At 39.4% G+C, this 275,971-nt stretch overlaps 6 protein-coding genes across 14 annotated transcripts; 2 read left to right on the forward strand and 4 right to left on the reverse strand.

Moving 5' to 3' along the window:
* Positions 1-702: 702 nt before the first annotated feature.
* On the reverse strand, positions 703-16,167 carry lsr (lipolysis stimulated lipoprotein receptor). 2 transcript variants are annotated; one of them, XM_080895446.1, is made up of 11 exons: positions 15,945-16,167; positions 14,465-14,794; positions 9,929-10,048; positions 9,580-9,636; positions 8,464-8,610; positions 7,178-7,366; positions 6,910-6,963; positions 5,731-5,847; positions 3,496-3,793; positions 1,551-2,001; positions 703-1,350 (listed from the first exon to the last, which is right to left on the reverse strand). In XM_080895446.1, the coding sequence occupies exons 1-11, from the start codon at positions 15,982-15,984 to the stop codon at positions 1,315-1,317; spliced, it is 1,839 nt and encodes a 612-aa protein (XP_080751572.1). In that variant the 5' UTR covers positions 15,985-16,167; the 3' UTR covers positions 703-1,314. The 2 variants fall into 2 exon arrangements, with proteins under 2 accessions (XP_080751572.1, XP_080751573.1); XM_080895447.1 differs by lacking the exon at positions 9,580-9,636 and having other exon boundaries at positions 15,945-16,165.
* A 28-nt stretch (positions 16,168-16,195) lies between these two features.
* On the reverse strand, positions 16,196-23,686 carry LOC308405050 (uncharacterized protein; the record flags this gene model as incomplete). Of its 5 annotated transcripts, XM_080895451.1 has the most annotated exons (6): positions 16,196-17,422; positions 17,998-18,036; positions 21,021-21,074; positions 22,287-22,544; positions 23,133-23,195; positions 23,548-23,686. In XM_080895451.1, 6 exons carry the CDS (start codon positions 23,684-23,686, stop codon positions 17,388-17,390), a joined length of 588 nt encoding a protein of 195 aa, XP_080751577.1. In that variant the 3' UTR covers positions 16,196-17,387. The 5 variants fall into 5 exon arrangements, 1 of the variants encoding a protein (XP_080751577.1); XR_013973260.1 differs by lacking the exons at positions 22,287-22,544; positions 23,133-23,195; positions 23,548-23,686 and adding an exon at positions 21,177-21,373 and having other exon boundaries at positions 16,196-18,036; XR_013973261.1 differs by lacking the exons at positions 21,021-21,074; positions 22,287-22,544; positions 23,133-23,195; positions 23,548-23,686 and adding an exon at positions 20,536-20,566 and having other exon boundaries at positions 16,196-18,036.
* Positions 23,578-44,653, forward strand: LOC308405049 (uncharacterized protein). Of its 3 annotated transcripts, XM_080895449.1 has the most exons (7): positions 23,582-23,715; positions 35,849-36,021; positions 36,850-36,985; positions 38,400-38,555; positions 41,963-42,101; positions 42,426-42,533; positions 43,132-44,653. In XM_080895449.1, exons 4-7 carry the CDS (start codon positions 38,410-38,412, stop codon positions 44,077-44,079), a joined length of 1,341 nt encoding a protein of 446 aa, XP_080751575.1. In that variant the 5' UTR covers positions 23,582-23,715; positions 35,849-36,021; positions 36,850-36,985; positions 38,400-38,409; the 3' UTR covers positions 44,080-44,653. The 3 variants fall into 3 exon arrangements, with proteins under 3 accessions (XP_080751576.1, XP_080751574.1, XP_080751575.1); XM_080895450.1 differs by lacking the exon at positions 35,849-36,021 and having other exon boundaries at positions 23,578-23,715; positions 38,390-38,555; XM_080895448.1 differs by lacking the exon at positions 35,849-36,021 and having other exon boundaries at positions 23,578-23,715.
* A 46,663-nt stretch (positions 44,654-91,316) lies between these two features.
* Positions 91,317-234,298, forward strand: LOC308405199 (neural-cadherin). Its single transcript, XM_080895663.1, has 34 exons — positions 91,317-92,844; positions 147,954-148,142; positions 152,954-153,179; positions 155,967-156,171; positions 160,321-160,432; positions 161,155-161,404; positions 161,856-161,998; positions 167,434-167,606; positions 167,690-167,858; positions 168,422-168,592; positions 169,955-170,127; positions 172,451-172,618; positions 180,193-180,442; positions 181,535-181,662; positions 181,746-181,932; positions 182,086-182,229; positions 196,926-197,209; positions 200,677-201,306; positions 201,399-202,395; positions 204,702-204,795; positions 208,401-208,585; positions 209,071-209,309; positions 214,954-215,231; positions 216,061-216,275; positions 218,369-218,496; positions 218,654-218,757; positions 219,041-219,152; positions 222,011-222,191; positions 222,625-222,791; positions 223,089-223,344; positions 223,763-223,943; positions 224,150-224,400; positions 226,125-226,282; positions 228,185-234,298. The coding sequence occupies exons 1-34, from the start codon at positions 91,881-91,883 to the stop codon at positions 228,854-228,856; spliced, it is 8,784 nt and encodes a 2,927-aa protein (XP_080751789.1). The 5' UTR covers positions 91,317-91,880; the 3' UTR covers positions 228,857-234,298.
* A 7,211-nt stretch (positions 234,299-241,509) lies between these two features.
* ccne2 (cyclin E2) lies at positions 241,510-248,750 on the reverse strand. 2 transcript variants are annotated; one of them, XM_080895734.1, is made up of 12 exons: positions 248,700-248,750; positions 247,163-247,202; positions 246,475-246,541; positions 246,312-246,365; positions 245,421-245,563; positions 244,980-245,115; positions 244,746-244,892; positions 244,542-244,637; positions 244,308-244,442; positions 244,052-244,163; positions 243,755-243,912; positions 241,510-242,029 (listed from the first exon to the last, which is right to left on the reverse strand). In XM_080895734.1, the coding sequence occupies exons 2-12, from the start codon at positions 247,174-247,176 to the stop codon at positions 241,916-241,918; spliced, it is 1,176 nt and encodes a 391-aa protein (XP_080751860.1). In that variant the 5' UTR covers positions 247,177-247,202; positions 248,700-248,750; the 3' UTR covers positions 241,510-241,915. The 2 variants fall into 2 exon arrangements, with proteins under 2 accessions (XP_080751860.1, XP_080751859.1); XM_080895733.1 differs by lacking the exon at positions 248,700-248,750 and adding an exon at positions 247,916-248,678.
* A 3,083-nt stretch (positions 248,751-251,833) lies between these two features.
* On the reverse strand, positions 251,834-263,114 carry tp53inp1 (tumor protein p53 inducible nuclear protein 1). Its single transcript, XM_080896701.1, has 4 exons — positions 262,871-263,114; positions 260,031-260,421; positions 256,020-256,554; positions 251,834-255,662 (listed from the first exon to the last, which is right to left on the reverse strand). The coding sequence occupies exons 2-4, from the start codon at positions 260,161-260,163 to the stop codon at positions 255,440-255,442; spliced, it is 891 nt and encodes a 296-aa protein (XP_080752827.1). The 5' UTR covers positions 260,164-260,421; positions 262,871-263,114; the 3' UTR covers positions 251,834-255,439.
* Between the last annotated feature and the right edge of the window lie 12,857 nt (positions 263,115-275,971).

Consider the following 275,971-nt stretch of genomic DNA (forward strand, 5'->3'; position numbering starts at 1 on the left):
CCCCAGCTTGCGTCACTTTAAGAGCGGACCACTGAAACTTGACACTTGTCTTATGTTAAACCTATAGTATGCCCCTACAAGTCAGACATTCTTACTTATATTTAGCAACCGTCAGAGGAGCCACTGGCAACTGAAATAATACCATATCTGAAAGATGACGCAACACCTCTGAAATAAATCCTATCTTTATTAAGTCTACATTTCAATTATGTTGAGACAGTCAAGGAGGCAGTGACTAAAGTCTGGATTATTATTCAACACTGTGATTTGTGATGTTTGAATAGGTCCCTCACACACACACTGGTATGATCTTAAATCATGTTTCTATATCTTTTTTCTTTAAAAAAAGAAAATGATGGTTTCGTTTACACTGTACCTTTGCTTCTGTTTGTAGCAATATATCGTAACAAAAACAATGACCAAGAAGATAGTTTTTAACATTTCTTCTTTTAAGAGGGAGAAACCAAAATACTTATCCAGTACTAAATTCACAATGGTACAAATAAATAATAATCTCAATATGATCATCTCTTACTGAACAACAAGCAAGGTTGATCAAAGTCTTAACATTTCTAAATCTAATAGGAATTAATAATTGTTGGACAGAGAAAATGCTGCATTAAAACAGCATCACTGCTTCAGCATACCATAAAACATAAGATGGTGGCATCTAGTGGTGAAACACTTTTAGCTCAAACAATGTGGCCTGGCAAGAAGATCTTTATTTTAAAATTAGATTTCAACACATCAAAATGAATATTTGCAGTAAGATGTTTTTCCGGATGCCTATGTACAACATACTGAAGGTTAAAATTGCAATTTAGCGTTAGAAAGTCTCTGGAGTATTTTGTTCCACGAGGAATCTAAAACGAGTGAACACAATAATACGACAAATAACAAAAAAGCTAGACAAATTCCTTTAAATGCACACAGATTCATATAAAAAAGTCACTTTACTTTTCACAAATGCAAAAACAACAGACATCCATAAAACTGCATTAATACCTGCATCAGCTAAATGAAACTATATAAAACTTCTGAATATGTTTAATTGTTGAGATGAGATATTTTTAACTATCTAAAAATAAAATTATGTACACTGTAAGGCACTTGTGGCAGCCAAAATATTGTGTACATGAAAAGGCAAACCTCGTCCATTTTAGAAAAGCATACAATCACATTTAGGAGTAATTATGACATTTTGAAATCAACATAACAAATTAGCAGTGCAATAAATATTTACAGTCGCTCTCTTGTTTTTTTAAAGATCAATGCTGCATCCTTGTTGTACTTTGTTCTCTTTAAGTTTTTATTTCACACAACCAGGCTCTCCCGACTCACAGCTCCATTCTGCAAAACAAGAAAACTCATTAACTCACCCAATAAACTAAAACAGACTCTCTTGATAAAAAACAAGCAATGTGTCATTGGCCCTGAAGATGTATTAATAGAGTAATTTCAGTAATGACTTTTGCCTTTTCATAAGAAGTAAAAACATAGATTATCATCAAACCAATACACTTACAGCAATCTCAACTTCTGTGACTCACCTTGCGGAGGTTGCTTTTCTTTTCATCTTCACTGTAAGGCGGTGGTGGTGGAGGCGGGTAGTCATTGTGCCGGCCAGGGTTTCCAGAGGGTGGGTTCACAGGTAGTGGAGGTGGCCCACGTGCCCCCCTCCCCCGATCTGAGCGGTCGCTCTCGCTGTCCAATCGCTCCTGGCTCCGCGCCCTCTGCTGCTCACCCATCCTCTTCCTCTCCATGGCTTCTCGTAGAAAACTGTCATCGTAATCCTCACGCCCGCCCCTTGCACCACCACCATACCGGCGATCCCTCTCCAGATCCATTATATCGTCACGACTGTGGCTGCGCCGTCCTGGGAGATCCCCGTAGGCTCCAACCTCTCCTCTCCGGCGATCGGGGGAGTAGTCACGACGTCTGCGGTCATCATAGTCACGATCATAGCCATTCCGGGCGCTGCTGCTCCACCCATCATCAGAGCTAAAGAAACACAAAACAGCACATTGAATTTGCTGAACTGTTTTCAGCTACTGTCGTGTTCCGAGTCTCACTTTAAAGTTCAGGTGATGTTTACAACCAAACATTGCATCTGTAATTGGTAACAGGTTAACTACTCATGATACTGTGACTCCACATGGGATGGAGGTTATGGTTCCCAAATGTCCGTATGTCTTATCAACATTACATATAAATATCTTCTTTGCTCAAAAAAAGAAAAAAAAACTAAAGGAAAACTTTAGATCTGTATACAGAACTGGGTATACATACTAGACTGGATCATGTGCTAGGAGTGAAACGATACCAACCACATCGCTTGATGGAAATGACGATTATCAACCTACAGAGATAATGTCCTCCATGCCTTCTCCAGACCCCTCCACATCTCTCATATATGAAAAGAATTTAGGTGTTTATTTAAATATCAGCTTCCATATGAAATATATACATTACATCTTAAAGAACAAAGGAGCATGAAGGTACAAGGGTGCAGACCACAGAGCTGTCGGAATGCTACTACACAATCCCAGCAGAAGAGGTTACATGAAGAAGATGTGGGAATTATGGAATCTTCTATACCTGACATCTAGACTAACTGTGAAACAACTAGTAGTTCAGTGTAACATCTGGAAGAGGCAACTGATATCACAACTAGAGATCAATGAGGTACAACACATATGCTATGGACGGGGGTGGGGGGGAAGGACATCAAGTTTGAGATTGGGTACCAAGGTCCAACAACAATTAGTGCGATGAAGGTGTTGAGTGTTGAGAACACGACAAAGAAATAAATTTTGAGCTTATGACTAACAGTGATGTCTGAAATCTCTGTGAAACTTTACTAAATGACTTGCTGCACATATCTTCAAACATCAAGCCGATGACGAAAGGTAAATGGTGTGATATGCTAATATGGATCCTTTCTTTAGTGAGCTTGTGTGGAAAGTACATGCATCACTGAAGATGTAAACCACAAAAAAAAAAAAAAAACTAGGGCAAATTTATCAGCTGCACTTTGTCATCAGGCTAAATTAGTTTACAATTCCCTTCACTCTGATGAAACACATTTGGAAATTACCTTGAGCCAAGGCTTAACTAGGCAGACATAGTTGATTGTTTGAACAAAAATGACACAAGACCTGCTAGAATTTCTGTGCCACGATATCTAATTTATTCTTATATATTTAAGTTTGATAAAGTGATAACATTGTGATACTGAAAGGTTGCGGTTGAACTGACACTATGTGTGGGTGACTGAACATTTCAGTTAAACAATTTGCACATGTCTCTCTTTACTTTGAAATGGTAAATAAATGATCCTGTAATGAGAGATATATGTACATGGTTCATCTTTACACTAAGACAATTACTGTGAAACTTCAATGATGCTGCACATGGTACAGATTATGCTGAAAAAAAACTGCTAAATGATGTGATGATGGCAACAAGGAGGTTACTCGAGAAACTAACACTCACCCTCTTCCTCCTCTGGAGTCTGGGCGGCGTTGTGGTGGGTAGTCGTCTCTGGGGTATCGCCGTCCAATATCGTCAAGATTGTCCATCGAACGGGAACGTACGTGGTTCTCCATGTAACCTCTTTGCTGCGGGTAATCATCACGGCGGCGGCCTTGCTGGGAAACGCTGCTGATGGTGCTCATAGCTTCATCATGGTCATACACTGTGGGGAGATGCGGGGGCTGGGAACGACCTCCACGGTTTCGAGGCTCAGATCCACTACTGTCGTGCAAGGAACTGACTTCAGTCATGTTGTCCACTAAGACAGGAAAATTGAAAAAGAAATGCAGGTCAGACGAAATAAAATTAAGTTTAGTAGAAGGATCAGAAAAGTAACAACATGAAAGCTCTGCAGCTATCAATGCGCCACAATCAGTAACAGTTGTTGTAATTTATGTACCGTAATTGTCGGGCTATAAGCCGCTACTTTTTGCACAAGCTTTGAACCCTGCGGCTTTTAGTCAGGTGCGGCTTTTCTATGGATTGTCCATGATTTTTGTGATATCGTAAGAGGATTTGTTTTGTTTGTTCCGCTGTTGTACGACACTACAACGTAGTGCCGTACGAAGTAGCGCGAAAAACAAACTTCAAAGTACCGCTACGCATTCAGTGGGAGGCGTGGATGATGAGCGGCGATAAACTTGCAAAAAGCAAGTTATGCCCAACTCCACCAGTGGATTCTGACAGCGTGGAAAAGTGTGAAAACATCCACGATCACCAACGGATTTCGAAGGGCTTGACTGCTGCATGATGGAGAGGAGGACACCGCCACGGCCCTTCTGAGGGTGTTCGACTCTGACACTGACAACGAGGATTTCTTTGGTTTTGAAAGTGACAACGAAGGAAAGAAGCTGAGAGTGGATGGAGTGGATGACGAAGCCACCCTGAGCCTGTTCGTATCCGACACTGGAGAAGAGGACTTTGGTGGTTTTAGTGCGCAGGAAGAAGAGAAAGATGGTGGTGAATGACTGACTTTTCTTCTTGTTAAAGCTGTGTCACTGCACCTGAGCCTAAAAGGTAGTCTGAATCTATTTTTCTGGTGTCCTGTAGGTTATTGTTATGTACTACATTTTAACTCTTTTTATGAAGCACAGTACATGTTTTGTACTTGTAATTACCGCTACTTTTTTATATACCTAAAAAGTTATGCAAATATGTACCCATAACTTCTTTTTCAAAATATTAATAAAAGTGTCTCCAAACAGCCATCTCTTTCCTGACAATTCGCTTTGTGCATATTCTCTTACATATGATAAGTCAACATTGAAACACCTGTGGCTTTTAGTCAGGTGCGGCTAATGTATGTACAAAATGGGATTTTCCCCTGATTTTAGCTTGTGCGGCTAATATTCAGGTGCGCTTTGTAGTCCGGGAAATACGGTAATTTTATTTTGTATTACTAAATGCAGTCAGTTTTCACGTACATGACTGCAGAATGTTAAAATTTGTTCCTGTGACATATTGTTTTCTGGGTAACATTTACCAGCTACAAACCACAAGTGCGGAAAGTGGTAATGACAAATGAAACAGGAAACACATGACATCACGTACTGGTTTTTCCCCATCACAACCACAATTCCAGAGTAAGACAAGCAGTCTCTCTCTGTCTGTTCTAACAAAGCTCGCTCTCTCTCTCTCTCTCTCTCTCTCTCTCTCTCTCTCTCTCTCTCTCTCTCTCTCTCTCTCTCTCTCTCTCTCTCTCTCTCTCTCTCTCTCTCTCTCTCTCTCTCTGGCAGACAGAAAATGGTCTTCTTAAATTATATATTATATATATTATCAGTCCATTAAAACTATTAGATAGACAGTTATATCAGTTTAGAGCAGAACTATTAGTATTATAATTAATTAAACAAAACAAAGAATATTTACCATTTGGCTTAATTGTGTCAGACTCATGTCAGACAGAAAATCTTGGAGTTAATTTAGCATTTACATTTATCCGACTTTCAGTTGGCTTCAACGATCATAATCTACTGTATTATTTAACCAAATTGTGAGGACGAAAACCAAAGTTAAGATTTTTATCTGCAGTTATTTTTATTTTTATGATTCATGTATTAATATATATTATCCCTGTTTAATAAAGAAAACCAAAACCAAACCAAAATTCAACCAATCAATGTATATAGGACTTCCAGCCACAGAATCTAATATAGTCTGCCACACAGGAATAATAGGAAGCAATCAGTTACTCACCGCGCTGATAGTTGCCAGGCCTGGATGGATCCATATTGGCAAGCTCCCTCTCCATATAGTAAATGGCACGCGTTGCGTTCCCGTCAGGGTCCACCTGGATTCGAAAACCACTGCGAGCTGAAGTGAGGAGAATAAGTTCAAATATAGTGAATGATTTCAGCTTCTTTCAATATTTGCATACTCTTATCAAAACCATCAAAAAATGCTTTCATATTTGTGACAAGTTGAAATCCCTTTATTGCACAGGCTTGTCATACTTTTTTTTTTTTTACTTTCATATGCGCTGCTTTGTTTATGAGAAGCTGTAAATTATTGACATTTGATTAAGAGTATAATCAACAATGATGTTTTGTTTACAAAACCTTTTTACCAAAAGTGATATTTTTTTCTGGGTGAAGAACCGCCAAAGTCAGCATGATGCTATTAGAGGAACTAAGAGAACTATAAAATCTTTATAATTTTGTCAGTTTTGCAACAGAGTAAATATAAGCTTTGACAGCACAATTCTGCTCTCAGCGCATGGAAAACAAAATTATTTGCATTAGATACAATTCACTGCTAATCTATATTTTACATATAACTTTATGTATAAAGACAGACATGCAACAGTGAGACCTGAACGAAGTAGATGAAGCACACTGCCCTAGCAACATGCTAAGCTAATATGCATCAAAAGGTGTTCTACAGACTTAAAGTGGTGTTAAGATATTTGAGCTCTTCCAAAAGTAGATGCATAAAATCCTAAAATATAATAAAATGTTTAATAAATGTATACAACAAAATCAAATTATCAATTTTACATTTAAAAGAGAACTTCAAACACAAATATCCACGGATATAAAAAAATGTGAACAGACTAAGCAGCTGTGTCACACAAATACAGTTTTTTTTTAAATGCACACATAATGTGAACATAACCACATCAAAGTAAGATGAGAGTAAGAATGCAAAGAATCAGTTTTAGGTGAGGTGAGGTTTTAAATGTATCTTCTCACTTTAAATTTGGTTTATATTCATAATTTACCACATATAGTGAGGGAATTCCTCAAATCTGAGAGATAATACTGAAAAAAAAATTACCCCACCCACATAAACAAAAAAAAAAAACATTCACACCGCAGTGTACTGTTTGGGTGTGGGTGGGTTAATTCCTCCCCCCAACACACACACTCTACTCACTGTTGTCCCCTCGGTCTTGCTCACGTAGCAAAGGTACCTGGGAGCCGTGTCCCACTACATAGAGAACAAAAACAAAGCAAATTTGAACAAGCACTCCACAAAGCTAATCTCTGCACAAAGTAAAAACCTCTGCGTTGTTATTATGAAACTCATATTCAACAGTTAACTGAATTTTCCTACTCATGGCTGCAGAAGTACAACACATTATGAAAACTGCAACAGACAGTAATCATTGTGAACTTTCAGGTTTGTAATTTGTATCACCTACCTGAGCTGGCACCATCATATTCATGACCGTAACCACTCTGAGGCAGCTGGGCTCCAACCCCATTAGGTACAGGAAGTAGAGGCATACCAGGCTGCATGTATGGTGGCTGACCATACATACTCTGAGCATAGAGGGTGGAAGCATATTGATCCCCCATACCTTTCTTTACTGCTTTTCCTGCCTCATACACTGCAAGACAATGGAAGAGAGTTGGTTTTAAGCATGTTGGTGAAAGATGACATCAACTGCTGGAGACTGTAAAATTATTAGTTTAAAATTTGTGATTTTTCTGTTGAGAGTTAAAACAGAACAGATAATAGTTTACTGTCTTTCCATTAAATAAATAGAGGTATTCTGTTAACCCTTTTAGGAAATATCCCAACTTCCCATTGAGTCAGTGTACTTTAAAAACCATGCCCACTGGAGGGGAAAACAGTCTGGCTTACAAACATGCAAATGAGGGCTGAAACAGTAATGCATTACCTTAAACTTGTTTTTTAAAAAAATCTAAAAGAAAATGACTTTTCCAGTTGAGTATTTCAGTACCTGAAGTCCAGCTTTTAAAATATGTTAACAAGATGATGCTGTTGGCTGAGCATTACACGCACTCTACTAAAAGAGAAGTTGTCAAAATGTTTCCTCTGTTTGATTTATTAGTATAGGCTCCCACCACAAAATAAGCTCACAGTCATTTTCTTTTCTCTCTTTTTAAATTTTTTTTTTCTTTTGCTAACAGGCAAAATTGACTAGGAGGCACCCCCAAAACCTTTCCCCTCCAGTTTGTTCAGGGTTGTCTCGATAGGAAACCAAACTAAAGTTAACCGTTTCCTGGCTTGAGGATCATATTTACATTTTAAACATAGTTATGGAAATTTAATTAATAAAGCCTCTGGGGGTCAGGCTTCCTGCAATAAATTTAAAGCTGAATGCTCATCCACTTCCCACCATCTAACTGTGTGTAATGTGTGTGAAACAGACATAGTGAAACCAAGTGACATAAAATCACTGTTACTAAAACAATGTGACCAATACATCAATGAAAAAAATTCAACCCTCCCCTCCTCAAAAAAAAAAAAAAAGACCCACACACAAATTTGTGCAAGCTGGCGTAAAAGAACTCTCCCTATAGTGAATTGTACGCTGTACTATTAAAGTTATGATCTCAAAACGCACTGATACTCAATGGAACAGACGCATTTGAGTCTAAAATGGGATTAAACAGTAATAATAAATGTGGTTAAAGAAAGTTATGCACAATTTTATTGGCTTTTCCGTTTGATACTTACATGCTCGTGGACAGCAGCAGCGATCTGGGCAGCAGGGGCAACTGACATAACAGCAGCAGGTGTGTGGACAACACTGACACCAGCAAATCCCAATCAAGAGGACCAGCAGAAAGAAGCCAAGGACCACCAAAACAACCAGGAGCCAGTCTGCAAAAGACCAACAATTAAATGCATTTGTTTAAAGATTTAAGATTTGACATTTCTTCTTCAATTGCTGACATAGTCCAGGAGAAAAAAAACACATGAAATTCATATGAACCTGAACTACAGCTACAGTGGTCCACATTTCCTTTATTTGTGTATTACATCAACAACAGAAAACACCTATACTGTATATGTAAATGCATCTTAACAATAATAGTCATAACAGACGAGACAGTTCCACAAGATAAGACTTACATGCCATTTTTGTCATTTACATAAACAACACATGTTGGCAACCATGGTGACTTTTAAAAGGTTTAAACCGGTAAAGCCGGTTCACAAGTCTATGCATGCAGCTCATAAAAAAAACAACAGAGAAAGAAGACACTGTATATTGAAATGAATCAACTAAAATGCAAACTGTGTTAGCAGTGTGAAAAACATAGGGCTGTGTACACAGAAAAGGGAATGAGGGCTGAATGTACTTTGGTAACAGGCTCCCTGTACTCACACTGAAAGTTAGATATACAAACATGTGAATTGAGTCACACTAAAGAAAGAAAGAAACAAAGACAGATAACAGCATAATGGGATATTAAGGATGCCAGTAAACAGCAAGTAAAGCAGAGCAGTGCATAAACCTATATTTCTACCCAGAACATGATGCCTGACCCTTAAATATAGCAGCCTGGTTTCAAATTGAGTCACAGTTTCTTCCTATATGTAAAGGCACTTCTGGAGTGTGACCTTAAAAGGAATTTATCATGTGTCAGATAATTTTTTCTAGCAAAATGAGTCAAGAGTGGTTATGTTTTTAAAAAAGCACACAAGCCAATTGTACTCTTGCAAGGAATTACTCATTACTCCAACCTCATTGTTACGCTCCTGTTCTTTAAGGTTAAACCTGATAGTTCATACGCCTCTACTGTGGGACTGAAACTTGACTGAGCTATATCAAGAGGCTTGTACTACCTTCCATAACCAGTAAGTCAATGCCAGGCAGGAGGTCAGTAGAATTTGACTTTCTCTCTGTGAAAGAAAGATAAAGCCACAATTATTTTTATGTGGTCTGCTTTTGTTACCTGCAACCTGTGACTCTAAAAACCCTTTAAGAACTCAACCTGTGATAAATACCCTCCTATCCTTTCAGCCACTTGAAAAATATGTCACGCCAATGGTTTTGTGCATTTGTTCTCAAATATTCTAATGTGTAAGCACAATATTGTGGATGGGGGGAAAGAAATTGAAAGCAAAACGAAGAAGTGTCTGCATAGAGTATACCTGTACCTGAATGCAGTGGCTATAAATGGAATTAACTTACCCAGTACAAGGAGCTCTGTGTAGTCTTCACTATTTCCTGTAACATCTTGAGAAGAGATGACAGAACAGAAGTAGACACCACTGTCTCCCCATGCAGTCTGTGCGATATTCAGGTCTGCATCTATGGGTAACAATTAATATTAGTACATTTTTTTGTCATTGTTTTTCGATAGTTGTTATTCAAAAACTGTGGGTCTACCAGATGACCCTCAAATACATGAACTATACACTACCAAATTCAAGCTGCCCCTCAAGAGGTATGTGGTTTAATTGACTCAGTCAAATCAATTAAAACATTAGAATTTTTTTTTTTACTTTTTTCAAACCACTGAATATTTTTTAAGACTCCATTGCTCATTTTGAAGGCCCCAGCAAGTCAGGTATCCAGCTATGACTAAGCACTCAACTGGTCGTTGAACAGGACACGTGCAGGGCAGCTGGGTTGGTTCTGCTCGTGGGTTCTTTCTTTTAAAAGGAAGTTTTTCACTTGTTATCAGGTAGTTGCCCAAAGAGGATTGTCTGTTTCTTAGGGTTTTCTTCTGAATAGTGTGGGGTCTTTATCTTGGAGTTAACAGTACCTTGAGTTGCCTTGTGATTTATTGCAATATAAATAAACCTGAACTGAAATGAATTTATATCCATCACCTTACTGTGATTTTTTTCTAGAATTATATCTACTCAGTGCCCATCATACTTCAGCACATTCTAACGTACAGCAAATAAACAGTACAGCTACAGACTATTGTTATTAGCAATTCATTACCCTGAGATCTATCAAAAAAAAGAGCAGCAACCTAGCAGCACTGTTCAACTTATAAGAAAATGAGTGAGCCCATCAAAAATACCCATGTTTCAAATCAGTTTGAAAACAAACAAACAAACAATTGGATTGAAATATGCCATCCCTTTTGTATTGAAAATAAGAGTGAAATAGATCTTTGACAAAGTCACCGATTCTGTTCATAATTTTTATGGACAGAATTTCTAGGCAAAGCCAAGTGGTGCAAGGCTTTCAGTTGGGTGGTCTCAGGATCTCATCTCTGCTTTTTGCGGATGATGTGGGTTTGTTGGCCTCCAGCTCGCCTTGGAATGGTTCACAGCGTCAGCATCTCCAAATCTGAGGCCATGGTCCTCAGCCAGAAAATTGGTGGAGTACCCACTCCGGGTCAGGGACGAGTTTCTGCCCCAAGTGGATGAGTTTAAGTATCTCGGGGTCTTGTTCACAAGTAACGAAAGAAGGGAGTGGGAGCTCGACAAACAGATTGGTGCGGCAGCTGCAGTGATGCGGACACTGTACCAGTCTGTTGTGGTGAAGAGAGAGCTGAGTGTAAAAGTGAAGCTCTCAATTTACCGGTCGATCTATGTCCCTACCCTCACCTATGGTCACGAGCTGTGGGTAGTGACCGGAAGAACAAAATCGCGGCAGAAATGGGCTTCCTCCAAAGGGTGACTGGCCTCTCTCTTAGAGATAGGGTGAGATGTTCAGCCATCCGGGAGAGGCTCAGGGTAGAGACGCTCCTCCTCCATTGAAAGGAGCCAGTTGAGGTGGTTCGGGCATCTGACAAGGATGCCTCCTGGGTGAGGTGTTCCAGGCATGTCCCACCGGGAGGAGACCCAGGACATGCTGGAAAGATTATATCTCTCTGCTGGCCTCGGATTGCCTGGGTGTTGCCCTGGAAAAAATGGAGGAGGTGGCTGGGGAGAGGGAGGTCTGGGCTTCTCTGCTTGGGCTGCTGCCCCCACGACCCGGCCCCGGATAAGCGGAAGAAAATGGATGGATGGATGGATGGTCAGACAGATCTTTGAATAGTAAGACTTAAGACTACAGAACAGTAAGATTCTTTACATTAGTATTCTTTCTTTTCTCATACAAATTCAGTACATCTGAACAGAACATATAATAGAAAAAAGTGATATATAGCTCTCATGTAATGTGAAACTAGGGCTGTTCGATATAACGATATACAGTATATCGGATGACGATATAAAAACATCTGTGTTTCATTTTACGCTATCATTTGTTTCATGGTGTTGCAAAATAAACGTTTATGTTTCATCGTTGTGATGGTCATTGTAGTGGCTATATTGATTTCTTAAAGTTCTCTCTTTCTCTTATATTTAATTTAAACACACTACGGATGGACACGCGCCTGTTTTTATGCTTTGTCATTATCAACAACGATGGTAAAACCATTGCGTGTCCGCTTGTTTATTTTCCACATAAACCTTTCGCAATAAAGCTCAAGATCCTGTTGAGACTTTTCAAAATAAACTGAATCACATGAAAGAGTAGAGCTGGGCGATATGAGATTTTTTCATATCACGATATGTTTTTTTCATTTCAGGCGATAACGATATCTATCACGATATAAGCCAAATAACTATATTTGTAAGATTTAAATGTGCCGTTGCTCACAAGTAAAATGTGAAATAATCAGCAGCTTGTTTTTATTTAAATATTTATTTCCCATAATAAGTTCAACAGGGTAGATGTACTTAAGGAACATGAGACTTTTTCAGATAAATAAAGGCAAATATTGCAAACTACACAAAAGGCAGCCGCTAAAGCGTTTAAGTTTCAAAATAGAACAAACGAAACAGACTACTAAATTGTCAATTCCACTTAGAAACAAAATATTAATTCTAAAAATAAATCTTAGTTTGTTTTACAGAAGAACAGACAAAACTGACTAACTTTTGTCAATATCAAATAAACTGAGAACTAAAAGGAAATTCTCAATCTCTCCTTGTTGTATAGCTTAGCTTTTCAAACTGTTTTAACAGTTACTTTAGTCTGACAAAAGCCGAATGACGAATTAGCGCTTCCAGTCAGAGACTGAGGCTACGTCCACATGTACACGGGTATTTTTGAAAACGGAGATTTTCCGTTTTCGTTTTAAAAAATAATCCCGTCCACACATAAAGGCAGAAATGAAGGAAAACGCTGCTATGAACATGCCAAAGCAGCAGGTGGCGCTAGATTCCTAACCGTGCAGAAATGTTGGCCAATCAGAAGTCTAGAAGCCTCGGTGGGAAAAAGTAAACAAAGCTGGGGCATAGAAGCAGAACAGAGTCGTATGTGTGGACGGACAGTAACTGTGTGTATATGTAAGCATTTAAACACTGCAGAGAGTAGAATTAACAGTATTGTAGAAATTCATTTCACCGAAACAATAACGTGGCGCACAGTGTGACGCATGCACCAGTTTATTGTATTTCCAGACTTGCTTTCGGCACAATTTACAGTGCACGCTACTCTGTTTTTTGTCAGACTTGAAATAGCCGAAATACCTTCACCCTACGGAACTTCTTTGGCTCTTCCGTTCGACAATCTCTCCGGCATTGGAACCATCGTCTGTTTTCTCTTCGGTCACGCTCGGTTGATTTTTCTAGTCGGCACACTCATTTCCTCCATTACGCGCTGGCTCCATTATCCGCTGGCTGCTTCCCAAACAAACACACGTGCGGCTTGGCACTTGTGCTGTACGTAACAAGTCACGCGACGTGACGCTGCGGCTGTGATTGGTTCGGCTCTGCGCTACTTAATTTGGATTGGCTGACCTTTTTTTTTTTTTTAAAGAGGACAAGAGCGGCGAGGTCTATCGCGATAGCTTAATTTCTCTATCGAGTAAAAGTTATATCGCGATACATATCGTTATCGTTCTATCGCCCAGCTCTATGAAAGAGTATGCAGAGTATTTACGGATGAGAAGGAAAAAAGAGCCGCCAGGTGCTAAAAAATAAACCTTAGACTCAAACGTTAGAACAGGCTTTTCCCCGCAGCACGCCGTGTAATAAATACTCACAAAGAAAACAGCGGCCGTTACAACTTATGTCTAAAAATATATCGTTTCATGCATCGGTTCAAACACTTGACTCCAGGTACACGACGCCCAGCTGGAAACACTTCACGAGTCGAGCTGCCCGCGATTCACAGAATTTACAGAAAATGTAAATTTTTTTGTGCTTTGTATCGTTATGACGTTATGACTTTATGATAGATGTCTTATATTGGGATATGAGATTTTGGTCATATCGCACAGTCCTATGTGAAACTACTGCAGAGACAGGCAATTTATTTTCTCAAGTGGCTAAATGAGAACCTGGTACTGTTGTGAAGGGTCCCCACCATTAAACTGAACTCAATTCTGCTCAGTATTAATTCAATCTTTTTAAATGTTATTGGTATGGCCTTCCACAACAGACCCAATTTCTCTTGTGGCCCCTTAGGAAAATTAAATGTACACCCTCGCAGTGTTTATGCATTTTCCAGATTAATTACAACAGAAGAAGGAATTACTGACAGACATCTTGATTCATGCTCAAGCATCCGGGTAAGGAAATCCCAAAATGTTGAGCTGTTCATCTGCATGTAGCGTTTTAAGTGGAAGAAATATTTCATCACTCATCCAAGTTTTCAAAATGCTATGTCCAGATGAACAGCATCAACATTTTGGTACTGCTTACAGACTAACATGTCGTGCCAAGGCTGTTACATATCTTAATAGGATTTCAGTGTATTAATTAACCAACTTACTGCCGGTTATGCTGATCTTGCGCTCCTGGTACTCAGGGCCAAGGGTAACTGCAGTGCCTTGCTTGGAGGCCACTATTCGCACTGTCCTCTGGTTGTCTGCACACTCAATGGTGGGGTTATAGTTGGGGTTGTTTTGAGACAGAATGTTGTCTGCACTGCTGGGATTGAGTGCAGCCTGAACCGGGTCCCGACAGTAAGACTTATACTTCCACGTTACAATAGGGAGCTGAGTGGCCGTTGTCTGATACTGACAGGTAAGGGTGACAGGCTGGAAGAGAATGACGACATACCTCTTGGTAGGACATTGAACTGATACACCCATAGTGGATTCTAGAAAGAAAACAAAAATATAAGTTAACAATGAAGATTGACACAAATTATGTATTGTTACTGTGATTATCATGATCATGTTTCTGACATTTAAAAAGAGGCATCCTACATCCTCTAGGCGTGGCACGAGCCAAACACCATTTCTTCACTTCTAGTATCACCGAGAGTACATGTAATGAGTCACCTCATCTGTAATGAGTCTGGCTGCATGAGCTCCAACCACTATAGCTTTAGATTATGATGGCTACGTTCTGATAACACAGAACTACAATTAAAGGAAGTTTTGAAGTCTATGTCATGTCTTTACAGTTAGTTAAAAAAAACTTTTTTATCCAAGTATGTGATACTTGAAGATGTTGACTAGTTAGTGATAGTGACATTATAATTCAACAGGTTTACTATATACAGCCCTAAGTAAGGCCCGGATGCAGCCCTCAACAAACCTTAAATCACCACACATGAGTTATAGTGGACGTTTTTGTTTATAAGAATGCAACATCATACAAAAACTACTCGGCTCCCTCCGCTTTCGTCTGCATTTCTACTGCACTTAATTATGAGTTATATTATTTTATCCAAAGGCTATGCGTTGGATACCAATTCGGCTTCCTCTCAATCAACTTCAGTTCCCCAATATTTAAAGTTTACAAATAAAACCAACACCAACCCACAAGGCTTCAAAAAGGTGTATTTAGCAAAACAAAACCCAACAAAAAAACCCTTTTCTACCCGCATTTTTTTCAACTAAAAGTTTGTTTTTTGTAAATATGTCGAATAATAACAATATCAGTAATAATAATAATAACAAAAGAATTACTTTGAAAATAGGATTCATAAATTGTTTTATTCATATTAATCTATTTTTTATTTTATTTTTGTTTGTCTGCGAGTGCATTATATTAAAAACTACCGAGAAGAAAGAGCCATTTTAATTTTATGTCCCAACAGGTTGTTTTAAAATCCTTGTTGTCAATTTTTTAAAAAACGTTTTCCCCCAAAACACAATCGTTAAAAGACCTCAAGCCATCAGTACAAGAAAAATGCCCACAAAAAGTTATAATTTTGGAAAAGCTAGAGTATTTAGAAAGGCGGTTTGTATGTCAAAGTTTCCCCGGCCCCCACCCTGTTTGACAAATACAGGCCAACTTACCTGTCGCCATTAAAGCGGCGAAGATTATCGTCCAGAACATGTTTAATCTTGCTTCCTCGCGGTCTCGGTAGACTTAAGTATTTTTAATTCGTAAATATACAAACAAAAACGTATTCAGGTACATGTAATTTTCCTCAGACAGATAGTAACACCTCCATTTTGCGTCTTTGTGTGTTGTAGACTTGGGAGGACCCGAACGCCCCGCAGGTGTATGCCGAGACAGGTTGCGAAAAACGGGGACGTGTGTAAGTCGTTGTTTTACAGGTGGTTGCTGATTTTTTCGGTTGACGGCGCATTAATTTCACTACAGAAACCTAGTCGTGAGAAATGGCCAAGTTTTTATTTTAAAAAAAGGCGTTTTCTTCACGTCTTTGCCCATTTTGTGTTCGCTAAAGTGACATTTTAACCAGGAAGTACGCTACGTGTTTTACCCACCGTCTAGATGGTACAGTCTAGAAACTGATAAACGACAAGAAAGCGCTGTTTGTTAATTTTAAACCCAGGTTGTGGGAGAGAGAGAGCGTGACCTATTTCGTGGGGGCGGGCGCTTTTTATGTGATTTAGAACATTAAAATAAGCTTAATAGTATGAAAAGAAAAACAAACAAAAGTCTAGTTTCTACACTACCATTGTACAGAACTTTAACTTTACTGCTTGGGAATAGACCTATAAATGTCAGAAGTGACTGCTTACAAGTGACTTCATTTTGAAGGCTCAACTCTTATCTTGACTTCATTGTTCTCTGTTTTTCCACACTTCACTTTCACAGTCCAGGTTTTGCTTGTGGATCAGAGAGCTTCTATACATAAAATAAGACTAAAGTCTTATCAGACCGTGGGAATCTTAAAATTTGATTTACCAGGTTTAACTGAAAGAGACCATAAATTAAAGATGTTTGTCTTTATAGCGTTCTGACAAAAAATAACATTTCATATAACTGTCCATTAAAAGATTTTTAAGCAAAAATATAGGTATGGGAACAAAATACACTACATCTGCCACAGTGAAATGGCTGCACTGATCCTGCAAGCCCTAGCAGCTGAGGGATTTCCCATGATGTACACTCTTCTGATTATTAACTGAGCACATTATATTCTGTTCCAGTGTCTGTTATGAAAAAGAACATGAACCATATGCAGCTTGATATGCAGATGTGTTTATAATTAAGGCCAGATATGTAGATGCGTTTCAAACATAATTATTTGCTGTCAAGTAAAGCTGAAGTCTGATAAGCCAAATAAGCATGAAGGTGATTTACAGAAAAATAACCAGTTATTATGGAAATTGTTTTTCTAAAAAAAGGCGACTTCTTTGGGCTTAAGCATATGCAATAAAACACATCCTATTTGGCCATTATGCTGTGCCAATACAGTTAAAAACATTTTAAGACAGAAAGTAAGTATCTATGAGTAAAAAAAAAAAATGATGTTTCAGCGTGATGTTTCATGCTGAGGGATAAATGTTGAAGATCCAAAGTCCTGTTTGAAAAAAGAGAGAAGTGTGTTAAGTGAAATTGCATTTAGCCAAAGAAAAAAAAAAGAACCACAAAACAGTCTGCTTGTAGCCCCTTTCCATTTTTTCAATATTTGAACTAAAAATATTCTCCAATTCAAGATTTACTGGGACTGAGAATTATTTTTTTTTTTCAAATATATCACAAAGCTTTTCTTACAGCACTAAAAGGAAAGAATAAAATCATCTATTTTAAGATTGGGGAACTGTATTAAAATGTATAATGGATTAAATGGTGTGAAATATTTTTTGGGGGGTTGGTCTATAGCTTTAGTCATTCATGAACTTATTCAAGGGACCTGATATAAGGAAGTTGTGTTTCTAAGATGAAAGTTTTGTTAAAATAAAATCACGCTTACTCAGAAGATCACAGTGGTCCAATCGCAATCAGAAAGAGAACTATGAAATAAAAGAAGAAAAAAAAACCCTACAGACTGCTGTTGTTCAGTCAAGGTCAGCAAAACCTGGCTCTTGGCAATTTAACTTCATTGTTAAGTGACTATTGTATATGTCATAGGTTAGTATCATAATTTATACAAACCAGCCATTAAAATCAATCCAGTAGGTCCACGGCCAGGATCTGAAAAGACAAATTAAGGTTGAATCAAGAATTTAAGTGTCTTATCTTTTTTTCTTTTCTTTTTTTTAAATGTACCTTCATCTTTAATGTATTAATACATTTACATCAATACAGAAATTTACTATTACACATATGTACAGTACTCAAGTAATTTATTGGATCATCACCCAGTGCAAGGTTTATGCTGCAGCTGCAGTAAATTAACAGTATTGATTATTATTAAATAAATTACATAAATATATTTAATGCTAAAATATAATTATTGTTGTTATCCATTATGTCAAAGAAGTATAACAGGAATGACTATTTGGCCATCGGGTCCCCAGCTGTTCATGTCTGCATTGGAGTGTAAAGTAGGTTTTTTACCCAGTGCACCTCACTGTGCAACAAATATGTCGTCACATCTGCTGGCATGCACCTCTTGATTTTTGTAACCTGACATGAGCTGCTATCATGTTTGCTTTTAACACCAGTTTAATGATATACGCCATACTCCCCAAAGTATCCACTCACCGATCCAAATCATTGAATTCAGGTGTTCCAATCACTTCTGTGGGCACCAGTATAAAAAAGCCACCTAGTCATGCAGACTGAATGACAGGATCCCACCTGTGCAACAAGTCCAGCCATGAAATTTCCTTGCTACTAAATATTACGCAGTCATCTAGTGGTGGTATTATAACAAAGTGGAAGTGAAGGCAGATGAGTGAAAACTTTTGGTGATATAGTCTATCAGTACAAAAGTTTAGAGATTCACAAATTATACAGAGGGAGAGCTTACGACAGTTTGAAAACGTGAGACTCTGTGGGTTGAAAAATACCCTGCAATGTCTTTGCCTATGGTTTTGACTCTTTATATATCAGCTCTGTGTGTTAAGTGACCAATGCAGAGAGTATACTGGCACCTTTTTCTTGGTTTATGCTGTCTCCAGAAAGGCTGATCTATTCAAGCTGGTGCAGCATCTAATTCTGTATAATCTAGGAATTAAGTTTCTGTATTGATATATAATTGAAATTGAAAAATGACACAATAATAGATTCACGTTATCTGCCAAGTTGCAGCAAGGTTAGAAAACTGAGAGGTGAAGGACCAGCAGAAAGGACACCAAAGCGTGACTCAGGTCAGCAGATATAACTTCACTTTGAGAGTGTGAGCCCTTTATACCCAGAGCGCAGGATTGCTACAAACTGTTTCACCATATAAACATGAAACATATCGTCATATAACTAAGCCTCTGTCATAATTAAGATACTCTTAGTTTGCCAAGTGTATAAAAGCGCGCATTGGTGTATTTCTTTTTCTTCCCCAGCTGTAATATATTGTTACATTCATAAGCTCACCCACTAAAGCAGTTTAATTATTAGTTGTATTTTGACAAACATTTAACTTCGGCTTTTATTACAGATTCAACAGATAGAGGTCGCTCGTTTGTGCTCAATGTGTGCACATTTCCGGGGGAAACTCCGTTCGGACAATTTCTGCTGTTTATTCAAAATACCAGTTTTGCTAGAAATAAGTGGGACTCGGCTACAACATGGGTTAACCGCGACTGCGCTCACAGACTTAAGCTTTCCAGTTCGTCAGTGACGCGTTCCTTTCTGATCATCTGCCCTCTGTTTCTGAATAAAAAGTCACTCCTAGAAGCATCGAACACAACTACAAACTACTCCAAACTTTGGAAATCACGGCAGCGTAAATATTTCCCCCTTGAAAGGGAAAATCCTATAAGTACGTGCTTCTTGGACTACTCGAACGCCCCCTTTCAAAAGAAAACTTCGCTGTTCCTTTACTTCCGGTTATGACTTCTTCTACCAATCGTGTTGATGTGGAGGTTTTGTCTAGCGACATCTATCATTCTATTAAAGAAATACTGCAACGAGCGCACTCGCTGTGCACTCGCTGTGCCAAAAAGGGATTTCTGATATTTGCCCAAATGATTGCCGGTATTTAAATAGTTGTATGCATGTATGTATGGCTTATGTAGCGATTAACAAATGGTGGCAGGACAGATTACAAGTTTTACAGCCTCACTATTATTGGGGTAGGGTTAGGGTTAGGGCTGTGCAGTGCTGCCCTCTTACATTCACTGTCTGGATCGGTAGCGCTGCTGCTCTCCGACTTGATGGGACGTGGGGCCCGGGCTCTCAGGGAGGAACAGCGGGGATGTCAGACGGTGGGTTTATGTGGTTGGCTCAAAGTTCGAGGATCCAAGCGGTGGGATAATGGCAACCCAATAAAAAAATCTGTTAATCGCGCTGACAGGCTTGTAAACGCGCGCACCGGGTGGCCACTTCCTGAAATGCGAGTGAGTGCGCGCCTTTTCTTTTTGAAGTTTGCGATTATGGGATTGGTGCGATCTCGGGGTACTTAACGTGGGCTTAATTCTTCTCTCGCCCTCTCTCTCACTTTTAAATATATTTGTATAACAAAAATATTAATCATCACAAAAAGGCGGATCGCCAAAAAACGGCGTTACATTTTTCAGTAGCAAAACTGACCTTTAAGAACTGCGCAGTTGTGAATTTGTCGGATGTTGTTGACTCGCAAATCTACGATTTGAGACCAGGAGGAGACAAACCCAGTCTCAGTGAACTACGACAGCACGGAAAAATCGGAGGGTTGCGTCACCAAGAATTTTAAATCTGCAGTTCAATAATCAAATATGAGGATCCATCGGCTTTGGCAGACCCACTGGGGATAAATACATTATGTGAAATGATATTAATACGCAATATAATGTGCTAAATCATACAAAATTATAAGGCTTTACCACTAGGAATGAGCCCACATCCGCTAATACTGATTTAACATGCCGTTATCTACTTTAACTCCTACTCTAACATCCCAACCTGTAGTGGATACCGCCCCTAGTTTCAGTTCCATCACAATATTGTAATGTTGTCAGTTGTTGTGCTATCCAGCTCCAGCTCATAAAGGGTTATCTAAAACTTTTTTTTTCTCTATGTGAAAATAAAGTACATACTGTAATGGGAAGTCCCTCTGCTGGGCATCGGGTCAGAAGTCTTATACTGCATGCCTAAAGAGGAAGAAATACATTTAAGTAGCATAATTCTGTATGAATAACTAATTACATTTAAATAATTCATATATTGTGATTAGAAATAGAACGACTCGTTACTGTGAATTCATGATGGCACAGATGGCACATATATGCCTTTTAACCAGTTTGATACACAGCACAGTAGAAATTCAATAGCAATAAAATCTACAGCCTCCAAAATAATATTTCGCATGTACAGAGTTTATCCAGACTGCTTTAGACTGTACCGATTTAAACAGGTGCATTTAATGTAAGTCTGTGCCATATCATATTGACCATAATGCCCTCCCCCCCAATATTGTCCTCCCACAAAGAGACAAGTCCGGGCATGTCTGAGAGATGAGTTAGAGCTGGGCGTCCGACTTCGAAGATGAGTTACACAGAAAAGGGACAGTAGACAGCAGAGCACAGTTCCCAGCAAAGTATGCAAGAAAATAGGAGGAGGAACTTGCAGCTGGTGATGTGCGACCCAACTAAACAAAGAGTATTCACCAGTTGCGGTACTTCTGATAATAGAGGCAAATGGTGGATTTAAACAACCAATTAAAATGTTCTATCTAAGATGCAACACCCCAGGTAGAAAATATTTTTTCATCTTTATTATGTGCCTATATTGGTTCAGACTCCTGCAGAGTCACATGGTTATTTAGTTTATTCTGAATTTAGTGTTATTTTATACTTAAAAATTCCAGGGAAACAACACCCACACTCCTCATTTTAAAAGAAGGTTCGAACATTCATTTTCTTACATTTATAAATGCTGCTGTCTTCAAGCTAGATGCATAATATATATTTTTCTATATCGACAGAAATACTGTTATCATAGTTTTTTCTTGAAATATGTGGTATCCTTTTGAGGCTTTTTCGCCCAACCCTTATTTAATACTGCTTGCTGAGTTTAAACCAGCGGAACATGCAGCACCCTAACGACAGTGACAACAGTGAATAGCGCTATTGTGTTGATCGTCGTCTCCCATTCTGATTTTTTTTAAACCTTATCTACAGAGTTGTCTTAACAGTTCACAGTGAATTTATAATGTTTTTATATTGTATTAGATGTATGTTATTTAAATATTTTTAAACATGCACATTCTATTTAAATTTTATTTTGAAACTTGACGTCCAGGTATATTTTAACCAGCATTTCAACAAAGCCAGCGCAGAATGGCACCTTAATGGCCTACATACATGTTTTATGGATGTCTTGAATGAGTGATTCCTTTGCTTCTGGTTGGATTTCATTAGTGTCGTTTGAGCAGGTAATGAAGACAAAATCGGACTGGCATACTGTGCAGGTTTTAGGAGTCTTAGGCACAGGCGGTGGTATTTGAGAGCATTCTGAGAAAGCTTTCTCTCCATAGTTCAGGATATGGTCATTTTCGTCATATATTGTGTTGAGGCTGGAGCACTTGTCCTGATCCTTGCAGACCCAACAGTTTAGCCCATCTGCATTTAGAGAAATGGAAAATATAAATATAAACATGATTTCAGGTGTAAATGCATGCAAGTTAAAATTACATATTCTGATGGGACCTAGAATAATTCTTAGTATTGCATTTTATAACATTGTTGTAAGTCACCCCGCATTACACACCCTAAAAAGTAAGGCATACCCACAATGTAAAATGGAAAAATATTTGTTTTTCTGGTAATTACCATACAATTACAGTGTACCTAAAAATAAATTATAGTGTAATTAAATTACTTTCACAGTAACTTGAAAATATAATGTATATTCACTTTCTGGTACAATAAAATTGCAAATAAAGGGGCTCATTTAAAGTCAGATTTAATTACAGGGCAATTACGTCCTCAGTTGGGGTGTTGTATTACAAAGTGTTACCAATTTTTGAATAAAAACTTACTACAGCTTAGCTTACTCATGTTTTTAACACAGTAGATGTGCTGCAGGCTAAGTATATAAATAAACTGTCTGATCAAAAATATAAAAATATAAGTAATAGTTAAAAAAACTGCACATGTATATAAACTAGATATAAATAAATCTTTAAATACATATGAAGTACAACATACCATTAGATCCATTACAGGCAGGAAAGTTTATGATTAGAACTGCCACCACACAGAGATTGTAAACTGGAAAGAAAAAGTACGGGGCAGACTTACTCATGGAAAAAGTCACTATGAATTACTCCACGTGAGAATTTAAATAAAATTATACTCTTATTTAGGTACAGCAGTTATACTGATTGCATCATATAAGACTTTCCAGTATTTTGTCTAATCATGCATGTAAATGTAACATTAAAGAAACATGCCTCAGCAGAACTGCAATAAAATACAACAACAACTTTAACTATGTCCTCAGTGTTAAACATGCTAGATTTTTTGGCATTTAATATATCAATCTTTATGATTTAAAATGTAATATTTGCAATAAATGTATGCATGGCAGTTTTTAACAGATGCATATTGGAAATTTAATTACCTTTCCATTTTTTCCCAACAGCTCTTTTCTTGTAGCGGTTTTGGGCCGTCACTTCTTCCACTGGTGCAGCGCTTCCTGGGTTTTCTTTGGCGTCTGTGTTGGCATCCATGATGTTACCCTTATTTCCTACATCTTCCATGAGTGCCTCTGTAATGGCTGATGTTCCGGGTAAAGGCTTGAATACTTCCTCTCCCTTGCTATTATCGTCACGATCTGTGTATGTCTGGCAATTGAAGTTATTTTGCGGCCCACTTTGCATCCCAGCCAAACTGGACTTGATTAAGAATCCCTCTGTCATAGGTCTTGACTCAGGCGGGTATGGGTGTGGCTTGCTTTGTGCCATCATGGGGAACTGCTTCATGTGAAGAATGGGCCTCACACAACTCCCTGTGTCAGTTACAGGCAGGGCAATTTCTTCATACTTGTAACAGAACTTGTGCACCATGTCAGAAGAAAGACCTGCATCACTGTAATATAGAGGGGAAAAAATATTGTTTTTTGCTCCCATTTTTACAAGAAGTGTAAAAAACATATTTTATTAAAGAACTGTAAAAACCATGACAAAAGCATACCCGCTCTCCTGAGTGTGTAGATTATCACCATCTTTAAGTGAAAACATAACACAGTTAGTCTACTGAAAATCATTTTCATTTGCAAAACAGTTCATTTTACAGTCCTTAGATGTTTAACTACCAAAATACAAGCATATTTTTGTTTTTCCTTTTTAAGGAAATTCTTTTAATGAGTCAGCATAATGTGCAGCACTTAGGTAATATGGTAAAATAGGAACACTGCACATTGTTTTCCTGGGTTGCCATTGCAGTACATTAGCAGCACATGTTGTTCGTACTTTGTAATTTCTTACAAAATAACTTCAGCTGCAAAAAGTTAACAAAACAAATTTCGGTGCCGTAAAAATGAATAAAAGTTGTGATCTGAGTAAAAGTTGCGATTCCATTTCATTCCAAGCGAGGGCCTGGAATGAAATGCTACTACAGCCATTTTGCTGGTCTAGAATGAATGAAGAGCCTCAAAAATGAGCACACTAAGAGGAAAAACAACTGCCTTGCCGCCATTTTAAAAATATTGAATAATGCCGTGTCAATAAACAAACTAACCTCGTGGTTGAAAGTGGGGCAAATAATCCGACGGATAGACCATTTTCTCACGATGAGCAATAGTTCCACAGATAACCCCGTACTGGTTTTGTCCTCAAAGTGAGAGCAGGAGGAAATGAAAGAGCATATGACAGCTGGTGTACGTCATAATAAATATATTTTTTGTCACTAGATGGTGGTATTCTACTGAGGTTGATTGCATAGTGAACCTTTACTGAACCATGTAATAATAATAATGATATTATTTACCGCTTTGAAAAACGTAGTTAAAAAGTGCTTTACAGAACACAAAAGAAAATATAACTGTAAAGAAATATATATATTATATTTTTAATAAGTCTGTAATTCTCCGAAGTCCATTAAAATGGATAGGACATAGTGTAAGTAACAGCAATGGCACAGCATGTCCCAAAGCCACAACACAATGTTACAACTAATTAAACAAAACCTTAAAGGACGTCTGGTCTTCGCTTTTTTAATGCAACCAAGCGGCCATCCTTGGAATTCTTTACACTGCAGCCGTCAGCATGTGGACTATGGGCTCATTGTTAGAGAACTGCTGTATACGAGTAGATAGCCCATCTCCTTGTTTCGCAATGGCTTTTAGTTTTGTTTGTCTTTTTTTTTTTTTTTTTTTTTTGGGGGGGGGGGGGGGGGGGTTGCCAGATTTCTCTGCCAGTCAGTTTGTATTTAGACGATGGCTTAAAGAAATCCTAAGCAACAGCATTTGATTCAGTCATATACCTGCTTCTAATTGTGAAGCCTGAGCAAGCAGACATTTGGTTTAGTTTAGTATTCTATATCTCACGCGTTTTAATGGATTTCCTCATTGTTAGCTATTTTATTGTATTCTGTAAAGCCCTTTGTACTTAATTCTCAAAATTATTTTCTTCTTCTTCTTCTCTTTTTCTTCCCACCCCACCCTGATCTAATTTTAGTCATTGCTTTCAGTTTTGGTTAGTTTCATTTTTCTTCTTGTTTCTGTGAAGGAATTCCTGCTAGGTATCGTAAACCAAAAGCAAAAGTGGTGGCAGATAAATTGAAAATATCTATATTAGTGTTGGTACATAACAACAGTGCCAAGACACAATGTGCTAGTGCTGGTATAGACTTACATTAAAATAGATGAGTAAATAACAGCATGAGAGACCAGTTTATAATTTGATAATGCAACCAAAAACAATGCTGTTTTTTTTTCGTTTTTTTTTTTTTCTTATTCATAAGGAGTCGCTACAGGAACTCAGTCTGCATGTACAAGATGTCCTTACTGATGCAGCCGTCTCCCTTTTCCCCTGGTATGAAGCAGGGGATTTTTTAAATGTTAGGTACTTGTGTTAATCATTACACTATGGGGCCACTAGTTTAAAGCTGTACAATTTACCCAAACAAAAACCAATGAACTAAAAAGTTTCATTTCTTGTTTGTCGCCTTCCTTTTTGCTCACTTTTTCCTCTGTATCACAAATTATAAATTCAACCAAAAGGTAAAGTGCCAGGAAACATCATGCAAAAAGTGTTCCCTTGAGATTTATTTGAGATCACTTTGAAACAGAACAAAGGAAATACTGACAAGAAATGCTGTAAACCTTCTAGTGTGGTACCTAAAACTACAGCCAATGCTACAACCAGGATTTTAAATGTATAGAGGTGAAATAGAAATCCATATACACTTAAATAATTATTCAGTGAAAATGTTGCACTGCTGCAGTGGCTAACACTTTGAATTTGCAAGCCAACTGAGGCCTTTGGGTATGGTTTGCTGTGGCTCTCTCAGGGTACTGTAGCTTCCTCCTACAGTTCAAAGAAATTCATAACAGATTAGCTGGTAATGCTAAAATGCCAATTGTTGTGAGTGTGACTAGTTGCCTGTCTCTGTGTTAGCCCAATGATAGATTGAGGGTAATGCATATGGATCTGTCCTGGACGTGTGTCTCTTCTCTTCCAATTACCCTGAATTGGACAAGTGGTTAACCCGAGTAAGTTTCAAATTATATAACAATCTTTTATTCAGTTAATATTGTTTTTCTCCTTCACAAAGGCAATGAATTAAAATCTGCTGGGGAAAGTCCAACTAGTTCTTACACATTTTTTGTTAGTCTGAAAACAATTACGGTATGAATCGACTGTAGTATAGAAATCGTGCTTTATAAACAACAAATTGTTTTGGGGGGTTTTGTGATACACCTTGCTAAAACCCAAAGTTTCAGCAACCCACCACATATTTATGATTTTTAGTAGTAGCAGCAAGGAAATCCTCAGTGCATTATATACAGTCATTCCAGTATAATCAGTGTGTTTTACTTTTATAATGACAGCACACACTACAGTAGAGAGCTTGTACATAATTTGCTTGTACACAATTTTGTATCGGTGTGATGTATGAATATATACTAGAGGGATTTCTGCTACCACATATTTATGATTTGACTCAATGGGAGTTGTATACCTGGTAGGTCACCACATTAGTTAGAAAACCACAACATTTTCATAGATTTACATTTGAAAGAAATAAGCTAAATAAGTCTCAAGTTGACTCCATGAATGTGAAATGAAGAAAAATAATAAGTGAACTGCAACCATGTTTTGAATCTCCTACAACAATTTTACAAAACTCTCTAAGCTGCAACTTATTGAAATATGACATCAAGAGAACAGTAGGATGAAGTTTGAAGCCACAAACGTTGAAATCTTTACAATAGACTGCTTCTACATACAGTCATATATACAGTATATACATGTCCATATGTACAGTGGGGCAAAAAAGTATTTAGTCAGCCACCGATTGTGCAAGTTCCCCCACTTAAAATGATGACAGAGGTCAGTAATTTGCACCAGAGGTACACTTCAACTGTGAGAGACAGAATGTGAAAAAAAAATCCATGAATCCACATGGTAGGATTTGTAAAGAATTTATTCGTAAATCAGGGTGGAAAATAAGTATTTGGTCAATAACAAAAATACAACTCAATACTTTGTAACATAACCTTTGTTGGCAATAACAGAGGTCAAACGTTTACTATAGGTCTTTACCAGGTTTGCACACACAGTAGCTGGTATTTTGGCCCATTCCTCCATGCAGATCTTCTCGAGAGCAGTGATGTTTTGGGGCTGTCGCCGAGCAACACGGACTTTCAACTCCCGCCACAGATTTTCTATGGGGTTGAGGTCTGGAGACTGGCTAGGCCACTCCAGGACTTTCAAATGCTTCTTACGGAGCCACTCCTTTGTTGCCCGGGCGGTGTGTTTTGGATCATTGTCATGTTGGAAGACCCAGCCTCGTTTCATCTTCAAAGTTCTCACTGATGGAAGGAGGTTTTGGCTCAAAATCTCACGATACATGGCCCCATTCATTCTGTCCTTAACACGGATCAGTCGTCCTGTCCCCCTGGCAGAAAAACAGCCCCATAGCATGATGTTTCCACCCCCATGCTTCACAGTAGGTATGGTGTTCTTGGGATGCAACTCAGTATTCTTCTTCCTCCAAACACGACGAGTTGAGTTTATACCAAAAAGTTCTACTTTGGTTTCATCTGACCACATGACATTCTCCCAATCCTCTGCTGTATCATCCATGTGCTCTCTGGCAAACTTCAGACGGGCCTGGACATGCACTGGCTTCAGCAGCGGAACACGTCTGGCACTGCGGGATTTGATTCCCTGCCGTTGTAGTGTGTTACTGATGGTGACCTTTGTTACTTTGGTCCCAGCTCTCTGCAGGTCATTCACCAGGTCCCCCCGTGTGGTTCTGGGATCTTTGCTCACCGTTCTCATGATCATTTTGACCCCACGGGATGAGATCTTGCGTGGAGCCCCAGATCGAGGGAGATTATCAGTGGTCTTGTATGTCTTCCATTTTCTGATGATTGCTCCCACAGTTGATTTTTTCACATCAAGCTGCTTGCCTATTGTAGATTCACTCTTCCCAGTCTGGTGCAGGTCTACAATACTTTTCCTGGTGTCCTTCGAAAGCTCTTTGGTCTTGGCCATGGCGGAGTTTGGAGTCTGACTGTTTGAGGCTGTGGACAGGTGTCTTTTATACAGATGATGAGTTCAAACAGGTGCCATTCATACAGGTAACGAGTGGGGGACAGAAAAGCTTTTTACAGACGACGTTACAGGTCTGTGAGAGCCAGAGATTTTCCTTGTTTGAGGTGACCAAATACTTATTTTCCACCCTGATTTACAAATAAATTCTTTATAAATCCTACCATGTGAATTCATGGATTTTTTTTTCACATTCTGTCTCTCACAGTTGAAGTGTACCTCTGGTGCAAATTACTGACCTCTGTCATCATTTTAAGTGGGGGAACTTGCACAATCGGTGGCTGACTAAATACTTTTTTGCCCCACTGTATACATGTATACATGCATATGGTAACCATAGCATTCAATTATAGAATCATTTTTACAAAGAAATGTTTCAAATGAATGAGAAATTGGTTGTAATAGAATTGAATATATGGAGAACAAATTAAATGGCTTTATTATTACTGTTACACAGGCCAACTAGATACAAGATCAAGAACAGAGCCTTTAAAATTCAGAGTAAGTGTGAACACAACACGAGTTTTCTTATGTTGTTATGTTTTTTCTGGAATTTGTATTTAGAGCTTGTTTCTGTGCTGCCATGATTAGTGTCTCTGTGCTGTTTTTCAGTCCAGCTTTGTCCAGGCACTGGTAGGATTTCTGGATGTCAGCCATTTCCTCTATCCGCCAGTGGTACTTACCGTGCAGGGGCCTGTCCTTCCATGATGGCTCCTCCAGTTGCTACTCTACTTTACTGGGTTTCTGTTGCCTGAGGTATTCACTGAGTACGTGGATGAGAAAACTCTTCATTGTCTCATCCTGGACAGTGGTTCTGAAACTCACCAGTACCAGGCATTATTCCTTACACTTAGCGTACTCAGTCTCAGGGTGCTGGACTGGGGTGATACCTTCCGTGCTTAGTCAGGAGCGCCTTTGTCTTGATGTTACTGGCTTCCATCTCCTTCTTTAGGCAGCTTATTATCCCAGCAGGGTACCTGATCACAGGCAGGCCGTAGCTGTTGATAGCCCAGATCTTGTTCCTAATATTCACCTGACTCCTTAGGACTTGCCTGACCCTCTGCAGGTACTTGGGGGTTGCAGCTTTCTTAGTGGCCTCTTCATGGTTCCTATTCACCTGGGTTCAGGCCTATGCAGAACAGCAGCGGGGAAAGCTCATCTCCTTGGTAGATCCCGCACTTGATGGTGTCTTGTGCAATAGGCTTGAAGTTGGCCTCCAGTGTTGTTTGCCACATCCCCATCAAATTCTTGATGAAGGCTCTCAGGGTCCTGTTGATCTTGTATTGTTCTAGGCATTCCACGACTCAAATGTGGGTCGTTGAGTTATAGGCCTTCTCAATCTGGGCAGTGCACAGGTTGGTCAGTCTGGTCTTGCAGTCTTGGGTGACTGTTCTGTCTACCAGGAACTGGTGTTTTGCTCCTCTGGTATTCCTGCCAACTCCTTTCTGTGCCCCACTCGTGCATTGAGTCATGTGCCTATTCATCTTAGCGCTGTGATGCCTGATAGGGGCTTCCATGTGGTACTGGGGCAGGTTATAGGCCGGTAGTTGGATGGAACCAGTCCCTTCTGGGGGTTCTTGGGGATCAGGACTGAGCAGTTAGCCATTCTGGGTGTGTTTCATCCATTAGCAGCCTGCTCATTTGTGCTACCAGATGCTCATGGAGTGCAGTCAGTTTCCTCAGCCAGTAAACGTTAATTATGTTGAGGCTTGTGGTGTCCAACTTGTCCATAATGGAGAACCTTTTTTGCCACTGTGATGGTTGCTTGACCCTGTTCAGGGAGGTCTGTCTGATCTGCTCTTAGATTCACTAGCCACTGTTATGTGTTGCAGCCTTCTCCCATATGCTCTTCCAGTATTGCGCCATCTCCAGACACAAAAGTTTGGACACACCTTCTTATTTAATGTTTTTCTTAATTTTTAATACTTTCTACTAGAGATGGCATGATAACAATACCACTTTTTTATGTCCGATACCGATACCAATATCATACATTTGGATGTCTGCCAATACCGATATGAATCAGATATAGTGTATTTTATAATCAATAAAACTGTCTTTTTTAATATCTTGCTGCATTTTGTAAAAGTTCTGTCATGGCAAATGGGATGAGCCGTGAGGAGAAAATAAATGAGGCAGGCACTTGCTGAGATATGAAGGTGGTTTATTGTAAAATAAAGCACGTATTCTTTTTTTTTTTCTGACTTGTATTTTCCTCCGTTTTCTATCTCTTACTCAATCATGTGGATTGAGAGAGTTTTTGTTCTTCTGGTGGCCGTGGAACTGTTACTTTTATCATGGAACGGGACCGCGGCACATCTCCTACACGCACGGACTGTTTACTCCAGAGATCAGCTGATCGCCCTGATGCCGGCCGGCTCGCTGGCCAGGCCCGCAGAAGTGCCCGCAGAAGTACCAGCTGAAATTTGGAGGAAAACACATCGGGGATGCAGAGGTCAAGGACAGAAGAGAAGAAAAAAGGTGACGGTGAGACAGCGGAGGCTCGAAGCGAGGAGGAGGTTTAAACCGTGTCTGCCGTCTATCGTGATGGGAAATGTGCGATCGTTGGCAAGTAAAATCGACGAGCTCTCAGCACTGGTACGGAGTCAGAGGGAATACCGAGAGTGTAGCCTGATGTGTTTCACCGAATCATGGCTGCACCAGGTCATTCCCGATGAGAATGCTTCCGTGGAAGGCTTCCACACTGTTCGGGCGGACAGGGACAGCATCGCTAGCGGTAAGCGTAAAGGAGGTGGGCTTGCTGTTTTAGTTAACAACCGGTGGTGTAACCCTGCCAACATAACAATCAAAGAAAGGATTTGTTGCCCGGACACTGAACTGTGTGCTGTTGGACTCAGGCCGTATTATTTACCCAGGGAATTCTCTCACGTCATCTTGGTGGCTGTTTATGTTCCCCCCTCTGCTAACCCCACAGCTGCATGTGACACTATCCACTCTGCCATAGCTCGGCTACAGACTCAGCACCCGAGTGCCTTTATTGTGATCTCGGGTGACTTCAACCATGTATCACTGGACAATACACTACCAACATTCAAACAATATGTGGACTGTCCCACCAGGGGAGAGAAAACTTTAGACTTACTGTATGCTAACGTCAAGGATGCATACAGCTCCTCCTCCCTCCCCCCACTTGGTAGGTCAGATCATAACCTGATTCACCTCACCCCCCGCTATGTGCCAATTGTGAGGAGGGAACCTGTGACCACCAGGACTGTTAGGAGGTGGTCAGAGGAGGCAATAGCGGAACTACAGGGCTGTTTCGAGGTGACCGACTGGGAAACACTCTGTGAGCCTCACGCCGAGGACATCAATGGGCTTACTGAGTGTATCACAGACTACATAACTTTCTGCACCGACTCCATTGTTCCAGCTCAGACTGTTCATTGTTACCCAAATAACAAGCCGTGGGTGACTAAGGACATCAAAGCCCTCCTCAACAACAAGAAGAGGGCTTTCAGAGGGGGCAACAAAGAGGAGGTGAGGAAGGTCCAGGTGTTACTAAAGGACAAGATCAGAGAGGCTAAGGACAATTACAGGAGGAAGCTGGAGTGGAAACTCCAGCAGAACAGCATGAGAGAGGTGTGGAGGGGCATGAAGACCATCACTGGATTCAGGCCAACCAACAGCAGGGGAGCTGAGGGAGGTGAGAATAGAGCCGACGAGTTGAATCTGTTTTTCAATAGATTCGACACCACAGTGTCTGCTCCCACCCCCACAACCTCACCTGCAGTCAGCCTGGAATCCAGAGCCACACCACTGTGCCAGCCTCTCTCTTCACATGTTGCCTCCTGTGAGATTCCTGACACCCCTCCCCCACCCATCACCTTCACTCAATACCAGGTTGAGATGCAAATGAGGAGACTTCACTCAGGCAAGTCTGCTGGACCAGACGGAGTGAGTCCCCTTGTCCTCAAGGCCTGTGCCCCCCAGCTGTGTGGAGTCTTTCATAAACTGTTTATGCTGAGTCTGAGTCTGCAGAGGGTCCCGGTGATGTGGAAGACATCATGCCTCGTCCCTGTACCAAAGACGCCTCGTCCCAGTGGCCCCCAGGATTACAGGCCCGTGGCACTGACCTCCCACATCATGAAGACCCTGGAAAGGCTCATCCTGGACCAGCTGCGACCCATAGTAAGACCACATCTGGATCCCCTTCAGTTCGCTTATCAGCCTCGTCTCGGAACAGAGGACGCCATCATCTACCTGCTCAATCGTGTCTACACCCATCTGGACCAGCCGGCGAGCACTGTGAGGGTCATGTTTTTTGACTTTTCCAGTGCTTTCAACACCATCAGGCCGACCCTCCTGGGTGATAAGTTAGCAGCGATGCAGGTGGATGCTTCTCTGGTGTCCTGGATTGTTGATTACCTGACAGGAAGACCACAATATGTACGTCTCCCACAGTGTGTGTCTGACAAGGTGATTAGCAACACAGGGGCACCACAGGGGACTGTCCTCTCCCCCTTCCTCTTCACCCTCTACACCACAGACTTCAGCCACTGCACAGAGACCTGCCATCTTCAGAAGTTTTCTGATGACTCTGCGGTGGTTGGATGCATCAGCAGGGATGATGAGACAGAGTACCGGGCTGTGGTCGACTCCTTTGTCACGTGGTGTGAGCAGAATCATCTGCAGCTCAACGTGGCAAAGACCAAGGAACTGATCGTGGACTTCAGGAAGACCAGGAAACACTTGACCCCTGTTTCAATCCAGGGGGTCAGTGTTGACATTGTGGAGGACTATAAATACCTTGGAGTACACATTGACAATAAACTGGACTGGGCTAAAAACACCACAGCACTTTACAGGAAGGGCCAGAGTCGTCTCTATTTTTTGAGGCGACTGAGGTCCTTCAACATCTGCCAGAAAATGCTGAGGATTTTCTATGAGTCTGTTGTGGCCAGTGCGATCCTCTATGCTGTTGCATGCTGGGGGAGCAGGCTGAGGGTCGCAGATGCCAACAGACTTAATAAACTGATCCGTAAGGCCAGCAATGTTGTGGGGATGGAGCTGGACTCCCTCAAGGTGGTGTCGGAGAGGCGGATGCTGTCCAAGATAAAGACAATGTTGGATAACACCTCCCACCCACTCCATGACATGTTGGTCAGTCACAGGAGCTCGTTCAGTGAGAGACTGAGATTACCGAAAAGCACCACTGAACGACACAGGAAATCATTCCTGCCTGTGGCCATCTCCCTGTACAACGCATCCACTTAACACACTGTTTGCTGCTACAACTACACATGTTTCTTTTCCAAATATTTATTTATAAGTGACTTATGTATGTATGTATGTATGTATATATATGTATATATTGTACTATTCTTAGTTAGCGTATTGTCTGTCTTGTCTTAATGTTGGTTTAAAATGGAGCACTGTAACAAAAAATAATTTCCCCCAGGGATCAATAAAGTATTCTGATTCTGATTCTGATTCTGAAGGTGAAAAATGGCAAAATGGAACTAAAGATAATCTAAGCTGGGAAAAACTAAACTACTAAACAGCAAATATGAACACAAACATGAAGGAGGGTGAGCAGAGGCATATCAAGGTGGATGGCAGGGAAAACACACGGAGAATACACAGTTAAATCACAGATAGACCAGCGACTAGTACACAAGTAGAAACAACTTAAATACACACAGGAGAACACAGGGAGATTACACACAGGTGGGGAACACAGAAGGAAGTAACTGACAAGACGAGACAGGAGAAGCAAAACTGAATACACTCACATGACACACAGAACTTCACTGTAAAACAGGAAACAAGAAACAGAAAAAATGACGCTGACTTGACGCTGAACTAAACCGTTAAACAGAATAAACTGAAACATAGAAAATAATATTCAAAACAGGATAACAAAAGAATCAGAACATAAATCATAATACAGAAGAATACCAAAACATAAGAAACTGAAAATGCTGGGTCAAAATGAACCACAACCCTGACAAGTTCATACTCAAATTTTAAAAAACAAAACACTACTGCTATTCTGGTATACCTGTATGCTAAAAATACACTGCACACAAAATATTTCATAGTTCAGCAATACTGATCAATCTAATAAACCTTTTTCCCAAAGGAAAAAATACGTTAAATACCAGCTTACCTCTGGCGTCCAGGGCATAATTGGCCGCTTTTGACGACTTTTGATTTTACCTCTATGTTTCACCTTCAAAAACTGTTTATGTTGCTTTATTTGGTATCATTATTTTCAGCACAACCTCTAAGATCTGAAATGTGAGTTATTTTTTCGTTTTGACATACTATATTTACACAATTAAAATGTAAATTTAGACAAAAAATTAAAATCCAAGTAGAAAACAAGTTATATTTTTTACAGTAAAAACCACAAACATGTTTAACGAAGCATTTTCATAACTTATAATGCAAATAGAAATTGTACATTTCTAAAAAGTTATGCACACGTTTTACAAACAACAAAGTTATATGGAACTATTTACCTAAAAATGCAGCCAAGGCCTCAGGCGTTTTTTATATAACCATTTAAATCTATTTACAGAACAATCAGGTGTTCTGCATCAAATAAGAAGGCACAAAAATTACTTGTGCCACTCCAAAAAAAATGTTTCTGTCCACTATAAGACAGAGGAGAACACCACTGGCCTAAACCCTGCAGGTCTGTCAACAGGAGCTGTATCAGTCCAGTTTTACATGTGGAGACAGCATTTACACTGGAATTTGCCTTTAGTGGCTTTTTTTGGAGCAAATGTGACATCCATCAGTGTAACTGACACACAAAACAAAACAATGACTACACCACACACTAACTATAGCCTCGCTAAATGTCACTAATGTCTCACAAAAACTCGCTTTCACTCTTTCTTTCTTTCTTTCTTTCTTTTGCTCGCCCGCTTTCTCTCGTGGCATCTGCTGCAGTCGTTTTGCTGCTTGTTTCCTCTTTGTGGTGCAAAGTGGGCGATAAACAAACAAGAGAGACGGACTTGTGACAGAAAAGCCGATCATTGATCATTTTCATGACTGAAGTAGCAGCAGGAGAGAGAGAGGCAGTCGCTCCATATATCGGTTGTTAAGCTTAACATGGAAATGCTTTACAAACATTCAGAGATGAACTTACACACTTGCTTTACTTCTCAGGGATAGCTATCTCGGAGATGAAATGCCGGTTTGGAAGCACGTAGCGAGGCTCCAAGTGCTCAACCAGACCGCTGACAGGCCTCGCACGCCACAGCCGCTCTATCACGTGACGCATACTGCTCCGACGTGCTACGGTTATGAGCTGAGTTACGCCATGTCACAAGTTTTGTGAGGTGCTTTCCTGATATTTAATTAATCAGATTACATGTTTTATTTCTCTCCAATATCCGATCCAGTAATTTAGGTCATTATCGGACCGATACCGATACGTAAAATCTGATCGGTCCATCCCTACTTTCTACATTGTAGATGCATACTAAAGATATCAAATACATGAAGCAAGGTATATGGAATTATAGAAAAGATATCCATCCATCCACCCATGCATACATTTTCTTGTGCTTATCCTTGTTATGATTGGGGGGGGGGGGGAGCAAAGGGTGGCTATTTTGAAGAATAAAACATGTTTTGAATAATTTCACACTTTTTTGTTTACTAGATAATTCCATATGTGTTCATTCATAGTTTTGTTAAAAACCTAATAATAGTTCAAAACCTGCTAACACTAGCAGCACGCTAGTGTTAGCAGGTTTTGAACTATTATTAGGTTTGTGCTCACATTGGCTCAGCTTGTATTCAGCAGTTTCAGTCTAAAGCACAAGACAGCTAAGGCTGATGGTAATTTAAGTATTTTGGTAGGTAATTGTACCAGTTAATAATTTGCATAAGGACATATCTGCATATTTCATCATCCCTTCTTTTTCATTTTAGCATTTTTAGATGTACACATGTATATGTATACATATAACCACTAGCACTGCTGTTATATTTATTATGGATGTTGCTGCTATTTTGTTTTCCACACGGTCATCCAAATGTTAAAACTCTGGTCTCTGGCTCTGTCTTCTCTCCCACTGTGACAGCACGTGTCCTGTTTATCAAACATTATCTCATACCTGCATTTGTATTTACGCTGTGCTTCTTTCTTCACTTGTAATTAGTGTGCTACAGGATAGGACTGGCTTTGCTTGGGGCCATGAATCAGATTCAGGAAGGTGTGGAACAGGTTTAAAGAGCGCTAACAATGTCAACTCGTGTTCAGACCTGACAGAGCTGCGTTCCCTCAACAGCATAAAGGTAGGAAGAGAATCTTTTGTGGTTTAGAGATTCAAGAACAAAAAGGATCAAAGATTATATATATTTTAGCTTTGAGTGGTTTTAAATTTAAGTACAATTAAGTAATTGAAAAGTGTGTTTACTGAGGAGCTTCTCGTGTATGTTTGTAAAACCTTGAGTTTGTCTTAAGTGAAAATGATTTGCTATACTGTGATCAACTTTAGTCATTCAGATACTGTGACTGCAAATGTTCTTGATAATAAGGACTATTTTGAAAGTTAAAAACTGCCTTCTTCAATCTCTTCTCTTGTGAACTGACCAGTCTGTCAACATTTCCTTCCTGTTTTGACTACACAGCTCTCTGGCTCTTTGAAAACCTGTTGTATAATCCTGACATCAAGTCACTCTGCTGTCAGAATATTTGAAATGATAAGTGTGGTTGTAGATCAGGGTCCTGGTGTCTTTATTTATACAACAGCTTCAGTTACAGCTGAGTTACTGAGAACAGCCTGCCTGAACTTTACTATTCAGGTGCTCACTGCCCAAACTGTATTTCTAATTAAATAAATTAATTATAATTTGAGGGAAACAAAATGGTAGTTCAGTGAGATTATCAGTCTGTGGAACATTTTCATTCTTCTTAAGAATTTTCCGGTAAGGAATCTACGGTATTACTCAAGAGTGGTAACGCCCTTCCAGGGAATATTTTTTTTAACTGAAGTTTATGTCTGACAGTCTGCTGACACCAATGAATGTTAGGTTGAAAGGTGAGTGAGAGCAGTTTTTCAGTCTCAGTTTGTTTGTGATTACGTTCGATATCTCAGTGAGATCTGAAAAAGGTAAACACATTTTATTTGCTGTAAGTTAAAATGGCAATACGCTAAACATAAATATAGTCAGTGCTGTTTAAATCACCTGAGTTTATTTGCTTTTTACTTTTACTTTTATTTATCAAGCAATATCTCTAGATAGTTACTGCTATGTTAGCTACTAATATTTTATATTTAATCTTGATCATTAAGGATACTCACAATGTGGTTTAAGAAGCATATTAGTCATATTTAATAATAATAAGTCATATTTTATAGTCCGTAAAATAACCTTGCTGTCCTGAATTGCTTTACTGAATTGTTGTTTTATCAATGTCTAAAGTGGAAAGTACCAAAAGTCACAGCAGCTAGTACCAGAAACAGAACAGAGTGATTTCAAGATCATCAAAAGCACTGAAAGTACAGGGTATTACTCACAATCGTTCTCCACCAAACATAAATATTTACTGGCTTGTATTACAATTACTCACGCTTATATCATATAACTAAACATTGTAGTTGTCACCAAACCTGAATATACTACAGAATATACTCCTTGTTATCAATTCTATCATTCTTTGTTTTGTGAGTAAAATGACCCTCCCCTCACTCTAAGGCTCTCACAGCATCTCCTAGATGGCGTACTCCACCAGCACCCTTGCAGAGGGCTGTTTTGGGAAAGTGTACAAGGAGAAGTACAATGATACCTGGGCTGCTATTAAGAAAGTTCCTCAGCATCTCATCAGCTGGAAGGATCTGGAGAGAGAGAGTGAAGTGTACAAGTAAGCATATTAAGCATGGTTAATATTTTCAAAGACAAAAACAGCAATATGACATTATTACAAAACATAGTTGTATAAAATATATGGCAGACGGTGTAATTGCTGACAGACATTTAATACTTTTTTGCTTGCTTTTAACTAAATGTAACTGTTTATATGCTTTTTATTGCTAAACAGAGAAAACTATCATTCTGCATGTTTTTTATAGGCAAAAAGCATGTTCTTTATGCATTAACAGTCACATCACTGATAATTGATTTAAAGCTGGTTACATGGGTCCCCAGTAAGTATTTATTTCATACCTTCTATTTACTACATATTAGCATTGTCATTTCTGGGCTATAACCAAAGAGCATCATGGTGTAAACCATAATATTAAAAAATGTGAATTGCACAAACACCTACTGGCCAAGACTTGTCGGCCTTCTACACTCAGAACTGCCTTAAACTCTCTCCACAAAGTGCTTGAAACATTGCTCAGAGATTTTTGTTGATATTGGCATCATAGCTTCACACATGTGCTGCAGATCTGTACTTGTATGATCAAAATCTCCTTTTGCACCACAACCTTGAGGTGCTTTGAGAAAAAAACTGAGTTCTGGTCATTCTTTAGATCATTATAAAGGTATCTATCTATCTATCTATCTATCTATCTATCTATCTATTAGGGGTGCAACGATACACAAAATTCACGGTTTGGTTCGATACTTTGGTGTCACGGTTCGATATTTTTTCGATACAAAAAAATGTTCATGCATTTTTAATTTGTCATTTATTAAAATTATAAATATATATTTTAACTCAAAAGTACAGTTTTTAAATTTAACCCTAACCCTTGTGCGTGTTTTTTATTTTGACAGCGAATGCGCACCTGCGGACCACTTACCAGCCCTGGTTATTTAGCTCGTCATATTGCAGCCACAGAAATTCTTTTGTCCATGAAACCATAAAGCTGCACTTTCTTTTTGCCTTATAGTCTGATTTGTCATAACTTCTCCGTTTTGTGGTAAGCTTTTCTTTGGCTGTCACTTCTTCACCCTGACCTGTCTTATTTGGCTCAGCAGAACTAAAATATATATACTGCTGCTTTTACACACGCACTCACATAAGCTCAGCGATTCTCTGCGCGATCAACCTCTCACATGTTTAAGCTGCGGGAGATTTCACTTGTCATGTTTGCATAGTAAGCTAACAATTAATAAGATGATGTCAGAGGAATTGGTGCACAAATTATCATCACTCACAGATCAGTGCTGTCGCTCTCTATACACAGTTCGCGCGATTGCAAAGTGAAAGCAAAAAAACAAGCGCAAATTCAAACGCGATTTCAATATGTCACATATTGACAGTTTCTCACCGATGCCAATGACATAATTACCCAGCTACATTTCTGAAAGAATGCAAAAGCATTGACATATATTATTCCTTCCTACAATAGCCCGACAGGCAGGGCAGAGATAGATTTTGGTAGCCCGACTGAAAAAATCGCTAGCCCCGGGACGTCGGGCTAGCGATATTGCGAGCCCTGTATCTGATTGAGGAATCACTCATCTTTGGAAAAGAGAGTTTATTACAGAGAAATGTCTCTTTCCAAAATAAAAGCTATACTATCCGCTTCTTCTGGGCTATATTCTCAGCAGCATATTAAACATATAAGGAGAATCATGTGCTAACAGCTGTCTAAATGACTCGGCTACAGTTAGTAGCATGGTTGCTTGTTTTTTTTCTGCTTCCACTTGTCTTTGCACTAGGATGATGTCGGCGTAAATGTGCAGTCATATTCGTTGTGTTCCCACTAGTGCTTTCAGGTTAATCTCGTTGAAATTACCTTAAAGCCACAACACGGCAAATCTCCGTTAACGAGCTACCACCGATCGCCCCGTGCATGGGGCTAGACGGCCAACACGTTAACGAGCTAACTGCGCTAACACACTAGCTCCCACCCATGTAATTGAGCATTGCATGGCACATCCAACATACTGTTTTACTTTAGTCCATGACTCGCTTACCTTCAGGGTCATACGTCACATGAAAACCAAAATAATTCCAAACGCCAGATCTGAATGAGGGTGGGGGAGGTCCATGTTGCAAGGAGAGCTTAACTTCTGTCTCGCTAGCTTGCCCTGCGCTCTTCCTTCTGACGATGCTGTCTGTGTTGAGCGCTCAGTGAATCTGCGTTCGACTACTCCGCCTAGGCTGCACTGTCGAGCCTAGGCGGAGCAGTCGAACGCAGATTCACTGAGCGCTCAACACAGACAGCATCGTCAGAAGGAAAGTTGATAAAATAAATTACAAATTTTGTATTGTTCGATACATATGCGTACCGAACCAAAAGCACTGTATCGAACGGTTCAATATCAATACGAATATCGTTGCACCCCTATCTATCTATCTATCTATCTATCTATCTATCTATCTATCTATCTATCTATCTATCTATCTACCTACCTACCTACCTACCTACCTACCTACCTACCTACCTACCTACCTACCTACCTACCTACCTACCTACCTAGGCAGTATTATGAGGTTTGTTCTTGTTACTGTAAAAGGGAGTTTTCCCTTCCCACTCTTGCCAGGTACTTATTCAAAGCAAGCTCATGGTTTGAATTTCTGTTGCCTACCTGCCAGCTTGAACCATTTTCCTTAGGCCTCTGATATCAACAAGGCATTTAAAGAAGGGGTAGATCAGCAGTTTCTGAAACACTGCCATCAACCAACCACCCCATTTTCAAATGTACTTTAATCAACTTTCTTCTCTATTCTGATGCTCTGTTTTATCTTCATCAGGTGGTCTTGACTATGTGTTAATTAACTGCTAAAAAATTAAAGTAATACTATTTAATAAGAGTACAGCATAAAGTCAATTAAACGTCTGGGGTATTGATATGGCCAGTTAAGTAGCAGAGGTTGTTGTTAATCAGTTTCAGCTGCTGTAGTATTAATGACATTAACAACAGCTTTACTAGAGGAGCAACAATGAGATAACACCCAAATCAGGAGTGTTTTTACAGGTGGAAGACACTGACATCTTTTTCCTCTTTAGCATTATTGACCAATTTTTCTTTCACAAGTTTTGCATTTAGCTAGGGTCAGTGTCACTACTGGTAGCATGAGCACTGCCAGAGTCCTACAAAATGATCTTCAGCAGGCCACTGATGTGAATGTCTCTGATTAATCAATCTGATCAATACAACTAGAAAAAGACTTCATGAGAGTGGCCTGAAGGCCTGACTCATCTAGTGGCCTCTGAATCAAAACCTGAATGTTTGCACATAATTCCCTCACCTGATGCTAGATGATCCAGGTGGTTTTGAATGTTTTAGAAAAAGAAAACGCCCAGTTTATTTTGTTTTGATTTTGTCAAAATCTTCTTTTCTCCATGACTTGTTACCATTGATCTGCAGCAAGTCAAAACATCCCAACATAGTGAGGCTTCTGGGCAAAATAATTCTTAAAGATGGAAAATGGATCATTCCACTAGAGTTTGTCTTCGGAGAGGACTTGGAGACCACCATCTTCAAGGCGTCAAAGTCTAAAATATCGGTGAGGTTACTAGAAAAAAGACAAAAGAAATGAAAGTTGAAATTAAGAAAAATTGTTTGCATGGTTTGCAGGTCACCACTGCCCTTTGACTCACTCCTTTGCTTTGCTGTGTGTTTTGTGTAGGGTATAAACCAAGAACAATTGCTGTTGTAATATTACCTATTATCTTCTGTTGTGTAACATTTTATGTATTTTAGCATGCAATTGCCTAATTTATTTCACACTTTAATAAGTAGTTTAAAGATTTCCAACTCAGGTAAGCATGAAAGTCAATGTGACCCTGGTCGTCCTAAAATTGGTCTCATATTTATTTTTACCACACAGATGACTCCAGCTAATAAAGGCACAATCATTGTCGGCATGTGTGAAGGGCTGCTTCATCTACACTCCAGAGACATTGTCCATCAAGATCTCAAGCCTGAAAACATTATGGTGAGTGGAAATTTAGATTTCTTTATCACAATGTTTCTTTTTAACATGCAGATTTGAGCATATGTCGACTCTGAATAAGTCTTATCCCTCTGGTAGGTAAAGAAGTTTTTGTCATTTGTTTGTTTTTTTCTTTTTTATTTGCAATGTCAAAGTCAACTTACGCAAGCTTTGGTTGTCTCAGAGATTAAGTAATGTAGGGCAAAGCACATGCGTCTGTCACAGTGAAACTACGAATGGTTCGTTACGCATATACTTGTCTCAAAACTTTAAAGACATACGTGTGGCTGGTATCATAAAACTGATCATGGCAAAAAAACACCATCCCATATTCTTTGTCGCTTTTCAAAATCACAAGATTACAAAATGCTTTAACAACAAAACAAGCATCTGAAAAGACAGTCAGCTAAAGATCAACAGAACCAGATAAAAATAATAAAAAAAATCAATAAATAGAAAAGCTAGTAATTCTGTGCAGACTCTTCAGAGAAACTATCTCTGAGCAGAAGCTGGTTGCACATTATCCACCGTATAAAGCTGTATGAGGTGTATTTTTTTTTAGTCAATATTTAATGTTTGCTGAACAATGTTTGTTCTTTAGGTGGAGCATAACACGAACAGAGCAGTAATTATTGATCTGGGACTGGCCAAGTTCTTCAGACGTGGTCTAAACTCTGCAATGGACATGGGGAACGAGGCTTACTCGGCTCCTGAGGTGCTGCAGAGGGGTAGCCAGAGAGATCAGCGTTCAGACGTCTGGGCCATGGGAAAAATCATAGCTGAGCTCTGTGCCCGGATTCGTCTGTACACACCCAGCGTCTGTCCTGACAAAATCAAGGATGTTTTAAAGGACCAACCATACTGCCCTGCTGTGTGTAGGATGGTGGACCAGAATCCATCTCTGAGGGCCTCTATGGGCGGGGTCATTAGTGATATTCGAAGAGCTGCAGGAATGGGCATTGTCACCAACACACCCATTCAAAAAGATCATCTTAAACCACCTACACCTCACTTTAATGCCAGAAACCAGTCCCCATCACCTCCGAACAGAGATGCACATCTGCCAATCAGGGACCCATCACCAATCAATCGAGCTGCATCTCCGCTAATCAGGGACTTATTGCCGATAAACCGAGGTGTTTCTCCACTTAACAGGGATCCATCACCGTTAAACAAGTTTGACATACATCAGTCACCTATGAATAAGCCTACAGGGCGGATATTTGAACGTTCTCCTAGACCAGAGATAAAACCTTTGCCTCGGACTGGAGTGCACCTTCCTCCTTCCCCACAGAGGCAAGAGGACAAGAACAAAAATCACGATCTGGTGCCGAAAGGTGGATCAGAACTCGCACAGGACCTCAGGAAAATGAAGTTGTTACACGAAGCTGCCAAGGATCTTCCCTGCAACCTGCCAACGACAGGGAGGGTGGTGGTGCGGCGTTTTGAGGAGAAAAACGGGGAAATGGGTTCATGGGAGCAGACCGAGGTGGTGACTCGTGATGGAAAGATAGTCAAGTTTGATGATGTCAAGTTTAACAGCAAATGAGAGTATCTGGGAGAGTTACAAAATAGTTGTATGTTCACTCAGCTTAAAGAGTAGACTGAGTTTAGGTGCAGTAGACATTGCATGGTATGTAACAGGATATAAATTTTTTTTAAGGAATTGATTAGTTTTGAGTTATTTCCAAATTAAAACTTTCCATTAGCGTATGCTTAGTTCCAAATTTATTTTTAAAAATATCAATTTCAAGTGCAAACCTAGATGTTGTGGATTTTGGTATGCATTATGCTCACTGTAAGCTCTGTGAGTGAGACTTGTAATGAGATTATCTCCAATTGAAAAACTGATAGTTATATATATATTTTCTGTTGGCTAAAATGTGCAATGGTGATTACATATGAAATGTGTTTTGATAGTTTTGGTTAAATAAATGACTGTGAGAAATTAAGGGCAGGGAATGTGGGTGTGGTATACAGAATGGGTCTGTGGTGTATTGTCTGCTTAATATGTCTGCTGTTTTTTTAACTAGTGATCTAATCTTTAAGCTGTACTGTGCATCAGAGTCTCCTGTGTCTGATAGTCGTTTTTTTTTAATGACTGTAAAGTAAGACAAATAAATCCAGCAATCTTTATCTTTGAGTTGCTGGAACCAACAAGTGATTTGTTGCTGGGTTGATTTGATGCTATTGTGTGGCAGAAGTTCTTGCTACACTGCTCTTTACACTTCAAAGTGAACAAAGGTGATGTGTTAGTCCACACCCCATTTACAAGAACAAGAAGAACCTGTTTTATTTTTTTTGTAATTACTCTTGCAGTAATAAAGTACATCTTCCAATCTCATGTAGTTGTACACATCAGCATTAAAGTTGCTTTTATTGTTTATATGTGCTCTTAGCAGTCTGTGTGGATTTTTTTTCACGGCCTGAAGGGGAAAGCTCTGAGTTGAGACTGATTTACTGTCACTGGTGGGACCATTTCACATTTGGCTTCCTCCTTGAAACCGTGGCACTGTTTAGATGACCACCTGTAAAGGATCAGTGATTTGAGGTTTCTACATGAATATAAACTTAGGTCAACAACTGCCATTTGGTTTCAGTTGTTTCTACATCTGTTAACACTGCAGTCCATCTTAGCCACATGGATCAAGGAAGTGGGTTGTGTGGTTTCCTTGTAAAGCTGAGCAACTGACAACTTTTATTTATGTAGAATGTCATGTGAATTAGCAATGCTTCGTAAAGAATTACACAAGTGGTATTAAGTCCTGGTTCTGTAAGTCGTGTGTTTTTAAATATGGCATTAAATATATATTTGTATTGTTGCCTCTTAGCTCCATTTGAGATAATGATGTGGTGCAAGATGTGGGTGAGTTAAACAAAGTTAGGTTTGGTATTATTATCACATTTATTATAATTTTAAGATTTTCTGTTATCTCACTTCAAATGTAATTTTTTTCACAAGCACACCACAGACTGGATTAGTATGGACATGCACTCTGTATCGGTGACTGCTTTTGGCAGCCACATGAGGTTATAGTATGCCCTCTTTTGGATATTTGGATAAGTGCATTTGTCTGTTTTAGTAGTAACCGATGACAGTGAGAGACAGTTTATGATTTTTGACTATAAGGTGATTGTGTCTTACTATTTTCAATTAAAATAATCATTGCATGTCTTAAAGTACATAATACTGCCTATAAAATATTTTCAGATAGAAATGTGATGCAAATACAATCCACTCTAGAGACACGATGTTCGCCTTGTAATCGGAAGGTTGACGGTTCGAGCCCCGGCTTGGACAGTCTCGGTCGTTGTGTCCTTGGGCAAGACACTTCACCTGCTGGTGGTGGTCAGAGGGCCCGGTGGCGCCAGTGTCCGGCAGCCTCGCCTCTTCAGAATATTCTTCTAAAATTATTTTGGGTTACCAGAAACAGGCTTTTGGTAGTTTATGGCACTTTGTATTTAAATTTGACCATTTACATTACGCACTGTCAACACAATATTGTCTGTATTTTGTCCATGAGGATAGATCACAAATCCCCTCACAGTGCTTTTCTTTTAACACAACAGTGAGTCTAATGGCCTCTGCAGAAACCAGATCTCAATCAAATAGAGCATCTTTGAGATGTGATAGAATGGGACACGCAACAAATTTCCACTGTTATATGCTATCATGTCAATATAGATCAAAATCTCTACAAAAGGTTTCCAGCACATTGTTGAATCTATGGCATGAAAAATTAAGGCGGTTCTGAAGGTAAAAGGGGATCCAATACAGGTACTAGCAAGGTGTACCTAATAAAGTGGCCCATTCAATTTAGTTCAGTTTTATTTATTTAATGCCAAATCACAACAATAGTCAACTTAAAGCCCCAACAATCCCTCTATGAGCACGCAGTTGGATACAGCGGGAAAGAAAAACTCTTTGTTTTGTTATGTTTTGTGTCTTTTCAGCCAAGAGAGCTGAAGTAAAACAGCAGCAACAGCTAAACTAGGTGTAGCTAAGAAAGCTAATCATTCTTGTCTGCTTCTTGTCTGAAGCTCTTTCAAGCTAGGACACTTTCCCCACAAAGAATAAAATGGTGCAATGCTAGAAATGGTTTAGAAATACAGGAGAAACTTGTTAGTGGTAAATTAAGCCATAATAGAATAGAATAGAATAGAATAGAATAGAATAACCTTTTAAGGTAGCTGGACTGAGGTGAAATTTTAGCCTCTGCCTATTATCACATGGTTATTTCAATTATGTCACGCCTTTAGATGCTTGAGTTATACAAGTTCCATAAATGTGATGTTGCAATTTAAAATAATTGATACATTTACATTGATTTGATTCATTCGTCAGCCTGAAGTTGTTTACATGTTTAAATGTCTACAGTACTAAACATCAGCATTCAGGAAAGGTGTGATGCGTGCTTATTTACACTTCACAGTCTCTTTCCTTTGTAAAACCCCAGGATCAACTGTACCGCCACTATATTGAAGTCGTGTTCAGGTGATTTTATCCCGTCTTTTATCGTGTTTCTCAAGACTTCCATCCCCCGGCTGGATTTTTTCACGCTGCATGACAAGCAGTGAGCTCTTTAATAAAACAGCAGATTCATTTCTTTTAAAGCAAAAGCTTGCTTGTCCATCGTGTTGCATCATCTTCAAAAGCAGCGTTCAACAAGGCCGCTCCACTCACTCAGTCAGCTGTGTAACCATTGCCGGGTCGGCTGTGTGATAGGGCTGATGGGTAACGAGGGGGAGAATCATAGGTCTTGGTGTGACAGATAAATACCTTTATGCTTGGGTTCATGCATTTTGAAAATTTTCCCCTGGGTAATTCGCACACACATCCACATCCAAACTTCCCACATGGACATAGTAACAAAGCCAATTACCTAACTTCACATGCACACATTGTTAAAAATAGCCTTTAGCACGCAGACACACATATATACAAATCCAGTACCCAAGACAGAGTTTCCTTGTTTTCAGGTTTTAATAGTTCTTACAAAGAAAGAAGCATAAAAAATTTATTACAATTTTTCATTTGGATGGCATGGTAGCAAGTTCCCATTCTTCCACAGCTCAACACAGTTCACAGTGAACACACTCCTCTGGTGCCACTGACATCAGATAACAAGAAAGTGCAGAGAAAATGGAGAGAAAAGATGGTTTATCAGCTGAAGTTGCTCCAAGTTGCTAAATTCATCAAAAAAATAACATATAACCACACTTGCTTGCAAGTATATCAAGAACTGGATTTGGATGCTGAATTATATTTCATCTGAAGAAAGTTTTGGTCAATATTATCATTTGACATTAAGAAGCATTATTTAAATGAGTACAACATAGAAAGTACTCATTGATACACTGAACATATGCATCCAGTTTGTTGTGTTATACAACACCTGAAAAAGAGCTGTTTCAGATGACACTGGACAAGCAAACGTCATGTAGCTAGCATACAAAATATATTATTACATCTTTTTGATTGGGGCGACCGTGGCTCAGGGGGTTGGGAAGCGCATCTGTAACCGGAAGGTCGGCGGTCGATCCCCGGGCTCTCTGTCCTGGTCGTTGTGTCCTTGGGCAAGACACTTTACCCTACCGCCTACTGGTGTTGGCCAGAGGGGCCGATGGCGCGATATGGCAGCCTCGCTTCTGTCAGTCTGCCCCAGGGCAGCTGTGGCTACAACCGTAGCTTGCCTCCACCAGTGTGTGAATGAATAGTGGCATTGTAAAGCGCTTTGGGTGCCTTGAAAAGCGCTATATAAATCCAATCCATTATTATTCAGCAGTTTTACATCATTTGAAATTATTATTATTCTTTTTTTTCTTTGTAACTTTGACCTTTGCTTCTATAGAGACAAAATCTACATAAATCTTGCCCCTAGAGGGAAACAATCAAATGCTCTACACTGACTTTGTGCTGTTAATGCCTTTTTGTTATCTCTCAGTGCTAGCTAAACGCTGCAGTGTGGTGAAATGCAAAATTATTATAGCTTACTAAGCTGAACTACAAAATAAACTAGATCTTTAGTTTAGTGTCAGTAAACCATAATTACTTTAATTTACTAAAATAAAAATAAAAACTAGAGTCTTGGAATAATATAATTAACTTATAATGATGCCTGCCTGTCTCCAGTAGTACTGTGTGAAGTGCCTCAGGTAGAGGATGTGAAGACATGCACTGTTGGTATTGATACTGTTACAAATGAGTATCTAAATTGCTGCATAAATTAGCATCTGAGTATCGATCTTTTTATTTCTTTTTTGTTTTGGGTTCTTTTTTGTACAACCCTACTCCAATCTGCACCCACACATTATCTATGTGAACATGATGTTGCTCTGTTTCATAGCTCTTTAAGACCTGCACAGTTGCTCTAAATGCAAAACTAGATGGGAGCTGTGGAATACAGAAAATACTGAGAAGGAGCAAGACCCAGTACCATCTTCATTTAACCAACAGAAGACAACAGCAACAACAGATTTTTTTAAGCAAGCAAAAAGAAACACAAGAGTCAATTCGCAGGGTTGCATGAGCCATCAGCTGATAACATGGGTCATGGTGTGAGTAGATGTTGAATCGCCTTGGAAGGAATTTCAAAACTGCCCACGTACAGTATAGTCCCGAATTTGCCATTTTAAGATCTGTTCCAAAGCAATTCACTCATACTTGACCTATGTGACCTTAATGATTCACATGATGACAGGCTGGATCAGTGACTCTCTGCACTACCTCCAAGGTGACAGTCCCAAAAGGCATTAAATAGCTGTGATTTCCCACCAGTAGTCTTTCAGATGATAGGTGAAACTGTCATTAAAGACCCTAAAGAAAAAAAAAGAAGGCCAGCAGCGTTTAACATAAACACTGAAGAATGCTCAGTTACAACTAATCACAAGCTAACATTCAATTGAACCTTTTATGATGAATGTATCAAGCATTCTGCAGTGTGTGGCCAAATCTCAGCTAAGATTTGGTACCTCAAAGGCAAACCAGCTTCAGCAGTACAGCTGGCATACGAGGTGACTAAGGTTTGGGTCAGTCAGTTGTGTGTCAGCCTGTAATATCAAGTCTCACAGAGTGGTGATGGATCAAGGAGTGTGATTGGTGCAAAACCAAGCTTTCATCTACTGCAGAGAGCTATAAGCAGCTGATGAAGACCATCTGTCCATCCACCCATCCATCTTCTGCCTATCCCACTTATGTGAATGGTGGGCTACACCTTGGACAGGCTGCCAATCTATCATAGGGCCATCACAGAGAGAGACTACAAAGAGACAGACCTACAACTAAATTAATATTTAATATCATTTTAATTATTTTTTGTAAGGAAGAGAACTTGGAGAGAACCCACGGAGACACAAGGAGATCATGCAAACTCCAGACAGAAATGCTCGGTTGATGAAATGTGGATGGGCTTACCTGCACATGACTGTGCAGCTGCAATGCCCAGGGCTATTTTAAGAAATGACCATATTGTATAACTCAACCAGGCTCATGTTTGCCTTTAAACTTATGAGAGAGTCAAATAAAATAATTGAAAGAATAGGTAAAAAATACAAGCTATGCACAGCTTGCACACACACACACACACACACGCACACACACACACACACACACACACACACACACACACGTACACACACACACACAAACAGATATATGCATACACGCAGGATGAGGTTCACAGCTGATTTGACATGTTTGTTTGATTTGGCTGCGTCTGCTTGAAAGTGTCACATCGGCGTCCATCTAACATGCACTCGCATCCACGCACAGTTAAGCGATCATGTGTGTAGTTCACTTACCTGATGTGACAAACATGTGTAAGTTAGGGATGCATGAGTCGTGTGTGTGTGTGTGTGTGTGTCACTGTGAGCCGCTCGCCAGCCGTCTGTCTCTTCTCATCGCACAGATACGGCGTTTCTGCTCATAGATTCTTTTCTGTCTGTTTCTAACATCTGACTTAAGGTGACACTTGTGTGGATGAGCTGAGTGGGTGTGCTTGTGTGTAACTACTCTTCATGTTTTGTGTGGAAGTGTGTCTATGTAGGTTTTTTCATAACTGAATGTTTGTAAGGGTGCACTGTTAGTCAGCAGTGTTGGTCAAGTTACTTGAAAAAGTAATCAGTAACTAATTACTGATTACTTCCCCCAAAAAGTAATCCCGTTACTTTACTGATTACTTATTTTCAAAAGTAATTAGTTACTTAGTTACTTTTTAAAAACACATTTACAACCTGAATAGGTAATAAAGCAATAAATCTTTCAGCCCAATTCTACTTTTCTACATAATCCATCATACAAAATGTAATCAAATGGAAAAGTCTCTTTTTAAAACTTGTTTTATTAGTTTTAATCTTTTAACTTTATGCATCAAGCAAAAATTAAATTATATGCAACATTCTCTGACTGGAAGAAATTTGTTTAACATTTCAACCTATTTTCTGCACATTCCAGCACATAAAATAAAACAAGTTTTTGTGTTTACACTCAGTCTTTCAAATAAATGCAAGTGAAACACAGCAGAAAATAAATAAAATCAAAGATTCAGCGGTCCTGTTGCTCTATTTTCACCTGTATAGCAGGAGTGGGGTAGGCGGAGGTTTACCCTGGTGCAGGTGTGTCGCAGCGGTCAGTGGAAGAATCCGCGAGTTTGTCTGTGAATTTCCCTTTCCCTGGCAGCGCACTCTGTGCTTGCTCAGAAGTTTAGTTTTTTTTTTCGCTGTATAGAGAAGTTTTCTTCCCACGCAGTGAGCAGCGGACGCTAATGTTTTTGTCACTTTTTACAGAATCAAACTCAAAATAAGGTCAGTACTTCCACGCGTACTTAAACGCTGCACGCTCATACTCTCTCCTGCACTCGATATATTATCCATTGTTGATCTGCACACAGCTGTTGCCACGAACGTTGCACTCGCTTACGTCATTGTCATGAGACACTCGCAAAAAAATCACGGCTTTAGTAACGCAGTAACGCAGCGTGCTTACGGGAAAGTAACAGTAATCTAATGACTTTTTTTGCAATAGTAATCCCTTACTTTACTCTTTCCTTGAAAAACGTAATTGGATTACAGTAACGCGTTACTGCCCATCTCTGTTAGTCAGCCCATGTTTTACTAGAATTGACTTGTGATTTTAACACTAACCAGGTCATAGGGAATCCTAATTTTTCAGTTGCTTTTTGGATACAACTTAAATAGCATTATATGATAGTAAAATATCACATTTAGATTCGTTCTACTGGATTATCTGTCAGATATAACAAGTTCAATCGGTATGAGTCTAATGGCATCATGAGACATATTCATTACCATAGACTCATCATAACAACCTCTGCTATCAGATAAAAGAGAATGGCATGAAAGTCTTCACTCAGAAACAGCATAAACAAGATTTAATATTCATGTAAACAAATAAAATGACAGCCTTCCTTAATCACTTTTGCATATTTCTGGAAACATTTCTGAAGTTCTCACCGCTGTCGATGCGCTTCTCAAAACAGCTTATGCGTAGAAAAAGACTAAAGTTAATCTGCAAAGGCGTGTAATATTTCCCAACACATCAAATTTCTGTGTCAAAATTAAGTTTTAGTGTAAATGAGCAGTAATTGCTATCCAAATCAGATGTTCTTTGACACTAAGGTGGTCAAAATGTTTAGATATTCTAAATGACTAAATGAAAATGGACAGTGAATACTATTAGAGTACTTTTGGGCCTAAAACCGAATAGCCTTCAGATGGTGATTTTAAAAGCACCAGTTTTTATATTTTTCTGTGTAAAACAAAAAGAGGAACATGTATGAGAAAAAAAAATCTGCGATGCTCAGACACAAAGGAAAGAACATATTTTGAAAATTCAGATGACTGTTTTGCATGGAGTAGCTTACCTAATCACATAATTACAATATGTTCTGGTTAGTAGAACTATCAAACTCAAAATATACCATATGTTTGGATTGCAAAGACATTAACAAATAATAATTACATTCAGTGTTAAAGCATCTTGTCTTCATGAAAAAAGAGATGTTATATACCAAGAACATATTTTTCTCTCATGGTGAAAGCAATTCACTGGAGACTGACTAAAATAAAATAAAATATAAAATAAAACAACATTTTTTTTGTTATATATCAGTTTATTCCCATATTCCCGCTTTTACTGCACAACATGTCGCCTTTTTCTAGTACAAGTCGAGCCATCTATCGCCACTTCTCACTTTTTGTCTCTAGGGGGAGCTGTAGTACCTAATGTCAGTCTGCATCCTCCTATGGTTCCTCCTTCTGCATCCTAGGATAACAATAAAACTAAATCACGGTGAAACAAAAGCAGTACACAGACCCACACACACATTATCACTGAAGCTGATGTCAACACACTGCGTAAAAATCCAACTGTTTGTAACCTGAATGAAGCCATAAGTTGCTAAAAAAAATCCTAACACAAACATTTGCACACTAATCTTTGTGAGGACTCTCACTGGGGTAATGCATTATCTAAATTAAACAAAATATTGTTATATTTTAACCCCCAACTCTAACCCAAAACCTGCTTTTAAGCTGAGCACTAAAACTAAGTATCAACCTTCAAACGGCCCTTTGAAGGAGTGAAAACTTGCCAAATGTCGAAATGTCTTCACTCCCAAGGTCTAAACTCGGATTGGTACACACACACACACACACGATTGACACCAGCAGCCTGTTTGTGATTATAGCAGCTGAAGGTCAGTATGGCTCCTGTTACCAAGGTGACAGGAGATGACTGACGGGTGTGAGCTCAGACTGATCAGAGGTCAGTTGTGTGATTGATTCTCCTGGTCACATTTGGCACACACACACTCCTACTGACTTAAATTTGTGTTATCTGCATATGACATTGAAAATAATGTTAAGAAAGAGCTGGTCAAGGATCAGATCATGTGGTCTGTTTCGTGTCAGCTTCAGACATTCAAACAGTTAATGACGATCGAAAAAATCACATAAGCAAAACCAAATTACACAACATTGAACTGCTGCAGTTAGCAATCGGCCAGACGAGCTGAGAACTCCTGGGCAGGAGGTTTAACACTTCACTAGCTTAAATTTAAAACACCTGGATGATTTTTTTTTAAAAATGCCGATAAAGACTGCACATCTGTTTAGAGGGAGCGCTGAGGCTTTGAATCTTTAAGGCAACAAACTGGAGCTTTAAATCATAGACAGAAGAGAGAGAGAAGAGAGTAGAAGGAAGGAGAGGAAGCTCATCTCTCTGACTTAGGTATTTTTCTAAAAGAGTCTCTGTGGTGTGTCCAGCCATGCATATCAGAGTGTGTGTGTTTGGTCTTTCTGGTTCTCAGTCGACAGCTCCTGTGATCATTAAATTCAGTTCACTTCACTTCACTTCGTTCAGACATGAATTCTCTTTACCCATTTATTCTGTTCAGGGTCACAGGAAGTGGAAGCCTATCCTACAATGGGTGGTATTCCAGGTTTCCAGCTTATCAAAAGGCTACATTCACATCTCTCCTGCAGGCTCTTAAAGATGTCCTTTCATTGAGGAGACTGGGAGTCGAGTGCTGATATTTACTTCTGTGCAACTTAACCAGCTGCACCTGAATTTATTTATTTATTTTGGTTATGTGTAGCTGGTGGAGATTTATTAGTGTCATTTTTTGTTTGTTTGTTGCAAAGTGTTGCTAAGAAATTATAATTTTTTCTTCTTTTTTTCTACCAAAGAGTCTGTTGGGTAAACTATAAGAGTAATCTGCTTCAGTACTTCACACTGTCTTTGCTTTGGCCAAAAATGCCTTGTTTATACCAAAGGTCAAGGAAGCCAACAGTACCTCAAATAAGTTCTTGCTACAATCACTATAATTGGAAAATCATCTCTGAATGCAGAATACATGAAACCTTGATGTAGATCAGCTACAATGGCTACAGTTCACAGGGGCTCACCATAATCAGAAAATAGATGTTTGGAAAAATGTCTCCTGGTCTGATGAGTTTCGTAGGGTCAGGTATTTGGAATAAACTACATGAAAGCTTGAATTCATGCTGCCTTGTATCAACAGTTCTGGATGCCTCTGATTGGGTGTGGGGGATATTTTCTTGGGATACTTTGTCTCCTTTATTATCCTCTGAGCATTGTTAACATGCCACAGTCTCTCTTCACTCTTCATGATGACAGTGTACCATATTCTGATGACTGCTTCCTGCATAAAGCTCAGATAATCTCAAACTTGTTTCTTGAACATAAAAATGAGTTCACTGTACTCAAATGGTCTCCACAGTCACCAGATCTCAATTCATTAGAGAACCTCTGAGAAACACAAGATTCGTATCATAGATGTTCAGCTGACAAATCTGCAGCAACTATGCAATACTATCATGTCAGCATGGATCTCAGAGGAATGTTTCCAGCACCTTGTTAAGTTTATGACACAAAGACAGTTCTGAAGGTCCAGCTCAGTTCTAGCAATGTACATCTCACTGGTGATGGCAATTCTATATATGTTACCATAATTTAACATAATTTTCAATATCAATAAAGGCCAGTCATGAAAGTGTCCCTTGGGGAAATTTGCATACAGCATCTGCATTTCATAAGGATTAAGCACATGTAGGACAGGGCCCAAATATTTGCTGTACTGCTGCCATTGGCTGACCTTTAATAAGACAAGGTTCAGGAACACAGAAAATGGCCTCCTCTGGTCCTTCTCTGCTCTCATTCACATTTAGGTGGAAGAAAAATGAACAAATTTGACCTTGTTCCGTGGCTTGCAGAAGATCTCACAATTATAGAGCCACTGGCATACTGAAGAACAGACTTGATACATGATTACTATAACACCGGTTGGCATGCAAACGAATTATAGTGGTAAAAGCACGCAGCCCTGAGGGAATCGTGTGGAAGATGAGAGCTTAGTGGACACGGTTATATTAACCTAGACCCTCTGGGATCTGTTGGTTAAGAAGTCATTGAAACCAACAGACTGTGCTAAAATCCATATTAAAATGAGATAAGAGCCTGTGTGCTGGGACACGTGGCTGAATACAATTAAAATATGAAGAAAAGTGGATTAAAACTGACACTATGGTACTATGAAACAGAAATTAGTTTGTCAGTTAAATCTGAGAGCTTACCGAAGATTTCAGAGAAACGAGGTTTGTTATTTAAGTTAAATCAAGTAAAGTAAGATTAAATAACTGAAACTTTCTATTTCTTTTCTTTTCACTGGCAGCAAGTATGAAGTGGGTCATTGTTATTTTCGTAAAAGCTCTTTGTATTATATAACTTCAGAAAAGACACGGGGACCCAATTTCCCCATAGGGATCATTAAAGTTTTATCAAATCCTGAGTCATTGTAGAAGCAGTAAAGGAGAGGATAGAGATAAAAATACAATAAATGGAAAACAATTAAGATTTTAGCAGCATGCAATGCCATTTTTACTCAGAAGTTGAAGTTTCAAAATTTTAATGGAAAAAACTATTTTAAGCACCTCTTGATCCAGAAATAAAAGTTTGTTTCTTGGACAACGTTGCAGATAAGTGACAGTTGGAGCTCCTTGGGTATTCGGATGATTGAGATGATACTTTTTGGATTTCCTTTATCATTCCCAGAGGGGACAGTAATTATTAAGCAAAGGAGACCAAACTGTGAGTGGTTTTGACCTGAGATATTACAAAGTAAGTGAAGATCATCCTCGGTGGACTTGCAGATATCTAAACAAAATTCATAATAAATTTTTAGTCTTACAGATAAGGGCAGTACGGTTGCCTCACAGCACGAAGGTCCTGGGTTTAAATCCACCATCAACTGTTTTAGCCTGCATCGGGCCTTTCTGTGTGGGGTTTGCATGTTTTCCCCTTGTCTGCATTGGTTCTTTCCAGGTACTCCTCTGGGTACTCTGGCCTTCTCCCACCATCCAAAGACATGCATGGGGTTGGGTTAATTGGAGATTCTAAATTAGCTGTAGGTGTGAAAGAGAGTGTGAATGTCTCTGTGTTGGAGTAACAACCTGTCCATGGTGTTCCCTGCCTTTCACCCTCTGCAAGCTGGAACAGCCCCCACTGTCCCACCAACCCTGATTTGGATAATCGGAAGAAAAATTGAAAATGGATTCATGGATAGTTTTACAGATATTTGAGTCTGTACACATTAAGTGGCAAAATGCCATTGGTATAATAGAATAGTAAAAGGTATAAGCCAGTATAGATTCAACAGAATTGTAACCAACGCTTTTTCCTTTTGGAGCATTTTCTTTGGCGACATCATTAAACCCTTAAAACAAATGCAGAGTTGGCCCAAGGAGGTTGTATGTTTTTGAAAATTAGATCAAATACTGTTTTTGATTAGCAAGAACATCACCACACAAAGGTTATCCACAGAGTGTGCAGCATTAGAAGCAATTTTTCGTCTTGTTTTTTCCAAAAATGTGTTTATTGATTTTTTAGATGTTTTAAAGAGAAGTACACAAAATAATAACACGTATAATAGGCATGCATACACACACACACACATTCGCGTATGGCTATGCTGTATTTTGCTTGTCCGTTTTTGGTGAACTTTGCTCAATTATCTTCAGTGGGGAAAATCCCTAATATACATAGTTTGGGATATCGATTCAACTTAACACTTGTAATATGTGAAAATACAAAGAAAATTATTTCCAAAAACTTTGAATTTCTGAACATTCCCGTAAGCAATCCATCAGTGTGCCTTTGGCCTTACATTTAACACATATGTCTACGATATTAAAATCAAATTTGCTTAGCAATGTTTGAGTGACATATGTTCATTTACAGCCATTTATAGTTGGGCATTGGGCAGATTGTGTTTGGACTTTCAATCAGGCTCGCTGTCATTCCTCTACGGATATTCTACATTTTAAATCTTGACACCATGCAAGTCTTTTGTTTTCTGAGGATGTTTGAGAGCCATCTCTGACGTTAATATAAAAGCGGGATATTAAGCCCTTCTTCAAGTAGTGGTTTATTAGTTTACTGAGTAATTCAGCCTTTAAATTGGGATCCCAATATTGGGATAACAAAAATTGGAAGTTGCTGTGTCATGTCATGTGTCATGGCATGATTAATGTTGCTAGATTTTTCAATGATTTAAAAAATAAGGAGTATGTTTAAATGGTCACTGTTAAAAATTTAAATCAGCTAAAATGCTAAATAAATAACACATTTGTACCACATCTGCGGTAACTGCTACAGCTTTTGGTTACCGCTGGGTGTAATGGTCGCGCTGCATCTCAAAAGTCCTGAATTCGCAGTCGATTCATCAGTTTTAAGGTCTATTCTGTCCTCACTGTACTGCCAAGTGCTGTTAAACCACACAAGCATCAGCCTTGAAGGTTATAAGCAATATCTTGTCTGATTCTGGGCGCACCAATATTTGTTTTCAGGAGAAATCTAAGAGTTTAAGGCAGTCCTCATACCTACAGTTCATTTGCCCTGGTCTGAATCAGTAGATGTGCTGTAGCTTTTTCCTATGGTTTCACAAGACCACGTCCTCCAAAGAGTCTCAGAGGAGTTATTTTGGTCCACACCTGAGTACGATTATCATGTTCACATCTGCACAAACAAACTGCACCAAGGGGGCAAAGGACCATAATTCAGACGTACATGGAAGCCAGATTTATTTCACTGCTGAATAAACCCAGTCTGCTGACACGTGTGTAAGTATGTGAGTGTACGTATGCGTGTGTGTGTGTGCGTATGCTGTGAGGAAGGTGGTTGAGGACGACGATGCTGTAAATCCACATTAGCTGCTGCTGCTTTAGCTTCACAGCCTGTTTCCCTTTTCCTGAGATTAGACAATGCAGGAGATGTGTGTGTGTGTGTGTGTGTGTGTGTGTGTGTGTGTGTGTGTGTGTGTGTGTGTGTGTGTGTGTGTGTGTGTGTGGCATGATACCTGACTGTGAGTAAAAAAAAACAGTTTTAAGCTTCCTACATGTGTGTGTGTGTGTGCATATGTGATAATAATAATAATCCTTGTGTTTGTGTGCATGTGTGTGTACAGTATACATGTGTTGTGAATTTATGCATGTGTGTGTGCACTCCCGTGTGTGTATGTATTAGCAAGATATTTGCAGCCCTCTTACAGGCATTTTTTGAGGAGAAAAATCCCTGGTATCATATTACCCCTCCGTGTGTGAATATCCGCACATTTACATTTTCATACACAGTTTGTGATGAAGGCACTTTATCGTGTGTATGTTTGCAGTTGATAAACATATCCCACGTCTTCCTCAGTGGGAATCTGAGCTGGAAAATCCCAGTCCTCTGACACAGAAATCCAGTTTTTATAATGACGAGAGGCAGCAGACACACCGCCGACTAGAATAATCAGATCAAGACAAAGAGGAGGAGGACGGTGAATTGAAACACGTTGGAGGTCTGATTGCACTAATATTAATAAAATACATTTTGCTCATTGATACTGCAGTGGAGGAGTTTTTAGTATTATTAATTCTGGCTTTGTAGGTCTGATTTCAAGCCTATCAGAAAGACAGCAATTATACAACCATTACTTGAATTGTGGTTGGAAAAAGCAAAAACAATCCAGAAACATCATTTTTTTCTGAACCCAGGTAGTTATTCGAAAGTGTCTGACAATCCCATGGTGGCATCCAGAAGTTATTACTTTGTAGAAAAGAAAATCTCTCAAATCCAGCCATTTTAATGTGAGTTTTTAGTGACTGGAATCATTGTTGTTGGATGTTTTGCGTTAAAGCCTCAGGGTTGGATTACATGGAGCCTAGGGAGCTCCGGCTTGATAGAAAGGAAGAATATAAGGCACGATGGCAATGCAATGAGCTTGACATTGAACTAAACTTAAGTCCATAACTTTTCTGGTGCAGTAAACAGCCTCTCTATAAACTCAGGTTGCTCTATTGTTTCATAAACGTATCATTGCAGGATGCAGGTTTGACAGCATTTTTCTAAAGCTGAATTCCATTTAAAGGCATTTATGAAATTTTTCAATATTTCCAATGTGACAAAGCAACAATTAGTGCCAGCTAAATGAGAAGCTGTTAACATTACCTGCAAGTTATCAAAATTGGGCTGTGCTAATAAAAATAACAACGGGAGGTAAAATAATAAGCATTTCATTTGGGTTTGATCTTAATGAATCTGAGTATTTTGCCAGCTGGAAGCCCATTTCATTGTAGTCTCCATGTTCCACAAAATTCACAGCATCCAAAGTCTTTTTTTTTTTAAGAAGCCGTGGCAACTACAGTGAGTAGTAAAGGTGTAGTTGACATATTGAGATTGGTTTTTTATACAAAGGTTAAAGAACACGTTTGATATTTAATTTAATACAATTTTATTTATATAGCTGAAAACCCTTTATAGGTAAAACCCTGCAATATTACAGAGAAATATCATAAGGCCCCCTATGAGCAAACACTTAGACTTGTATATGTTTGCATACATTTATATTAAACCACCAAGCAGCTTATTTAAGTTCAGCTCTATAATTGGTTGGTCAACTAACTTAAAACTGGCAGCTCTTTGGATGAAGAACTGAGACTTTCTACAAATTTCCACAAATCAGTTGATCAATTGATGGAGAAAATGATCTTTTATCTCTTCTTTATTTTTTAGATTTGATTGAAGCACAGACTTTCAGCTTTCAAAGAGGTTTAACTGTTTAAAGTGTCCCTATAGGGAACTTGGATAATTGTAGGAAAATATAAATTTATAGGTTTCTGTCTAGGTCCAGTATTTAGTCTCCTTTTACCTCTGGTCAGCACGTATTATTAAAACAAATATTTGGCTGTTGCACTTTCCACTCCATTTAGTTTCTGTGTCTGTCTCCTGTTTAGTGCAGAGTAGGTAAAGTGCAGTTAAGGCCAGAATCTGCAGAGTGATAATCCTCAATGAGTTAAAAAATCAACACTTTTCACATAAGTAGTCGTGATCCTCTGTTAAACTAGAATAACTGATTTTAAACAAATTAATTGTCAAAAACTCTTTGTAAACATTTGCAACGCCTCCAATTTGATTCTAATTGAACGAGCTGCTGTTGCAGCATTGAAGCAGATGTTTGGTATGTTATTATGGCCCATATGGAGGATTGGTTGACAAACTCCTGTGGAGAGAGGCAGGGTGGAGGGTGGATGGTGGGGAGAGGCAGAGCTTGTAGAATAAAAAGCGCGGCGACGGTTTCTGACAGAGATCTGACAGCTGCTGCAGGTTCACATCAACCATCTGCAAAACCACAGTTCTGCCGAGTCTGCACACCTCCCGTCACATCAAGTCAGCTTTTTACCCACAGATCCCAAAAGTTCAGGACAGGTCTGTGTGTGTGTCTGTATGTGTGTGTATGGAAACTAGAGAGAGCTTGTGTATGCACATTTGCAAAGTGATGGTACATGAGCAGCAGTATGTGTGCGAGTGCACACCAGAGAGTTAAAGACAGATTGAGAGCTTGTGTGTGTGCTTGAGATTTTACTTTATTCAGTGTGTGTGTGTGTATGTGTGTGCATGCGAGAGATTGAGCAAGAAGTCAAGCATTTGTGTGCGTATGTGTAAGGTATTACATTGCTTCTGCGTGCGCCTGTGTGAGCTGTCGTCCAGGATTTACCCTCAGTGAGAGTTAATCTGAGTGTCGGCAGGATTCTCTAAAGGTTAGACAGAGAGGAGTGTGTTGGAACCAGTGCAGCTGACCTCGTTTTCAAAACACACACCTCCTTCAATCTAATACTGAGTGTGATGGTGTGGTTGATGTTCAGGTAAGTCTGTATGCCAAAAAAAGAGAAATCAATGCATTTGTTGATGTTACTCTGTGAAATGTGAATTGGGCTTATCTTAGGATAACAAAAATAAAAAATACGATAAAATTAGGTAAAATTACAAGATCTGGTTGAGTAAGTCATTTTTAAATTGTTATTTAGTATCATACTGTTATTATGGATATGTAATTAACTGTATAAATTCACAGAGATATCAAGGCAGTGAGATGGTGCAGGATAACTTGAGCCTTTTTTTATGAGGGGTTTGCAAGTTGTGCTGTGTGGGTTCTCTCCAGGTGCCCAGGCTTACTTCCACAGTCCACAGAGATGCATGTTGAACTAGATGATTCTGAGTTGGCTGTAGGTATAAATACAAAATACAGTACCCTGTCCCCCTGCCCATGGATACACTCTAGCCCATTTGTGGATGTAGAAAAGAATGTAAAAACAACCAGAAGCAGTGATTTTGGATTGCTGTGGTAAAGAGGTAAAGTGGGCCGTCCATCAGCTTGAAGGTTGCTGTATAACTGTGTGTGGCTTATAGTAAAAAAGCCCTTTGAGTGCTCTGAATAGAGCAGTGTATAAGTACCAGTCCATCTACCATTCCCTACAAGAACAGGAAAAATTACCTAAAGCCTCCAGCATAGATCTAATGGCAGTTTAAGACTCTGATTTGTTGTTCAAATAAGGCTCCAAATAAGTGATTTCTTACCAGATCAAACATTACATTTGGAATAAGTCTGAAGTTAATGCCATCAGATTAAAGTCAAGGCTGCAGCAGCTCTGTGTGAGCTAAATAGAGAGTTAATGGTGCATCTGGTTTTCCTTATTAAGACCAGTAATTGAATCTCTTCATTTTTCATTTTTCTTATGCACAACAATTAAAATTATTTTTGAAAAACATTAAGTCAAAGCCTTGTCATTCCCTGCTGGTGTGATGGTAGAGTACAGGTTACAAAACAGCCTTTGTGCTTGAAAAATGTGGAGCCTTGTTTGCTAGTGAATCAGCTATTGGTACTGAGGCTAGGCAGCAGTTCACTAACACTACCTTCTTCACTAACACTACCTAGTTCACTAAAAGTGCAGAGGAGCACAAGAGCGGGGGGGGGGGGGGGGGGGGGGGGGGTTATGGAGCCAGTGAAATTCTGTGATCACCTCTTAGCATTACAGGTGCTTTAATACAGACAAAATAAACTAAATGTATCAGAGGAGGGCAGCTTGGTTGACACTCTACATTTGCTAGTTAATTGGCTTAAAGTACTAATCCCGTGAGTTATGGTTATGAAACCTAATTTATGAATCCTCTCTAATAAGTAAAAAAACAAACCCACTGAATTAAGAAATGATGCGGCTTTAATGACTTAGTTTAACTTTAGCGTTTAGTTTAACAAATAGCCTGAAACCCTTTGTCAGCTTAACAATTACTGAGTGACGACCTTCAGGTGAGGATTCATCTGGAACCGGAAAAACAGCTCTGTTTGAACCTGAGCAGGTCGGCACCCTTCATGCGTCCGTTGCTTTGAAGGGAAGCCAAATGGCTCTGCTCCACAGCACTGATCTCATCCACTCTCCAAACTCTGAATATTAAAACACATAATGCATGCAGTTTCCCCACTCTTGCATTTTTCCCCGTAATTCTTTGTCGTGCACCGGTGCTTAACATGCTGATTTAGATGTGGGGTGTCAGCCAACCTGCCCTCCGGCAGTTTTACCCTCTGCGACCCACTTTATGGAGGCTCCCGCTTCCCCTCTGTCAGACTGATCCCGAGCCGACCACGGAGCAGTCAGGTGGCTTCATGTGCTGAACTGCCAAGCTGAGCCCCCAAATTATTCTCCTCCAAAGTGCTTTTCTGCTCCATTAAAAGAGAAGCACAGAGTCTTAACTTGGAGAATGTCAACTTAAAATTAAAAAACCTGAACTATGAAGGCTATGGTGTTGCCTCGCTTAGTCAATAAATAGTTCATGAGTTATAACACAAGTGTTTACAAGAAGTAAGGAGGTTTTCACTGCTGAGCACAGCAGTCAGCAATCAATACCAATCAGCAGCAGTACAGTTAGGCAAGTTCAGTAAGTTTAATGTACTTTCATAAGAAGTAGTTGTCACACTTTGTTACACGCCCAGCTTTCTAAAGGAAGTGCCTCGAGATTATTGTGTTTTCTTACTTAAAATTCCAGTTTTGTAACAATGATGATTATTTTTTGCCTTGCTTTATTAGCAATAAACAAGTAGCACTGTGAACAATAATGAAGTATACCGAGATTTTAAAGGTACCAGGAAGATAGCACTCCAGTGTCATCGCTACATAGCCCAGAATATAATTTTACTGCTGATATGTTAGACTAGGCAGCCACATAAAAATATATTAAAAATCAAATCAGTATGCAGAAATGTATGATGACTGAATCTGAAGTGACGAAACGGGGTGCGACATCTGCGATGGATTCATCTGTACAAATGAAAGTGAGTGTGTATTTTTATGCGTGTGTGTTTTTCCGAGTGCGTGTGTGTGAAAGTCATGTTGGTATCCAGAGATTTCAGGGTTTTTTGGCTGAATTATAGAGGACGGGAGTTGATGGGACCCCTTGGTGTCAGCGTCACCCAGTCTGTCTTCTGCATTCAGCTCTGCTGCAGAGATGAAAGTCTGAGCTTTGATAAAACAGACTGGCTGAGTGTCAGAGCGAGCACACACACACACACACACACACACACACACACACACACACACACACACACACACACACACACACACACACAGACATTTAAATACTATGCTTCTTAGGATATACCATTTTCATTTAACTCACACTTTCCCATTCTGTAAATTTGTCGTGTGCGTGTTTTTGTTATGATTCTAGTAAATGCTCATTATTGACTTGTCTGGCTTCAGGTGTTGTGCCTACATTTTCACTGTTTGCTTCTTAGATTATAAATGTTTCCTACTCCAAATCCCTTTAGTAAAAGAGATCTCAAACTTCCCTCCAGTATGTCAAACTCTGCCTTCATTTTAATTTAATATATTGTCTGAATGCGTCTTGAATCATTGTGATGTTATTGTGCTGACAATATCTGTCCATAGAAGTAAACACACATATAAATGCCTGCGGGTTAGCTCCCACTGCAGTAGGAGTTTCAAGGATAACATTTTGCCATGATGAACCATGTACAGACACACACGTACACACAGACACAAGTACACACACTTTAAGAGTGAAAACAATACAAAGATCACTGTCATGGCTGGTAATGAGACTACCTGATTAAATAAAGTTCGTAATAAATTAAAGGAGGAGCAGCAAGGTAGCTGAAAATCAGGAGGTAATTTCAGCTGTCATCTTTTATGGGGAGAGAGTGAAAAATTACTCACATAAACACTCTGGACTGAATTAAAATCACTGACCAGGGCAGGTAATTTTAAAATCGCCCCACCGCTGTTAGGAAATAAATCCTACTCTAATGGAGCTTAACATGTGAGAATAGACAGCCCAGGAAGCTGTGTATATTGTATCTCTTTGGGTATCTTCCCCTGATTTTAAAAGTGGAGCATGCCTTTCCCTTCACAACAAGCCTCTGCGCGTCCTCCTTCACTGCATCCATAAACTTTCTATGTGGCATTTCTCTTTTCCTCCTACCTGTGAGCTCCATTGTTTCCCTTTTCTGAACATGTCCAAACATCTCAGCTCAACCTGAGCTGTCACCCTGATGTCCTCATTTCTGTCCATCCTGGTCATTCCCAATGAAAATCTTAACATTTTCAACTCTGCCACCTCCAGCTCTGTAGCCTGTCTTTTTCTTTGTGCCATCCCCAAACCATACATCATAGCAGATCTCACTAGCTTGTTGTAAATCTTCCATTTGACTTGCTCATATTCTTCTGGCACTCATCTCCACCCATTCCACAGTGCCTTCACCCTGTCTCGCCCCCTAATGCACTATTCCCATCCACTGATTTGCATGCTTATGCATGCATATTTAAACTCATCTACCTTCACTACCTCTAATTCTTGCATTTTCACCTTTCCACCTGCTTCCTTCTCACTCACACACACACGTTCTGTCTTGCTACTGGATTTAATTTCTCCACCTATCGATTCCTTCCTCTCTCCAGAGCATACCTCCACCTCTCCAGGGTTTCTTTCACCTCTTCTCTGCTCTCACTACTGTCCACAATGTCATCTGCAAACATCAGATGCCACAGAGACTCCTGTCTGACCTGATCTGTCCACCTCTTCATCACCATTGCAAACAAGAAGGGGCTCAGAGAAGTCCTCTTATGTAATCTCACTGTCATCTTAAACCCATTTGTAACTCCGCACTTCTCACCATGCTCACATGTTTTGCGCCACTCTCATATTCTTCTCTGCCACTCCTGACTTCCTCATGCAAAACCACAGTTCTTCTCTTGGCACCCTATCATATCCTTTCTCTAGTTACACAAAGACACGGTGCAACTCTGTACTTCTCCATCAACACTCTCAAAGCAAACATCGCATCTATGGCTGCTCACAATCAGTGAGCAGCCATACTGCTGCTCACTGATTGTGACCTCTCTCTCTTAAACTAGTCTTAGCAACTCTTTGCCAAAGCTCATAAGCTTTATTGATCTATAGTTGCTAGAGGTCTAACACTGTGATAAAAGACAGCTGTACAACAAAAAATCCAACAACAGCAGTGTGATGGACAAATGAAGTCCAAGAAAAAGGTAAAGACACACTGAAATCGCCATTGCAATCCAATTGTGTACTGGTAAAAGATATGTGTCCAATAGAAGTGAGTAATGAAGGCTTTGGGGAAATGGTCATCCACAGTCATTGTTCCAAAGTGCCAAAACCTGCATGTATGCAAAGTGTCGAGGGATCTCACAATTAGGAGTTTTATTCACATCCATCATGCAGCTGCACTGAATGACTGAATGAATGAAGACTTTACTTTGCTTCTTGGAGACCCACTAAGATGCAGTATATACAAAAACCTTATTTTTCATCATTTATAAAGATTTATTTATAGTATACTACCACAGCATAAAATTGAAAGCAGTGCCCTATTGATTTCATTTTGTGTAAAATTTTGGTAGAATTTCATTTTATTTATATTTTTCTCAGCAATGCACTGAATTTAGACAATGAAGGAGGACCAATTTTATTTTGATGCAATTTGAACTTTTATTGGACCATTGCAAGACCTTGACTCTTTTCTTCAACCATTCACTTACAGATTTGCAGCTGTGTTTGGGATCATTGTCATATTGTACGACTAAATTTGGGACAAGTTTTAGCTGTCAGACAGATGGACTCAGATTTGACTCAGTACTTTGGTATTCAGAGGATGTCCATGTTGGCTCAGGTGCCAAAGTCCTGTGGTTGCAAAACAAGTCCAAATCATTATCCCTCCACCAAAGTGCTTGGCAGGTGGCATTGGAAGTTTGTGCTGATATGCTGTGGCTGGTTTTGTGTATGTGTTTGACACATTATGCCCAAACACTCTACTTTTGTCTTGTCTGTCCAAGGGACATTGTCCTAGAAGTCTTGGTTTATTCAACTTCTCCAAACAAGAAAACATTATTCAGTCATTATGTAATTGGACTGTCATGAACTTTAGCATTTAACATGCTATTTAAAACCTTTAAAGCCTTGGGTTTTCTGAGTTTCTCTGAGCACTGCATGGCCTAACCTTGGAATGAATTTGCTGGGACATCCACTCATGGGAAGATTGTACCACTATGTTAATATACATCTCAGCGCTCCAGACTGGCAATCTGCCAAAACTTGTGATTTTCTAGAGGTGGTCACATGTGCTGATAATCAATTACCCTCTTAATTCCTATGGAAACGCCAAGCGTTTACTTAGTTTTTCATTGAACGCCACACAGTATTTAGAAAACTTTCTTTTTCACGTGACTGTAGTTCTGACCTGTTGTGACCTTCAATGAAAAATGAGTGTAACCTATATGAAGATGAGGCAAACATGTTAAATTGCTGTCAGATTAATGGAAAGGGGTGCAAGTCTCAAAGGGTGTTTTGGATAATGTGTCAATGATAATGTATTTAAGTTTGTGTATGCTTTCAGAGCAGCCTGTGTGTGTTTGTGAGACCTGCAGGGTGTAACATAGATGAAATGTTTCAGGCAAATGTTTGAGGCAGCAAGCCTGAAACATTTGCAAGTGTATTTGTGTACTCTGTGCCAACAGTGATGTACGCGTGGGCGGTTTTTAGCCCCTGTGGCCCGGATAAACGCTTGCAGTCCAGTGCATCACCGTGACAACAGGTATTAGGGTATAATTTAAGCATGAAGCTTAATGGAGCTTGAGTAACTAGGCCCAGAGCTGGTGTCCTGCCTGTCTCTCCCATCATGTCAGCTAGGTCGGTGTACTACGTGGCTCCATCACCCACAAACACCCACAGCATCGTCTTAATGTGAAAGAAACGCCCCTGCTCTTCCACCTGGCTGCCTCAGAACAATAGGGCACATTTAACTCATGCACATTATGAAAATAACACCAGAGAGGGCAATTTTTAATGCGATTATGGTTGTATGATGGTGATGAAGCAGTAAAGTCGTTATAATCTCAGACAAGGACATCCGTGTGGGTTTATGCTTTCATATAAAAAAGACACCAGCTGAAAAAACAATCTGCAAAGTGCTACTTTTTTTTAATTCTCTAAATGCATGCTTTTATTAAAAACACTGGAAAACCTTAAAGCTGTAAGCTAAAACTGATTTTTCAAACAGTGCAAAGAAAAAAAAGCATGAACAAAAACAGAGACAGCTTTTTTTTAGCAGTTAAGGATTCATATAAACTTCACAGAACCACGATTTTTGGGTGGTTTTGAAGAAAAAAAGCCAGAAGTAATAATTTTTGGCCAAAGGGTGGAAGACTAAATTATCAGCAGAGCTACCAGTCTTAGATAGCGTGGTACAGTCATAGCTTGTATAGGCATTTTGTGCAGATACAGAGTTGTAAAAAAAAATTCACAATATTTCAAAAAATCATCATAGACATTTTACTGTTAGACAAAGATAACCCGAGTAAATGCAAAATGTAGTTTTTAAATGATCCACCCATCAATTGTCTTATGCTTATCCAATTCAGGGTCGCGTGGGGGTTGGATCCTATCTCAGCTACTACTGTGCGAGAGGCAGGACAGGTCGCCGATCTTCACAGGACTAACATGGCCTATTTTTTATGGTACTTTTTTTTTTTTAATTATTGTCCATAAAAATCACTTTAGCACTGAAGTATTTCTACAAAAAATTAAGTTCTGCAAATACAGAGTACCTCTGAGAAACATGTTAGTTTCATATAATATTCTCCTCAGCTTTCTTTTTCTATCTGGAGTGATTTTCTGCCAGAGAGCATTTAAAAAAAATCTGAATTCACCCATTTGAAAAGTGTCTCAGTTGTCCATCGTGTTGCATCATCTTCAAAGCTGAGTTTAACAAGGCCGTGTCTTGTTCAACATATTACGGCGTATTAACACATGCGGTGCATTCACTGGTATAAGCTGCGGAGACGGTGAAGGAAGATCAGATGGTGTGATTTTATATTTATAGGCGAATGAGTGTGAATTATTTCTTCTGTTTGATGTGAGAGCTGTGGATGCTGAACAGGAAGTGGACTGTTAAAACATTTAGTTCTCGAGATTAAACACTTTACTTTCTGTCTGCTTGGTGCATCTATTTTCAGGATACAGAGGAGAGAAGCGGGAAGGAAGGGACGGAGGAATGAGACAATGAGACAAAAGGAAAGGTGCAGTAATAGGAAGCCTGATAAAAAGCAGCAAGGAATGAAAAAGCTTCAGAAGGAAAAGAGAAGATAAAGGAGGAGAAGAGAAAAAGAAAAGGATGAAGGAGAGATCAAAGACAGGCCAGATGGATTGGGAAGGTTAGATTACAAAAGAGGTGATGACTGGAAGAAGGAGGTGAAAGGGAAAAGCTGGGAGGGGAGAGAAAAAAAAGGCATGGAAATTGAAAGATGGGGAGAGGAGGGTGAGAGGGGAAGAGAGGGAAGAAGGAGGGAGGAGGTGAAGGATTAACAGCCTGTCAGTTGCTCAGCTCTCACATATGTTGGTGATTCACTTTCATACAAAGCACACACTGAAGGGCAGCAGGAAACAGACTGACAGGCTTAAACTCCGTGTGTGTGTGTTTATTTGTGGGTGTAGTGGGGGTGGAGGTTTGGGACAGACAATAGACGGAGTTTATGGCTTCACTATATGACCGTTGGAAAAAGTGACAGAGGGATTAAGAGGCTGATGGCTTTGCCCCCAAAACATTGAGACACACACTGTCTGTTGGTTTTTCACACATATGCCCAGATATTCAGATGTCAGCTTGTTTTTTTCCCCCCTATTTCCCCTTATTTTTCTTACTTTTGATGATGATCTTGATAATTAATTAGCAAATATTTGCGTGTGTTTTTAAGTAATTTAAGCCATTCAGTAATTTTTCCTAATGACGTGGCTAATTGTTACAAAATTGCCTCAAAAAACTGAATTCATAAATACAGTACATTCATTGTTTGTTTGTGGATATTTCTTCAGAATCAAAATCCTTCATTAATCCCTAAGGAGATGATGTAATTATGTTCTTATTATGTTATGTAATTACTGTTTGTTTTCAGGTTAAAACTCATGCTAATGCCACTAGCTAGCGACATGGTTAATGCTAACAGTATTCATACTGTAGCCCACAAACATTTCAAAATCCTAAGAATGCCCTTTTAAATCTAATGACACATTTCAGTGGAAAAGTACACTCAAATAAAAATACTAAGCTGGTTAACAGGCTGGATGGTGTTGTTATTTGGTCATAGAGTTTAAATAATACCAGATGGCTGTCTGTTTTGATCGGCGTCAACTCTTTCTCCTGTCCTCTGTCGCTCTCCCTCCAATCTTCTTTGCTTCATCTAATAAAGTAGTCCTTTTTCTTTTGGATGGCTGTGTTTCCACAAAGGTTCATATATCTGCCATCCTGGCTAATCAAAGCTATCCGCTGATATCTCCACTTCCAGATATGTTTGCACAAATCCTCATGTACTTCCTCTTTGCAAAAAAAGCAAATCTGAAGATTTAATTTAAATGCTAATGGTGTAATTTTTCTGTGGCTATCACAAACAAACACAGTAGACTTCATAGTAAAAAGAAATGCTATGTTTTTGCTAATGCTATGCTCTTTAACCCTTTAGAGCCGATCGGAGCGGGAACGCTCTGTTTTGCGTAACTATTTTTAAATCCCAGTAGCACTGCAACCACGTAAGCTAGCGCAAAATTTTTTTTTGCATATGAAACCGGAGGAGTTGTACTTACATCTTATGCCAACAGCTTGTCCTAGGTCACGGTTTCCTTCCACATAAAGCTTTGCAAAAACTGCATAAAAAGCGCTTGCAGGAACAAAAACATAATATTCCAGAAACACACTTTACCGATCCGATCAGCTGTTCATAACACTTCCTACGTTGGAATAGACGTCAGCGCGAACTTTTTCAGCTATTACCTGCCCGAAACCGGAAGTGATGTCATTTTCGCGGAAATGTAGTCTTTTTTGCGATCAGGGCCTCAGGGCCTATACTGCTCTTTTTAAAAGTTATCTTTGACTTTATGACTTTCTGTGTCGTTTCTGGGATGCTTAGGACTCATATTGCACTGCTGGAAATAGTTTATTTTGATGCATATGCTGCTTTTTTGCAAATTTGCATTATAATATTTATTTTCGTTTTTCCTGCAGTGTATAAAAATTGGTGTATTTCAAAAATAAAACTATGAAGACACTCAAAATAAATTTCCTGTGGTGGGAAACTATTTTGTGCAACTTTTTTGTATTTACAGTTTTGAGGGATAAGCCTCTTAAATTTCTCTAACTACAAATATATGTTAAAAAATCAAAAACGATTTTCAATTTTTTTGTAGTTTATTGCACTTTTTTGCAATTTATGTAATTACTATGCACTTAATGAATACATATTATTAAAATCTGGGCTATAATGGTTGTATTGATGTATAGCAACTTGAAATGCTCCCAAAAATGGCTCCACAGCATGTAAAAATACAATATAAGCTCTGGCGGACTTGGTTCTATTGTAGGTCTTAAAGGGTTAAAGTTTGTTTCTTTTGTGGCACATGGGTACTGAGAAGCACTGCTTTTTAACATTGTCTGTTTCCACTATATAGACAAAAATCTCTTAAAGAGAACCTTGTTAATGGGTTATATATCCAACAGGATCATGTATATCTGAAGTAGCCTATAACTTGTGTCCTGCCACTGCTAGACCACCATTGTAAAAATTGTTACTTCTAGATATCTTCTGAACATGTCATTTGAAAATATAACTGAGAAAGCCATAGGTAGGTATGCAACACATTACCTACTCACTCCACAAGAACTCTACGGTAGTCCAATGCTAAATTCTGACAGCAATAAAATGGTGGGAAGTGACAAAACTGCTCTTTGCACAAGTCACATTAAAAGCTAGAGAGGACAGCTACACAGGCACACATATGTAAAGTCTCTTATAACATAAGCATACACCATTAATTTCACACTATAGATGTGTGACGCTATGAAAAAGTGAAACCAACAGCTCTCCATTTAATCCCTTTATGTTATGTGATTGAAGTTCCTATTTTAACAGCCTTGGGTTGGGAACATCAAACACATTTATTGCTAAACTCACAACAACCAATTTCCACTAAACTCAAAAGCATAATTGTGTGATCACTCTTATTGTCCACAGGCACACGAGGTGCTTTTAAATTCAGCCCCCTAATACCCACCCACCTCTCTGTAATGGCAAAACTAAACACTCCAAACACAGCAGCCATAAAGCAGGAACATTAATCCTTCTCCGGTTTGTTGGGAGTTATTGACGGAAAAGCGCTCACGTTTGATTGTTCAGGCTTTTAACGTGAATGTCTGAGGTTCTTTCGGACATAACAGGCTATCATTTTTATTACAAGGGATAATAAAAACCCTCCGCAGCTGCACTGTTCAGTGACAGAGTGGAAACATAATAAGCTACAAGAGAGTGGAAAGAGTGAAGCTGCAATTTCTGTATTTTTCTTTTTCATTCAGCCATTTAACCCATTGAGGATTTAATGATCCCCGAGTCCCAGAAAGGTGTTAAAACCTCCACTTTGTATCCCTAAAGTCACTGCTGTAATAGCCACATTCCTTTTCCACACTGCATCATGTTTTTTGCAGATTTTATTTGTTTGACCACAGTAATTTGTGAAAGTGTTGTAAAGAAGACTTAAGGGCACACAAAGCCAACATTTGTAACTTAAGATTGAAGGTAACTCTATCCAGATCTGTATGTGAGTGTTAGTGTGGGAGCTATGTGCTTTTTTTAAGCCGGCCATACAAAAGTCGATGTTTAAGTGTAAGCTGAGGAAAGCCAAGACAAACAGCAGAGTGTCACAGATGGATTATCTCCTGGGTGGGCCCACATTTATTAGTTGTGCGGCGTTCATGCTGTCCTGCATTTAAAGCTTCACTAATCAATATCTTTTCACATTAACAGTGGATCAAATAACTCTGCACTGATGGGCAAAAAATAAGGGATGGAATTTAGGTTACCAGCAAATCTTCAAATGTATTACAATGTACAGTACTTTGAAACAATCAGCACAAATTCATCAGTGTGTTTTTATGAAAGAATGAGAATAAAAAAGCACAACTAAAATGTAACTAGTTGCTGGTAATAAAATGCGCTTGATTAATTGATCATCGGCACGTGTGAGCACCTCTATTAAAGCAGAGGTTTGGGCACTTTGCTGGTTTTGATCATTCATTTGTGTCATCTCAGACTCTATCCGATTGTTCAGTCTGACGTCACTAGCCGTGTCTGGGTCTAAACTCCGCTGCAGGTCCATATATCAAACGATCACTATGGCATTACTGAGAGTTGAAAAACTGTCTGAAGTCTTTCATCTTTAATAAAATGATCAGCGTTCTGCTCTACCAGGTGTAACAACTGAGTTTAACATCCAGGCATCCATGAAAACGGAATTTATGACATTTAACGGAGTTAGAAGTTAGCAGGGAGTTAGCTCGCTAGCTTCTATCTAAATACAATATCCGGTTGTTCAGTGATGACGCGACGAATCCTACTTCCGGGTCTAAAGTAGTCTGCGTTTAATATGGCTTTTGTGTTGTTAACATGTTTAATGTTATGTATTTTCTTCTATTTGATCTCAAAAAGCTCCTAAAACAGTCAGCGACCACTGTTGACCTCCCTCGGCTTTTATTACCGCTAATCATTTATTTAAGCTCAGTTTTTAAAACCTTACGATGTAACTACAGCCCAGCCCATGCAGCAGTATATGAATGACTAACCTCGTATTGTGGATGGATTATCTCAGTTGTTCTCCTGGCTGAAGTTTGGTCCTTTTACAGCATCCTGCCATGCGATTACATTTGTTCCTGACCACCGAGAACACTCACATTAACTTTTATCGAGTGGAAAAAAAGTTAGCTTGTTTATATTATGCTAACATAGCTGTGTCGCTAGCGGTCACGTAGCACATCATTATATACCAGCTAGCCCAACTTCAGTAACCCTACAAACGTCACTGCTGTTTAGTTTTCTGTCTTCATTTATGCTGGAAGTGATAGCAGAGCTGTACGTTTTAATTTGTTTCCAAAACCCCGCAGTCAGGACATGCTATATTGTATTTAGATAGAAGCTAGCGAGCTAACTCCCTGCTAACTTCTAACTCCGTTAAATGTCATAAATTCCGTTTTCATGGATGCCTGGATGTTAAACTCAATTGTTACACCTGGTAGAGGAGAAGGCTGATCATTTTATTAAAGATGAAATGGGCTGGGCTGTAGTTACATCCTAAGGTTTCAAAAACTGAGCTTAAATAAATGATTAGCGGTAATAAAAGCTGAGGGAGGTCAACAGTGATCACTGACTGTTTTAGGAGCTTTTTGAGATTAAATAGAAGAAAATACATAACATTAAACATGTTAACAACACAAAAGCCATATTAAACGCAGACTACTTTAGGCCCGGAAGTAGGATTCGTCGCGTCATCACTGAACAACCGGATAGGCCTCAGTTTCCAGGTTAAATGCTGAAGTTCATGACAGATCAATTAGAAAAATGCTGAATATGTACGGCTTGTTTGGAAGGGTTGTCATTAAGTTTCAACGTTTCTCTTACAATGTCTTTTGGCTAAACTAAACTAAAGTAAAGATGGGTGGACATAATGTATTGTACTACATTTGGCCCCAGCCAAACACAGCATATCAGCACAAGTATCTCATACCAAATGTCAAGCAAAGTGTTGGATGGGTGAGGATTTTTGCTTGTTCTACAGCCATGGGACCTAGGCACCTTGCAGTCTTTGAGTCGACCATGAACTCCTCTGTGTACCAAAATATTCTAGTGTTAAATGTTAGGACATCTGTCTGACAGCTCAAGATTTGCCAAAATTCGTTATTGCAAGAGGGCAATGTTACAATGTCCCAGTCGAGAAAGCTGTGTATATATAAAGGCCTGCAAAACTCAAATAACTGCAGCAACTTCGTAAAGAATGAGCCGAAATTCCTCTACGATGATGAGAGAGACTGATAAAAATTATTATTTCAAGTTATTGCTGCTGTATGTCTCTGCTATACGTGGATCTATACTGAATCACGGCATTAGTTTAGTTCTTTTCCAAATAAATGACATTGTGTAATGTGTCAGCTGTTATGCTTAGTCTGAGCTTGTATTTAAATAGTTTTAGAACCTTTGTAAGGACCAGATGACTTTTATGGTCCTGATACCAAAAACCTTATAATTGAAGGAGAGTGTGCTTGCTTTTTCACATGACTGTATATAAAAGGCAGGCTCATGTTGACACCTTCATCTTAGCAACCCTGGATCTTGTCTAGCCTATGCAATTATAAGGATGTATACCTCCTCTGTGGCTTAGCAAGCTAATACAATCTAGTCACCATAAAGTTTTTTTTCACAGCTTATATGGAGAGGAAGAATGATTGGAGTGAGTGAGTACTGTATCAACATAGACTCAATAAATATCAGTTCTGAAGGCGATTAGATGAGGAGGCAGAAAGACAGAAAGAAAAAGTTGGTTTTGCATCTGCTCATGCGGAGTTTTAATAGTTTGACTTCCTTCTCAGAGGTCACAGACTTCTGCATCTGAGCTGATCAAGGGCAGATGGTGAAGAATTGATGGTCTTAGTAGTGACACTATACGTCGACAACAGAAATGTTTTATAGCTCAGCAGTCCTCAAGGATGAAAATATTTCATGCCAGGACTGTAGGACTACTGTGGCTAATGGCCGAGGTCTGCAGCTGTCCTTACATCAAGAAGAACAGGAATACACGTCAATACAGAGCATTTAACGTCCATAAATACATTTGTTGATATCATATAAAGCGCCTTGAGGCAACTGTTGTTGTGATTTGGCACTATATAAATAAAATTGAATTGAATTGAATTATGGAGGTCCAGGTAGTGTCTAAAAATAAGATATCTAACATGGCCTGAGCTTATGAATGACAGCTTGTGAACAGTATTTGTTCTATGAATTGGTAAACCCCTTTTTCATTTGGTCATTTCAGTTGTTCCATTAGTGCATGCTCTGCTTATTCTGTCCACACTGATGGTCACTATTTCCCCAACATTTAAGGTCCTGAAACACACAATAGAATTTTTTTAACTGTATTGATCTGTTTAAAAATGTAACGTAAAGAATAGTTAATGGCTCATTTGGTGAAAAGTACAAGAAACAAGTTCATTTGACTTGCAGCTTTGTTCGTTTCTGAATTCTTCACAATTTTGCTTGCTCCTTGTAATTCTTTTTACAAGAAACTCTGTGTAATTAGTTGAAAGCAGCTCTAGTGTATGAATACAAAGTAGGAGAAGACAGATGGAGCTAAACTAGTTTCCGTGGCTAAAGGTTAGAAAGAGAAACCTGGAGAAATTAGCTTTTCTCCTGACAGCAGTGACATGCCCCTTTCCCTCATTTCCTTACCAGTTCTGCTGCTTGCGCTCCATCAAGTTGTCACGCTCGGCCCTCATCTCTTGGCCTCGGCCCCCTTGGCCCTCCACTGAACCGAGCGGCAGGCTCATTACAGTGGCAGGGCCTCAGAGGATGGAGAGTTGATGTTTAGCAGCTGAATCACCTCCCACCGCCTGCCGTTGGTTTCAGTCTGTCGAGGCGGAGAACATCATTCATCAAGAGCCGTCAGGCCGTCAGTCACAGCGGCCGCCGGGAGCAGGAGGCCACGGTCATTAAGCTTCCTGCGGGCTCTGCAGCTCCACATGGTGCTGAGCGCTGCTGAAAACTGGGTCTGAGGGTAAAAAGCTGATTATTGAGAGAAATCTGACAAATAGCAGAGCGGAACTGTACAAGCATAAATATACAGAGTTTACCATCAAAACACTCCACATTGTACTGATTCATTCTCACCGGGTGTTCTTTCTGAGGTAAGTATTCACAGCTTTTACCTAAATACAATGTCGCACTGCAAAAAATAATTGCTTATCACTAAAAATACACATATCGAATAAAAGACCTGTATTTAAAGTTTCACTTGTATAACACATTTCAAGATAAAAAAAACTTAAAAGCGGTCACCTCCTGTACAGATGTTGTTGTTACTCATGCGTAAGCATAGACAAGGTTATTTTTGCAGATTTTAACAGCTCTGTTAAGGAGGATCTATTATTTTCCTGATTAACTGATGTTTTTGTAAAACACGAGAAATTTGTGTTACAATTATAAAGACACCTTGACAACATTTGTTACAAGCCAAAAAAATAAGGAAAAATAATAATTCCTTGCGTTTCAAATGCTGGAACCATCAAATACAGGATACAATTCACTTTAATAGAGCACAGCATGTTACATTATCAGAGGAAATGCATTTCTGATTTTCCCCTGGATATAGTGCAAACTTTAAGCCTGCAGCTCTCCAAGCTTAAAGACGGTGCAGCAGTGTGGCCAAAATCATGCTTTTTCCTACCATGACGGACACATACTCTTCTGGCTAGAGTACCTTCTTCTGTGGTGTTTTGGCTTTCACAGTGAATAAGAATAACCTGACGCGTGATTTTGTAAGAAATGTTTAAAAAAAGATTGTGCGAGAATATATCAGGAGCTGATTGATTGGCTGGTGTGAGACTTTTAAAAACAGCCATCGGTCTGATATTTCAGCCTGGCCTCATGTTGACAGCAGCGGGATGGCCTGCAGAGGAGAGAGAGATGACTCAGGGTAGGAACACTGACTGGAAAAGACCTTAATATAGAATCTACTGACTCTGTCACTTTTCTCCCATAAAAAGAAGAGAGGGCCTGCAGCTCTGTTTTTCTGCACGCTTCACTGTTTATTGGAGGGGCACTTCCCGCTCTTCAGATGTTACAGATGCTCAGGGTTTAGGCTGATGTCGAAGTCATAGTGCTGACAGTGCACAGCAATCAGATACAGTGTGTAACAAACTATTGAATACAAACAAGTGTGGCACTGTGGAGTGTGACTTTGAAAAGTTGTTTTTGATTCCTTTACCAAATTTTCTTTCTTGTGTTTCTGGTAGAGAGACTGATGAGCCAATGAAATAATCCCAACTAACTAATGCTGTGTAATGTTGGGTAACATTTGGTACTCAAACCCACATGAATGTGGGCTGCTTCTGAAAATGTGCTAAGGCAGAACTGTCTCCACACTGTCACTGTGTCAGTGGAAACCAGGTATCTGACTTCTTGTTGTCTTAATCCAACTTTTGACATTTCTTTCTCTTTCTGGTCTCTTCCACTGCACATGGCCTGAAGGTGCCACAGATGACAGGATTTATGTAACCCTAAAAACGGTGGAAATTTGTTTCCTTCAGCTTTTACCATTAATAAAAAATTCTGAAAGAAAGATTAACAATGAACTAAGTGCATATCTGCTTTACCAGAGAAGAGAGGTGAGGATATCTTTTCACTTTTAAATCATGGAATCATCTCAATAACTATTAAAGAATTTTCCTATTTTGTGAGTGCATCCACAAGTGCAGCTGCTTATCCATAGGAATGCACTGTGGGTCGATTGTACCACAGTGACTATCAGGCATTGTTTGAATCCAGTCTTCTGACACTCTCAACATTGTTTCAAATTTAAGTTGTTGTAAAAACTTTTTAGTGACAGAGTAAATTATTTTTACATTTTTGCATTTCCATTTCGCCCGTCTCAACAAATCACCAAAGTTATTTTTGAATGCAAAACTATCTCACATCCTATACCCGTCTTTCTGTTGGTGTGCAGTACAAACACCAGTTGATTGACAGCACTTTCAAAAACACCATTATTAACACAGGGTGGGAAGAAATAGCTTCAAAGAATCCTCTATTTGTGTGTGTGTGTGTGTGTGTGTGTGTGTGTGTGTGTGTGTGTGTGTGTGTGTGTGTGTGTGTGTGTGTGTGCGTGCGCGCGCGTGCGTGCGTGCGTGTGTGTGTGTGTGTGTGCTGTCTCTGTTCCAACACTGAAGAGTTAAATGGCCATCAACATCAAGTGTTTTACTCTGCCAGTTTTCTCTTTTTTTACTCATTCATCAGCCATAATTATTACTGTTGCTGGTCATAATTGTGTGTGTGTGCGCACATGTGCACATCTGTGTGTGTGTGTGTGTGTGTGTGTGTGTGTGTGTGTGTGTGTGTGTGTGTGAGCAAGAAAGAGAGTAGAAATTACATAGTTTGTGACTGTCACAAACTCGTCACTCACCTGCTGCAGTGAGATTCAGCCTTGTACTTACAGGGAAATACCACTCAATTGAAAATGTCACTTGGAGCCTGTAATTCATCTGCTACACACACACGGTCACACACACACACGTGTTCCTCACTTGTCCATCAGGTTGATGGTTCTCAGATTGCTGCCTGACATTTTGGACAGATGGAGGGTGGAGGATAACTGTCACTCACCTTCCTCCTAGTCGTCTTCCTCTTCTTAATTTAAACCATGTGTGCTGACTGAGAGGATGAGGATAACGGTTCACTGGCGCCTGATCTGGCACTAACCTAACTTTACCACTGCTCTCATATCTCCAAGTGTGGCAGATTTTAAAAGTAATTTAACAAAAACCAAGATTTTTAAAACTTTATGCTTTTATGATTATAACCTAGACACACTATGATAACTAAAGTATAGCTAGTGCTTCCTGTTGTTTTGAGCAATACTGTAAGTGCACTTAGTAACTTGTTACAATACCACTACATGTTATATAATGGTGGGTGGCTCTGGGTTCCTTAATTCCAGGTAAATGCTGAAGGACCCTGATCCTATCGTCAAGTCTCACATGCACTGCACTTATTTAACCTCTCTCCACTCACCTACAATATTGTTATGCTCTGCAAGCCACTTGGCAACCAATGTCACATCTGTGGTTACTGATGCCGACTCTGTTCTGTACAAGGTGTTTTTCCAGTCTTCTACACAGCAAAATCTCCAGTGTTAAATTAACACTGGAGAGTGTCTATATGGGTCCACACCTCTGAGTGTTAAATACAACACTGTTGAGTGTTAAATTAACACTTTTGACAGTGTTATATGTTTAAAAGTAACCTAGTCAGTTTTGAAGATTAACAATGGCTAACACTGAGCAGTGCTGATTTTCTAACACTGGAATATTTCTAACATTTTGAGTTATTTTCCAAACATATAACACTGTCAAAAGTGTTAATTTAACACTCAACGGTGTTGTATTTAACACTCAGAGGTGTGGACCCATATAGACACTCTCCAGTGTTAATTTAACACTGGAGATTTTGCTGTGTATTGTTCAGTTTCCATGACCCAGGGAAATTGTAGCCTCATTCTCATATTATCAGCTGTGACATCCAGTATGGTCTTTTACTGCTGCAGGAAGGCTGTTTCAAGGTTCAGTTGTGCTTTCAGGGTATCTTTGAATAAATAAATTCCAGTAGGTCAGTAGTTCCTGAAATACTCAGACCAGCTCATCAGCACCAGCAACCATGCCACCTATAAAGTCACTGAAATCACCTTTCTTCCCCCTGCTGTTTGAACTTCAGCAGGTTGCCTTGACCATGTCTGGATGCTCAAATATATGGAGCTGTTGTCATGTGACTGGCAGATTCGATATTTATGTTAATGAACAGAAAAAAGAAAACAAAGAAATCTGGATGGATATCTAGATATTTATGTAGGTCACAGGAAGCGATAGCTGTGGTATTCATATCACTGTACATGTGTTGAACCCCACTAACTCCAACAAAGCTGCTGGTGGTCTCCTCCGTCCATCTGTGTGATTGGCATTCTCTGCCATTTGGCTGAAATCAAGTGCACATTTGTTCATATCTGTGTGAATATCATAAGCTCTATTCCCAGAGAATATTACCTCTGAGACTCCTCTCTAAAAACTTCCTTGGTCCTATGATGAGCCTAGCACAAAACTTCATGAAAGAAACTTTACAAATAAACAATGACCTTTCATGAGATAATAGGGAAGAGTGTTGGTGCTACTGATGATCATGTCTGACTGTGTGGTTGGGCGATTTCAATACAGGGAATGAGGCAAAGCAAACTTATTAAATATAATCTTATGTCTGTTATCTGTTTTTTCTGGTGATAAAAAAAAGTCATAAAAGTCAAAACTGAATTCAATTTAATTCAAGTTTGTGATGCAGTTCAGTTCAATTTTATTTATCTATCCATTTATTTATTTATTTATTTATTTTGTTAGTCAAACAGTTGCTTCAAAGCATGTTATATTGTGAGGTAAAGATCCTACAATAATACAAAGAAAACAGAGAAAATCCCAACAATCAGATGATCTCTTATAAGCAAACCGAACAGCAACAGAACAACACCATGTCCAGGGAAATACTTGACTAGTCCACTGGTTAGAAGAACTGATCCGTCCTGTCTGACACCCGGGCTGACAGTTTGTCAGGCATCAGTCAGCACCAGTTGTGCACTTCATGAAGATCCTCTGTCGATTTAGGCTCCCTTTATCATACCGAAGGCATGTCTCAGTGTATAAATAAATGCAAGGTACATAACCATAATGTTTTTCCCTCCAAAGTGTGGAGCAAACAAAATGTTCTCACTGTCAGTATCACTGTCATACACTTGGTCTGTTCCCCTCAAGAACTGAAAGCTTGTAGGAGCTTGCATGAGGGTTACAAAGCATCTGGTAAAGCAATAAATGATCGTCAGCTATAGTTAACTGGTTGTTAATTTGCTATCATGTAAATTATTAGAACCTTCTTTTAACAATTCACATAAGATAAGATAAGATAACCTTTATTAGTCCCACACGTGGGAAATTTGTTTTGTCACAGCAGGAAGTGGACAGTGCAAAAGTTATGAGGCAAAAATTAGAATACAATAAGAATAAATACAGTACACAACTGTACAGAATAGAATAAAATAAAATACTATATACAGTAGAATAAAATAAAATAAATATACAATAAGATAAAAATAGAATACAAATACTATATACAACTGAGTAAAAATACAACGATGACAGAAAGGATTATTGCACTTAGTATTATTGCATATGTATGGATGTGTGTGCTTGATCAGTTAAAGTCTTTATTATGGAGTCTGACAGCAGTGGGGAGGAAAGACCTGCGAAATCTCTCCGTCCCACACCGTGGGTGCCGCAGTCTCCCACTGAAGGAGCTGCTCAGTGCTGTCACAGTCTGCTGCATGGGGTGGGAGATGTTTTCCATCAGGGATGACAGCTTAGCCGCCGTTCTCCTGTCACTCACCACCTCCACTGGGTCCAGAGGGCATCCTAGAACAGAGCTGGTTTAGCATTACCGCATCAGTTTGATTTGATGTGTCTATCAAACCATATTAGGTTCTGGAGTTTGATTTTAGAGACCTTCACTTTTCTACCTTTGCCCTATTCAGTCTGGGGATTTAAACCATCACCTTTCCGACCCACTCCTCCTCCGCCTTCCTCTTACTCTGTACTTGACAGCTGTCTGAAGCTAAATCACCGCAGTCAAGGCCTACAGTGAAGCAGTGTGACGGAGAAGACGGTGTCGAATGTCCTGTCAAAACCACTCAGTCCACTCTTTCATCACAGCTCACTCGCTTTTTTCCTCTCTCCTCGGCAGGAGAGAACAAGGAAGAGTCTCGATAACGTGATTCTGAACTTTTTACAGGTTAAGAGGAAACTTGTTGAAATGAAATCTCTTATTAATTCTAGATCTTTATTTTAACCTTTTGTCTTTACCTTGTTGTGAAAATGATTTCAGATAATCCGATCACTTCTGTCTGAATAAACTTGTAGGCAATCATGTTTACATTGCATCTATCTGTCAGCTAATGACACACTGCAAGCTCACCACCGTGCTATTAAGCCTCTTTATCTTGCATCCAATTATACATGCGATCAGATTTTTCTTTGCACCACTGCACATTTACATATCCATTCACTCACACTCCACTGACTAATAACTTTCGGCTTAATTAAACCCGTTTGCATGTGGTGAAATCCCATCATGCAGCATAATGAAATGAGCCCAGTGTGATCGCAGGTTGTCAAGGTGTGTGTAGTACAACGGGTATATTTAGCAAAGCTGCCGCTGGGTAAAAACATATATCATCAGTGAATGTAACTGAGCCAAGGCCTGTTATGGCATATTATGGTAATTAACCAGAATAAAAGACACCTTGGTTTATTAAACCTTTTCCAACTTGCTTCCATAGATGACAATGTCATATTTGAGCCATAATCTGGGAAACTTTAACAACTGAAATACTGAAACTAAGTTAACGTGGGTAGAACATGGGCAGGTCCCTAACAATGGGAAGTTTTTGCAAATTTTGGAAAACCAAACCTTTTTAGAAAATCTGAGAAAACTTTTGTACTTTACTCCAGATATTTATATAACTTAAACCTAGAGAGGGCATTACATTTATATTTAGGGACTTATTATAATAAATGCATACATGTGCGGGCACTTACAGAAAATGAGGCGGTGCTCTAAAATAAGGTCAATTGTACTGAAGAGGCGTCAGAACCTTTACACAAATTAACTTGAATTCAATTCAGTTATGTTTATGTAGTACCTATTCACAACAACAGTCACCTCAGGATGATTTATATTGCTATGTAAAGACCCTGTAATAGAAGGAAAGCTCAAACAATCAAAAGATCCATAATAAACAAGCACTTGGCAACAGTGGGAAGGAAAGACTCCCTTTTAACAGGAAGAATTCTTTTCTGTGTTGTTGATGCAATTAGCAGTAAAATGTCCCAAACAATAGTTAATCAGCAGTTTATTTAAATAGTCTCCTCCCTGTATTTGGGCCTTGAGAAAGGAACTCCCAGAAATATTAATGCAACAAGGTCAGTCACAAAAGGCTATGAGTTCCCACCTCTTACACACATTCTTGTTACTCTAAAGTATAGTAAGGTAAAGTATTAACCCCAATGTACACCTACTCCTGTCACAGACTAAACATTGTTTGAAAAACTGGATTTAACAATCTCTGTATTAAGTGTAGCACTGAAGTAAGAGAGTATGATGTCACTGGGTTGATTGGGTGGTTGGTTGCTGCTTATTAGAGAGAAGAATTAGAGAAGGAACTAATCACTCAATGGAAAACAACAAACTAAAACCAAAGTAGATCAGCATATAGATGAAGAATGTGTGAATGAGAACATGTCCCTATTGTTTTTGCATAGGTCCACATGATGTGATCAGCACTATTTAGATTAACAGTTACCCCCAGTTAAATAAACAAGATGATAGGTTGCTACATTGGCATTATGTCACAACCATAACTAAGTTTCCTATTGTGGCATGATCAGAAATCCTAATACTCATTAATATCTCTCTGGGGGAAAAAAACAAAAACAAACTTACCTTACATTCGCCTCCTGCTCCTCGTGTGCTGTAGTTTTCCACAATTATAATATAAAGTAATCCACCCACTAAGATAATAATATGAAATGGAAAGTAACATATAAAGACACCACACAAAAGCACAAATGGTGATAATGGTATTGGCAACTTATGTAGGTTATGTTGTAGTGTCGACAAAGATTCACCACGGACATCTGAATCACAGTTCCAGTCCATGAAAAAGGAATGCAGCTGGACTCCTGTCTTTGAGAAGACGGCATAAGTATTAATACAAACATGCTGTCAAAGGTGCTCTCCACATGTAGAACAGGAAATCAGTGGATTTAACTCCTTCCCCCACCATTATGTGCTGTCTGTGCTTTTGTCACACAACCTACTGTATTTTACACAGCTTCTGACACTGCCCTCCTGCTGGTATACTGAAATTGCACCTCAAGAGTTTTCAACTGTGCACAAAACCCAGCTCCAGGATATTTAAATTTTTCTTTTGAAAATCTCGACCATTATTGTGTGTAGATATGCGTAACAGGAACAGAGAGCTGAGGATTAGCATAAAAGGGGAAAGGCCACTTTGGATGCTTTTGTATTTGGCATTTTTTTCTATTTTCACAGGTCAGGTGTAAATGATTGTGCCTCTCAGAAAGCAGCAGCAGACTGACATGACTTACATGTCTATTTAAAGTTAATCTGAACAGAGTGACACTCTGCCATCTTCTGTGAAGTAACCTGAGTCAAAATATAAGTCACAAACAAGTGAATGGTAACTTCTTTAAAACAAAGTCAGTAATATTACACTGTCTTTCATTAAAAGTACTATAAAAATACTTATATGTGTCTGATCTCAGGTTTATGCCTTATTAGTCAAATAGCAACTATGGATATGAATCGTAAAGTGACTTGTTTAGATTACATAATTTCATTCAACATTTCAAACATGGGACAGTTAGATTGGAGGTTAGATTGTTGGCAACAGTTAGGTGTACCTGCAGCTGATGGTCTCCACATGTACTTGGCACGGTGAACTCATTGCCACTTCCAAAATACCCAACTCACAGAAAATCATCTAGTAAGTGTGGGTAGGTTTAAGCAGGGAAAATCTTTAAGCAAATGATCCAGAGAAGCACAACGTGGTTCTCCATTGAGACTACATTAACAGACCTGAGCCTGTCTACCGGCAGAGACCCTGTTCTGCCAGATGGAGGCAGTGTCCAAAGTATGAGGAACAAGCAGCCTGTATGCTACTCTTGACTGTGCTGTTGCTGGGCCATCAGCCAGCCGTGGAGAAGAGCGCAGTTATAACATAAAAGGACCTGAAATGAAACTGACTGTTAAAAGCAATAAAAGGTATCTGCTACAGCCACTGTCTGTGCTTTTCATGCTGTTCTGATCTTTGATGTTTTTTCATGCCTCTACTGTTGCTGGTGAAGAAGCATGTCACGCCCTTCCCCCTTCCAGCCCACTTGTTAACCAAATAGCATTCAACCTTTGCACAGATTTGGGTTTTGGAGTGCTGCATAGAGTATGTTTGCATAGGTTGAAAACCCCTGTCTCTAGGCTTTCCATAGGCAAATGCATACACAAATGGACATAACCGCTGTACAATAAAACAAGCGTTACTGGGGGAGCTCCATCCAATAACCCAGGGGTCGGCAACCTGCGGCTCTGGAGCCGCATGCGGCTCTTTAGTCCTTATAGTGCGGCTCTGCGTGGTTTGGGAAAATAAATTAGAAGTATTTAGCTGAAGTGTTTTTTATTTATGTTAGTTCTTTTTTAACTTGTAGTTCTAAATTGGAAGATTATTGTGATATTGAAATATAAAAATGAAATTATATTCTATTATTTTTTCATCGTTCAAAATAAGCGTCACACTCACGGATGCCGGTATACCCGCCGAAACGCCGTGCATTTATCGAGACTTTCAACCTCAGGTAGGCCAGTTATGGATCTTCGGATCCACATTATGTCAGCAGCTATTCTCCACCATGAACTATGTTAAAAACAAACACCGCTCACGCCTCACAGATGACTGCTTACAGACCTGCGTAAAGATGAAAGTGACTTCATACAGCCCCGATTTGCAGACGCTGTGCGCAGAGGTTCAGGAGCAGAAGTCCCATTGTAAACATATCACAGCAGACCCGACGATGTTTCCATGAACATGCTTTTCAACATCTCTTTATTGACCACTTTTCACATACAGTTGCTGTTCGCATACAGCCGGCTGTAGCTTTTCAGCTCACAGACCGACTCATACCAACACAACAGCACAGATAGCACAGACGTTAAGGCGGCGAGGCGTGATTGCGGGTGCTGCTCAGGTGCGTCCGCCTCCCCTGCAGTGGCGCGTCAGACCACGCCCCGCCACACACATTAACCAGGTAAAATACATATTTAGGCAGAACTTTGCAAATATCTATTTTTCTGTTTTTAGCAGCATAGTGCTTTTTTTCCAATTACTTTTTTAAAAGCCAGGCCAAGGCTCCAAAAGCCCAAAGGCGATATAAGGGTGGCGGCTCACAACAGTTTTTGTTTGCTACATGGATCATTTTAGTTCAGCTGGGTGTCTTTCCTTTTATTATATTTCTTTAAGAGTTCAAAATGTGTTAATTACATAAATAAAATTTAATTTTCTCTGTAGCTCTTCATGGATTTCATAAGAAACACACCTTAGTTGTTCACACAAAGCATAAAAGTAAAAAACAATATATACAGTGATATCTTCATTTTAGATGTCAAAAAGAATTTGCGGCTCCCAGTGTTTTCTTTTGCATGGAAACCGGGTCCAAATGGCTCTTTGGGTGTTAAAGGTTGCAGACCTCTGCACTAACCAAAGTTTAGCATAGTTTTGCAGCCATTGAGAAAATAACTCATTAGTTATGTAGTCAAGTTTTTTTTTTTCAAAATAAATTACAAAACTCTTAATTTTATATAAAATCTGCTAAAAATGTGCTGTTTCGTGTCTTTTTTTAAGCCTTATTTTAACAGTGGGAGGCGTGTCTGTGTCTTGAATCCAAACTGGGAGCTAAGATAAGATGGGGCCTGATTATTCATGACTTTGTATATGAAGAGAAGGATTTTAAATTCAAGAATTTAAATTCTAGAATTAGCAGGGGGCCAAGAAGCTATGTTCTCTTTTTGTAGTTCTTATTAGACCGCTCTCTGCAGCATTTTAAATCAACTAAAGGCATTTCTGGTAGTTTTTATGCCAACCTGATAATAATGAATTACAGTAGCTCAAGTAATAGATGTAGTAATAAATGGATGGACTTTCAGCATCACTCTGAGATAGGATTTTTCTAATTTTGACAATATCATGCAGATGAAAGAATGTGTGCTGTTAAAGGACATATGCTAGTCAAAACTGACTCCAAGATTACTCGCAGGGTTACTGGAGGCCAAGATGATGCCTTCAAGAGTAAAAGTAAGTCAATGTCATTTGTAAAACGTGAATACTTTTTTGGACAGTGGGATATTTTTTTTCTGAGAGATTTGAAGTTTAGACAGTAGGGATATTACTGAAAACTGAAGCGTGTGTACAAATTGAAGAACTTTGTAAAATATGTGCAAATGATATTAAGATAATATAATAATCTTTACATTTTTGAGATTTAGGACATCTTGTTTTCGAGGAGATGTTTGAAGAAAACTTCAACTTGTTTGAAGGTTTTAAAATAAAGTTTGTGGTTTGTCCTTTGTCCATGATGGTTGAGATCATTAGCCGTCACACCTCTTCTGCTTTACTGCAACAGAAGTCTCTTCAAAAAGCAAGCCAGCACTGCTTGTCATTCTCTAAAGCTGGGCTGGTTTGGAAGACTGAAATATTTTAGGGGGATTTGGCACCAACCTCCTTCAATCCAATCAACTATGACTAATGTTAACACAGGTGTAAGAAGGATTTACCTGCTCAGCCACGTTCCATCCGTCATTTAGAAACTCAACATGTTGCTGTGATATTTTATCCACCAACTGAAGACACAGCACGGGAACATCAACAGTGGAGCTGCATGCCTATTTCCAAGCTTTTAGCCTCTCTGTTTGAGCCACTCATACAATTTTTTTTGTTGTTGTTCTCTGTGAGCATTATATCTGATTTGTGCAGTGAAGTTTTGACTTTTTTTTTGTAACTCAAATTAGGTTCCTCTTTTTGGTTGTTTCCTGATAGAGGGCTTGAAGAAGCATGACCGATTGACTTGAATGTGCAGCCATCGTGTCGCCTTAGTGCATGCGAGTCTGCACAGGCAAATCAGCACGAATAAACTGAGACCTGAAGCAGTGGCTCACTGCTACATGAGCTTCAGAGAACTTAAGCTAAATTGCAAACACAAGAATGTCAAGCTGATCACAAATTCTGCTTGTGATTGCTTAAAAAAGGGGAAAAAAATGCTGCTTTGTTTCAGGCTGGAATACATGCAGACTGAACTGACCGTACGCTTCAGTCTGCACTCTGATATATGAGACCAGATGTCTTAATGTGCCCTTGTTTTCCGCAGGAAAATACTACACTACATTCAGATTTTTAAACTTCCACAGTGCTCAGTCTTCTCCTTCTGTTGTTACCACAGACAGGTTTCAACTACCATCCATTCATTCATGAAGGTCCCGCGAAGATGCCATTTTCTAGACTTCAAGGACTAATAAGAAATAGTTTTCAGTGGAGATTTCAAGAGGAATTAAAATTCAAGAAAAAAATGGGACTTTACCCAAGAAAGTACTATTTTAACATATGAAAATGAAGTAAGCCACAATACACATTATTGTGGTTCTGTTCAAAGTTAGTTCTTTAGTAATGCCAATGGTATTTTCTTTGAGATTCTCGTACCAGAACAGAACCACAGACTTCTGGTTTCACTTCAATTTCAGTTGTCACAACGCAGGACAACTTCATACCGCACCGAACTCTGTTCTTGAACACAGATGGGAGCATTTTTTTGGGTTTTTTGGGCTCACATATTAAATTGATTTCCTTCATTCTGCATGTCATTTCACTTCACATCATTTCACTTGCTTCCTCTCGCCCTCCAGTCTGTGATCAAAGGCTTGAGAAAGTTTTCATTTTGCTTTTATGAATGATAATAAAATGAACACAAGCACACAAGTTCTCATTTTTGCAAACTTCAGAGGGATTTCCTGCATGAGGCAAACACGCACGTGGCTGATTTAATCTCTAACAGAGGGGAAAATGTGTGTGAAGAACTAGATTGTTTGTCACTTGAAATCTTTGAACCACTAATAAATTACACTGCTACGGGCCGCTGCCATTACTGCAGACAGGAAACAGCAAACGACATGCAGACTAAGGGTTTTCAAGCCAGTTATTGGCACAGTTTGATCTGATAAACAGGACACACAGGAAATGAACGGGGGGGGGGGGGGGAGTAAATTGTCAAAACAGAGTTTTGTTATGTGAATGTTAAAGATCCGCGAACGATAGTTGATTTTCATGTGTGACGGTGTGTTATATCATGTTGGATAAAATATGACTGTACACAGTAAAGATTGTACAGCAGCAAGTTTACATTTAGACCTTTTTTTGGAAGCTTACCAACTTACAAGTCTTCTGATTGTGATAGGACTTGTTGAGTTTAATCAAACTGAAGACAGTAAATGTAACAAAGATCTTTGTTTGTTGCATTTGGTTAAGAGTCAACACTTTAAAATGCTGCAACTTGAAAAATAATTTCAATATTGTGTAAGAATATTATGTTAGGCACTGTAATACATGTTCAGTGGAACATCTGTAGTGCATGTATTCCAAAGAGACACGCTGACTAACCTGCAGTTTATATAATGGAATTTTTAGCTAATGTTAGTGTTTGCTCATTTCCAAACCTCTTGACTGGAAATACCAAACCAGGAGACCAACAGGCTTATTTTCTTGTTTTGTAATACGGACATGATAAATGAGTCCATACCATTTTTACCAAAATATTAATACATTACTAGTTATAGTATGGCTTTGGTTGACTTGTAGGAATCACGAGAAAACAGTATAGTAATATTAGTAGTTTCAGTAAATGCCTCAAAATCTCATTTTGACGTTCAGGTGACAGCGCTCTCTAGTGGATGTGAACATTATGAGATTGATTGTTTATTTTCTTAACCAATTGTCAGGGCAAGGGGTTGGAGCCTATTCCAGCTAACACTGGAGTGCAGTGTAAGGTTGTTATAATCCTGAATTACCTGTTAACTTAAAACCTATGTCTTTGGACTTTCATAGGAAAAACATGCATACTCCACACAGAAAACTCAAGCTAGCAAGCCTGTTTGAGCCAGGAATCCTGTTGCTGTGTGGCAACAGTGTTAACCACTGCACTGCCAAGCAGTTTGGCAATGACATTAACAAATTACTACATTTAGTGACACTACAGCAACGTCACAATAGGAGGGATGTTGGGGTTAATGAATGGCTGTTAACACAGGAATTTACTCTTCCTTTTCAAATTGATAATCACTTGTGGTTTTTAGCTATGACCTTTTTATAACCTTACCACATGCTATTACTGTAAAGATGACTGTAATGGTTGCATGAAATTAAAGTTCTCATTTCAAGCCAAACCATAATCTTTCCTAATCACATTCAACTTGTTGTTAGTTGTTGCTTTTTTCTGCTTAACACAAATCCAAACCAATAGAATTACCATATGAATCAAAGGATTAATTATGTTTCAACAGTGATTATTGACAGTTTAAACCAGAGGCTTATGTATCTCATGCTGCAGTATGTTCATAAAGGTCACAACAGATTGGAGGATTTCTTTTGTCTTATAGTGGGAATAAAATTATGTTCTGATAACGATGTGGGGTTACTCCTCAGTTATTGTGCAACTTGATGTAGCAAATGGTTAAGTTAACTTGAGATCTTTTTAATACTTTTTGACGTGTTTCATTTATGAGAAACAAAGCAAACCAACAAATAAAAGTTATTTTAGTTCATTTGGAGAAAAGACTATCCCTTTTTTATAATGGCCTGCTGAACCTGCATCAGCGTGTGTTGTGTAAATCTGGTAGAGATTATCGGGGTCCTCAGTTTTGATTGAAAATCGTCTCAAATTTGCCATGGCCGTGATGAGAAAGGTTTAACGTTACCCACAAACCCCACCTCCCTGTTGGTCCCTTTCTCTCTGCTCTCTTTCCCCATCCGCTGACTCAGCCTGTCAGTGGGTGGGTCTTTCATCCTGTCACTCAGTGCTGCTCCTGCTTCGTGATTAGTTTCTCTCTTCCACGCTGGTAGGCGGTGCCATCAGATCCACATGGAGGCAGTTGGGTATCTCTGTGCCCGTTAGTCTATTCCATCCTCCAGTGGCGACGCTCCAGACACGCTGGACCAACTTGGAAATACTGCAGCTGGACTAAGAAAAATATGCTCTGAAGACTTGCTTATTTTAATAATACTTTTATTGCTTAATCCATATTTTTTCAATAGCAGTGGGGAAGAAGACCTATCTTATTTGCGCGTAAAAGTCTCTTGTCATTTCATTCTTAATTAACTGGAGAGGAGAGCGCTGAACGATAGTGTTACTGATGTTTTCCTTGCATTTTAGATGGACTTTGAGCTCTTCTTAGCAATCACATTTACCTGTGACAATTTAACTGATTTACAAGTTAAACTGGCATAATTTATGGGAATATTTAGATTATTGGATTTTTTTTCCTTGGGGAACTTTGCGCTTTCCTGGAGATAACTATTCTTTTTTATGCGTAAAATCTTTTTGTTTGGGTCATTTTAAGAAACAGAGACCCGTTAGCGAACACTTTGCTATCTTGTGCAAGTGAAACGGGTTTGATGGAAACATGACCAAAGCCGTAACTGGGCCGGTTATCCTGCACACCCTATGCCTGCTCCCGGTCCTGCTGCTTCACGTCTCACCGGTGTGTCTGTCTGCGCAGCACGGACATCCAGCGCGCTACTTCGGCCAGATAGCGGAGAACTCTCCAGCTGGGACGCCAGTGGAAGGGGTGGTAATTTCTGTCACAGCTGCAAACTGCCCCGGTGCGAACCTCACTGCCAGTTTGAAGGGAGATTACGCGTCAGATTTCAGACTTGTTCACTACCGCGGGCATCGGGTCCATCGAGCGCAATTATGTTTGGTCTCCGCAAAAGCACTGGACCGGGAGTTTATAGCTATGTACGAACTGATGGTGGAGCTGCCAACTCGGTGTATGAGGAGACGAGCCATCGTCCAGATTGAGGTGTCCGACAAGAACGACAACATCCCTCTGTTTACCAGCGGGAACAAGACGATTGAAGTAGATGAATTAACGCCGCCCGGAACCGAGCTGGCTCGCTTTGACGCAAAGGACGGTGACGCGGAGAGCAATGGACATGTCACTTTTTACGCATCACCGGACTTGTACCTGCTCCACGTGGATCCACAAAACGGACAAGTGAGCCTAGCAGGATCTCTCGCTGGATTCAGCCAGGTGACTTTGCGCATTTACGTGAAGGACGGAGGAGATTTAGCACTGATAGGTGAGCCGGTGTTCTTGCGCATCAACGTCCGCCGGTCCAACAGAGCGCGACGGATGCCGCGGGCTCTGTCCGAGGAGCTGACCTACACAGTTACCGTTCCGGACCACGTCAGAGTTGGCGACCTAGTGTTCACAGTTCCTGACCAGAGGTTCGATCAACGGTGGTTTGAAGTGATATCCGAAGCCGACTCACCAGTCCAGATCGAGCGGGATTCGGGGCGTTTGTACCTGGCGCGCAGTCTGCGAGAGCCCGCCGAGGTGGTTGTGAAGATTCAGAGCCTCCGAGGTAAGAAAATTCTGGTTTTCTTTTCGTGCGTAAAAGCGCAAAGAAAGCCAGACTTACCTGAAGATTGTCATGCTGGCTTAGGAGGCTGGTGTCTACCTTTGGATGTTGAAGTAGACGTGGTACTCAAAGTGTATTTTATTGAGTCTTAGCCACATATCTCTTTTTTAAAATTTAAAAGTAGGGCCAGGAGTCAGCAAGGTAAAACCAAAGTTAGTAATCGTAATGTGGAGGAACATTACCTTTTCAGTACCTTTTCTAACAGTTTCAGCAATAATTTCTCCCTAAAATTATTGCTGAATCTTCCTTTCAGAATTGAGTGGTGCTCATTCATTTAGAGAAGTTTGCGCGCGTGCTTTTGTATGTTTTGGCTTTTTTCCATCTGAGTTTAAATCGACCTCAACGGTCACTTTCCACTCTTTCATTCATTCCTTACAACACTCCACACGGCACTGCCAAGTGTGTGTTTCTTGTGTGTGCGTGTGAAAGTCTGTGCGAGTAAAATACACAGAGTGAGATTACTGTTGCCAGTAATTTGTTAAAGGACAAACAGAACTGAGAGCGAGGTGAGGCAGAGTATATACAAGTCAACACACTTCACACAGAGATTTTACTTTTAAAATACAGTTACCACACACACACACACACACACACACACACACACACACACACACACACACACACACACACACACACACACACACACATACATCCACGTGTTGATAGTTCTCCAAAAGGAAAAAAACTGGACTGCAGCTTATTATTTAAATGGCAAACAGCACTTGTACAGAATTTGTTTTGCTTACCAGCCTTTTTAACAGCACCTTTATTAGTTAGGATTCACAAGGGTTACACAGTCTGAACATAAAATATTCATATATCCATGATTTCCAAAAGACTAATCCAATCTGCCATTTCTGTGGTGAAGGTTGGATTGTGATATGTAGCAATAACGACCTGGTTAAAGGACGGCTTTTCAAACCATATTCACATGGTCGTATGTGTGCCACTCTTTCATCATACATTGCCATGGTTAAAAAAAGATTTAGATATAAGCTTAGAGGCAAAAACTTGTTTAAAATAAGCTATGCCTTGCATGGTTTTGTCTCTTTTCCTGCAATTACAGGTGAGCTTACAAGCTTATTTCGGTTGTAGCACTCTTTAGGTCAAATCTGCCTCTAGGTTTTACACAATTATGTGTTTTCACGCCCAAGTGCACTGTGTTAAAATTTACGTAAAACAAATTTTGTCTTTATAAGTATTGCCATAGTTTGAGTAATAACTCAGGAAATTACAGAAAGATCAAAGACCTATTTAAAGGAGTTTAACAAACTACAAAAAAGAAAGACATTTATTCTACTTTACCATCAGCGATGAATATCAGCATTTAAAAAGAACATGTTTTCTACCTAAAGACCAGTTCTTACTTAGGAGTCTTCAAAAATCTGAAGCAAGCAAAGTCAAAACTTGGACAAATGAAAGCTGTATAGCCTAAGAAATTCTACTTAGGCTTTAGGTGAAATATGGATGTATTAACCCTTAACAAAACTCACCCAATCCCAGCAATCTGTCAGTCACAATCTCCCCACCCCCAAAGAGGCAAAATTCTCACATCTGGTGCTACACTCACTTAAAACCAAGAAATATTTAAAAATAGTATTAAATCTGCTGGTTAACATATTATGAGTCTGAAATGTGTTAGTGTCTTGCAGCTCTGATGTGTTTGACAGGATGAAATGACATCCAGATGCCAATGTGCTCATCCTACTTTGCAAAGTCAATGTTTAATCAAAAGACTAAACTCTTCACATCTGGATGGTGGTGGTTGTTCTGGCAATTCGGTGTCCTGGTCAGATCTGGTTAATCAGTTGATACAAACTGCATCTCCGATGTTTATTTGTAGAAATTAGTTGTGTTTGCTCACCTGGAGATCTCCCAGGTCTGAACACACAAGTCAAAACAGATCCAGAACCTCAGACAGGAAGCAGTGTTTGTGTTAAAGCAGACTGCCGAGCTCAGATTGGCTCTGGTTTGTGACTGCAGAGAAAGAGTGTGTGATTTGGTCGACACGGCATTGAGCGTGTTATAAACTGGCCGGCTGATTGAGGCGAACTGTCTTTCATCGGCTGTGGTTGCGATTTTGATCTGTGGGAATAAGGTCTGGGCAACAGCAGCGGTCTGGTGGAGGCAGTGCATTCGTCTTTGATTGGTCAGCTGGCTAAGCAGATGCTGTTTGTGTTTAAATAGTTTGCAGTTGGAAGTTCCTGACTAATGCTGGTCAAACAGGGAACATAAGTTTAACCTCTGGATCTGCAGATGAGTCAGTTCAGTTCAGTTCAGTTCATTTTTATTTCAAACATTTCAAACATGTGCCTTCACAATCATTACAAAATATCATTCCATTATTTGTTTGAAAAGGAGTAGGCTGAAGTATTTACTTATTTGTCCCTACCCCCTCAAGTTTTACCTCTCATTCATTTAATTTTTTTTTGTCTTAAATTAAACAAACAACATATGAAACATATGAAACATATGAAGTAAAACAAAACATAACATACATAAATCAAAACAAGAAATTAGCAAGCCCCACCACAGTATAGTTTCTTTCATATGAAAAATACAGAATGTGTATATTTGCAGATACACAAGTTATGGAAAAACAACAAACCAAAACAAAACAAAAAAACAACCAAAAAAGAACCGCAACACCATTACCAGCAACATTACCATCCTGGGTTAACCCCGTTTTCTTCATTCTTATACTTATTTAAAATTAGGTTTTTATATTTTACTTTAAACTGTTTTATGTTTTGACTGTCTTTTATTTCTTCTGTTAGACTGTTCCATAATTTAACTCCTGCAATTGAGATTGACATAGTTCTTAAAGTTGTTCTAGCACTTTGTATTTTTAAATTCCATTTCCCTCTTAAGTTATACCCACCTTCTCTTTCTATGAACAATTTACAGATTTCTTTGGGAAGCAATTTATTTCTGACTTTATACATTATTTGCGCTGTTTTAAGCTTCACCAAGTCTTGGAATTTAATAGCTTGCATTTTGACAAAGAGTGCATTTGTATGGTCCCTGTACCCTACATTATTTATTAATCTAATGGCCCTTTTCTGTATTATAGTTATTGTTTGTGTGTTACTTTTGTATGTGTTTCCCCAGACCTCTACACAGTAGCTCATATATGGCAGTAGTAAAGCACAGTATAAAATGTGCAGTGCTTTCTGATCCAACATATGCTTTGCTTTTCCCAGGACGGCAATGCCCCGTGCCAATTTCCCCCGAACATAAGTAATGTGTGGCTTCCAACAGAGCTTGTGGTCAATGATCACCCCAAGAAATTTTATTTCATTTACTCTTTCTAAATATACATTGTCAACACATATTTCTACTTCGATGTTTTTCTTTTGGTTTCCAAACAACATAAACTTGGTTTTATCGAGATTCAATGATAATTTATTTATATCAAACCACTTCTTTAATATCGTTAATTCCTGTGTGATCATTTCCAAAACCTGTGGCAACTCCACACCTGAACACAGTATATTTGTGTCATCTGCAAATATTACAAACTTTAAAATCTCCGATACTCTGCAGATATCATTTAAGTACATAATAAACATTTTTGGACCCAGTACTGAACCTTGAGGTACTCCACAAGCTATATCCATCAAATTAGATTTATATTCATTTATTTGTACATATTGTTGCCTATTCCCTACATAGCTTTTTAACCATTCCAAAACCACTTCTTTTTCCCTGAAATCATCAAGTTTACATCTAAATTATTCATTAAAAAAAAAAAAATCTAACAATGATTCATCAATCAATAGTATTTTTTTAGTTGAATGGATCAGTTACTTTTAGTCAGGCAGGATTTCTGACTAAAATGTGTAACAAGGACCTGAAAAATTAGCTTGCTTTAGTTCAGAAACTCAGAGAAAATCAAGTTCTGAATTTGCAGATTGTAAAAAAAAAAAAAGACATAAGATGTGAATCACAATTCTTGCAGTCCGACGTTCTCCTCACTGCCTGTATATAATAAATTACAGACAGATGTCAAGGTGTATGTTCCCCCCCACCACCACCACCACCACCACCACCACATGCACACGCACAAACACAGACACGGACTGGTCTCTCTTACTCCTTGGCAGGATGTCCATCACTGCAGATAGCAGTGACTCTACTGACTCTGCTTTATCCTTGACTGTTTATAAATCTAAACACATGATAACAGCTGTCTTTGTTTCCTTACATGTGTCGTGGCCATGACTTTAGTAACTGAACAAATTTCCTCTACGTAGGCAAAAAAGAGAGCAACGGAGTAAATAATTTTGTGGTGAGGTAAAAGCTGGTAAATCTAGCAATTTTTAGCCAACAGTCTTTTATGTAACACATCTTTAGGTCTAAACAACAGAACAGATCCAATGCCTATGACTTCCACTTGTGACACTTGTACATAAATAATGTCTTCAATGTGAGCATTTGCAGATTTAAAGATAAGACAAAAGCAATACTGATGATTTTTAAATATTTATTGTTTTCGGTGATTGTTTAGTTAAGGTTTAAGCACAGGTTAGGTTTGGGCCTCGAAAACAATCTGTTCTTCTGTTTATTTTCTGAACTCCACTGAAAAGACCACAAGAACCTAGCCATAAAAATCAGTCATTCTAACCCCCTCCATAGCCAGTATACCCAATATTGTCATGTTTTGGTGAAGTTGTTTTGAGTTTTTGTAGATTATTGCTATCAGGAATTGACTAGGACACAAAAATATCCCAGATGTTTGATCAAAGGTTGTTTTAGTAGAGGAAAATACAAGCTCTACAGGTCTATGTCATGTTATGTCAGCTGGATTCAGCTGGCATGTTTTCAAAGAATTTTGTATCACTCTGTAGCATTCTACACTTTTATTGAAAATCCTGCCTTTGAGGTCTTTTTTACACTTTCACTTTCATATCAATGCTTTACACGACACATACTGCAAGGTCTTATGTTTAAACTTAATAAAGATAAAGGTATGTCAGTAAAACTACTTGTCATTATTAAGAGAAAGAGCCCATATAGATGCTGTGAGGCAACTTGACAGGTTAAACCACAATAAATAGCGATAGCATGCACGTGGTGTGTGTAGTGTGTAGTTGTCTGCCTCTTATAACTCCAGTGATTTTCCTGCAGCTTGAAATCTTATGTGATCTTGTCAATTTCATGAGTCCAGCAACTAACCACTCTTACTAGATTGTATCATGTCATCTCAACAAGAACAAATTAAGTTGTTGAATTTCATACAAATCCTACATGATTTGGTTACGTTCAAGATAGAAACATGACATTCTTGTGTTCAAATTACAAGGTAGACTTTTAATGTAACAACCACCCAATTTACTTTTTTTGGTATACCGAAAAAAGTAGAGGCGGCTGCTCGACTTGACTGAGATGGATGCCTTCCCGTGCAGTGTCGCAAGATTTAACATTGCTATATTATTGACTTACTTCACTAGAACATGATATGAACAATTTAATCTACCCATGCATATCATGTAGTTTCTACACTAAATAGTTACACTTAACTTTAAAGCATGAGGCAATTGTGTTAAATACACGCAAGATGCTTACATAAATCCAAGAGATGGCCAATCCCTTTTTTTCAGTGTAGCGGCAACAATAACAGTCGCCTCAAGGTGACCCAACAATAATACAACCCTACAATCAAACAAGCCTATATGAGCAAGCAGTTGGCAGTGGTGGAAAGGAAAAACTCCCTTTTAACAAGAAGGAATTTTCAATAGAACCAGACTCAGGCTCAATTTTCCTTTTTAAATTTTCCAAGCAGCATTCTTTAAGAATACCCCACTTATTGGAATTTATTATTGGTTATTCAATAAGAATACTGGGGGCTGAATCCAGACGTCATAAAATGTTGTCAAATCTTGGAAAAACAAGCATACTTAAGCACGAAACAGTGAACATGTGAAGTAATCAAATGTGAACGCAGCAAGAAAACCAACTGAAATTAGTGACTATGACTCAGACAAACTTCCCAGAGTGCATAGCCTCTATTTTTTAACTGTCTCATTAACTGTAATAAATGTGTTTATTTGCATATTTAAATGAGAAAATCTCTCCTGTTGGCTGCAATTAATGCAGCTGCCTTCACACCGACGGGCCTGTTCCCTCATTAAGCTGCAGCTCTACTGTTGTTAACTGTTATTAAATGTTTTAGCCAAAGTGTGTTTGTGTCACACACACATACACACATACACACATACACAGATACACATTGTTTCTCAAACATGGTCCTGGTCTGTCAGGATTTTCTACAGATTTTCTGTGCTTGGCAGCCCTGAGGTAACAAACGTACACACACTCATACACACCTATACACACACAACTCACACACACACACACTCATTTTTTCCCCCTTCTGTTTATTCTATTGTCTTTATTTCTGGATTTAGCCTGAGGCCGGAAGCAACCTGCCACAGCGCCACATGTTTGTGTGAATGTGTGTTTTGTAAGACGCCAAACACTATGGGACTGTGTGTCCTCGAGGCTGCTTAGCATCAGAGTGATTGTGTGTTTGTCAGTGCCACATACATTGATCACAGTAGTCTCGATATCTGTGTGTATTTGTTGGTATTTTAGTGTGTGTGTGTGTGTGTGTGTGTGTGTGTGTGTGTGTGTGTGTGTGTGTGTGTGTGTGTGTGTGTGTGTGTGTCTGTGTCTAAAGTGCTGGAGGATAAATTACTGTGACCACATGCTGAAGCTCCCCAGAATGACCTTTTTAAAAGGCAACAAAGCAGCAACACACATAAATAATGGACTGGATTCACCATATTGAACATTTTTACAGTTTGTAATTGCACAAATACTGAAGCTTTATGCATTCAGATATTTGAATATAGATTATTGATTCCAAAATCCATCCGTTTTTAGCTCAAACGTGTTATATTCAGTTTTACTTTTGGGATGAATTTTGCCAATATAACAATGATGCTAATGTAAGTTTTAGTACGTGCAATTGTTTTCAGAATGCTTGAAGCTAAAATGGTTCCTTAATTCTTAGCATTCATTAGCTTCAGTCCGGTCAGCATTCTAGCTGTATGAAAACAAGAATATAACCTACTTTTAAGGCTATAAATCATCATCATAATATATCATGGCTGTAATAAAACTTGGAATCTCAGTGGATAACTACATGGACCAGAGACAGTTTTTTCTTTTCCGTTCCTCTTTGTCTGTCCCCATTCCACTTTTCCATCACTCTTCCTCCCCATTGTTTCTGTTTCTCTGTGTTGTCCTAATAGCTTATTGACAGCCAATCAGCTGTACCCTTGGGCAAGACTGCTCACCAATCACCAAGTAGGACAAGGTCATTTAATCTTGACTGGACCAATAAATACACACCCAGTGCAGCAATGTGGAATAAATGCATATACAGTATGGAACTTTATTTATTTATTTTATTACATAAAGTTCTTCAAACTGTTTTGTTGTTTCAGAGACATTTTGATGGTTGTAATTTAGAGCAAATTCTGTCAATATACATTTTAGAAAGTTCTGTGCTAACCTGGGGGTCAGTAAAGTAAACCCAGTGCAGAAGTACCTTAAAGTGCAATACCACTGAAGGCTGCTAGTGTATGATTTCAAAGCGTCACTGGCTCCAAAAGCGTCGACTTCGCTTACAGCACACCGAATCAATATTTTCCACACGTCATTATGATGTCATTAGCTAAAATGAATGCTTCCTACCAGTGTCCTGGTGCCCTCAGGAAAATAATTCTGTCAATAAGTAGATATTCGGCTTCAATGTACCATCCAGCAACATGTCAGAGGGTTCGTTTGACTGAGAATTCAACTCAAAAACTCTGAGATTGCCAGCCTGCTGCTTGACAACCAAGACGGCTGTGTTTTTACAAATTAGTTTTCACTGTCAGCTTCTCTCAGAACTGAACAAAATGGATCAACTAGCAAACATTTGGAAGCTTTTTTTCATTGTATGTGACACTGAACTGAATATAAATAATAATTACATATTTTCCTTATAAAGCATTCAGATTCTGATTCTCAGTATCTTTCAAACTAAGTAAGACAACTTATCAGTAGGGATATGGAGCATTTCATAATGTAGTGCAGTCCCACTACATATGTAAACCACCCCAGGAAATCCTCACATACACATTTGTCATACCTCTATTGCCCAGACTAGATTTGCTGTTAGATTTAGTGCATATCCACTGTATCAAAGCACAGTACATACTAATGTATGTTCTCTGTCCAATAAACACTCACACACACACACACATACACCAATAGAGCCAAGTTTCAGATCTTGAGAAACTTTCATCTGGGTTAATTAATAACATAGTTCAGAGGACAGACACACATACACACACACAAGCTGCAGGCTTGATCACCACTTTGCTCCACTCAGGGTACCACAGGAGACGTGTATGTGTGCATATGACATTCTGAGGACCACACACACACACACACAGACACACACACTCATGCTATCCCTCTCTTTTTTGCTGTTATCTACTCAACTCTCCTTTGCCATTCTACAGCTCTTTCTTTGACCTTTAACATTTCTGCTGCTGACCCATCATGCATAACCTCATTTGAAAACCTTTTGGAAACAGTTGGGTTCAGAGTTAAAGAGAATGTATGTAGCAGGAAAAAGGTGACCTCCTTTGCCCATCCAGCAATGTACTAAGTGTATGACACAGTAATTTTTCATCAAAAAAAGGATGCAAATGCATATAAAGCAGGGTCTGGGATGAAAACCGGAGAAAACAGTTTCCTACCCCACCCCAAAATATGTCTTGCATAACTGGTACTTCATATTTTGTGTTTTCTGTCCAGTACATAAAACAACCTACCAGCGGGGCCCAAAAGATGAATCCTTCTGTCAACATGAGTGTAAGATTTGTAGTTCAAAGTATGGCATCTTGACAAAACTAAAATATTTGGAGAAATATTTACCCCTGAGAAAATTCTTAAGCATTAGTTCTTCGGAAATTAAAGCTCTTGTACCTCAGTTTGAATAAATAGGGCTGGTAGGGAAGCTTGATGTTTGTAAGTGCTGGTCGACAGATGTTTTTTCTAAGAAAATAAGACCATAACACTCAGTAATAACGACAAGACTTGTTCAGATGAAGCTTCGGCGTGTGAGCAGGGATTATATAACAGAAGTGAACAGAGACGTCTTTTCTCCCCGGTTTAGTCGAGCTGCTCTTCTCGCCGTCCTGCACCGACACACAGTGATAATACAAACTGACTTCCTCCTCCCCTCTGTCTCCATCTCTTGCCCTGCTGAGGGATGGAGGGATGAATGAAGGGATAGAGAGGAGTAATCTGCAGTCAGACTCACACTTCCCCTTCAGTAACTGAACGGCAGTGTTTACTTCGGAAAACATCAAAAAACAACACCCTGTCTGTGAACCTACACACACACAAACTAAAACACACATGCAAACAACTGGACAGTGACCTCAGCTGTGTGTATATGTTGGTAGCATGTATATGTTGCACATCTGTCTTCTCCATGTTAGCTTACTCTCCCAATGCAAACTCAGGCACACACACATACGCACACCCTCGGGGTTGTTACACATCATTGTTTGTTCATGTGTGTGCGCTGACGTGTCCCTGCTAATTGCCTCTCATCACTTTCGGCTGATGCTGTTCTCTTACAGCTCAGGAGGGAAACAGACGGGGGGATTGATAATGAGATGGATGGCGCTGCTAGTGTGGCTGAAAATTCATAGGGTATAAATTAACAGAATCCGACAGCTACCGAGCAAGTTGCTAATCAGCCTGAATCCTGACGTATCTGTTTCAACTTAAGACCATGTTACCTGATGAATGACCTATCATGCAAAATCAATTAGAAAGTGAAACTATGCAATGACTATTAAGAACAGAAGTCACTGTGTGTTGGTAGATGGATCTGTGGCATCTGTGTATGCTTTGAGTTAAAGGTACACTCAGCGAGTTTTTTGTTTGTTTGTTAATTTAATAGAAAAAAAAAATGTGTTCATAAATGTACACTGTTTAGTGTGTAATTACATCTTTCAACAAACTGATACTTCCTCATAAGCTTAGAATTAACGTCTTAAAAATACACAGGAACGAGTGATGGTCTGTGGAAGCTGCCATCTTGACTACAAGTGGCTACAGTGCTATTTAGCCTAATTGCATTTAATGCATGTGGCTAGAGATTGGTCACATATTTAGAATGCCAAAGGTAATGGGACAGATAACTTTTCATTTGTGTGCAGTGTCTGCATTTTCAGACTTAAGATATTTTCATAGTTCATATGTATGTTTTATTATCTGAGAAAGAGTCCCCTTTACCAATTAAGTAAAAACATGAAGAAAAGAGACTATGTGACTGGCATCTGAAAAAAATGTCATCCTTTTCCTCCTCACAATAAGCCTGAAGTCCAGGCTCTAAATGACAACAACAACAGGTGGTTATAAACTTGATGATGTTGGCTCCCATTAAGGCTGCACCAGTTTTTCTTTTAATAGAACTTACCTATCATCAACCATATGTCAAAGAAGCATTGTTTCCTCCTCTATCTGCATAAGTAAACTGAAAGCGATATCTACAAAGTAGCAGGATGAGAGAAGTCACTCAGCATGGAAGTGGTGAGAGAAACTTTTTAGAGTGATGAACTGTAGACTTCAATGATGTGTCAGTTTTATCCAGCAGCAGTTTATGACCTTCACTGATCCCCGCAGCATGAAGAATCACGTTTAAAACCTTAGCGTCTCCAGAGTCCTGGTCTGTCCATCAATCTTCAGCATGACACTCCTCCTCCTCGCTTTGTCCTCCTCATCTTCGTCTCCCTCGGGTTCTTATTCCTCTCACCCCTCATGGTTGACCCCAGGGGAGATGGTTTCTCTGTCCGCTTTTTGGCTCACTCTTCCTCCGCTTCAAGTCAAGGTCGCTGTGCTGATTAAAAAGTATACTCTCCACTCAGCGCCTTATCAGGACTGAACTCGTCTCTTTAGGGGATCGGGGCAGAAGACAGAAAGGAAATGGTAAGGCCTGTTCTCACCACTACTACTGTCATTTCTCTGGGCAACAGAATTTTTTTTACACATTGCATGGAGCTCTTGGATCTGAAATGTACTCTTTATATAGTATAGTATTATCTACTGTAGATACATATACCGGTATGCCTAGCTATCTTTCAAGAGGAATGTTTGTTGCTCTCTCTGTAGCCATTGTAATTACTCACAGAGAAAATTACTTTGTCAGTAAGATAGAGTTATTTTGTAAGTGAGGCATATGGAATTTGTCCATGTTAGTAATTTTAAATATGTGAACATAAAATCAAGAAATTATGCCCTCAAATGTAAAGACCACACTCTTTAGAGGATAAAAAAAAAACTGCCATGGAAAAAGATCTTTTTCAAACAACCAAACAAATAGTTCCTCTGGAGGAGCAGCAGCAGCAGCAGCAGTTCAACTAGTGTGCTTTAGGAAGAAGAAGGGCTTTCATTATGGCTTCATCTGCACACACGAACACACACACGCACACACATCTTGCTTACTTGCTGCTTATCACCTCTCGCTAAGCCACGGGAGTGAAGATATTGGGGACATTCAACATTTTCAGGAGGCAGTTTCGTTTCCAGCAGTAAAAGCAGGATTTTTCCGCAGGTCTAAGCAAGAATTGCAGTGAACTTCCTGTCATCCCCACCCTCCCTTCACCCTTTACATCTACTGTTTGAGAAGCTTCTCCCCTCATTATTGTACTGTTAATAAAAATGTGTAGCAAATACGGTCATGGATTTACACACGCAGGAGGTATTATTACATCTGTAGTTTAGACATTTAGCTCACACTTTGCACCTGGAGGTAAAACAAGTGGCAGCATCCAACTAAACCTCTCTGTCCAAGCAATATGGGTTTGTGACTTTACAGAATATATTTTTACCAAAACATTTTTGTGACACAGATTTAAGTCTTGATTGGATTTTCTTTTGTTTTGTTTTGTTTTTACCAAACTTTGGAGTTGTAGTTAACTTCTCCACTAAAAAACACTTCATGAACAGGATTGTACTTTTGAATTTCTATCAGTAGAATCAGGTTGTGTAACATATAGAGAATAGTATAAAGACTATAGTAAACAATATAGTAAAAACAATAATAAATAAATAGCCAAACGTCAAGTTTGGTTGCGTTTACTTTTAATCTTGTTATCTCAAGCGGTGATTCAGAATACGATGCAGTTCAGCAGTTCCAGTGTCTGAATTTTCACTGATGGTGAAGAAGACAAAGAAACTACTATTTTTCTTAAAATAAGGCAGATTGGCAGAAAGTAACTAATAAGCTGGTCTGTTTATAAATAAGAGCGCAAATGTTTAATCCCCATTACTTTTACAGTGAAAATGATACACCATCATTAAGCTCAGATGGACCTTTAAACATCATGGGGAGCCGCAATAACATTTTGGCCTTCATAGTGCTCACAGCAGAAGGTGTTTTCCACAATGTTCATATCATATATCCTCTGATGTACCAGTCTGACCAGTCCATCTGCCACACACACACACACACGCACACATTCAATGCCAGCTGTCACACAGCAGTCCCATGGCACCTGACCCACATGGCCACATATTTATACACACACATAAACATGCTGCAAATTAACGTAAAAGAAATCACTTGCACTGACACATCCATCAAGTTTGTGTGGTGATAAAGTCAAGGCGTCCATGCCTCATGTCCATTAAGTTTGTACAAAAGACTTCTAAATTTCACTAATATGTTATTATTAATGAAATTCTTCACTGATAATAAGACTATTAAGAATTTCACTAATGGGTTAGTAAACAATTCCTCCAGTTGCTGCATCATCACCCCAACAAAATTGCAAATAGCAGTTCAGTTTTCTATGAGCTGTGTCCGAGACAGAGTTGATACATCAACTTGTATTTTTTGAGTGTTAAGTGGGAAGCCAAATATACAAAATATATTTAGGAAAAAAGATTAAATTGAAGATTAAATTGATCTGCACCAGGAATCTTCATCATAGCAACATTGTTAAAAAAAAATCCCAATACTAAACTGTCCCACTTTAACCCTTCCCTCCTTCCTATGTCCACAGTCTAAACATCAAAGTGGTCCTCACAGAGTTACAAGTAGAAGGCACACGCATACATGTGTGACCTACTGGCCTGACAAATGAAGCTCCACTAATTAAAAACACTCTCAAAGTTAGATGTAGCATGGCAATCAACCTGAGCAGCACGCACACAAACATACACTACAGGAACAATAGAGGGCTAAACTTTATACGGTTGTCACATGCCGCTTCAGGGATGACAACATGAGTCTAGATGTCCATCGCCTCACACACATACATACCCACACACACACACAGACACACATACCTTTTCAGTGCAGGGTTAGTAATCCAATATGAAGCAGGTTAGGGTTTGAAACACCTCGGCCTCAAATCAGCTCTGACAGGACGGCCGCCACTCGCTCCCTCACACCCCGAGGGGTCCGCCACAGTGTGTGTGTGAGTGTGTCAACGTGTCAACCAGTCCGGCCACCACGGCCTGGTAACACCTAGCTGAGCCGTGTTTGTGTTTTATCTTTTCATGCACGTTTTCTGTGCTCAGTGACCCTGTTCTTGTGACTCTGTTAGATCTTATTGTGTTTTATGTGTGCTTATTTCTATTTATGTGTGTGCATATATATGAATTTTATTTATTGATTTTTTTTGATAATGTGCTATGTTTTGAACAGTAGCTATTTGGCTGAAATATCATCATCATCATTATTATTATTATTATTATTATTATTATTATTATTATTATTATTATTATTATTATTCAGTTGTTGCTTATCATTAGTACTAAAATACTATTTGGGTAAGGAATTCTGAATAATAACTAAATTTTCTTAAATTTTATCAAATGTAACTGAAAGTTGAAGGGATGCATTTGGTAGATGCTGCAGAAGAATATTAAATAGCAAAGTGCATGCATTTATAGCTATTTGTTTCCATGGCGTGAACTTTTGAATAACATTTATATCTGTTGCCATGTTGACACTTCCGTCAACATCTTAATTAGTGGTAACATATATTAACACTTTTTTGAGGACAGGCTTCTTGAATTATCTGTTTTCTACAATTAACTGTACAGAAAGCCATCGTTCGTTATTTCATTTTATTTCAGTTATTTATAGGGATTGAATCACTTTTTAAGCCAGCTAGTGGCCATATAAGGAACTGCCACTTCTGTCACCTCAGCATTAGCTTTGTTTGTAAAACCCTTATCTTGTCTTTTGCCAATATCTTATACTAACCCTTATAAATGTGCAATCATTTCTTCTGATGTTAATGGATATATTCATTTTAGCTTTTAAATTCCACAGAAAGTCTTGATATTATACTGGACTTGATAATGCTGCAACTTAATTTTGATATATAAAAAGCAGATGGCACGGTGGTTAGCACTGTTGCCGCACAGCAAGAAGGTTCAATTCCACCATTCCACCGGGGTCTTTCTGTGTGGAGTTTGCATGTTGGCCTGGGTTCCCTCTTGGTACTCCTGCTTCTTCCCACCATCCAAAGATATGCTGTGGTGATAGGTTAAATGATTGATCTAGTACATGTGAATGTGATGGCGAGTGGTTGTCTGTCTCTGTGTGTTACACTGGCGACCTGTCCAGGCTGTACCCCGCCTATCACCCTATGTCAGCTGGGATAGGCTCCAGTGCCCCCCGTGACCCTGAAAAGGTTAAGCAGAAGTGGATGGATAAAAAGCAGAGGTTTCAAAACTCTAGTATTAATAATAGAAACGTCATTGGACTTAATTACCCCTTATTGATCAACACAGTTTACCGCATTGCTGTTCTAATTTCCCTCAAAACTTTATGTAAAACACAAGCAGGTTAAAAATAACACACTTTAATTGCATTTATAAAGTAATTAACTTCAAGTTCATTTTCTTCTGCATAGGTATAATTGATGTGTGCGTACTTTCAGTTTACACATAAATATAGGCACCCAAAGAGATAATAAAATATATTAAGAGACAGGGAGGACATTTCCGAAACAGAAATGTAGAAACACAACATTCATGCATGCGCTCACATTCCGATGCACACTCCCCGCTGAACACTGGTGTGCTGAAGGTGTGAGGACATTTCTATCTACACGCCTGCTGACTTATTGATGCCACTTGTCAAATATAAATGCATCACTGTGATCCAGCAGAGCCATAGAGAGACAGAGAAGAAGAAACATTTTACAAAACAGAAGAAGAGAGGATGTTTCTCTGTTAGTTTTCCCCTCCGGAGCTTGTTGGTTTTTCTGTCTGATGTTTAGGGAGTTGGAGGATGAAGATGAGGAGGAGGAGGAAGAGGAGGAGGTGGATTTCAAAGTGGCTTCCAGGCTGGAGAGTGTTTTACTGAAGATATGCAGCGGCCATTTTGTTGTCTTCTTTGCTGAGTTTTTTAGCCCTTCGGGGCAGCGATGGTGAACCAGTTCGTCACACACACGCTCTGGTTGTAGAGTGTGGTGTAAAACAGGAAGAGTTTGTTTCATGAGTGTTGTTCAAATTTTAAACTATGCATATTTTTATGCTTTAATATTGATTAGCAAGCACAGAGTGAGCTGGTATGATTTGTTTTGAGAAATCTGAAATGTAACGTGTCGCATATGTATGTAGAGTTTTTGATTGATTTGATAGTATGCAAATGAAATTGTACAGAAAAAAACAGAGAATCATGTGATTTGACATTTAGATTTCAGTCATGGCTGTCTTGTGTCAGCTTGCAGAGTTAAAACGAAACCAAATAAACTAAAAGATATCTTTTTCTGGATTTTTAAATGACATGGAATTTCCATTTTCCGTCACTGCAGTAAGAGTAACTTTGGTTTATAGTTAAATAAGCTTAAACATTGCAGCCTTTTGGTATGAGACCTTTAAAATACCCATGAGCCCTGGGGTCATGTTAAGAAGTCAGTCTGAGGTGTAAATCAGCGCTGTAGCAAATTCAGTGTGCCTCATTTTCAAAGCAAATACAAGTGCAGTGGTTTCATTTCATTATTAGTGGTAAATAAATAAATAAAAAAATAAATTTAAACCTGAGTAATTGGATACTTCAAGATGAAATAGAACCTCGTGGTCTGTTTGGCTCCATTCAGTTAATTTGTATGTGCCCAAGCTTGACTCTTAATTAAAGAAGCAGATATTTTCAAACACCTTGCTGTATTTAGCCATTAAAGTTTTATGTCAATCAAAGAGCTGCCAGTCAATTACATTATATCAGCAAGGAATGAACAGGATTTGCATAATGACAATTTACTGATCCCATGGTTTGACCTGAAAAGACACATTGATCAGTTATTCAGCAGAAAAGGATGCAGCTGTTCTCGTTACAGGGCAGGCAAAGAGATGGGCAGATACACAGAGAGATGCATATTATATGTAATCATAGCATCTGGTCATTAATCGGATGGTTAGTTTCTTATTGATTACTCCTATATTATTAGAGTTTACCTGTACCTCCGAAAGCAGGAGAGAACACAGAGCTGGTTAAAAACAGAGCTGTATGTGGCTGAGTGACTGAATGAGGTAAGCTCTTGAAGCCAAACTGTCCAAACATCATTCATTTTGCTAAATAGTCCAGACAAATACTTGGAAACTGTTCTTCTTGGCAGATTACGCAGTAACTCAGTGAATGATGACAAAAAGTAATTTAGCCTTTTTCAGAAGTTAATAAAATGATTCATTTTCTGATTTGATTTGTCAAACAGAAAGAAAAACCTTAAACAAGAGCTTCAAAATTGGTATTTTTAGATTGGTTTTTTTAATGCGTGTAGGTGACTTGTTCCTGTACACTTTGTTGGCAAACTTGCTCCCTCAAATTGCCCCCTGAGGGATAAATAAGTCATTCTGAATTGAATTTCACTGAATTTAATGTGTAGCTGGCCTCACACAGCTGAGTGTTCATGGAGTGGAGGTGTAGTTTGTTCTGCATGAGCAGGCTGCAGGTGTGTTGATGAGTTTTAGGAGCTAAAACAAACAGCCAGCGGCTCTGTCATCACTGCGATGCTGGAAACCCTGAACTTGCTTCACTTTGTTTAATGAGACGTGAAGAAACTTAGGTCTCTGCATTAAAGTGTGTTTCTTCGTGTGTCTGTGTGTCGGTGGGGGGCTGGGGGTTTGGGGGAAAGGGGGGTCTTATATTTTAACAGAAACAGTTCTGATGAAAGATGCCATGGTGGGGTCCTGTAGCTGAAACACCATCTCATCAGCCGCTGTTTATTATTCTGTAAGAAGCTTCATTAAACTTAACCCACGTGGTAATAGTTTTAAAAACAGAAAAAAAGAAAATGGAAACAAACAAGGTTAATAATAATGGAATAGCAAGGGATGTAAACATGCATTATGAAGTAGAAGGAATACAAAATTAATAGATAAAACGAAAAGAAGATGTAGGGTTTTTTTTACAATCACCTCTCTTTTGTTGTTCTGCTAAAAGTGCATAAAGCAGGTGAGTGAATTCCTGCGTGTCAGCTGCAATAAACGTCTCACTCTAGCAGCACCAGGGTGACGCAGCTCTGTCAACGCACCCGCTGGAGACTCCATTTCCCACAAAACACTGCTCAAAAGTGACTTCTCAGATAACATAGTAAGTGTCAGGAGTTTAAGATGTGATGACAGAGTAAGGGATATGATGGATTGGAGCATTTCATTGAGCTGACAGCAGCCATGTGGACATGTAAGAACAGGTCTATGTAGTGAAGGAGGCCCAATGACAAAGGCTGTCCTAAAATGACAGCTCTATTTAAGAATGAACATGTGCTTATACCTTATTATCAGTTTCTCTACAGGGAAGTTTTTGGCTTATTAAAGTTTGTTGTGTTTCTCTTTTGGAAACACAAAATAAAATGCTACAATTTACAGACAAGTAACAATTTTCCCTAGTGGCCATTTGTGTTACTGCAACACAATTTACACAGATTAGCCATACATGCGCAACGTCTGCAAAGTGAATCCAGCTTCTTTAACTTGAAAGTTTTCCTCCTTTTCCTCACCTAAAACATATGTTCATAATGGGATCATGATCATATATAACATATATGAAAAAGCCATTTTGTGAGTGCAAGTACATGGTAAAACTCACAAAGATGAATAGCACGATGAAAATGAAAAATAGGAAAAAATTTCAGTAATGATAAAAAAAAAAGAGATAAAATTATATAAGGAAAAATAAAAATTGAAAAGTGATAAAAAAAAATGTAACAATAGAAACAACAGTTGAAGTAAAAGAGCAGTAAGATAGCATTCACACTGGAATTGACAAAACCATGACACAAATAATGAAACTGAGCTTTTGAAAGTCATACCAAGATTTAGAGCTAAAAGGTGCAATCTGTGCTATCCATATTGGACATCTGTCCCTACCCTCTGATACCCAAATCCATCCTTTTATTACAATAGTAATTTTATGCTATTCTAAAAGACTGGTTATATTTAGAGAGAAAAATAATTTCCGTCTAGATATTTAATTCCAGATAAATATAAAGGGTCATATACAGAGTGTGAATTTGTGACTTTGTTCGTGAAACTGACAACTGGAACATCTGCAATCCACAGTTAAGTGGAGAAGAACACATTTAAACTTCCACTAACAGCAGAGATGTTTGGAGTTAGACGTCTGTTAAAGGACCTTTATATTTTATTAAGAAGTGTACATTTAGAGTTTAGTCTTCTTTGGAGCACCAAATGGTGACTGTATTCAAAATATGTCCACCTTAACTCTTTTTTCTTCTTCTTGTAAACATATCGAAATCCCACCAAGAGGATAACAGTGAACATTTGTCTCATCTAATGGAAAAAATGTGGTGTCCTGGTTTAAATACTTCACATGAATCACTCAAACAAGCACACACACACAAACAGACGCACACCTGACTCAGCGTGGTGTCTCACTGAGCCCAAAACAACCTTCACCAAGTAAAGCTGAACATACAGCCTGGAGCCAGACCTCCTTCACCTCCAATACCTCCTACAGGGCATTTCTTCTTCTTCAAAAACCTCTCCTCCAACCACTCTTTCTTCTCCCTCTTTTACTCTTCTCCCCATATCCATGATATGCTTATTCTTCTCTTCCTTTTCACCTCTTTTGCTCTCCTCACTGTCCTGATTTATCTCTCTTCATCTCCGGACCTTTTCTGCTCTCTCCCCTTTTCTCCCTTTCAGCTTTCCTTATACCCTCAATTGTTTTTTCCATCTTTCTTCTCATCTTTATTGCCCATCCCTTTATGCTAGTCATCTTCACTTTTTTGTTCTACATCCTGCCAGTCATTCTTTTTTCCCTCAGGCCTTCCTGTCTCCAAACTCTCCTTTCCTTTGTTCATATTATTCATCAGTTTATTTCTTACACCCTTTCTTATACCTCCTATACAGTTCTTTAATGCCTTTCACCCTTCCTATCTTTTATTGTCTTTTTCTTATCTTCTCTTTTGCTTCCTTTTCTATTCAACTTATTCTTTGATCTCTTTAGCTTCGTCTTGATCTTCTTCATTCCATTCTTAACTTCTCAACAACAAACAAAGTTTGTTTCAGTTCCACTACCTAACATTGGATTTAAAATTTTAAGGTCTTGCTTTTTGTCCTCAAAAGAAAATAGGGTCCCTGCAGTGTGACTGTGTACACAGATTTATGTCCACACAAAACAGTAATACAAGTACTCTCACACACACACTCTAGATTTCTGGAGGTCGCAGTAGCAGTGGCCTGAGGTCATACCTCAAAGAAGTGCAAGGTGGCTTTGATCAAGCAGTGTTTGTAAAGATGGGGATCATTTTCCTTCCTCACTGTTCTTTTTTTAATTATTTTTCCATCCTCCCGCCATTCTTTCATTCTTTTGTCCTCATCTCTCTGGAGAAGCTTGCTTTAAATATTTGATCATTTATTATTCAATATGTTTACTGCTTCTTTCTGTAACTGCTGTCTCTGCCTTCTTTTTAATTTTAAGTGATTCCCTTTTTCTTATTCTTTCTCATCTGCATCTCCCTTCCTCTTCTTTCTTCTCTGCCCTCATTCTCTTTCTGTCTTTCTCCTGCCGTCGAATGCCTGGGGTGCATGTATCCTCAGACGTGTGAGGGCCAAAAGCCGGGTTGTGTGAGGCTACTGTGTATGTGTGTGTGTGTGTGTGTGTGCATGCCAGCTGGCCGTGTGTTCAGAGCTGGTGGAATGTTCTGGAGGGCTTCACAGCCTGCGACTGGGAGAGATAAGGCACCACACACACACACACACACACACACACACACACACACACACACACACACACACACACACACACACACACACACGTTTATACTCCTTTATGAGGTCCTTAGCCCCTAAACCTAACCTTACCCGCCAAAACTAAATGATAATTGTCTTTTCACTAACCCTACCTAAATATAAAAACTTTTTTTAACCATAAGGAAAAGATGGCTGTGGCAAGGTTAGCAAAGTGTGACATCACACAGTGGTTTATGTTAAAGCTAATTTGAAGTCAGCAGCTTATGGCTGGCACCATATTTTCTATTTGAAATCAGTCTTCCAAATAAGGAGTGTGGGGTGTTTCATGCATGAAACGTGCCTTGTTTGCTTGCGTTGCCCATAGTCAACACAAGCTTACTGGAAACACTGACTGGTGTACATTAGCTATTGTTTTTGCACAATTACAAATATTAAACCCTCTAAAATTAAGTAGCATGTTCCTTTGAAAATCTTGATAGTGAACCTCTTAACCACAAGCATAGTGGTTTGTCCTTAATCACATTTTTAAGGAGAAGCCAACATTTAACAATCCGTTATGACCAATTCTGTCTTGAGAGAAGGTGAAAGTTTTACTCAGAACAAGTAAACAAAGCTGAACTGAAGCCAGCATTTACCAGCTGTTGGCTGCATTGCAGCAGAAGTCCCTTCCATGCTGGCTTAAGCTTAAGACTCAATATCCTCTGATTGATTTCAACCATCAAATAGCCATAGGAGGGTCACTCCTATAATGAAGATGGGTGAAAATGCCCTCACTTTGTGAAAAAAAAAGACCACCTCAAATGAGTCCTCAGAAAGACCGGAGCAAAGATACACAAACATATGCAAACATCAAACAGATTATGCTGCCAGAGACAGTTCCAAGTGTGCAGCTGATCTCTTTGTGGCACATTTTTTCCTACATCATCATCAGTTCAGTAAATGCACTGAAAAAAAGCAACTCTTTTCTAAACTATTGTGGCGACAACAGAACAAAGGAGGAGTGAGGCAAAAAATGTGCGACATTATAAGCATAAACATTAAACACAAGTTCAGAGTTACATTTTATAACTGAGTCAGCCACTTTGTTCTGTTAGACTAAATTTATTTTGTCATCTTTGGCATGAGGCACAGTGCTGCCATTAAAACAAGTCAAACTCATCTTCAGCAGCCAATCCATCTAATAATACAATACTGTTAATTTGCTTATGGAGCAAAAGTGCTGGCTGAATTGTTGGGAAAAAGCCTGCATAATAGTATGAGAAGAATAAAGTGCACTGATGGTTACAATAACTGAATGGTAATGGCTGCTTTCCTAATGGTAAAATGTCCCAGAGGATGAACACTGATGATTTTTGACCATGTTTCCTCTAGCTGAGAAATGTTGAAATCCGGTGGGTGGCAGGTCATGAGATATTTTCAAATTATTATTTTGTCCTCAATATGACCTTCAATCACCTCCACCCCCAGGAACAAATGTCAGTTTCTTACACAAGGTATCTTACAATGTTATTGGCAGATCGCCACGAAATTCATTAAGCATGTTCATGTTTCCACATTTGCCAGTGATTTTAATGCCCCCGTGACCTTTACATCACTCTACCCTTAAGTCACAATTTTCATTTGCACAAGGAATATGAACATAATAGCATTAAGATGCACTGAGTATACACATTACACATCATATGTTTCCTGCTCTGTCTGTACATTTTAATGGAGTAGCCTGAATGTTTGATGACACGTGGACTGTTTGTTTTCCTGGTTTAAAGCGTCTTTTAGAATTCATTTGAAAGCTGCTAGAAAAATGAAGTTGTTTTAATAATGTATATATAATCATTTACTTGGCTTTTTTTTAGATGAACAGAAATGAAGAATAATATGTATATGGATAAATATACATTATATACTAAATTCTGTGACTTCTTAACCTACTGTAATTATTTTAAAAAAATCAGAACACTCTTTCTTTAATGTGTGTGTTAAATGTGTCACAGTAGCAGCACAGCGACACTCTGCTAACACCCAATTTGTCTCTATAAAGCTCAAAGATCAGAAGAAACAGGGCAGAAATGTAAAAAGAAAACATGAAATAAATGCAGATTTGGCACTAATCATTAGAACAGGAAGCGTCGCTACACTAACGACTTCCTGCTTCACTAATTGGAAAATAAACGAGCAAAGAACAGATTCTGTTAGTCCAGCATGAAAAGATACCGTTACATCTTTTTCTTTCTTCCTTCTTGCCTCCTTCTTTGATCCATCCATCTACACCTTTTCTGTATTCCTCCTTCTTTTTTCCATCTTCCTTTCCGTCGTTCCCTCTCAGCCATTCAACTTTCTTTACCTTCATCATGTTCCATTGCTCTTTTATTCCCTCAGTCAACATTTTAGCTGTCAATTCTTTTCTCTTTCAATTCCACTTTATCAATTCATCATGTTTCATCCTTTCATCTCCATCTCCTCCCATATTTTGTTATAGTTATTTACCCTCTATCCTTCATGCATCTACTCATGATCCTTTCATACATCCTCAATATCAATCAGCACGTGTTTCTTTCTGTCCAGCCTTAATTTAATTTATGCTTCATCCATCCCTTCAATCCTCCCTGCTTTCTCTTTTGCTTCCAATCTTTTTCATGCTTTTTTCATCTTTCTCCATCCTTCTTCCTTTCCTTTATCCTTATATCAAAATGTATTTCTCCATTTTTCTTTCATTCCCATTCATTCACTTTTATCCATTCACAAGTTCTCTATCCTTCAGTCATCTTGTTCTAATATCTCGCTTTCGTTTCTCCACCTTTCTCTGTCCTTCCATCCCAGATGGTTTCACATCCCTCATTCACACTTTTACTTTTCTCTCATCCATCTTTGCACTCCCCGCTCTATATTTTCACTTCACTCTCCATCGTCTCTCCTCCACTCTCCTCCTCCATGCTAACAGGATTAGTTCTGCGTCTTAACTATGCTGAGAAAATAATTAGTCCTTTCTCTGATAATATTTCCACACCTCATTAGCAAGGCTATAAGTCCTTCTTCTGTTTTCCTACTCTGTCTGTCTCTCTCTCACACTCGCTCTCTGTCTCCTGTCTCCATCCTAGAAGGACAAAGGAGAGAACTGATGAGACCAGTGTGAAAGTGAAGCTTTCTGTTTATCTGGCCTTGAATGTTAGCACACTTTTTACAAGTTGAGCAACAAGTTGAAACATTTCAGTGTCACTTTTGTTAGAAGCCTTCACATACATGCAGACCAGTGGTATATCTGTCATCTTAGGAAAACTGAATAACTTATAGGAAGTGCAGCTGGCTGTCTGTACCACAAATCAGAAGAAAAAAACAGATTTACAGTGGTTTTGCTACTGTACTCAGTCTCAGACTCCACTGTCATATATTTGTGAGAACAACATATTGTAATCATCTTGGAAAGCCTCATTGGAAAGACAGTAAAAGTTTTACTTTTACTGTCTTTACTCTCTGTCATACTTTTTCAGGTCCCTGATGATTAGAAAAAATAGAAACCTATCCTGCTGTCACACCAGAAAGGATTAACCTACTCTGTTCTTGCGGTTTAACCTAAAGAAATCAAACAGGCATCACTTGAATCTTGTGTTATTTGCAGGGGAATTAAAGAACTAGGGGAATTCAAATCATTGTGACAGTCAATGCAATAAAACTTTTGAAGCTTCAAGATACATTCTGACGATACCAAGAACAGATTCTCCAAGTGTTAAAACTGAGAACCCATTTTTAGCCTCCACTCTCAAACTACTCTTAATACAAGAAACATGGCACATACATATATATATATATATATATGTATGTGCCATGTTATATATATATATATTATTTTGATATATGGATATATATATATATTCTGTATATTCTGCCACACCTATTTTATACAACTTTTTTGAAACCTTTTTGATGTTATAATAGCTGAGACAATTGTATTAGAGAAGAACACCAAAGCAAACCTGTAAACTCTGATGCTATTTTAGATCATAGTTAATTGCATTGTGTTTCCTGTAAGTTTTAAACAAACAATTAAAAGTCACTTGCATGTTAGAAATGTAATGAAAGAGGCTGCCTGATTGTGTGCTGCTGTCAGCTTGTGAACTTAGAATAAAAAAAAGAAAAAACCCATTGTGAAACATTGCTCAGTGTGACAAGATAAGTGGCATTAAAATCAGAAACAATAAAATCTTGTTAAAAGAAATCTTTGGATGTTACATTTACATTTAACTCACCTTCAGCCTTAGACAGTTATATCACCAGTCTCACTACTCAATGGATCAAACTGCTCATGTGAACACAGAGCTGTTACACACAAAAAAATTCTTTCTCATCAGTGTGGGCTGAAGACACTGCATCATTTCATGTGCAAATTAAGCTCTCTCTAATTACAGAGCCCTCAATGAGATTCAGAGCTGAAAAAAAGAAGAAAAAAAAAACAACAGAGTGAGACCCTGCTGGAGTTTTTCAGTTTTATTTTCCAGACAGAAATATGCTGCAAGCTGAGAACAGATGAACAGAAGATGTGTTAGTCTGCAGCACACCTGCAATATGTATACATTTGTCTTTCTGTTTGTCCTTTATGTATTTATACTTGCATTTTTTTCTTGTGCGTGCATGCATTTCTGGAGCGTGTAAGAGAGCTTGCATACGCACACAGGATCATGCCCTCTTCTGAACTCTCCCATAATTGCTGTCAATCAAACCCTCCAAACACACAAACAAACACAAAGGCTCCACTCGCGCTTGCCTCTGAGGACCCAAAACACCCGAACACAGCGGAGCACACCCACAGATCAGGCAGAGGCACGACACCTCAGCCCTGAGTGAGACAAAAGCCGTGACACTGTGAGTGAGAGGTGCCAGTCTAAGCTGCTGAATAGACCGATTGTGCCGCTCTTTAGCCCTCGTTGTCGGCTTAATTAGCCCCTTCAGCTGTGAGGTCGAGATCTCTTTCAGCAGCACAGGGCCCCTCAGAACTGCCACAGCATTTAAAGGGCAAAGACAAAGCAGGAGAGAGGTGGAGGGGTTCATGTTTACTGCACACAGACATGATGGGTTTATGTCAATGGGATGTGAGGTTGGAAGGAAACTGTGGATAATGTGAATGAAAATGTGAGTGTTGTGAAGAGTCTGAGCCTACTAGTTGATTTGATTTTTGATTCTTTTGATATTTTAAACTAAAAATTTAAAGAAGATCTTCAAACTCTTGTATTTTATAAGCTGGAACCAGAAAATGTTTGAGCTTTTGTATCATAGTTTATTTAAAATATCAGATACATTACATATATATAAGTGCGCGCATCTTGCCGTGGTCCTTTTTTAAAGCTTGTTTGTGTTAACAGCAGAGATACAAGAATCCTCCTCATTTAATTATTCTAATCTGATACTTTTATAATCAGATGAGCCTTGAAAGTCAAACCAGATGCCTGGTTTGTTAATCTGGTAGGAGGCTGGTGAGGAGCCCTGTGGAGCCCCAAGAGACCACATTCAATCTCAGTTTATATGCAAGGTTTCAGAGGTCTGATATTATCACACAGCAGATGGACGTGAACGTGAGTCCTCTGTCGCGAGTGTAACAGGCTGGTGGTGTTAAATCTGTTAGCTGATTCCAGCAGATAAATAAGAGCAAACATGCTGTCTGTGTTCATATACCCGGGATTATGTGTGCAGGATTATTTCTGGTTCGACGGTTGTTAAAGTGGTCAGCAGCTGTGAGCTGGCAGGAGAGCTACACAAATAATACTCATCTCTAATATCTGCTTCTTTTATTAATACAGCATTGCTCCTGCTCACTCTCTCGAGGAAATGTTCTCATAGTGGACAATAATAGATGGAGGAGGGGGCAATAGGCTCTTTAGTTTCTGTGTATTCTAATATTATGCTGGTATACACTGGTGAAATAATCAAAATTTAATGTGTTAATATGAGATAATGTGAGCTTTCGGGGTGTTTATTTTAGGGTGACACTTCTTTCTCTTGAAGAAACTTAGAAAAACTTTTACTTACCTTATTTTCAAGCCAGAATCAATTCATGAAATCAGATCAGCTTCTTAACTGGGAGAGTACCAGCATTTCATGAGTCTGTTTTTCTTTCTTACATCTTTAGTCTTCCATATTCAGGCCTAAAAGAGTTGCTTTATATCAGTTTAACCTGCAGTAGTTACTGAACTCTTCTATGATGTGTTTTTCTGCTACCAATGAAATAATTATATAATGAATGATTACTGCAGAAATGAACCAAACAGGGAAGAATTAAGGCTGTCACAGATAACGAGGTTAACTAACTCCTAGAAAAAGGAATTATTCATATTGCACATTTAATCTCACGTTGATTATTCAGGAACATCTTAATCTTGCTTTTGCTTGTCCGTGTTCCTATTTTTGCAAATAAGGTTTCAAGGATGTCGATCTTGGAGAAACTTCCCAAGTATTTAAAAGCTTTTGTGTTCTTAAAAAGGACACAATCAGATAATTGTGTATTTGGTATAATATAGTGGCATAAGTAGAAAAAAATTGGACCCCTTTTTCCTATTGTTCCCATTCGCCAATCTGCTGGCACATAACATTTAAGCATAAAGTGCTTCTGCGTGACATATTAGATCATGGCAACAGTGAGGCTGTCACTCCTAGCTCATGTACATGGCTGGGTAAGAGTCATTGTTCAGCATACAGGGTTACGATTGTGAAGCACTGTATGTTGTGAAGAAGCAGTTCGAGTGCTCAAACCTAACCAAGCATCTAGTAGAATTTGCAGAATTTGACACACTGGCATGATAACATGTTGCCATTTTTCGTTGATACAGTTTCATCTCCTTATTATTGCAATCCTTGACTTGTAGGCTGAAGCACTCAGATCCAAAGTGTGTCAGTGTGACAGTTGTTCTTGTTGGCCACCCCTCTCTCTCACCCTCTTTCTACTTCCATCATTATTTCCACACAACAGTCCTGTCTTTTAACCCTGCCTGTCAATCACATCTAATGGGGGCGGGGACTCAGAGGTGGCAAACAACTGGAGTAACAGAGCAGGAGGGGCCCTGAGGTCCCATGGGTGATGACTAAAAGCAGACAGGGCTTGTTCTGATGCAGAGGTGTGTGTGTGCATGTATCTTTATTGACACGAAAGAGGGCATGAACACTATGTTTGTCATGCCCTCAGTGCCCTCTGTCCGCTTCATTGTCTCTCTTCTAACCGTCTCTTCAATGCACAGAAAATACAGTTTGTTTGTTTTTTACAGTAATAGCTGAATTTTTTTGGCAGATGGTCTTTTTGGAATTAATGTTATTTAAATATATATATATAACTTGTATATAAAAGAAGTATATACATTACACAATAAGGAGAATCATAAAAGACCCTTTCCAAATAAAAATAACTCAAAATTACTAAGTTCAGTACTGTTTTCAATGTTGAAAAAACATCTGCTTGATGTGGTATTTGTATGTGATTTATTATTTTTGACCTATGTAATTTTGCATTATTTTAACCTGTAATATGAAAATCGGGCCCTCTACCTAATGGTCCCCTTGTAATTTCTTGTGCATGATGCTGTTTGGGTTCTGGCCTTTCACTGTTTGATTGACACGTAGTGGGTGGGACTTAAACTGTCCTTTGACCTTAGAAGAGCTCAGTGTGTGTCACGCTGAATTAGTGGCAGCTGTCAAAGCAGGAGTTTGATGCAAATTCGTCCTCTTTCTCTCTGATAGCTATTTTTCCTCAAACTAATTTAAAATGTATATTGTGTTCCTGTCGTTTCAGTTTAAACTAAAAGCTAAAAGCCTAAGAAAAGTGGTTTTTAAGAATTAATCAGGCTGGGATTTTCTTAGTGAATTCTGGTGATGCAGTATCATAAAACACATTAGGTGATTTTTAGATGAGCAAAACAGGACTGAAATCTTTTCATAGTGGTAGCATTTACCTAATTGAGTTGACATTTGATATGAACCTACTTTTGTAGACAGTGAGCCTCTCTGCGATGCCTGTAGAGTTATATTTTAGCTGGTACGATTGGTTTGGGGTATTCCTGTTCTTAAAGAATTTTTACTGCAGGTCAAACATCAACTATCTCTTTATTTAATGGTAAAAATAGGAATGTGTTTTTGTCATACTGACTCAAATAGGTAGAAATTTTACTGAAGAACTTATAGACTTGATGTTGTACAATTTTTTTAAAAGCTGAATTACTGCAGGACATAGTTGTATGAATCTGTTTTTTCATGGTTTACATGAAGAAAAAATATTTAGGACTTAATTGTCTGCCTCGGGTTGCCTGTTCACTTTCTGCATGTGATTTAACAAAGCGTCACATGTATGTTCACATTTTAATTGCGTTTCCTTGACAACCCTGTGTTCAGGCTTGTCTCGCTTTATTCTGATCCCCTTTTGGGTGCTAACACACACACACACACACACACACACACACACACACACACACACACACACACACACACACTTCCCTGGCAGTTTAATTAAATCCATTAAAAGCCTTGTAGGCGCTGAGTGGCTCGGATCAATCCTCACCTGAATGGCTGCTGACTAATTGTTCAGTTAACGGGGGGTTAACGGACAGATCAAAGGCTCCAGTGGCATAATTAGCAGAGGGGTGAGAGAAACAGGGAGAGCAAATTAATGAGAAACAAAGGATGCTGGGAATTTTCTTGCCAGAAAGTTAAATTAAAAGAAAGACAGATTGGAGGATTTTTTTCTGAACCACCTTTCTATGGAGTGAAATTACATTTCCTTTTATTGTTACCTGTTCCCTCTTTTTCTGACCCAAAGAGAAAAAATATCAACGTTTTTATTTTTTTTCATTTTCTCCCATTTGATGTCATGGGAAAAAAACATGGATATTTTATAGCATTTATGAGGGGAGGAGAAGGGACCTTTTACCTTTAACCAATCCTTTATTGGTTCAACTAATATTTAACACCAAGAGAATTAAGAAGAAAGTTTAATATATATACAGTTGCTGCAACCACCCAATCAGAAAAAAAAAAAAAAAAGCCATTCTCTAAAATTAAGAACTAATATTTCTTCAGCTACATTACAAAAGAAACCATTGAATCTCCAAGTCAAAACATCACATCAAAGACCATTTTATAATACACAAATTCTTTTTAAGTCACACAACCACCAGACCTCTGGACATCATCTAAGCCTTTACTGATACTGTCCCTTCATTTGATTCCTGCTAGTGAGTCAGTTGAGATGAGTGAGGCTCATCTTAGCCTGTATACGAAAACTATATGCACTGTGCTCCACAAACACTTTTTAGAAACAGTCTTCCAAAAATACCCCTGAATCAGTGAGCCATTGCTGAAACAAAGAAATAAAATGGAGATTAATCTGAGACAGCTAAGCCAGAGGTCTTGCAATCTCTCCTTATCCTTACAGAAAACACAATGGCTTCCTGCCCTGCCCTGTCCCATATGTGCCACATGTCTGTTCCTAGCTAGAGTGCTATGCGCCAGTCTATCAGAGATCTGGACTGTGTTTCTCTATGAGAGTTTAATATAGGGATCTCCAGCTGCCCCTAGAAGATGACCCCAGAGCCAACACACCAAACAGCCTCGACTCCTGGACACCACACAGTAAAGCTTTGTTGGAGCCTTTCACTGCTACCACATACAGAGTCTTCTTCGATATTTCGGAGAATTCACACAGGTGTTCAAAAAGATAACAGTAAGCCTTCTTCCACATCCTGCTCTACCTGTAGAGCACAAATAGACAATTATGGAAAGTCAAGTTTCAAAAATGATTGACCACCTGCAGATTAAGTCCCCAGCAACACCCCAAAGAGGCTAAGAAGAGCTCTCATGACCTCTTCTAGCAATTTCTCTACAAGTCGCAAAGATCTCATCCCAGTTTCCCGACCCAGCCTGGCAGTAGTTTTGCACTGCTCTGCCAATGTCAGATCTGCCAGGTTTGTTAACCCAGCAATTATGAGGATTGTCTGAACAGTAGCAGAGCCAAGCACCCTGCTCTGTTCAATGAGGGTTGTGGAAAAGACAACTGGGAACATTTCCTCATTTCCTCTTTGCATTTAAAACAGTTCTCTGAGTATGAAGTATGGATGCAGTTGCCATTTTTTAATTTTCATGCATTTTTATAAATACTTTAGAGTTGGCCTGTAGGAGCAGAACTTATTTGCATTGCAGGGTTATAGTTAACAGGCAAGGGTACAGATGTAATTGATTTTCTTTGGAAAAAATACTTCAACTTATTCACAATGACCACAGTTCCTACCCTAACTCCCGCAACTCTATGCTAATGACTTGTCATCAGTCCCAACTGGCCTTAAATGTGTGCCATCTGTTTTCACTGCCAAACACTTTGGTCAGGCTTATTATTCTCACACTTAAGGGACCTGACATTACAGGCACGGGGCTTTCCCCAAATAGCGCTTTCTCAGCCAAGCAAAATTAAAACATTGTTTTGATAAAATTATCCAGCCATCAACCTCAATTTGTAAGATAATGATAATAACTTGAGTTTAGTTTGTCACTACAACTAAAACAGCACTTTATTCTGCTCCTAGCAGAGAAACATGACTGCCATATGACCGGTGACCGTAAGGGAAACAAAGAAAGGCATGAGTAGAAGCAGGACAAGATGAGTGGGTAGAGGGGGATGTGAAAGTGCAGAGAGATGAAGAGTTGAAATGAGGATGAGGGGGAAAAAAAGACTCAACATGGTGAAAGACCGAAGAAAGATCTGTGGAAAGAACGTAATACTGAGATTGAGAATATAATGAAACAGAACAAAAAAGAACACAACTCTGTCTGTCCCCCATGGGTGTGTGTGTGTGTATCCGTGTGTGTGTGTGTATGCGTGTGTGTTTTATACATCACAGCCTGCAGGGCTGCTGCAACTTTTAGCCCCGATGTCCATCCGGCCTCGATTACAGCAGAGCCCGGCAGGCTTGCATCACACGCACACACACACACATGCACACACGCAGGAAGCAGCTACAGGCTGCGCGTCTATCTGTGTGTATGTGTGTGTGGTTTGCCTGCCGGCACTCCTCTCTGCTCCTCTGTGATCGGAGGAGGTTTTACAACATTTAGCATTTCACCTCCTCCTCTCACATCCTTCTCTTCCACTCCTCCTTTCTTCTCCTCCTCTCCTTGTCTTCTTGTCATCTTCTCCTCCTCTGGACCCTCCTTTTTTCCTGTCATCATTCGCTCTTTTCCTTCTCTTCTTTCATCCTTCTCTCCTCAACTTTCCTCCTCTTTAGGTCTCATTCTGTCATCTCCTTTCCTCATCTCATACTCCCATTTTTTCCTTATTCTCCTCCTCAATATGCCATCTCTAGTTTTCATCTTCTATTTTCTGTCTCCCTTTCTTATCCTTATGATCTAAACCTCTGTCTTCCACCTCAGCTTCTTCTCTTTTTCATGTTTCGACCACTCTGTCATTTCTCCCCCTCCCCTTTCTACCCTCTCCTCATCGCCCTGCTCTGTCCTTTCTATATTTCTCCTTATGTGTCTTCCCTTTTTCCTCCATCTATTATCTCATTTCCTTAGCTCTCCTCTTTTTACTTTGCCTGTGTTCCCTTTATTCTCTAATAATCCTGTCATCTTTGCTTTTATCATTTTTCAGATTTTATCTTGTTTCATCTTATCATATCATCATCCTGTTCTGGCTCATCTAAATTTCTCTTTGCTTTACTTTCCTTTCCACTAGGCCCGTTATTGCTTTCAGCTTCTCTTCATTTCTGCACCCCCACCCCCAGCCGCTTGTCTTATTCTCATTATTCGTTTCATTCACTTTTCTGCCAGCTTTTCCTCATTTCATCTCTTTCTCTGTATCTATTTTGTACCCACTGTCTTCTCATATTGATATGTTCCTCTTTTCTGTATCAGTGTTAATGTTTACCATGTTCAATTTCTTTTCCAATAAGTTAATTTCTGTGTTATAGTTTCAGTTTTTCATCTGTGATTCTTCTTTCTGTAGTGATCTTTCTGTGATCATCATCTAAGCTGATTTCCTAAGCTGTCTATCTGCAGCGATAGTGGATGAGGTATCTCTCACAGACTGGCTCTCTTCTGAGGGATTCCAGTTTTCTCATTAACCACAGTCCTCTGGACCTTTAGGCTTCATTATGGACGAGAGCACTGTCTCTCCTCTGAGCCAAGCTCCATTAGACGATACTCTGTGTGTCAGCTGAGTCCCTCTGTCTCTTCCTCTGGGCTCCCTCTGTCACATCCTGGTGTTATCTTTATCGCTCTGACTGATCCCACTCTGCTCCTCTCTTTCTCCATTTGTCCTCCTCTGCGGCAGTTTTCCGTCTCTGTCTATTCCTTGCTCTTATGTGCTTTGTCTTTTAGCTCTTCCAGCGTGGCAGCTACCGATTTTTTCCTTTTCTCTTTCACACACCATTCTTTAATTAACCAGGGCCACTTAACAGCTTCTGACCAATCAAATGTGACACTTCTGAGTTTCTGCTCCGTGTGTGTGTGTGTGTGTGTGTGTGTGTGTGTGTGTGTGTGTGTGTGTGTGTGGAGGGGGGTTCATTTGTGGCAGTATTATACCTCTGTATTAAACCTCAATACTTTTTAGTTAACAAACATGTTTTAAGACAGAGAACCCAAAGTTATATATGTTTTTATTAAGGCTCATAGTAACACTCAAATAACTTTTATGTATCACTAAAACCAATACATGAAGCAAAATATTATGTTAACATTTTAGATTATTATTATTTTTATTATTATTAATCTCTGTCTCTCTCACCATTGCCTTATCTTCATCCACTCACCCCCAACTGGTCGTCGCAGATGGCCCCTCCTCCCTGAGCTTGGTTCTGCTGGAGATATTTCTTCCTGTTAAAAAGGAGTTTTTCCTTCCCACTGTTACCAAAGCACTTGCTAATAAGATAAGATAAGATAAGATAAGATAAGATAAGATAAGATAAGATAAGATAAGATAAGATAAGATAAGATGACCTTTATTAGTCCCACAGGTGGGAAATTTGTTTTGTTACAGCAAAAGTGCAAAGTTATGTAGCAGAAATTAGAAAACACTGGAATGCAATAAATTAAAATAAAATAAAATACTATATACAATAGAATTGAATAGAATAGAATAGAATAATATATACAATAGAATAAAATAGAAATACAAATGCTATATACAACTGAGTAAGAAAATACAAAAGTACAACTTTGTCAGAAGAAGAATTGTACAAGAATTGCACATATAGCAGTCTTATTGCACGTGTGAGAGTTTGATCAGCTGCAAAAGTCTTTGTTGTGGAGTCTGACAGCAGTGGGGAGGAAAGACCTGCGAAATCTCTCCGTCCCACACCGTGGGTGCCGCAGTCTCCCACTGAAGGAGCTGCTCAGTGCTGTCAGAGTCTCTTGCATGGGGTGGGAGATGTTGTCCAACAGGGATGACAGCTAATAGGGGGTTTCCTCTGTTTTATTTGTGTTGTTGTAGGGTCTAGACCTTATAATATAAAGCATCTTGAGGCAACTGTTGTTGTGATGTGGGGCTATGTAAACAAAGTTGAATTGAATTGAACCTGTTCGTGGAAGTTTATATTATTTTGACAATGTGTTTGTCACCATAAGTTTACTTTCTGTGGCTCATATGGTCAGAGCAGGTGAAGCTTTTTCATTTTGTGGCAATTTAAAGGACACATCAGCAGCTTCTCTCCATCACTCTCCCAACCGATGCCAGCGTCCTGCTGTGTTTTTGTGTGAATGCAGCTTCATGGTACAGTCTGACAGGTTGCACTGGAGTTGCTGATGAAATAAAAAGATGTGCTCAAATCATCACAACACTTTAGCATTTTCTATCTCCAGTCAACTCTGGCATTTGAGGCACTGACACTGAGTCACTTTACACCATTGCTGCTGAGCAGAGTTCAGATGCAGGTTTTGAAGTCACAAGTTGAATCCACCACGGAGAAGGTATTCTGTGTACAAGCTAAAATATGAATGGCGTGAGTTTGAAATGAGTAAAAAGAAAACAATAAATTGGTCAAGAATAGATTGTGACAATCTGTCCTTGAAAACAAAAATGGACACAGAAATATGAAATGTGCCTTAGACCTATATATGTCCAAGGCATACCCACGTTGAACCTAACAACCTTGACGATTGCCAGTTCTTGATTGTTTGTTACATATTGGTTACTATCACTCTTAAAGAAAAATGGGTATGTTTTGAGCTATCCTCCGTACTGCATCAGCCCAAAGTTTTTATACATGCATGAGTAGATGTGAGCGCACCAGAGCAAGCGAGCAGTAACTACCTACAAACACATACACACACAAACGCTGACGTGTGCCATCAGTGAAGATGAGTCAGCCGTTAACATTTTCTTGACTGTCTCTTTGATGTGAGTCATCTTCACTCTGCTCTTCAGTCCAACAGGGGCAGAGAGAAAGATCAAGTGAGACATAATGAGAACACTGTTTGTCATGTGGAAAAACCTCATAACTCCAATTTTGGTCATTTTCAACGTTTTCACTTCAGTTTAAGAACAAAGCTGCTTTAGTATTACCAACAACAATGCAACATAATTTAAGCCAAGATGTATATGAAATCAAATATGTCATATGAAATAACCTTGTCTAATAACACGGTTACATGTGGATATTTATGAGTAAATATAAGAACCACCTTTCAGGTCGGCCCATTATAGTAAACACTAAAAAGAAAACAAATGCCAAATTGATGCGTCCAGTGGTGGTTCACCAATAGAGGGCGCTAGGGCGCTGCCCTGCAAAAATATTGCTAGGGAAAAAAAATCTATTTGAAAACAATTAATTGTAAAAATGCAATATACATTTCAAATAAGTACAGTTTGCTCATAAAACATGTGCAGTTGCCATTTTGTGGTAAAAGTTAATTACATTATTTCAAATGATATAGTTATGTCTCAACTTCCCTTTAACGATTCCGGCTAAATGGGAGTTTATGGAAAGACCAAAAGTTTTTCAGTCACGACACTGAAATGTATTTTGTGATTAAACAAGCATTGATTAAACAAGCATTTTTGATACAGACAAAACATGTTTCCTATTGCATATATTCCATGTGCTCACAACATATTGTGTTTGATTTAATGATTGAGCTCTCCTTGAAGAGCGAGCCCCACATAGTCACTGTGAAATGTTGGAGCTGGCTGGTACAGATTTGGGATAAAGACAAAAAAAAGTAAACTCATTTTAAAGTCTGGTTTGGGAAAATTGATGGAATATTCAGAATCCAAATGGTTAAGTATCAACATAATCCTCTTCAGGAACCTTTTAATTCACTGAACTGAACACCACAGATTACAACTTGTTGATTTGGAGTTTCTCTTCCTGACCAACCACTGACATTTGACCCATGCAGCAATGTGGTGGATGAGAGTCTCACAGGGAGGTGATGATGATCTTACATGGGTCACTGTAGCAGTTGTAGAGGAAAAGGGAAGCGTTGTCATAGAGATGGGATTGGAGGCAGATTGGAGATGACAGAAACTGTGATGAGAGTGAAGAGAGAACAGAGTTCCCTCTCTCCTGGGACATCCAGCACTCTGTGTTTGTGTGTGTGTGTGTGTGTGTGTGTGTGTGTGTGTGTGTGCGCGCGCGCGCGTGTTCACGTGCTGCAGGCTGCTGTGCCTCGACAGATGCTCTCATTAGTCAAACAGGCCCTCCACTCTGAGAGCCTCATCAACCATCACACTTCGACACAATTAACCTGACCTGCACCATCTCTCTTAACTCAGCTGGGAAGAGAAAAAACCTTAGCCTTCTTTTTTTCTTTTCTTTTTGCATGATCCGCTCTGAACAAGCTCCCTTAAAATGAGCTGCTAGAAATATATCACACTTATTTGTTTTGTTTCCTAGAGAGGATAGAGGATTGATGGCAATCTCATACCTGTGTGTTCGCTGCTATGGTCTTTCTTTTTACTGGTTACAACTGATAACTCTAATATAATATCTGTTCGCAGAACCAAAAACCGTGACTATAAATGTTCTTTTTCAGTTTTAGCATCTTGCCGTGAGAGTCTAAGAGGATTAATGCCTGATTTAGACTTCTGCAGGAAGCCTTTGTAGAGTCCTATGTAAGTGGCCAACACTGTTGCCCACATTTGTGCTTCTGTGTGGTTACATATTAATTACTATGTCCTGATGTTTTATAGGCAGTGCCAGCCAGTCTTTTTTTGCAGACGTACATTTCATCTTGTCCATTTCAATAGTTTCAGCAATGTGTCTCCAGGAATCTGAGGAATTGACTGTGTTATACTGTGCAATTCTTATTTGCAGACTGTGTCGAGCCAACCTCATGTTACATTTCTCAGTAGGTGCACGTCAGGTTACTTGGAAAGTTACGACGTAGAAAAGATTTCCAGTTAAGTCACAATTTACAACTTAGATTTCCTGCAGAAGTCTAAATCAGCCAGGCTAAAGTGGCTGTTAGAGGAACTGCAGTTTTACCACAATTTTGTTGGTTGTTTAGAAAGTTTAGCTTTGTGGGTAAGAACTTCATTTCATTTTTACATGAACTTAGTTCACCCAATTTTGGTCCCCTTTGGGGGTTTTACATGTTTCTGCATAGTGATTTACCTTCCTGCATCTTGTTTTCAGTTCTATTAAAATTCTCATTTTTGAGCCTTCACTACTGTCTGCAAAACTAAATCTTTGCCAGCTCTCTTAACTGGCAGGTAAACCCAGGGTGGAGCAGGTGATGAAGCAGATAGCAGAGTTACTAAGGAAAATTGACTTTGACAGAATCACTGATGGTGCAAAGGAAGCCATAGTTTCAACAGGGTTGACAAAAAGGACACAAAGTCACATAGTTTAGAGATTAAAACCTTGTTACTAGGTCTTTCTATACTCGCTCTCTAAGGAAGCATTATATCAAGAGGATATTGTGCCGTTGTCATTTGCAACATATTTTAACCTCCTTTGATGCATTACACAGGTTTTTCTCACTCATTTTGCACTGTGTATTTCAACAGATTTCACCACTTTTAGGCTTCACAATCGCTTTGCTGTGTTACAATTAGGTTAGCAGTGAACTGCACAGTTGCCTGCAATGGATTTATATTGATCTGAGGGCTGCAGAATGCTCAGGAGGACCACCGCAGGGTGTCCACAACCACCGTAACAAAGTGCTTTGGTCTCACAGATTTCAGCAGCCCTCGTCTGTGTGAATTAGCCAAAGTAGCGGCTTTGGAAGATTGGACCAAATTGGCCGAATGTGTGTCCGTTATTCTGTGTAGTTGTGTTGGATGAGTGTGTTCCTGAGTGTCTCAAAAGCTGGATGTTTATCCACACAATGGAGCAAATCTAAGCCTTTGATCACCCGGCCGAGTCACCAGATTTGCAGAGAAGAGTGTGTGTTTGTTTGTACTTGTTTACCTGTCTTTGTGAGGACCATAGTTATAGACCTTGGGAGTGAGGACATTTTAGGAAGGTAAGAATATTTCAGTTAGTCTGTGATCTTCAAAAGGAGTTCAGAGGTTTAAGATTTGGTTCAAGTGCTGATTCAGGTATAGTTTAGTTTTAGGGTTGGGGCTATGCATTTTATTAAGATAGTTGGGTAAAGGGCCTGGGAGTGAAGGTCCTCGCAAAGATAGAAATTCAACACTTTGTGTGCAGATAATCACAAGTGCATTAGAGTTTATCTCTGAAAGAAAGTGGCTTAATTCTGTTCAGTTTAAAATACCCTTGTTGTTGTGTGTGCATGTGTGTCTTTGTGTTATAAAGTGGGTTTGTGTGTGCTTTTATGTTTTGAAACCGTGAGCAATGTCTATGCATGTGTCTCCTGACAAAATGGACCAGCAGTAGATGGACTGTTGCATTTTAATCTAATTTAAATGAAAAACTGATTACAAGAGAATCTGCTCCTTTCAAACTGGGATATCAGTATAGTTATATTATTTACATTGCTACTCCACTACTTTGAAGACCAGTGGAGGTAGGTTTTTTTTAGTATAGTTTGCTTTCTTTGTCCATCAGCAAGATCTCTAAAAAACTACCATGTTAAATTTCATGAAAACTGGTTAGGATGTAGCTTCATTAAAGAAATAACAAATTAAATTGGCGCTGATCATAGTTAATTGCATTAAAAATTGCAACAGGTCTCAGTAGCGATAGGATTCTCCAACAGCCTTGAAGTTTGTTATTTGTTTTCTCAGTTGGGGGTTGAGATTTAAAATTTTGTGATGTTAGTGTCTCTGTGGTGTAGTAGTATTTGCCTTATACATGGAAGGTCCCGAGTTTGAGAGACCAGTCTACCTGTATTGTTGGTCCTAAGCCTGAATAAATAGGAGAACTATGTCAGGATGGGCATCAACAAACAGATCCATTTTCTGGGGTAAAATAAGGGAGAAGTCAGCAGCACCATATGGTGATCTAAAGAGGACTATGGCACTCAAGCCTAGTTTCGATCTCCTTTTTTTAGTTGTTTGGTTAAGAAATGCTTGGTGACAAGAACATCTTGTTTTGGGGGTTTATTATAAGTAAACTTTTGGCTTTTGTCAGTAGATGTGCATTACAAGCCATTGCCTCTATACACAAGCTGTAATGTTTGTGGACCCTACAACTGCATGGATATGGGCACGAATGTGTAATTAACAAACTCCACTTTTCTTCTTCTCAGTCTTTCCACCAACTGTTGAACCCTTTTTTCCTTTCAGATATCAATAATGAACAATAGTGGTCCTAGCAATGGTATCGGTCAGGGCTCTGTTTAGGCCACTCAGTTCTTACACCTATTACTGGAACAACACTGGCTTCATGCACCAGTGCTGTTGACACAGAAAAGAACAAACACATAAAGCTAGCTATACCATATGTTCACTACTAAATTTGTGGCAGGACCATAACCCCTGCTCGGTTGCATGACTGCATTTACATGCAGCTGTTACCAATAAAGTCAGAATAATACTTTTAGGCACATTACATCAACGTAATACTTCGGAAGCACTCAGCCTAAAACTTTACAGAGAAGACAATAAACCTACAATTTTACTCAACGCTATAATCTTAACTAAACTGTATTCAAACTGGAGTGATCGGGTTAAGATTTGGTAAAGGTTTCCCCTGGAAAAAAGTTTGATAATATCAAAACAGTTTGTGAAAGATACAAATTAGTTACACATTAGAGACATCAAACAGCAACACTGCATAAAAATCAACAACTGCACACATATACATGAATAAGCATGCAAAAGAACAAAAGTGCAGTTGATTAGGCAAACGACACACGCGCATACTCCTACTGGAGCTTTCTTCTATTGTTGATTATTTTTATTCTTTCCATATGATGGTGAGAGATAACAGATTTACACAAACAAGCAGACACACACACAGACACACATCTGAGTCACAGTGAGGAAATCCCATCATGAGTTGAAAGCTCAAACATGAGACACACACTCACACTCCATCAGAACTGCAGAGGGTTTGTCACAGAGAGATTTGAGATGACACAAATACACAAAACACATAAAAGCACAAACAAATGCACTAAAGTACACACTGTTACCCAGATGTACAGCCGGTGGCTCCACAGCTGCACTCCATAAAGTCCCTGAAGGTTATGTGGCTGCTATTTATGCCCACCTGCAGACACCTTCTACCAGCTGATGAGTGACATATTTTTTAATATACAATTTATTTAAAGTAATTTTTTGCATGTTTTATCTACGCACTAATACTGAGGATGCACGAGTCAGAGGCATGGCCACATAGTTTTAAAACTGAAGACCCACATACTTCACATTCCCACAGTTGTCAGTGTTGGAGTTTCTCCATCAATAATCAATGAAGTGCTGCATTAAACTTTCACAGTTTTATTTTTTAATGGCTGACAAAAGTCCTCCGATATTCATAATTCAGACGACAGCCGCTATTTCTCACATCACACTGGATTCTTCTTCGTCAGTCAGCGTGACAACGCTCTGTCAGAGATGCCGAACAGCTTGAGTAAATCTACCACAGACACAACTTAAGTCTATGAAATATCTCACAACCTGCTACCCCCTGGCCACGGGCCCTAACAAAACTTAGCCTGAGACCTGAAAACAGGTCCTCAACATGCCTATCAATCATAAAGGCTGCTAAAATTGACATAACAAACTCCTCTAAAAAATTATTTAAAAAACTTTGCTTGACCTTTGTTGAATCTAAAACCCTCCCACTGTACAAATTGCTGAAACATTTGTCTTAAAAGGCTCAGTCGCTACTAAATCATTTCTTCTGCTACTCATAAAAAGAACTCTGACATTAGAGAAATAGAACGTGATTGGAAAGTTGACTTTGCTGGAATTTGTTGTTCAGAAAAACAAAGCAAAACAAAAAAACATAGTTATCTTTAATATGTTTTTTCTTGCTCTTCAGGGAACCTTGTTTTAATGCCTGGAGTATCTTTCCTTGTGACAAAATAATGCCATTAAATGAAAATTTGATTCATATGGTGTTTTTCTCAATCATGGCAGAAGTCTGATGTCTGAAGCAGAAATGTGGAGGATGACATGATGTTAAAATATGGTGGTAACAGTGGACATTTTCAGTCTTAGGGTGTCACACTCAGTGGTTTGCATAAAACATCATAGATTGTTGTATAGAAAGTAACATATTTATTGGTTGCAGAAATCTGCAGAAATAACTGGAAACAGATCCTGGATTTTGGACTGAGTGCAAATCTGTCATAAATCCCTCCAAAGTCAAAACCTTACCATCTCCACAAAATGTCCAGAAAAAACTAGCAATCTTTTAACCTTTTTCGGTGTTGTTAAAACAAATAGACATAATATAAAATTTGTATCCACAGAAGTTTAGCCTGGTTCAGTGTATTCTGATTTGGTCCCATCTTAATGGGGTTGTCTGTTGTCTCGGCATTTGTGTCTTATCCTGCTCCAATTAGCTGTTTAGCCGAATCTGGGAATGTCTGCTGTGGTCTATTCTGGAATTTGGAAGTTTGTTTGTTTGTTTTGTAATTTCGTGTCTTGGCAGGGTTGGTTAAACAGTTAATAAAAAGGATAGATGATAATTTCCACGCCAAGATTTGTTCAGTTCTAGTATCTTTTTAGCCTTTTTTTTTTTTAGTTTTCACTGCTGTCTGTCTTTTCTCTATTTTTTACCCTTTCATTGTCTTTTTATTGTCTTTACTTTCTCTTCTCCCTCCTTCCTTTTTCCGAGGTTTTCTTGATTTTAACAGATTTACACACTAAGATGTTAGATTTTTTTTTCTTTTCCTTTCAGCACTTCTTACCCATCCTTTCATGTTTTCACCCTCTCTTGTCGTCTTTTCATCTTCTGGTGTAACTCTTGCAGAACCAATCTGACCGTCTCTCTCTTACACACATACACACACACCAAATGCATTCCTCTGATTGCTGGAACTCTCCTCTTTTTATTTTTTGAGGGTATATAGCCAAGCTCCACCTGTCTGTGCCTCCAAGCAGATTAAAACAAACGCTCTGAGTTATCGGTAAATCCTGTTTGACCCGTTCAGTTGCCCCACTCCCCATAACTGTTTCATCCAGCCAATCATGAGGGAAGATCAGATAGAGGAATTAAGTGGACTGAATTTTCCATTAGATATTTCACTGTTTGATTTTAGCTGGCGGTGGTGTTTTCCTCTTCTTTTTTTCCCTCTTTCTCATCTTTTTTGACATTTTTCTTTTCTGTCTTTCCTTTGATGTATGTCTCCTCCAGTCTTTTTCTTCGTTATCCCCCCCCCCCCCCCCCCTTTTTACCCTCCTGTGTCATTGATCCTCTCTGCAGTTGTGTCAATAGAAATCAGGCCCATGGATCCACTGTTTGTCTCTATGGATTGAACCTAGGGTTGGGTGGGCATTGAGGCTCTTGAGCACAGGGGACCCCCTAGGGCTATATATTTCCCTCTGTGGGAAACGGGGATCTTTCCTGCCAACCGAGCGAAGCGCCGCTTAGTTTCTGCCTCAGTTCGCTGTGAACTGAACAACAGTGGCTGATGCAATGATGTCATCATTTGCTTTATGGACACAGCAGCCATATTTAATTTATGTCACTCTTATGTCTCATCTGATCCATTTTATTTATCTCTAGTTCTCCAGTTTGTGGTATTGCAGCAGCTAGACTTTAGTATACACATGCACACAAGCATATTAGGGTTTGTTATTTACATGAATATCTTTTCCAAGTAGTGAAGCATAGTAATTAGTCAGAAAAGATGGTAATGGACAAAATTTATCCTTTAAAAATATATTTGAAAACTAAAGATACCACTTGATTTATGATTCAGTGAAATTGGTCTTTGTAATATTTGAAACCAGGCAGAAATAACTTTAAAGTTAAGTGGTAAGACTTTGGTGTGAAGGAATTGTTAGTTGTAAAACTCATGTGCACTGTATTCTACTTATTTATTTTCTTTATTTATAGTTGATAGTACAGCTTAGATAGTGTTATACACTCTATTGCCATTCTCCTGCCCCCCTTTGCTCTATTGTCTCACAGCAGTAGCAGCAGTCATATTTTGGCCCACTGTCATTTAAGTTTGTAGGGATTTGTTTATGTATCGCTCCCTAGGTTCTTCCACAGCATTTCAGTCAGTTTGAGCTCTGAACTTTGTTTCAACAATTGTGAAACCTTCATTCTTTTGTTTTTCAGCCTTTCTGTTGCTGCTGTACTTGTGTGATTTTAGCCAAGCTTCATCTGTTTGATAGATAGCCTCACATTTGACTCTAGTATATTTTGATATACAGAGGAGGTCATGGTTGACTCAATGACTGCAGTGTGTCCAGGTCCCGTGACTCTAAAACAAGCCTAGAATACTCACTCTTTACCACTGAGCTTAACATTTGGGGGTGAATTTTCTGGAATATCCACTCCTGGGAGACTGGCAATTGTCTTGAATATTTTCCACTTAATTTTAATTTAATAATAATTTAATTTTTTTTTTTTTTTTGTAGAGTGATGCACTTCAAGTATGCAAATGGTTCAGTCAGAACTTAGTGTTGTCCTGCAGTGTTCACCCTATTATGGATACCTCTCTTCTCTTCAATTTCCATTTTCCCATCATTCCATCCATTATTTGCATCTTCTGTCTCCTTCATTCTTTCAGCCCCTCTGCCCTGACCACAGAATGAAACCTTAATTGAGTTTTCATGTTGTCCCGGTTCCTCCTACAAACCACTGCCAGTCTGTAGTCCCCATCGCATGACAATAGTGATCATAAACATAAAACAGACCTACACGTCCATTTGTGGAAAATGCACTCTTACTCTGTGTTAAGTGCTGTACCCGCAATTATAAATTTCCTAAAGACCTAAAGACTTACTTATTAAGTACTTATTAACATTTTAGCAACATCTGTAGGGACATTAGTGAGTAGAAATGTGCAACCACATTACTACCAAAACAGTTGACTTTAACATGTGAGAGTCTATATTCTAATAACTGAATGGGAACATCTTCAGCACAATAAACTAAAGGAACTACATCTTATTCAGAAGCACATTTTAGATCACTGCTTTTAAACTAATCCCGTGGCTAAACTCAATGTGTAAAACATAATCAATTAAAATGACTATGCGAGGCATGAGAAGAGGGTGTAGTGTAGGGTGTAAGAGTTACATTTCTGCAACTAAAAGCAACAGCAAATGTAAAAACATTTGTTTTATATACGTATATTAGCTGTTGTGCACAGGGTAACCATTAATATCAAGTTGTTTTATCTTACCTTCACATCTACCTCTGATTTATGTGTCACCTCCCACTGAGTAACAAATTAATAAAATCTGCCTTTGGTCATTTCACTTTCAACTGGTGAGATAAGCCCACAAAACCTGAAGTTGTTTTCAAAAATAAAATGGGAAAAGTGATGGAGAGAGTTCAGCTTGATGTTTTTTTAATGAAAATGAAATATGAAAGCTTTTGTGAAAGCTTTAAATTTGTTTTTTTTATCCTTTCAATGTTTTCCTGATTTGCTTCACTAATTCTTTTTCTTAAATGTCAATCCAGTTATAATAGCTTTGTTTACTGTTACATTGCTTCATTTTTTTTGTATTCTGCTCCTCCAAACAGGCAGTTTTATGCATTGATTTTTTATTTTCTTGTCATCTGTTATTTTCATCATTGTTATCTTAGCTCTAAACACGGATTCTCTCTCTGTCTTCTCTCCATCGTTCCACCCTCGCTCCCTTTTATCCCTCTCTCTCTTCATCAGCAGTGAAAAATGGGGCTTAATTAACTGTGTGCCTGCAGGACTTTAGCTTTCTGTGTATATGTGTGTGTGCAGAGGTAAAGTAGGCCAGTCTATAAGGTGGTTAATTAGGATTCAGCAGGCCTCTGTCCGCTGGCTCCTAGGGACCAGATGGAGAGCCGGGTTCACAAACAGAGGAGGGTTTGTTCAGTGATGTTTTAACTTTCACTTTGGTTCAACTGTGGAAGGAGAAGCCAGATTCAAATTTCTTCATGCATCGTTTGCTTCGCTTTTCACACATTATATTTCTTCTTTGCTTATTTGAAATCTAGCAGCTTTTATAGTGGATTTTTTCATCATGTTGGCGGGGGTACCTGGGGTTGAAGATGCTTTGGAGGTTCCACCACCTTGCTGATAACACTGTTATTTGTCTTCTAGTGTTACATTCAGGAAATCATCACAGATCTGCTCCCTGACTGCTGCTAACAATTTAGCCTGACTTTTTCTTACATTTAGAAAATCAGAAACACCCTCTTTATAAGCAGTTTCAGCTAGCAACAGCCAGCAACATCTCGCAAACCAGTCAAGGAATAGACATTTTTCTCTAGTGACTACCGGAGGTTGCGAGGGTTGTTGCTAAGCAGTCTCTAGGGCTGTGTTACTGAGGCCTAATCTTACTACTAGTAAGTCCTTGGTTAAAATGCTAGACTAGCTTAGCAAATTACTTGACCAGTTAACACGATCCATGACACTGTGTTATGTATGATACCAAATGGTATAGATTTTGCAGACAATCATGTACTGATACAAACCAGTAGTACAATAGCAAGTTCAATGTTTCAGTTCTGTTTATTTTTATATGTTTTCTGGATAGCATGATCTTTCTTCATATCATTTGAGTTTGAATTCTAGTTTTTATCTTATTCTATTTCCCATGATTCTGTTCTCATGGTTTCTTCATTCATCTAAGTCAAACCTTTTTTTGTAATTTACAGATGTAGTTTTAGGTATTCCCTCATTTTATTACTTTCTTTACTATTAATTTGTAGCTTCTGTCTTTTGTGTCCTGTTTCCAATTTTGCTTCCCCTTTCCCATCTTCTTGATGTTGTCTCTCTTTACCCTGGTATTTCCCATATGCCTCAGTTTTCCATTGTTCTTTGTCACATCATGCCACACTTCCCATTTACTTCCCCTGCTATTTGTAATTTTTTTGGAGTAATCTGAGTAACTCGTATTTGAGTCTGCATTTTGAGTTCAGAAATGCGCATACAGTAATACAACACATGACTCTCCATCATGTGTTGTATTATGCTGTCAATATAATAGCTGTCTGTAGTAATAACCAAGAGTGTTGGTGGTGATGGAAATTACATCTACCAGAGGTTTAAAGGATTCTCTGCTTCTTTAGAATTCTTTAAAAAATCACGTGCAACATATATACAATAAATATTTTGCTATCATAGCAACAAAAATCTATTCTCAGTTTAGGTCAAATGCCAAGTACTTTTAAAATATCCTTAATATTTTATGTCCTATAGATGCAAAGAGCTAATTAATGTAGTTTATGTAGATAGACATATACAAAGATGTATACATTCAATTACACAGCTTTTTCAGTTTCACTATAAATCTTACTACTAATGAAAAAATACAAATCAAAAATATGAATATACTGAGTCACATTAAATTGCAAACAGTAACTATTCATCATCCAAAATATACTCAAGCCCTTCAAATTCCTCAGATATATTAAATACCTTGACACACACACACACACATACACGGACACAGGTGGTGTCACAAAGCCAGAGTGCTTTCACATGTGATAGAAACTTAACGTGTTGTCCCAGCAACCAGTCCCATGAGAACACCTGCTTCCAGCGAGTCACCACGGAGACGCATCCCACTACGTCAATCACACCCACGTACACATGCAACCACATACATACATGTAAACACCTGCGCTATGGCAGTCATGTGCACATGAGTTATGGTTTTGCACATAAGTTGTAGGGACTTAAGTCTGTGTGTTGTGGGTGGGCTGAGGATGGATGTTTAGATATGATAGAGAAGGTTACAGTAAGGGGCTCTGGAATACATTATGTCAACAAAGGTCCTCATAGAGACAGAAAGACGTGCATATATGTGTGGCGCAAAGTAGCATAACACACTGCAGCAATCCCAATACAGATGTGTCAGTTTGTGAGTCTAAACCTACCTGCTACACACACATCAGGGATAAAAGGGATCAAAAGGTCTGCAGAGAGGTTTTACTCTGGGGCTTATCAGCTTTCTTCTTTATTTTCAAACTAGTATGATAATAATCCTTAAAAAAAAAAAGAAAACAAATAATGATGGGACTGTTTTCTACAGAACTGTCAGCTCCTTCTAAATAGTGCTTATTTTATCTTTTATCTTTAACTTTATTAGAGTGGCATTTGCCCTTGAGTTAGGCCAAGTTCTTTTTCTATTCAGCCTGTTCTTCTCCTTACATTGACTTTGTACACCAAAAAGCTTTATTGAAAGGATGTGACAGCACAACATTAGTCTTTTATATACATTTGTGCTGTTGATTCTGAGAATATGCTGTATTTTTTTCATTCTTTGGGGATTTTCTCTATAGCAAACGTCTTTGGTTTTTCCTACATTAATCTTTTGAAGCATCACAAAAAAACTTAAATGCGATGGGAGGTTATCCGGGGGTCGGTGAGTTGCCTGAATCTGCGTCTGCTTGTTTTGTCTTTCCTTGTATTTGACATCTCTGCACTTTTCTTCTCATCTTTAATCTTTCTTGCCTGTTTTTGTATCTGAGTTTGTTTCTCCTGCTGCTCTGCGTAGCAGGTTGTGACAAACAGGTTTGTTAAAAGCTTTTTATACATAAACACATCTTTCACTTTAATCACCTTTCATCATCGGCTGTGTGACAACCTGTGGGCGCGACCACATTTTAATTTAATCCCCCCGCATCTTGTTTTCCAGCCCTCTTCTAATTGAAGCTCTTGCGAGCACCAGCAACAGCTATTTCTGAAGCGCCGTTGGTTGGCTGCCACAGCTCAGCTTCACGCTAAATGCATCAGCTGCCATTCAACTTAGAGACTCAGAGGGAAAAGACAGAAAATAGCTCTTCTCATTGTGCCTCTGTCCTCTCGATTCGGTTGCATCCTGTTCTGATCCCGGTACGCTGTGTGTCATACAAACAAATCCCCTCCCCAAACAAATAAATGAATTTAAATTAAAAGACAGCAGAATGGAGTTTGGTGTAAACAAAGCACAATTCCCTTTCTCTTTTTAGCCTCATTTTGCATAACAAGCCATGACACGCTCTGCATTGAGATTCAAATGAGTAAGTGGCGGCTTAAGATGGACTTAGCTGCACTTCACTGGGACTATTTATCCGGCTGTATAAAAGACATGTCATTCTCAACACTTCCTGTTTGACTAGTTTAGGACAGTCAGTGTTCAACACAACAGACGGTGAGGGATTTTGAACCGCTGAGAGCTTTATGAAACTTTATTGATCTCTGCCAGGAAATTAGGCCATTGCAGCAGCCAAACCGATTTATCAGATAAGCAGGGGACAAGTACAGTCAGCACACACAAACAGAACAGAAACAAAGAGCTCGGGCCTCTTCCAACGTGTGTTATATACAGGGAAGTGACAAATTAAACATCTTCCATTCTTCCAAAAGATTTGTCCTCATTTCGTCTTTTGATAATGGTGATCGAGAGCACCGTTTAACACGTCAATCCAAAATGTCTCAGATGTTAAACTGAAACCTGTTGACTGGGAAAAACACATTTTCATCAGATCATTAAGTTATCCCTGGTGCCATTATGGATCGGGGCACTGTCATCCTGGAGGAGACCACGCCTGTCTGGATAGATATGGATGGATATGTTTCATCGTGTGATAAAGATGATATCAAGCAGTGTTTCTTCATTAAGTGTGTAGTGTGTATGTAGTAACAGGTTCCTTTTAGAAGATCCAAATGATGCCTGCAGAATTCCCCAAAACAGAATAACAAAGCCATCTGAGCCCCCTACTGAAGCAGTCAGGGCTCCATGTTTTCCTTTGATTTGTCACCTTTTTTCCTGAAAGGATCACTTTCAATATAGGATTGAAGATGGGATATGTTGTGGCAAATGTGCAGGCTACATTAAACTAACACCAACATAACAGTCTGAAAGGAGTTCAGCAGGGACTGAGATGTAAATGACAGACACAGTAGAGTTGACAGTCTGAGGATAGAAGACTGGGAATTTTAGACAAAGAGATGAAAAACGAGCAGTATTTCTTCTCCAAACATTAGTTTTCTCAGTGGTGAAGTCCAGCTGGGACCCATGGTATGACAAGACTGTTGTACTATACTGTTTTTTACTTACTTGCTTAGAAAACATTTATGTGTATGTGCGTGTGTGTGCGCTATCATGGGATACCTCATCGTTTTTGCAAACAACTGATGGCCGAGGCTTATTTGTATTTGTCAGTCGCCACTTCTCCCAACACTTTAAAATATTAAAGTGTCACAGAAGCTTGTGGCTTTTACTTATCTTTATGAATTTAATATCTATTGAATATTGTGAATGCTGCTGAATAGTGACACCATTTGCATTTAGTCTGGTTTCCAACCCGTCTTGTTTTCATTATGTAAATCTGCCAGCTACTGGCTGCAAAATGTCCTTGGAAAAAGGAGTTCTTTCACTTAGGATTCACACTGTCTTGGTTGAACCATTTGCCCTGGGAATAGCAACTGGTAACTTTTCCCCAGGTAGCTGAAAGCGTGGAGTAAACAAAGAAACTGAAAGGTATGGTTTGGGTATGAGCTTTAGATATGCAATGGCGTTACAGTGAGAGCTCAAGGACTAGAAATGGTTCCAAGGCAACATTTATTTTGCATTATTTTCACTAGATAATTAAGCAAGAATAGCTGCTTACTAGTTAACCTAGAACAATAGATAGTTTACAAATTAAAATTGATCAGAAACCAAAAAAAACCCAATGTTTACAGCAGTGGCCCCCTCTGCGTTTGACCTACAATAGTAAGTACTTTAGATCTATTACAGTCTGTCATTCCAAGATCTAAAAGCTCAGTGGCCAATGACCAATGGTCAGAACTACAAGTTGAAATGTAATTTTTCTGAGACCTCATAGAACAACATATCACATAATAATATAATTTTGATTACTTTTTTTGTGAAGGTAAGATCAGTTAAACTGTCCTGAATTTCTTCACTTGACTGTCCATCAATGAGAGCCTGCAGCGTGTTCTTAAGATATACAGTTTATCATATCAGACCACTGCTCTGTAAAGTAATTCACTGAGTCCTCTAACACAAAAACTGTGGTGCAGTTCATTGCACATGAAAATTTAATTTAACCAGTGATGAGGAATTACCCCAAAACACAGGGGGTTATGGGTAGAAGCAGAGGAATAAAATAAGTCATGGATGAAACGCTTAGCAGAACATAACATTTCTTCATGTGTTCTTAACAGGTTAGACAGTCGAGAAAACCTAAAATAATCTGAAATGGCCTTTTGTTATGTCACAGTAACTGGCATAACAGAAAAGCAATCTTAAAGGAAGCAACATAACTTTACTTTCTTACTTTGACATGTTTAAGGAAAAGAACACATCTATTCCTTTGTGAAAATGAACAGTTGTGAACACTGAATGACTGCTCAGTGTTCAGGTTCTTAACTCGTCCTCATTTTCCACTCCTCTTCTTTGCTTCAGGCCCACTCCTGCCCTGAGCCGGACATTCCTCTGCATATTTATATGCATGCTTGCATGCATGCTTGTGTTCGTTGACTTCTCGAGTTCAGTGATTCGCATCAAGGAGCTGTTCAGCACATTTGGGTGCTAGCAAGGCTGGACTAAAGCTATATAAGCGAGTTCTCCACTTTACTAAACTCATTGCTATAGTTTGGCAGAGCAAGTTGTTGCAACATTTCCTGAATACTTTTCTTTTAGAACCACAGTTTAGTGTAAAAAAAATATATGAGTTAATTGGATTGTTGCAATTGTAGCTCATGGCTACACTGCAGCATAAAACAACACAGATGCCATTTTGCTACTGGTTTGTCCTGAGGATGGTGCTAGAACGAAATTAAATTAAAGGGATTTTTGAATGTTTGTTCATTTGTTTGTTTGTTTTACATGATTGAAGTGTTTTTCCCATTACATTTAGGTGAAGTGTAATTGGTCAGTATATTAAATGTTATATGTAAAAAAAGAATTGGGCCATACCTCTCATTAGATGTTTTCAGTCTCATTGACAAAGTGTATAAAATCAAGCATCTAGCAATGCAGTCTGCCTTTGCAAACACTTAAAGAGCTCACTGATTGTCTAGGTTGTACTGCAATAAGAATCAAATGTGGCAACAAATCAGTTTGTAGTTTGTGTGTTCTTCTTTTCTAGACATTTCAATATCAACTCTAAGTGCATTCATTGGAAAGTGAAAGTGTTTAGGAGCCACAGCAACTCAGTCATGAAGTGGCAGACAACAGAAAGTTAGAGGCAGGGTCACTGAGAGCTGAGGTGCTTAATGCATTAAAAATGCTCTGCTGGCTCAATAAGAGTTCCAAACTTCCAAACTAACCTAATTAGTCTCACTGTATAGGTTTCTGTGGCCAAGTAACTCCTTTCAGTGTGATGTGGACCGGTCCCAGTACTATATGAAGTATTTTATAATGAATAAAGCACAATAATTATGAACTGCATCAGAATCAGCAGATATCAGGAGATAGTTGGGGTAGATGGAGGGGATACAAAGAGCTAGACCGTCATACCAGAGGCTGGTATCACATGCTGATTCCTGTCTGTGTTACTGTATAAATATTTATTAGAAAGTGTAATTAAAGGGAACTCGTATTTCATTAAAACAAACCAAAACTTTCACCCGAACCTAAGCCAATGCTATGAGCACCTCTAAAGAATGACTAAAAAGTTTAATAACACTGTACTGCCTCATAAAGTAGACATACTTTATGTATGTAAGAAATGACATGTGATATGCCACATATACAACCCATCGTCTATGCCAAATATAATGTGGTCACAAATGTGTTTCCCTCTGAAACATTGTAATAGAAATAACATTTTGAAAGACAGACCATCCTCTGAGGAACTGAACTGTGATAAGTACAGTTTGCAGTCACTGAATCATCACACACTCCAACTTGTTAATAATAAGGCAGTCCAACATTTTTAAGTCACATTTTTAAAACTACATTAAGATTTTACATTTTAGGATGTATGTTGAGATGAAATACCGGTTTAACAGCTGTCGAGGTCGAATCTACAAAACCATGTTTTTATGAAAGCCTGCCGTGTATTCCACGTGCATATATTCCCTCAGAAGCACTTTAGCTAATTCTTTCTGTTTGTCCCACATTCTCATCTCCTGCCTCTTGTCTCTGGCAGTATTTTCCAGCTCTTATTAAGCTCCTTGTCATGACATTCTGTAATAGTCTTGGCTGCTGGACAGATGATTCGTCCACTGTTCTTTGTGTGCAGCAAAGATGTTTGGAGACCCTTTGTTTTCACTGATTGGGCTAACATCAAAATATATTACACTGTGCGCATAATGCAAAACTCTTTTAATCTAACAGGGACATTCTCTAATGCCCATAGTGTTCAGTAAGCTCTTTATTTGCTTTATCTGTGTAGACTCCTAAATAATATACAAAATGTACTTTTTAAAATTTTCCAATAAAAAGTGTTACTTATGTAGGAGGGGCTGCGGTTTGTGTTCCACTCACTAATGCAGATAAACAAGCTGCAGTGTGACCCTGCAGAGACTACGTATTATATCATATATCAAATGCCATTATTCTAGTGTCAGTGAGCTTTTATCAGCCTGGAGGTACAAAGGAGGCATTGTGTCCACTTCGCTCCCCCTTGCAGTTGTATTTCCATACAGTAAGGTTGGCTTTATAGTTTTCGCCCAGGCTGACACATGTGCTGACCGCTGGCACTGCATCTGAACGTGTTGATGCTTATCATAATAATAGGACAGACTTCATTTGGCTTTCATGCACAGCCCACAGCACAGCATATGTAAAACAACAGACAGAAATAGATTTGATTATTCTGGATTTTATGCATTGACTAAAAACTCAAGGCCGGCTAACGCGGGAGAGGACAGTGGAGCGCTAAGCTGGAAGATTCCGTCCTCATTATCGCCTCACCCTCATCTCCTTAACTTTTTTTAGTTAGCGTTTTGCTCATTTTCTCACTTTATTTATGGGTGTTTATCATAGTCACAGCATGCTTTGGCCTGGAATAGGATATATTTTTATTTTCAGATTAAGTTGTTCTTTTCTGAAAGGACATTAATTTTTCTTTGGCATATACAGAATTAATATTAATCATTACAGAAACAACAGCTTTCTGTTAGTGTTATTTTTCCACATACAGGTAACTAATAATGGATTACTGAAGCTAAAAATATGTGATTCACAAACCACAGAGTTAAATACATAGAGGATATTGTTGATTTGTGGACATTTCTTGGTGATGCAGATTCAGAGATAATGGGATCCCCTGACAGTGCCCGTCACACTGAGTGTAATAGTATGTGTTTGTGTACTTGAATTTGATGGGTAACTCTAAGATGGAGCACATTTTCTTTTTCCTCATTGTTTTTTTCTTCATTCTGCATCTATGCTCACCATATTCCTTCTTTATTCTAATTTTTTTGCATTTTATGCCTTATTTTCCCCCATTTTGGCTTCACCCCATTGTTCATTTCTCCTGTTTTCCTGTTGCTTTTTCTATTATTACTTCTTTGTCTCCCTTTATGTCCCTGTCTCATTTGCCTCCTTTTTCCTGTCCTCCTCTTTTTCCTTCTCCCTCTCATGTTCAGTTTGTTGACAGACCTTCAGAGAAGACAGAAACAAAGGTAGACACCATTGTGTCTTCACCTCCTTCCCTCCTCCACCTCCTCTTCTGCCACCTCCTCATCTCTTTTTTTTTCGTTTTTTGGTCTCTCTGAAGTGAAGTTTCCTCGCTTGTTCAGGCTGTTGTCTCCTTTGCTGTTGCAAAACGACACAAGAGCCAAAACAACAGCTAGCGCCAAAGCACCTTCAAACCAAACAAATGCCTCCTCAGAACCAGACGACACAACAAAATATATAAAGAGAGTTGACTTTTGGATGCAGAAAAAACATGCGCGTGCGTGCGTGTGTGTATTTTTGACTGGGAGAATGGGAGCTCCTGCTGTGTGTCTTTGTGATCTTGTGAAAGTTCTGTTGTTTTATTTTGGAGGAACTGCTTCCTTCTCTCTCTTCCTCCCTGTCACTCCTTCACTGTTCTCTTCTGGAGCAGCAAGGTGATGATGAGAGATGAGGAAAAAATGACAAAAGTTGAGAGATGTCACCTTGTCCCCATTGGCTGAACCACTGTCTGAACGAGTGCAGCTGGCTTAGCTAACAAGCTTCGTCACTTCAAAGCTGAGACAACAATAGCAGCCATGCAGTTGAAGCACTCAGCCAACCACCAAAACACAGGGACTGTTAGGTAACATTTAAATAAAAACATATAAAAACACTGATGCACAGAAATCATCTATTAAATCACTATCAATTGAAACTTTTGACTGTTACTGTATATTATAGTACAAAGAGTCATTATTTCTAAAAGCAAATGCATTTCTATGACATATTTTACATAGACATGATTTAAAACCAGATGTTTAGCAGTTTTATGGCTAATGTGTTACTAACAATGTTGATTTTAGATTTGTAATCTTGTAAATACATACTGCATACTCTTAATACAAAGCCATTTCATGGACACTACAGTCCATTTTTTTGTGGATAATTATTATTTTATATGCAGTTATTTGATGTCCTGTGTCTGGAAAACAGGTTGAGAGACACATATAGAAACTGACTGGTCACCTTAGTAGCTCAACAGTCAGATATTTCAGTTGGTTAAAACCAAAGGCTAAATAAAAGAGGTTATTTTTCAACATTGAACTGCATCATTGAATTAATACTAATACTATCCAATACTAATACTGGATAAGAAGCCATAACAAAACTATAAACCATATGTATATACAGTACTGGCCAAGTAACTAAATCAGATTCTGTTGTCTTCTGAGGACATTTTTCAAACATTTATCTTTTTTGGTTATAGAAATGTTATGAATTTTCCTGGGCTCAATAAAGATTAGTATTCAGTTGAAAAGGGCTTCTTTCCATCCATTCATTTATCCATCCCACCCATTTTCTTCCTCTTATCCAGTTCAGGGTCATGAGGGGCTTGAACCTATCCCAGCCGTCATTGGGTGAAAGGTAGTTTTGAATAGGGTTATTTAACAATACATAAATAAACAGATTAGTTTAAATACCAGCAAGAACCATTCTCTTATATTTTAAGTTTCACCTCCTTCTTGATTTTGCGAGAGAAGTAACATTCACAAACTTAATGGTGTTATAACAATTGAACTATTTTCAAGTGAGAGTGGAGCAGGTACATGGGGGAGTAATAAGTTGGCTAAATGCAACCATTCCTTTCAGAAGGACAGCTACATAATCCTAATCACTGTATGGTAGCTATTCAGAGCTATCTTGGATTCTTGAGTAACAGGATTTTTTCAAATCAGTTACATGTAGTAATGTCATATTTGTTTACTCTCTTATCCAGGTGATGACTGGTACCTGTGCAGGTTAACTCTGAGCATGCCCAGTCAGGCTGACCTGCAGTGGGCGATGTTTCCCTCACCTTACCTGGCTGCTATTGGTCCTGATGCAACACCAGGCTCTGTAGTGTATCGACTGTCAGCACGACAACGAGATGGGACACTAGGACGAGCTCAGTTCTTCCTACTTGAGGGTGAGTGGTTAAAATCTTATTTAAATTGCTGTATTGTGCATAATGACTATATAAATATTTTCTGTATACTGTATATGCTGAAAATGAGCTATTAAGATGTTAAGAACCCTTCAAAGATGAAAGATACATTTCAAATGCATTAACACGTCTTTTATAATATCAACACTCGCCCGACTCATTGTATTTTTTTCATTGTTTTGGGGTGTTTTTTACCTACCACAGTCAAACCTCCATCTTTTTTCAGTCAGTTTTTCTAAAAACCTGTCATGTGTTTGTTCCTGCTCTTATCTCCCGCTCGTATCTGTAATTAGGTCCGCTGCAGCTCTGCCAGGCTCTGTGTGACAAACCTGTTTTTTTCAAAAGAGTGATTTATAAATAAAAATTTGACTTGTTGAATTTCAATTACCATCAAATGGAAGAGGGAGAAAGAAATGCTCAAGAACGGGATGGAGCTGCGCTGTTAATCGCTCCCTGGGGCAAAGAAAGCTCCCAGATTCAGGAATAATAGGGAAGTCTCTGGAGAGGCAGCGAGTGGGAGAGTCAGAGGGTGGGCGGATGGGCGCCGGTGGCTGTGGATTTTTTTTTTTTTTTAAGTGAAGAAAAATGGGGGAGGAAAGTAAAGGGGAGATATTTTGAGAGCTAATTTCTAATGCTTTCTTATTAAAAGCTTCTTACTTCCCCTTGGCGTAATGTGACTACATGTGTACGAATGAATAATCCAATAATTTATATTAAAAATGTTTTTTTAACATCATGCCAATGTGAAAATATATTCATGTAGAGTGAGTGAAGCCAATTAGGGGCATTAATGTTATTTTAATCAGTTACAGCATCCTAAATTTGCAGTTTTTGTTTTAGTGGCTTAAAAATGAGTTGAAAGTTTCAGTTTCTGTGGGTCTTTTTAAAAACAGTGTGTACTCACTGACATCACTGTACTATTAAAAAAATAAAAGTTGAAACAAATGGTTCTTTTTTTATATCTACAAAATCTTCTGTTATTCTTCAATATACTCAACATATTCTTAGAAAACTGAAATAAATCACTGTCATTCCCTTCTGCCATGTTTTTATAGACTTAAAACAACACCAAGTTGCAAGACTCACTTTAATTTAAACTTAGATTTTATAAAAATTAAATGAATAAGACAATCTAATCATCAGGAATGCTACTCTTATAAAACTGTAAACTTGTAACCCTTTGTGTTTGTATTTGATATGTAAAATCTTCTGATCCAGTTCCTGTCAGGCGTCACCATCAAGATTTTTTAAAATATGTTTTTTATATTTAGTAGGTCCTCCAAACAACCAAGGAGAAGACCTAAGTTATAAAGTGAAACTTTCAAAAATAATTTCCACTTCAACCACTTTCTGTGTTCTTTATGTTGCTGATAAATTCAGCTGTCTCTCCCTTTCCTGTTTAGGACCAACTTTCAACCAGTCAGCATTCAGCATTGTTGTTGGGGTTTTCTGTTTTTTTGAAGTGCACGCAAGCACATCCGTATACCCAAAATCTTTCACTCTGCATAGTCAAATACCTACACAAGGGGGCTCAAATGCAGTACCATGAATCCTACTTATTTGGAATAAAAATCTCAAATTTTAATGGTTCCATTGTAAAGTGACAACTTAAGAATCTATAGCAGTCTCTAGCTGTAGATGAGGTTGACAGATATCAGTTTTTATTTTCAGAAGTTTCACAAAATCATAGTAGTGTTATTCCACAGTAAAATATATTTCTTCCTATAGTAACAACTACCATATATTACATGTCTGTCCAGAACAATTGGACAGGTCATTGGATATTTTAGGTCACTGAATGCAGTTATAAAGCATGAGTCAGTGAGCTTTTAGAGGTGCTGTTATTCAGTTTTTGGACAGGTTTGCCAGCTGGTTCCCTGGCCTCTTGCCTAGTCTTCATGCTATGCCAATCAGGGGCAAGAAACCAATATGCATCTTCTTGTCTCTGAACGAAACCTACTTTAAGTCAGTTTTAATTTCAATTCAAAAGAGATTATTATGAAAGTGAGACAATAAAGGCAATCTGTAGGAGCTTTAGAACAGCGGTCCCCAACCCCCGGGCCTCGGACCGGTACCGGTCTGTGAGTCGTTTGGTACCGGGCCGCGAGAGTTGAGGCTCAGGTGTGAAATGTATGGTTTTCAGGGTTTTTATCGGTTTTCAGCGTTATTTTGTTATCGTTTTTATCGTTTACTCGGTTTTCCTGGGTCTTTTCACGTGTGTTATTAATAAATCTTCTTTTTTCGGTACCGGTACTAGTTTTATTTTGTTGTATTTATCCGCGACACCTTAAAGGCCGGTCTGTAAAAATATTGTCGGGCATAAACCGGTCTGTGGCGCAAAAAAGGTTGGAGACCGCTGCTTTAGAAGCAAACCACAACTCATTTAGTGAGACTTTGACAAACAAGTGTCAGAAAAATCTCCCTTCAGCAGTCAAAACAAGAGAAGATGATTGACAGGTTGGATGCAGCTGCTGGTTCAAAACCCTCCAGTCAACAGCTGGGGATTCTTCTCTGCCCTTCATGTCTTTTTTTATCCGCCCATTCTAACCTTTCATCTTCTTTCTATTCATGACATGATATACAGCCTTTGCCTCTTTGTTTCGTTGTGTGCCTGTGTCACACTTTTTTTCAAGTTTCACTATTGCTCTGTGGTTAGTTAGCACGTTTATGCAGACAAGACACATCTTCCATGCAAACTATGGATGGCTGCAGCAGGCAGGATGGGTTTCCTCTTTGTAACCACTTTCCCTCGGCCACCAACCACTTGCCAACCAATTGGGGAATACAAATCTTTTTTTAGTAACTAGCAGTTGTCTAGGGGTCGCGGATGTTGTCTAGGCCTTTGTGAGTGGTACCTTACTTTGCCTATCTTTGTTTTTAACAATAATAACAATAATAAAAACACATTTTGTAATGGGTACCTTTCAAAACCTTACACAAAAGAGTTTTAAAAAAGTGCAAGAATGAACCAAGAAAATATCAATCAAGTCAGTAAAACAAGCTTAAAATATATAAAGTAATTAAGAACAGAGGATTCATATGACAGGTGGAAGACCAGCAGAGTGAGTATGACAGTTTAAAGAGGTGCATTATGAGATGGGAATTGAAAGTGGAGAGAATCAGTGTTACAGATGTTTCATGGGAGGCAATTCCAGAGGTGAGGAACAGAGGAACTGAAGCAACTGTTTGGTAGTCAAACAGGCATAAGGCATAGTAAGAAGAAGAGAAGAAGAAACCCTGAGGATGTGAATGGGTGTGTAACGTGCAGTAGTTCAGAGAGGTACTGCAGAGGGAGGTTATGGATTGCCTTTAAGGTGAGGAGCAGAATCTTAAGATCAATACGATATTTAACTGGGAGCTAGTGAAGCTGCTGAACAACAGATGTGATGTAATAAATGGAGAAACTTCTGTGACTACTTCTGAACCAGTTGAAAGTTATGGATGGATATGAGAGAAAGAGATATACAGGAAGCCATGTAGGACATAACCAAGGTGTGAATAAAGATGGGAGTACTATTGGTTGTGACAGACAGACATTAATGTCTTTATATATTAATGTTACAAAGATGGAAGTATGAGGAGCAAGTGACATAATAAGTGTGCTGTCAAGGATGACACCCAGACTCTTAACCTGAGGGGAAGGAGAAACTGAGGAGTTGTCGATCGGGAGGGAAAATTTTTGACATTCTGGATGCCAATGAGAAAAAACAGGATTTGATTTCCTGGAGGAAGGTGGCTGGGAGAGTGGTGGTAGGTTTGGCTGACAGGTAGAGCTGGGTGTCATCACCATAACAATGGAAATTGAAATGCTGATAATTTTACAAAAGAAGGAAATAGACAGTTGATAAATAGGTGAGGCCCCAAAACAGATCCCTGGAGAACAAGTGGTATAACTGGAAATGAAAATTTCAGCTGAGATATTTAAGTTGACTGAACCAGGATAGGATTTAAAAATGGAAATTAAACCAGTTTATGGGTGGTTTATTAATTCCAGTAGAGGCTAGTCTGTCAAGAAGGATATTATGGGACATAGTGTGATAGTCTGCAATTGCATAAATAGTAATGGAAATAAAGAAGAGGAATGGTTAATAGACTAGAGTCAGCTGCTATTAGGAGGTCATTGGTGAATTTTGCAAAGGCTGTTTTCTTGAGAATCAATGGGACAGAAACTAGACTGAAACTGTTCAAAAAGATTATTGCCAAACAAGTGAGCAAGAACCTGAGACACAACTATTTTCTCAGGGATTTTAGAAATAAATAATAGATAGAATATAGGATGAAAGCTACTGAAATTGTTGGACTCTGCACCAGCCCAAGAGGTGATGATGGCAGTTATTATGGTGGACAGAGAGGCTAAGCAAACTTTAAACTGTACTTTTCTTCTTGTCCTCCTCTTCTCAAAGTTTCCATGTCTGCTTTCTTTCTCTTTTGTCAAATTGTCTCCACATTTCTACTGCTCCCTTCCCTCTTCCTTCTCTTCTCCAGTGGGGACTCTTCAAAACGTGTTAATCACAAACACACACAGAAATAAACATACTCAGAGAATCCCTCTAGCTTCATATTACCTTATTTAGTTTTATAATTGGACAGCTGTGGCTGCTATCTATCTATCTATCTATCTATCTATCTATCTATCTATCTATCTATCTATCTATCTATCTATCTATCTATCTATCTATCTATCTATCTATCTATCTATCTATCTATCTATCTATCTATCTATCTATCTATCTATCTATCTATCATTTAAATTAATGTTTTTAAAGGCAGAGTTTCCTTTTCTCTTTATAAAGGTGATGAGGAGTGCTTCGAGGTGGACCATCGTTCTGGGGAGATCAGGACAACCGGTCGACCTTTGACCCCCAGTAAGGAGTACCTCCTTCGGGTTCAGGCAGTGGATGGACATGGTCGTAAAGGGCCACCAGCCACTGTTGCTATCCTTGCAGGCTATCGGCCACCCCAGTTCACCAATTCCACGTACAGCCTGAATGTACCAGAGAACATACCCGTTGGCCAACCGTGAGTCCCTACAGCAGTTTGACATATTGTTATCCCTTGTTTGTGTGTATGCTCTGTGAATAACACTTACAGCATTATAACCACCTGGCTATGCTGTTGAGGCTTCACATTTAGTAAGTTGTATACACTCCAAGACACTCGAAAGTTCTGTAATACGTCAAGATCTTAGTGGCTAATCTTTTAAATCCTGTAAAATGCAAGATGGCATCTGAGACATTTCATCTAAACTGCCAGACTGCTATTATACATTTTAGCCCTTCACAAGTCAATTAGGTCTCACAGGTTTACCAGTTTCTTTGGAAATATATGCCTTATGCATACATACAGTGAAACTCCCAAAGAATAGCATTGGATGTTTATTTGCAGTATAAGTTGTTACAGTTTTTCTCAGTCGCTTTGGTACGTTTCTCAGATCAGAATTGAAATTCTCATAACTATTAGTTCAACCTCCACAACACTCAGTCATTTGTGCTCATCATAGTAGCAATTTCTCCTCTCTCTGAACAAACTGCAAATGATTTTGGACATGAATCAGTTGCTTCCATACATTTCCCTGCTGCTTTCTGACATTTCCATTTGCTTATGTCATGTCAGTCAAAAGTAATCATACCTATGGATGCTGAATAGTCATTCCCAATAAAACGAATAGTCATACATCCATTGCTTGAGTCATCACACACAAAATTGTTGAACTAGTTATCACATGCCAAAAATTGGCCATCTGTCAAGCAAATCCTATACCTTTCTGTATCATTTTTCCTGGAAATGTCTCCGAAATTGAACAATTGATCTCAGGTGAATTACAGCTGTCACTCATGAGGAGGCTCTACCAAATGGGTGATTTTATGTTTACATGTATTCTACAGTGAACAAGTGACTGTAGCACTAATTGTTTTGGGAAATGCACTAACTGCTGTGCAAATGTTAATGGTGTTCTGAGAAACGCACCAAAGCGACTGAGAAAAACTGTAACTTAAAAGAAGCTTTTTGCTACACGCATGCTTTCTGAAATATAAACCTCAATAAGTAAAAAAGGTGAAAGTGACAGTGTTAAGTTTTTCTTTTTCTTATCATTCCTTGTTACAGATCCTTCTCTACTCGACAAATTCTGAAGTCTTATTTTTAGCATTTAGGCCTCCACCAGTTACACCAGTTAAACCAGAAGACGCCATCTTGTGTGGTCTATTGACAATGACGGGTTCACCCTTTGCATGGATGTACAGATGTGTACAAACCAAAATGCCTGGCAGTTAACACATAAAAATAAATACTAAGCGCATATTTCCTGTATGATCCATTAGTACAAGTTTTGATACAGCACCTTATGCTGCTTTGTATCAAGCAACTGCATTAGAAGTGATCCAACAGGTACCAGTTTTATGTGCTTTTAATTTATATGTTTGTATATGTTACTGACAGGGTTATACACAGAGAGACATATTAGAAGTACTTGTAATCTTACATCTGGTACTATTGTTGTGAGTAGGTTTTATTAACAAAAGTGTCTGTTTATATTTCTGACTCCATATATACAGAAACATGATTTGCATTCCACTGCCTCAGACACAGAATGTGAAAATGGCATTTTGTGCATATGTGTGTCTGTCTGTGTGTGCCTGCTCCCTTGCTTTGCATGTCATGTGATGCATGAAAAGATGAGCCCTGTAGAGCGAGACAAAAGGAAAGAAGAAGAAGGAGGAGGAGGGAGAGGTGGAGGGATGTGGAGAGCGTGAAGGGATGATAGAGGAAGGAAGGAGAGGGAAGAGAAGAAAATGAAGGCTAGAGGGATGATGCAGAGAAGGCTGGGGTGGGTGGAGGTGGTTGAAGAGGACCCAGATGTATGAGTGTGGCCTGAGGCTGAGAATTTGAAAGTGTGGCAAATTCAAATATTTATTAAAAGCGAGGTCTGGATAAACATGAAGGAGAGTGTGTGTGTGAATCCTCGGGGCTGCTGGCGCAAAGCACATTGTATTAATATCCAAGTATCCATGCCACCCTGTGAGCAGTGTGTCTGTGGGTGTATCTCTGCATGTGGTTTCTGTGTGTCTCTTCTTCCATTATGTCCCTTTTATTTGTTTTTATGTCCTCACATGCACGTGTCCTCTGACCGTATGTGCGTCTGTGCATACCTGTGTGTTAGTTTATGTTAAATTGATTAATCGGGTTGCAATGGTGTCTGAGTTCAGAATAATCCATGAAGGCTGCAGACTTTAAACGCAGCACTGGAGCTCGACCAGCACGTCACAGCTCCTCTTCACTTTATAAGTCTGTTTGGAAAAAGAAATGCAGATCAGCTTTCTGCAGACCTGTGGTCATGTTTATACTTTGGGCAAGGCACACCAAGTTCATTCAAAGAAATTCAAAGTGCTTTACACAGATAAAAACAGGAATACAAGCAATAAAAATAACAACAGTGCTAAAGTAGGTAAGGAAATGTCACAACCAATGTGTAATGACATTTAAAGAACTACAAAAGATATGGAAATTTCTCGATATTTTCTACTTTTAGGGGGCTTAGCTAACAGTTCCCCCGCGGCTGCAGTATTTTTGCTAAGCCATGCTAAGACATGACTTGGAGCTGACTGTGAAGTGGTGCACACATACATTAAAACTAACACAGTATTTTATCTGATTCAGCAGAAGATAGAGGTCTAAGAAAAGGATTTCATAAAATCTTGGAGAACTCAAGTCTATTTTTCCCTTTATTTTCTCTTTCTGGTAAGAAAACTGTTGCTAATGTTGCTTAAATTTCTTGCTTTGTGTGTGTTTATGTCCACGTCCATGTAGAGTTGCAGTTGTCCATGCTGTCTCCTTCCAGAAGAAGAGTCTCTCATACATGCTACTGGTTAATCCAGGGAATTTGTTTAGCATCAACCAGGAGAGCGGAGCGCTTAGCCTCACCAGGAACGTCGACTATGAGAGTGGTCACAACCTGCACACCCTGCAGGTCCGAGCTTCTGAACCCGACACCGGCCTTAGCAGCGTGGCAGAGGTACAGCTACACTACCAAGCATGCAAATATACTATTTATTAATCTGTGTAAAGTGACTAATACTTTTACAAGTTTGATGTGTGAATGCAAGCTCTAAATTTATACATCCATGTCAACAGCATGTAGCTACAGCTTTAACACACAGCTTTATCTTTTGGGACAAAGTTATGGTCCCGTGCACTGCAGTTAAAACAATAACCAGGGAAAAATAACACTCAGACAACCTGATAATTGAAAACAGAAGTTAGAGAGTGATTGAAAATAATTTATTATATCTGATAACTGGTGGAGAATGGTAGGCACTCTAAGTGTTCACACATCAATGGCATATTAAACTCTTACAGTCGAATCACATGATGGCCATGGAGTATTATGGTGTGAATTGGAAGGTCAATACAGAGTTGTAAGTGTTACCACAGCCTCTGAAATAAATCCACAGCTCATCATCACACATATCTGAGAACATGTAAGGGTGTTGACCCTTGACAGTTCGGCATACCACTTCTCTGATGAAAACTCATTAATTTAAAATGAGAAAGAAAGTGCTGCTGCTGAATCAGATGCTGTGATGCAACTCTTTCATTTACTGTTTATTAAATTTATGTGTTTATTTTGCAAGCATACCACTAAAAACAAACTGCTGAGCATCCCGTGAAGCTCTCACGATGAAAACTCAGTGAAATGCACAAGTTCAAAGCTGCGTTCAGAATTTAGGAATCGCTTAGGAATCAGCAGTTTTGTGATGCAGGAGCTTTCTTTTTATTGTGTTACAGGGTTTGAACAATAATAGATTATATGTGGCTCGAGCACACACACACACACACACATACACACATACGTAAAGTGCAAAAGCCTGGCTGCTAAGTACTGACTTTTACCCTCAGAGTAAGCTTTGAAGACTTACTACAACAGATATCTACATCTGTTCACATTAACACACACTCCCACAAGCACACACACCAAGAGAAATCCATTATCACCTGCTCTCAGTGTCCAGATGGTTGAGACACAGAGAGAATAGCTGCTAAACTACCAGTGTCCCCCAAAGGCCACTGCTGCTCTATAAGCTTGGCTGGCTAATTCACTATAAATGCCCTGCCTGTTCGTGCATGCCAGTGTGTGTGTGTGTGTGTGTGCATGTGTGCGTGTGTGTGTGTGAGTGAGTGCGTGTGCATGTAAAAGAGAGAGAGGGGGTTTTGCAGCACTGCTTATGTTGCACCTTACTGTAGCTTCTGCGGTTTTTATTGCCTCTGGCTTCATCACCTTCATCAGACATTTTAAAGCCGTCAACATGTCTCTGTCTCTTTCCATTGTTCAGTCGAACAGCTTTATATTGACATTTGGTGTCAAGCTTAGTACCTTTTTTTGACTGTTAATATTATATGAATCTAGACTACACACGTTTTCCCAATTTTCTCAATATAGAAACCCCAAGACTTCAAGATAGTTTCAATAACACACTAAAATAGCATCTCTTTGCCACCTGTAAAGGAAAAACATCTTTAAATATATAACAGAGAAGGGAATTTAGGTTAAAAAAAATTATGTCCGTGAGCAGCTATTGGTTTGTTATTGAACCATTAGTTTATAAGTACACTTGTCTTTGCCTGAACTATATAAAGAATCCATCTTCACCCAGTATATGGGAATTGGCTGATGGGAATTTTCCCCCAAAATTTAGGTACATGACCTTTTGTCTACTTGGTGGAGATCCAAAAATGTCTAATAGACACACCAAGTCTCTCCAAAGTGTAAAATGGATATGCATGCAAGTTGCAGTACCAGCAGAGGGAGATATTTTTATTCCAGGCTACCATGAAAATAATCACATGAAAGTGTTTAAACATACATTATTAACACATTTAAATACATATTAGCCACCTAGCTTAATTGTCTCTAGTGATGAAGGACACTGGAATGTATTTCATACCTTCCTTGCTCACTAGCGACCTCTTGGCTTTAAATATAGTATCTCCCCCTGCTGGTACTAAAATTTGTGCACGTGTGTTCATTTCACTCTTTGGAGAGGCCTGAAGCGTGAAATGGACACGGTGGACCGGCCTGTCTATTACATGGTTTGCTATGATATCGTGCTGGGAGATCAGAGGCTAGATCTCCAACACCACTGGCTGAAATGCAGCCCCACACCATGAATGACTGTACATACTCACTCCTGTCCTTTTCTTCCAACCACCTCTGTACATACTCATGAAAATTTGAAACAAAAAAAGTTTGAATTCATCACTCCAGAAGACCTGTTTCCAATGATTTTCATTCCAGTTCTTATATAATTTGGCACAACTTAGCCTTTACTCTCCGCCTTCTTTAACAATGGTTTCCCAACCACCCTTCAGTTGAAACCATTTCTGATAAAGCTTCAGCAAACAATAGAGGGATCAACAGTACTGAAGATGGATAAACAGAAGAAATGCCAAGTTCTCAGCTGAAAGCTCTTCATGCCTGTCAAACGGTGTTATCTTTGTGTTTTTACTTGGTTTTTGTATTTATCACTTTCAAGTAACAACTGGTCAAATCTATTAACCATATGAAATCAATTTCTTAGCAGATATTACAGAAAAAGTGTATTTGTGGTGTTTCATAAAGCTCTCAACTTTAACAATGTTTTCTATTACTAATAAACACTTGCTCTTATTCTTCATGCACAAATGAATCCCCCAGAAATGAAAAATGTTTTCTGTCAGTAAAAATAAGTCACACAAATCATGTGCAGCAAAGGATAAAATCAAGTAATTACTGTTATCAAGTGATTACTATTTGCACCACAGTGACTGCAGTCAGTGCTTCTGCCTTTGTGTCTCTCCGATGTAAAAAGGTGTGTATGTGCTTCTTTCTTTTGTATCAGTCTTTCAGCATAGGAAATATATATTCACCTGTTGAGTTGGATGTAAAAAAAAAAAAACTAATAAGGAATAGCGTTACTGTTTACGCTTCTAAATATTCAGTGCATGTTTGCAGAAGCAGTCATGCATCTAAATCCTCTCTGCTCGCCTCTCCTCTGCCCTGCTGTTATTACTGAACAGGTGGTGTGTCAAAGGTTCAGGACTGCCGAGAAAATCTGTGCTCAAGTGGTCATGTCTGCAGCCTTACCAGTTAAATCAGGCTTTATGGGAATGGAAAATAGCATTTTGGTTGGGCTCCAGGAGCTCGGGATAGTGGGTGAAACTAAACTGAAACAGCAGAGAGGTGATGATGCAGAGGCTCAAGGTTTAGGACGTTTGAAGGAGAAGTGGGGAGAACGAGAAAATATTTTTCATCCTTGACCAGAGGACATGTCTTCACAATGTTTGCTTCAATTATCTTGAAAAGTATATACGTTTAATAAAGTCAGAGTGTCTGCTGTGAATTTTACACTAAGACATTCTAGTTTCTTGTGATAAGAAATAGAAAATGTCTGAAAACAAAACAAAAATGACTTTAAATTTACATCTTCATGGTTTTTCTCTTCATTCTGTCATAGGCACTGGTTTGATTGGGTCTTTTGATTTTGATTAGTTTAATATAAACCTGAAACAAAGAATTTGTCTGCCTGATTTCTTCTTTTGTGTGTGTATCCCATAATAAACTGCATTATACAATCAAAAAAGCTCTGACATAAAATAACGCCACCCTGATGAATCACAAAATACTGCTCTTGTAATCAAATTGAAAAAACTGATTACATCCCTACTAGCTGTGTCTGTCAAATCATTGCTTAACCATTAAATTTCATGAAGATGGCTTTTTTATTCAGAAAAAAGTGGCACATGCAAACCACAGGACAATGTTTTAAGGACAAATAAGTTAAGAACCCTAAGTTAACTTTGTTTTGTGAAGACTCCTGATTATAAATTTTATACACTCTATGTATAGTCGCAGCTTGAGTTGCCACTATACATGGAGTGTAGATAAATCAGATAAATCAGCAGATAAAGCTCCATCTTTATCTACTGTAGCAGTCATTAAAATGTAGTCGAATCAGTGATTATGTGTGACCCAATTCTTTTTTTGTGTGTCATACTTCCCAAAGCTTTACTTACTGTGATGAAATAACTCACCTGTTCTCTCCTGCTGGCTCACGCTGAAATGAATATGAAACCAACATAAAGTATAATCTGATACCAGATAATAACAGTGGGATGCTCCCTGCAGGTGGTTGTACACATAACGGATGAGAATGACTGCACACCAGAGTTCCTCCACTCTATCTACACCAGAGACAACATACCTGAGAGCATCGCACCTGGAACCTCACTGCTGCAAGGTAACACACACACTGATCTGTCAAGTAGGGTCTGTGTGAACACAAAACCAACACATTACACCTGTGGTTAGACTGTACAGCTCATCTGTGTGTGTGTGTGTGTGTGTGTGTGTGTGTGTGTGTGTGTGTGTGTGTGTGTGTGTGTGTGTGTGTGTGTGTGTGTGAGTCAGAGCCATCTGTCATAGCTGCTGGTGACTGGTTGAGATCAAACACTCCAACTTCAGCGAGGCTTTGCTCTTATTAGGCGAGCAGCCAGCATCACATCCTCACACACATGCTTATTTTACCCTCTATCTTTGCGAGGACTCTTGTTGACATACTACATTACTGAGCTCCTTAACTGAACCTGAACCTTAAAACTATGTCTGAACCTCCAAGCACGTCTTTGAAGATTTTATCCTACAGTGAAGACTAACTACATCAATCTCAAGGCTGCAAACTCAGATTGGTCCTTACAGAGACAGACAAGTACACATAATCATACATACATTACAACAGTGTACAAACTAAGTTATTAATAAAAATGTCTCCCTTCTTCTTCTTTTTCCACCTTATCCAATCTCTTCATCTCTGTTTCCTACTCCTCTCACCTCTATCTTTACAACCATCTTCTCTGAGCCCTTCTTTCTGTTCCTTATTTACCCCGCGTTATCTTCTGCACTTTACAACTAATTTTCTTTCTTCTTTCACCTCTCTCCTCACCCTACCCACCTCCCATCCAGTACTTGCCCGGGACTGTGACTCCGGGATAAACTCGGAGATCTCATACTTCGTTCCCAGCAGTGACTTCAGCATCACATCTGGGGGTGTGGTCAGCCCCGCCCGTCGCTTGGACTATGAGCGCCCTAATCACATCTATGAGTTTTTGGTGGTTGCAGTGGATGCAGGAACACCCCCTCGCACCGGGACAGCCTCAATCCGCATCCGAGTCGCCAACACCAATGACGAGGCACCCATTTTTTCACAGAGCGTGTAAGAATTATCCTCATTCTTCTACTCTTTGCAGCCGTTTTCATTTTTTGTCACCTTTTGAATTGTTAATACAACTTTGTTTAATAATGAACATCAGCTGTGAGCTTTCTCTCTCTCTTTTTTTCCTGCCTCACCCCTGTCGCTGTCTGGGTCTCTCGCCCACAGAGTCAATCTGTTAATTAAGTTTGTTTTTAACTCAGAATCTATTTTTAATCACACTGTTCTCTTCCATCTGTTTTCACTTCATCTTCACCTCTCCTCTCGCTCCACTGTCTCTTTCACACTTTTATTTCTTCTACTTTTTTATTGAACTTTTTTCTCATTCTGGCATCAGCCTATTTTTCTTTTCATACATTAATACCCTTTCATGACATCCTTCATCTCTTTAGGTCTGCAAAGTGCTTGTATGCAGTAAAGAAATAACACATCTTTCTCTCTTCCTCTCTGTTAGTTATAAGACCTTCCTAAGTGAGGATGCCGGTCCTGACACTCTGGTTGCCATCGTTCATGCCAACGACCCGGACGGAGATGGCGTCTCCTACGCCATCACTGGAGGCAATGAGGATAGCAATTTCCTGCTTGACAACCAGAAGGGTAAGGGAGCGGCAGCTGGTGTACATAAAATGTGTTTCTTCTTTTATGTAAACACAAATAAGACAGCAAGCAGCTGAAGCTGAAGGCCAGCAGCAGCTTCTAGTCCAGGTTATTTTTCCTCAGGACACAGAGGAAGTGGGTTCAGGTGAGATTGGCTGAGATGTGGGTGCCAAGAAACCTAAAGATGGAGACAGATTCCACCTGTTCTCCATTTATAATGAGTGGACCTGTCTGAGCCTCCTGAAGTCCATTATGAGCTCAGCTTCAGATTATTTTTTGAGCACCAACAGGACACATTCTCTACCTCTTCCCTGAAGGCTGTGTCATCTTCATCAGAGATGAGCCCAACCACGTTGGTGTCATCAGCATACTTGACTATGATGTTGGTTCGGTGGTTTATTAAACAGTCATAGGTGTCCAGGGGATACAGTAGGGGACTGAGATCCAGCCCTGTGGGGATCTGGTGCTGAGTGACAGTAGGGTTGAGAGGTGGGGGCTGAGTGGGACTGATTGAGGCCGTTTGGTTAAGGAGTCTTTGATACAGGAGCAGGTGGCAGGGGGTTTGAAGGTGGCCCAGTTTGGTGGTGATATAGCACTTCACAAAATGTACTTGCAAAGTGCTTTAAATAACATGAAAATAGATGTACGCTCTAGCATTTTGCTTATTAGGAAATGAGCACAACAGGTTTTCAGGCAAACCACGAAGCCAAATTTAATTGGCAGTCCAAGTACATCTGATAACGGTTGATCTTAACGCCAACCCTCATTGGCTGATAATTCATCTCATATCCTTCTACACATCCAACTGGCATATCTCATATAGGGCACACTATTGATAAGGTTTTACCCCTCCCCACAGTTGCTGCAAGCCACTTCATGTGCTTCTATCCTGGGTTTAACTAATCGGTGTCATGTTCACTGCCATTGCAGAGCAATACCACCAAGTTAAAATTACTGCAGACATAAATAACAATCTGCTTTTAATTATAGTGGTTCTGACCAAACTCAACTAGTAGTGACATGCTTGCAGTTTATCCAGTCTCAACTTTTCTTGAGGGGGCAGGAAGAGAGCAGCTAATTACGCTAATGAATGCTGAGCTGCAGCTCGGATTTATTAAATGACTCATGAACAATTGTGTAGACTTTACGTAATGTATATGCATGCACTAATGTTTTACAACTAGAGCATCTCTCAGAGCACAAAGCAAAAAACTGCAAGTCATCTTCATCCAATCAAATAGACGAGACATGGTGGTTATAAAGGTAAAAAAGCCCTAAATATCCTAAGAAATCCAACTGATCTGGCTTTTAAGAGTTTTCAAGCAGAAACCAAGGGATGTTCTGGTCATCTCTTACGATTGGTCACTTTCAGTGCATCACAGCTGCACACAGACAAACAGCTTTTTGATTGACAGTTTCTGTTCCACTGCTACACTGTGTGAACATCAAGAGAAAGGGCAGTTAATATAGTAAGGTTCATCCAGATGAATTAATGCATCTAAAAGGAACAGACCTACATGCATTTGCTATGATTATTATAGTAAGACAGTAAAAAAAAAATGTAATTATTATTAGAATAAGTAAATATTCCCTTCCTTTGACCAGTACTTGTTGTGATATATTCCCATGGACTGACAGCAGCGATGTCTGCTTTGAATAGCACAAAAACTCATTAACTGATTATGAGCATTTTATTTGTTTGCCAGCAAAGTAGCTTTAACAGACACAAACAACACAAACAATAACTTTTATACACACACAAAGCAGCAGCAGCATTCAGATCACTCTACCAAGCTGCACACACATATACACTCACAGAATAAAGTGATTGTTGCCATGGTGACGAGTATTTGGGATAAAGCTTGGTAGCATTAACAAGGCCAGTGAACCCCCCCTAGAAAACACGCACACACAAGCACGCATAAATAGAAAGAACATGAACACACAAATGTAGAATCGGTGCAGGAATATATAAACTATTAGAATATAAACTATTTGACATAATTGACTCATTTACATATTTGTCTCTGTGTCTTTGTGAGGGTCAGTTTGAGCTAAGAATTTTTTTTTTATTGGTTCTCAGTTTGGGGCAGAATTAAAGAGAAATTCACTGTTTCATACTGCATTTAGGTAAAAGGTGAACACCTTTCACACACACTTACTGATTGGGACCACTTGACAACAAGAAGATAAGCTTGTAGGCATTTTATTACCATTTCGAATCCTTTTTTTCTTTTGTGATTTTTTTAAAATCACATTGCATTTCTGAATGTTTCCTTTTCCCTTGCGCTGTTTATTTTCCTTGTGCTTTAAATTGAGTGTAGATAATTGCTTCTTGACCTCTCCTGCCTTATCTGATTCATTCATATTTAAAGGATGTTACTGTGTTGTATGTGTGTGCAAATAAAAAAAAAACTGTATTCACTGAGGGTGAGGCGCCAGGGGTTGCATCATGTCCATGAGTTTTCTCACAAAAGTACAAGTATAAATGTGTATGTCAGAGAAAGACACTTTAAAGATAAAGTTCATATGCAGCAGTGAGATGTTCAGTCATATTTTTGCATGTTTATCTGTGTGTGTGTGTGTTCATGTGTATGTGTCTTTTTCTCTCTAAGCCGCTGTGCCACCTTATCACCCAGCATGCACTGCTGCACTGCTCTGTGCCCCACGCACATATGCGTCCATGCACAAAGAGATATAAACATGAACATTTGCACATAAATGATATTTTAAGACTGTCTCTCTCTCTTACACACACACGCACGCGCGAACTTCAGCAGCAGATGGCCTTTGGCTTGCTTGGCTGTTCTGCTTTGTCACTTCAAAGAGTTCTGAAGTATTTTCATGTAGATGTGTTCGCTCTCTCTCTCTCCCAGCCTCTGTGTCTCTATTCATGTTTCTACCAAAGCAGCTTATTTGTTTGTTTGTTTGCACTGCTGCTCTGTTATGTTAATGTGCAAGTGATTGTTAGCGCAGAAAAATATGACATTTGTTTTAGGCCAGAGTTAAACTAATGCGAGCTTTTTTACTGGCTGCAGTTTGTGCCAACAATCTGTGCTGTTGGTGACCCACAGAGCAGAAAACATCACAGCAATGCGTTTCATCTATGTTGTTTTCAAGCTCAACGTGTCAGTTGTCCTTTACACCAACTTAAGCTTTTACCATTGTGGACACAGAGGCTGGGAGCCTCCATCCACAGACATTCGGCATTTGTATGTGTATAACTCAAACGATGGGAAAATAACCAGAAAATAGCCTGTAACAAATTTAAAAGAACATAACATCATTACATAAAACTCTGAATCCAAAAAAGCTGTGACACTGTGTAAAAGATAAATAAAAACAAGATATATTTGCATTGATATGCAAATATAAACCTATATTTTATAGACAGTACAACATAGAAAACATAGTAAATTTTTAAAATGACAAAATGTACAATTTCTAGTGCAACCCCTAAGGTATTTATCTTTCTCCTGGTGAATGTGTAAATCACACAGCGACAGGTCTCACAAAATTTAAGACAGGGCCGTCCCATAAACATCTGGGAACTATATAAACCAGTTGGTGGACCTTTGTGAGAGGAATGTTGGTCCATTCCTGTCTGATGTAGGATAAAGCTGTTCAACAGTCCTGACTCATCTTTGTCCTCGGTTGACTTTTTTGCTGTGTTTTCAATTTGTCTAAGGTCTGGACTGCAGACCAGCTAGTTCGGTATCCAGACTCTTCAGATGCAGTAAATGGTTTAGAGTTGTTATTGTTAAGCATATGCAGGGTCTTCCCTGGAAAAGATTTTGTCTGGATGTATGTGTTGCTCTAAAACCTTTGTATACCTTTAATCATTGATGGAGCCTTTCCAGTTGTACAAGCTGCCATTTCCACAGGCACTGATTGACTCCCCATACCAACACCATCAGAGATGCAGGCTTTTCAACTGAGTTTTCATAACAACCCAGATGGTCCCTCTTCTCTTTAGCCTAGAAGATTTGACATCCATGTTTTTCAAGAAGAATTTCAAATTCTGATTTTTTTGACCACAGGACAGTTTGTCTCAGTCCATTTTAAACGAGCTTTGATATACATTTGTGGAGAAACGATGTTCATAGGCAATGATATCTAGACATTTCCTGAGTCTCTGCAATGGTTTCTTGGACAGAATTGTTCGTGTTTTTAATGGAGTTCTGCCTGAGGTCCCAAAGACCAAAATATTGATTTTCATCTTTGTCCCCACAGAGATTTCTCATGTAGATGATGAGATATTTAAAGTCTTCAGAATTTTACATCGAGGAACTTTGCTAAGATGCTCTTTTTTTGTACCCAATCATATTCCTGACCTGATGCCACTCTACTTAGTTCCAAAATGTTCCTCCAGTTCAAATAACTGATATGTTCTACTCTGAGTGAAATATGGTTGAGTAAGATTTGCACATCATTTTGTTTTTATTTACATTTTACACAGCATCCCAATTTTTTTGGAATTGGTATTGTAACTGAGCCACTCAATTTTATTAATAATGCTTCATCTAACACTTGGTGTGCACCAGCCTTTGTATCAGAGTCATTTGCCATCTCATAATGAGAGATATTAGTAGCCTGGTAAAGTGTAAATAGCATTGAAAAAAGAAGCTGAACACCCAACTGAAAACACTTCCATACAGAATTCAGTGTATTTAAAGCAAAGTCAGTGAGCGTTTATAATTTGCAATTACATGTCTTGTTAAGGTGACTTAAAAATGTCAAATAGTTGAGGTGAAATTGAGGCCCTTTTTAAAGACACAAACATCCTGCAGTTTCACTTTTATGATGTCTTTGAGGGAAAGCATGAACAGCAGCACTTACACTCTGTGTTCTCCTCCAGAGGAACGTGTAAAGTGAACAGTGTCCCCTGGCATTAGAAACCACTTTTGGATGAAACATGAAAGAAGCTGAAATTTGTATTTCTCCCTGTAGAAAATGTTGATTTTTATTCTATTTTTTTTTTTAATCTGCTAAATAAAAGGAAACTACGAGCCCTGCCAACCAACACCAGGCCTCTGTCATATTTAAAGATGTGTTGATTACTTTTGGACTTTATCTGAAGACAAAAATGGTGTAAAAGAAGTAAAAGAAACAAAAGTAAAGGCACAAAATAACAAAAAGGCTACTGACCATTAAGTGTTGTAGCTGCTAAAGGATAAAGCTATTTTATATAGAGTTTAGTGTGGCCCAATCTAAAGGCTTGAAAATGTCACAAGATATAACTTGAACTTTCATTATGTCCCTTTTTTTCTGAAGGTATAAATTTAGCCCCAAGCAATTTGATCTGAGTCTTTTTGTGAATTATATTACAACTCTTAGAAATGTCAGAAAGTCCACCTGCACATATTCAATTTGAATCTGACAAAAAAACCTTTTCTACCCTATTTGATTTGCCCCACCTGTATTTGTGTGTTTAGGTATTATTAAGCTGCGGCGGAGTCCTCCTCCACGCCTGAGGGGGCCACAGTACGTCCTCAACATCACTGCCACGGATGACAACGCATCTGGTGGGCCATACCCACTCAGCAGCTCAGCGCAGGTCATTGTGGGAATAAATGACATCAACAACAACAAACCACTGTTCAAGGAGGTGAGTCGAGTTATTATTTATTTTTACGTTATTGCAAATTAAATGACAAATTCTGACCCCTGACTTTGCTGTTTGGTTGTCAGTGTCAGAACTATAGCCTGAACGCAGCAGTCCTGGAGAATCAGCCTCCAGGAACGTTCGTCCTGCGCGTCCAGGCTCATGATGCTGACATGGGCGTCAATGGAGAGGTCAAATATGGCATAATGAACAGAGACGGAGTGGCATCTGGTTTTGATATTGATCCTGATACTGGTAAGCTCAGAAACACTCATTATAATTTTTACAAACAGTTCTTCCACAGCTTCTTTATTCAGCTACTCCTTTTAGGTATTTCCACAGTAGATCATCTGCCTCACCATATTCCTCACACCTTCTTCTGTCACTCCAACCATCTGCATTTCCTCCTTCACTACATCCATGAACCTTCACAATGGTCTTCCTCTTTTCTTCCCGCCTGGCAGCTCCATGTTTAACATTCTTTTGTCACAATCCCTCCTTTCTATATATTATCAAAATCTCAGCCTTCCCTCTTTCTTACTTTTTTTCCAAATCGCTCAACCACAGCTTTTCCTCTGGTATGCTCATTTCTAAAGCTGTCCTTTCTGGTCGTATCCAACAAAAATCTTGGAATCTTAATTCACAAACACCTCTTTGAGTTTCTTATGTGATTAAGGTTTTACTGTCTTATCAAATATGTGTGTTTCAAAAGTTTCTACACACACAGTACCTGTTGGATATCAGAAAAGCTTTACAATTCAGTCCAAACAATGACAAACTGAAATTCTAAGTGTGCTAATGTCCTCACTGTGTGTCAGGTGTGATAACCACAGCAGTGAGTTTTGACCGGGAGTGTCAGAGGGAGTATACTTTGTCTGTGACGGCCACCGATCAAGCAGAAGAGCCGCTCATTGGAATCTGTCAGATCACAGTGCAGATCTCAGATCAGAATGACAACGACCCCAAGTTTGAAAACAGCCGCTACCAGTGTGAGTACCATCACGACTCCTCCCAGTGACTTAGTCCGTCCGCTTCTTGTTCAACACAAAAACATCCTGTAGCTGTGTGTTTTGAGGGAGCAGAGGAAGTGTAGAAACCGTGTATTTGTCGTCACCATCATGCATCAATCTGCATCCTTGTAATCCTGGAAACCCCTTAGGACTGATGAAATGTTCGCTGGCAGGTCCCAGAGCTCTCTGTTTGTTTACTATCTGTGCAAATATGTGTTTTGATAAGCATAGTGTCAGAAGTTCTTCTCGTCCGATTAGAGAAACGCACAGAGTGTCTCATTAACTATTTAAGAGGCAGATTGAAATGTTTCTGGGACATGCATTTATTTATGTGTTTGGGGGGGGGGGGGGGGGGGGGGGGGGGGGGGTTCCTTTACAAATTATGGAAATGAGCTGGAAATCTTGAGCTTGTTTAGACTTTTCTTAGTTATCCATACATCATTACCAACATGTATTTCAGTGCAAAGATTTTCTGCTTAAGGAGACAACACAATCACCAGCTATCTTTTGGGTTGGTAATGCAAACCCAGACCATGTTTATGTTAAGTGTTGTCATATTTACAGTTGATATGAACAACTTTATGAAAAGAGGCACAAACTGAAACTTCAATAAATGAATGTAAAACATCACTTCTGCTTGTAAATTCTGGTTGTAGAACTAAACAGGGCTCGGGTTCCCTGGTACCTGTTATAACTCTGGGCTGTTTTAAGTGTAACCAAGCAAGATAGGAGTAGCAACAAGAACCATATGAATATGACATAGATTTACATTTAATAAAGAAAAAAGCAATTCCACAACTATCAATCACATAAATCGATGTGAAGTACAACAAAGAGACACATTAGACTCAGCAGGATCTGATGTGATTATTCAGCTGAAATGTATCCAGTGAGACCCGTGACTGTGAAAAGGACATTATTATTGACATAATGCTTGAAATGCAGTCTTACGGAGGCAAATGCACCTCGTCGCTGCTCGTTGTTTTTGTTGTCTGATCAGCGCTGACACACATCACCGTCAGCAGGATTGGAGGTTATGTTCTTAAATTTAAAAATGCATCTGTTGACTTTGCACAGTGAGACCCAGAAATGACAAAATGAGGTGACAGACTGCTGATCCGGCACAATGTTGTGTTTCCATTATTATAATACCTGCTTACCAACACAGAACATAATGTTACACTGCTTTCAGTCAACTGTAATGATTTGGGTATTCGTGCTTTAGACATACACAGTGTTTCACCATAGCGGTTCCTGTAATAGTAGTAGGAGTTGCAGTAACTCAAACTGGTGCTAGTAGAACTTCGCTCCCCATATGACAGCTGATGTTTTCCCTGTCAGACTTTCTGAGAGAAGACACTCCAGTTGGAACTAGTTTCCTGCGAGCAGCAGCTCATGACGATGACCAGGGGAGCAACGCGGCAATCACCTATTCACTGTCCAGACAGAAGCCGGCTTACCTGCACATCAACCCCAGCACTGGGTGGATTTATGTCAACCACCCAATCTCTCAGGTCAGAAGCACATCAGCAGCCTCTTCATGCTGCAGCATGATGCAATGTCTGCAAGTGTCCACACTTACAAAATTACTTCTCATATCAAAAATGTCTCATTTCATTCTCACAAATTGCTAAAACTTCCTGGAAATGAACACCATCCTCAAAAAGAGCAATGTTTTGTGCTTTGACTCCCTGCAACAAATTACAGACAGTGAACTAGATGCAAGATCCAATCTCTACAATAAGGGTTAGAATTATAATAATAACACTATTAGCACTTTCAAAACACACAGTTACAAATTACTTCACAGTCTGAATAGAGGTTTATATATGGTTGAAATAATCTGCTGGGAAAAGTGGGAAAAGTCACTCATGCTCAGCTGCAGATGGGGGGACACCATGATTGTGCATCACTGTGTATCATCCTCTGCAGTGAGTATATGCGAACTAATCTCTGTATATTTTGAATGTAGATATAATCCAGGTGGAATAACACTGATGATAATCTTACCATTCTTTAATGAAAGTAGGCTAACATTAATGTTAGCATAATGAATGATCCTGAATATTTCAGCATGTGGCAGAGTACAGTCTGTAACTGTAACATGTTTTCTAATAAACAGGTTACGAGCTATTTTGTTTATTTAGAAAAAGAAACATCCTACTTATTTGGGGGAAAAAGAGAGAGAATGCCACGTATGCAGTGAAAACACAGATGTCCCAGTTTTACACTGGGACTTGAATGCATCTTACAGCTGAAATTTGTCTCAAAGCCCCATGTGGAATGCGACTTGATTTGTGAGTATCTCTGTGAGATGTTACGTGTAGTTTTAGGATACGCACAGAAAGGTTTTTGAAACCTAAAATTATCGGAAGACGAACTTACTAGGTTGTGCGTAAATGAATAGTATTTATTCAGGTCGGGATGTATGCATTTGTAAAGTAGTTTTACGTGTGGTCAGAATGCTTCGTGTTTGTGTGCGGATCGAGGCATGAGCTCCTGAGTCCTTAAAAGTTGCACACCAATTCATTGTACACATTTGTAAATCATGTCCTATACATTTGCAACACGTTTGAGGCGCATTTCACTCCATAGGTGCATATATATGAATTCTAACATATGTGTCAGATAAGTATGATGAAAACCATTTGAGAGCAAGGCACTGATGATGATGAGTTATCACTTTAGGTGACCGTTGTTTTGATTTGGCGCTATATAAATAAAATTGAATTGAATTGATACCACCACAGTTCTGTTATCTGTTAAAAAGAATGGTATGATTAGTGGTATCAGACGTTGGAGATAAGTCTAGCAGGATTCAAATGTAATATTAACCATTATCTAAGTGCATAAGTATCATTAGTAGTTTTCACTAATGCCGGATTTTGGAAATGGACCTATAATTCTCTGAAACAGTGGCTTATAGGGAGGGTATTCAAGCACAGCGGTTATGCACTTTGTTCACCCCAACAGCTTCCAAGCCACCCCAATCCAATTGTAAATGTCACCCTAAATCTATTTAAACCCTGTCCAGCTATGATGACCTTGTGCTATTTCCATGAAAGCACAGACGGTGGGCCATATCACAACACAAAAACATTGTTTTAATAATGAATAAATGTAATAAGCTGGATAATATGCACATAAAAGCATATCCTCAGCATGTAAACAAGGCAATGCAAAAAATTAAACACAACTGGGATATTATGAGGTCACAAGGTCAAAGTTATTTCCAACAGCAACAGCTGCTCTGATGTTTCCACTGCGTGAGGAATGAAAGTTGCATCAAACAGACTGTTGTTTTAAATCTTTAATGGTTGTCATCATTATGTGTGTCTGATTTCTCTTCAGTACAATCTTACAATGTCAAACTGAAAATCCATAATGAAGCGAATCCGTCTGTTAAGCTAACGTCGGCGATGAATGATGCCTACTGTTCTTCTTCTTTTGTCACTGTCATCTCCTTTCTGTTCTTCTTCTCTCTGCCTCTCATTTTCTTTTTAGCAGCACTTCAGTCAATAATTTAGCAAAGGAAAATGTATCCCTACCCACTTTCTTGATTCACTTTTTGCAAACAAACTAAAGGATCAATATTTTCTTTCTTTCTCTGCTCAACTATTTACAATTTTTACAAGTGTTTGGTCTTTCTGAACTATCAAAGAGCTACTTGATCATTAAAATTTGATTTTTGAAGATAACAAGACCAAGTTTTAAAGGCAAATCAATTCTAAATAGCAAACACCCTTATTTGTTTGGTAAAACTTGTTAAAACGAAAATGTTCTGATCAGAATCACGAGTTCCTTGATCTTAATTACTCCCTGTTCATCTCTTTGCAGACATCCAGAATCAACCAGCAGATTGTGGCCTCAGATGGAGGGAACCGCAGCAGCTCAGTGGAGCTGACTGTTATCATCACAAACGTCCACAATCAGCCACCACAGTGGGAGCAGTCCGAATACTGGGTCACTGTGCCGGAAAACACCGTCCGAGATGCCAAGATAGTGGTGAGTTTATGATGAGAACATTGAGCCCTGAAATGGTAAAATGATAACTAAAAAACATTCAACTTTCACTTTTCAAGAAACCATTTTTTGAGATGGATTGAGCTTCGTGACATGGTGTGCTTCCTTGTTAAAGGGATGCCCATTGTCAGCAAAAATACTTGGGTATGCTTTGGTGTTTAAGTGATGCAATGTGTGCAAAGAAAATTCTCCCCACAACATTACAACACCACCAGCCTGAACCGCTGATACAAGGCAGGATGGACTCATGGACTCAGATGTCACAGCAGAAATCGAGACTCATCAGAAGAGAAGGGTTTTTTTTCCAATCTTATATTGTTCAATGTTGGTGAGTCAGTGCAAATTGTGTCCCTGGTTTGCTGTTTTTAGATGGCAGGAGTGGACCCCAGTGTGGTCTTCTGCTCCTATAGCCTATCCGTTGTATTACGTGTTACTATTGGAGTTATTGTTGACTTCTTACCAAAGCAGTCTGGCCAGTCTCCTCTGACTTCTGTGTGTGGGAAGATCCCAGTGGATCAGCAGTTTCTGAAATAATCAGTAATTTCAGAAATAATCTCAGAAATAATCAGACCATCCAGTCTGGCGTTCAAAGTCACTTAAATCACCTTTCTTCCTCACTCTGATGCTTGGTTTGAGCTTCTACGGGTCATCGTGAGCATATCTGCTGCCAGTTTGGCTGATTAGATATGTTCATTAATGAGCATTTGAACAGGTGTACATAACAAAGTGGCTTGTGAATGTATGACTGAAAAGGTGCCGGTCTGGGAACTGAAGCACGTGTTTCTTTTCATCAGTATCAGTAGCCCTAAGAGCTCGGAGGTGACATGGGCGAGAGAAGGGGATGACTCGTAAAAATGGAGAAATATTTAAACTCAGTCACCCTCCTGCAGCAGTAAAAGAGTTCTATTTCATTTACATCCTGCTTCACGTCTGTGCACAGCACCCCGAGGAGGCTAGAGATACTCTTTCTTCTTCTTCATCCCTCTCTCCTCACTTTCCAGCTCATCCATCCCTCTCTCTCTGTGTCAGCACGTTTAACCGAGCACTTCTAAATATTTTCTGCCGAGCAAACAACAAACCAGCCCCGAGTCTGTCTCACCTGACTCACTGCAATCTCACACACACACACACACACACACACACACACACACACACACACACACACACACACACACACACACACACACACACACGCACGCACAAATGCACACACACTTTGCTTGTATACCTCTGGTGATTTTTTTTCCTCTTTTGATCCCTTCATCCTAATTTGCTTCCTATTCCTAAGCTGATGGTTTAGAAGGTAGAGGAGTTTTTACCCTCCAGCTGCTCGATTTCATGGAGGTTAGTCAGTTTTCAAATAGTTGGAGGGTAAGTGTAATCCTGTGTGTGTTCGCGTGTTGTTGTGCTTCTTTTCGACACCGTGTTTTCGCTGAAAAGACGATGATGGTGATTGGGGTTCCCACCCACAGCTCCATCTGTCAGAGATGATTGAGCAGAGCAAGAAAATTACACCTGCTGTCGGAGCGTCACAATGGACTCCTATCACCTCAGAAAAACAGACGTTTAATTATTGTCTTTAACCTGACAGAGGCTGTATGATGCAGTGAGAAGAAGTGAAGAGGGGTGCTAAATTAGGGAAAGGAAAGCTTTATGGTACTGAAAGATGGATTAAAAAAAAGGCTGTGTGGATTTTAGTCTTTTTATGTTGACAGTAGGAGAAATATAAAATAACACGAGCTTTCTCCTTTAATCAGATGATACAGTTGCACCTGAAAGAATACACTTTACACGAATGTGTTCCTTGTTGAATGTGTCTTGTTTTGTTCAAATTAACTGTGGGAGTGAGATTTTTCTCCCTTCATCAATGTTTCATCTCCTTCATTTTTCATTCCTCTAGAAAAGGCTGAATCTTTCCACTACGCTCTCCCTGTCAAAAAGTATTACCTGAAAGCTGAGCCCAGATGCACAACTGTTGGACAAAATACTGGCAAAGGAAAAACAAAAAACTGTGATCAACTGAGAATCATCTGTCTGCATGTTGAAACCATGTATACATAATGTTTTATGAGCAATAAATTCAGTGGACAAATATGTTAAGTTACCCAAACCTGGCTACATATACAAAACAATGGAAGGCTGAAATGTCTCCTCCCTCTCTTCCTCCTCCCTCCTTTGTCTCCCCTGCGGTGTTAATTGCGCTGAGGAGGAACTGTTGTTTTAAATTTAGCAGCCTTAATAAGGTCTGTTAATCACATTGTTAACGAGGCAGAGGGAGGGAGCCGCTGCAGAGGTGGAAGATGCTCTGCGTGCGCGCGTGTATTAAATCTCCATATCAATAAGCTGAAGTCATCTCCTGCTTATGTGTGTGAGAGTCGCATGTTATAATAGGCCTCCTCATCAGCTGATTTCCTCTTGTTTTCTTCCTCATCCTGTTGATGTTTTTAGTGTTCGCTCTTATGCAAACACTTTCTCTCATGGCCACAAATGACTTTAAATATTCTCTTAGATTTACCTTAAAATCTATCTTCTAGCTATCCACTGATGCTTAAAAATCATTTGGAAAGTATAAAAAGAAGTTCATTTCAAGCATCTGATAAAAGAGAATATGTCTGATGTATTGCAGTATCACACAAAATGAAGGAATTTCTGACCTGTGTGCATTGCAGTTTTTTGAATAGCGTGCAATAGGGATGGACAGTTGTCTGCCTTTTCATATCACCATATTTTCATTATGAAAGACTGCAGATAAACAATCCAGTCGCCATCGGGCATATGGGCCAGAGAACCTTCTATGTAATCACTCATGTTAAATGTCAGCATGGGCAATTCTACAGTGTGGTATTTTGGTTCATTTTATTAGAAAAATATGCAAACGAGAACAACTACATTTTGAATTCAGCTCCAGAAAACACAGGGAATATGATAACAGAGAGCACAGTGGGGGGTGGGGGGTTGGGGGGGGGGGCGTTGGAAGACACCGTCCATCTCTTTCTTTCGGCTGATTTGTATCAGTTTAATAAGGCTACCCACGTGACGGGCTGATAAATGAGATAATAAGACATGAAACACACGAGGCAGAAACACTAATTATGTTATTTCCCAGATAAATAAGCAAAGGAGCCATTAAAAGTGTAATTACCACATGTAAGCATCAAAAAATGGAGCAGACCCCTACAAACACACACACCAACCCTGATGACCCCACCTTACCCTTTTCAGCTGACTGCTAACTGTTAGCATTTGAAGCTGACAGGGCAATCTGTATTCCAGCTGCTGAATCACTCTCAGCACCAGCCGCACCAGCTGAGAGCGATCTGCTGCGATATCTCCACGGGCATTAATCTGTGTGGGAGAGGAAGGCAGACACTGATCAGCTTAACTTCAGCACGCTGCACTGATGTCTAATGAGATGATTTCTCATTAGTCCTGATTCCATACACTCTGCTGCTTCGGCCTGCTGTGAGGCTGAGCCACGCTCCACTAACATACCCTCGCGCAACTCTTCACCTGAAACCGGATGCCTTCATCTCGGGCTGTTTGTGAGATTTTAGATTAACATCCTGTTTAAAATTTTTAAGAGACTACCAATGGAAAAACCAAACAAGAAAGTCAGAGTCTCATCTGTCCTTTATAACTGCTGCAGGAAAGCAAAATGGATTAAAAGTCAATTTTATACTCATCAGTTAAAAATCAATATAATAAGGAGAGATCGTTTGGAAGTAAAGATGAAATTAATTGGAGAAACAGCGTGTAACATAAAATTCTTTTCGGTTAATAGATTCTGATGAAAATCCACATCTTAGAGCAGATGATATGAAAAGTAGGAAATAGAGATGGGAACCCCCGGAGTTCAGACAGTTGTAGTGGAACACAGTTAGCAAATGACTTGAAGTGGCTTCGGTTGAGATGTTCTGCAATCTGGATAAGATGGAGATGAAGTGGAGGAAGACTGCATGATAGATGGTCTGAAAGGTAGTAGAGAAGTAGCACAGTGGCAATAATATTTGCAGAACAGGGATGCATGCAAATACAAGCAGGCAAGAATTAAATGTTAGAATTAAGTGTTTTTCTCTGTGTGTGAGAGTGTGTAGTCATCCCAGCATACTAAGTAGTTGGTAAATGCATTAGATTGAGACTATTGGAGCTGCTGTGGTCACTGGGTCTGAGGGCTGAAAGGGTTTCAGTGTTTGAAGTGGCAGACAGCATTTCTCACTCAGGGGAAACATGTTACCTCTTGTGGAAGTGACGACAAGGGCGACGGTTGTTCATTGGTGATTTTTGTCCTTACACTGGAGCTGAGATAGGTTCTCCCCTGCTTTCAGTCTTTGCTCGAAGCCACCATGTCCTGAACTAAAGGGGTTAAATGATTCTGTACTGACTGTACTTTATATTTATAGTGGCCATTTTACGGAACCATTTATAGATGTGGCGGTCAGGCTGACAGATGCACCGTTACACTGAATTAAGAAAAGATTTATTCGTAAGTGGTCGTCAGCAACCTTTTCTCTCCCACTCATCTGCCTGCAGGATCTTAGCAGGCATAGACAGCCCTTGCTTTCTCCTTGATTTTTCAGTCATGTCGTTGTAGGAAGATTTAAAAAAAATCATGCATGCTCCCTCCAGTAAAAGCATATTTCATCATCATTAATTATTAATACCAGAAAAACTGCTAATTAAACAGGTCATATTGCATTTTTTCTGTCCAACAGTTCAAAACTCCTGCTTTAATGATACAAGAATGCTTCCATATTAACTGCTGTTACTCGTACAATGACCCTCTTCGCAGCTTGCTACCGAGACCACCTGACATATTTTATTTGCAGCTGAGTGGACACAGGAATCTTAGCTGAAGTTACAATCTAAATAAATGAGCCCCTTTACACTTTAGTGAACAAAAACTGTGGTGGTAAAAATCAGAGTGAGTCAATTAACTGGAAATTCATGCGCGCGTGTGTGTGTGTGTGTCTAACAATCCAGGTCATAGCTTACTGTAAAATGAGGTGGCATCACTCAGCCATGGAAAATACAGCCCCTCCTTGGCAAGGTGGGGAGTGTGCGGTCAGGAAGGACAATAGCACACACCGTATTTCCATCACTTCAAAGGACATTATACTGACTTTTTGTGCATTTCCTTCCAACTTAACCTAACTATGACCTTAACCTAAACCTGAACTCATTCTGAACATAAGCAAGAGGTTTATAGTAATAAGGTTTAATGATTTAATTTCTGTGCCCGAAAGGAGCAATATCTCCACAATGTGACTGTGTAAACAGATTTGTGACTCCATTTCCCTGAGGACATAAATACACACACATACACACTTTCTCACTCTAAGGTCAGTTTAGTCTACTGCCAGGAGCATAACACAAGTCTTAAAAGCTCTGCTGCTGGTAGAAGAACAGCTCAGGACAACACACTCTGATCCAGACACATATTTTATTTTAAAAAAACACAAAAAGGACAAACATCAACAAAGCAGAAACCGAATCCTTTTTGGGTATTTTGGAAAGTTTTCACCATGAGAGCTTTATTTCCATAGAAGGACTGAGTTGCACCTCTGGCCGTTAAAACGTCGCATTCTTTGAAATGTAGTTGTGTATTTTAGGGTGTCATTTTTCTGGTGAGTGTTATAGTTTAAAGATCTGGAAGCCGTTGGAGCTGTTATAAAGATGTACGACCTCGTTGTCGACACGAGCAGCTGTGTGATAACATGATGTCATCATGAACCAGTACAGACTCTTCTTTGGCTTCTGCCTTTGACGGATTATAACGCAATGTGGGAGTAACTGCTTCAGAAATGGAGATAAGTCTGTCTCTATAAACTTGAAGCCCAAAAGGAGTAAACAGAGGTTTGAGAAGATGAGTTTCCAGTGTCTGTATATGGGATATCTTTTATTCTGTCGGCACTGCATGTAATCTGTCTGAGTGATGATCTCTGTTCCTATTCTAGTCAGAAACGACCAACTCTGCTTGCTTTTGAAAAAGATGCACTTGTAAAAAGAACTCCAAATACCAGGCTACATATAACAACACTGAATTTCACAAAAACAGTGTTGCCAGTTAATATTAAAGGTTGTTTAAAAATACACACATTTTTAAAACTTTTAAAACTCTTCAAACTGGATTTTAAGACCCAAAGGCATGACATCAGATCTGAGCAAACCTACATTCGTCTTCTGCAATCTCTTATCTTGCAGCATTTCTTTTAGATATCTTTTATAGATCTTGCATTTATATATTTTCTCCCATATGCCGCCTTCTAGTACTTGTATCAGAAGCTGCATTCTTCGCAATTCTAACTTGAACACTGATTTGTGAACACAAACTGAGGTTTGTGTACTCAAATCATGACAGCTTGGTTCTAAACTTCTCCATAAAGCTCAGACGTAAAGCTCTAACAACTTCCACAGTATTTTGTCCTCTATATACTTCTGTATGTTCAGGCATATCATAAATACCCCAAGTCTCAGGGATGTCGCTCATCCAAGCTCGAAATGCAGACTTTGACACTCTTTAAAGAGGACCTTTGTCTCTCACTCTCCATTCTGCTGTAAGCACTTACACCTTGGCACTTAAGCCAAAGGACACCTTGTGCATATTTCTGAATGGCCAGTTCAATCTAAAAGAAAAGCATGAATTGACACCCTGGGGTGAGAGTAAGTTGGAACTTTCCACCCAAAGATGTTTTTTTATATTAGTTACAATAGGCAAAGGAATTTTAAATGAGATTTTCCAGCTACCTGAGAAGCAAGTTATTTGTTTTGGTGGTGCTCATTTAAAATAAATAATAACATAAATATATTTACTAGCAATTAATAAATGATACACAATTCAACACGGAAGCTGGGATTAGCCACATAATTCCCTCTCTGATAATCAAAGCAAGCTGGATACTTTGCTTTAGCATTGATGAGAACTCTATAACTCATTAATGTATCTGGAATATTTGAGCAGCAGTCACTTTTGAAATCCATCACATGATCCTCAAAGGATGTCCCCAAGACTCCTGCAGTCTCCGACTTTGTACTTTAACACTGAAACACCCTTGACAGTGATCATTACTGAGGATCAACGCAGGTAAATAAAAATAAGATACCAAGATATTTAATGTGGAAAAGATGGAAAACATAGAAAAGCAAGTTACTAGTTTGACAAGTTTGATGCTATCAACTATTTTTCAAGGGTCTTTCTCATGTGAGAAATATGTTTGTACCATGAGAGAATTTCAAATCTGAATTTCAGTCTCTCCCTCACTACAAAGGTAAGTTCTGTATAATCCACCATGTCTGTGAAGTCTCAATGGCCAGCTCACGCTTGCTGTCCCTTGGTGTGCATGACATCAGTATATTTCACAGTGTCATTTCCTGTCAAGTTTTTCTTCTGCTTTTCAAATCACTCTGCCCCTTTTTCAGTGGAAAAGCGACACACACAAAGTGATGAGGAAAAGCCGTGACATTAGGAAGCTCAGGCGCACACAGTCATAATGTGCGAGCAGACGCTGGTTCTTTTGGATACAAAAACATATCTTTTGTTCTTTTCCCTCTGTCAACAGACCATCAAGGCAACATCTCCCCTCGGCGACCCCAGGGTGACCTACAACCTGGAGGAGGGTCAGGTACCGGAGACCAACATGCCAGTGCGGTTCTACATGAAACCAAACCGGGCCGACGGCTCGGCGTCCATCCTGGTAGCCGAGAACCTCGACTATGAGACGACGCGCTTCTTCACGCTCAGAGTGCGCGTGCAGAATGTCGCTGCTGTGCCGCTCGCCTCCTTTACCACGGTCTATGTTAATGTGACAGGTGAGTTTGTATGGTTAAGGGTCAAACATTTTCAACTCCTTTAGCCAGACTGCTAGTCAAAAACGTGGATTCAGTCCCATAGGTTTGTACAGGTAACCAATCAACTTACAGCTCTTTCATTTAAATAGTACAAGGCCCCTGTTGGCTATATGCACTCAGTGTGAGTGAGTCTCAAAGATGAGATATTGACTTATTTGCATATTGATAGATATGTTCACAATTCTAAATATGCTATATTGATGAACAAAGCAAAGTATTTAGTGGTTTAAAAGTTGCCATTACAAGGACTTTAAAATGAGTAGCAGAGCTCTGACCATCAAATGTAAAGAAGCCGTTGGTGAGCAACAGAAACTCGGGTGTAATGAGAGACAAGCTGGAGGAAATGACGAGAAGAGAAAGATTAATGAAGTGCGGTTCATATCCAGGGTCGTTTCTGGCAGAAAAAGAAGAAAACAGAAGCGACCGGTGGTGTCAGCTCCATGCCGTCTCCCTTTAACAGTGACTCACTTCCCAAACAGCATCTGTAGGCGGGTGGAGAGAAGGAAAGAGGAGAAAACACTTCCTGACTTTGATTGGCTTTGAACAAACCCACATCGGACGCTGTAATTGGCTTAGCGGAGCTTGAAAGTGAGCTGACAAGCTGCTTTGTGGACTCTTCAGGGTGTTTGGAGGATAATTCCTCACTAATAACTCAGTTTTCATTAGTGAGGGTAGACATAGTCCAGCTTCACTTTCTGATGGACTTTTTTTTTTAATTTTGCCTTTTTGTCTCTTTCTGCTTTATTTCACTGTAATTCATCTTTACTTTTTAATCTCCTTTACTGCTGTTCTAAAAATCCAATCTTATTTCTGTCTCTTTGCCTTCTGTCTTGCTTGTTCTTTCTTTCTGTCTTTGTTTATTTCCTGCTCACTTTTCCATTCCTTCTAGCATTTTCTTTCTCTGTCTGTTTTTAATCCACTTTAATCAGCTTTCATGGACATGACAGGCTGTATGTGTTCTTTTGCCAGATCCTTCAACAACAAAAAAATATGAATGTGGGAAAATAAAGGATATTTTTTTCTACTGTTTCTTTTTGTTTTTTTCCCCCTCAGACGTGAACGACAACGTTCCTTTCTTTCTGTCGTCCACCTATGAGGCCACGGTTCCCGAAGGAGCGCAGATGGGCACGTCTGTGGCTCAGGTGTCAGCCACTGATCTGGACTCTGGTCTGCACGGGATGGTGAGAAACGTCTGTACTGATCGTTAATGATATTCTACTTCCTGTTCTTTTTCTGCTTCACTGCATCTCTCTGTGTTCTTCAGATCCACTATGTGATCCTGAAGGATGAAAGTGGGGACTCTCAGTTCTTCAGCATTGACTCCCACAGTGGGATCATTTTCACTCGAGCCTCTTTTGACCGTGAGCAGAAAGCTTCATATCTGATAGAGGTGCAGTCACAGGACGGCTCGGAGTCGGCCCGACAAGGCCAGCAGGGCCAGCCTAACACAGGTAACGCACAATCAGAGAGAAGGCCTGCAGTCCAATTAATATAAAAGAGATCATTTGCAGACCTTATAAAACGAAAGTCTAGAGAGTCTTGCATGTGTTTGGATACGTTGAAATTATATTCCTGAGCAAAGCCTCCGTCCAACTTTGACTCAGACACAGCCTATGTCAGGATCTTCGTCACCGATGTGAACGACAACGCCCCGGCATTTGCCCAACCGGTGTATGAGGTGAGCGTGGAGGAAGACAAGGAGGTCGGCTTCGTCCTCATCACCGTCACGGCCAACGATGAGGATGAAGGTGAGTTAGAATCTGGCAGTTTTTCTGTCTCTCTGGGATGCACCTGTTGTTGTTGCTGTCAGTGGTGGCAGTGAAGTCAGTTCTTTGTGATTTCATGTGAACTTCAGTCAAACTGATCAAAGTCTCTGACTGAGTGTGCAGTTAGTCATAAAAACAAGTGTTGAGCAAGAAATTAGGTGCGTGAACTGAATGATCTGTTGCCTGCCTCTCTGTCTCTCCCCTCTCCCATTGAGCGCTGTTTCCTTTCCATACTTTTTTATAATCTTTCTCCTCTTTTTGCCTCTTTGCTTCTGTTTGGATGATTTGCATCCCCTCTTCTCCCCTTTCTGCTTTTCTTGTCTCAATCCACTCTAATTTTCTGCTCTCTTCTTTTTTGAATTTGTCTCTTCTCTTGATTTTTCTTAAGATAAACTTTGCTCTGTATAAGGTGACATTTGTTTTCTTCCACTGCAATAGCTGGTGGTCATGTCTCATTGTAAAATCTTACTTTAGAAAGTCTGGATCAGTTTAACAAAAGCACACCTACGTTTTACAGCTTAAAAACCACTTAATTTTTATTGCTGTTTATTGAGACTGTGGGCAATAAATTTGAAGAGGTTTTGTTTGTTTGTTTTTATGTGTGTCTAAATTCAAAATCAGGCTGCCCAGGTTTAAACTAATATGTTACTTGCTTTAGTGAAATTATCCAGTTTGTTGTTGTGAGACCTCACATGAAAGCTTGATCAGTGTTAAAGTGTTACCACACAGGATTTATATGGTGGATGATATTATCCATTATCTATTCAGACCTGCAAATCACTCAGTCCGCTCTTGTTGTTGATGTAATACAAAGTGGGACACGCTTAACCAGTGTGGTTCACATACACAAAGTGAATGAAAATGAATGCTCTGTTGAACTGAGAGTAAACAGTTGTGCAGACAATCGGGCTTTAGATGTGAGGCAGAATACGGATACTCAGCATTACAGTAAATGATCTTTGATGGCACTCTTAATGTTTGCAGTTTCTGTTGTTTCTGGTCATTAGTTGAAGTTCACAGAGTGTATATTAAAGATGGATGTAGCAAAATTACACCAACAAAAGTTCCTTAAACCTGTATTATTTTTGATCGCCATTAATGGCTGACTCCTCTGTTTGCAGGCTTGATTGTACTGAAAGACCCAGAAAAATGTTGAAAGTACAATTTGTAGTAAACTTCCATGTAAATGCTTCTTTGCTCGCCCAGTGGCTGCCCACTGCTTCACTGAGTGAATGGGTTAAATGCAGAGAGGGATTTTCCCCACGGGGACCAATAAAGTACACTTTCTTTCTTTCTTTCTTTTCTTCTTTAAAAAATATCTAAATAAAATCACGAGAACCAGTGTGGCACCCATCTGTTTATAACTGTTAACTAATCATTTATAGTTACTTGTGTAACTTTGTTTACTTTGTTTAATGCACCAAATAGAGGTAGCAGTCTTAGTTTTATTCTGTTTTCCATTGTGTACTAATTATAAAACCGTTTAAATGTATTCAGACTTCACAATAAAACTGAATACAAAGCCCAAGTCTATACCACATGAAAACATGTACTTTTAAGCTCTACACTTCCCATAGGTCTCCAGATGACTAACGTGAACAGAAATGTTTTTTATTGAGCTGAATTCAAATTCAACTTTATTCAAAGAGCTCTTTCAAGGCCCTTGTACTGTAAGGTAAAAAACATATTGCATTAAAGGATGAACCCCCAACAATGAGATGATATCCTATGAGTGAGCATTTAGTGACAGTGTGAAGGAAGAACTCAGTTCATATATTCTGGATTTAACAGGGAAGTAGATAAAAAGAAAAGCTAGTTAAAACAGACTAATATGGGATAAATATCTCTCTTTCTATTTCCTGTTAGTACTCTCACTGCAGTGTTTTGGATCAGCTGAGGGTTTTTCGTGAAACTTTTAGATGATCCGGATAATGAGGAATTACAGTTGAGTATTTCAGCCTCAACATAATAAATCCATGAACTAGTTTGTCAGCATTACTTTCAGACAGGATTTTTTGTTTAGTTTTGACAATGCTACGAAGATGAAAGAAGGCACTCCTGTATATTTGTTTTATGTGCACATTGAAGAACATATCCTCCTCATACAGCATGTTCTCAGCTCCTCCTGTAAATTACATCGTAAATTACATATCGTCCCTATAGTTTTACTGATTTGTGTCATCTGGCTTCACAAATAAATACAACTGGTTGTTATCTGCATGGCATTGGAAATGTATGCATTGTTTTCTAAAGATATTACCTGAGAGACCCATGTGTAAATTAAAAGGTATTGGTCCGAACTCAGGACCCTGTGGAACTCCATGACTAACTTTTATGCATGACAAAGAATCCTCATTTATAAAAACTAATTGACTTGATTATGTTTCAAATCAGTGCATTTTCTTTAATCTAAGTGGCATGCATGGTAGGTTTTGGTTAACAGTAATTAGTCTCACACTGATAAGAAATTAGCTTCGTTAAACTGATAATGTTAGATAAGTAAACATTGCTTCTCAAGCTGCGCCTCCCACATTTTGGAAGCACCAGAATGTTAAATTACCTTAACCTACGTGACAGTATTTTAAATTATAGCATTTTTGGTTTAACCTACTTACCTAACATCAGAGTGCCTCCATTCATATTTGATATACAGGTTATGTGGAAAGTATTCTTGCTTTTTTTGTTGTTGTTTGCTTTGTTTTCTTTTTTTGGAGGGTAATTGGGTAGTTGCGTCTGTGCTAACAGAAGTACATTTAAGTAGTTTTAAAAACTGATTTTAAAATTTTCATGCTCTTCAGTTTTCTTAATTTATTAGTCCCCGTTCTCCTCACTGTTGTCACTCGTCTCCACTCTCCTTATTTTCTCTCCTCTGTTTTATCTCCTTCTCTCTTCTTCTCTTGCTGTCACAGCTCGTTAGCGAGTGCCGCTGCTCCCTTGAGGTCGGCGGTTTTGATGTTTGTCTCTTTGTTTGTGTTTGTCCCTCATTCCTCTTCCTCCTCCGCTCTAAACCAATAAGCACCAGGAGGCAAAAAAAAGGAAAAATATCAGAAAACAACAAAAAACAAGCCTCTCTCTCTTCTACTCTCTCTCTTAATGACAGCTGTTGGCGTCAGATCAACGCCTTTGAGGTTTTCTATACTCAGAGCATGAGTGAAGGAAAGAAGAGTGATGTCTTATTATTTATTTTTCTTTTTGTAATCTTTAACCTTTTTTTTTTCTTGTTGACTGCAATATACTTTTATACGGTGTGACACAGTCTACCTCCTATTCATCTTCTATATTCACCCTGATTCCCTGAGGAGTTCCCCAAACTTCCAGTCACTCGTCTTCCACTGTCTCCTTTCTTAATACTTTTTCCCACAGTTTGAGCAGACTTCCGAATTGAGCCATTTACTGAATTTCTTAAAAATAGAAATAAGGAACACCTCGGCACGCAACCAAACTTGCTATAGGCTTCGCTAACAAGCTATAGCGCTTAAAAGAATATCTGGATGAATTTCAGTCCAAGTCGTTCCTGCACTTTTGCATGTTGGCTGGTAGCAGCAGAGTACATGTGTAATTGAGAGTTTATAAATACCATGTTGCATGACTCATAAAGCCAGAATGACAGCAGAAATACCATCAGTCATGTCATATTTGCAGAATGCACATCCCTTTTTAAAGTTGTGATTCTCTTCTTTTTTTAGTTTGTCTGTTATTTCTATGACCACTAATTGCTATCCCCAGAAAATATTGAGATCTTTAGCAAAAACACTCAGTGGTCTGACAGGTAGGCAGGATAGTCAGACTTATCTAGAAGAGAATACAAAGTAATAATCTATCAGCTCTTTTCTAACTACAGTTGTAATTGAAGTTATTGAAAACAGAAATCATACATTCAAATAAGCCATTAAAGCAATCTGTTAGCAAAGGTACTTACATTTAACTTAGAACTGTCATTTTTTTGTTGATCATATAGTCTTCTGAGTCAAAATTAAATTTCCCCTTTCATGTGGAACATTTGACTGACACATGCCAACTGTTCATAATGTAAATGAAGTCATATAAGGATGTTATTATCTATAAAGTTACGAGGTTACATCCCGCAAAACATGAGGAGGAATAAAAGTAACATTTTAAATGCAAACAGAAATCCCCACAAGCTGAAAAAGTTACACTGTGATGGGACGTTAGAGACTATTCTATAACTATTTCTTACTGCAAAGTTAAAAAAATATTTATACTAAAATATTTGGTATGAAAAAAGGAAGGTTAGCCCTGTAGTACACTGGTAACCTGTCCAGGAAGTACCCCACCCCTCACTCTAGGCCCACTTGACCCTAATTTTGATTAATATAAGAAAACAAATAAATTGAAAACAGAAGTTTCACTTTATTTTCTGTTGATTAATTTATGGTTCATTTTCATTTGAGCACCTTCATAAACCCTATAAATTCTTTTTCTCTGGGAGCGCTCCATATTTTGAGGCTTGTGTCTGAAAATCTGCTTTGCTTTCTAATTTTTATTGAAAGTAGTTCAGTCAGTCAGTTAAAATAGCTGTTTTATTTATTTTTCTCTTTTTTTATTGTTTTGTCTTTTTTATGTGGCCTTATTCCTGGAAATGTCTAGATTTAGTATTTTACCCCCCTCAGACTGATCCCGTGAGGTTCTGAAAGACGCTGAACACTGGCTTAAGAGATGCTAAGATTGCAAAAAGCTGTACAAATCTTTAACCTTTTTTTCTTGCTGACGCTTTATCCCCACTTTTTTTGTCTCGCCAGAGACTCCCCGTAGTAATCAACAAACACTCCTCGGCCCTATACCACTTGGGGGTCCAAAGGCTCAGATAAAGAAAACCAGCCGTGTTGGCTTAAACATCCCTTAAACCTTCCTAACAGGCACGTTGGTAAGGGTGAGATTAACTAAACCCCCAGATCTGATCCATGCTGAATCAGCTCTGTGAGCGTAAAAGAGGGAGATCAGGGTGAAATGTTTGTAAATATTTATCATATGTCCATAATAACTGCATCTTTCTACCTCTAATAACTCGGTTGTTAAGTTCTAGTCATATTTGGTGGTTAGATATAACTAAACCTTAATTAGATTGTTTTCAGTGTTTGCTCTGTTGTTGCTCTTTTGTGATTTGCTTTTTATAGATTATAGCTCAGTATCTTAAAAAGTAACAATTGCAGTTCAGTGGCTGCACTGAATTGCGATGTTTGCATTTCTGTAATTACAGTTATTAGAAGACATGCGGGCGTTTGATTCACTGTTTCCTGAAACAAGAGAAATACCTTGTGTCACTTACTTTCTCTTACTGCTTTGTCTCTATTGTGAGAGCAGCAGAATCCAACACTTTGGTAGACAAACATTAGCACTGCCATCTGCCCTCCTAATGTTATCTTTAAGAGTGCTATGTTGCAATATTTTTAATGTGCTTCTATTTATATTTTGTTGAACATTTTTGTAATTACATTATCACATATGTTCACAGAACTCAAAGCAATCATTACTGTAAAATATAAAAAAGATTTCCGTGAATAACTGTTTTCTCTGACCAGTTTTTTTAACTTAGTCCAATTTTGCAATTTTTTACTTGCTGCCCAAACCTTTCTAGTTTCAGGTCTGTTCAAGTTATCAGTCAGTCGCCTTTTGAAAAATGACAGTTGGCAAAGCGACAAATCTGTCGTTCATTTGTCATCAAACTGTTGATTTATTTTTCCTGGAAAATAATATGCTGGTGAATAGTGAGCACGGACTTCTAGCCCATACTGATTTGCAGTCCTCGCCGTTGTCCATTATGTAATGCATAAAAGTTGTTTTATCTATCTTGTGTTTTATTGCACAAACACTGGCTTGCATGAGCTGATTCACATTCTTCTACAGTGAACATGTCCATGTTTCCAAAATGGCAAATGAGTCATTTTCATTATCATCTTATTGCAAGCTATGCAGATTTTAGGCTCATTTTCCTCTGATGCATTTTGGTGTTTTTTCAGTCAGATTCCTTCCCATGTTATATGGAGATCAGATACATTGTTTATATGCATGTGTAGAGCATGTGTGTACATGTTAGGCAGATTAAAAAGTGTGCGTGTGTGTGTAATGCTAACTGAAGGTGAAAAAAATCAAACTCCTGAAAGCTCCAATCTCAAGTTTGATTAGCTGTAAACAGAACTCAAGGTTTTATCCTCTAAAATGCAGCAAAGCAGCCGTCACCTTGGCTTCAGCTGTGTGTGTGTGTGTGTGTGTGTGTGTGTGTGTGTGTGTGTGTGTGTGTGTGTGTGTGTGTGTGTGTGTGTGTGTGTGTGTGTGTTGTACATTATGACCACAGTTTGTTGTTGAAGCTGACAGATGTTGAAGCACCGGTGACCTTCATTCCAGACATAAACTGTAGGTCACTCAAACACAATTACCAGGGACTAAGCGCACATACGTACACACACGCCAACGCTTTCCTTTGCTGAATAGTTCCTGCATTTGTTTCAGCTTGATTTGGTGTTTGTTGTAATATAACCTAAGGTAGAGTTGAGGTGACGGGGGAAGGGCGGGTTTAGATTACCTCTCTTTACCCCCTCCTCTCCAACCTAAAGCTGATTAGGTGCAGCAGCTTTTGTCACCCGTCGTGTTTTCTGGGTAAATTTGGTCCTACTAGTGTAAAAAAACTGCCGAACTAAGATCATCTTGTAATGAGATCAAGGGGCTTTTTTAAAATTCTGCTGAGTCTGGCGTTTCAGTCTCGCGTCGCCCCTGGGTTTAGTACACATGCACAACTACCTACTACTGCAGTGAAGTTGAGCTAATGAGGTATGTGTGAATGTGAGTGATTGTTCATGTAATTTTACATTGTACTGAATGGAGGTGATGGTTATGATGGTTAGGATTGGATGGATCTGGGACACAAAGGTTCCTGATTTGCAGTCCAAAGTCAAGCCATCAGAGTGTGTAACAATTCTACTAAATGAAGCTTAGCCTGTTTGCTAAGTTGAGTTTGTTGCTGCATTTAGATACCACACTTCAGTCACTGCAACACAGCTTTAATCATAGCAGTGTTTAAGCCCTCAGCGAGCTGCTTATTCTTCTCTCCTTGCTGCCTTTAATGCAGTCTCTGAGTCCCCTGAGGTGGTAAGTTTGTATCACCCTTTCACAACAGGAAACCATATTGGCTTCCTGACCTTAGCTCAGCAGGGAGTGGGGGGACAATGAGGTCAAAGCCCAGAAAAACCAAAATTAATGTTGAACGTGTTTGTCATATTTATACATACAATTGTAACACACCTTTCCGTATTAGACCTTCCATCTGGTCTTTAGCAAAATATTCATCATCTGCTGGTAGCAGTGCACATACCTATTGTTCTAGGTTTTCCTACTAACAGACGAAACCATTGCCTCAAACTAATAAACATGAAACAGTGTGTTTTAAAGATGTGTCCTGTAGGAGAGCCCCAGAAATCTGAGTTTTTCCCCCTTTATACTTGAAAATTGTTTGCAGGCCTTGATTATTCTCCAGACAGACTGTTAAGATGCTCCACGATGATTTGCAAGCAAAACAAAAATGCAAAAATCCCATGCTTTTGCCCTTTCCTGTGCATCATCTTTAGGGACCACTGTACACAGTTTATAAGCAAACAGTGTTTAATGCTCTATCGCAGTTCCTCATCTCCAGGCCAATGCTATGTTTACATTTTATGAAATTAAAACTATACCAATATTTATTACTTGTGAAAACATTATTTTTATAGTTTTGTATCAGTTAAATTGTCACTTACACTCATTTGTTATGTACGCCTGTTCAACTGCATCTAATGACCCAATCACGTGGAAGAAATTCAGTGCATCTAGACATGTAGACAGAGAGGAAAAAAAACACCAGAATGTGGAAGAAAAGTGATTTAATTGACTTTACAGTTTTTCTCAGTCGCTTTGGTGCGTTTCTCAGATCAGAATTGAAATTCTCATAACTATTAGTTCAACCTCCACAACACTCAGTCATTTGTGCACATCATAGTAGCAATTTCTCCTCTCTCTGAACAAACTGCAAATGATTTTGGACATGAATCAGTTGCTTCCATACATTTCCCTGCTGCTTTCTGACATTTCCATTTGCTTATGTCATGTCAGTCAAAAGTAATCATACCTATGGATGCTGAATAGTCGTTCCCAATAAAACTAATATTCATACATCCATTGCTTGAGTCATCACACACAAAATTGTTGAACTAGTTATCACATGCCAAATATTGGCCATCTGTCAAGCAAATCCTATACCTTTCTGTATCATTGTTCCTGGAAATGTCTCCGAAATTGAACAATTGATCTCGGGTGAATTACAGCTGTCACTCATGAGGAGGCGTGTGAAAGTTTAGTTGTAACCAATGACAAACAACTTGTTCACTGTCAATTATGGATGAATCCTGTGAATCCCCAATTGGCAAGCATATATAAACTGCGCAGGAGCTAGTGTGTACCATTTCTACACTTCTGTGACACAAAATGGAAGGTCAGCACCGTGGAAGAGGGGTGAGGATGCGGGGAGGAAGGGGAAGGGGAAGAGGGAGAAGAGGCAGATATAGGCGGATTCCTAATGAAATAAGGGCTACAATTGTGGACCATGTTGTCAATCACGGCCTCACCATGGAGGAGGCTGGTCGAAGGGTGCAACCCAATATTGGAAGAACTACTGTCAGTTCAATCATTCAAACATTCCGTAGGGAAAACAGGTATGCAAACAGTAATGCACTGTACTGTACTGTGCCATCTCAGACACATCACATGTTACTGTACTGTATTTGCAATTTCACAAAAAGTTTACTCTGCACCACATAGGATTGTAAGACAACCTCGCGGAGGCGGAAGAGGGCCCCTTTTTACCCCACAGCAAGAAGAAGCCATTTGTGCAATGGTCATTGCAAACAATGCAATAAAGCTGAGAGACATACAAAGCGCTGTCATAGAGAATTACACGGTATTTGGCAATATTGAATCTGTTTCAATTTCAACAATTGACAGAGTACTCAAGAAAAATGAAATCCACATGAGCAAATGGCCCTGCTAGCAGCCATGGATGCAGCATGTGACGACATCACAGCAGGGTCCTGCAGAGGATGGATTCGCCACTCCAGGAGATACTTTCCTCGCTGCATTGCAAGGGATAACATCTGTTGTGATGTAGATGAAAATATGTGGCCAGACAGACAGGAACGTCTGGATGTGTCAGAATGATTTACTGTACTGTTACATGTGCTGTTTATTGTTCACATTAGTGCACAGCTCTACCAAATGGGTGATTTTATGTTTACATGTATTCTACAGTGCACAAGTGACTGTAGCATATTTTTCTTTTGCACAATTCTGTAGGATTACAAACACTTCTACACAATGGAAATGTGAAACGTACGTATTCAGTGTCTCAGTTACTCCCAAGACTCCCATAACATCTACAGTGACTTTACTGCACATTTCAGATGGCTGTACAGGTAGGCCATAGTGCTGTCGTCAGCATTTTCAGGTGTCACCAATTGTTTTTGCAATGGGAAACACTGAAATTATAAACTGTCATAGTGGAAACATGACAATGCCATTTGACTATCTTGTTCATAAAGATGGTGTCAAGACTTTTCATTTTGATGGCACTGACAGTTTCATTGACATGGATACTTGCTTTTGAGGTATGGATAATCAATTCTGTGCATGTGACGTGCTTTTGCAGGCTATCCACTAGGTTTTGCAGTTTGCACTAATTGTTTTGGGAAATGCACTAACTGCTGTGCAAATGTTAATGGTGTTCTGAGAAACGCACCAAAGCGACTGAGAAAAACTGTAAATGCAGCATGGTTGTTGGTGCCAGATGGGCTGGTCGGAGTATTTCAGAGACCTGTGATCGAATGGGATTTTCACATATCCAGTCATTGGAAGTTCTGTGGGTGAAAATGGTTCTAACTGATTCGAACAGATAAGAAAGCAACATCAACTCACATAACAAACAGACAGACAGACAGACAGACAGACAGACAGACAGACAGACAGACAGACAGACAGATAGATAGATAGATAGATAGATAGATAGATAGATAGATAGATAGATAGATAGATAGATAGATAGATAGATAGATAGATAGATAGATAGCCTCCACAGTCAACAGATCTTCTTCAGATCAGAGCACCTTGAAAATGTGGTAGAAAAGGAGATTCACATCATTGATGTGCTGAGTAAATATTACGGATCATATCAATATAGAAATATCTCAGGAGGTTCTAGCACCTTGCTAGAATCTATATCGAAAAGTCAGATATTAATATTTACAGAACTTATTATTACATGAATAACAGTTATAGCACACAATAACAGGAGAAGATGGATGTATCTATTCATTAAGTCCTCTTTTGAAGCCTCAAGATGAGCATATTTGCTTTTGCTAAAAAAAAGAACCCAAAAAAACATATGTGATGAGAAGGGACAGCCTGACTTTGCCCATTAACTAATTAGTTGTGAGTGACAGCCCGTTATTGAATGAGTTTGTGGTTTCATACCACAGATAACCTTTGATTTTTAAACATGGTATGACCAAGATTTGGAAAATAGACTTAATTCTTCTTCACTATGACCCAAAATGAGTGACTGAGCCTATAACATCAGTGTTTACAGTGATTAAGATTCACATCGATTTCCATTGCATCGAAAGTCTCTTTGGAACCACAGCTGTCACCATCTGTCACAACCTGGAAGATGCATATGTCTGGAGGGTCTAATGTCTTTGGACCCTCCAATTGCTCAGTCATGCAGCAGACTAATATTTAATTTTTACACTGTAAATTTAGCTTTCGGTTATTTGTATTCGAATTTGTCATTTTAGGATGCGTTTTACCGATTACTGGGGAAACCTTACTCCAAAATCTACCATCACATATCAGGCTTAATGTTTTCTGTCATGTTGGAATAAATACATGGCTCTACTCAAGATTTCTGGGTACTGCAGCCAGCTGAATTTCAAATATCCACAGTATCTCTTGCAGGCATCTGAGGCCACAACATGTGATATTTTCTAATGTGGTTGTAAAACGAAATGAAACTTCCTCCAAATATGAGTTTAGTCCTTCAGAGTGTCAACCTGCAGTCACTGCTCAGGGACGACTTTCCCCTCCGGTCCACCTCACAAGGAGCAGAGATCTGACCTTAATCTCAATTTGGGCCTCCTGCTAGGCTGCGAATTAAATCAGCTCTATCCCCTAGCATGTGCGTGTGTGTGTGTTCATATGTGTGTGTATGTGTTAAGAGGGCAACACCATATGGCCAGACTGATCATTAGGGAGGCTGCCGGAGGCAAAAACCGCTGGAGCTACTCTCCTTACACACATTTACACACACTCACATTTACACACACACACTAACTCGCTCGCTGAGTGTCACAACACATCGTGCTTGGAGGCTGTGACGGACCAGTGCACTTAAGCTTTTTCCTCGCACACAAACGAGCACACACACTCTCCAGTGTCGTAATGAAGGTCCTCCATGTCTCCACAGATGGTGTTTGTCTCCTAAAGTCTCATTGGTGCCGGTAAACAGAGAGCTAGCCGGACCAAGACAGACCTGCCTCTGGGCCCTGAACATACATCTGTGTGTGTATGTGTTTGCCATGTTTACCATGTCCCTATGTGTGTGTGTGCTGGCATTTCTTCAGTTCATCAGGAAAGTAGAGGGAAAGCCAACAGAGGAAAGACAAGGAAAGGAAAGAGACTAGAGAATGAGATGGAAAAGCAACAGAAAGATGAAAGAAGTGAAGGGAAAGAGGGATGAAAGTAGATTATCAAAACAAGTGGACAAAAAGCCTAAAGAACAGACGGAAGTAGGAGGAGAATAAAAGATTTGGGAGGAAGATACATGAAGGAGAGTTAAGGAAGGAAGAAAAGACTGTGGCAAGAAAAAATAATCAAAGGAAGAAAACAGGACTGCATAGCAAAGCTGAAAGAAACGGTAGGCTAGAGGGATGGAGGCACATGGAGAAAGCAGGAAAGAAAGAAAACTAAAGAGCCGTCAATGTGAGAAGAGAAGAAGGAGAGGGGGAAATTAGTCAAGTTGGATGTATACACTGTGGTTCGTGTAAACTCATCTTCAAAAACTGGTCACCAAAGCATTTAAGGCAAAGATGCAAGTCACCGAAAAAAGTGTATTCACATTATAAGAAAATGGAAATCTACATTTTTTTCCATAATTTAAAAACTGCTGTTTCAGTTATTTTATGTTTGATTAAACGGTTGATAAGCTGTCATGAGTCCTACGAATGTCACCAAGAGTGGGTCTCCTCCATTTACTGGGAAGTCAGTATCGCCTCATTGACTGAAGGTTATTTTACTCTGCTGAGCAGAATCATTAATATGTTTTCAGCTTAGAATAACATCAAGATTCGGCATTTGGGAGCCGGAGTAGTAACATGGATTAATCCACTTGACCCTAGATATTAAATATAATTTTCTTTTTTTAATGTAGAACTCAACACAACAGGTCTCATTCACCCAATGTTTTTATCTAAGTGCTTTCTTTCTAACTTTAACTCTCCAATGAATGAATCACAAGCAGATCTGGGTTCAGTCTGTTTCAGGGAGACTGGAGCAGCCAGGGATCGAACTACCAACCTTCCAATTAGCAGATAATCTGCTATACTTCCTTAATTAAAACTAGCCAATATAAAGTTTCTGTTTTGGACTTTACTTGCATTACATGACATCATTTTCACTTTTACAAGCTTTTTGATTGGGGTTAGACATCAAAGCAGTTAGCAAGACATAGAAAAATATTGTGGCATCAGTTCAAAGAATCATTTTTAATACTTAGAGAACTTATGGAAAAAACTGTGTATTTACAACACACATTGAAATAAAAGCCAACCATAGTTTTAGTCTGCAAAATCACTGAACATGTGATTGAAAATATTAGTAGAAATAGTAAAGGTAAAAACTACAAAAGGGTGTTTCGCTTTGCTTTCATTATTTTAGGACAAACATGGGGTTGGTGGGATGAAGGAGTCAGCTGGGGACAAGGTGAGAGGCAGTTGATTTGCTGTGGCGACCCTTAAAGGGAGCAACTGAAAGAGGACTTTGCTTTTGTTATTCTCCTTCTGGAAAATCCTTTTGTCCCTGTGACATTTGTCGGGTAAATCCACCAAGAACAACGCATGATGCCGTTAAAGAACAGTGCTCTCAGAAGTTTGCCACTTTCTGTTGCGACCAGTCCTTCAGGAGCAGAAAAAAAAGCAGGAAGGAGACCAAAGATTGCAGGAAGAGATGGGATCAAATGGCAGACAATAGAGAAATGAAGAAATGACAGTTTGTAACCGTGTCAGAGTTGAAAGTGAGTCGATGTCCCAAGTGAGCTGCTGTTCTTGAGGCGTTGTTTAGTAGTGAGGGTAACTGAAGTGAGAGTGAGCGGTACTGCAGACATCATAACTGGCTGCTGTGGTGAGCGGAAAAAGCTGCAGACTGAACAGTCAGTGTACATTCAGGCCATCACCTGTGGTCATGACTGAAAATATGTGGTTGCAAATAATATATGAAATTAGTTTCCTTATGTGGGTTCCCACCACATATCTGAAGTCTTTACTCTTTCTCTGAGTAGAGCAACAGCTACATTTTTGACAGCAGAGGTGAGAGAGTGGCATCTGATCAGGATGCATTTTCAGTACCTTTCACTGGACCCTCGGGCCGACTAAAGGCCGACTCGTGTCCGACTCATCTGTTCTGGAAACACAATGGAAAATGTGTGAGAGTTTCAGTATACAAGAAGTGTGTCTATTCATACTATCCAATTTAAATGGACCTAAATCTTAAATAGTCACAACAGAATAACCCAAGTTTCTGCTGTAACAAAAAGCACATCTTACTTTAATTCTGAGCCTTTCTGTAGGTCTCTAGAAAATTAATTGCGTGATGGGGAAACGACTGTTTGTGTGAGGAGATTTTGAGGAGGCCAAGGTATTAATAACCCCAACTGTAAGAGAAATACCTGATTCTACTGAAGAATTTGACCAGAAAGCTTATATTATGGCTTCTTACAAAACCTCATTTTATTATAATTCTGTGTGCAGAGGATTAAGGGTTTTCTCAATCCACAGTTTGAGTCTTACCTCAATTTTTGGTTCACATTTTTGGTTAACTTTTTTTATTTTTTAATGGGGCATAGATAAGAAAAAAATGGGAGACATTTTTACCACAGTGATAATCACTTGACTGTGACTGATCTTTAAAAATTAGAGCTTTCATCAGACTAGCACCACAGGAAGAGCATTTGCATAACATGAGACGCTGGTCATTAGTGTTGCAATTTTAGTATCACATCTATACACTTATATGTAATTATGATAACTTAATATTTTATAAAATGTCAAAAGATTCTTTATTTATGCCCCCGTTACCAGGCGAAATTTTAGTTTTAGAAAGCCCAACTCGTACTCTACCAAAGCAAAAATGCAACACAACAATGATGCATTCAACTGATATGAGTGATAGTAGCATATACAACTCTTCACCAGATGTGCTGGATTTTGCAGCCTTCTTATTTCAATAAAATTAAACAGTCCTTTTTGGAAGCAACAGGAACATCATCCTCCTCCTACCTTTGTCTCCAGAGCTAAGCAGTATGATCGGATAAATCAGTTTCGTAGAAAAGATTTAAAAAAACTGACAAGTGCTTAATGTCTTCCATCCAGGTGCTAATGCCAAGCTGCGCTACCAGATCACATCAGGAAACACCATGGGCACCTTCGACGTGGAACCTGAAGTGGGCACCATCTTTGTGGCTCAACCTCTTGACTATGAGATGGAGCAGCGCTACGAGCTCCGGCTGGTGGCCTCAGACGGGAAGTGGGAGAACGAGACACTGGTGGTCGTTCAGGTGGTAAATCGCAACGATGAGGCACCAGTTTTTAGCCAGACCGAGTATCACGCTGCTGTGATGGAAGAACTCACCCAGCTTCCTGTTTTCATCCTAGAGGTTAGCGAATCTGTTTGTGTCGTATTAAAAGTTACTTAAAGGACTCTTATTAGTCATTTTAGATCGGATTATGTTCACTATAATCAACTCAGTTGTGATTTTAAAACACTGACATTAGAATAGACAATGCGGTTTTTCAAGTTTTAGTCGCGTCGTAAAAAATTATACAAAATCATATATAATTAAACAGCAATTTATGTTCTTAAGAATTTGACATTTCCTTTTCTGGTGATGCTTAGCGGGAATTTTTATGACTTTTGCAATGCAACAGACAGAGCAACTGCTAAAAGGAGTCACACTCACAGCATTGTCTTTTTCAAATTCTTACAAACGGTTTAAGCTGAATTTGATTGGCTGCTCTTAGGAAACTCCCATAAACAGACCTGAGCTCAGCCAAGAACCCCAAATAGAGCCAGACTAAGCTAAGTTCTCTTTGTTTTCCACTACTAATAAGTGCCAAGTTTTTACTCTTTTCACACAACAAAATAATGGATTAGTCAATTTATGACCATATACAGCGTAACTACAAAACACATGAATGGATGGATTGATGGCATGTTTTCATTTTTTTTGTAACTGTTAGCCATTAGCTTTAGCCTCTAGCCTTAAGCACTGATCACATGTCCACTCAGTCCAGATGAAACTGTTTAACATATAAACTTGAGAAAGTAGCACCTCCCAAACATACCTTTAAGATAAAGGAGTTTATTGTGAAAATGTTAGTGTTTATATGAACAATATGTGAAAATGTATCAGATGTACTGGAAACAAACCTAATTGTGTTTGTTACATTAGGAACATCGAGCTGTATTAGCCTGGAGCAAAAACCTACCTGAGATCAAGTGACCACATACTAACACATCGCACATGTATGAAATTGGTTAGCACAATATTAGCTGACAGAGGCGCCAGTGTTTAACCAACCAAAACCTCCTGACAGGAACTGCCTGCCATTTGAAAAGTTGCTTCAGAAAAGTCAGAGTCAGCCTCCTCCTCCTGTGGCTTTCATTTCGTCACACCTATCACCGGTAATTCACAGTAATATGCATGTGCCGCCAAGCTAAATCAGATTAAAAAGGTGGAAGCGCGTCTGGGAGGCCAGGGAAGTAATCTCTGTCAGAGAGGCATGTGTCACCAAGCCCTCAACCTGGGCCTACTTCCCCTCGCCTGCTGGAATTGATTTGATGTGCGTTTGGTTCCTCTCTAACGCTCTCGATAGTTTTTTCTGCTACGCGGCGACCAGGGCCTCCCTCAACGCCTGCCACTTTCAGCCCTTGCCCTCAAATATAATTCAGCAGATAGCGAACAGAGGGGAAAATCCAATTTGAAATGAATATTTTTTGACTTCACCTGCGCAGCAGCCTGCTCTGCGGTGCCGCGGCTGCTCATCTTCAATATTGTGTACCTGCATCACGTTGTCAAGAAATGCAAAGAACCCACATGGGGGAGGTGGCTGGGGAAGGGAGGAAGGGGGGATGACTTCAAAGCCTTCTGTAAACAAACCCTCTGGTGAGAAAAGAGGAAGAGAAAGGGTAAAAGTGTACTTTTTCTTGCTTTTGTCTGTGTCTATTAACTTTTAATTGCATTGTGTGTCTCCTTGACAGATGTGAGAGCTCGTCTCGTTTCTGCTGCTCTTGTCCCCTTGTTCAGAGAGATAGCAGGAAGGCTGGTTAATTAAGCAAACAGGACAAAGCAACTGAGAAATGTTTATTCCTGTGTTGGCAAGTCCCCTTGTGCAGGGGCAGCTGCTGCAATCAGCTCCCTGCCTCGTGTCCTATTTGTTGGGCTTGACATTTGTACATAATGAACAAGCAGTTCAGCTTTTTTAATAAGAAACTGCCTGATGTATAAAAGAACAATAAAAAAACTGTTTCTTTAAAGAAAAAAAATGTTATTGAATGGACTTGCGATGACAAATGTGACAGCTTGCGATTAACTTTTGCTGCAGTCCTTCTATAATGAAGCCACTTTTTTAACAAGGAAATGTTCAGTTGGTGTTTTTTGATGATTATTTTTTATGTATTTGTAATTTTTTAAGTTTAAAATTATTTTCAACATCATCAAAAGCTTGATTAGTAAGTCTGCAATAAGTTTCGTGCTTTAATTCTGAAGACATTTTCAGCCCTTTTTCCACTTTTCCAATTTAAAAATGGGGACTAGTCAGCATTTCATACACAAAAGCACTTCAAATAATTTGAATAAAGATCTGATGTTATAAAATGCAGCATCTGGCTTAAAGCCCAGAATACAGTTCATGCATCTGTGTGTCCAGAGGAATCTGGGTGACATAAATTTTGTCATCTCGTGCAGAAACAGGTTGTCAAAGGCTCTGTGAAACATCAAATTTTAAAACAGTTCCTTAAGGTAAACCATAGCAGTTAACAATAATGGTATCTGTTAAAGTATGTGCTCCTGGTAAATGAAAAAGTTAGGAATGAATATGTTTATTTACGCTTAACAACATAATACTTTAGGATATTAATGTGAGGGACCATTAGTATTGGTAATACTGTGATGTTAACAATATTGATATTGTGGTATGGCCACCTTTATATTTCAACACAACCTGAACTCTCTTAGCCAAGCTTTCTCATCATTTCTTTAAGTGGTCTTCAGGCTTCTTCAAGGACATTCAAACCTCTTCTTTAGATGTTGGCTGCCTTCTATTCTGCTTCAGTAATGTTGAGGTCCAGACTCTGGGGAAATTCCATTGTTTGTTTTTCCATCTAGGTATATTTTATTGCACTGGCAGTGACTTTGCGACCATTGCCATGCTGAAAAATGAAACTATTTCCAATCAGACAGGCTAGAAGGCAATGTGTAAATGAAAATCTGATGGTGTTTTTCTGCGTTCAAAATTCTGACAAATTTTGACAAAATCCCCAACAACAGTAACTGAAATGCAAACCCAAACCATCACAGAACCTGCAGTTTTTGCAGACTGCTAGTTAAAAAATGTGCCCAAAGATAGTTCTTTGCTAAGCTATCCGTTATGTGTGTATGCAACACTGGTTCATCCATGGAGTTATAGATGGGCTTTGTTATGCTTAAATGTCACAGGTACAGGGCATTTCGTTGCCCTGTACCTGTGACATGTGCAATGACAATAAAGTTGAATTCTAATTCTATTCTATTCTAATATTCATTGGCTTAGGAAAAAAAAAACAATCATCTGAAAATGATCAGGTACAAGAAGTGGATTGAAAATGAGTGAAGAAGCAGCCAGTGTGCAGAAAGCCTGGAGAACTATTGCTTAAGACCACTTTAAAATATTTCCAGAAAGCCTGGCTCCTTGAAAGAAATCAGGGGAAACATTTACACAGTGCTTTATATCACCTGGAAATTTCTAGTAACACTGTGACTAAAACAGCAAGCTTGATCTTTAATTTTTAATTTGAACTACAAACTCAGTGTTTTGAGAATTTTAGATTTTATTTTACTGTTATATTTCTGTGTAATTTTTGTAGGTATCAGCTACAGATCCCGATCAGGAAGCTGACCAGAGTGCTCTTCGCTATTCCCTCCATGGCCAGGGTGCTGGTGGTGAGTTTACCATTGATGAGCGCACTGGACGAATCTATGCTCAACGTCGACTGGACCGCGAGGAGCGCCCTGCCTGGAGATTCCTTGTCCTCGCCACAGATGAGGGAGGGGCAGGTCTCACAGGATTTGCTGATGTACTTTTAGAAGTCAGAGACATCAATGACAATGCTCCCTTCTTCCCCTGCCCAGCACTGGAAGTAGATGGTTGTTTTGTTGGTCAAGTGCCTGAAAATTCACCTGCAGACACATCCGTCATGGAAATGCGTGCCATGGATCTGGATGACCCCAATGAGGGCAGGAATGCCTTGCTCACATACAGCATCATCAAGAACATTCGCAACGAGATCAACCTCAACCTGTTCTCTATCAATGCCACTACGGGCACCATCTACACAGTACTACGCTCTCTGGACAGGGAGATGGAGGACCGGTATCTGGTAGTGGTGGAGGCCCGTGATGGAGGGAGTTTGGCAGGGACAGGGACAGCCACCATTATGGTTTCAGATGTCAATGACCATCCACCCATCTTCACTCAGAGACTCTACAATACTCAGGTGAGTCAACCTCGCTAACCTTCTTTAAACATTTACATTTATTTTACCAGTGATGCATGTAAATAGATCACTTACTTCTATGTGTTGATCAGGTGACTGAGGACCTTGAGGTGAATAGCGAGGTTCTTGTAGTTTCTGCCACAGATGGAGATGAGGGCGAGAATGCTGTGGTAACCTTCAGCATTGTAGGTGGTGATGAAAACAGAAAGTTCTTTGTGGAGACAGACAAAGTGAATCGACGTGGCGTAATAAAACTTAAGAAGAAAGTTGACTTTGAGAAGCCTAACGAAAGGACTTTCAATCTGACCCTGAAGGCCGAAGATGCCGATTTCTTCAGCCTCGCCTATTGTCTCATTCAAGTGGAAGACTCCAATGACCATCCTCCTGTCTTCTTTCCACAATTCTATGAGTCACCAGCTATGTCTGAAGATGTGCCAGTGGGGACAATTGTTGCTCAAGTTACAGCTTCTGATCTAGATTCTGGCCAAAATGGGCGTTTCTCTTATAGTATATCCAAAGAGTCAGATCCCTACAATCAGTTCCTGGTGGACCAGTCTGGTTGGGTTGTAGTTGCTGATTCTTTGGACAGGGAGAAAATTTCACAGCACAGGATCATGGTCTTGGCTACAGATGCAGGGAGTCCCCTCCTGACTGGCACTGCCATTGTTGTGGTGACTGTACTTGATGTTAACGACAACGGGCCAGAGTTTGAGGTCCCCTACAAGCCTGTTGTTTGGGAGAACACAGCTGCACCTCAGCCAGTGAAAATGAATGAAACCTCCTTGCTCCTTCATGCCACCGATCGCGACACCTCCACCAACAGTGGGCCATTTTCCATACGGCTTCTGATGCTCACCTCAGACGCCACCAACTTTAACCTGACGGACTTTCGGAACGGAAGCGCAGCCATCACCGCGCTCCGCGCTTTTGATCGTGAGCGGCAGAAGGAGTACCGCCTCCCAATTCTCATGATTGACAGCGGCTCTCCTCCAATGAGCTCTACTAGCACGTTGACAGTTGTGATCGGCGACAGGAATGATCATCCCCACTCACCTGGACACACCAACTTTATTGTCTACAGTTATGAAGGTATGTTTTGTTTTTATCTAATTCAATGAGGTTTCCAATGCTTAATTTTTGAGACTAGCTCCATGAAACCTATATATTATTACATAATTTGGTTCCAAATGTCCATGATCAAAGCTACAGAGTTTGCTGAGGTTTATGAAAATAGGTTCTGAAGTCCTAGTCTGTGAAAAAAAAGTTTTTTTTTTCATGGCCATGATCAAATAAAACTACACACAGATCACATGAAGCGTGTTGTGTCAAAAAAAAGGGTTGATTTTAGATGTGACGGCAAGTTTTTCATTGTTCACCACTATTCATCTGTTGCGTCTATGACATTTTCATTCAGTGATCTCATTGTTGTCCCCGAACAGAGAAAATTAAACGTGGGCATGTTTCACTAAATGTGCCGAATGCACAATGTGATTTGCGAAAACAAAGTGTTTTTGTTCATCGCGATGCTTTTCATTTGTAAAAACAGTAAGCATGCAAGAGCCCTGTAGGGTCTGTAAATTTATCTGTAATTTGTGAAACATAATGCTGCTAACATTTGTGGTGTGAACAGTAGCTGCAAAAACTGTGAAACTGGCCCCAGGCTTTTCTCTGATTTAGTGAGGCATCAAAGTGAACCAGTGTAAAATAAATGTAAACTAGCTGCACACTGATGAAAACTGATTGAAAACTGGAAATTGATGAAAACACGATGTTTAAATAAATGTGTGCTGTTTGTATCCACAAAATTTAGACATTCATTTGGTTTTGGATTTTTCTTTCATGAGAGTCTCACCGTTCAGTCTAGTATTTTACACTCCACTGGAGAAAGTTTGGGTGTACTATTGCTTGAACACGCCTTTACCCCAGAACATAATGTATTATATTATATTGTCCCAGTTAAAAGTTCCCTGGTCACTCTGAGGGATTCAGCATGGTTTCTTTTTAAACCTTTAGGTCTCTATTATCCCACCCTATCACATAAAAATCTCCTCACATCAAGCGTTTAATGCACTGAGTGGCCCTTTAGTGCCATTTTTCAGTGCAGTGTTTAGGGTCTTCACCCGTACTTTCATTTTTCCACATAAGAAAAAAATAAGGATGCAGTTGAGCTGGTAGAAGGCATAATCACACAACTACAACCAGGAGGGTAGCTCGGTCGATCCCCAACTTCTCCAGCCTCATGCCGAATTATCCTCAGGCAAGTTGCTAAACCCCAAGTTGCCCCAGATGCATTCATCGAAGGGCGAGTATGTGTGCGAATGTTAGGAAGCTAGGTATAGATTAAGCTCTGTATGAATGTGTGTGATTGGGTAAATGAGACTTGAGGTAGAAAGGCGCTATATATCACCATTTATCATTTACAACAAATCTGAGATGCCTGCCTTTTTGTTCTGTCACTATTTAGGTTTAGGAACAGATTGTGTTTTATGCTCTTTCACAGCATTAACCACACATTACAAGTCAAACTTCTCCCATTTGCAGCAAGCATCTCCTCAGTTTTCTTGGTCACCATATTGATGCGTCCTTCAACAGCGGAGCACATTTAATTATGGTCTCTTGCTGTCTCCTTCTGACATTTAGGGACTTTTTAAAGTCCGCCAGACTGCCTTCAATATTGAAAAATGACACTAAAGCGTTACCCAGTATGTTTTAACATGTGACACCTGCAGGTCCTGACCAAGCGTCAGTATGTAACGTGTTGGGAGTGAGAACGAGTTGCCCTCCCACCACCTTCTGAGCGCTCTCCACTCATGTTGTTAAAACTGTACTTGTCACAGTCGACTGCTCACAGCCTCCTGCTCCAGCCCACATCACTTATTTAGCGTTTCATACCATCTGTCGGCCCTCTGTAATTTGCTGGAAAAACTAAGGTATTCTGTAATGTATTTTTAGTGGATTCCCTCTCGGGGGCCTTTCCACATGAAAGTGCATTAACCTGCTAATATGAATCCATCACGTACCTTAACAACATACCATGAAGCAAACAATTAAGACCAGCTTAAGTCCCGGGTTTGATGAGCACATAAACAGGAGGCTTTTTTAAAAGGCAGCTGATTTCACGGCTAAAGAGATTACAGAGCTGTGTTCAGCTTTTTTTGGAAGAGGGGGAAACTAATGCGTGAACATATTACTGCTGTGCCGTCAAACCATGACCGTGTGTGCCAATGAGGCATTGCCCGTCACCTTATCTCCTTAAAGAAGCCTCTACTTTTTTTCCTTCACTCTTAATATTTGGATTGTACCGGAGGGACCCTTTGTGCTCAAAACTAATTCCTCTCAAAGCTTATACATTTTTGGACTTTTTTGTTTCTTTTTTTTTTCCCACCTCCTGACAGGTATTCTCCAGACGACAGTGCTCGGACAAGTTCAATCCCCCGACCTTGATGACTGGAGTGAGAAAGTGTACCGTTTTGAAGGCAAACCAACCAGGTACTTTGATCTCATCAGCTGAAAACTCTGAGATGCCTGAAAGGTGACTTGCAGAAAGAGAGTGATGGAGGTGAAAGCACAGATGGATAAATTAAGTAATGCAAAAAGAAAAAGAAGGAGATATAGATAAAGTCAGAAGTATGGCAATAATATTGAAAATATAGAGAAAGATTCTTTTAATTAAATCACAATTAAAGACAAAACAAAGAAAAGACAGGAAGGAAAAGAAGTAGAAGAAAAATTTGAATAAGGCCATTTTCCCACATGCACTGCAGCCCTGAACTTTTCTAGTCCTTCCCCAGCTGAGGCATATGTGAGAACACAAACGTTCATGGCAGTTAGATCAAGCATTAAATAGTTTTTGACCCTTCACCCCTTTAAAGTAAATCTTCATGTAATCGTCCTCAAGATGAGAATTTCCAGCAGTGCAAACACATCTGATATGATCTGCTTTAGTGCTCTAAATGTGAGGAAGTGCAACTTCAGATAATGTCCTTACCTGATCGTCTGGACCTTGTCTGGAGTTCAGCTTAAGTCACAGAGAATCATGCGTGTAAACACTTTGAGGACAGGAAAGAGATTCATGATGAAGAGAAGAGATGGAAACAGATACAGGCTGGTTCTTTTAAACATTTTGAATGTTCTCAAATGGAAATGCTGCTTTGTTTTAGGCAGGCAAATGCATTTTTTATGACTCCAGACAGGCTGCAGTTTCAATGTATTCCTTTGTAGCTTAGGATTGTGGTTGTGCGATATCCTAAGTAAGCAGTGACATTTCAAATCTGTTTGTTTATTCATCTAGTTAACGTACTATTCATAATTAAATAATAATGCAAACCTGATGTTCCTTTTGATTTTAATTTGCACAATAAGACTATAAAATATATCCAAAATGTAAAATTGTACCGTTTGCACCTTCCACTGGAAAACCAACGTAAATGTAGAATACAGCTCACGAAACTCTGAACAAGGAATGAAACAATTAAAACATGAATGACAAGACGATGTTTTTTGTTGGGATTAAAGATGTATGCACAATATCACAATATACAGTGTGATTTGGACCAATCTACACACTCCTGTTGAGCATATTATGACCAGTTTTGGATGAAAGAATCCAGAGAACGACAGATGTAAAGTAGTTTTACGATGTGTTGGGACTAATACAGAAAAGATTCCCTGCTAAAGTGTCCCTTCTCATGTGACACGCAGCAGCAAGAAATGCACAAGAGAAAAAGAGAGAAAATAAAAGAGCTGCACAGGAGCTGACAGATTTAAAATAAAGAGGGAGAGACAGTACAAAGGTGCCGCGCGACAAAGGGGAGAAAGGAAAATTGGGACAGAGAAACAGGGAGTTTGAAGGGGGAAACAAAGAAAGAGTGAAAGAGAATGAAGGGGAAGAGGACAGGAAGGAGAGAGATAGAAAAGGGGATCTGACTTGTCAGGAACAGTGCTATTAATACTTCATAACCAGCGGTATTGAAAATTCCCAGTGAAGCACGGCGAGGGCGCACTCATTTTGTTTGATGAGGCAAGGTTTCACGCGGACCCATTGAAAGGAGAGCCTGATTGCGCTCCCTGACACCTTTTCTTCTAATGAGATACCTGTAAAGAGGGACGACAAGAGACGACAAGAAATGGCCGAGAACAAAGGAACCACGAGAGAGAGAATTACCATAGATGCCCCTCATCAGAGCATACAGCAGATAGCAGTTTGTTCACAGTATAGATCAGCTTTAGGTTGAATGTTATTTACATATAAAAAGATACAATCTAGGGGAAAATATGAAAAAGCGTTCTGGTAAGGTGAAGGAGCCCGAGGGGCTAAAAACATCCATCCATTTGGACAGTGGGAGGAAGCCGGAGTACTCGGAGAGAACCCACGCAAACACGGGGAGAACATGCAAACTCCACACAGAAAGGCCCCGGCCTGATGGTGGAATTGAACTCAGGACCTTCTTGCTGTGCGGCAACAGTGCTAACCACCGTGCCACCGTGCTGGGCTAAAAACATGTCAAAGCTAAAAAAAAAAAGTGCTATTTGGGGACATTCAGTAAATCACAAAATGCACAAAATAACCAGAAAACCTCAGCATTCTGCCTCAGCAGACAGCGATTTGTTTGGAATTGATCGGTATGCTATGTTTTCATTTGTTTCCTGTCTGTGAAGTGCTTTGACATGTTTGGAAATCTCTCAAGCGTGACGGTATTCCAGGAGACGGTACATGAGAGCTTGTTTTGTAGCGGCAGCACAAGCACCGTCCGCAGACTCATTTTGGCCTCAGTTCAGTAACGCTTAATTAATTGGTCTAGTCTGAGCTCTGAAGGTCACTTCAGTGTGAAGAGGTTAAATATTAACATGAGCCAGCGGCACATGTTCTCCACAAGGTTTGGGATCCACTCTGTAGTGCAGCAGAGCAGAGATTGCCAGAGTTTTCCAGATCAAGAGTCCCCCCCACCGGCCTGGATCCATGTTCAACAGCTGACCTCCATCTGGTCAGAGTTTGATCTGACAAATCCCATCTGAGAAAGATTTTATCCGGATTGAAGATTTCACTGGGAACTTTATGAATGTGTTTGGTTTTCCAAGCACAAGGAACAGCTGAAATGTCTCAATTTGTATTTGCCTTATAACAATAAGTCCTTGAACTAATGCATTTTCTGCAGCAGGAATTCTGCTCAACAATTATAATATCCAACCTATCCATCATACCCTTAATAGACAGATAATAAATGGTTCCTTGCAAACAGACCTCCAGAGTGGAAGAGGTTAATAAAGTGTATTTCTGCACTGCTTTTTTTTGGAAATCCAGACATAAGTATTTATGTAACATACATAAATCAAAAATCCGAAACGGTACACACACTTTTTTTGCTGGGACTGAAAATAGCACCCGCTTCTTATGCAAGAAAGAAGCAGATATGATGTATTTTAACAAATATACTTCTTTTTTTTTTTTCTTTTTTTTCTTTTTTTTTTTAAATGACATCAGAAACAGCAGTATGCGACATTACGTGATGGCAGAGCTTCAGTTCATCCTTTGTCTTTTTTTTTTTTTTTTTTTTTTAAATAAATAGGACAGGGGGAATGAATGAGAGAAAGAGGGGGAGAGAAAGAAAGAAAACCAAAGGGGAGAAGAGACGGTGAGAAGGGGGGGGAAGAGAGAGAAAAAAAAAAAAGAACTCCTGGGTCACCTGTATGGAGAAAAAAAAAAAAACAAACAAAAAAAACAAACAGAGGAGACAGCAAACAACAAAGAGTAACATAATAATAGAGAAAACAAAGCACCATCACAATAAACTAGCTAGTCATAGATATCAATATTTACTAAATAATAAACGATATTGTGCAGCACGCAAGATAGACAGCGCACAGTGTGCTTTGAGGCAGCAGCCAAGAAAGCTTTAGTCCGCGTCTGTGAATACCCATGTGTGCATACCTGTGTGGATCAGCATGCTTGCATTCCAAAGGTTTCTCCATGTAATGATCTGCTAGGGAGTGTGGGGGGGCCACAGCCCCGTCCTCCAGGGTGTGAAGCGGGTATGGAGGAGATCAAATATAATTCTAAGCAATAAGTCAAACTAATCTTTCTTTCGCTCTCTCAGGTTGTTCAGTCTGAACCAGAGCTCAGGTCAGCTCAGTATTAGGGAGGGAACTCCTCCCGGCTCATACCACCTGCAGGTTCGTGTATCCGACAGCACCTGGCCAGACGTCACCTCCACCGCCCAAGTAGACGTCACAGAGCTGCACCACGTTGCCTTGCAGCGTGCTGCCTCCATCCGCCTGAGCAGTGAGTCCCAAAGTGAAGATGTCAGATTGTTAAAATATGAAAATACACTTGTTAACCTCAAACAAAACAGTTGTTAGTCATGGAAATGACTTAACAACATCTCAGCGCACTGACACAAGACGCACATTTACACCCTCCTGTGACTGTCGATGTGGCACAGTGCTTCAGGGTCTCAGTTTCAGGGCTGTCAGCTCGATCAGGCTCCATCAGCATTGGCACACAGACGCAATATTGGAAATAACTCCCTGCTCCTCTTCTTCTATCATCTCTTGTGTTCCCTGCTGTTTATTTTCAGCTCCATCTCTTCAGACTTTCTTGTCTCTTCCCTTTTTTCCTTCTGTTTTATTCACCTTTTCATTCAACTTGTAGTATCAGGATATTTCTCTGTCCGCTGCTTTTTATGCTGCCTCTAATTTCCCATGGTGATTTTTGAAGCTAGTAAACAAATCTGTTCTCCTCCCCTCCCCTCCTTCTTCTTCTTCCAGACCTGACAGTGGAGGAGTTTTTCAGTAGTAGTGGTGGAGGTGAGAAGAGTCGCTTTTCCCGTCTGGGTCTGACGTTGGCTGAACTCCTGCAGACTTTGCCGGAAAACGTCCAGATCTTCTCTGTGGGTGATGCCAGCAAACATGGTGGGAGGGCGCTTAATGTTTGGTTTGCTGCCCACGGCTCTCCCTACTACAAGGCTGAGAAACTGCACGGCTACGTGGCAGCAAACAAGGCCAAGGTGAGGAAAGACTTAGAGTCTGGAAAATACACTTTAAACTATTTAAATGTAGGAATATAAATTATGTTAAATTATTATACTTTTTGGCATTTTTTCCACTCTCTCTAGTGTTTCAGTTGAAAGGTGGCATTTCTTGAGCACATTTTTGATGTTTAATAAAAATCCATTATTTACATTTTTCTTTGTAAGTTAAAAACCAGTTATTTAACCCTCCTGCCATCCTTTAAAAAACTCACACCCATCACCCTAGGGACCATTCTCAGCCACGCCATAAAAAGACCATATATCCATATTTTATTCCACTTTAAATTAGCCAACCTTGTAAAACTACTTCTCCCTGAAATATTCATGTAAAGTTTTAATTATATTTTCGTTGTTTTAACCCTTCAAATCCCAGTGTTATTACATGAGCGCCCTGTGTTATAAGCCCCAAAAACCAAAAAACGAAACTAAATATTTCCACAAAAAACCAGTTGAAGTAATATGTGATTGTCATTATAAGTAGGCCTTTAGATGGACCAAAGATTGGCACCAACATACATTTTGACCTGCCATTATTTTTTTTGCATTTTTTTTTGCAATTTAAAAATTTAAACTTCAAGGCCCTGAGTCTTCATTGACATCCAAGAAAAGAAGAAAAAATAAAATCATATGATGATAATTTGGGGTTGAAAAATAGCGTTTATAATGGAAGTCAATGGGCAGAAAATGGTCCCCAGGGTGATGGGTGTGGGGATTTCTGCTGCTCAGCCATTTTAGGCTGATTTAAGGAATTCACACTGGAATATTAACATTGACAGGTAAAAACTATCCTGTGGCAAGTTTGGTTATATTCCACTGAACACAGTGGAAATGGCAGCCATTTAACACATAGCAGTGGCACAAAAAGGTCCCAAGAAGGCAGGAGGGTTAATCCAAAACCTTCAAAGGCTAATTTGTGATTTTTGTTACTGGAAATCTCAGGAACTTACTTTCTCTTCGGTCGGGAAAATCAAAGAGGAAGTGCCCCAATCCAACAAGCAAACAGATAATTGTGCAAAAGCTAAATAAAGTGAAGCAAGGTGAAGTGTGAAAACGTAAACGTGGTGAACTGACAGGAAAAATGAGCCATCCAGTTTACATCTTCAGCCATAGGATTAATGATGCATTAATTACACTCAATTACATGTTACATTCACATATTCATATGTGCAGTTCAACAGGCAGAGACATTTAACACAAAGTGTAAACTATTTCACACTCATGCACACCCACATGCCAGGAAAAGTGAAAAATTGATCATACATTAATATGTGGACATGTTGCTTCAGCATGTCTCTCTTCAGTGATACACCCACATATGCACGCACATACTTGCGTGCATATGTACACACTTGTATACTTTTATATGAAAATATACCATTAAAGCATTGGGAGCTGCTTCTGATCTCATTTCTGTGACAGGCAGGCAGATGATGGCAGTTGGTGAATCATATAAATATGCATATTAAATAAACACACTTGCGCAAACATAGACAGCCGAGCTAGATCAAATATCTAACTGTCAGCTGTCGCTCAGCTGACGTCTTGTTTAAAAGACTGCATAAAAGTTATGACACTGGCAAAGCAATAATGTGAATAAATCTATTAGGAGAAAGAGAGATTTGTAGCATACTGTAATATAACTGCAGTTCACATTAACATCTTCAGTTACTATATGCACTATGGGGTTCATAATTTGTATTTAGTTTTACTTCTGCTTCCAAGTGGCCAATAAAACCAAAATATGAGCAAAAACTGAAAAGTATATTACTAAAACAAAACCATCTAATATTACTGACAATGGAGCAAAAGATAGCTACAGAAATGTGTAATGTATTGTCGTAATACATGTCTGTACAGATATCAGTTTATACACACAGCTCGATTCAGTTCAGTTAATTCTGGTTCTGTTTAATTCGATTCACTTTTATTTATACATCGCCAAATCACAACCACAGTCGCCTCAAGGCACTTTATATTGTAAAGACCCAAAAATAATATAGATAAACCCCAACACTCAGACGAACCTGTATAAAGAAGCATTTGGTAACAGTGGGGAGGGGAAAAAAAAACTTTTAGCAGGAAGAAACATCTGGTTCAGCCTCAAGAAGGGGTAGCTATATGCTGGGGGATAAAGTGAATCAATATTACTGTACATATGCTCACATGAAGGAAACAGTGCAGGAAATTACACCAGAAAGCTATTTCACTCAATGATTAAATAATAGTGTTTAATAATACTGATAATATACACAGAAACACTACAGCACTGGGAATAAATACATAACACCAGAGACAGTATAAGAGAAAAACAAAACAGTCAAAGGAAGCTGAAAGGAAGATGAGAAAAACAACCTTTAACACCTTATTGCATGTGTTTTATTATCATATTGTGACTGTTTATGCAATAAATACACTTTTTTTTTAATATCCTGAAAGTAAAGTTCATTTTAATCAAGGTTTAAATAATTGCCTGGTGGCATTACTGCTGATTAACTAGGCTTAGTTGTAGAAGTATAACACATAAGTACATAATTCCTTCCCACTTTGGTTACATAGCTGTCGGGGTGTCTTGATGATTTTCTTGAAGTATACAAATTTTCTACACTGTTGCCTTCTACAGCAGGGTATTAGCAGTGTTTTAGTTTTACTTTGTGCATAATGCTCATGTTAAGGCATAACTGCAAAACAAACTACACATTGTGTGTTTAGAAAAGCCTTCATATTACCAGAGATGCAAATATTGTTCAAATATTGAAGCTAACATAAATCCTGTCAAAGTGTCAAGACACAGATAGTTAGCACATCTCCAGCTTTAATGCAGCTTGGCTCAAAAGCCTAATCAGCACCTACAACAATAAAAATTTGTTAAAGTATAAATAACACAGCATGATTTAAAATAACTTCCATCAAATGCTGAAGATGAAAGGTACGTCTTTAATTATCTCAGGGTTAAGAGGAAAAGTGTCTTGGCTGATTTAGAACAAAAATGTCAGAGAGATACAAAGTCATCACGAAAAAAGACGATGTTGAAACTGGCTCTGGAGCCAAAATCTAAAGCCGTGCCTGGGGAGTGTAAGTCACAGTGGATGAGAGTGTCAGCTGAATAGCTAAACTCCAAAAAAAGAAATACACACAGTTGGAGAGAGACAGGAAACCCTGAGGGACTCTGATGAAAACCTCTCACCCCCTACCCCCCCTCCAAAAAAGTAACAAAACGAGAGAAAAGAATCAGGATGACAAGCAGGGAAGCGAGTGAATTTGGCAACGGAAAGCAAATGACAGCAAAACTTTAAGAGGAAGGGAAAATGACAGAGAAACACCAAAGTGCATAAATAACAGTAAGGGAAATAGAGTAAATTCAGATTTCACTGATGCAGGTAGACATCAGATCAAAGACGTTTCCTGTCATTCTCTGAAATTCTCTAATATGTTCAAACAGAGCTCATGACTTCAATGCTGTTAGTTTGAGTTTGCTTTCCCCCCATGCTAGTTTTAGTTTCACTCATTTCACACACAGTACTTAGTCTTATTTGAAGTTTAACGACACAGCACTTAATCTGTCTTGATGGGCTTATATTTGATTTTTAATTAGTTGTGTGCCATTTTTTATCTTCATTTCAGCTTTAGTTTTGTTTCCTCTGCTTAATCATAGGTCAGCTTTATACCTAACTGAATTGGACTCATCAGTTTAATCAAAGACAAAAAATGCCAAGGTATGAAACCTTGGTCCATGGGTTTGGACCAAACGCCAGCTTAAATTTTAGCTTCATGGTTGTTTTAGTTTTGGTTAGCCAAGCTTATCCTAGTTTCGAGGATACCTACAATCCTACAATGTGGAAAATAAAGTTTTCACCTGAGCAGTCCTATAAAAAACTAAGTACACATTTATTGTTTCTTTTAGAAATCGCTACACTTGCAGAAGCAAATGAAACTACAGAAGGTGTGTTATAGGTGTGTATTAAGACAGTGCCACAATCTTCCTAGCAGCAGGAATCCCAAAAAATCTTCCCTAGGGTCAGGCTCTGAAATGTTCAGAGAAACTACAAGAACTACATCTGAGACTTCACAGCCTTGGGTAGAATGTTAAATGTTCAAGTTCATGACAGTAACGTTATAAAAAGATTGAACAAATATGGCTTGTTTGTCAGGCTTTCCAAGTGAAAACCTCTTTCTGAAAAGAACATGGTAGCGCAGTTTAGTTTTGAAAAGTTGCATCTACACAAAAGACAAGCCTCTTGGACAGATGACCAAAGGCAGGGTTTGGCAATAATGCACAGTACCGCATTTGACAAAAAACAAACACAGGATATCAACACAAACACCTCATATCAATTGTGGAGCACACTGATGGAGACTTGTTGATTTGGGTTTGGTTTAAGGGCCACAGAACCTGGTCAGTACACTCTTTGAGCTGATCGTGAACTCCTGTCTATATCAAAATATTCTACAGTCAATTGTTTTCACAGGTTTTTGTTCCATGAAAAACTAAGTACACTTCATGTTTCAGTGATTTATAGAACCAAATTTACCAGTGATTGTTTTCAGTCCTTCAGATCATTGCAGAGAAGTTTTGTCCCATTTTTGCAGTGTTTCTTCAGTTTATTCAGCAAAATCTCGAGTTATCTATCTTTGATTGAGCTGAGGTTCCGTTTTGCTCTATGCTATTTTTACTTTGTTTCAACATTGTTTTACTTTCCCTCATTAGTTTTTTGTTTCATTATATAGTTTGTTATTAGGATAACACCGTACCGTCTTAGCAGGGGCGACCGTGTCCACACAAAAGTTGAGGTAGTCTGTAAGACAGTGTGTCGCCCCCTCTATGTCCTCACCATGTGGGCTCAGGAGCACATCCCAGTCTGTGGTGTCATAACAGTCCCTCAGAGCATCCTCCTTTTCTGGGGTCCATCTCCGGACATCTGATGGACATTTTGGACAATGCCAGACATCCTCTGCACACGGCCATTAACAACCAGAAGAGTCTGTTCAGTGACAGGTTGCTTCTCCCCAAGACAAGAACTAACAGACTTAAAAACTCCTTTGTCCCACACGCCAGCAGACTGTTTAACTCCTCCCTGGAGGGGAGAGGGAGGGGAAACAGGAGGACAAAGGAGGGGGGAACAACTAAGCTGTAGTGCCTCTTCACTTCACTGTGCAATACCTTTTGTGCAATACTTTTGTAAATAGTCAACGGTGCAATAGACTCAATACTTGAAATGTGCAAGTCACTTGTATTTTTATTTTTATTCCTTTTTATTTCTATTCCTATTTATTCTATTTATCCCCTTCGTATATTTTATTTATATTGTCTCTGTATTTATATATATGTGTGTGTGTGTGTGTGTGTGTGTGTGTATATATATATATATATATATATATATATATATATATATATATATATATATATATATATATATATATATATATATAATATTCTGTAACTCTGTAACTTCTGTCGGTGCTGTGCTTTTTTGGAAATCGAATTTCCCAGAGGAACCCACCCGAGGGATTAATAAAGTTCTATCTAATCTAATCTAATCTAATAGTTTGTCTCTATTTTTAGCTTATCATATTTTGAAAGTTCCTCTGTTTGTGTCTTAACTCCTTTTTTTATCACCTTTAGCTGGAGGCCATTCTGGGCGTGTCCATCTCTCAGGTGGGTGTGGATGACTGCCCATACACAGACTGCAGCCAGTCTGGAGGTTGCAGCAATGAGGTTTCATTCAGCCAGGCACCGGTGGCTCTCAGCTCTGGTAACATCTCTCTGGTGTCACTGGCGGCCTCTTTGACTGCGCAATGTGGCTGTCGGGGCCGTGAGGCAGTCCACCTGTCCTGTTCTGCTTACCCCATCAACCCATGCCTCAATGGGGGCACCTGCCAGGACGGACCATTGGGATACCGGTAGGTGTAAGCCAAGGAGGGGTCTTTGCATGTTCCATATAATTCTTCATATGATAATGCATCCAGGATCCAGTTCAACCTTCAGTTACCTGGAGGTTGAACTGTTGCACTTATCTGATTGCAGCAAGTAGAGTCTCTAAAGTGCTGTGTCTTTGAAGCTTGTTATCGAAGGAAAAGTTTTCTTTATAATGAGATACTGTGAATCACCTTTTTCTTACTTTTTTCTCAGTGGCTGCTCTGTGTTTACATAGTTTTCACCTGACGGTACTGATTAGAAGTTTGCCGGTCGTATGCGGCAGATTCAAGCCCTGAACAGTTAAAGTCACCTTGTGAAGCTCGCAGAAATTTTGTATTTGTTCAGTGGTTAACTCTAGGTATATCTGTCAAACATTTGAAAGAGAGGCAGAAGATTTCTCTTAAAGTAATAACACTCTAAAGCCTCATTTTCAGCTGAAAGTAAGCTGGCTGAATTTGAATTGTCACATGATTTTAATGGTTGAGATACTGGATGAAACATTTCAGCTGCTAAATCTGACAGATGGCTCACTCTCCATTGCTCTCTTTCTTTTTCTTGCACTTGAACAACTTATCAACACTGGCAAATATATATTTATATTATTTTTTTAAGCATTTCTATTAAGGTTTCTTGAATGTGGATTATGTCTCTGTTTATCTTTCTGTCTGTCGATCTCTCTCAGTTCATTTGAACCTGTCAGAAAAGAAATTTGCTTTGCAGCAGTACTAATGGACAGTAAAAAGTCTTTAATAAGAAATATAATAAAAGAAATAATATAATTAGAAAATAAAGTAGATTAACTCTCTGTCTCAGATGCAAGTGTCCTCCCATGTACGACGGCCCCGAGTGTCAGCAGACCAAACACAGCTTTGGCGGCCAGGGTTACGCCTGGTTCCCTCCCATCAAACCTTGCTATCAGAGCCACATCTCCCTGGAGTTCCTGGCTGAGTCAGCCAATGGGCTGCTCCTCTACAACGGGCCGCTTGGTAATGTTCACTCTGGGGAGCAGGAGGACTTCATTGCCATTGGTGAGTTTCACGCTGAGGCTCTCGTGTGTAAAGCTTCTACTTTTGTAGATTAAGAGTTAACATCTTAACTTTCTTTGCTCTGGAGTCAAACTCAATGAAAACACAAATCCAAAGAGTTCTACTCGGAAGATCTATGAAGATCAAACAGTCAGTATTTTCAAATAAACTAATAAGGCTAGATCTAGTAATTTCAGTTCAAGTTAGCCACTTGGAAGGAAGTAGAAATTTTGGCCTGAATATGTCAGTATGACAGTAAAGGTGCTCTTAAATAGCTGCAAAAACACACATGAAAGTGTGAGTCAGTGTTGAGTCTAATAAATAAATGATTTACAGTCACCCTTACTAACCTTCTGTTGGTGTTCTTTGCATCTTAAGACTTAGTGACAAAACCAACAAAGAATCAGAAAATGCACCACTGATTACATGCAGCTATACAACAGCTCCATTATGCACTAGGTGACATTAGAACACAGTTTATACAGTAAGGCCTTTGATCTAATGGGTTTTCTTCCATGTTTATAAAGCTTATAACTTCATGTTCTTGGTAAGTGGCACATTGTACTGTAGATGTTCTGAAGTCAGAACTGTTATATGACATATGTGGATTTGAGGTTAGATTCGATCGTTACTGTAAAGGCTTTTGAATTCCACTGTCTAAATATAATTCTTTATCTAATCGATTCTCTGGAAGGTGTTTGTGAGAACAAAGGCTGAAAATGATCAAATTAAATTTAAATTATTAGGTTTAGTGTGTGCTCTGGGATGATTGATGTGGCTAATGCATTTCATTTACTGGACCTGTGATGTCCTTTAACTTTTCAGTTTAACGCAAAATAAAAAATATAAACGTGCAACACTTTGGTACATAAGCTTTGGACCACACAACCACCATGTTGGTCCAGCAAAGAGATTGTCGTGATTCAAAGCTAACAGCACATTTCAGTGTACAGATGGCTCTGATTTTATTTATCAACTCTTAAACTATCAGCTAGTCATTGTAGTTTTCAGCTAGGTTTGGTATGATATAGATAAAAAGAATCATCTATTAACCAACAAAGCGTTAGAAAAATGAGGAGCAGAGGTGATTATTGCAATGCTTGCAGAAGTCTCTGAGAGTGGCTCATTTGCTGCAGCAAACACATTCTGCTTGAACTTCAGTACCCTTTTGCTGAAAGCTGACAAATTATTTTAACTTCCTAGCTCTATAACAATCATACTAATCTCACAGTGCTGATGGGAACGTGCTGCCGGTCCTGCTTTTCAGCAAACACAAAGCGTTCATCAATCCGCTGCTGTATAGACAGTTTCTCAGTGGATGAGGAGCTTCATAAACTCTAATGTCAGCTCCCAGTGGCCCTAATGTGGTGCTGATGGATTAGCCTGCAGATGGCCTTTCGAACACTTCTTGCATAATCTTGTGGCATTAAAGTTATGTCTCCCCGGACCACTGTTGCTGCAGTGGTCCGGGGAGGGGAAAATCAAAGATAGTTGCAGGATTGACCTCTCTGAAGCGTTTTTGCACTTACATGTCCAATATTGTGACTATGAGGTTGATCAGGTCATACACACATAGACACAAACCCACACATTTTACAGCAGCAGATGAAAGGATATTGGGAGATTCACACAGAGAAAATTGATAAAGTGGCTTACTGCAGTTGTTGATGGGATCCAGAAGCTTACGTAGCAATAAGGAGAAGTGATGTCAGGGCATGCGTCAACTTTTAAGACACAAGAAACGAATATTTTTTTTGTCATAGTGGGTATTAAATGACCCAAAGCTGTGTTCAATTTTACTGCACACATCAACTTAAGTAAGGCAGCCCTCAAAATTCACTTTATGAGCTCTAAACATATTTTCCAGCCTGTTTTACACATTTGTTATGTTGATGTTTACAGACTTGACTTTATTGTTTATTTAGGCCTGTTGGGATTTTGTATTCGGGTCACTGTAGTGTGTGTGTGTGTGTGTGTGTGTGTGTGTGTGTGTGTGTGTGTGTGTGTGTGTGTGTGTGTGTGTGTGTATGCGTATGTGTGTTTACCGTGAGATGGAAAAGAGAAAACAAAGATAATATTCTCAACTCCCCATTCAGAGTTGAGAAACGGCGTTCCAGCTCTGAGCATAAACCACGGATCAGGAACACTCACTTTGCAGTTTCCACCCAAATCCACTGTCACCGACCGACGCTGGCATCACCTCGACATCATCAGTGACGGAAAGGTGAGACTTATCTGCAGTATAGCAGATGCATGGAAGGATGACTGGATAGGTGGAAATAATGAAAAAGAAACAAAGGAACAGGAAATCAAAAAACTTGTAAAATAGGAGGAAAAGGTGAGTTACATGAGGTAACGGTGTGCATTCTGTTTGTCCTCAGGCTGTCCAGCTGATCCTGGACCAGTGTGGAGGGGTGGCTGTGAATGAGTTGGAGACAGATGAGTCCAGCTGTAGAGCTGCAGGAGAGACACCTGGAAATCAGAAGTAATAAGAACTACCCCAGATTTCACTGCTTACTTACAAATTTAACACAGAGAATCTAAAACTTTGCTGTGAAAAACCCAATTTACCTTTCTCTTGCTTTCTTTTTTCCTTTATTTTTGTTTTCATTCAATTCATCCTTATTTTTTTTTCCTTTTCCGAATCTTCTTCTTTCACATCATCCTCCCAACTCTGCTTTTCATCCTCTGACTACTTCTGTTTTTCTTCCCTTCTTCTGTCATCCTCCACTTCTTTTCCTCCCTTCCTTATTTCTTCTCCTCTTCAGATATCTGAATGTTTTCCAGCCTCTGCAGTTGGGAGGGGTGAAGGAAATGTCCCCTCACAGACATTACCGCAGTTTCACTGGCTGCATCCGCAACCTGGTGGTCGACAGTCAGGTAATATTACAATATGAGCATGCTGGTTTGTAGAGTTCCTATTGTGGGGACATGAATGTGTGTGTGAAATTTTGGGGGCAAAAAGCCTTAATGTAAATGATTAGATTTTAATAGCCATACTCTGTTTAAAGCCTCTTTAAATGATTGTTTTTAATCCCAGAGATCATTAGGCTTTTTGTGTGTGTGTGTGTGTTTTTCTTGGCTCTTAAATGCAGTTTTAATGTCTGCAGGTCTGCACCTGTTTGTGTTTGTTCATGCATGTATTCACTTGCAGTCCTTGGTGGATGGTGATGGTGTTTATCTGTGCGCCTGTGAGTACCACAGGGATGGTGGTTGGACAGATGGTGATCTAGGCTCGGCTCCAGGCCAGCATAACAACATCACAGTCCAAAATGTAACATAAATGAAAAGAATCTCCCTCGTCCTCATGAAGCTCAGCGTGTTGCTGTGGTTCCTTTACTGCTGCAAACCTCAGTCACTTCTCAAATATCCCAAAATAGTCCCCTGGAAAGATTTCAACCAGCTTTCAGACAAGAAGATATGGAAGTATGTTACCATCAGCCTGTCACTGTGGCACCTCATTCAAACCGCAATCCCCTGTGTTTTGGGGATGCCTCCTTCAGTCTAATGCTCTGATTTTACAGGAGTAAGATTAACTCTGCCTTCAAATGGTGGATGAGTTACAGTTTTTGTATTAAAAAATTTTTTTTTTAAAATTAGCAAAACACTGCCACATAAAATGATTTATAGTGATAATAATGAGGTATTAAAGGTAATTAAAGGTTAACCTTCCAGTGGTTGTGTTTGCACTCTAATAAAGTATCAAATTCTAATTGAAGACTGAAGATTTTGTTTCTACATGCACCAAACAGGGAAGGTAGATATGGCAAATATGGCAAAGTGGTTCCTTTTCTAACCTCATGTATGCAATTTATTGTGAATCTGAAGAGTGTGAGAGGGGTGCTGGACTTCTTTCAGTGGGCAATATCAGTGCTCTTGCACTAAAGGTCAAGCAGGACTCCACACAGTGCAGTGACTGATAATGGGGAGTCTCACAAACTCAGCAAGTGATTCAAAGCAGTCATTTTGTTTGATTACAACCTCACTGGAGGTGTCAGTTAACCAGGATCTGTTTGTAGTTTACCGTGCGTTTGTAAGCGATGACTGCTTGATGGAGCTGTGCCCTGTGAGCATAGAGGTCATATGTTCTAACCGTGCTATGGGGTTTATTTAATGTTTTCATACATTCAAGATCAATAAATATACATGTACAAGATCCCCAGTTTGTGAGCTCATGCAGTAACCACAGAAGCAGAGACACTGATCTTGAGAGAAAACCTGCCTATTGTTGCCTTCAGCATGCATCAAAAGTCCTCTGTGAGTAATTAAAGGTTTGGCTACATTTATTCTTTCTAAATATGGTAAGTTGGCATAACCCAGCATGAAGGTATCAGCGTATTTTCCATCCTCTAGCTGTTATTTTGTACCAAGTTCAAATTAAATCAATTTAAACTTATAGACATAAATATTTTTTCTATGCTCATTTCGAGCTATATCTTTTTGTTATTTGGTGCTTGACGAGTTTTGCTCAAATCAGCTCAAATGAATCCTTATTTATCTAATGCTGGGAACTGGTACAGCCCCTCGGTTCATCATTTGTCTGAAAGAAGCCCTTTTGGCTCCTCACGCTTCCTTTAAGCCAGCTTTCTTCTCATTGGTTTACTTCTATAAACAGAAGGTTTGAACATCAGGTGGGTGGAGATTCTGTGCTCATAGCCAGAGCTGTGGGCCTGAGATGACAATATTAATCATCATCAAGAGCCGAGAGCTGGCCTTATCAGACTGCTTGTCAACTATCTGATTATTTTTAGCCTCTGAAATTGGTATGACTTTGTATATGTAAAAAAAAAAAAGTCTGTAATTCCTACACAGTTAAAGATATACTTTTTCTTACTCCCCTTGAAATAAAGCTGAAAGCCTGAGTGTTTGGTTTAAAATCCAGTGGGGTTATATACAGATGCAAAATTACAATAGATTGCATCATTGTCCAAAAAATTATGGATCCAACTGTATATGACAGATAAGAAACCCATAATAGCTCCACTTTAAACTAGATTAGCACACTTGAAGCCTCACAGCTTCACAAAGCTCAAAGCTCTGCATCAACAACATACAGCCCAACATTTTTAAATCACGTTTCAAAAATGATCAATTACAGTGTTGATACAATGACTCAACTGGCGCCACCATTAGGAAGCAATTGGGGTCTTTTTGTTTTTGTTTTTTATGTAGAAGAAATATTGTGTGAGGAACTGTGGGAGGTTTGCTGAGCACATTCATGCTCCATTGAGGAGGAACCCCTTTAGTTTCACTTTTCAAAGCCAAATTTTTATGACAGTAGAAAGAGGCTTTTAAAACCTTAAAAGAGACAGAAACAGAACCCCCCGCCTTACATGCTTTTCTTTGTTCTGTAATCAAAGCTGGTTTCTTGATTCCCTCAGAAAAATTCAAAACACATTTTTGTAGCTCATGCATTAAGGTAGATTGACACAGCACGAAAATGGCTGCCAACCAGAAAGAATGGGCACATTTAGAAATTCAGTGCATGTCAAATTTGGTCTTTGTTCTATTTCAGATATAAAGAAGGAAAACGGTAGAATTTTTAAAAAAAACAAACAAAAAAAAACTTCTCTGATCTATACTTGGCTGTGTGCGCAGCCTGGATCACATGACCAGAGGCAGTACTGGGTTCCTTTGTAAAGCATGTGACGAAAGTTTGCTGGATATAAAAGAAAATTTGTGTAAATATTTTTTTTCAACAAATAATCATCTCCCTCCTTTCTTTTGTTGTCCCTTAGGTGTATGATTTGGCATCTCCCGGTGAGAGTGTGGACAGCACCCCAGGTTGTAAGCTCACAGACGGCGTGTGCGTAACGGCGGCGGGACCCTCATGTGGGATTCACGCAACCTGCCTCGCAGACTGGGGCTCGTTCAGCTGCGAGTGCCACGCTGGATACACGGGGCACAAGTGTGACAGGGGTGAGGGTCAGAGCGTTTCAATCCATATCAGTGCAGTTTCCTCTTTTAAATCTTTAGTTTTGGGAATACAGAATTAGATCTATGGACCTTGGAAATTTTAGAAACCTTCATAAAAGCTGTGAAACTTCGGAGCAAAGAAAGCCCGTCAGCCTAAAATAGCACACACAGAGAGTCTGACTCCTTTTCCAGGGCTCTGTGGTCAGCTTAATAATTGTGACATCCTGCTGTGGATGTCACAATTATTAAGCTGCTGAAGCAGTCAGTGTTGTACCTGTTAGATCTGACTGAGAGCAGTCAGGCCAAACAGTCTGTGAAAAACAATTCCCTCCTTATGTGTACATGTTTTGTTTTCAGTCTGCAAAGAAGATTAATAGTTCAAGTTCGTCCTTTTGTGTGAAACAATTTAAACATTTATATGTTCCTCCCCCCTCAGCCATGCCAGAGTTCTCCTTCGATTCGGGCAGTGTGGTGCGCTTTCAGCTCAGAGGAGGCGGCATCTCCCGACGCACAAACATTCAGCTGCTCGTCCGAACCAGAGCCACCTCAGGGACCCTGCTGTCTGTGACGTCCCGGGAGACCAATGAATACATCGTACTGGAGGTCAGTCCACCTGTAGAACAACAATGACTAACCTTTCACATGATAGCTATCCTCAAAAATAAGCCTGCTTATATCACAGTTTAAACAGCATCCACTTATCAAGATAATCTCACTTTTTCTTAAAGAACATTTAACCATTTTATCAAATACTGCACTTTTACTGCACCATTTTTAGATAATGAATGCATTTTCAATGGGTGGCAGTTTTTACTTCCCCACATGACAGATTTTGTTGCGAGAATTTAAATCCCCGAGCAGCAGCTTTTTTTCGAAGGTTTATGTTCTTCTCTGTCTCAGATCACAGAGGGTCACATCTCAGTACGTGCCAACCTTGGTGACGGCGCTCACGCTTTGCGGCTTCCCGGCCAGCGGGTGGATGTCGGGCAGTGGGTCCTGGTCAGCCTCAGTCGCTATGACAACATGTTTACCCTGCGGTTAGAGCACGGCGGGGGCTCGAGGGAAGTGCAGGCCCGCCTGGGGAGCCGCAGGGAGATCGTGGTTCATCCATCCAGCCTAATGGTTGGTAATGGACCAGACAAGGCTGACTTCCAGGGTGAGAGCTGAATCTAATTTCAGAAAAAAAGTCTTTGTTTATTCAAGTGAGTTCTGAATGGAGTAAAATGACTCTTAAGTGCCTGACAGCCATGGCAACAAGTATTTAAATTCTTGAAATACACTGTGTTTCTCTTCGGATTTATTCTTGCTTTCACAATGTTACCAGAAAACTTAGAATTCAGTTTTTAAATATTTTATAGCTGTTCAGATGCTTAATTCAGAGATAACTCAGAAATGAAGCAATGATTGTGTTTTCCTTAAGTTTTTGTGTTAATTGTTCTTTCAAGATAAAGCATTGCAATTAGTTAGTTTAGCTTTTGAGTTTCACTCATTACATCACAAGTGCATTATTTTTGAATAGTTTATCTTAAAAACCATATTGGACGCAATGCTAAACAGGAATTTTTGGCAAACAGGTTGTCTGCGGGATGTTCGATTTAATGGTCACGTCCTGCCTCTGGATGGCCAGAGCCGGGACCTGGTGACGGTGCTGGAGAGACGTGGTGTCACCTCAGGGTGCTCTAGCAATGCCTGCAGCAGCCAGCCCTGCCGCAGCCCGCTGCGGTGCGTCGACTTATGGAGGAAACACCAGTGCAAGTAAATGACACACAAACGCAAAGCAGCACACTTATATAGCTTCCACTGGTGGGAAGCTATTAATTCATTCTTTTAGCAGTTTTGTTTCTTAAAAGTTTTTTGTCTTTCCTATGAGGTCACGCATAAAGTTTTCCAAGAATTTATTTCCATTTTAGTGCCACATCTAACTAACGTTGTCATCTGTCCTGCTCTCCATCATGTCCCAGGTGTCCTGGTAGTCAGGTAACCGTGACTGACGACTCAGGTCAGCAGCGTTGCGCGCCGTCGCCCTGTGGACTTTCTTCCTGCCGTAACGGTGGTGTCTGCCAGCCGCTTTCACCCGATAGCTACCGGTGCCGATGTCAGGAGGGTTTCAGGGGTCAACGCTGCGAGCTGGGGCAGGTCAAAGGTCACCGGCTGCCCGCTCTGAGCCCCAGCTCCATCTTGGCCATCAGCATGTGTCTGCTCGTCTTCTTCGGTAAGAGCAAAGAGAGTCATTAACAGAATGAAATTAAGAGAGAGTACGATGAGGTAAACTTTGCTAAAGTTCTTTGGTTTATAGTCATCTGAATGACACATAATTTACTGAACTAAATCAAACCTCACACAATAAACTCTGATGTTGTCATGAATTACACAATATAACTAACAGTACGGGAAATATTTATGTTGTTGTTTTGTTTCCAGGAAAGTATGATGGCATATTAGTAGTTTATATTAAAACTGTGGTTATTTTGAAACTCTGCAAATTTATCTATAATTGTTTCGTTTCTGTTGTGATTAATGTTTCAGTAAATGAGATCAGCATGTGTACAAGTGTTCTTTGTAGACCGCTCTAAGATAGACTGGGGGTTTTTTCTACTTTTGACTCTTGATGATTTCAGGGAGGGTGGGTAACAATCTCTCAAGCCCCTCCCACCTACTTTTCAAACTTTCTATTTATAAGAGGAAGCCAGTCAGAAATAAGAGGCTGAAGTGAGCTGGACAAAGTCTTGTGTGAGGGAGAAAAAGGTTAATGTTCTCTGTCTCAGAAAACAGAGGGTCACATCTCAGCACGTGCCAACCTGGGTGACAGCACTCATGCTTTAAGAGGAGATAAAGATGAAACAATATTAGTTGTTGGAATCCTGGCAGCACAAGAAGATTAAAAGTGGGGAATAAAGAAAATCCAAATTTCCACAAACTGGTTAACTAAAATAAAGATTCAGCAGTAGAAGTTGATAGAACAATTATAAAGGAGAATATCAGCATAACTTAAATTAGAGGCACAGAAGAAGCATGCTCACAAAAAAAAGTGTCTTTAAAGATGGAAGAATATTCAAAAGAGTGAGGGCCCTGACAGAAAAAGCCAGATCGCCTTGGTTATGAGCCGAGATTGTGGTATGACCATCAGAGTCTTGGCTGAGAGATTCAGGTTACGACCAGAGGCTTACGGTAGGAGGAGATGAAATTTGCCAAATGTATGACTCACATCTGACTTCAGTATGAGTCATGTGATGACTCATCTCTGAGTGACACTGGCAGCATAATCAACAGAAATTAAACTTATGGAAGCAGATGGAAGCTGGCAAAAAAGTGTGTGCATACATCCAGCCCGGTCAGGTCGAATCTCCACTGCAGACCTTTACTGTTTGAAGATCAACAGTTTTTTCTGGGAGCACTAATCATTAAAAATACAAGCTGTGGTGACGCAAAGAGAATTCAGTTAAATAAATGTTACAAAATAACCATTCGCCCCTTAAGCTGTTCATAAGTCAACTTAATCTAACCAGTGAACGGTTGTTTCCCTCAGCTTCACACCTACTGTGTTATGGTTTGTGTTTTTCCATCAGAAGCCTTCATTTCGTCTCGCATGAACAGATTAAATATCTTCTAGGTGATTTTTGAAACACAAATGACCTTGTAGTCTCAATAAAAATGCTGCGTAGAAAGCTGTTAGAATTTGATACTCTTCCCAATGGCTGCCTCATTTATTTTTCACCTGTTTGCCGTAATTATACTAATGTTTCTAAATGAACTTGGTACTGATTTATTGAGGCTAAATGACTCCACAGAGCAGCTTTAATGAGCCACTGCTTCAAATATACAGGAAGGAAACTAATGTCTGTCCCGGTGGTGCAGAAGCACATTTACGAAGAGATGCATATTCATACCATCCTCCTCTGTGCATGTGTGTGTGTGTGTGTGTGTGTGTGCGCTCAGCGGTGCTGGTGGCAGTGACAGTGTGGAACCAAAAAGGCAGCCGAAATAAGTTCAGGAAGCGAGGAGTTTACCACATCCCTGCTGAGCATGAGAGCTGGGAGGACATCCGAGAAAACATTCTCAACTACAATGAAGAGGGAGGAGGAGAGCAGGACCAGGTACACAGAACCAAACACACACACAATAAATGGATACAATGTTCTGCATTTTACATGACAGTTGATTTTTTTTTAAGAATCAAGGCCTCACCGTCAAAAATGCATTTTAGCATCTCAGGTAATCAAATAATAGTCTACAAACATCCTGTGTTTGAGGCCACAACTAACCAGTGTTTCTTCTTCTTCTTTGTAAGTAAGTTTTGAAATTTGGCACGCTGATTGGGAACAGTTATTCAATTCAATTTTATTTATACAGCACCAAATCACAACAGCAGTCGCCTCAAGGTGCTTCATAGATACAGAGAAAAACCCGACAATCATATGACCCTCTATGAGCAAGCACTTTGGCGACAGTGGGAAGGAAAAATTCCCTTTTAACAGGAAGAAACCTCCAGCAGAACCAGGCTCAGGGAGGGGCGGGGTCATCTGCTGCGACCGGTTGGGGTGAGAGAAGAAAAACGGGACAAAGACATGCTGTGGAAGAGAGACAGAGATTAATAACAGATATGATTCAGTGCAGAGAGGTCTATTAACACATAGTGAGTGAGAAAGGTGACTGGAAAGGAAAAACTCAATGCATCATGGGAATCCCCCGGCAGCCTACGTCTATTGGAGCATAACTAAGGGAGGATTCAGGGTCACCTGGTCCAGCCCTAACTATATGCTTTAGCAAAAAGGAAAGTTTTAAGCCTAATCTTAAAAGTAGAGATAGTGTCTGTCTCCCGAATCCAAGCTGGAAGCTGGTTCCACAGAAGAGGGGCCTGAAAACTGAAGGCTCTGCCTCCCATTCTACTTTTAAATACTCTAGGAACAACAAGTAGGCCTGCAGAGCGAGAACGAAGTGCTCTAATAGGGTGATATGGTACTACAAGGTCATTAAGATAAGATGGGGCCTGATTATTTAAGACCTTGTATGTGAGGAGCAAGATTTTGAATTCAATTCTGGATTTAACAGGAAGCCAATGAAGGGAAGCCAAAACAGGAGAAATCTGCTCTCTCTTTCTAGTCCCTGTCAGGACTCTTGCTGCAGCATTTTGGATTAGCTGAAGGCTTTTCAGTGAGTTTTTTGGACATCCTGATAATAATGAATTACAGTAGTCCAGCCTGGAAGTAATAAATACATGAACTAGTTTTTCAGCGTCACTCTGAGACAGGATATTTCTAACTTTAGAGATGTTGCACAAATGGAAGAAAGCAGTCTTACATATTTGTTTAATATGTGCATTGAAGGACATGTCCTGGTCAAAAATGACTTCACAGCGTTACTGGAGGCCAAGGTAATGCCATCCAGAGTAAGAATCTGGTTAGATACCATATTTCTAAGATTTTCAGGGCCGAGTACAATAACCTCAGTTTTATCTGAATTAAGAAGCAGAAAGTTAGCGGCCATCCAGGTCTTTATGTCTTTAAGACATTCCTGCAGTTTAACTAATTGGTGTGTGTTATCTGGCTTCATGGACAGATAGAGCTGGGTGTCATCTGCATAGCAGTGAAAATGTATGCTATGTCTTCTAATGATGCTGCCTAAGGGAAGCATGTATAATGTAAACAAGTTATCTAATTTGTTTTTAGCATTCAAGGGCCACCAAAGCTGGAACCATTTGTGTAATTAAGTGACCCACCATCAGACCAAGTTAAATTCGAAAAACCCAGTTGACAGTGGTCAATGGCATGACATGACTTCAGACACGAAGTCATGTCATGTCTTAGCATCTTTCATGTATTATGACCAGACTTGGTGTATGAACTCGCCTAGCACCCCTTCCTGAAGTTGTAAAACCAAAATGTGGAATTATATTATTTGACCACTAGGGGCACTACAGTAAAAAAATACAATTTTTAAAATTAAGCATCAGATTTAATAGGTACCCATGTATCTTCTTTTTTCCTCCGTCCTTCCAGAACGGTTATGACATCACAGAGCTGAAGCGTCCACTGTGCTCCAGTTTGTCTCAGTCATCCTCCTGCACGACCGCTCCGCTCATCAAATCCTCACCGGGCTCCCAGGAAGAGGTTCATCCATCCAGTTCCTCGTGCAGCTCAGGTGCTCCCTACCTCAGCATCCCACATCACCACCACCATCAGCATGCCGCCAACGCCAACTATACCAGCGATGCAACCTACGCTAATTACACTGCTCATGTAAACAGAGACGTGGAGACAAGCGACGTAGGCAGTTACACTGATGCCCCGCCTGGCTCACGCTCCCACGTGGACTTTAGAAGCTACGTGGCGCGAATCATTTGGGAGGCAGACAATGACAATGAGGCTTTCCCGCCAGACGCCTACCACGTCTGGTGCGTGGAAGGCTCCGGGTCGTCGGCAGGAAGCCTTAGTTCACTGGGGTCCGCAGTGTCCCATAGAAACATCAACACAGGCGACGGTGATCAGGACGACGGGGAAGAGGAGGAAGATGATGGAGGTTTTGTTTATGACAGACTCTCGCGGTGGGGCCCAAAGTTTCAGGCACTCAGTGAGATGTACGACCGACCACAGCTGACCCTCACATACAGGGATGCAATGGCGTACATACAGAGGAGCCACAGCCATGACCCCCTGCCACATCACCATTAGGGGGTGCTACCCAAATACAAGTACACACTCATAGAACATTTGCCACAGTGGAAAGGGACTCAGTGCTGTGATCTTGTCAAATTTAAAAAAAAAATCAAAACAAGGATGGCTGGTCAGGTATTGTTTTGTATGGCTGGGAATATGTTTAAAATATGTGTTTTAATATTAATTTTCTGATGTTGAAATATATATAAATATACTCACTGTTCTAAAGACATACAAATTTGAATTTTTTTGGCCTGAACAAATCTACCTTTTTTCACCTTTTCAGCTGTAAACCTTTACAGTTTGTGGTTTCTACAAAGGTCTCTAAGCAAACTGGTCCAAACAAGTGATATTTTCAGTTCTTTTGGCTAATTAAATGTCAGATTATGGTTCATGTCAGAGTTTAGTGAAGCAAGATGAGCTTGCCACATTAATTAAAAATAACGAGGCATAAAGAAGCAATTAAGAACAGAAAAACAATGAATGAGGCAGAAGAAGCAAAGCTGGGAGGACTGTGCATTCTTATTAGAGTTGTCTGACAGGGATGAGCCCTCAGCAGCAGCAGTTATTCAAGAGAGTTTTACAAGTAGAAACAGGTGATAAATGACAGATATCATGCATCGTCCAGGTAAACAGGGTAAAAACTCATAGATCAACATGAAATTTACCCAGATTATTATTTACATTAAGGATATAATGTTTCAATATGCAAGTGAGGCATTATATCTTAATATGTGCAAATTTGCACAATCTTACAGGAATCTGAATGGATAGATAAAGTCGGATTCTGAATTTGTTGGCACATGAGTCTTTTTAGCACTCCATAAACCAGAAACTTTTATCAACAGCCAGATAAAAAAAAATCACCATGTTTTTGGGATGACATGTGCAAAAGCCATCTGTAAATCCTTCAGAACTCCTGACACGTTGGGCCATGCAAGTACAAGAAGGAAAGAAACAAATCAGAGTAACTGACCAAAGAAATATGTTTGCATACTTGTATTTACTCTTACAGTTTTTAACAAATGGTTATCAACATAAATCGTGTCTGTGTAAGAGCTTGAAACCTGGACTTTTTGGAAACATTTCACCTCGTTTCCAAGAGGCTTCTTTCAGTTCAATTCACTTATTTTTAAGCTCTTAAGACAACATCAAAGTTCTTTACTTAAGTATCATGAACATCTAATAAACTAAATTTTACTTTCACTGATATTGAAGTTATTACCAGCGCATGAAAAAGAATTATTTGTATTGTAACGTATCATTTTTTTTTTTAAATATTGACTGGTTTAGTTAAAAAAAAGAACAGAAAGACATTTGGCTGCGTCAGGCAGATACGCTACAAAGCTAAGGTAACAACAAGAAGGATGTTCAGTCTGCCCCAATGATTGAAAACACTTGTATGGCTTTGGAGAGTTTGATTGGTTACTTAGAATTATCACTCATGATTGAGTGATAAGGGCAGCACGGTGGCACGGTGGTTAGCACTGTTGCCGCACAGCAAGAAGGTCCTGAGTCTTTCTGTGTGGAGTTTGCATGTTCTCCCCGTGTTTGCGTGGGTTCCCTCCGGGTACTCCGGCTTCCTCCCACCGTCCAAAGACATGCAGCTTGAGGGGATAGGTTAATTGGAAAATCCAAATTGCCATTGTGTGAATGTGCGAGTGAATGTGAGTGCGAATGGTTGTCTGTCCCTGTGTGTTGGCCCTGCGACAGACTGACGACCTGTCCAGGGTGTACCCCGCCTCTCGCCCTATGACAGCTGGGATAGGCTCCAGCACCCCCCGCGACCCTGAAAAGGGGAAGCGAATGGATGGATGGATGGATTGGCTGCCAGCCCTTAAGGACGCTGGTCCAGCCACTGTCTGTAATGCTGTGGTCACTGTGTCATGTGGAGCAAACAGGAAATCTGGGCAGAGAAACTTTAAAGTGAGTAAACCAAACTGAGAAATGTCACCAAAGTCATAAATCGCAACTGTAAGTGCAGACTTACAGCTGTAATCGCATTACTCTGATGTTTTAACTTTGGAAAAAAATGGAGACAATTCAAGTAAAAGGCAATTGGCAGGCATTTCCTTCATTCTCACTGACCTTCTCGAGTTTTTTGTGTATTCATTTATTTCAGTGCAAGCTCCACCACGGTGTTTCTTCAAAACACACCACTAAAACAAAAAAAGAAAGAGTGTCTTATCTCTAAATTGATTCTCGGTATGTTTGTGGCACAAATGGGATTGAATATTATCACATCTTACCTGATATGAAACAAAAAATCTCTCTCAGGTGGGGCAGGAACGCAGCAGCTCTGTTCCCCCCGTGTAGATTAATCGCCACAGAAAAGCTGAGACACTTTCAGGGCGCGAGGTTCATTATGTGATCTTCGTGTTTCTTCAAAACCGAGGTTACCAGTTCATCTTTGAGCTTAACACAGGAATACATCACTCAGCTTTTATTTATTTTGCTTGTACTTCTTCCTTTTAGAAGCGGTGTACTCTGTTTATTTAATTATCAGGGCAGTTTGTGGGTTGCTGTTTTTCGTTCCATGGAAAATGCAGACTTTCAAGGTCAAAAGTTTCTCTTTTCTGGAGGAATATAACATCAAATTATGTCAGAAATGTTCAGAATGAGGGGAGCTTTGTATTTAGAGAAACAGTCTGGTAAGAAGGACTTGATGTAGAAATCTAACAAAGACAGCTCCGAGTTCTTCTTTCAGGGAATTTTAAAGTACTATTTGAATCTTTTTATCTTTGGCATGGCAATTTTTTTATTTTGACCCTCCTGTGCAGCTCCACAGCTGTAAACAAAAACTCAATTTCATACAGAAGCACTACCAAGGTCAAGCTTTTATTCTACACTTTTATTTTCCTAAGAAATATCTTTTTTGCTTCTCTACCCTCTGCGTTTCCACAGATTAACCTGACCTCAAAAAAACCTTCCAGTAACCAGCGTGCATTTCTCTTTGCCGTTCTTGTTGCACTAGCAGGCAAGTCAGTTCTCCATCTTCAAATAAGACGTAGAAAGTTAACAATTAAAAGCCTTGTGAGTTCACCAAGTGAAACACTTTGCAGCCTACAGCGTCTCCACCGTGTAAAATGAGCTTTGCTAGTATGTTTTCAGATGACATTCTTTTTGTAACCCCCATGTAGAAACTCCCCAGAAGCTTCTTTTCACTTGCAGTTGGTCGTGCACTGTTAATGTTTTTGCTTTTTCTAAAAAAAAAAAAAAACAGGGAGCACCCTGTTAGACCAGTGTTTCCGAAGGCTGAACTGCTGTCAAATATAAACACTGCAACTGTGAATCCATTTGGAAATCAACATGACAGCCAGAGGTACTGAAACTAAGTCACGCTTAGACATTGCTGTGAGCTGGAAGTGAAAGTTGTGATACATGTGAAGATGGCTTTTAACAAATAGGCAAAAATTACTTACTTTGTTTCTTTTATGAAAATGCAGGATATTCAGTATATGCAAGTCTTTCTCTTATAAAGTAATCCTACTAAAATACAGTACTGTGCAAAAGTCTTCTTTTCTTTATATTTTGCTTGGAAATTGATAAGCAGTGTTTGAAAGTCAATATTCAATAAGACCACCTTTATTCTTCATTCCAGTTATTCCACATATTCGTTTGACGTTGGCTCTTCTGTCAGAATGATTATTCAGTAATGTTAAAGCTCCAGCTCTAGGAAGGCCAGGCTATGACTCCTACTACACTGGCTAAATCGAAAGCCTAAAACAATGACACAGCCTCCACCATGCTTTATCGATGGCTGTAAGATGAATTGTAACTAGAACTGGTTCTTTGCTAAGTTGTCTGTTAGTTGTCTCAATGGAAACAGGTCTGATGGTTTTATGAACACAACACTGCTTCATCCCTCGAGTTTGGTGCCTTTTATGGTTCAATCATTCATATATATGGCCAAACAAAGAAAACAGCCTTCCCCTGAAAGTAGTCGGGTACAAGGATTGAACTGAAAATGAATGGAAAAAACAGCCAGTGCCCAAAGAAAAATTCTGGAAGACCTTTGGAAAACTTTGTAGAAGTATTTCTCAGCACCACCATGCTTGGAAGCAAAATATAAAGACGGTGACTCAAGACGTCTGTATTGTGTTGTTTAAAATTTTTTTAACAGTATATAACTTTATTGATGTCACATGGCCACTGTTAAACTGCTTACTTGTTAGGAAAAATTAAGAGTGGGGCTCATAAACTTCCAGTTTAAAGTATTTGCAGCATCTAAAAAACTAATAAGTATGCAGAACGAGCTTCTACCATTTCTATTAAAACTTTATACATGTTGTAGCAGAAAATCGAGTGCGTGTGCACGGAATGCTCTGCAGCTAATAAATCAGCGCTGTTTTGAATATAACCATTACAAAGTGACCAAACTTGAGCCAATGAGCACTGCTCAAAGTGAGTAACACTGAGAATTTCTGTTCTTGCAAACCTGACCTAAACTCTCTTAAATCCAGCACTGATTCCCTGTTTTTATTTAGTGGCCACTTAATAATCTTCTCATATTCCATATCTGTAAAATGGGCTGTTTGATTTGGAGCACAAGCATTTTGTTCTGTTCCTTTTGAAGCTACCTGATGTTTTTTTGCTGCCATCCTTTGACGGTAAATTTCTTAGATGATTTCCCTGATAAATGAGGAGCAGAACAGGAGAGGTCAGACTTCTCTCGTGTGCACAACAGGACACCAGCTTTTCCTTCTTCAACTTTTAAAGCAGCCAAATGTTTATTGGTTCTGGCTGCAGATCAGTGTCGTGTCTGATGGTTGTTTTCCAGCCTACCTCTTGGCTAAGTATATTGTCATTACAGCGCCTGATGAATGTAGTTTTTAAATAGAGAGAGTGAGAAAACCTGTGGAGGAAGTCTGAGCAAGTAAAGTACAATCACAGAACTCGGCGTAACTCAATCCTCAGCCAGCAAAAATGGCAACATAGATAAACATTTCCTGATATTTTAAAGGTTTTGCACTTAAGTCATGGTTTTCTTCCAGATACAGTCAGAATTTTTATTCAAAAGCCAGTATATTTGCCTGCTAGGCTCTGAGATTTTTACTGCGTAGACAGATTCTACAAATAAGACGTTTTCAATTCAGTGGTTTCCCCCCTTCTTTTGGATAATGAATTTAAAAAAAATGTTTAAAAAAGCCTTGTAAGAACTGTACTTAAAGCTATGCATCCAAATAGAATAACACAGGTGTCTTTTTATAAACTATTGTGACGCTTCAGATGTTTTGACCTGTATGTGTGCAACATCTGTTGAATTTTGTTTAACACAGATGCGTGAACATTTTTATTGAATTCATATGCATTTATTAGAGTAAAGGTTTAAAGTGTCATTTACCACAGAGCTGTGCTGATCTGTATAATAAGATGTACAAATGAACGTTTTATAGCAACCTAATGTGGAATATTCCTTTTGTATGTGACTTTTAATTAAAAAGAAAAACTTTTCTTCCCAAGAACATGATTTATATGTTGGTGTCTTTGTTCAGTGATTTTACACTCTCTCTCTCTCTCTCTCTCCCCCCCCCCCCCAAACTCTCTCTGGTAAGAGAACAAGTTGAAAAATAACTAAATAAAATAAGAAAGCTAGTATAAAGGATAAAAGGACATTTTAAAAAAATCCTTGAAGCTGTCCATGTATCTTTCTGAGAGATTTGGATCTAGATTCAGCTTTAGAAAGTGGTGGTTTATTGCATTTACTCCCATTTAATCACAGAAAAACATTCATACATTAAAAATCATATACTGTCATTGCTGCACTGGCATGATAGTACTTCAGAAATGGCTCACAACGATTCAAAGATTTGTTTTATGAATCATAGCATTCGTTACTTAGAGTGGGACTCGATGTGTTTTCCTGTAAGAGCTGACCAGACCTTTGTACACACATAGTGGGAGATCGTGTTTTACGTTTTCAATGTATAAAGCTCAAAAACCTAACTGTACACATAGAAAGAGAGATCACAGTAAGTTTCCATTTACACATATGGCGCAATGCTGCCACCACGTGGTAATAGGTAACACTGCATAGGGCTTTTTTTGTGTGATCATCTTGTTTTTATTTTTTTTATTTTATTGATTTATCTTTTGAAAACAAATTAAAATATTTCTAAAATGCTCATTTTAAAAAGTTGCTCTTTTCAGTTTTCCCTTGCTTTTACCAAGAGCAAGAAGCCTTGAAAGCATAAAAGTAGACAAGAGTTTAAGTAGACCTCAAGGTTTTTTTTGTTCGATTTTCGTTTTTTTGGTTTTTAAATATTCACAAAAGCACCGTAATTGACATTTATTTATTATATATAGACTGTTAGCAAAGAGCAGGGATAGGAGAGCCCGAACACTAAAACATTTTGGTTTTGTTCGAGAATGTGTGTAATCACAGGGAATAAAGATGCATTTGTGTCATTTTACAGCATCACTACTCGCTCTGTTAGGTACACCTGCTCAACTGCCCGTTAACACAAACGGCTAATCAGTTAATCACATGGCAGCAACTCAATGCATTTAAGCAAGTAGCCACGATCAAGGCGACCACATGTAGCTATGTTCTGATGGCAACTTCCATGTCACAAAGCTCAGATCATCAAGCTGGTTTCTTGAACATGACAATAAATTCACTGTACTCAAATGGCCTCCAGAGTTACCGCCATCTGGCCGGGGCCTTTCTGTGTGGAGCTTGCATGTTCTCCCGTGTTTGCGTGGGTTATCTCTGGGGACTCCAGCTTCCTTCAAAGACATTCAGTTAGTGGGGTTAGGTTAACTGGTGATGTGATGTGAGTGTTAATGGCTGTCTGTCTGTCTACAGTATGTTAGACCTGTTTCAGATTGGTGACCTGTCCAGGGTGTACCCTGCCTCTTGTTGCATTCTAGCTAGGATAGACTTCACCCACCCCACTCCCCGTAATCCTTAATTGGATAAGTGGAAGAAAATGGATGGACCTCAGGGATGTGTTGGAATGGGAGACTTGTATTGTGGACACGCAGCTGATAAATCTCCAGCAACTCTTTGATGCTATCATGTCAGTATAGACCAAAACCTCTGAGGAATGTTTCCAGGACCCCATTGAATCTTTGCATTGAAGAATTTAGGCAAAAATGGCTCCAACCCAGTACTAGTTACATGTACCTAATAACATGTTTGACTGTATAATGAGAAGTACTTTAAAAGCATGGCAAACGGAGCAAAACTGAAATGAAATCAGCACAACAATTAAACTAATCGTTTAGGTGGAAAACCTTTCCACCACAAATGATCCTGGACACTGGTGATGGCAAGCTACATTATAGCCACAGCCACCATGAGGCGCACTGACAGAGGTGAGGCTGCCACTGGGCCCTCTGACCACCACCAGTAGGCAACAGGTGAAGTGTCTTGCCCAAGGAAACTTGCACCGACCGAGACTGTCAGAGCTGGAGCTCGAACCGGCAACCTTCCGATTATAAGACGAACTGCCAACTCTTGAGCCACGATCGCCCCAATTTGCATCACCACATCAGATCTGTAGTTTTTCCATTTTCAGAGGGGTTTTTTTTATCAGTTTGTCAGTTTTCAGAGGGAATTCTCTCAGCTAAGCTTGAATTTTTGTTCACTCCATGATGTAACAGCACTCGGCTTTGGTTCCTTTACAATAACCAAACCACTGGTCTTCCTGCTGAGATGAGACTTCACGATTCTTTATTTTTGTGTTTTAAATGCATGTATTTAAAAATCTTTCAAAACTGTCATAATTTTTAGGGGGGAAAAAGCCTCAGACCCTTCCCCCTCCCTCTAATGCCCCCATCTGACACACATATAGAGCCGATATTGAGTGACATGAAGCATATGCATTGTTACAAACAATGGAAAGAGGTTATCGTGCTCTGATGCAGCTGCTGCTCTGTGAACCAATGAGAGTGAAGATATTTTAGACATCTTGAGACCTCGTGTTTTGTCTGGAGGTGCTCATTGTTTCCTCGTGCAACCATACATTTGGATTTATTATATCTTAAGAATGAATTATCTTTTAACGGGATCTTTTAACTGATCACTTTCAACAAATTGAGAAATAATTGCAAGATTGAGAAAAATAACAAATGTCAGGGTTAGAGAGTAAGTATCTATGTTAGGTATCTATAAGAGCTGTCTCACACACACTGTGTGGTGCAGAAGCATGCATTGCCTTGGACCTCTATAACAAGAGGTTCTCAGTCTGCTTCCTCCTCATCCAACAATTTAAGTCGACATAACGTTACAAAATCATAAACTTCAGTTTATGATTTGGGAAACACAAGCTTATTTTTGGCTAATCTACAAGTACTTTCCTTTATAGAGAAACACCTCTAACCCATCATGTCAGACGCCTATCTTTATAACTTATCCAGGTATGAATACATTTATATGTTTGGTCTTAATCAATAATTTCCTTAATTTTAGAAAAACAACAAAACTGACCATGCATTTGTGTTTTTCTCTCATTTCTTTCCTCCTTTGTCAGCCTTCGACTCTTGCCGCTGAAGCAAATCTTTAGGATCGTTCTGTCTTTCAGTTGAGTTTAAGTTTGTTTTACCTCAGTATCTGTGAATTTCCTTCTTTTTGGGTGATGGTGGCAATAGAATTCATCATTTTCTCTCATGTTTAAGTTAAGCTGAGCACTGTGTGTGTGTTGGGGTCAGTTTGTGTGTGAGGAGGTTAAAACCACGCTTTCCCAGGCCCACACAATGCACTCACTCTAGGGGAGGTGCACACACATGAGGGGCCCCTGTCTGCCACTATAGTCTATGTCTAACACACACATCAGCACAGGGGTTCGTGTGTATTCCTAACACCAGGATCACTAGATTCTAGGATGAAGACAATGAGGTTGTTAGGTTAGATTAGTTTAGGTTTAACATGATGTCCAGTTTAGCTTAAACATTTAAACATCACAGGGGTTTTGGCACAACTTTACCTACTTTCAACATTCAAGTGGGAGAGCAAGGGTTGGGAAAAAAAGCCTAGGGGTCAACTGTAAGAACATGTTTAGGCAACTAAAACCATGGCTGTAGTTCTGACGTCTTTAGGATCGATTAAAGACAGGTAACGTTTCCAAATTAGGTTAATCCACCAAAGGCTCCACAAGATGCTATGGCTTTCTCCGCACTAGTTGTTCACCTTATTGGCTCTGGTAAGCCATCTATAACGGGTTTACCTGGGCTGCTATCATCCGAAAACAATCAGGAAGGACATGAATGTAACAGATGTCAGTGTATGTGTAAAAGGCCCACACTGCAGGCTTTAGGTTAGTTAAAGTTACAGCGTGTAAAATCTCACTGCTCAATGTTAGTGAATTTAGTACCCCTTTCAATTCAAGTTTATGAACCTAACTACTGTAGGACAAACATTTTAGTCAGTCGAGAGATCAAAAACATTAAATTTAGACTACACCCACAACAGCATTTCTACTTTTTGTATATAAAAATCATTTTTGCATATACTGTATTTTAACAATAACAATTAGCAATAAATCAGGATTATAAAATGTATTTGTGTCAGTTAAACATATATTTTGATGACCACCTCAAATTCTGGCCACTGTTCACATGCAGTGAGTGGTGAGTGTAGGTTATCAGTCTGCCGTTTACCTCAGCTGCCAGTGTGTGTACATGTGTATTTGCTCTGGAGGAGGCTGTAAAACTTTGAGAAAGGAGTCCGATAGGAGTCGATGAGCCAGTGAAGTTCACTTCTGTCTGATAAAAGCTATAATGAGGAAGATTTTGAGGATATCCTGAGCTTTTCTGTTGGTAAAAATGCTGTTTTTACCGCTGTTAGTGAAACTTTCTTAGATGTGGATCTAATATTGTTGGACATCGTATGAATAAATTACTATATGATGTGAGAATGTAATCAAATTGTTTATCTGACACTTGAGCCTTACATTAGCTGGGATGTTAGCTTATAACCAGCTGTTGCTGCTGTTTAGCCATTTATGCACATCTTGTGTTAGAGCTCTGACTTTGATGCAGGAGATGAGGCCTACGGTGAGGTGGAATAGGATGAGGTAAAAATGAGGGTGGAGATGTAGTAGTAATGCAGGAAGCAGATGACGAGGAGAAAAAGATGACAATATGCACATGCTAATGTAAGTGTTTGATAAAGCTATTTAACTAAAGTAATTAAAAGTTGATTTCCTTTGACTTAATTGTTTTAGCTCTATTTATGAGTAATCACTCAGGAAGTCACAGGTTATATGTGTGAGGCTTGTCAATATGTTTTCAGGTTTATTTTATGACTCATGAAATCCTTAAGTATAGATACTCAACACTTCTCTTTGTCTCTCTCTTATTAGCACTTGAGTGCTATGAAGTAAGACTTTATTTTCTCTCAGGTTGCTTTGTGAACAAACATCACGCTGAACTGACACCCGCTGCCTACCACAAACGCTCCTGCATCACTTAAGTGTGAAAACTAACAGAGCAGTTTTATTGCACTTTACATTAGAATTATACTTCATTCAAAGAAATGCTTATTTGAGGCAAAGATGGCTCACTGTAGCATTTCAGTAGATGGAAAAGACAAAAACAAAAGCTGCATGAGTAATTGGTCCTAAAGGTATTTTACCATAAGGATATAACAGTACTGAGCAGATGATTCTCTGTTGTTTGTACCACCCATGAAAGGTGTTGGATGTCCCAGTCAGAGCCTCACATTCCCTGTTAGGTTTGTGAAACCTTAGAAGTGTTTCACAGCTTTTTTTTTTAGCTTTCACCCCTGAATCACAATCATTCTTAACAAAGATGTTGTAAAGATGGTTAAAAGCTAAAAGCCCACAAACAGCCCAGCTGGCCTCTAATAACACAAGCTGCTGCATATGAATATAGTGTTCTCACCCCTTTAGGACTGAAAGAGGAAAAAATCTCACACTGTAATGACTCAAGACCACTTAAGACTGCAAACTAAGGCACTAACCTATAATGGCTTTGCAACCAAATGAGTTAGTGACTCTGATAAATTAAAATGCTCCCAAATACTTTTCATATCTTCCCTGTATAAATTTATTTCATTTTTGTCTTAAGTACATGATCATTTTAATAGTATTTCAGTAAACTGGAATATCATTTCAAACTTACTTTTAGTTTAGTTGTAGCTGACTACAACAGCCTTCTGAACATGTAAATATATAGACAGCTTTCCAGTGTGCATGCATATATATTCATTATAAAGGAACATCAATGGATAGAGTATTTGTGAAATTGAATATTTTAAACCCACATTGTTATTTTTTTGTTCTACTTTTTCCAGGGTTATCACAATTTTAATGAAGATATTCCAATATGGTATGCCAAATTTAAAATATATTAGTCACATGGATGGGTTTTGTTTCTCAAAGCAACAACCCTGTGTAGAATAGAAGCCACAATGAACATAAGGTTATGCACAATGTATATTTTTCCTTCTGAGTTATTATTCAAGATGATCTAAAACATAAATATGAAACCCAGACACAATGTAGAAAGCATAGCACCTAACCGAACCTCCCTCTGGCCTATTAGCAGTAATGTTTTTAGCGTGAGGTTGCATGTAAATGAACACAGTACATGCAAAAATAAATAATGCCCTCCCAACAAAGTCTTGGTAACTTTCATCGGTAAACTAAACAGACTCGCTTCGTCACATCTCTCTTTTATTTAAAACATTCCAATAAAGAAGGGAGAAAAAAAAAAAATTTCAGAGTTGCTTTATGTTTTAAACATTCATCGTTTTGACTTCTATGTACAGTTTACATGGTGGAAGGTTCACTGCAGAGATTTCCAGTCACAGGTTTACTCGATCTACGCCTTTGGGCTTGCTTCAGCCTAAAGTATGTATCAATACAGTTAATATTTTCATAAAAAGGCACTAATGACAGGCTAGTGTACAACATATTATAAAGAACTGTAATTCAACAGGCGTCAGCAAAAATCATAAATAGCTTTTGCCTTTGGCTGTGATCAAACTGAGCTCAATCACTGAAAGAATTTACATATTAACATTTTTTTCTATTACATATTAAGGCTCAATAAATACAAGCACTTAAAATTAAAAAAAAAAATAAAAATTTGCACAATCATCAAGTTTCACAGGAATGTAACAAGAGTCTGCAACAAGGCTGCAACAGTTTATATAATATGGGGAGGGGGGGGAAGCCACCAACAGGTCACGAGCATGAAAACACTTAGGTGTGAGCAAATCAGGAGATTGTTCCTTTGACCCACGAAGCTATGAAACTCATTGTGTAGTTCATTATCAAGCAGTTTGCCACCTTGCCAATTTACAGCAGGTCTGCACATTGAGATTCAAAATGAAATGGGGACATTAATCACACTAAATTTCAAAATCCAGCTCTTGAGAGCAAAGGTTCCTTTCAATGTAATTAAGATTTAACAAAATAAAAATAATACACACACCACAGGAAATGAGTCTGTCCATCTTCCTGAGAAGATGGCCTGAAGCACCATTCAAAAGCAGGCATCACTTAGAATAGCACCAGTGAAACTCCCAGATATGAAATGATTGGCTCTTTTTCAGACCAAAACCAGTCTAAGGAAAAAGAAAAGCCACGACAGCTGCTGCACATCTGTGGGCTTGGTCAAGCTAAAATCAGTTTTGAAGTAGCTGCTGCTGATTCAGACCAACATTTGCTAATTGTATATGTATTAAATATATTAAAAAAAAAACAAAAAAAAAAAAAACAAAAAACTTAAAGTTAGGTAGCCTGTGAGCTGCATTCTCTGACCATATCAAAGGAGTCAGACCTGAATGGAAACGTGAACACGCTGATCTTAGCCTTCGTCACCTTTAACCACAATACTGTTGGCAGGATTGTCAACAGGGACAAATCCCAATATTTTACAGCTGAACATTGTCAATTCATCACCATGGCTACTAAAAGTCTGATCTTAGTGTTTAAAACAAAAAAACAAAACAAAAAACCACACAACACACAAACAGACCCAACAACACACGCGCACACACACAAGCTACATGAGGTCAGTTTGCCCAAAATTGTGCATCATTCAGCAAGTGGCTCCTATCGGACTAAGGAGAGGTAGCACGTCTCTCTGGTTTTGTCCTGGTCAGGGATTGGGTGGCTTCTCTGTGCTGCTGGGTGGTGTCAGAATTGGTCCCGCGGCAACAGGCGATAGCTGACCGGCGTTACTCTCAGAGATCATACACTCCTGAGCCATTCTCTGCAGGAAGAAACAGTTCCATGTTAGTAATTAAAATCACTTTATCATATACTTTAAGCTCCTAGGACCTGGCGTCCACATATGTGGACATCACATTTTGGGTTATTTAGACCAAAATACTCAATTTTTGCTCTTCAAGGGCCCGATATCCACTTACGAGGACATTATACTGCTACTGTTCTATCAAAATTTTAAACGAATATCCTCAGATGTGGCTCTTATTTTTCTTATAAACAAAAATCAGGTTTTTAAAAAAATAAAAAAATAAAAATAAAAAAAATCTGGTAATTCTTTGTTTTTACATTGATCGGGCCCCAATGTGACCAAATATCAAAGAGAAATTTAAAATGCATGCCGTGGAAGAGTTTGGGTCTTAGGAGGTTAACCAAAAAAAGGACAAAAATCTGTCCAGTAGGGCTGCACAATTTTGCATAAAATGAGAATCATGATTTTTTTTTTTTGCTTAGAATTGAGATCACGATTCTCTCACGATTTTCTTTTCCAATATAAATATTTATTGCACATCAACTTCGTAACAGTTGAGACCGAACATAAAAACAATAAATGTCTCACATTTTGTCGTTGCCGCAAAATGTTGTACTGCTTGCAATTCCGTCTCCACCGTTGCTCGATACTGCGTGTATAGAGCAGGTAGTGCGACAATAGAAAAATAGTTGCGGGACGGCACTGTGTAGCGTTTGTCTAGGGCGATCGTTTTCCTAAATCCCTCGTTTTGCACAGTGTTGATGGGAGCCATATCTTTAGCCAGGCGATAAGTGATAGCCTCCGTAATTTCTTTGTGCCTGCAGGAGTTCGACAGGTATGGGGAAGCGCTGTATAAGGCTCCCGTTATTGATGGTTGGGTGGTTGACTGGGACGGATTTTCTCCTGTCACTTTCTCCTCATCTCTCCGTTGTTTTTTTCCCCCTGCCAATTTTAGCAGCCAGCTGGCTTCTGTATCACGTGGTATACTCATTTGTTGAGTAGGAAGAGTGAGCGCTTGTTTTCATGCAGATTATGTCCCGGATCAAAATGTGGTACAATAGTCTTTTTTTTTTTTTTTTTTTTTTTAAACATAGTTGTCATTTGGAAATGAGATCGCACATAAGTATGAATTGAGATTGTGATTTTCTAACGATTAATTAATTAATTAAGCCCTACTGTCCGATTAATTAAGCCCTACTGTCCGATTAATTAAGCCCTACTGTCCAGTCAGTCATAAAATCAAATTTCAAAGCTTTCATGTCATTGATGGATGAACACATGTAGCCGGATTAAGCAGTTTCCCTAATGATCAAATTTGCCAGTTTATACCAAGTAGACCCTGAATGATCAGGCAAGTTTTTAAAAACCCGAGTACCATTTTTACAAGGTAAAAGCCTGATATTGGTGCCTTACTTTTCCAGCGACAATAACAATAAGTGTTACACTGTGGTAAAACAATTTAAGTGGCCTCAGTTATATTCTTTCTTTCCCTTTTTGGGCTCGAGTCCTCCACCGGTTCTGTACAAATATGTGAAATTTAAGCCAAAGAATTAACAACTCTTTCAATTATATAGACTTATATATAGGCATGCATTGCTCTAAGCTCTTGCAAGGAGGCGTCTATATAGATATTTAACTACACTTTCTAACCCTTTTAAAAACATTCAAAATTGTGTATTACTTTACAGTGATACTAATCTTGCATTTCAGATTCTTAGTTTTCTGTCTACTTTTTCTTACCAGTAGGTTCAGATAGGCCACGTGTGTCTGGATATTGTGTCTGTCATCTGCTCTGACTTTTGGGAAGTTCTTGAGCTGAGGTTTGGGTTCAGATCGCAGTGTTTCCATGAAGGGAGTCATCCACTGATAACACTGAGACACACTATCCCATGTGAGACCTGAGACAAAAACAAGTTAATGATTGTGAGTGAAGTTATAAAACAAAGAATCCCACCAACAAATAGAGCCAAAAAATAAAAAAATAAAAAAAATAAAAAAATAGAAATTAAATCTGATGATGTGAATGGGGAAACTCACCTGAGACTTTATGAACAACGTCAAAGGTGGAAAAGTGGCAGAAGGCAGCTGCGGCAAGAACGCTGTAGTTATAGTCGAGCGCGGTGATGTCCATCATACACAAGTCCAACAGCTGCAACATGCAGGTCAAAGATCAGTATAATACTGAATCAGAAAGTGTTTGCATCATTTTTATTTTTTTTTTAAATTCAAACAGATGAATAAACAAGGATAAACAGAAAAAGATTTAAATAAATGTAGCAGCCGTTGAAAGTACCTGTGTGATCTGGATGTAGGTTTCCTGGGAGAACTGCGGCTCCAGGAAGTTCACTCCATTTTTCTGGGCTTCAACCTGAGTGTATAGCTTCAACCAGGAGATGGGGGTCTCAGGACAAAGGTTCCAGTCTAACGCCTATGGGACAGCAACACGGAGGTCAACACAGAAACTTTGATTGCTACCACTCAATATTACAAGATTAGATTAGAAAGTGAAGTAGATGAGTTTGCGTACCTTTAATATGTGAAGCTCTGTGCGCTGGATGTCCCACTGGTCGCAGGCACCGTCTGTGACATAGGCAAACTCGTAGGTTTTAGGAGGGTAGATTTCCTGATGAGAAAGAAGGGGCAAAGTTGGTTATTGAGATTAAACGTCATCAGCACAAACAGAGGTTTGACTATCAGAAATATCTGACTCTATAAGAATTAAGACACTCACCTCTATCTTGGAGGCTATGAAGAGCGCCGTGATGCCGATGAGTTGCAGGTAGTCTTTGTTGATATTCTCCTGAGTGAGCATGAAGCGGTCAAAGTAGTCCTGGGCAAGGTACGCTGTCTGTCTGTGAAGGCTGTACACCTCACTCACCTGCCGAGGCAATCGGACATAAAGGCTGAGTCTTTGTCCAAAACCAGAACAGTCGAATTTCTGCACATTAAAGATTTTCACGCTCACCTCAAGCAGCCAGTCCAGGAGAATTGCCCTCATCTTGGGCTGCAGTTTAGGATGCCGCTCCAGGTAGCTCTTGTCATGAACGTACTTCAGCTCCTTGTTAAGCATTTTGATCCACACATCGTCCGAACTAGCCCAACTGGAAGAGAAACGGCAAGTTTTAACCATTTATGCTGGTCAATAAGTACATGCAACAGTGATGCTAACAACTGACTACAGACTGGACAAAATCCGAGAGGTGAATTAACGAGTTCTGCAGACAAAGCAAGTAACAGGATACATCTGAAACTTGATTTTTACTTGCAAAGTGACTTTGACTGTAATTGAGGGCCTTGAACCCTAAATACCAGGTGGGGTGGAGCAACATCTCCAACAACAATAGCGCTGTGGAGTATTAAGTGTTGCGCTACGACCTCCCTATTGAGGTGTAAAAGCTACACTTACCTGAGATGAGGAATGGGCGAAGCCTTGATGAAGAGGTTCTTGAATGTGTATTGTTTGAAGTTGGACGGGTTTGCTGGTTTTAGCTCTTTGTGGGGAGTTTCTATGAGAATGCATGGAGACGCTCCATCCTCTGACCAACACTTCTGGAAAGAAAGAATAAAACTTGAATTTAAAAGAGGAGACGGAAACTCCCAGACCTGACTGTTGGTCAAGCAGATGTATTAACATACTAAAAGGGATTAATCTGGCACATCCCATTGCTCTGAACAAATCAAAGTTACTCAACATTGTGACTTCACCTAGTCACAATGTTAAATTTGCAAAATGTATGATTTTCTGTGGAATCGGTGGCTGCATTTCTGTCATTTTTGACACTGCCTACATACCAAGTGTCATCTCATCTACAGCAGGACTCTACGTTACACCACCACTGTGAAGTTCAGTTTCATATCATGCTAAACAGCGACACCTGCTGTTGAATAAAAGGTAGTGCATGGCTACGACTAGAAATTTACTACTGAAACCTTTTCACCTACTCCTATAATATGATCTTATCCAGATACAAATCTGGTAGAAATAAGTCACTTAGGACCATGTATCAAGTCATGAGAGAAAATAGTTAAATAAAATATTTTAATTAAATAAAAAGGAACCAATGCAAACAAAGCCCATTTTCGACTACAGGCACCCATTCTATCTATAAATACAGAGACCATTTACTATAAAGCTTTACTATGTAGTAAATGGTGGAAATTAAATTAATTTCCTTATAAAAAAAAAAAAAAAAAAAAAAAAAAAAAAAAAAAGTTGGGCTCACACACACACACGGCTGAGCTCTTATCAGTAACAAACACAGTCATTAAGCATCAATATCATTTGGGCAGTACTAACTTGTATTTCATAGCTTTGTTTCTTGGCAGCGGGTTGTAGTTTCTTCTTAGAACACTAAACAAGAAAAGACAGAAACATGTGTCTTTGAGCTAAAAACAGGACAAAGCTGAGACAAACACTGATAAACTGAAACACAGGATTGCAGCTAGTAACAGAAACAAACCTCAGTCTTTCTTTTCCTCAGCGTGACGGTGCTATTTGGATCTCTGGCTTGAAGAGTGATGCGATCACTGAAATTAAAATTAAATAAGAATGGTCAAATAAGAATCTGCCTCTTGCTCACTGAAATATTAATCGAATTAATCTGCAATTAGAGCCAACTTTTAAAAAAATAAATATTGGTGATCAACTTAAACACCAGTATTGATGGAAATAATGACTGGGCCACAGTGACAAAAGCAATCAGCAAGGCAACTGTATTAGGAGTTTCGCCCATTTAAAGAAAGGGGTGATTACAGCTTGATGGATTTAAAGCTTTTACATTTGAGCGACTGGCCATCTTATCTTACTACATGTGATTGTGAACTGGTGACAAGTACAAAAATGTATGACATCACTGTAGGCTCTAAAACCTAATCACATTTACAACAGACTATGCCTTTCAGCAATCAAAACACTAAAAGCAACAGTGAACAGACAATGTGATCCAATCTAACTGTACAAACATCTATTAGTTTTCACCTCCAGTCACTCATCTCTGCTTAATTTGAACAATGGTGTCATTAAAGTCTCCTGATGTATAAACATCTGGAGTTTGATCTCTGAGGAGCTCCTATAGCTTTGCTGTAGGGTAGTGGCTCCACTTCACCTCCGGGCCCCCAGTTTCAGAACAATCACCAAGAGGTGCTCACCTGCGCCTGGACATGGTGCTGACTGTATTGTATGGCTCCGCTGTAAAGAAGAAAAGGAGAGATTACATTAAATTCAATATTAACACTGTGAACAGAGATATTAAAAAAAATGAAAAAATATAAATAAATAAAAAACACTTGGGAAAAATAATTCAAATTCTCGTGGAAGTTTCCAAGAGTTAAGTGGGCCCTTTCTGAAGAAAATGCCTCCCCAATGCAACTAGGCATCTGGTTTAATGCTATAGGATCATATACAACCAAAAAAACCGTTTAAAAGTGAATGATCCACAGCTGGATCCTAATACGCTCAACAACCTCAGATATAATAAGACATCCCTTTGTAGGATTACTTCTAACCTGCTTACAAGTGATGGTTAGCTTATAATAACATATGCAGTGTTAGCTTGTGGCCACCATTTTAGGAGCCACGGAGATTCGATAAAAACCGAGAACGGGGAATTAACAATGCCGACAGACTGCATATAAGGACTACCAAGTGTCTCATTTCAGAGTAAAAAGGTAAAACTGATTAAAAACGTGATAAATACAGAGCCAAAGCAGCCAGGCAGGACCTGTAAGCTAGTGTGGTATCTGCAGCCAGAAAAGAGGGGGGCTGGTTTTTCCCTCGATTTTGAACAAAAAAAGCGGAGAAATCCCGCAATTCATATCAAATTTACCACTTTCAGTGTCACAATATACATCTCCAAACATCTTTGGTGTATTTAGAATGAGTGAAATCGACAAAATACTAACTTTAATTCGGGGTTGAAACTCAAAGACGCGCCAATTTCCGCAGCGTAGAAGCGGGAGGATTTGAGCCCTACCTCCCCGAAACTGCTCCAAGCCTGCCGGGTTAAAATAGCCAAAAAGACCGCTTAACATAAACGATATATAATTTAAAGCCACCTGGGCACCTAAAACAAACCCTTATGAAGCACATTTGTCAACAAGAGGATTTTTAAGCGCTACAAAGTAAGAGAAACTGAGACCGACCTCAGGCCAAAGATACAGAGGGGAGCTACTGTAATTAGCAAACTTAGCTCGGTAACTCCTAACTAGGTCAACAATAACCAGCTAACCCCGATGTGTACTTAAACTGGGCATCTACAGCTTTTGCATGCAAACGCATTGATAAATGCTTGGTTTAAGGAAACGTGCACAAATGACAAAGACAACGTGAGGACGTAATTTTGTACAAAGTTTTAAAGCTACACGCCTTAGTATTTTAACAGAATCTCCACCAAAAGGCCAAATTCTCTCTAAATACACATCTGGCACGACATGCAAGAGCCAACTAAAGTAGAACAGACTACATCAGAGGTGGAAACAATGCCCGGGCAGTTAAAAAACAAGTAAACAAGAACACAAGAAAGCAGTCCCCGCTTTAGTCCACATTTGAATCCTTTTTGCGCCAATAACGACGACTTAAATACGAAACCTAAAATGAAAACCGCAGGAAAGGTTAAGCAGCTTCGAGGCATAAAATATTAAACTATAAATATTCATATAGCTGAAGTCTCCGAGTCGGTGCTCTTACCTCCTTAGTGAAGAATGAATGAGTACATCAGCTGTGGCGCCGGCGCCAATCCTTATATCCGCATCTGCCTGCCTCCTGCCAGTGCGCATGCGCGTTCCCGGTTTCACAGAAACGCGCTAAACGTTTAAATACGAATTGAGATTTGTACAAACCGGCTAAACTGGACGGTTCTAATCGGGTTGTTATAACTTCGACCGCGATAAAACAGCTTATTGACAGGCTCAGGACGGAGGTAAACCGGCTGTGCTTCCAGTTTGTCTGGAGCCTCCGTTCATTTCTAAGGGACACCGAGCTGAAGTATGAATTATGCAGTAAACACCACTTTCTGTACATTCCGGTTAAACTTTAACGATTCCGTAGACACCCTTGAGTATACTAGCAATAGATATTGGTGGTAATTATTTCAATCCGTGGAGTTATTTTCGCTTTTTTACGCGGCATCGAAACTCCTTCCGCATCCGAGTCCCGCCTGTGGGAGGGAGCTCCATGACGTAGAGCCAATGAGAAGGCGAGCAGCTGCAGCCGCGTGCACCTTCTGCAGAATGTAAACAGAGGACCACGTGCATCTGCTGTCAAAAAGAAGTGCTGAAAAGCTGCTGCTACTTCCAACTTTTAACTACAACAATTATAATTACTTCACGAAACAATAGCAGAGCAGCAGTTATAAGAAAGTAAATAAAATAACTTGAGATTACCAACCAGTAACGAGAAAATAAAACTGACAAAAAAGGCACCAAGCCACTACAGAGATTCCTAACAACAATAAAGTGGAGTAAAAAAACCAAAACAAAAAACCCAGACAAATACTCAAAAACAAAGAGCCAAATAATTAAGAATGCCATCAGTAAAAAAATGCTAATATAAACCTCATAAATAGATTTTTTTTAAAAAGCAACTACAAATAAGTCAGAGACAAAGAGATAATATGGGAATATAGATATGTAAAACACCAAAGTGGATCAAAAAGATCACTGAGAGGCATAAAACAGCTGCCAATACACAGTCAACTACTACAGAGACTCCTAAAAATCACAACATTACAAAGGGCTCAAAAGAGTCTTACAAGAACAACAGAGAGACATTAAATAACCATAAGTAGACACAAAATGGCTGTAAATACACAAAACTGTTGCAAAACAACAAGCACTTTGAGAGCACAACCCTCCGGAAAGGCAGCTTCCTCTCCAGGCAGTATTTACTTTTAAGGGAATAGTATTTTTTGTACATATTCTTTGTTTTCTTTGTTGTTGTAATTTGTACGTTAAGAAGTTATTTCATTGTTATTTTCAGCATTTTAGGAGCACCTTATCTAGCACTTTATTTAGCATCGTACTTTAAGCATAGATTTGCAGAGGAAGAACATTTGCATACAAAGTTTAATTATTCATTGAATATTTATTGTGTATTTTAAAATCAGTTGGTAGCCTTTGTTCCAGGTCCTGGACAGCTGCTCCTCGTCAAGAAATGTGGTGGTTGTCTGTGAAAAGGAAAGGTTGTGATTGAGAGCAAATAAGGTTTACCAGTAAGGATAACTAATGCAAGTGTGTGTGAAAATCTAGAAATAAAGGTGGTGCAAAGAAGCAACTGTAAGACACAATTACTCACCTTTCTTTCTTGTGTCCTGTTCAGGGTGTTTGGGCAAATGTTTCCTTGGGGGTCCAGACACCATTTAAAGGTTCCGGGAGAGGCCATGGGTTAAGAGAGTGTGGCGTTTTTATAATAATGGGTTTGGTGTAAGGATAAAGTGTAAAATATGTATTCATATGAAAATGAAAAATGTATTTAGATATTTATTTATTTGAGTTGATTTATTGTATAATGTGGTGGAAGGTTGGGTTTGAGAACTCACCTGTTAATAGAATAATGGTTTAGCCTGCAACAGCTGAAAGTACTTAAGGCTGCTAGTTGCCATTAGATGGGTGGACTGTTTGGTGAGGAGAGCTGTCTGATAAAGAAATACCCCTTGTTCCACTATACTTGTCTTGGTCTGCCTCATTGTAAATCCAGCCACAAAAGGCTGCCCTGTAACAAGCAGTAAACCTCAGAGCAGGAGCAGCGGATCAGCTGATCACAGTCTGTACACTAAGAAAATCTACTAAAGCTCACAATCAAAACTATTGTGAGCTTTGAGTCTTTTCTCCACACTGAGCCACTACAACCAATTTAAGGGTTCCTCCACCTGATGAATCCACTTTAACCTTTGACTGTACTCATTTCCCTTTTTAGGTGCGGCATTAAAGTTACTCTCTACGATGTAGACAACAGAAAATAGAGCTACTTTAAAAAATGCACTCTTTTTTTCTTTGCTCGTGTTCTACATAATTGATTCAAGCTAAATAGATTCAATAGAATTAAAATTTAGACTGAAATACTTAAAGCTCTTGGTAATATGGTCATGTAGCAGATACTTGTAACATTATTTCAAAGGTGGATACAAGCATCAGTTTGTGCATTTTGTCCGTCTGATGCCACTAGTTTGAAAAAGACCACTTGTCAGCAGCTTCTTGTTCTGAGGCAATAGTGCTAACCACTGCACTCCCTAGAATATGAAGTTATCTTCTGCACTATTATGTGTTATTTCTGGCTTTTGGTTGTTGTGTTAATAAGCAAAACTGAGGCTAAAGACAAAGACAAGAAAATTGTGTATGAAAACATTTATTAGAGGCTAATAAGAGATCACATGTATTAACTATTACAGTGTGAAAACAGATGACCCCACTTTTAATTAGCTTTTTTTTGTTTCTGATGTCTGAGTGATCTGTCATACATCCAAAAGACAAAGGAAACCAGTTATGTTGATAAATAAAAAGGTAACCCTAAAAGTCCTACACCTTTTTTCTTTTTGGCAAAGTGCAGTATTATTCCAGTAAACTACACAGAAAAGCAAAAAATGACAAAACAATACAAAACAAACAAAAACCCAAAAAGTCTAACACTTAGTGGAAAAATGCCATAAAATATTCTTCACACTTACAAATAAAACAATAGGAGAAAAAAAGAGGTTTTGCTACATCATTCTGTCTGGTTTGTTGAGTCATTATAAAAGCTGTACAAGGACTGGGCGGATGGTGGTGGCGAGAGCATATGAGCTTCCTCGAATGATGCATAGTTGGTTTCTGATGTTTGTCTGTGTGTTTTAATTTATTATTACGTCCACTTAAAAAGTTAAACAAAAAGAAAAACAAGTTCAAGTTCTTCATTGATGCATTGTCATCATAACATTTCAACCTGGAAGGCACGTGATCCACAAATTTCAAGGCATTGAACAAAAAGCATTACAAATCCCTGTTAGATTAATGATGGAGAGATGAGCTGAGAACAGATACTTAAGAAAAAAAACAAAAGAACAAAAAACAAATTAATCGTTTAAGGCTCCTGACAGCAGGAGGAACCTCCGATCCCTTCTGTCTTTAAGTTTCTCTTTTTCAAAAAATAAAATGACACAAAATAACATCGTTCGTGATTGCAAAACTCACTGCAGAGAGAGAGACATTCGAGAAAGGACAAGAAAAAAAAAAAGCTTGAAAACACAAGAGATCCACTCTACTACAATTTACGATTATTTACAGCAAATAACAAAAATGCCTTACAGGGCTTTGTTAACAACGCTACCTTCCCAGAAACTCGACTAGAGACATTCAGTCAGGTTTACAAGGCGATTAGAAGACCACACTGCAACAGTTTCCATTAAAAATGACTGAATCTTTTCTCCTCCATAATATGTGTTCGTTCCACGCTGCATCTCCGTATCTTCAGAACAGGATCGGTTTCCAAAACATCATCGTTAGGCAAATTTACAGAGTTTAGTAAGTTTCTGTTGATGTGTGTAAGGAAATGAATTTTTTTTTTAAGTTGATAAATAAGCAAAATGTGAAGTTATATGTAGAGTCCTTCACCTGTTCTTAAATTATTTACGAACATTAAAATGGTTGCCGATTTCTGCCAGACAAAAAAAAAAAAAAAAAAAAAAAAAAGGGTTTAAAACAGAAAAAAATTAAACATTTTGGAACAAATTTTCAGTTATAAAAAGTCACAGACTGAGTCAAATTTTCTGTTTAACATCAGACAAACATACATGCTCCAGAACTTTACTTTAAACCTGTTTACCCTATATATAGATTTAAATAGTCTTTTTTTGGCAGAAATTGTCTTCCATAGATTTTAGTCACTCTATAAGGTTGGTTATTTCTCAACTTTTGCAGTGTGGCGACTCGGCCTGGGCTCCGCTTATCCCTACAGCAGACACATTAAACCATTAAACAGTCTACCATTTTAGAGCACCGTAACCGAGAGCTGTTATCAAACACTCAAACAATTTTTAAAAAAAAGAACACCAGTATAATAAAACTACGGAGAGATTAAAGATCGCTGCTACTTTTTTTTTGGTTTAAATATTTAACAAAATGTAACTACGTTAACATGGAAAAGAGAACAGTTAAAATAGCATAAGGTACATTTCTAAAACCATGTTAGGTACAGTTGAGCAAAATATATAAACATAGCTGAAAAAAACCAACAGTTTCTCTCCATCCTGATGGATTTCCAACAGCCAACTGACAGTGTCAGAGTTCATTTCACAGTCCCGGGACCAAAAGACGTTTCTGTGACACTAAACAAGAAGTTGATTATTTCTCACAAAGGTTTTCACAGAGGGAAAGCACGCAGGGACATAGCTGGAAAAGTCCGAGTACACACAAAGAATCATCAGCCGTCAAGTAAATCTGCATTTTCCTAAAGAGTAAAGGTGATTGGTTGTGACCCTGAGAAGTGGACTGCAGATTCATTTAAGAACAAAAACAAAACAGAAAAAAAGAAAGAAAATAATAATTATCCATTTTTCTTTTTTCCCCCACCATCATGACACTAACAAAACTCTACAACCATGCAACAGATTGCACACTATCATAACCAAACACACCTAAGCAAGAAACCATGGACGCATATATACCAACTTCATACTGATATGTAATTTGTTTTTTCTTTTCAAAAAATATTTTTGGAAGTTTTTTTTGTTTTACATATTTTTTAACATTTCTATTTATCTCAAAGCTACTGTTAAAACAAGGCGTTTAGTGATATTTAACCCAGTATTTTTTCCATTTTTTTCTTTTCTTTTTTTCTCCTTTAAAGAAATATCATGAAAAGTACTGAATTATAAAGTCAGAGGCAGGTTCAGCTGGAGCTGCAGGATGAGCAACATGGAAGTTTTTCACCTCTGGTGGTGCTGCAGAGCTCAAAAAGCAGGAACTTAAGGAAAAATACCCTTTAAAGGCTTTAATACAGCTGTGTTTTGCTTCACTGGCTTCATTTGTGGTGTTTTCGAAGCTTTTTAATAATCAGTCAAACACACACAGCATAAGGTTGGGTGAAGGGAACGAGTTTCTTCTGCAACCAAAGTGAATCACAGAGAGAACCGTAGCACAGAAACTAGAAATCTACGTCTGAAAGTACGAGAGCAGAAAATGGACTAACAGGCAAAGCAGCTACAGTACATAGTTAGGTTTGACTCAGACGTGATTCTAATTTTGCTGAAACTCTCTGTTTTCAGTTAACACACCCTCCAGTTTCACAGGAGAACCTTTGAATGCACGTGTTTAAGTCTGGCTGAAGCGTTTAGTATTAAAACATAACAGCAGGAACCATGTTTTTTATAAAAAGAAGAGAATTTGTATTGCACTTATAAAGAGGCTCAAAATGTTGCACTTTTCTTCTGTAATAAAGATGTTATAAAGCTTTAAACTTTCACCATCAAAAAGGCGTAATTATAATAAAGTCAGCTGTAATAAAGCAGAGCTTCTGTTCCTACAGTTGTTATGGACATACCCTGTTCTCCTCTAAAATGCAGGAAGTCACTCAAGACACAAACAGAGCATTTAGTACAGATCACTGATTATAAGCACGTGAGATTACATAAAGGGATTTTTTCCTTTAAACCCACCTAAACTTCATCCTCTAGTGTGAACAGCCCTTCACTGGCAACATATTGGGAACACTGCATTCCAATACTCCTGCATTGATTAAATGAAAACGTTGTCCGGCTGCACTGTCTATGTTCAAGTCATTTAGGATCTGAAATGTCTCCTACTGCCCTCAGTCAGTCCAAAAAGTTGCCTAGATGACCAGCAGTCTCACTGTGAGACCCTGAAGTGACACCACCAGACCATCCTGCCACACAGTGAACCTGCCGCTTAGTAAAGTGACCTACAGCATTGATTCTACACATTAAGGTGACGGTAAAGAAGAAGAAGAAGAAGAAAGAAAAGAAAGAGAAGTCATCATGACCTCTGTTTCTCTCTGTGATTGGACGTACAATGCTCTGAAGAAATAGAAGAAGAAATGGTCTTGTGAAAAGGGAGGGGAGGGGGGGTTAACTTTATGACCTTTACATATCCCTTCTTCTCAGTATCAATACATAGGAGGATGGAGGATGGATGAAGAGGAGTAGGACGCGGGGAGTGAAGTGAGGGAGGGAGAAAAAGTCTTCACTGGCCACATTACTGATATAAAAAGTCAACAGCCACCTTCCCGATTTCACCACCCATTAAGCTTTCAGGAGAAATTAGGTGTGAGGTGTGTAAGTGGTGGCTGATGCCGTAGTTAACTTGCTGCTGGTGTTTGTTTGTTGAGAAGATGAAAGAAAACGGAGATGAATGCTTGTGGGTGGCCAGTGTTACATTCCTGTACTGCTTAAAGTATTGAGGTTGATGATGATGATGATGATGAATAGTGATGAGGATGTCTCAGAAGTTGAGATGCCTCTGGCTGGGCTGGTGCAGGTGCATGGTGTTGGCTTTTGGGGGGCGGAGCAGGTTGAGGCGTCGCAGGGCCTTGCGGGACATGGGCTGGGTACGTTGGGTGGGGTTTCCCGGCCTTTGTTGCACAAGGCCGGCCTGAGCGGAGAGCGCCGCGGCGTAGCAGGAGGAGTGAAGACTGGAGCGCCGCTGTGAAACTGCCGCCTCTGGCCTGCAGGAGGCAGAAGTTTTCAGAAGAAGGCAGATTAGTTTTTAGCACAATGCAATAAGTAATTTAACAGCTGCTTCAGAACATGCATTGGTTTACTATTATATCCAATTATCAGGAGCATTTTTGAAGTATCTGCTACCTTGTGTGCTCTTTCAGTTAGTAGATTATTTTTTATTAAAATGTCTCAAAAAGCCTGTGACTGGATAAGTTAACACTAAAAACGGCTATTGCGAAGTTGGTGCCTTTGAAGTGTTGTCCATTTGGTACTTTTGGACATATTTATAAATATGTCCAAGCTTGAAATCTATTTTCCAATGATGATGAAATTTCTGTCCATGGACAGAGCCCAGATTTTACCTGTGGCGAGAGCCATCTGGTGTTCTTCTGGCCTTTTCCTTTCCACTTGAAGCTGTCAGGCTCGCGGTCATCTCATCGGACGAAAAGTTCAATTCTGGTTCATGTGAGCTTTGTGGCAGGGGGTCAAGGTTCAGTCGTGGGATGCTGTGGTGAGTGTAGACGGACATGCTGGGGTGTTCGATTAGCAGGTTCTCCAGAGGGCTGGGCTCCAGGACGATGGGAAAGGTGCTACGCCCAGTGAAGCAGGGTGGGGGGGTAAGAAACCAGCTCTCCTGCAGAGAGCGGGTGTCCACACGCAGAAACCCACTCTCATCATCTTCCTCGTCCTCATCTAGACCACCGTCCGGGTCGGTGTCAGCCGTTGAGTTGAGGGAGGTGCAGGAGGCGTAACGGACAGGTGGGATGCCCATGGGTGAGGGGATCATCACCAGCTCATCATCTTCTTCATCCTCCTCTGCCTCCACCTCCTCGTCTTCATCTTGGATGATGGTGGATCCCGAGTGGCCATCGTTACACTGGCTGGAGCCAGCTTCAGCTAAGGGGTGAGATGAAGGTGTCATTAATGGAATGAAAATAGTACTAGAGACGCATCAGATTTTATGTCTTATGAAAAAAGTAACACCTGTATCTGAAAAGTACCAAGTACTAGTCATTCCCCACATGCTCTTACAGGCAACTTTTACGGCAGAAAGAGTCATGTGAACAACCTGTTACAAAAACAGGCTTTTAAGGCTTAAACCTATTCATTATTAAGGCATGGCCGCTTTGACTGCAGCAGGTGTCTTCTACTGTGAGTCATCGAACTGCACCTCATGACAGTGTTTGTGCCTTTTTGAGCATCTTTAAAGCCATCGTCTGTCAAACAATAAGGCCTGTTTTGTATTGACCTTCCAGGAGGCGGTGGTGGTGAATGTCGTTAACTTGTAGAAGCTTGTTTCCACAACTAAAAACAGAAAAACTATTTTTTTAAAAACCCAATAAAAACATAAATCCATTTTTAAAAATAACTTTGGGTCATTATCTCAAAATTTGGACTTTGACTAACTTGAAATGTTATTTTCTCATTTTTGAGTTATTTTCACAGAAGTTTGAGGTAATAAATCAAAATTTTAAAATACCAAACTCGAAGTTTTGAAATAATAACCCAAAACTTTGGTTTATGTTTTTTTTTTGAGTGGTGGAAAAAGTTCGTCCCTTAAACTTAAAATACATTGGTTATACACAAACCAGTGAAAAGAGATTCAAAAATAGGCGTCCCTCTCTTTACAGCATATCTTTGTAAACATGTTCTGCGCCCTACTTTTCTAAAATGTTTCTCTATGAGGTCTCGAACCATTTGGTTTACAGACATCATAAATCCAAACTCCTTTATGCAACAGGTCATTTACTGTTCCAGCTGTTGTTTTGATTTTAAAGTAAAACGCCTATGTAATGTCATCAGTGTACCAGCAGGCGGCACTGTGGCTTGGCCACGCAGCAGAAGGGAACCTGCCAGATGTAAACAATAATTTTCTGGAAGCTGATCAGCCAAACAGCTGCAAGCAGGCTGACAGCCTGACAGCTCAACATTGCATGCCCAATGAACCGCACGCACGCATGTTTCTGTTTGAATTTGCAAAAATGTCTGTCTGCTGTTAACCCCAGGGAGAGCAACTTAAGCTCCCTCTACAAGAAGCAGCATACACAACCACTGCTCGTTCCTTTGCACATAAATCATCGTGTGCAGCGAGCACGCATACATCCTGCCCTGCTAGCTATCTTATGCAAAACTGGAGGCTTGCCAAAAGCTGCGGGTCGGGCTCTTGTTTTGATCCAGCCACAGCTTCTAATGATTCACAGAGAAACAGGAAGTTGTGAGGTGGAAGGCCAACATGATCTCAAGCTTGCAGACTGGATGTTAAAAATAACTTTGTGTCAACACAGCAGACATCTCTGCTTGTTTTCAGTTTTCTTTAAGGATGGGGACTTACTTTTGTAAAGAACATGATTATTAGAATGTTTTAGTGGTCATCAAACACACAGGAGGAAGATAAAGGTTTTTCGACCTCCACCCTTCTCCTCTGACCTCAGTGCTCTCACCCGTTTACTGTGAGAGCAGTGTTTGAAGCTCAATTTCTACACATGACATTAACACCGCCCTGTGGCTCTGACTCCCTGGAGTTCACAGAGGAGTCCTTGTTTACCCACAACAGGCCAGAGAGGTTGCAGGGTGCTGACTCAGTTCGCAGCAGCTGATCTTCTCACTTTATCCTCTCAGCAGCAGTGGGACAGCTCCCACTGTCCGAGCCCCATCAGCTGCTGATCTCTTCCTGCGGAGGCTGCAGGCGTTTGCAAACACAGCAGCTCACGGTATGCAGTGTCAACTAGACAACAGGTCTCCAGCTCTAGAATGGGGTGCATGTAGTGTTTTGTACACTTGGGCTCACTGTACATTGGGTTAATGAGGTCAGTCCAGATTATGAAAGGACCAGCTGATCCCCCACATAACCCTGTCTCCTCCATGAACCACAAAGGCTCAGAGCATGCAGAGCATCAGCAGAGCAAACAGACAGCATCACCTTTAACCAGACTGGCCTCATTCAACCACATTTGCAACGTTCAAGCCATACTTTCTTATAACATTATTACTTCTTACTCATTTCTGACACTGTGTGTGGCACATTCATGAGCCTGTATTCACACTTGATAATATGCATGAGTGATGACAGGCCATAAAAACCTCTTTTTTTTTAAATATTGCTCTTGACATGCTTACTTATGTGATAAAACCCAAACACAATTCTTTCACCACACAGATCTAAGAGCACAAATGTTTGTAATAGAATAAATAATAGGTCCCCCTTAAATCAGCTCTAGCCAGAGCTGGTGAGAAACCTGACAGAAAATGTCAACAAAACATTGAGTCACAAATACACTGAGCTTCTATCAGCCTTGTACAAAACATAGCATGGTGTATCTTTGTGATGGAGACACGGATATGATGTAGCCAGGTGTTTTTATAGTGGAGGGATGTTTGAGGAAACTTTCTGCCCATACATGTTTACCTCCTGGAAGCACTGGGACCTATTTTTACCTCATCTGGTTCTCCAGACACTTTTGTTTGACCTGTTTGCAGGTTGACTTGCCCATAAACTGCCTGACATCCAACCTCTTCACCCCCTCCAGCTTGAAGTGAGTCAGACAGCCTCTCGTTCTCACCAGCCCTCGTGCCAGAAATATTCACACGGTTATGGAATTTTGGGAGGGGGGGTCAATTCAAGTTAAGACCCACTGTGGGTTAACACCAAACCAAAGCTGTGCCAAGAATCATCCAGAGCCATTTGGGAGTCACTGCAGTGTGTCATGTTTCTGCATACAGTGTGTGGGTGGGTGACTTGTTGAACTCTTCTGTGTCGTGTCGTGTCTGTTTTGACTGGAATCTTTTTATGGTCTCAGACTGCACTGGAAACTTGGCATGGTTTTTACCTGCCATTACAAAACTCTAAAGTTATACACTGTCTTTCTAGCTGGTTGCTCCATGTTGGATTAGCTCAGTAGCCTTTCCTGAACTCACAGTCTTCATCAGGGGGTGGATTTTGCTCTAATCTTCCTCAAACTGATTGACTTTTTTTTTACTTTTGGCATATATGCATGGCATTTAACACTTGCTATGCATATATCTGAAGTGTGTGTGTGTGTGTGTGTGTTTCTAATTTGTTTACCTATTTAACCCAAAGTTTTCACATATGCCATATAATGAAAGGCTGGATAAAACATTTCTGCTTGAGCCCTTTGTTCCTCAGTGTCCTCCTGTTAGAGTCAGCTTTCATTTCATAGTTTAGTTTACAGTGTTTTGAGAACAAAAATGCATTGTCTGACAGCTGAACAAGTGAAGCAAGTCTCAAAGTCGTTCTAAAATCACTGCTGCGTGTCAAAATGTTTATTTACCTTCTACTTTATGGTACTAATGCAAGGTGTTGGCTGATTACAGATTCTGAACCATTAACTGGTTCTTGTGAGAATCAGACTTACTCAGGTAGTTGACCAGGATCCAGTCTTCATCCTCCTCCTCTGTCTCCTCCACTTTGCCGTCCCCAGGTCTGCTGCCTCGACTCACCTCCTCCACATCGTCCCCAAAGAGAGCACTGGCGAACCTCTGGAACATCCTGAGATGTCCTGCAGGGGCGTGAGGATGAGGGAGGGGTCGGGGGAGGCGCGTGGCTCTGGGCGACGGCAGGGAGGTGTTGCGGTCGTTTTGGTCATCAGCTGCGGGGTTCACAGCAGGGGGAAGGCTCCGTAAAGGTGCTAAAGTGCATCAATAAGTTGTGGTCATAGATCATCTGAGGGCCAGCAGGCGCAGGCTGGACATCGCTCAACGTCAGGATCGCTTCAGTGAGTGCAAAAGTCTTCAAAAAAAAAAGCCCTGAGAGGCAGAGAAACATGAGGATTCGGTTATAAACATTTACAGGTGCTGGTTTTACACACAAGGCCTCACATCCCCATCCCTCATTAAAGATGTTAGGACAGAGCCTGAAAACACACCAGGGCTTCCCAGAGAAATGGTTTAAACACAAACACACACACACAAGAACGACTTTAATGACAAGCCTGTTAGTATTCGCCTCTAGCTGCACAAATTTCCGGGATGGATTAATTTCCTGTCAGACTTGATGGTCATGAGCAGCAGCTGCAGTTTCTTCAGTTATTGATCTGAAGGAAACGAGCGGAGAAAAAAGATGTCCTGTCTGTGTTTAATTCACGTGCAAATAAAGGATCTGCTGTGCTCAGAGGATGTACAGACACAGCTGGCTGGCAGCCTGTTTGTTGGCCTAACTACAGCCTTTCACATGAGGAAAGTAGAAAGAAATGAAAAGTCACAAGTGTCACTGTCACCCTACAGCTGCTGTGTAAATGGAACCCACTGGCACGATATTAGCAGATTGAAGCCAAGTGTACTCCCCCCCCCCCACCCACCCCTTATTTTGGCCTTCACTCTACAAATTCAGGTTTCTGTAATATGTCCAAATGAACTCTTTTACTGTCCAACATGATAGCCCTATAGAGTTTACTTATGGCTAAACAAACAAACGATGGTGCAAGATGCAAATGTATCATCTATAAGACTTCCATTACATGTAAATTAGATGTAAACTGAAGAAAATGTGGCAAATATGATAAGCAATTTCATCATACTTCATGTATAGGTGTGTCAGGCAACACATGAACACTGCATTAACAGGTGCAGTAGCTCAACTGTTGTAATAACAGCCTTATCTTACATCATTCACAACCTAATCATTTGTTATGAGTAACGAGCTCTCTCAGTGGATAAGTGACATTTTAATTTCATATATCTGTTGGCACTTTTTTCTGCTTACGCAAAATGACTCACGATAAGTTATGGTTTATCCACGAACACTTAAACATCTAGTTACAATAACTGTAATCACCGGTAGGAGGCGGAAACAAAACACGGCACTGGATAAAAACACTTAAATTCTCATCAGGAGCAAACAAGCCCAGATATCCGATTTTTTTCTCCCTACCCTTGAAGGCGCATTGCCTCTGGCTGTGTTGCGTTTAATTACCTCTCGTATTTTCCGGTACATAGCGAATAAAAAGCGCTCTTCTTTTCAAGAACAATCTAACCCCGCCTCTGTAAACATCGAACAGCTGTGAGGGACAGAAAACGCTTCTGACTGACTCACTGTCTCACACCGACAACAGCAGGCTGATAATCTGCAGCACCTGTTTCTCATTCCCCCTGCTCACCCTCCTGCCCCTCCTAGGGCAGGTCATTTCAGGATAGGCCTAAATCATTTACACGACTTTATTCCTGTTATTATAATAATAACCATACACAAAGAAAAGCTCTCCCGGGCTTGGTTAATGCCTGATTAATGCTGTTAAACGGGTCACTGAACGTCAGCGCAATTGATGCATCTATTACATCAGATCGCGCTTTGTTTGGGTGTTGAGTGCGAAACGGGCTGTAAAAGAAAGATGGGCTGTTGCATGGTGTTTAAATCGGATGTCTATACAGTATGCAGTCTGCGGGATTAAGAATAAACCCATAAAGTGGGATTCAGTGGAGGATAAAATACAGATTACCCACGTTTTAGCTGGCAAACAAGAGTTAATACACAGCTAAACTCAAAGGGCGCACGCTTTTATCCTCACCTTAGATGATTTCTGTAGAAAATAGTTAAGATTGTTTGGGGAACCCATCTTATTTCGCGCACCCCCCCCCCCCCCCCCCCCCCCCAAAAAAAAGAAAAAAAGATTCTTATTGACTTTACGGGACAAAAGCAGCAAATAGTCATTACCGAAAGGAATACTTGACACCTCTGCTTGATAAAAGACCAATTACCAAGTTAAGTTTGTTCTCAATGGAGTGATCGAAGCGCTAATGTGATTTGGCGTCCAGACTGTGGGGGGATAAAGGCTGAAGTGATTCGGTAATAATGTGGAGCTACAGCTCCCTAAGAGTGTTGGCCGGTTTCGATGGTTATACAAGGAAAGAAGGAGGAGGAGGCTGTAATTCTACCCGCACAGTGCTGGACCGCATATTCACTTTAACTTTTATCTCCGTATGATATGATATCAAATATTTTCCCAAAATAAACTTACTCCAGTCCAAGTCGAGCAAAGGCAGAAAGCTGTGCAGAGCCACAGCAACCAAAGCCACCGGCAGAGAAAGCCGAATAAAACGCACAGTTAAGGCTTAATAATGGAGCATAGCTTCTTAATTGCTGTATATCTACCAAAACACCAAGTGCCTCTCCTGTTATGTGCATGCAATTTATATATAATACCGAAATCAGAGGCTTTGGGGCCGGGTATATTCACCGAGATGAAAACAAAGAGCTCACCTGCGGCAGAAGGAGGAGGAGGTGTAAACGAGTCCAAACCGTGATTAAAATCCTTAAAAATGAGGTAGATGCGTTACTTTTCGAAAAATAGAAAAACTTGAGGTTTCTTCGCGGAAGAAATAAAATATAAAAACGTTACTTTAAGGACTGCACATCAGGAGTCACAGTGCGGCGTTTCTTTTCAGTCCCGTTTCCTCCTCGAGCCCCCGACTGCGCCTTCTTTTGTTGTTGTTGTGGAGCTCAACAGCTGATCGGCCGTGACGTCGTTAAGGACCACCTCTCTGTGGGAGGAGCCAACCGGAACCCTCGAGGGGCCAATCAAATGCGCGTTAAGGGCAGTCACTAACCCACGTGACTCCCTCCTCCCTCTCCTAAGGAAAAAGAAAGCGACATGACTGGACAAAGCGCTCAGCTGAGCAAGACTATAGTTTGTTTCTTTCCCCCAAAACAAGTTAATGTTACATAACAGAGCAGATATCCGGGTCCAGCCGCTGGGTTTCCTGTTTTCTAACCGTTCAAACACCCCCTTAGAGTCATCAGATTTACAATTTTATTAAAATACGATTACACAGCGAGGTTTGAATAAAGTTTTCATCATTTACTTTAGAGTTAAGAATGATTTCATTAGTTTTGACATTTAGACATAAATAGAGCATACTACACAAGTTTTGGGGCTTTTTGTAAGTAATATGAGTATCTGTGACGTTTACAGTAGAGTAACTGTTTTTGCTTTAAGATTAAGAAAAAAAAATGCTACAGCAGCACTTAATATTTAAAAGTTTAAAAGCCAAAAACGGTTGATGTGCTTCCACATTATATTTGTCCCCTTCCAGTTTCAGCATAAAAGAAATGCAAAAATCCAGTAAAGATCAGTGTTGTGCTCAGCAGTCTCAATCCTCAGAAATGCAAAATGAGAAAATGCAGCCCTCCCCCATGTTTCACACTTCATCCTCTTATCACCCTCCCTGCACCCAACCGAAGAAGTGGAGGAAGGGCCATCAGTTCCAAATAAAAGGCCTTAAAGATACACTTGGATATCTTCACTGGTCTTTAGCTACAGCTGTAAAGTCGATACTCTTATGTTCAAACTGCACACTATGTTTTATTCTAGGCTTGGTAATAACAGATACTATGAACAACAACCAACAGTTGTTGGATTTAGACATGTCAAGAGTACATGGTATGCTGGATTTGTCTTCATGTTTAGATGAATGAAATTCTTCAGTGTGGCCTGCACTGTACTGTTTTCCATTTAAACTGAATACTTTCCCACTGATTCACTGACCCGTTTTTACAGAGAGCAGCAGCCCGATAAACATAATGTCGCCATTCTAATAACGGTTTTATTAACAGTTAACGTTTAACTAATTTACTCGTGCTGTATTAACCTTTAAAACTGGATTAATACCACTCTTTCTGAACAGCTGTCATAGGTATCCACTGCAGTTTCCAAGACACCACATCAAGTATCAGGGAATCAGATGAGTTTTATATTAACATGAATTTAGTAAGAAGGACAAATATGCTGCACCTCTTCCTAATTTTCACTATTTATAAGCTTCTGACTCGCATGCTTGGCTCCAAATTCAAAATCATGTTAACAGGATGGAGATAACATCAGTTTTGGGTTTTTTTGGTCAGCAGCAGGCTTAATAGGATCCACCTTCGGAAGGGTGGAAGTAGGAAACCTAGCCTTCACCCCTTCCCCTTTTTAAAAATCTCATCCTCCCATTGCCCTGCACACGACCCACACTGTGGAGGAAGGGCCATCAGGCCAGACAAAAGGCCTCCAGGAAGTTGTGTTATTCTTCATCTCGAACCACCAGTATGTTCTGTTCTTTATCTCCAGCTATAAAGTTGTTTTATGAAGATGTTATGGTGTTCAAAGTACTGACAATTTTTTTTCTCATAAATGCTAGTATACATAAGGTGAACATAAACATGTAGGTCTAACTGTATAACACGCTATAATGCAATTGTAGATAAGATAAAAGTGGTCTGTCAACTAGTATTTTCTATTGTGGACACCAGCAAGTGCAGGTAGCTTTATAAACAGATAATCAGTGGAAAGTACTCGCTTTTAAAAATGTCCTCATATTAGTACATTATGGGATATTGCTCACATCAATTGTCACGGTGGTCATAAATGCCAACGATAGGGACACGAGGGCTTTTTTAGAGCAGGACATTTAAAAAACATAATGATGAAAACAATACCACGAATGAAATCACATCAAATATGAAAGACTTAAAGACAATGATTCTCTTTTAAAAGAACTTTGTTCGTGTTTGTTTTTTAACAGAATTGGAACACAACATGTTCCCTTTTATCAGAAATGATTACAGGCATTTTGATGGTGACTGTATTTCTTTGTACAATGATTGTAGTACTTTAGATAATGTAGACAAAACAACTTGTCATTCCTTTCGAACACGCATAATACTTAAATTTTACATGTGGAATAAAAACACTTAATAGGGAAAAACCACGGACTGTATATAAAAGATTTACTTAGCCCTCTTGATGGTATCCATTAAGGTTTCGTAGTCATGTAACCACTAACCACATGGCATTAACTTTTCCTCCATTTTGGGCGTGTTGACAATTGTGGTGATAATGTAGGCTTAAGTGAATAAGGCCCAGTGTCACAGGCCTACAGACATGTCCAAAGCCATCTGACAAACACTGAGAAATCACCGTCTGCTTGGCAAAAACCTCCTTGTGATTGCGTTGGTTAACAGCAGATTGCCCCAGTCACCTTTAGTTTGCATGAAATACAGCGACTTCTTTATAAACACTCACCAGCTACTCTGTGAGCTGTAATAAAGGAATGAAAGCAGGTAGCAGGCTGTAAACATCCTTATTAATTGTACTACGTTGGGTATTTTAATACGTAACTCTATGGGGATTGATTCATTCTTGTAGCCAGCCTCAGCTGGCTGTGAGAGCAACTGGACTTGTGTCGGCTGTGGTTTGGCACAAATATCAAATAAGACTACAACACATGGCGCTGTTAGGTAGCTTGATAGCATTAGTGCCACCTAATTAACTGAAAACGTATTCCTCCCGGTCGGTGGTACCTCCACATAGCCAGTGTTGACTTTAACTCAGAAGTCGGATATCAGAACTCAGAATGACGTCACTTTTGAGTTGAGTGCATTCCAGATGTAAAGTCAGAAAAACAATGAAAAACAGGATTCATTTTGCTTCTTAGCATAATAGAAAAATGTGTGTATCGCTAACAATGCAGCACAATGCTTGTTTTTTTGCTCTGCAGGACATTCATGGATAAAGCCTGATCAGTGGTCTACGCATAGCGTATTTAGCGAGTCAAAAAAACACAACAGTGGCAGCACAGATTTAAAGTTCACAGCTTTACTTCTGTTTACCTTCAATCCTGCCATATTGGATTGTTAACTCGTTAACTAATAGTTTTTACCATTATTAGTACACAGCCCAGGTACTAATAGTGCACTTTGGAACACTCAAAATAGCAAATATTGAAGTATGCAACTTGACATACAGCACGAGGCTCACTGCAGTCTTTATGAATAGATGTTTCCCTTTGAAATGTCCCATTAAATTTTTACCTTTTAGTATTTTCCTTCCGATCCATATGTTATATTTTCAAATCTTTTTACTAAATATTTACACTTGATGTTCATGCTTTTGTTTTTGAGGTTTTTGTAATATTGACTAGCTTAAGTTCCTCTCTTTTGTTCTCCCTCCAGCTGCTTTCTCTATTTTTCCTCCAAATGTGGAAAGTTTGAGTTTCAAAGTTGATTCATTGACTGTTAGATGTTACAGGGTTGGAATGCTACTGAGTATATTTACTCTTCTTACGTAATTTTAGACTGTTGTTCTTCACATATTTCTTCTACATTTCAGAACCCAACATGACACTCTTTAACTTTATTGAACACATCTGGCTACTTAGAATTCTTTAAAACCATGGAGTTTAATCAACTTGTGAAACACATAAGGGATCACTGGTTGTGCTGTCACTTTGTGCAGTCTTTTTGGATGTATTTTGAGTATAATTTGTTTTCCCTAATCTTGCTTTGTCTACCTGGCATTTTCTTTTTCTTCTCCCTATAGCTGTTTTCTATCTTTTTTTGTATTTCACTCATCCTTTGTGTGGCTTTGTGCGTCCCTTTGAGTGCTTTATGTCTGTTTGAGCTTGTTTTGTGAGTTTTTGTCATTATTTTTTGCGATTTGGCAGTGGCTTATGGGTCACTGAGGTTGTTTTGCTCCCTGTTGGGATCACTGTGTCTCCTTGTGGTCATTTTGTGCATCTTTGTGCAATTTTAGTTAGTTTTGAACTCTTTATAGTCAAATTGTAGCTCTCCGGATGAGTTACTTTTCAATAACAATTGTTAGGACTCACTTTAAGTGGACTCTCTGGTCCAGAGCCACCAATCCTAGCAGTATGCCTGACTTTTCTACAGCCGTCAACATCCACACAGAAGAAATGTGATTGGTTCAAGCAAACAGAACAGAAATTCCAGTGGAACATCCATGTCGAAAAAACATACAGGGACGCAGAACATAGGACCAATGTGTTAGCCTACCATGTTTTTCCATTTCCCAAAACACAAGGACGCACCTGTACCACTCTGACAACACAACGCTGATAAGATGTCCTCAACTGCTCTGTTTTATTTTTCTTTCTGAACTATTACATCACAGCTGCTGCATCCTCCCAATATAACGTCCATAATGCTAACTTGCATCATAAAACTAGAAGCATTCTTGGTATTGAAAGGACAGACAAAACGAATGTAGTGACATCAACCTGTTACAGGATTGTTAAATAAATACATTACAATGTTTGACTTGACTGAAACAATAGCATTATCTTTCTTTAATTTCTAAGTCTTATTGCTGTTTTCAACAGAACTCAGTGCCACAGAGTTTTATTGTTGTTGTGTAGAAACTCTTAATCAGTAAGCTATTCTGTGTGACTTGTTCCTTCATTATCACAAAAACACACACAGTTGACTTGACCACATACTCGATTCCCTGCTACCCCAAAAACACATACCAGAGGACCAAATTTTCTAAAAGCAGTTCCAAAAAATATGCTCTAAACTCTTCTATAATGACAAGCTTGTTTGGGAAGTTCCCGAGTCTTTTTTGAATTAAACCTCAACACTTGAGAGGTAGTGAGACATGAACTGACACTTGAAAAAGGAGAGTGGGTGTGTGGATGATGAGCTAATTCAGGTACTCACTGTCTTTTAAATTAAGGCTTGTTCCCTGCTTACGAACACTTGTTTGTTCACTTAAGCTGTTTCTTATTAACAAATACTACGGGACTAATGAGGCATATTCTCTGTCCTGTGGGTGTGTGTGTGTGTGTTTGCATTACCTGCACAGTGGGGACATATGTACACCTATTTTCATACAAACAAAAAAGATCTCAAAACTTAAATGGCTAAGATTTAGTCGTGGTTTAAGGTTATGATAAGATGAGGGTAAGATTAGATGCAGGTTAGACTTACTAAGGAATGTCATGTGGAGTGACGCAAACCCTGGTATGTGTAAGTAAACAGGAGTGTCATGAACCAAATGTCCGCTTGCCAACATAAGTACTGTGTGTGTTACACTACGCATTCATCCATCACAACAATGCACAGTCGCCGTCCTTCTGCTGCGGCTTTATGTAATCGAGCTAATGTTCACTGTCTGTGTTGCACAATTCTGTCCTCGGCGAGCAGACGGCAGAGGTCAATGACTTTGTTTTGATGTCATTCAAGACACACTGAGTAACGTATATGCTGCACAGTGATCACAGGAACCTACCAGAACCTGTTTGTCCTCATACTAAAGTGATACTTGCTGCAGCTTTGAAAGGTGACCGTAAAGAATTCAGTTTGCTCCAGGGATTCCAGCAGTGGTGAGTGTTAAGGTGGAGCAAGGGTATCAAAGTATTTCTAAAACATCCGGACTCGTAAAACTATTGAGAGACCCATGGGGAAAAGACTGTAATGAACTCAGTAATGATTAAACTGTGATGTCATATTTGTAATTCATGTTGGCTAACATGACATAAGTAACGTGTAACAATAATTGAATGCAAAATGTGTTTTCTTAGCATGCGTGTGGATGTTTTCATATTAATGTGCAGTTTTTATGCATATGTATATTTACATGCACGGGCATTCATAGTTTATGTGTACATGTAAGAAAGAATGTGTTTTTTAGGATAGGTGTGTTAATTTAGTCCGATCCTAACATCAAGTGTAGAGCAAGATTTTGTTTGTGCTTTTTTCCTTCTTATGTTTTCCTTGACTGCGTATTTTATTTAATCGTATTAACAATAAAATGATTGAAAAATAGTTCTTGCAGTAAGTGATGTACAAACACCTTGAGTAAATCTAACTGGTCCCTTGTCATTAATGTATCTAAGGAGATGTTAAACGTTTCCATGTGTGGCATAAGCAAAGGTATAATCCTAAAGAACCAACATTAGAACATTATATATCCAACTTGGAATTTATGAAAGACATGGTGTCATTTGAGACATTGTGATCTTGATAAATTTCAAAATATGTAATTATGTTTTATTTTCCTTGATAAATCTATAACTAACTCTTATCTGTAAATAAAGGTGCAGTCTCAGAATTGAAACTACGAGGAAATGCTTAAACTCTATACAAGTTGCAGAAGAAGACCAGTTGTATAGACGTTTAGGAGTACATTTCTTTATCAGCGATCTCAATAAATACTTTTCTGATTGGTTTATGGTCTAGGTTGCTAGTTTCAAGTGTCACGCAATACAGCATCATATTAATTTAGTATATTATGGTCATAAGCAGGGAATGTGTCACAGAGCAGGCCACTTTGTGATTGACAAGCCACTACCATATGAGTGTTGTTCTCAGTCAGGTCCACCCCTTGCTTGCGACATAAGCTTTCAACAGTCAAGATGGCACAAATGGTCGAAAGCATCAACCCAATAAGCGATGTCCCTGTGGCCACATCCATCTTTTATAAACAGTGTGAACTTAAATCAAATTTAACACTTTATCAAAACAGTTCTTGTTTTACATCTGCAACGCCGAAAGAAGTAAACGCGCCCTCTCAGCATGTTTTCAGTATCATCTCCATGTTGACTGTTGCTATGGGGACAAGCCGTCTGTCTGTTGATTTGCACTTTAGATTCATGACGTACAGATGCAGAGAGGAATGTGGGCCCGGCTGGGAGTAGCACACTGACCTCTGAGGCATCAGAGGTCACAGCTTCACAACTAACGACGATCAATGACAACTTCTACTTTATCTTACAAAAATGTAGTAGTAAAGCTTTCAAACATAATATTTCTAAGTTCCTGTGGTTTAAAAATGGAGGGCTTTAGATTTTGAATAGATACAGTTTTCTGCAGATATTTCACAAATTTATTATTTGTCCCTCAAACAAGACTCTTTAGCAACTCTTTTGTATTTCTAAAGACTGTAATCAGAGACACTAATTGCATCTTACAATGATCACAGTGACAAAAGGGTGAATATAGCTGTATCTGATTTCATATTCCATTATTCTGATTTGTAGATGCCCATAAAAGCTGCACAAATGCACAAAGGTATTTGACCCACTTGAGGGTCCACAAAAGAACTTGTATGAAAAACACATTGCTCAAAGTCTGCACTGAAAATGATGTATCGTAAGTGACTACAGTAAATCCTTCTAGAGGGATGCGAGCTATACTCTCTAAATGTGTTGTGTACATTAGTCAGGGCTGTTGTGTGTTTTATTGGGCCTGCTATTTAAGGGATCAGCTGATTCTGGCCATGTAGGGTATACAGACAGAGGAGAGGACTATACTGCAGTAATTGTCTGAGATGTGTCCACTCTGAATGCATGAATAAGCAATGAATTCAAAATGCTGCTTGTTATCAACAAGGAAATTAAAAGCCTACAGGACCTGAGCGTTCGAGCTGTTGATAGATGGGGCGGATTATCACTCGAACTCGTTATAACCTTTACATGCAAGACCACAAACACAAACATGTATCCACACCCAGTGGAAAAATGCTGCTTTAGAATTCCGACAAGGGTTTGATGTGCTGGTATCAGAAACACATTGTGCAGATGGTTAACTTTGCAGTAAAGGAAAAGGTCCCTCCCATAGTTTCTTCAGAATAGAAAGCTTGAAAGCTGTTTTAATATAAACATCTGAAAAGCTGAAAGGTGACATCCTCCTCTTGAGTTGCATCAGCTGAGCTGAGCAGACTAAGGGGCGGGACAAGGTGCTGAGAACCAGCAGGCCATTGGCTCTTAATGCCCCTTTTCTGCTGGCTGCAGCTCCAGTCCTGCTGCTCATAAAGTGAGTTAATAATAGTGGTGAAGTTATAAAACACAGACAGTTTCCTTTCTGTTTTAGGAAATTGCAGGAAGAACATGAGTCACAGCTTGGGAAAAAGAGTTTGACTGCATGTAAAAAAGCAATGCAACTGTACACAATGACACTATGGTTTAATATTTTGCAAGACAGCATTAAAGGTTATTCAAATGTTGAAAAAAGTTAAGGAAGAAGCATTTAAATACTTCAGAAACATTACTGAACAGGTTTAAAAAAAAAGAGGCATAAATGCATGTGAGTTTTTAAATTAGGTAAATGTGTTGATGAGTTGTTGTGTTGTAGAGGTGCGGACACTTAAATCCTCTTTTATACATGAATATATTTACTCACTAATGACCAAGCAGCATTTTCTGGCTTCATTTTAAAATGACTTTATAGAAGACACAAATAGCAGACACTTTTGAATGACTTATACATTTCCTCATTTAATTGAATGATAATATTAACTCATTCACTGCCAGCCATTGGCAGTGAATGAGTTAAACCCATTGACTCATTCACTGCCATTGACGGCTATAGACGTCAATGGCAGTGAATGAGTTAATAAAATTCCTATTAGTCCAGAATGACACCACGTCTAAACTTTCTATACTTAAAATAGGGACCTACAGTACAGTACGTGGATAAATGTACCTTTAAAACTAACTGGTCTAGAATTACCAGGTAAATTGGTTGCATTGATATGGAGTTTCTATACAAAAACATTTAATCCCTTTTTAACCCATTCATACGGATACAATGAGGACAGGGTAGCATTCACAGCACCAGCCTAGCCATTGGATGCAGTGGGAAGATCCATTGTTTCTTCTCAATGACGCTTTTCTGAGTGAACAGCGAGGAGTGACCCACCCAACTTGAGATTAGAAGTTAGCTAATGGACGACCCTCCTACTGTGCAGCAGAGGTTGGGCAACAAAGAATTTGCATCCGATTTGCATCCTCATTGTTCTACAGCAGCTTTTAAAGGTAGAAAAGCCAAATGACTGCTCTCTGAGATGAGTGAAATCTGTAAATTTGTGTTTTTCATCAATAAGAATCATGTTGACACCTTGAGTTGTGATTATCACAAAAATTATATTATAAAACATTTTTTTCTTATTTCATGTATAAGGATGTGTGGCTTTTTTGCACAACTGTTTTCATCATGATGCAGAAGGAAGTTTGTGATGATGCCACATAAGTGATGAATAAACAGCAGTTTTCTTTTTTTTAAAAAATACATGTTACAATTAAAAATGTCATGTGGAACCCTCTCATAGCAAAACAGTGACATACCACGTTAGGGTAGTTTGTGCAGTATAAATCCCTGTATTCCTGCTATGATTGGCTGGGAAGCCTGGAATTTCAAAACTCTTAACAAGCGAGAGTCTTCTATCTATATAACCGGTTTTCCAGCTGGTTTGCTCGTGAACTTTTTGAGATGAACGCAGAAGTGAAGCCAACTAAGCTGCTGAGTCACAAACTGTGTTTCTCCACAGATGGTCAGTGCTAACATGGTTACTAAACATGGTGGAGCTCTGCAGAGCGACTGTCAGCAGCTGCTCAGTGTTAATATCCATTGTAGGTTAACTAGGAATGCTTGAAATAAAAGAAATCAACAGGAGAGCATTGTCAGAGAGACCGACAGGAGGTCCTCTACAGAGAGTCACATAACTTTTTATCCATGGAACAGAAACAATAAACTTGCTTGGTTCAGCTAAATTTGTCCTGGTACTGTAAACATTGATGTTACTTTGGTTCCTGCTGACATTAGGGAAAATATCTGTATTTATTCAAAAGCAGTATGATGCCTCTCGTGTCTCTCTGTTAAACGTGAAGCTACGGCCTGCTGTCTTTTAACCTAACTCAGCAAAGCAAACAAAAGCATTCCTTTCTGCAGACAAACATTTTTTTTCTGACTTAATATTCTATTGAATGCTTTTCCTGTTAGTTTCACAGAACCACAGCTGATGGTTTACAGTGAAGAAACTATTTGGATGACTAAGTTTAAAAGCACGGGTTTTCTTTGTCTGAAGATGAATGAGACTGAAAACACTCTTACATTTCCCATGCTTCCTGTACAGAAGTGTGGCAAATATCAAGTTGATAGGTTAGTGTAAGCATACGCAATGTCCATACTCTTATGCAATGGTGCACTCGCATGTACTCAAAGTAAAAACAGGTCTGAAGGATTTTTTTATTTATTACAAAACTAACTTACAGCTATGATTTTTTTAAATTTTACATGTGTAGTTGTCAGTAAATTTGATGCCTACATTTGTAAGATCTGGTTGCATAAGTTAACAAGCAAGTAAATAAACTGACAACACTGGTGTCCACATACCAGAGTGGCAGTGTATAAAGGACTTAGTGTCCTCTGTTTTTTGGTATACTGTGTTGATTCGATTTCATCTTTGTGACTGCCACACTGAGGTGTAAAGGGTGTTCTTCACTTTGCAGTTGCAATCAGTAAACATTGAAGGAGAAAGCATTCTATTAATGCAAATATCACCTTTTATTCAGTGTATATTATGCAACAGTGTGTCGGTCTAATGGCATGATGACTGCAATTTGTGTGGTTTAGATCACGTAAGAGCAGCTAATGCAGCACTTGTAAGTGGTGGAGTATTTGTAGCGTGTTTTATGTGTCCAGATGTCATATGAGTGGTGACCCAATTCTTCAGCTGATGGTATAATACTCAGATCCCCACAGCGCCATGGTGAACTACATAACTCGTTCAAATATTTTAACTTTCCTGTTAGTCCTGCTTTATCCTTCTACCCCTTCTGTAATCAGTTTACATTTGATTGCATAAGTTAAGGGGACTGTGCCTGAATGAGCTCCAGTTATATATTTTCTTTGCCTTCTCCTGTAACTGGTCTGCCCTTTGATTGCTTTGTGGATGCTTTTGGACCGTGAGTTTTGAACATAATTAGAACTGCATTTAAGTTTCTTGCAACTGCCTTAGGAAATAATTAATTTGGCAATTAAATAAAGAATCCATAAATATATACAGAGCCCGCAAATGATGAAAGTCTCATGTCACTGTTTATTAGGGACTGATAGAGAAAGAAAATGCCTTCCGGAGCTACAGTATTTTTCCCAGGGAAGGAAGAGAAATAATAGATTCTCCCATAAAGAATGAAAAATGTATTTTATTAATAGAAAATCTTAAGTCCATCATTTAGACTGCCTTACAGAGCAGAAATACAAGTGTCCTCAATTCCCTCGTCTTTCTCAAATAAAGCAAAATAAAATGTGAAGCATTCAAGCAACACACAAAAAGCTGAAGATAGGAAACTCAGAACAAGTTAAAAAAAATCATCACTAAAAAAAAAAAAAGTAAAAGTGAAAGTAGGACAAAGTTATATAAAGTGACAAGTGAGCAGCTCATGGTTAAGGTCCGAGGACAACTGTATGCCCCAGTCACCTGCAGGTGAAGGTTCAGCCTGTTTATCTCTGCACAGTTAAAACTTTGTCACTGTGTAGCAGCACTAGAGTTTCCTCATGGAAACACAATGCTGATTTAGAACAACAAATAAACAAAGACAGGATAAGGCCAGTCAGTGAGAGAAAAAAAAAAGACAAGTGCATCTACAAAATCGGCTTTAACAGTTAGCACAATGCATAAAATCACTCCATAAACATCCATCCATCCATCCATCCATCGTCATCCGCTTTGTCCGGGGTCGGGTCGCGGGGGCAGCAGCCTAAGCAAAGAGGCCCAGACCTCCCTCTCCCCAGCCACCTCCTCCAGCTTGTCCGGGGGAATACCAAGGCGTTCCCAGGCCAGCCGAGAGATATAATCTCTCCAGCGTGTCCTGGGTCTGCCCCGGGGCCTCCTCCCGGTGGGACATGCCTGGAACACCTCACCCAGGAGGCGCCCAGGGGGCATCCTTGTCAGATGCCCGAACCACCTCAGCTGGCTCCTTTCGATGTGGAGCAGCAGCTGCTCTACTCTGAGCCCCTCCATAAACAGTTAATTAAAACATCAAAATGACCCAGTGCTTTCTCTTTGTGCCGTTTGACAGTTAGTGCAGAATGAAGAAAACAGGAAATATAAGTTTCACAAAACATCTAGCAACAGAAGCTAAGCCTGTTTTCCTGTTGGTTCACCGTCTTGATGAATGTTGGGTGGATTCCTCTCAGTATCCCCAGAATCCCACTGACTTTGGTGGTCAGACTTACTTTTCCCAAACAGCCAACTGAAGTCCCTTCTAGAGCTAATTCCATGCAAACACAATCTTTATATAACACAGGACACTAACACAACCGTGTTAGCATGCTGACAAGATGATTTTACTTTTTGGCTAATGTTATCGTATACCAGTGAACCTGCAAACTCCAGTGCTGAACTGAAAACTGCAGTTCCCTCTGATGGCCACTTGAGGCTGGCTCCAGAAGACTTTCATGTTAAAATTCCCAATTTTACAACATTAAAAGCATTTTTAGCTCCGGATCAAATCATCGAACTGGATCTGAACTGAGTACTGTTGGTACTTTTGTATAAATTCATGCATGCTATTGGATAATATGGTCTCTTGTGAGATAGAGTCTGTCCAAAAAGTTTGCACTTCAGATTTCGTGAGAAAAGCTTTAGTTTAGTAAAGTTTGTTAATTAGCAGTAATTAGTGGATTTCTGTTTCAATGTATTACAGTTTACAGATACAGTTTGCTAACCAAGCCTGCTTGCTTACAACTTAGTACCATAACGTCTTGTCTAAATATGATTGGTTCAGACACCACAAAACCAAC

Source organism: Rhamphochromis sp. 'chilingali', assembly GCF_963969265.1.
Source record: "Rhamphochromis sp. 'chilingali' genome assembly, chromosome: 11".
Lineage (NCBI taxonomy): Eukaryota > Metazoa > Chordata > Actinopteri > Cichliformes > Cichlidae > Rhamphochromis > Rhamphochromis sp. 'chilingali'.

Bases quoted from the DNA above. Each gene is read 5' to 3' on its own strand.
- lsr (XM_080895446.1), bottom strand. From the start codon at position 15,984: ATGTTCTGGACGATAATCTTCGCCGCTTTAATGGCGACAG. The intron at 6,964-7,177 runs GTAGGTGATACA...TTCTCTATGTAG, and splicing joins ATATGATGGTGCCAGCTCAG to TGGGACACGGCTCCCAGGTA. The intron at 3,794-5,730 runs GTGAGTAACTGA...TTCCTGTCTTAG, and splicing joins GCCTGGCAACTATCAGCGCG to TGGACAACATGACTGAAGTC.
- LOC308405049 (XM_080895450.1), top strand. From the start codon at position 38,410: ATGGCGTACTCCACCAGCACCCTTGCAGAGGGCTGTTTTGGGAAAGTG. The intron at 42,102-42,425 runs GTGAGGTTACTA...TTTACCACACAG, and splicing joins CGTCAAAGTCTAAAATATCG to ATGACTCCAGCTAATAAAGG. The intron at 42,534-43,131 runs GTGAGTGGAAAT...TTTGTTCTTTAG, and splicing joins TCAAGCCTGAAAACATTATG to GTGGAGCATAACACGAACAG.
- LOC308405199 (XM_080895663.1), top strand. From the start codon at position 91,881: ATGACCAAAGCCGTAACTGGGCCGGTTATCCTGCACACCCTATGCCTG. The intron at 208,586-209,070 runs GTGAGTCCCAAA...TTCTTCTTCCAG, and splicing joins TGCCTCCATCCGCCTGAGCA to ACCTGACAGTGGAGGAGTTT. The intron at 215,232-216,060 runs GTAGGTGTAAGC...TCTCTGTCTCAG, and splicing joins GACGGACCATTGGGATACCG to ATGCAAGTGTCCTCCCATGT.
- ccne2 (XM_080895734.1), bottom strand. The intron at 243,913-244,051 runs GTGAGTTTCCCC...TTTTTGTCTCAG, and splicing joins CGTTGTTCATAAAGTCTCAG to GTCTCACATGGGATAGTGTG. The intron at 242,030-243,754 runs GTAAGAAAAAGT...TTCTTCCTGCAG, and splicing joins TGGCCTATCTGAACCTACTG to AGAATGGCTCAGGAGTGTAT.
- tp53inp1 (XM_080896701.1), bottom strand. From the start codon at position 260,163: ATGTTCCAGAGGTTCGCCAGTGCTCTCTTTGGGGACGATGTGGAGGAG. The intron at 256,555-260,030 runs GTAAGTCTGATT...CTCACCCCTTAG, and splicing joins GATCCTGGTCAACTACCTGA to CTGAAGCTGGCTCCAGCCAG. The intron at 255,663-256,019 runs GTAAAATCTGGG...TGCCTCCTGCAG, and splicing joins CCAGATGGCTCTCGCCACAG to GCCAGAGGCGGCAGTTTCAC.